Below are 239632 nucleotides of genomic sequence, written 5' to 3'. Positions count from 1 at the left end.
GCCCATATGAGTTAAAACAAAACAAACCTGAACATGAGGCAGAGTATTAGAAGACTTCTTGTTTCAGATCAAATTTGAATCACATTCTTACTAAAAATATACAATCAAGCTAAAATGTTTTTGTAAGAATTCACCCTTAATTTAGCTGCAAAAAAACCAAACCAAAACAAAACCCAACAAGTTAACACAAGACGTTAATTTAATATTACAAAGTCTGCCATGTTACATAGTGTTAGAATGCTAAATTCAACCCTCCACAACAGTGCTTTCTGTTTGCCTCATCCTCTGTCAGGCTTGGTAAGTCATCTGGTATCTCTGACTTCAGTCCAGACATGCTTTCCTCATAGAAAGTGAGACACGCAACACCTAAGAATAACATTGAAAAAATGTGTATTAGCAACTGTACATATACACTGATGTACTCACATGCTGCGTATGAACATTACACTTACAGGGAGCCTTTCCCACAGCCCAGAGGTCCAAAGAACAACTCTGTTGGGAGGCAAACCTTTCTACATACTCCACTTAGACTGAGGCAAGACCACGGGAAGGATGCAGCCTCATTTTGAGCAACTGTAATTTAGGAAAAAAAAAGAAAGAAAGAAATTTACTGTAGTTTTAGGTAAAATCCTTTTGCTTTAAGCTTGAAAAACTTCAAACCCTCTTGGTCATAGACTGGGCAGAAAAAAAATCTGCAGAGGTACTTACCATTTAGCAGTAAGACAACCAAAAGTGCCAAAACAACCACACGATAACAAAACATTCTCGCGTCTCTCAGTTTTGCTCCAGAAATCAGGGTTTGGTGTGGATCTGTCTGTTTCAGTCAGAACGGAGCAGAGGACACAATGCGAAGCAGCACACTGGTCACTGGGTTTTATATTATGGAGCTACAAGCACTGTTAGGAGTTCATGCTTTCCTCAATCACATTTAAGAAAATTGCATTACTGTGCCCACCTCGTGACCAAAAGTCATGAGACAAGAATCTGACTTATAAATGTAATTGAAAGCATGCACAAGCCTTCACTGCATTCTGGCATTAGCACACAGGCTGTCTCTTTCTGTGTTAAATGACTGAGAATGCATTCCCCCATAACACATGTATTTCTGTATCTCATCTCAACATTTATTGAAGAGAGCAGCTTGTAAACAGCAGTGATTTTTTCCTTGCAAAGCATGAATGTTTTCCAGCATATTTGTTTAGGTTTTATTATTTTTGCACACAACTTCAGTGGAAGTCGGGTGACATGAACATTTGTCAAACCAGTTTTCAAGAGAATGTTTAATCAAATGTAAATTGAATCATAGAAAGTGCAGTTGTCGCCATTAGATCACATTGCGGTCTCTTATGCTGTGTGGTTGTGAATATATCAGTGCTATGTAAAGCTTAAGGGATCATGGACTCTGGTCAGGTTAGGTGACAAGCCTAAAAAAATGAGAAGAACTGTGTGGGCGGTATTCTTTAGTGAAGCAGAAGCTTTTGAATTACCGACAAAGATTTAATTTTCCATTTCTCTTGGTTAGAGAGATGAGTTTGGCAGTTTGATCATCCAAAGTGGTCTTACAGAAATCAGTGCCTTGCTATGCTGGGCATTTTCTGACTGCCTATTGTCTAATGTGAGCGCCTTAAACACCAGGTTCTGACAACAGACTTTGAGATAAGCAATATCCCTGATCTAGAACCAAATAGGTTCACGTGTTTCCATTTTTTTTTTTTTTTTTTTTTTTTTTTTTTTTGTGCTGCAGCATTCAATAGCAATTGATTTCTTTGCCTCATATGCCAGATTACTAAGATGAAGTTTAGATTTTAGTCAAATTCATTCACAGGCTCCTTCCACCCTGAATTATCTGCACCCTCTATATTTAGCCTCAAAAGAGCTGTAGTAACCCAAAGATCTCCGCTTTAGCCAGCAGTTAAAGAGGGTGCACTTTGTTGACACAAAACTGAAAACAGTCTTACCTTGGGAAAAAGTGTCTTTTGAGAAGCCCAAAGCCCACAGACATACACAGTGGCTGATTGCTATTTAATCACCAGTATTTATCTTTAAATGTCACTAGAAAAGCTGAAAGGGCATAAACCTGCATAGAAAGGAGTTCACAGTTTAATTAAAGTTAATATTTTGAAATGTTTGAGCTTTCCCACAATGCTTAGAGTGGAACTGACTTTTTTTAAAATATAAAATGAATAGCTAAAAATATAAAAGTTCTGCTGTCAGTGTCTTAAAAGTTATTGTTGTATTGCATTGTCTCAAAAGTTATGACCCTTTGGACACAGTTTCATCAACGTTGCATCATTTTTTTCCAAAGGGATGTCATTACTGTTTTTCTCTCAGCCCTCGTCTCTATCCTCCAGGTGCTGTCCAAAGAGGTCTCACCTGTGGCAAAACAGTGCTATCTAATTGCTTTCTAGAGGAATAGAAATACAAAGTGGACTAATGACCTATGATGTGTTTACCTGTTAATGTGTAACTCTTCAGATTTAACTTTTTTTTAGTGGCATCATTGGCAGTCAGATGATACCTTGTGTACCCTCCAAAACACACAAAAATATTTTAAAAAATGTAACTCAAATTTAAAGACAAATATTTCTGTTTCAATGTTTAGCTTATGGAAACCGAGTTAATAAATCAGGTTTTGAATGAAAACATAGTAAAACTACAGTTTTTTAGATGTTTTAAACACAAACTGCTGATATTTAAGATTCTGCAAAGGAAGAATTTCATTGCTCTGCGTAACCGTTTGTGTTTTGCTGTGTACATGACAATAAACCTCTTGAATCTTGAATTATGTTTAACAAATGTATTCCAAATCGTCATTTTCAGAAACTCTTCAGCAACACAGAGTCAGGCATGAATGTATGGAATTCCTTTTAAACGCTTCGTGTCGCCTCAACAAGTTATGATATGAGGGTCAGTTGCCTAGTCAGGCTGGTTATTTTTATGGAAGCCTTGCCTAAAAGCTCAGTGGAAAAATGAACTCAACATGAGTCCTCTTTTAGCTTCTATAGACTTGATTTTTAAAGGCAATCAGCAAAAGATTTCAGATTTGACTTCTCTTTCCCAGAACGGACAGCCTCCTTACTTAAGGTTTGGCTGTTGCAAGACCAGCTTTGACACTGAGGCCTGTTTTGCTTTTAGTTTTTGTCTGGTTCTTGGGCACTGGGGACCTTTAGTAAACCTTAGAGCACTGAATGCTGGAATTAAAGGCAATGCAAAATTGAAGATGATGAGTGGCTCTGAGCTTTATATGCAAGAGCCAAACTTTTTATTACTCTGTATGTAAGGGGGAAATTTGAACTGGATCCTGGCACGACCCGGCGCTGGTGGAAAAATAGTAGTGGGGTGATATGTGTTTGAACTAGTAAGTAGTCTAGCAGCAGCATTCTCCCAATTCTACCCAAGGGCTGACTTGGTAAGCAAAGAGAAATGTGAACTGCGATATTATAAGAAGACCTCAAGGCATGCATGAAGATTTCTCATATTCTTTTGAAACTACACTTACTTTCCTTGTGATTCTTTGATAGAAAGTGGTGAAGCTGCTTAATGCGTGCACCAGAGGACATGCACTGATCAAAAATAGAACGAATCATAGTGCTGCATGGTCACGGGGGCACCAGTCCAAAACTCCATCTACTAAGTGTTGACTTGTTGGAGATCTTTCTCTCTCTCTCTGTCCAGTCTCTTATAGCATTAAAGCTATCTAGGAGACTAGAAAACTTACAGACCTTATCAGCAAACACACAAACACACTCTTACTGAATTTGATTAACAGAAAAGCTTCAGTTTCCTGCTCTTAGCTGACAGGAGTGACACCTGGTGTGGTCTTCTGCTGCTGTAGCCCAGACATGTGGTGCATTCAGAGATGCTTTTCTGCATAGCTTGCTTGTAAAGAGTGTTTATTTGAATTACTGTTGGCTTCCTATCAGCTCAAGGCAGTCTTCCCATTCTTCTCTGACCTTTGACGTCAACAAGACATTTTCACCCAGCCCTTCTTTTTTCTGTCAACCCTGGAGATGGTTGTGTGGCAAAAGTAGCTCAGCAGCTTCTGAAATCCTCAGAACAGCTTGTTTACCATCAACCACGTCACATTCAAAGTTACATAAATCACCTTTCTTCCCCATTCTGATGCTTGGTTTGAACTTTAGCAGTCTTGTCCTTGTCTACATGCATGAGCATAAGTGAGTGTATAATATCAGGCTATAGCAATGATACACACACATACACACAAACACATGCGCGTTAGGTTGACTACTGCTTATAAGTCAAATTTGGGAAATAAACAATACTTTTAACTGTCAAACTGCTTCATTTAATCAGGGCGACAAATGTTTCATGGTGAATGATTGAACAACGCAAGTAAGAATTAAGACTTCAGCAAGCAAGAAAATGCGGCATAAATGTAAAATACAGCAGAATGGAAATAAATGTCAAGCACTAAAAGCTTTTAAATGAAATGTGGAGTCTCCACTAGAGCTGTTGTTAATGTATAGATTAGTCATTTAATATCTATATCTATTTGCAAGACCTTTATGGTATTTATATTATGTGCATAGGAGGAAAGGACAATTGAAAGGGGTTTGGGAAGCAGACGGGGGGGTTTTTTCACCATGGTAACAGGAGAGATCAGCACACCACTAACCCACCCTGAGCTGCGATAAAAGGCTGCCCACTTAAGCAGCACACTCTGCAGTAAGGAGAGGAGGAGAAACAGGTACAGTAGCCTCAAAATAGCTTCTAAATGCTCTGTATGTTCCTGCTCACTGAACCTGTAACTGTACAGATATTACCTGCTACTCAAACGCTTCACATGCTTTATAACGATGAACTTCAGTGGCAAATCTAGGTTAAACTCAGCACCATAAAATCAATAAATCAATAAATCAGTCGCATGGCTGAACACTTTAGAAATGCCCAATTATGCTGATATCTTTTACTGTGTCCAGTGTGTATTTTATGTGTCATTAATATGTCATGTATTTATTTTGAAGTTCATGTTTTTTTTCCTTTCAGAACTGAACTGAATCATGGACAACGCAACTGCAGCAACATTCAAAATGACTGCGTACGCTGTCATGGAAAACTACAAACATGGGCTGTTTAGTGTATTTTTCCTGCTCTACCTCATAACTCTTGTTTTGAATGTACTGCTCATTTCTGTTATACACCAAAACAAACAGCTGCATCAGCCTATGAATGTGTTCACCTGCATGCTGTCCCTTAATGAAATCTACGGCAGCAGCGCTTTGTTACCTGCAATCATGGCTGTGCTCGTATCAAAAACGCACGACGTGACCGTGAAGTGGTGCATGGCTCAGGTCTATTTCCTGCACACATATGCAAGTGGGGAGTTCTGCATTTTAGCTCTTATGGGATATGACAGATATATTGCAATATGTTCCCCACTCCATTACTACAGCATCATGTCTTATTCAAAAACATGCAAGCTCATTGCATTTACAGGTCTATACCCATTTATTGTCTTTACATCTTTTTACTCTCTTACCTTACAGCTTCGCTTCTGTGGAAAAGTCATGCCAAAATTGTACTGTGTGAACATGGAACTGGTCAAAAATTCATGCACAAATGCACAGTACATAAGCACTGTAGGACTTGCAATTATTGTTCTTTTTATAGTCCCCCAAGTAGTGATGATAGTTTTCTCTTACACACACATTTTAAGAGTATGTAGGACATTACCAAAAGAATCTCAAGCCAATGCTTTTAGAACGTGTGTCCCACACTTGTTGTCTTTGTTGAACTACACTATTGCTTCCCTTTTTGAAATAATCCAGACCAGATTTAACATGAGTCATGTGGCTGTCGAAGCACGGATCTTCCTGTCTTTATACTTTGTCATCATTCCACCCATTGCCAACCCAGTGCTATATGGACTCGGCACTCAGACAGTGAGAGGTTGCATAATGAAACTGTTTATTAAAAACAAAGTCATGACAACAGTACTAGCAAAGACACTGACTGTGGGTTAGGATCTGATATGCATTGCTTTGGCAATAATTGTTAGAGATTAAAAAACTATAATGAGAATGTTTCTCTTTTATCTCTCATCTGGCCAAATGGATATTTATCCATCTGTGACCTTTAGTCAGATGAAAGCTGATTTATAAATCTTTTCATATTTGCTTGACTTCACATTTCATAATTCAAGATGTAACAGAAAGTCTTCTTCTGGCAGTGTGACTGCTTTCACTTATGGTTAAAAATGTGTTAGGGGGGTTAATAATGTAAATGGTAAATGTAGGTGTGCATTTTTCCGTTAAATAAACTGTGAAATCATAATGTAATTTTTATACTTTTAACTAAGATGGAAAGTTTAAAAACTTCACCTTCAAAACTTGAAGTAAAATCAAATCAAATCAAAGGTAGTTTCTTGTTTGCCTATCTCCATGGGTCTTTTTAAATTTGCTGTTAATTCACTTTTAATTTGCTGCAGCATATTTGATGCACTCTTTTTCACAAATCTTTTTTCTGTGTGCCTTTTTTCTCCAAATGAAACATTATTTACACCATGAAGTGAAAAAAACAAAAGAATTGACAAGGCGAAGCAAATTGTGGGGGATAGTCTGCTCTATTAGCCTGGTTATTGATAGTCATGTACATTCATTAAATCAGGTTGATAACACCTATGTCACGTTAAGAGGATATTACCAAGTACTTAAAGGCTTAGAGTGGATTCAAGGAGATTAAAGACCTGATTCTACTACGGGGAAGAAGTACTATGAAAATGCTTGAAGAAAAAACTCCATATCAAATGTCCGCATTAACAAAAAAAGCATTAAAAAAACAAATTTTTGCCACTAATTTTAGTTTCTGTAACTTCATCAAGTTAGACGCGAGTGGGTAGAAGTTAAAACTGAAGACTGACTGCAAATGTCTGGGATGACTCTGTGGTGAATCGCTGACAAAATGGTTAAGCATGGAACACAAAGCTCACTAAAGGCCAACGTGACAACAAAAGCATTCGTAAATGAACTTTCTCAGGCCCAAATATGATTAACAAAGCTTTCTGACTCAGCTGAGAATAGATGCCGCATAAACAGAGAGTACTAAATGAGAAAATATGTGAGTCATTTTGGCCGGTGTGTAACGTCTGGCTGAGTCTGCACGTATGAATAGAGTTTTGTTTTCGCTGTTTGTGTGTTTCTCATTTTGTAAATGGAAATTTTTTGCATGGAATTGTTTGCAATCACGTAGCCCTTCTCTGGATGAATCCTGAGCCTCATCGCAGCTGTCGCAGCCATTATGCAGTGTAATTCCTGTGTTATTGGGCTGGAATTGCAGTATTTTTCCTCATACACTTTTAGTAGTATCAATCTATTTTATCCAAAATCTGATGATCACAAATGACTAACTTTCTAACCGCTTAGAAAATACAAAATGGATACATGCAATTAAGGCAAAGAGGAAGTTATGTTGTAATACTTTGGCTAATATCCCAAAATATATGAAGCCTAAGACCCTGTGAGTGAATCTGTGTGTGTAGACCTTTTTTTGTGACTCGGTTTAGACCTAACCTAATAAAAGAAGCATTGGACTTAGAAATTTAGTTCAGCTCATCTTGTCAAAGTTTAGAACAAATAGCTCAATTGTTCACATCACAAATGGTTGCATTGTTTTAACACGTGTCAGCACTATGATTTAAATTCTCAATTCAGACTGTTTTCATCATATCTGTCTTTAACACTGTCTTTAACACAGCAAACAAACAAATAAACAAATAAGAACTCCCGTGAATGGATAATGATGCTTATTAGCAGCCAGTATTTACTATTTATGTGGATACGATTATGACCTACTTTATAATGAGAGTGAGATGAGACCAAAGCTGACCTGTGTGAAGTACCTGGAGAATAAATGATCCCGCTGTGCAAACACAGTTATTACCTCTGATGTTCTAAAGGGGGATACACTGGGGAAAAAGGCATCTAAATGGGAATTACAAGTTTGATTTTATGACACTGAATGAGTACTGAGACGTTTGTGCTGAAATCTGGTGAAGTAAATATTGTCTGCATGCAAGCATGGTTGTATTGCATGTGTAATGTAATGTATAAAATGCAGATTCTAGACACAGAGGATTATTAATTAGGAAAACACACAATGAGGGTTTCTTGGTGGGAACCAAACATTTTGATATGGAACATGATATAAGAAGAATGCATTTAATCATGTGTGTTTTGACACACTAACAAGGACATTACTAAGTATAATCGTGGGGTAATATTTGTGGGACCGCTCCTTAATTTCCAGTAGGTAGCAGCAAAATTTGTACTTGCAACATTACTATAATTCATGCAAATTAAATACAATATACATCACAGCAACAACAAAAAAGTCATTACTATTAACACCTGTGAGACAGCGTTCTGGGGAGAAGTGCGAAACCTGGCAACTCCATTTGGGGTATTCTCTTCCACTCTCTGTTAGCTTCAACTACAATTCAATCACAAGTCCCATTTGAATATCTCCATATGGCCATAGTGCAATACCCTGGCTACACAAACACAGTGGGATGGAGTACCTGGCATCTGCAGAAGGACATGGCAGAAAATTAAAGGCTGTCTTTTTTCTGTGCCTTGTGGAGGTTGACTGATTTTTTGTCAACAAAGCTATGTGTAATGACACTGGATTTTCCTACCAACTGTCATGCAGAGATTCACAATGGGCACACGTACAGTACCGAGCAGTGCTGCTTCTACAAAGGCTTTTTTTCCTCTGGGGCTGCTGTTTTATTCTTGAGGCTGAGAAGATAAATGCGTGCTCTCTCTGTGTTAATGTAACTGGGGCAAATGACGTGCAGCTGTCCCGTGAACCCGCAGGTTCACTTTAGACCAGTAGTAGCATACCTAAATAAACAGTTGCACTGCAAACAGAGCACTAGTCTCACGTGTTCCATTAATTATATATTATGAGAAAACCTGAAGTTTCATGTAAATTGAGTGGCCTCATCATTACTGAGAGGAGTAGAAAAAGAAAGAAAAACACTCAGCAGAGGTTCTTATGTATGTACTTTATTTTTAAAAAAAAATTATGCAGCTACAATATGGCACAGGTGTGATATGTGAGTCACATGGCTGGGTACAATGTTTTAGTCTTACAAAGCATGCTTGCACATTAAACACTTAATAAATACGGTTATTCTGCTTTTTACGGTGCACAATCAAAAAGAAAATGATTCGATTTTTCTGGGGCCGTTTGTATAAGAATTAAAAATACACTGTGCTGCTTGTGTGCATGAGTGTGTGTGGGTGTGTAAGGGACTGCGGGTGAGCCGAGGGGTGGAGAAAATGTCTTACAAACAATCAGGTAGACAGCATGCATACAAAAATAGACGACTATTCTGATCGTTCATCTGTAATTTACAATACGAGTTCATTATTGCCAAGCCTTTTATTTTTGTGCCTCTGGTTTGAGGGATAGCTTGCGTTCTGTGTCTTCTCTGACCTCTCTTGGAAAAGTACGATGTACATTCACTATCACTGAGGCACAGCACTTGATTTACAATTTGTATAAGTAACCCAAAACACTGTGTAGTCACTTTTGCTGTAATGTAATATCATAATATCTGTATATATATATATATATATTTAACATCCTGTACACTCGTAGAACAAACATACCCATGAATCAAACACACATGCATAACCAAATGTTGTGCACAATGAGCAGCTGCACACAACTCCAGCATAATGTTCAAACAACTCAACAGAAGCAAAGGGACGTGGCCATGCACGTGAGCAATGATTTAAAAACCTCTCTGACAAATTTCTGACGTGGAATCAAAGTGCTTATTTGCCATAAACCCTGGGAGCCTATAACTTATTTCATCAAGCCAGACACCTTTTTTTGCCTTTTGTTAAAGCCCTCATCCTAAAAAGAAAGCGATGAGGAAAATAGGGATAGCGAGTCTTTGTGCTCCTGCAAGGGGACTGCAGTTGAAGGTGGTGTAAAGGAGAGGAGATGGAGAACCAAGAAGGTAAACAATGGTTTTTGGTGCCTTTCATTTCTGTCACTGGGACGCCAGCAGTGTGAAGTGCAGACAGAGGTGTTACAGCTTAGTTGTCACCGCCACACCGATCCTCAATAGGCTACCCTAAAAAACCCAACGACCGATTTGTGTCTTGAAGGGGGACGTTCTGCAAGAAGATAAAAGCACGAATCAGAAATCAGCAAATGCAACTCGTTTATAAAACAATAATTCATGCTCAAATGTGTTGTTATACATTGAGTGAACTGTGGAGGATCCGCAAGCGGTGAAGTTTGTCATTCAGCAGGGGGTCGTTAACTCGGCGGACAAACGAGCGCTTGTACTCCAGGCGGTTGGCTGGTCTGTGATCAGACAGGTTTGTCTGCTCCAGGGCACGGTACAAATCCACCAGAGAGTCCGTCTGCATCCTGCAGTCACGTCCATGACCTGGCAAGACACAAAATGCACCAAAAAATGTACATTAATAAACTGAAGTTGAAACTGAGATTTGTTACCTTTTCACACCCTCTAACAACGCTCCCATGTTTGGCAGCATGAAACCACAGACAGCCAAAGGTAACAAAGGACTGGTGAAACGACTATTTTTAAGGAACAACATCGTTTTTCTGGAAACAGGTTCCGTGCACCAAAACTAAACTATATTCAAGCAGCATTTTACTCTAGTAGCTTTCTGGGGTGTGGGTCATTGTTTACTACCGTTAATCTATTAATCATTTCCTCAGTAGTGCCTTGTTCTTTTAAAACTTGAAGCAAATAATGAGTCAGGGAGACTTTTAAAATCAAAATGATTCAGTATGCTTTCATTCAAGACATCAAAAACTGTAAAATGTCACTTTTTAATGCCTGGAGTGATTAAAAAAATGTTTTGCTAATTGGATTAATCAGTTCTAGTTTTCATTTTTTACTGATTAGCCTATTGACTAATTATGTAGCCTATGGACGTCTCCCGAGATGAGTGAACATTTCTTTTGTTTTTAAGACATCATTCAGCGCTACATGCATTATGTGTGCTTTTTTTCTTCAGACAGCAATAAAGGAAGAAAAAGGACCTTAAACCTAGGAAACTGGAATCTCATGCATTATTCTAATAAGCTACCCAAACCCCATTTGTCTCCTGTTTTCATGCACTGCCCCCTGTTGCCAACACTCATGCACTGCACTAAAGCTCTGATTATGTGAGTTGTCGCACACTGTTTTGTGTTTTGGAATCAGGGTGGTACATTCTGAGGCTTTTGGGCTGTGCTTTGAAATGTATCACGCTTTGTTTGCCGCCTGTTTTGTGTCTGCTTTCTCATCCTTATTGGAAGTGGTGGAGAGACCGAACGCACGGAGCAATAGATAAACGAGGACAAGAAGAGAGGGGCCTTGGGCGAGCTTCTTTATCCCATTCTGAATTCAACATTAACTTGGGCTGAAAGGATTCCTCCTCGCCTCGCCATCCAAACACCGCCGAGAGGCACGACGACATCTCGATCAGGCAAGAGGGAGAAAAGAGAGAGAGAAAGCGAAAGAATGAGTGAGAGAGTGTGCTAGAGAGAAAAAGAGAGTGGGCTGCCAAGATAAATCAGTATCAAATAAGACTAAATTTCGTTTCACTTAGACAACTTCCCCGGAGGACTTCAAGGGATGGCGAATGGGCTGGCTTTAAATCCAATCCAATAAAGCAATAATAGCGAGTATTCAACCTCTGACATTTGCTGGCTCTGACTGCCTGTTAGCAGCTTTAATAAAATAAATGATGACAAATAAGCGCATTTGCACAGCCGTGTGCTGATGAAAAGACTGATCTGCATATAACACTGAGCAGGAGAGGCTCTCACAGCAGGACCATTCAGAATGAGTTCAGTGATGCTGTTAAGGGTGCGACGTCTTCATCTCTACCTCAACATTTTTGTACCCCCACAAAACTGTCAGATTAGCTCTAGGAGCTCTTCATCGCAGCCACCTGTCAGGCTCCAAATGTGTTAATCTGAACTGATTTTCAGTTCAGTGGTATTTAACGCTTTTGATTAAATGTAAGTGGATATTGTTGTTGACCTCTCTTGAATACAGCAGACACGGTGGTTAACGCATCGTTTGTTGTAAGAGGTGGTGCCTGACTGTCTAAATCAAAGCAATATGCCTCAAATTTGTGAGAAGAATGTCAACTTGTGCCAGTAATGAAAAAGATCTTGCCAAGCATATGTGAATACTTCAATCCATCCATACATTTCATTCATTTTAACCAATTCAGGGTGGAGTTCAGTGGGGTCACAGCCTATCCCAGCTGTCATAGGATGAGAAGTGACGTAGACCCTGAACAGGTCCACTAGTCTGGGCTAACGCACAAATTCATACTCTTAGCCAAGTTTTTTCACAGTCATGAATTACCCAAACAACTGGACAGAGAGTCCAAAGCATGCACAGTGAGAACATGCAAACTAAATGTAGGAGGGCCCCGGCCGGCCAGTGGACTCAAACCCACGACTTTCTTGCTGTGAGGCAGCAGTGCAAACCACTGCAGTTCCACTGCCCTGCCTTTTGAACCATATTACCTGCAGCAGTGAGGCAGGCAATAGTCTGAAGGCAGCTGGCGTTGCACTTTTCAGTTTCACTACCAGTCAGTTTCTAGTATTAACAAATAAATCAGCATCTTCCATGCAGACTATGGGCAACTGCGGCAATCTACCAATAAGCAAAGCAATCACAAGGACTTTTTTTGGTGCAGTGCCAACTAGAAGCAACCACCTGCCAATCATATCATTCCCTAGCAACCACAGGTTGAGGCCTAAGCTTTATTTGGTATATAGCCCAAAAATCCATCATTAAACAGTTTTTAAGAAAATAATTATTTTATTAGTTTTTCTGTTAGGTATAGAGTGCAGCAGGACTTTACAGTTTGCACACCTCATTCCCTCATTCATGGTCACTTTGGAATAGGATGTTGGTTTGATGCTGAAAGTAAGGTCTTGGATGAATACGGGGTTTAGACATTTGGTTCTGTAACATGAAATACATAAATAAAAAGCCCACTTAGAGAAGCTTTTTACTTGTCCTAGAAAAGTTTCCAAAACAGTGATTAAATAAGACTTGTTGGGGACATTGTGATTACAATTGTGATTACATTAGCCATGCCAGCATGTTGCTATTGGTTTATAGCCTAACATCAGTGTTATTAAATCATAAGGGGCTTTGGTGAATTCAAATCCTGTAAAAATGTTATAAAATAAATACAAAAGAGAAGACTGCAACTGTTTGGCTTCTCATGACAGGCAGCATATTGTAGTAAAACTGAAAATTCATATAAGGAATCTGACCTGCATCCCTGGACCGGTCCAGCGGATAGTGCTGCGGTTCCCCCTGGTCAGAAGCAGCAGTGGCAGCCAGGATAGCATGGAGGCCACTGTCCCTTGGAAGTGTGAAGCTGCGAGGTTTCCCTCCTGCCTCTGAATCAATACTGGCCCTAAGGGGCAAGGGCAGGGCTCTGTACTGTTCCTGCAGCAGACTGCGCTGTGCAGGCAGAGTGGCCTGCCTGCGGTACTCCATCGCCAACTGGTCCCTGTCCTCAGATAACAAGGATTCCTCCATGGGAAACGTCTGGAGGTAGTGCATCCGTGTGTTGCTTTCCATCTGGTCGTGCCACGAGTTTCGATGGCTGCTCGTCTTTGGCCCAGGGGAGATGCCATTGTTGCTGCTGCCTTCCTGAGGCTCCGGGCGGAACTCCTCATGAGAAGCGCGAGACTGAAAGGTGTCGGAGGAGGAGAGATGTCCGCGTTTCGGTTCCAGGTAAGGACTCACCTAATTACAAACAGACAGAAGAAAAATAAGGAACGTGTGCCGCAGAGGAAAATTCAGTAAATCAACCATAAATTTCTGAACTACAGGCTGACAGACTCACTGAGGATGCTCTAGGATAGGTGTCATAAGGTGGTGGTGGACTGTCCTGTTTGGACATTGAGGGCATTTCCATGTCCTCATGATCACTCTCACTCCAGTAATCTGTCATATACAAAGTACTGTTGAGTTAATACTTCTAGGCACAAGCAAAATCAACTGTTTCTACATGCAGCAGAAAGGGGTAACTTTTCTCATACACATACAGTTTGCAATCTGAACACCTGCATGAGGTCGGAAAAATCAAACTCTGACTAACAGCTCTGACAGGGTTACTGTGGCAGGAGTGTGGATGGGTAGGTGTGATGTACAAGTCCAGGTCCACTGTGGAGTGTGAAAAAGGATGAATCTAAGATGTGAGAACTTCCTTATAGGTCTTCTGGAGGTGTTATGGTTCTAATTTAGAAACTCTTCTGTAAAGCAAAAGACCCTGTTTTCATGAAGCTAGTGATAAACCTGCTCTCACCCACCCACCCATGCAAGGTTCCTACGTAGGCTCCTCTAAATAGCGCAAGGGTTAGTTACATTGTTTCCGGTCCATCTGTAAGAAGCTGAAGAAGTTATTCAGACCCTTAAAATTACTATTTATACTCAGCACGAAGACGCGATTCTTGAATCTGATGTAAAGCGGAAGTACAACGCCTCTGCCGCTGATCTAAATCTGTTTATTGAATCCCCTGCATCTGGTCTTGTTTTCCCAGGCCATAGCATAAAATTTACTCTAAGCCAAGTTATAATTTTCAAATCCCCATTTATTTCCTTGTAATTCTTCTAAACTTTGACAGTCAAATAAATAATTAATGAGCTCATCTCCCAGTGGAAAGATTCAGACAAAGAAGTCTTTACTTTAAAGCAAGTTAACCGAACTAAAGAAGCAAGAATTTAAATGGAGTACTCTCTACAGTCACTTTTCTTAAAGAAACGTTAATGTTGGAACAAGCAGTTTTGTCCATTTTTTAGTGCAAAAGTTGTTGCACCTCCAGTTCTAAACAGTAAAGACAGCAGCTTAATTACTGCTGCGAGCCTCTGACAGCAAATCAAAACCTCTGCCAAATGAAGACTAGGCAAAATAATTATTCACGCATTTGTTTCAACTTTTATATACGTAATTCCTCAATCGAAAAGCAACAGCGTGGTGTCCCACTGCTTAGAAATCATCAGTTTTATATAACTGTTGACCTGTAACAGCTGAAGAAATTCTTGCAGCACCGTGAACACAGACTGTGACTAATCTCACCTTGGTCTTGGCGCATTTTCTCCTGCTGCTCAGAGTAGCCTGCCACTGCCATACTGAGACGACTAAGCCACCTGTGGGGGAGAACAACAGCACTGACGCACAGCAGTTCAGCATCCAATGAAACATCTCATGCCAGTGTGTGTGTGTGTGCGTGCGTGTATGTGTTCAACTGTCTGACTAATAAACTTACAAAACTACTTTGTTTCAAACAGAGAGGGCAGTCTATTAGTAGGGGGATTCAGTTTGCAGACAGTATGGGTCTAAATGTTAGGGGAGTGTGCAATACGGCTATAAAAGCCTCATTAACTCACCGGGACATGTCGTCTACATTTTCCGCAGCAAAGTAGAAGGTCTTTATCTTCGGATGGCAAGCCTTGAAAGCACTAAAAGGGACATATTTAATCACATGTAAGCAGAAGGACATCAACGTATGGCTCACATTTCTATGTGAATGCTGTCGACTGGAAAAATAAACCGACACATGGCCGTGCATATAGTGATTCATGCTGACACAAAAACAGCAAGACTGCGCGTCATGAGATAAAGCGCTTTGATTATTTTGGGTTGTTGGAGTCAGCCTCATGAAGTACGATTCCATTTATATACAGTCACAGTCTTCAACCCAAAAGCTGAAGGGCATCATTAAGATAAATAATTAAGATAGAGACATAATTATTAAACACAACCCCAAACCCTCTAATATTCCTGTTGTTTAACTCTGAACAGCAACCCATCAAGCCATACATCCTTCTGTTTATCTAATTCGCGGTTAGAGAATATCCCAGCTATCACTGGGTGACAGGCAGGGGGCACCCTGCAGAGGTCGCCTGTCACAGTGCAACTACAGAGAGACAGACAACCGCCTATTCATGCTCAGGTTTACCCCTATGGCCAATTTGGAATTGCCAATTAATCTCACATGTCTAGACTGTGGGAGGAAGTCAGTATACCCAGTGAGAACCCATGCAGGCGCCAGGAGAACATGTAGACTCCACACAGAAAAGCCCCAGCTATCTAGCAGACTCAAACTCGACCATGAGGCAACCGTCTTACCTACTGTACCACCATGCCAAAACCCATCTAATCCTTCAGTCCTAATGATTTTAACTCTTTAAGCTAAGTAAACCGCAGCACAAGGTCATTTCGACTGTTGCAAACGGTCCGTGAGCCAAATACAGCCAAATTTGATCTTAAGTGAGCCAAACCACCGAAACATTAAACTACACATGAATTAGTAAACTTAACTAGACATTAATTCCCTGATACATGAATATCCAATTTAATTCAAATGTATATATTTGTCGCCAGTTCACAACAACAGTCATCCCAAGGTCTTTTATATTAAAATATAATATAAAGTAATACAAGAAAAACACGTGCCATTTCAATTTCAAGAAATATTGCCATAGTAAATGAAAGAAATCTCTCTGTTTGGGCTTAAATTAGAAGAAATAAATATGTAAATTTACTTCTTTTTTTTTGGTAGCACACTGACTAGACAGTCCTCTCATTCAAAAACATTAAAAACAAACATAAAGGACATATTATTTTTGTTGACTGACTGAAAATGTTTTATTTATTTATTAATTAATTAAGTTAGCTTGTTTTGTTAGTGTGGGCCAATTGTAAAAATGTTGGTATAACATAAATAGTCATGGGCAAGGTATTTATCAGTAGGAAAAGCTGTAAAACTCTAAAATTTACGCCCTGCTTAACAGTTTCCAAAGCTGATCAGTGGGCTGTATTGGAGTCGTTTGACACCCCCGGTCTAGACCAGCAAAATTTTGGAGAATTTTCTTTTCTTTCAAGTTAAAATTAGAAAGAATAGCTCTTAAAATAACCAAAAGTTAAATTTATTTTTCTCATTATACAGAAAAATCTAAATACATTTCTTCCCTAAAACATACCTACAAGCTATAGATCCATTAAGGCCACTGTAGTAAAGGAAGGTAGTTATGCAATGATACCCATCATAGAAACACAATTTGTATGAGGCAGCCATGCTCCAATTAAGATAGAAATCATATTATTTTCTAATCCTGCACACAGTTTGCAGTGTTTTGTATCTGCCTGTCTTTATCTTAAAACTTGAAGTCTTGCCCGACTCATCAACTACGTCACAGCCTTCCCCTCTTACACGATCACTTAATGCATATGCATATACTCATCACGCTTCCAGCCCTCCATCTGTAACCAGAAAGCACTCCAGGCCCAAAAAGCCCCACAAGAATTTCTTAGAATTATTTCAAGTGTGACTCATAAAATGTGAGTCACACCCTTCTTCAGTGACATTTTCAGTCAGCAAACTTTTTAAAGATCTTTGTTACTGTAATATTTCATGTTGTAGTAATATACCAAAAACTATTAGTACAGCTGCTGCTTCTGCAATTTCTCTCTTTTCTTCATAATTTCAGATTTAAATTAATATCTGAAACAAAATAACATCTGCTGTGCTGTCAGAATATTGGCTGTTTGTGAGTCAGGCACTCGATCCCACCACTCTGAATGGTCAGTCCATTAAATTTTCAGTATAGATCTGTATGAAAAGCTTAAACAAATTACATATTTTGTTCATTCTCGGATGAAAAGATAAAATCTGGCACAAAACAGACATTAAGAATGAGCCCTTTTCTTGCCAGGAACCAGTTTGCACAAGATAACCGCTTAATTGATGTTTATAGGGCTGTGTGCAAATACGTGACATGCATAAATGCAAAAGCAATGCGCATTTATATTTGGTGTTCAGGTAAAAACAGGCACTCACAACTTCCTTCTGCATTCAGTGGCACGATCTATCTTAAACTCTGGTAGGCTGACAAAGCCCTCCGCCTTCTCATCCTGAGATAAGCAAACAGAGAGTCAATTCAAAGTTCAGCTTGAAGAATGAAGTCTAAAATGTATCAATTACTCTTTTATGGGAACGATCATATTCACCTCCTCATTCATGTACCAATACAGACACGTGTCTTTCAGGATGAACCAGTACTTCTTCCACTTCTGCGAAAAATAGGTTTTAGCGTCTTTCTTTTTCCACAGCCAGCCCTGACAGTCGCCCTGACCCAAGTCCCTGCAGGAAATCCGCCGTTTGCTGATTGAAGTGAGAGGACTTCCAGCTGCAGGCACCAGCAGGGGAGCAGAACAGAGGAGGGGGCTCAGAAAACTCTACTTATGAAGCACCTGCTTATATAAGGATTTGAGTACAAGTGAGCACGCATGTAAAATTCAATCCCAGAAAAATGATCCTACCTTTACCCTTTTTCTTTGATCTTGAAAGCAATGAGGATCGTTCAAACACCTGCGAAATTAAAACAAAACACATGACGGCATGAAATAAATCCCAGTGTGGATTCTGACAAAGAATGATTTCACTTTTTGTGGACAGGACAGACTAACGTGATACAAGGATGCAGAGTCAGAGCTAGACGTGGACCGGGAGACTTCCATCTGAAGGGCAGGGACGAGTGTGTAATGGGTCGGGCTGGCTCCTCGCTCGGTCTTCCTCCTGTTCTGACTCAGGCTGCGACCCAGGAGAAAGTCTTCGCGTGAGGTCTTGTCTTCGCTCTCAAAATGCATCAGAGAATTCTCTGCAGGGACACAACAAAGGCAGACTATTGTACACATCACAACAACCCAAAACGGCTTTTTTTCCCCTTAAATCCTAACAACACGCTCTTACTCACGTCAATAAACACCGAACCGTCTGCTGCCTATCGGCAAGACTTTGGTTCAAGACTTTCCACTAAAATATGTGAAAAGTGTTAAAACATCTACCGAGGAAGCCGTTGTCAGGCAGGAAGCCCTCAAAACTTCCAAATACTGCCTCTTGTAGATAAATATAGCTCCATCACTTTTTCTGAAAAGCCCAAAGGAGCAACATATCAGCAGCATCCTCAGAGGAAACAAACACATCACTCAAGTCGTTGTTTGAGGCTGAAATAAAGCAATTCAGTCTCCTCCCACTCCATTTACCACCTAGCTCAACAGTCACCAGCAAAATGGGAAAATCTTAGGAAAATATATTTATACAGTTGCCAAAGCAACAGCGTACTTTTTATATCCAAACTCGGAGGCACGGCGAAGCTGAGAGGGAAAAAAAAACAGAGAGAGGGATGAAGAGGGGGGAGAGCTGTGATAGATAATGAACATATGGAGGAGATACAGGCAGGAGCTGATATCCAGCATGTTATCAGTTTTGACAGGCCAGCTCATCCTTCTACTTTTTGGCTGGGAGATCTGAGAGGGTGAGGATATTATGAGATCTCCTCCCACTCACCTCAGCTCCCTCTGTCCCTTTCTTCCTCCCTTTCTTTTTCTCTCTTTCCCACTGCCTCCCACTCACCTCTCCTGCTCTCTCTCTTCAGCTTGGCCAGGTCTTCGTTGTCTCCTACCCAGTTGTATTCCACTGGCATTGATATGGGCCTTAGCCTCCCTAGAGCAAGGAGGCACAGGGAACGGCAATATTACACAGCCTGCCCCCCCACACAGACACACACGCACATACACACACACACAAATCAAAAACACCTAGAAACATTAAGACGTCACATCTGCACGGCTTTAAATTCTTGGCTCCCACGATTACAGCGGTGAATCCTCGGATGAGGCAGAGGTCTTACCGTAGGTGGGCGTGCTCCCCCTGCGGACTGATGCACCCTCTTGGTTCTGGTCGTACTCGTAACAGTACAGTATAGTATCCTCCTCCACCAGAGGAAATCGCCTTCGACACTCCTGATCCAAGTAGGAGTTTGGTGACTCAGATCCCTCGGCGACATGGACATCTGATTGAGGATCATCATCCGGCAGACTTCCCTTGTCATCTCTTCGGTAACAGAAAGCAGGAAGTCATTTTATTGTCAGGGTTTGGAATAAGATCAGAGAGAAGACGTTGTTCTGCTCCGAGCCCATCTGTCCCCATTAGAGATATATATTTTTGTATATACTTAGATTTCTTTGGGCTAAATAATTTCCACTGCCAATGTACTTTAGTTTTCATCAAACATTACTCAAACAGGAGTATATTCAGCTGCAGATTCCTACACATTTTGTGCTCTAGTTTTTCTGGTATTAGGTAGTGTTTACGCAATTACACGTGTATTAAGTCAAACAAAGCATAGCGCAGGGAAAATAATCAGGGAAATAGCAGCAGGGAAAAATAAGGAGCGCATCTCCCCATGCAACACCTTTTTTTTCTCGACAGCAGCGGTCAATTTATTATCAGTTTTGAGGGTTTTAATGGTACAAGTCCAGGTATTTTAATGGTATTTATTCATGATTTAAAATTCATAACACATATTGTTGTAGTTATATTCCCTTTCTTTAAACCAGTAACAAATACAGTGATTGCTAACATGAGATTTCTAACATGCATCCACTGAAGACTTAATAATAGAAATTTCATATATTTAGCTCGATAAAGCTCACCAGCCTGATTTGGCATTTGGGGATCTCTAAAGTAAGTAAGATTCATCCTCTTGGGATAATACACTCAGTAAAACATTACACAGCAACAAATATCTCTGGGTAAACAATACTAATCGTGTAGCGTTATTAGTTATTATCTTTAGTCACGTGTTGGAGCTGACCCTGGGAAATCAAAGCTTTCAAGCATCAGTCAAAAATTCCCGATTTATCTTTGACTCTCAGAGGAGAGCGTTTCTTTTTCCACAGAACACGATGCACCGTGTTTGTTGTTTGCATATGAGAGAAGCTGAAATTTGAGGAGGAACTAATTATTACTCATGTCACCAGCCGAGCCTTTCAATATGTGACATGGCTCCGTTCTTGTGGGAACTTTGTGACAAGAGTGTGGGAGAAGCACCTGCAGCCACTGTGAGGTGCAACAAGCTGTCTGCATGTTCAGAAGTTTCACTGTAAAGCTTATCCAAATGTTGTGCATCATATTTGCTACCAAACAAAAAGGAAAACAAAGATTCTCACTGTCTCATTTTCTCTCTTACTCCCACTCATTCCTGCAGAGTTTATCCAAACAGCAGAGGGTACAGCTAATGAGCTAGGCTAGATATTGTAGTAGAAAACTCAGACTGATATCATTTAATAGCAATGAATACAGCAAACTAACCTATTTGGAATGACTAATCAGGTGAATTTCATTGCATGGGATCATTTACTCTTTTTATGTAGTTACAAGTTGTCAAAAAAGTGGCAAAGTGGCAAAAAATGGGTGAAATTAGGCTGAAAATTTCTGACAAATCAACTGATGGGTAAAATTTAAATCGCCAAACAATTTTCTTGGGGAAACCTAACATTTTGTCAGCCAACACATGGCTTTGACTTAATGCATTAAGACATGTAGACATAGTCAAGATAGTGCACTGAAGTTCCAACCAAGCATCGGAAATTATTTATGTGACTTTAAACGTGGCAGGCTGTTTGGTGCCACACAGAATGATCTGAGAATTTCAGAAACTGCTGATCTGCTGGGATTTGGTACGGAAAAAAGAAAATATCAAGGAGCACCACTTCTCTGTGTGAAAATGCCATATTGATGTCAGAGGCCAGAGGAGAATGACCAGTGGGCATCGAGCCAATAGCAACTTTTTTTTTTTAAAAACAAAGTATGCGAAAGAGGTCAATCAAACCCTGAAGTAGACAGGCAACAGCAGAAGACAAAACATGGCGCCACTGCCAATCAGCTAAGAACAGGAAACTGAAGCTACGATTCACACAGCCTCGCCAAAATTGGATAAGACTTGGAAAAACATTGGATGCTCTGATGAGTCTCAGTTTCTGCTGCAACACTCAGTTAGTAGGGTCAGACCTCACATGAAAGCATGGAACCATGCTATATTAATAGTTCAGGCTACTGCTGGTGGTGTAATGGTGTGGGACATATTTTCTTAGCACACTTAGTGCCAACTGAGCCTCATTTAAACACCATAGACTACCTGAGTATTGTTGCTCACCATGATTCTGATGGATGCTTTAAGCAGGATACCACCCAATCACAATCCCACCCATCACAAAGCTCAAATCATCTCAAACTGGTTTGCTGAACATGACAACGACTTGACTGTACTAAATGGATTCCACAGTTAACAGATCTCAGGCCAATAGAGCATGTTTGGGTTGTGGTGAAACGGGAAGATTCAAATTATGGACGTGCAGCTGATTTGCAGTTTGCAACAACTGTGTGATATTATCCAGTTAATATGGACCAAAATCTCTGAGGAACATTTCCAGCACCTTGTTGAATCCATGCTATGAAGAATTAACGCAGTTCTGAAGGCGCAAACGGGTCCAATCTGGCACCAGCAAGGTGTAATTAATAAGTGAGTGTTTGTTTTACATTTAACATTTAGCAAAATATAAACTGTGCATTACTTTTTGTTCTTTTTTTTGCATATTTTTCATCATTTTTCACCTCTATCTTTCACATCTTTTAAAACAGACTCCCCTCCTCTCACTGCCATTGTTGATACAACGGTACACTTTCACTCAATAAGATAACATGACTGTGTCGTACATAATGTGCAAATAAAAACACTGCCCTGTAGTTACACCAAGAGTGAAAACTCTGGTAGGAAACCTTTTTCAAAGCAAGCAAAGTTTTCTGTGTTTTACACCTGTGTTCACCTGGGGGTGTAGGGCTCTGCTGGAGGAGGGGGAATGTAGAGGTCCTGCAGGGCGCAGCTACTCCTCCTGGATGGAGTGCTTAAAGTGCTGGTCGGCGTAGCGACACTGCTGCTGGGGCTCTGAGGGAAGATTGGCTGTGTGTAAGTGAGTGTATGTGTATGTGTGAGCATGTGTGAAAGACAGAGAAAAAGGCAGACAGAGAGAAAGAGCGAGAGAAACAGTTACAGGGACCGACACAATGAAAATTTGGAGCTCACAGCAGTTCAGTCAGTCAGTTCGGGAGCGTTCGCTCTGTTCAGACTGTGCAGCTGAGCATCTCAACCATGAAATGAGCTGTGTACTGTACGTTTCTGATGCTCTAGTTCTAACTGGTGCACAGAGGAAGAGAGGCTGGCGTGCGGTCTAGTCATCCCTCTTAGTCAGGTCAAGGAGGATCTGGCCGTAGCCTACTTTGTTTGTTAAGTACAGTAGACAGTTTTCTAAAGAAAACATGTCTTTGTGTTTAAGCACCACAATGTAAAATAAATTTGCTGAATGTATTGTCAGAATAAGAATATGCAACATCATCAGCTTAACTTGAATAGTCGGAGAAATGTAGTCCAATCACAAGAAATCATCGACTTCCAAAAAAAAAAGCTTTTTTAACAATAGAATACTAATAAGACATTACTCAAACTATGCTGCATAAACTCACAGCTGACCAATAGCTGAGATGTAACACTGAGTGGTCTGTGTGCTCCATCATAAGACCATTATATGAGTCACCGCGCAATGTTCTTTTCAGTAACTTAGCAGAATACCTTGACATTTTTAATTTTAGTCACAGCTCAGATCAGAAAACACCACAGTCTCTGGTTGGCTTTTTTTTTTTGCCCCTGAAAAATGCCAGCGACATAGCAGATTCGATTTAGGTGGAGAAGAAGAATGTGAGGACGTGAAGGGGGAGGAGGCTGAGCAGCACTGCGCTTCAGGGCCTCAGGGGGAGAAAACATTTTCTCTGGAATGGGACTCAAAGAAAGGCTGGACTACTTTAATACACGTCCCTCTCATTTCCACCCATTCTGGCGCAGGCACACGGTCCTAATATTGTAATTGGTTTGGCTGAAGTAGGACAACAGATGCCACTTAGGGCTGAAATGTCAAAATCTGAATGGATGATGCTGGACTCTTCCATCAGTTAGTCAAAAGAAGAGTGTTTGAGATTTGTAAGGTGCATTACAAACATGTAATAACTGGTAAAAATGGTGTTAAAGTCAAAACTCATGATCACAAACTGGGTGGAGTCAGGTGGATTAATTTGGACGCTACTGCTAATTTGGAAGCAGATTCATGCTACACATTTTATATTCTGCCCATTTTAGGGTGATCGCGGTTTTTGGTGTTTAGCTTTATACGTTTATTTTCACCACAGGCACAGAGATGAACACGAGCGAACAACATCAACAGCCACACAGAGACATGAATGAAAGATATATCTGTGGCGCATGAAGGCAGTCATCATACCTGCAGAGCTAATGGTTTCCATCTCATGTTTTTCAGCAGAGCAGGGGTTGACGTGAGCGTGCTCTGGGGGCGTTTCTTCAGCGTCAGGGTGACACCTGCAGGATCTCCACGCAACAAGTTCACCAGATTTTTCAGCTGCCAGCCCACCTAGTGCACAAGAATAGCTCGATAAGGGTTTCCTCAACCCACACGGGCATTTTAATGCCTGAGACTGCAGAAATAACGAGAAATATTGCCTAGACTAAATAAACAGGGAGTGTTTTGTTTCTGTTGTTTTTTTGCCATATGAATGAATCAGTAAAGTTTGTTTTGAATATTTGAGAATGTGACTGTCATCATGTAATCAGTTTTTTACTATTACACAGAAATTTTCGCATAACTAGCTGATGGACTGTTAAGCTATTACATTTTTAAAAATTCACCTTCATCTACCAGATACTCATGCTGCAGTATCTGTCTCTGTAGACTCACATATGTAGCGATCATTATAGAATTTAATAGGTGGGCTCTAAAGTTTGTTATCTGAACAATATTGAAATATGGTTGTAATGTATCCTTAAGTTCCACAGTTATGCTCCTGAATAATAACTAGAAGAGTTTTTACAGAAAAACTTGACTAAATTTGACATTTGTCCATTACTTTATTACTTTATCATTCAATACTGTTAGACATTTATGTGAAAATTGTAACAATTTTTGAGTTTTTGGTACAAGCAGAAAATCAATGATACTAGCAGCTCACCCGGGTCAAGATTCATGACAATTAACAGGTTAAAATGCCTGTAAAAAGGACAAAGGTGACATTAATCTTGAGAAGAGTGTGGGTGAAGACCCATTAGGTGATCATTGTGTGTAAGTTTGTTTAAATTCTGACCAATACTTTAGGAGGAGGCGTGAGTCTTATGAGCTGTGGTTGGACAAATGGATGGGCTATCAGTGGACACCTTACCATGGCATAAGCTCATTGGTTCTTGAGCCAGATGAGCTTAAAAAGCAAGTTTTTAAAAAACATGCTATAAATGAACAGCTGGACCAAACCTGAACAAATTTCTTCAAAACATTCCTGAGACAGTCTGATCATGAAAAGGGGAAGGATGCGGGCTTAAAACATAATGCCTTCAGTGATGCTATCACCAGAGAGGAGGCATAAGAAGCTGCTATTTCAGTTTAACAATGCCACATTTAGTCTTCTTATTAACTGTCTGTATTTCAGGTAGTTTCCATTCACGATTTGAAGTCATTTTCTTTATGCCTAATCTTTTTTTTTTTTCTTTTTTTTTGAAGTTCAGTTCACCAGAAAATATGAGCTGTTTTATTCGAGGTGCTGTTACTTTGTTATTTTGGTAATGCACATGGATCCTGATGGTTGACAACTGTAGCACAGCCTGCAGCCCTCTGAGGTTCATGTTGATGATGATGTTTAATGCAAAGCTGGATGCCTCAGGGCATCTTGCACGCCTCCTGCCATGTTGTGGTACAGCCTGATGTTGTGTGTTGTGAACAGCTGCATGCCATGTAAATACTCTTTAACCCAGTTTTAATGATATTTGGCACGAATAGCATCCCGCCCAGAGAAACACTCTCTGCTGCTGAACCAAATATGCCAGGTCCAGTTTGGGGAGGAAAATAAAAAATTCTCCCGCTCGGTCGACCGCAGTGAATTTTCAGTATGTCTTGTGTATTTCAAGCACCCTGAAGAACCAGACGTTTTTCAGTCTCTGACCTGGCAATCACTTTGTTCCTTGCCAAGTAATTTTTCACCCTTACAGCCACTACACAGAAATTCTTCACAGAAAGTGCATTAAAGACATAGACTGCATGAACAGGCAGACAGACACTTTGCTTTTATTCTTTATTCTATGGTAGAGAAAAAAAATTTTCTTCTGTGCGAAGAAAAAAGTGTTTATTTAAAGCAGTGAATCCCTGATTTTCAGCTTTTTAAGCTGTTTACTTGGTAAAGAAATGTTGTACTTTAAAGTGTTTCTTATACAACATCAAGTCATTGGTTTCTTCCTTTTGTTACATCTCACTTTGGAAATTCAGATAAAACTCATAAGCGTTAAAATGTACCATTGTGTATGTGATATTTTATGCATTTGAAGCTTTTTTCTTTTAATGGCCATTCCTGCACCAGACTTTATCACTGTTGTCAAGAGTTATTTACTTCTGTGTGCACAACACCACCAAAATAACCTACAAATTAGCAAACCCTTAGGTCTTTCTACATGTTTTCAAGTTAATCACAAGGCAGAGCATTTTTTCCTTCATTCGTTTCCTTTGATGTAACTCGTTTGCTTTAGCTGCCATTTCTACATCCACTTCCTATGAAAAAAGATGCTCAGATCCAGTGAACTCTGGTCTGTGTCTTTTTGCTGGAGTACTCCCTGCTGCCTTAATTATAAATCCCTCAACTATTTATAACATGCCTGTGTTTTTTCACTTGGTGGTGTTTTTGTCCTTGAGTATTAAGATATTTAACAACTTTTCTTTATGACTTGTTATCTCATTTTCCTGTAAGAAGAGATGGTGGCAGTAATCTGGGCCATCACAGACAAATCTAGTTCAATGCAGTTTCTCTAAACCCTCAAAGGAACGTTTGTGAACAATCAGCCGTAATTAAGTTGCTCTACACTCTGTGCCATAATAAATTAAATGCATTAACAATCTTTAAGCTGGTTTAAGCAATGTTTATGAGTAACAGTGGAGTTTTAGCTCAGCATGTAACTCTACTGCAGTAATGTATTGCCTACTTAGGCTGCTGCAGGAGTCCATCCTCTGTTTGAGAACACCTATTATCAGTCCTACCCCACATATTAATATCGTGCAACCAATATATCATAATCATGTTGTTTAGAAAGAGCTGAGAATGTCTTGCAAATCAGTCTGCAAAAGCACTCATATCATTTATACTATAAATCAAGGGCCTATCTCATTTAGCTGTTTCTGTGTTGGGCTTATGTAATGCTAATATTTACATTACTATGACAGGCTAAAATAGCTTCCGTAGAAGTTTTGTTTGAATACATTGCATTTTCCTTTGGTGCCCCATGAGGAGCATGACTCTGACTGACGCATGCTTCGGTAAAATGAAAATCAACTCTGCATTTCCACTTTTTTCTCCAAAACATGGCTGCATTCAGTGGGTGACTTGACTGACTGAAATGAATCTGACTTGAGCTGTGTAATTATCATAAATCTCGCTGTTGCACACACAAGTAGCAATTATTTTTAAACAAAGGCTGCTATATTTAAATTCCGCTCTACGGAAAAGTGAAAGTTGAAAGTTTTTTCCCTTTCATTTCTGCTCATCACGCTGTGTACGCTGCAGAAACAGACATTTTGTGCAGTTATGCCTCTCACTGACAGAAACAATGGCAATTACTTTGGCTGATAAGTGCTCATGCTGAATCTGGGGACAGCTGAGAACAATTTGAGGTCAAAAAACCATGTATTGAAATAAGAAGAATGAACAGCAACATCCCCACTTTGAGCCTGGATAATACACTTTATTATTTCCATTTCCCATCTGCTTTTCAGTTCTTTTCTGCTATCTATTAAAAAAAAAGAAGGCTAAAATTTGGTAGTTGCATTCAGGTGCATCGCAACTCGCAAGAATGGTCTAATTATCAAGAAAAACAATGTGTGTGTGCCACTGGTTTCTAGGAATGAAAACAGAACTCGCGCTAACAAAAGGTACCTTTTTGAAGCAGGTACCTCTTGATCTGCTTTTAACAGAAAATCCAACTGACCCCATGATGGCCCTCAAAAACTACTACAAGAGACACTACAGCCAGTATCCTAGACAATAACAGTTGAGCTGCAGTGGCTCATAAAAGCACTGAACCGCAGGAGTGTATAAAACAACAGCATGCATTCATAATTTCTTTATGTACAAAAAATGTCAAAATTAAACAAACATTTGCATAAATAATCTGCAAATGCAATGCAAATAACATGCAAATTCAAATAACACCAATTTTCTTATAAAAACAATATAATAATAAGGCAGAGAAAGAAAAAAACATGACCGTACCACTGTCTGATGATTGACCTGAATGACTTCATCTCCAGCATGGATTTTCTTGCAGCGGTCAGCCAGTGACTGATGGAAAAACAGAGAGACCGAGTCATTAAAAGCAGCTCTGATTCAAGTAAAGTATAAATAGTGAATGAACAGTGAGGCGAAACTCTGCAAAGGTGAGCAGAAAGACATTTGCACTTACTCCCTCTGTGGTGCCGGTGATCACATGCAAACCATCATATGTTGATTTGATGTACATGCCCTATGGGAATATAGCAGATATGTAAATGGCTACCTTTTAAAGCACAGCATTAGGAGTCGGCATCATCTGCACCTCAGCTCAGCCCTGCAGTCATTTGCAGTACAGACTACTCCATATTTGCAAATCTCCATTTGTTTTAATCTGCTTGCGGTGCAAAACTGGTAGAAAATCTGGGTTTTTTACTCAGTGAAAGCCTGAGAAGGAAAGTGCTTTTATACACATCTCAATTTGTCTCAGTAATCTTAAACAACTAGAGGAAAGTCATAAAATATCACATGGGTGCACTTTCTTTAAATGCACAGAACACTCTGCAAACTTATGTCATGTAACGAGTCCCTCGCAAGCAGATTCAATCAAAAATAAATGATTGTTTATCTGCAAATACTTGTAGTCTGGTGCTGCAAATAGAAAAAAAAACCTTCAAGGCTTTCACTAAAAGGGGTCAAAAGTACAAGACAAACAAACACACAACTATTTACACACAGATATGCAAGAAAATACATGCATATCTGTGTGACACACACCGAGTCACACGCAGAAACGTAGAAGCAGCATGCCAGTCTTCAAGATGAGTGGAAGAGGTTTATTTTTAGGCTACTTGACCCACTGTTGTGTTCAGGTTTCACTGAACGGATGAAAGAACTTCCATGCCCAATGCTAGCGTTTGTGTGTGGGGGGTGGGGCTTTCACTGTGGCCCCAAGCAAGGAGCTTGTGCCCGAGTGTAGGTCAGTGCAACGATGGAGTCCAACAAAGGGGAGTGTTTATATACAGTGCAAGAAAAAAAGTATTCTCTGCTTCTAAACAGTTATATACAATTCCTAAAAGTAAGTGCTAACAGTTGCTGTATTCTATTTGCTTGCATTTCACTCATCTGAATATGGCCAATATGTTGTTTTTATGTCACATTTTACCCACTGACTCACATGCCCACCAGCTCAGCAAAACCTAGTTTGGGGTCAGCTAATGTGAGTTCCATTATCGTGCTGAAAAGCAGCACGCAAGGTTTACAATCCACAATCCATATTTCAGATGTTCTGTTTGCTTTGAAATGCAATTTTGGTAATTCCCAGAAGACTTGACATGACAGTATCATCCCCAAGTTGAAATTCTAGAGATAGATATAACAAAAAAGAAGTAATCAAAAGAAAAACTGTCTGCATACTTCTTGATGCCTCTACAGGTATGTACAGATAACCAAATATATATATAGCTGTAGTCTGGCTTGACCAAGCCTTTAAAGAAAATAGCCTGTGTATTCACATCATGCTTCAAAAAGTAAGTGTGTGCTGTTCCATTAGAAAACTGTATTTATAAAAACTTTAACTGGAAAATCAGGCAAAGTTAGTACTGGGCTTGAGCAGAAATATGTTTGCAGTGAGTAAGAGAAACGCTGCGAGAGAATTTGCACATGCCATATTTGTAAAAAACAAAATACTCTGTCATGCTGTTTAATCGTCATTAGTACGATTTACATTAGTAAGTTTTGTACTTTACTTTTTTGGCTTTTCCCTGTGTTCATCAAACCTGAAAAACAATTTAACATCTTGATATTTTAAGTATATTTCAAGTTTGTGAAAAGTATATTGAAATATTTGTTATGTGTATTTGTTATGTACGCCTTGTTACGTATAGTGAAGTACAAGGTATGTATGCCTGGGATTACTGTGTGATAAATGACTGACTCCTAAAAAATACCTACAAATTTAATTATTAGTAATTAGCTATGTGGCTATATAGTCTACATAAAATATGTAATTTATTTGTCAAAAACTAAACTATTTTTTTCAAACTAAGAACAAAATAAGAATTTATTACATGCTAATTATTACTTTATAATAAAGCAGCATGCATGTTTCTGCTGTGTTCCTGAAGCTACACCAAAAAAATCCTTTAAAAAAGTTCTTTCAAATCTAGACTAAAGCCAGTAAATAGTGCATCTGTTCATGGTTTTTCATAAGTGTAGAAAAAGTGAGATAAAAAAGTCTGAGCTGGATAATTAAAACTGAACCCCTTTCCCCCAAACTGGTGTGATTCTGAGAGTCTGAGGGAGGGTCACTCTTACCAAGCCTTCAGTGGATTTTATGTTGGCGAGCTGCACAACCTCCAAATGTGCAGACTGGGACACCATGGGATCCGAGGAGAGAGAGATAATTTGGTCGCACACTTCAGACAGTGTTTTACACTGCGGAGGACACGTTAGGGATAAACACAATCTTCAGGGCTGCACATATTAGTTTAATTAGTTCTTTGATAGAACAAAGTTTCAAACTCACCACATTCAGGATCTTGTTTTCTGTTTCATACACAGAGCAGTCCTGAGGAATATTCAGAAAGCACTGTTACCTCAAGAGAATTTGTCAAAATGAAGTTATTATTGGCATTTCTGCTGTAGGTGGATATAAGCAAAAACCGAGCAGCTTGGCACCTATAACCCCCAACACTCCCACACAGGCAGGCACAAACACAAAACAAATGAATCACCAATGCGGAGGCACATCTTTCCCTCTCTCTTTCTCTCTGCCAGTCTTCCTCTCTCTCAGCCTTCAATTATTTTCCCTTTTGCCCTCTTTCACTCTCACTTTTAATGTTTTCCCACTTTAATTTTTCTCTTAACTCTATATAAACATTATATTCCACAGAGACCAACCTAAAACCTGTACAGTTCTCTTAGCTTTAACTGATCTTTAGGAGCTCTACATGACTGACAGACCCAGATACAATAAAATGAAACTGCAGTTTATGATAAGCGTCTATCATTTCTATCACTTTAGAATATATTTTTAGGTGACTCTTTGAGGTGGCTCTAATTAGGATGCCGCTTTACATGAAAGCATATCTGACAGATGAGAAACAAGTTGTGAAGTAGTCACGTCCAATTTCAGCTTCTCATTATCACTGACAGCTGCAAATTCTAAAAGTAATAAACAGCAGGATGTACCGAAAGGGGAAAAAAGTGTGCAAACGTATGTCTGCTTTAGGGTTTAGAAAGATTTGAAATTTATGCAGAGAATGAAGTAAAATGTTTGAGATTTCATCTTAAAAATCATAAGCACATATACTGAAGAACAAGGTATTTTTCCAATTCTGCTGTTATACTTTAATATCGATCAGCTTCCTTTTTTCTGACAGAGGCGTGATGATCACAAGTTTGCTCTGTACAGTATAAAGCAATACATTACAACAGGATACGATACAATAAATCATTTCATATTTCTTACCTGTTGTACAATTGTAGTGAGCTCAAGACATAGCTGGATTACATTGTTTCTGGTCACAGAGTAATCTGCCACTGCTGCAAATGGAGATCTGAAAAAGAAAGAGCACCTGGAATGAACCATTAGATCATTCTTCCTTTGAGATTCAGTCACTGGTAAATTGTACATATTTTTTTTTACCAGTATTTCTCCCTTTACATTTTAGGATTCTTCACATTTCTGTCTATGTTAGTCTGTTTTAGGGTTTTTTTTAGAATGTGACGTCTGTAACGCTTTTAACACATTTAACAATATTCACATTTCTCCTAAGGCCAAGAGCAGCTGACGTAGAGCAGAGATTATCAGTTGCTGTTCTGCTTTTTCCAAATAACCTCACAACTGCGTCCTATCCACTGTCAACAAATGCAGCTTCGACTCCCACATTTCTATTTGTATAATTTGGTCAACAATTAAGCATTTTCAAACATGAAATGAAACACGGATTAGTGAATTTTAATTGGGATGAATGCTGTAAATCATGTCAGCTATAATGGGGGAAAGGCACAGCAAATCACTTTGTTATTTTTGCTGAACGTTGTCAGCTTTGAACTTCCAAATTCATCAAACACAAACAGACACAAACACACAGACTGGCACAATCCCACAGGGAAGCAAGGATAAAGAGACGTATAAATAGACTTTCTCGGTGTCTTTTTGGCCACCCTGTCAAAATCTCCTTATATAAGTCTTTTACTCATCTTTTCTTGTCAAATGATTGGTCATGGACATTACACAGAAAAACAAAACCAGTCTGTATCTGTTAAAAAACAAATCCCAAAATCAGACTACAAGTACCAATGCATGTAAACAGGACTGTCTCATTCCTTTTTGACGTCAGTGTTATATATTTGATTTGGTGTGTTATTTTCAACCAACGTAATAAAAAATGTTAAATTAATTAAAATTATTATTATATCTTTTTGCCTGCAAAAGCAATTAGCACTGTTGTAAGTTTGCATCTAAGAGGAATCTAAGGAAAAGTATGCAAGAATATACCAAAATATGCCCAGTATGCATATAAATATGTGTCCATGTGAACCTGTATTCGTGTGTGTGTGTGTACTTGTAAATGGGACCAGTTGGGAACCTGTATCTGAATCTACACAGCTCTGTGGGGCCCTTTTTCACAGTGTGCGTCCACATGTTTACACATGACTTACCAAATGTTTAAATTCATCTTTTTGCAAATCTCACCTGTCAAGCCACGCCAAAAGGCTTTTGGCAGCAGCAATGAGGTCCACCACTGAAGTTAGAAAGTCGTTGGGCAGCTTGCGGGTGGCTCGGCCGTCATAATGGCCACTGCGCCGCCTGCCTGTGATGAAGTTCTGCAGGTTCTTGGCAGATGCGTTAAGCTTATGAGAAAGTGTCTTGAGATTCTCAGTCTCCAGCCCATAATTCTAGAAGGGAGAGGAAAGTAAATTCATGGTGTTTGACCAGTTTGTCAGTGTTTGTTTTCACTGTGACACATTCCAAGAATATCTCCAGCCTGGAGATAGAAACCAATTGTTCTCTGATGGCACTTTATGAATAGGAATACTACAGCCGACCAGCCCACCACGCTCCACAACAGAAAGGCTCCACATATGATGAAAATGTGTGAAACCAGCTGTCACTTTGCACGCCTGAGCATCGTTGAGCGCTCATTACACTTTGCGGCTAACTGCACGTGCAGGCCTATGGGCATCTATCATGTCATGGGTTTCTTGGGAGGGGAGAGCGCAGCAGGAGGGCCACTAATCATATTTAATACAGCAGTGCCTGAGAGACTTAAAACTAAATCCCAGTTACGTAAGAAGCTTTAGGGCTGAAGCAGGGCCCCCTGAGCAGCGATGCAGGATGAGTGGACTTTAGATTCAGATTGCATCTGTGACCTTAGTCTGGTAATCTCCACCCAGTTTTTCTATGGATCTCAAGAGTTAACACAGACCCATGTCCAACTTTATTGCATCTTGTCTCTGTTATTTCTGCTTCTCATTTATCATCTTTTACTTTTATATTCCTGCAGTCTAACTTTCTTTGGTTCAAAAACAGAAAATTGGAATTAAATACTGGAATTATATGTGCAAGTGAATATAAAAAAACTCAAAATTATTAGGAAAGAAAATTATTTAGCTGGATGCTAAAGGTGAATGACACACCTTACAAAAAGACTACATTTTAATTGCCTTTAGTGGTAAACTGGAAAGCATGGCCAGAGTAAGTATTCTCAATTAGATGCAAAGCATTTATATGATTCACCCTTAGACACCTGAGCCACTTTGCATCCAATCCAACACCAAATATTCCTTGGTGTAGCTCCTGTTATACAAAATGAGAATTTTCTAAACCCCAAAATAATCGCTTCAAACTGCTTAACAGTATTTGTTAGAGATGGACCGATCCGATATTACGTATCGGTATCGGTCCGATACTGACCTAAATTACTGGATCGGATATCGGCGAGAAATAAAAAATGTAATCCGATCCATTAAATATCAAAAAAACACCTCACAAAACTTGCGACAAGGCGTAACTCGGCTCATAACCGTAGCATGTCGGAGCAGTATGCCTCATGTGATAGAGCGGCTGTGTGTATTTGTAGCCGCTACCAAACCAGCATTTCATCTCCGAGGAAGTTATCCCAGAGAGAAGTAAAGCAAGTGTGTAAGTTCATCTCTGAATGTTTGTAAAGCGTTCCCATGTTAAGCTTAACAACCGATATATGGAGCGACTGACTCTCTCTCTCCCTCACCTTCCTGCAGCTACTTCAATCGTGAAACTGCTTAATGATCAGCTGATCGGCTTTTCTGTTGCGAGTCCGTCTCTCTTCTTTGTTTTTGGTCCACTTTGCACCAGAAAGAGGAAACCAGCGGCGGAACAACAGCAGCACGTTTAACCTTGATAAGCTGTTGTTAGAATTTATTTAATATTACTTTCTACACCAGGATCCTTTTCTACGTAGCTGACGGCTGGTAACTGTGCAGGGGGATCTAGCAAAGTGTAGCCAGGGGGCCGATAGGGCATTAACAGGAAAAGGGGCACAAAGACATACTTTTCTTTCTTATTCTCATTTAAAATGTCTAGCTTTTAATAAATAATTATCTGAATCTTACACCCAAAGTTTTAATCTGATGTAAAATGTATAGAAGTCCATTACTGTATATAGTAACTGTTAAGTCTAATATACCCTAGTAAGCTATAGTACTTTTTTCTTTGAGAAGGTACCATCTGTGAATTCTGCAATTCTGTTGAAGAAAGATGTTGAATCTATTTAATTATTCTTGAAAAATAATTTATTTCTGTGCATTTTTTTTTTTCACCCTGCATCAAATTAAAGTTGATTACATCGATTAAGCATCATGACGTGGAGGGTGGGGGTGGTTCCCTTTTTTTTTTGGGGGAGTTTGCAACCCTATTAGTTAGGTTGCTTAATATTTCTGCTAAGTACTCTTTAAAATACCAGAATAGGGAGGATTAAGTTTATTAGATTGATCAGTGTTGCTGAACTATGAAATATTTTGGGTGCAGTGTATTTTTACATACAGGTATAACAGAATAGCTTTAGTGTTATTGTTTATTTAAACTTGAGTATGAACTTATACAAAATGCAGCAAGATATTAAAAAACAGTTTTATTGATTAAAAACACACTATATCGGATTCATATCGGTATCGGCAGATATCCAAATTTATGATATCGGTATCGGTATCGGACATAAAAAAGTGGTATCGTGCCATCTCTAGTATTTGTCCCTTATTTCAAACAATCAAACAGTTATTTTATAAATAATCTACGAGTAAGTAAGAGAGTAAAACACAATAATAAATTACTTCATCAATCAAATCATGTTTTCCAGAGTAAATAAATTGTAACATTTTTACAGCAAATTTTAAGCACCAATATGGACACTTTTAGTAAGTAGGGTCTAAAAATATGTTCACATTGACTGACAAAAGAGAACATTTGGGAACAGCTATCCTGTGAAAAACTCCATTTAAGAAAAAAATGTTCCTTAAATGAAGCAAAGCCTCCAAGCTAGTTCAGAAAGACAGCTCAAGCTGCTCTGCGTCACTCTCCTTGCGTCATATACCAAACATACCTTCCTAATCTGGTGGTCTGTTTAAGCTACATAACTTCCCATCTCTCCGTCTGACATGCTAGTGCTGCTGCCGGATCGCCTTCTGTTTTTCCCCCTTTACGCTCCAGGGATATATTTGCTCATGAGTCCCCAGTTTTATATGTAACATATTTGCACACAGAGACCAGAATCTGCTTCCAGTTCATTTTTTAGTCTGCAGCATGCTTCTGATGATTGTAGTATATATTAGTTCATTTTAATTCCGTTCATTTGGCCCCTACAAGACTGACCACAGGTCTAAATGTTACATTCTCGTGTTAGAAACAAGTCGACGTCTCTACTCTGTATGCAGTAACATCCAGAATGAATGTTATAAGGAGAATAAATATTATGCTCCAGCTACTCCAGCTGCACATTAGCCAAATCAGCAGAACAGCAATCTATCATGCTGACACTCACAAAACTTGTGTTTTGGGGAACTAAGAGCAGAAATCCCTTCGAGATGAAGCAGTAATCCATGTCAACACTAACGACAGTTGTAAGATTTGCCTGTGGAAGATCTTTTGGCCAGATTAGTAACTCTGGTAGATTTGCTGTGATGTTTAAAAATTGGGGCCTAAAGCAATCCTATCTACATCCACTTATTCCTGGAATGACTGATTTCGTTAACTGACAGACTTTGGAGTGATAACAATGTAGAAATTGCATCATTACCAAATATATCAACTGCTTACTGAAAAATATCTTTATTCTGTAACTTGTTATCTTCACTGACTTGTTAAATGATTTCACAGAGCTGCAGAGGTGCCAAATGTTCGACAGAAACTTCATCCGACAGCACTGACTTTCCAAAGTGACAGTAGAAAGTAGTGGGAAGATGGTGTGGGAAGCTTGGACTCACCAGAGCACAGAGTAAGTCCACAGCCTCCAGTATCAGCTCCTGGTGGCCAATTCTGGACACTCCCAAATCTTCCAGCTCCTGGTGGGTGATACGCAGCAGCTGCTCCCCCCCTACTTTCTCCTTCTCAAAGGTCTTGATGTACTGCTGCAGGCAGTCATCCAGCCCTTGGGGGAACACAAAGGACAACAAGAAAACTTTCAGCACAGCTCAAAAGCATGAATTTTTATTTGCAGGCTGCATCAGATTTTCAGATTTCTTGTGAAACCACTGTTTGCATTATGCATTCTAACAGGACTTGATATCACTTGCTTTGCCAGAATATGTGCTGTAAATCTGTAAAGTGTGAGCACAGGTTGTATTTTGTTGTGTGCGAGTGTGAAGCAGTCTGTGTCAAGACAAGAAATCTGACACACTCCCCCTCGTCAACAGTTCTGAGCTGCATTTTCAGCTTCAAACCAGAAAGCGCTTTCAGCTAGAAGGAGGCTATGTAGGTGTGCTCGAGTTGTTTTACATATTCAGCTACTGCAGCAGGTGTGAAATCTTTTGGAGAAACAGTTGATGAAGTGCAGCAGACGAAAACAAACTAAGTGATTCTGCATCTTCTGTCTGCGTCAACCAGTTTTACACCCTGAAATGTATGACTAGAAACTGTTTTCTAAAAAGTATATACACAGGGTAAATCAAAAACGTACAAAAAAACAAAACAAAGTCTGTTACCAAAGCATCACAGGAAAATCCTTCAAAAAATACCTCAAGCCGTGATGAGGGGGCCGAGCAGTTCAGTAGGTGATAAGGGGGCCGAACAGTCCCCATGGCAACTTCTTTTGATCATGTTAAAAGCATGGCTGTGAGCTCTGATTGGAAAAATGTGTTTTTGCTTATTGCACATCCCCAGTGGTGATTTTTCTTCACGAACAACCAAAGGAAGGACTGCAAAGTCCATGCACCTGTTCTGAAGAAAATACATGCTGCCACTGCCTTACGATCTTACGTTAGGTTGACAAGTCTCATAATTATTTTTAAGGCTAATAATTCAAGAGATATCTGCTTATTGGAGTCCCAAATAATGGTAAAAGCCACAAATTTGCAAACATGCCCTGGAGTCCACGTACCATGCTTGGTTTTGGTTTTGATTGATCAAAGCATTGAGGAGGTAGGACCTCACTTCCAGTTTATCGGTTTAGCTAAAAACTTATGCTAGTACTTTTGAAAAGTTAAACTAAAACACTAGGCTTGATCTGAAGATCATCTTTGCCAGTTTTTGCACAGACTGTTTTAAGTCTGTCACATTTTTTGTGATAATCTAATATGGCAGCGTGTCCCCAGAGTGCGATTTGAACTTGAAAGGTTGATCTGAGGACTTGATCATATGGTTGAATGGTTAGGAGAGGAGTGAATAAAAGCAACTCTAACTTTAACCCACTGGTCCTCGAGGTGTTAGCATTAAACATTGAAAAGAATCAGGAGACTGCTGCAGTTATTGATGGCGTGTCTCTGTAATACATGAAAGTATTTACTTCAGAAGCTGCACTCAGTCCCGATGATGTAAATTATGTTGCAAATCGAGCATGCAGAATCATGTTGCATAAACTAAACCACAATTTGATTTATTTTCTATATGAAATTTGATTTGATAATTGATGTTTCTGCCTCAGGCTTCCTAGAAACTCATTTACTCATTTATGTTTTATTCACTTTCAGATCAAGCAAACACATTAATAAGCTGAAAACTAATTCGAGTGAGCTACAAGGGAGCAGCTTTTGTACTGCTTTTCCTATACATTTAATCTTCTCAGGCCCTATTTCTCCCTTTTCACTCTCTTTCTCTCTAACACACACAAGGTTAGTTCTTTCCTCGTCTTGTCTTTTTATTGCAGTGGACCAATCATAACACATGTGTCTCAGTGCTAAGCTTCAACCCCATCAAGCATTCAGATCAGGTTTAGCTGGCAGCTAAACGATCGAGAGGAAACATAGGGAGTTTCATGGTTTTGCATAACATTTAAAGGCTTAACTAATGAGCCTCTTTACCAAGTTAATTGAGACTCATCATGTCAATGAAGTATTCCCCATGTTGCCATAGAAACCACAAAGCAGGTTTTTTGGCAGGGGTTCTCGCTGACCGTGGGGTAACATAAAGAAATAAGAAAAGGGAGAGCATGATAGTTTGCAAAAAGTGACTACATGCTAGCATGAGATATTGAGCTGATGAAGTTATCAGCTACTTTAATTGTTGCCGACTCCCAGAGCGTTTCACATTTCTAAATGACATTATAAAGCATCTTGTGGATAGGTGCTGTATAAATGATTTTTACTATAAATAAAAGGGGAACATGGCACAAAATGGCACTAATATTCTCTATTCTCTATTTTTCCTTTGAAATCTGCCATTTTTTGTTTCATATTTTGCTGAAAGCCTTATGCAAAAGAACAATGCGCAATAGAAATCCCTTTTTGGTAGAATGGAAAGACATCTCAGCCACATCAATTTTCCTGTCTCTTGCATGTCAGAGTCAGATTATCAGGCACGCCGAGGAGAAATTAAAAGCACAGCGCTGACACATTATGATCTCCATTCTAGATAATCCACTGGCATTGTAAGGAGAGAGAGCTCTTTAGGGCGGTTAAGCATTGTTATTATGGATCTGTGTTGATCTGACTTGTCATTGATCACTGTCGTCGTCTGTGTTAGACAAGAAGACAGTGAGAGTTTGCACTGAAAGATAAAAACTGATATGCCTCGCAAGACAACAAATATGTTCATGTGCAGATAATCCTATGACTGGGTTAGGTTTATACTTCAAAAGCACCCAGACAGTACAAAGTGCAACACTGCAATGAAATGCACATATTTTATGTGTTTGCACTGATACCCTTCACCTAGTAAGAACCAATTTCCAGTCAAGCTGGAATTCTTTTCGCTTTTGTGATGAGGATCTATTCTTTAAAGCAGCTTGGGAATAAAGCGTCTAGCTCACACAAAACACTAACAGGGGGTGGAGAGTGGGACTGTGGGAAGGTCACGGGGTGCCCCTATTTGGCCTCCTGTGACATCACGGAGCGGGTATGGTAATAATGGAACCTGTGAATGCTAACGACAAAACGCTGCCAGTCCTCCGGGTTCGATAATGGATGTGAGACAAGAATGAAACCCCCTCCACCCCATCGTTTCCTCTGTTTCAGTGTCTCTCCGTGCCACTCGCTCCCTCACTTTAAATTACCATTACTGGGCTGTAGGCACAAGAACTGTCTCTGCTCCACTTGTCAGATGTGGGACACTGAAGAGTCCTCTCTCGTTTCCAATCTCCACTCCTTGCTCTTTACATACCTCACTTGTGCCACCAGCGTATTTACAGATCATCTTGGATCTCGTTTAAAACTATTGCGGACATTGAATTTCAGCCCATCTCAGCGTCTAATCATCCCTGTGTGTCTCTATAAATAAAACTGCACATGGATCTTGTTTCCTTTCTGAGCAAGCATCCACTCCTAAACAGCCTTTTTATAAGGCCACATCAGATTGAGGTACAATCTGTAATACACAACTCATACTAAGAACCGTCTGATCCTTGCAATCATGACATATCTGAGCCAGCAGAAAAGGCCTACAGGCTTAGAATAATAATGTTCGCTTGTGTGTATGTGCATATGTGTGTGTGTGTGTGTGTGTGTTGAGGCGGTAAAGACGCAGGCCTATGGATGTGTATGTTTCATCTGAAACAGGCCATTGCCTGACACGTGAGCACGTGGCTTTGAAAAACAATGCACATCGCAGAAGCGCTTGTGTGAGTTAAAAGACAAATACACAGGCAGATCACATCCTCCCACTGAGTTTAAGGTCTCCTCTTACATTTCTATCACATTTCCCCTCAAAGTACCAACTTTGTAATGCAAACAGACAAAAAAGCAGCATGGCTAATGAGGAATCTGTGCCCTGAAAGTATTCCTGACAGTCTGTGGAAGTAAATCCTCCACAGCTGTTTGGGACATTTATAGATCTTTGGAGCCTGAATAAGCGGACAAATTTCCTCAAAGGAGCCGCTCATCCGACAGCTGTACTGAGCCTTGCGGATGATGAATTAATTGCAACAACAACTGTATGTCTATCTAACCCCTTTCCAGCCCTCAATTCAGTCTAAATGTCACTGTCTCGCGCTCTCTCAAGAAGAAAATCTTAAAAGTGCTTCATCACCAAACTGAACCTCATTATTCTGCTGGAGGATCCCCGAAAAATGAAAAAAAAAAAAAAAAGAATGTTTTGATTCGCATTTAAGTGGTTTTTGTGGGGATTTTATGTTTGTTTTTTTGAGTGAGTAATCTTTATGATAGGCCTCAGGATTTAGGTACCCTTGGGAGGTTTTGAAACTACTTGAAGCTCATCTAAGTCAGCTGTGACTTCTTAATGACTTGAGCATCTGTGGATAAACATATCACAGATGGCTGTACAAGCTCTGATAGTGTACTGCTCTCCCAGCTCTGTTTTTATTCTGTGCACATGCAAAGCTTGGTCAATAACTCGAACCTCTTTTGCTTTCCTCCTCCACACAGATTCTGCACCCAGATCCAGCGAGAGGGGAAATCATTTGTGTGTAATTACTAGATCTCCGCTACAACCATCTGCGAGGCAGCCTTGTGTTAACAATGACCACTGCAGGACACAATAGATGGGTTTGCCGTTTAGAGCTGTTTGAATCTGATAAGCTCTGGAGAACATCTTTTTAAAAAGGAGTGGGGGGGCAAGACGTCTGCAAGCTAGAAGTGCTTGAAAAAAAAAGATCGATTAACTGATTTAAGGCTGTGATTAAAAGCTTCCCGAAGCTGCAAGGCGACGAGGCGAAACCCCGAGGCTCAGCAGGTGTTTTGTTCTCTGTTGGCATCTCCAGTCAGTCTGTGTTGAAATGCATTTCAGCGCAACACCACACATGCGATTCACTGCAGCGCAGCAGTTTAATGGTCATCGCGTCTGATGCCTTACCTTTCATCCAGTCAACCACCTGACTAGAGCTCCACTTGCTCACGGGCTCCATAACCAGTGCCATGGTAGAAGTTTGTCTTCGCGCTTGACAAAAGAAAAAAAAATCCCCCACACACACTCCCTACAAACCAAACTCCCCACCCAAAACGTTAAAAAAAACAAATAGAAAGAAAATTAGAAAATATATTAAAATAGGCTTGATTCAGTGACCATCTAAAGTCTTCTGTGATTGGTTTGAGTATTTACAAACAAATCGAGGTAGGTCCAAAAGGTCCAAAATGTCGCTGTGAGAAGCCCGAGTGCAGCTCGGCGGACTTGTGCACATTCCTGTGCTCTTCACTTGCTTGAAAGAGCTCTTTTACTTGTGATTCATGTCAGGCTCGGATGCTGGTGGGTCGCTGCTGCCCGACCCCTCTTCCAAAATACATCCCAGTACCATCCAGAGCGGAGAACAACGCGCAGACTGTTACTTCACACTGGCGTCTGGGAAGGATGGGTTCGCTCTGAGCATCCTCCCTCATACACAGACATGGAGTCATAGCTTTCACCGCGCGGAGTGTACCCTCTGTATGTGGTGTGATTAATGCCACAAGAAGCCAGGAGGAGTGCGAGCGGGGTGGGGTGGGGGCTGTTAATGGGAATGAATGGATCCAGATTATAAGGGATTTTAATAAGAAGTGCTGGATCCACGTAAAGCTTTTGGAGTGGCAGAATTTATATGCCATGTTTTTAGCACCCATCAACCACAGCCCACAGGAAAGCAGTGGAAATAAGAATTTAAATTAAAAAAATTAAAACTGATTTGTATATTCTCTTGTATTATTTAATTAGAAAAACCCTACAAAATCTTATATAAAATTTTTGACTCTAGTCAAGGTTTTGATAAACATCTAGAAAGATAAAGGTACATAATAGAGGTCAGCGCTTAATTCCAAAATGGTTCTGGATCATTTGGAAATTGAATTGTACTTTTTATTTCTTTTGGTTAAATATCAATAAAATAATTATTTTGCCGTTTATCTTCAGGGGGCTACAGTTCAAGAAGACACCCAGAACCAGTTAGGCTAGAAACTAAACCCCGCTGATTTATCAGTTGGCTAATATTACTGACCAGTGTTAGATATTTGTCAATTATCTATTGATATTGATATTTATAACAGCTGATAAATTAAAATTTGAAAAGTAAAGAGAGGATGGAAGAAGCATTCCATGAGTGTTGAGATTGCATAGTTTGTCCACCAGAGGGTGTGATGCATCGCCTGTTGGCGATATTTCTATGTAACACAACAGAATCAGGCAGTGTGTAAACAAGTAAATTAATAACTACAGACAACAAATATTACAAAAATCAGCTCTGTCTTCACCACAACAGATCTGCATTGAGGAGGTCCAACTGTCAGTCTGCTTTTCCACTTTCTCATCACTCCTGAACAAAATCTTGAGGCTCCTCCACTTGGGGCAACAATTCATTCCCAGCTTAGGATGCTGTTTCCACTCTTTCCCAGCTGAGAATCAAAGCCTCTGACTTGGAGGTTTCTAAATCTCATCCCAGCCACTTCACACTCAGCTGCAAACCAATCCAGTAGGAGCTGAAGGTCTTCGCTCCATGAAGCCAGTAGCGTGTCATCTGTAAACAGTAAATATGCGATCCCGAGGCATCTGCGTTAGACATCGGGCAGCTTTGGCCAATGACAACTAGAAATCAGCCTTAGTATATGTATAATTTTTTATAAAAATATTTTATAAATACTTTAGTTTGTATTATTTTTATTATCAATAAAATGCTAGGTCTAAAAAATACATTAGAAAATCTAGGAAAGTACTCACAGAAAGAGCCCAATGAGACACTGTCAAATGCTACTGAACTGAGGAGTCAATGCCACATGTGACCCTATTCGCTATTATGCAATAAGAACCTGAAACCAGGGCCGTGCAGAGACGTTTAAAGGGGCGGGTGCTCAAAGTTAAAAAGGGGCACATTGAACCAGGCTGAATAACAACAACACACATTCATCAAGAATCTAATATGGGATCGCATCATACTACATCACTGTTGTGATGTGGCAACAAGGCAAAGCAAACGTAGCTTATGTTTTACCTGATGGGTACAATGTTGCTGTTGAGGGGTTGCTGCTGCTCCTGCTGCTGATAGTGCTGGAGGGCAGGGCTGTGCTGATCTGAGACTGTAGACATTAAAATGTTCATAGGAGAGATGGTAGCTGATTAAACAAGTGTCATGAGATAATAACAAAATGCGCTTGGAACCACAAGGCAACAAAAAACTGTGAGAAATAAACTAGGCTCTGCCTGTGAATCACGCTGCTTCTCTTCTTCTTTCCATCCCCTCATCTCATCTATCACTCTCCACTTGCTGTCTATCTGAGAACAAGGCACAACTTGCTATAGCAATAAACTATTATTTAATTATCCACACCTAACAACTGCTGCATTTACTCTATAATAAAATGATGACAGAAAAATGTTATAGAAGCAAAACATTCCAGTTGTGCTTATTATGATTTTTATACAGGAATACCACTCCAACAACTGGTACATGTGTTAATGTTACCTGTGCTCTTTGTAATCCAGCTGCTGAGGGATCCACTGCCTTTAGTATCCTCACACAGCTCCTACTGTTTCCTCCTCATGTCCTTACCAGCCATGTCTGGACAATGTTATATCATGAGTAATAATTTAAAAAAAATCCATATACATAAAACACACACATGCATGCACACACAGTGACATTTTAGACCTTCTTCAGAATACTGTATATACTGTGGGCACAAGTTTCCATCATGGTGCTGATCCAGAATCCTTCCCTTATTATTTATTACTAGAGCTACAATAATAAAGCAATGAGGGGAAAAAAGTAATAAATATGAAATAATGTATTTATGATGATTCCATTTGTTCACTATCCACTCTGTGCAGGCAGAAATCTTATTACATTTTTTAACTGTAGAGATGCAATGATTTTACTGCTATAAAATCAGCATTTTAAAATATATATCTACTATAATCTGTGTCTTAATGTATGTTCTTTAAAATACAGTGTATGTTTTTTAAATATTATAATTATAATAATCAATAATTATGTGGACATGCATATTAGATCGTTTTTAGTGAAATATAAGCCCCACAGAAAGGCAGGAAAAGCCCTGTAACTTGCTTTAAAACTAAATATGTTCCCTAAAACGGTGACAGAGCTACAGACCCACGACAGCCTTACCCAGTTAGCCAGCAGCTATGACCAGCACTACTTGTGCAGTTAATAAAAGGACAGGTAATGTTTGTCGTGCTGTTGCACACACAGCACGCTCGTTTGTTTCAGTTCGTCAGTTGCAACAAGACAACTTACCAACGTGTACGTAATAAGCTAATACTCCTGTGTGCTATACACTACAGTGTACGCTGTACACCTACTTACTGGTTGTGTCGCATCAGTCTGTCTCTGAGTTAATTTGTGTTTCTCCTACAGCTCCGGACCGCTAAAAATGCGCGTGCTCTTTTATGAGCTCGTTCCGGCTCGTAACCAGCGCGCGTTCTGCCGTCAAGGGCGATCATTGGTTAATAGTGATCATGTGACTGATGCAAGCCAGATTCTTTTATTTAGCAAAACTGTGATTAATAGTTAAATATTATTGTTGAGGGGCACAGACAGGACTCCGCACGCACGCACACATTAAAAAAATATTTTTTTTTTAAAAAAGTTGCCTCAAGAAAAGGGCACTTTGGGCACCCATCAGGAAAGGGGCGGGTGCTCAAGCCCCTCCAGCCCCCCCCTCTGCACGTGCCTGCCTGAAACCATCAAAAGTTTTGCATTTTTTGCTTGAAAAATGTTTTCAGTTGCAGATGTGGTTGTCTGTGTTACTGTGTTTGTGTCCATGTTTCCATAACAGTTTGCCAACCACACCACTGTGGTCACGTTTTAAAAAAATGTGTTCACTAAATTAGTTACACATATAATGTTTAGGAATTGCTGCACTTAAAGGGACCTTTGTTGTTAACATCCTATGCTTTCCCCCACAGAGCATAAGCTTTTGCAGCACTGATAACAGGCATGCTGCTTGGGAAAAGAGAACAGCCTGCTTTTTGTCTTCTGAACACTGCCGCAATCTGACCACAACACGTCATTACACATGCCACTAACTCCATTACGCAGAGTGGGTATTCTGGGAACCACTTCTCCTCTTTTCCTTCCAGGCCCTGGGGCACCAATCACCCCTCATACAGGCCACTGTTTCCTCCTGCTGTCTTTGTCGCTGCTCACGCCTCCATCACACAAAGCGCAGTGTAGTGGAAACAACGGTCACCACCGAGACAAGGATGCTGACATGTGCCTGTGTTGTTGTTTTTTTCATGGGTAAACAGCTTCGGGGGGGAGCTTAATGCCTGGAAATGGTAATTCTGCATTTTAACTAAGTGCAGTAACATATAAATACATATTTTTTAAAAATTAAAATATGAATTAACTGATGAGCCCATATTTCATTCGGTTGCTGTTCTTCTTAGTTTCTATTGCGTTAATTTACATTCAGTAAAGATTATTTTATATAAATAATGAAAAAGGCCACAAGAAATTTACACTAATTAAAAAAATACTCCTCTTAAGGTTAATGAACAACATAATGTTGCTTTTTTAAATCCACAGTTGAGTGATTTAGATGTCAGGGAAGGGAAGCAGATTAAGCTGGGATCCAAGATCATTGCAAATAATAGTGGTACTCCCAGAAGAACTCAGTGCTATCAGGAAACAGTCCTTATCATTACAACATGGGGTATTGCAATAAAGCATTTGCATTGCACTCATGATATAATGTATGAATTACATCTTTGCAAATTTTGCTTTTTTGAGGTATTTGTCATGTTAGCTTTTTCTTTATCACGAATTAGTTGACATCTTTTTAAAAGGAATCATGAACTAGCAAGGACCTTAAATCGGTGTGGGTGGTGGTGGTGTGGGTGGGGGTGTAACCTGTTAGGTTGCCTGTGTATTTTAATAATAATAATTAAAAAAAAAACATTTGGCAGCAGTGCCTCCATAAAGTAATGCAATAGGAAGCAACACATTACGCTGCCATGCCAATATCTTGCCCCATCGCTCAGCATACAGACAGGAAGCGTGAAACTTAATCATTTCACTGGCTACAGCTCCTTTAAGCAATGATGGGTTTTTTTTTTCACCTTTATGAGTCATATTGTGCAGCAGGGACACAGCCGAGAGAAATGTGTGCATTACTGTGTATCGAGCACGAGCCTCCACAGGTTTGACATTCAGTACCAGACTTATATAACAGCAGGGTCATCATATAGTTCAAGATGACACTGATTTGCAAGAAGTGCAGTGATGGAGGAAGTATTCATTAAATTCATTTGCACACCACTCTGTGCAAATTTCAATACCATATTTATCTAAAAGTAGAAGAATAGATCAACAATTTTGTAACAGTGGTATCCAAAGTAAAAGTGTCTATAGCATTTTAAAATGTTAAATATCGTTATTGTTAAGGAATTCATCTCAATCCGAATACTTTATTAATCCCTAAGGAAATTATATCACCTACTCCAATAGATCAGATTCTGTGACATTGCTTTATATATTAGTAGTAGTGCTGTCCTGTGAGAACCACATGTAGTTTTTCATGAACTCAGAGAAACAGGAAATTAAAAGTTTGGCCAGGAAAGGTGTTCAAAATGAAAGCAACGAAAGCTGTGAGACATGAATACTTGATTAAGACGTACAATATTTTCCTCTGAGGTAAAGTAATAAAATGGAAAATATCTGCTCAAGTGAAGTACTTTAGTACTGTGTACTAAAACACAGTATAACAGATATAGTAATCATATTTAGTCAGTGAACTAATTAATAAATGTGCCATGAAGTACCATAAAATTAAACAATAAAACCCTAGCCTAGTAGTAGTAGTAGTAGTAGATATATAAACAGCTCTTATATAGAAAGTTAGCTGGAGTGGAACTCTACAGACATTTCACATCTGCATGCATGGGATGTACCGGGTTACTGTTACTGGTTTCAGGTTTGTCACTTGTATCAAGTGATGTAATTTGAGTCTGACTGAGTCTAAAGTCCGCAAGTTTGAAAATTAAAACAAAAGTAGTCATATGGAGCTAAAAGCTTTGCACGTCTTTGCAGTCCAGTCATCATATCAGCTCGGAGTTTGCTGTTTAAAATTACCTTAGCTGCTGGCATAAAAGCCAGATATCCACCCAGAATAGTTAGCAGTTGGCTTTTAAAATAAAGACTGTGGGGGGAAAGACTGTGCTGCAGCAACTTTCTATTTGTCATTTGAATAACTGTGCGTGGAGAGTCCAGCAGTGAAAGGACTGCAGTTGTAAATTGCTGGGTGGAGAGCACATCTCTTTGGTAAGTTTTTCAGTCCTTTGGTCACTTATAATATTCTAAGTAACTCTAACAGCCAGGATCAGAACACCTAAACAGCTAAATGAAGTGATTTAAGCCAGTGTTTTTCCACCAGCCCTGTACATTTTCAGCTTTTCCTGTGTAATATTTTCTGTGGTGAAAGCAAAGGTGAAGAGTCAATTTTACAGGCAGCTTAGGTGGAATTTAATATACTACCACATTTATTTAGACATTGCTAAGATTTTACATACAAAATTGATTGTCAATTGTGTGTGTATATATATATATATATATATATGACGTCATCTTTGACATCCTTCTCGATCAATTCGCAGCTTCTAAGTACTGAGTCTATATTATGCCAACATGATATATAACATAATAATATGAAAAAATTCATTCAGATTTGTAATTATTTTTACTTTTGGAGTTTTACTTATATGTATCTGATTATTTTTGCAGCTTTTGGATGCATTTGATTTTTTAATACCTCTGTGTACTGTACTGCACCTCCACTACTCGTCTTTTTTCTCTTGATTTTCACATTTTATCCTGTAGGTGGTAGTGTAGGCCTAGTGAGGTGTGGTATATCCATAAGAAGAAGAAGAAACTTAAGAAGAAGAAGAAGAAGAAACTTCCAGTCACGGATAAGGGTAAGCTATTCGCTGTTCATTGCATGCTTTTAATGTAGCAATAATGTATTTATTTTATAAACAGTGAAATTACATGAGATGATTGAGTGTCGTGAAAGCATTTGTCGTCGTTTGGTTTAAAAGGCGTGTTCCTCATTCCCTGTTGGAGCCTTCTTATTGCGCTTCATCGAGTTAGCTTATGTAAATCCTTAAGTTCAACATCAACACGGCTAACATTAAATCAATCAGAAAGACATTATGAAAAGCCGCGGACATAATTTTATCATGGTATGTAGAGGCTGCTGTAGGTCAGACAGGTGACACGAGCTCCCATTTATAACATGACGAAAAGGAAAACGCAATGCGGAAGAGTTCCCAAAAATGTCTGCTTTATAAATGTAGACCTCAAACAGTTAGAGTAAGAAAGGCCAACAAATTCCTGTTAGCAAGCACATGGCTACAGTAGCGAAACAAGCTTCGCTTAAGCAGGAAGAAACCTGCGGCATGACCAGGCTCGGCGTGGGCGGTGTTCAGCTTGACAGATAGTAGGAATACATGTATAACAATAAACCAGAGTTACCTGCAGGAGTGCACAAAAGAGAGAGGGAGGGGACAAAGAGCAAAGACACAGCATATTAATAGACACTGGTACCAAAACTGCTTATTCTACAGGAGAGGGGCCTGATAGCTCCAGGCTCCACCTCCCAGTCTACTTTTCAAAACTCAAGGAAGTGCAAGTAAGGCAAAGTGCTAATGTGATATGAGACTTACAAATGTTAGCAAATTGTAATGCTGTGGGAAACGTGATCGCTTTGATACTAATAGCACCCTTTCTGCAGCTTGAATTGCAATAATCTAAAAAGTAACAAGTGCACCGTTATTTGTTTCTACTTTCCTATTTAGGACTTATTCCCATGAAAAATAAGTAACATGAGGGTGGGTGGCATCTAGTGAGAGACGTTTACACTTAGAAGCCAAAATTACAAAATAATGTGGGAGCTGTCCACCCATTTTCTTCCTATTATTCGGGGTTCACAGTGTGCCTGGAATCAGTGTATCTGATATCCCTGTGTTGGTGTTCTTTCTACATCACCATAATAACGTAGGTCCAGGATCAACATTGCAATTGACCAGCCATGTCGTTGTTGTCATAACTTTGCAATGTGAGGGAGAAGGAAAAAAATACTTTTGTTTGTATAAACTATATTGTGAAACAAATGGCATTTCAAGTTTTCTTAAGTAATTCATGCAGTGTAACAGATATATTATAGAGGCATATTTGCTTTTTGCCAAATTTAGGTTACTCATGTTGGTTTGCTACTGATAATTTTTAATAGCATTAGCTAACTTCTTGCCTAATGCTAAATGAATGCTCAGACGATGTGATTGGTCAGTTGCAATTCTGATCCTGGACCACAAGTGTTATGACGGTTCGAGAACAACAACAACACAACAATATCAGATCGTGTCCAGGAGCCTATCCCAGCAATCATGGGCAAGAAACGGGGTGCACTCTAGACAGGTCATCAGTCATCCTAACATGCATGTCTTTAGACTGTGGGAGGGAGCAGTAGCAGGTGTAGGGAGAACATGCACACTCCAAGGCACCAGCTGGCTAACCAACGACCTTCTTGCTGTGCTAACCCCTGCACCGCTATTCAAACCAATGTAGGAGCCAGTGTCAGAATATTTAAAAACACAGTCTTTTATGCTTATTAGTTACTTTCTCAAGACCTCTAAAGGAAAGTTGTATAATTTTCTTTTGGCAAGGCAATGTCAAAAGACTACTAAAGACATCTTTAATAGCAGAAACATGTTCAATAAGCAAGAGTAGAAAGCTTAATATCCGTCTCCGTTATTTCCCCAGGATTGTTCTTCTTCTTCTTATCAGTGCTGCTTACTGACCCTCTCCATGACATCATGAGCGACGTAGACGAAACGATGGCCACGCAATCAGAAGGCTCTTCCATTGGGGAAGCAGCTTCTGGAAGACAGGGAAGTGGGGTTGAGGAGGAGGTAGAAGATGAAGATGAGGACCTCTACTACATTCCTCCGAGAAGGCCTTCGCTTGACCTGGGACCCAGTCCAATGGACACAACCCACTGGTATGGAAAAATGTTTGACTTGCAACCCCTTCCTCTGCTTCTCTCACTCTAACACGGTGATTTTGTAGTGAAAAGTAATTTTAAGTAAGTAAGAAAAATTCCCCATTTTTCTGGATGATTTATGCTGACCTATGCTGTGACTGTCTGTAATTTCTTGGGTTACAATACATAAAAATAAGCATCACTCAGTTTGCAGTGGGATTTCAGAACTTGATGTCTTCAGCTTCAACCTGTCTATTTTTGGGTTGTGTACATGTACAACGTTACATGTTATACATATACATACATATTTTATATTTCATGCATCCATCTTTGACATCTTCAACTTAAATATGCGTAGAAAAGAAAACAAACTGTGTCCGGTCTTTGAACTTTTGGTTTAGTAACAGTGCATAAATACTCAGTTACATTCAGAAATGATTAAAAACCTAGTTACATGAAACTGTTAATCAATTAGTTATCAGCACAGGCTAAAGACAGGAAAATTGCACGCATCATTAATAGTGAGGATTTCACTGGGTTATTACCGGTCACACTACTAAGTGGTCGTGACTCTGCTGACAGGGGATTTCCCCCTCATACTTCAAGTCTGCTGAACTAGAATTTCGGGGCAAAATAGAGCACAGTTTATTTGTACTTTATGCATCAGCCTGTCTGCTCAATAAACTACAGTTTTCTGACATATATTGAAAGATATTTGCAGACAGTGAAGTTAAACTGGAAATATTGGAAACTCCAGTTGTTCTTGATTGTGTCATTGCTTGGCTGTTTTTGTGCGCAGGTGGGATTTTCGGTCTGCAACTTTGGCTGTCTTTTTGCTACATCACATATGCTGAGTCTTAGTAGAGTCACTCCAGTGAAGGAAAGCCCTTCCATCACGCATCATAATTGCTCAATATCCTCAGTTTGAATAGCTTAGACTTTTCTAGATAAGTGAATTTTGGGGAATTTTGAGGCTATTTTGCATAATGTCTGGAAATTTACTTGCCGTGTGGTCACTAAGTAACTAAAAAAACTGTCATTCTACCATTCCTTCTTTTTCAGGTTTTACGTGGACCAGGCCTTGTCTCCAGCTCAGAGCTACAGCACAATGACAAGCGAAGACTCAGCCAATTTGGAAGAAGACGACACCTCTTCCACAAGGTGCAAACAAGTCATGTCAGTTTTAATCAGAAAGCAATTTTTTCAAGGGGAAAAAAAACAAAAAAACTAAGTTGAACCAAAGTACTTTCCATTTAAAAAAGATGGATTAATAGTCCAAGCAGCCTATCCAAAAAATGCACATGCTTTTCATATAAGAATATTCAGAGGGGACGAAATCTGTCTCTGTTAAATTAATTCCTGGAAAGAGAGTGAAACACTTCATTTAAACACAGCTTTGTCTCCCTGTTTTTAGTGTCCGCCGACAGAGAGCAGATTCATACTCTAGCTGTTACTCCGTTGACAGTGACGACTGTGAAAAGAAGATTCGCAAGTAAGAAACACATCCATGGGTCAGAACTTGCACATGTTACTGCGTGTGGCTTTTTCCAGTATTGTCACTAAAATATTTTGCCGCATTTTCACTGTGACGTCACTAGGGTCAGGAGCAAAGAGGATGTCCCTGAATCTTCTGACACAAACAAGTTAATCGAAAACACAAGTGAGAATAGGCATCCATCTCTAACAATTTCATTCACTTTCAAGGTCAGTCACTGTTCTTTTTTTGCTTTTGTCCATTTTTTGTTAAAGATGAAAACAAGCACTATGTAGACATAATTATATTTCACTCCTTTTTTGGGTTTAGGCTATCTCAAAAACCCTTGGAAAGCTGTCAGAGTTTGACCTTAGGGCATTCAAAAGGATACTTTGGAAGTATTACCCGCAGTCGTTCAACACTCCTCCACAAAACACGGACCTAGTGGACCTGGTCGACCGCTTACTCGAGTGTTACAGCCTTGAAAATTCTTTCCAGATCACCAAAACCCATCTGGCCGAGATGGGGAAAAACAAGCTGGTCGAATATGTCGATACTTTGTGCCTCAGAAGTAAGTGCCCTTGAGTTTGCCTTAATGTCTTGTTTTGGCTGCTAATTTAACCTTAACAAAAGCAATGATGACACATCTTCACAAACTTCTTCATGTATGCACATTTTCTTTTCTTTTTTTTTTCAGATGAAGTACGCTACGAATTAGCCGAGTCTCTGAAGCAGAAATATGGTGAAGTATGTGAGGATTTTGGTGGTGAGAAGAGGCCCTTTGACGATGTCCATACTACTCTCAAAATTGTTTCCACGTGTGATAATGGCCCCAATATCGAACACGAGGTCATGAAAATAGGAAAGCTGGACAGCAACCAGGAAGCACCCAAGGAGATTTCCACTGCAGATATTTTAACTCCTAACTATCTGGAGACCTCAAGCTCAAGGTTTATATTGCTCACTGGAGTGGCAGGATCAGGGAAGTCTATGGCAGTCAGAAGGTTAGTCCTCGATTGGATCGAAGAACGAGCACACAAGCACGTGACTTTCTTGTTTCCTTTGCCATTCAGAGAACTCAAACAGTTTGAGGGCGAAAAACTTTCCTTGGCAGACATAGTTAAAAAACTCTACCCGGCAACAGAAAAACTGAGAGATGAGGATTACAGGTGCGACGAATGCCAAATGATGTTTGTCTTTGACGGACTGGATGAGTACCACTGGAAGATTGACTTTGAAAACACAGAGCTTCTGAGTGACCCCACAGATACCAGCAATCTGAAGGTCATCGTGGTCAACCTCATGAGGGCGAGGCTTCTTTACCGCGGCCTGTTCTTGGTTACTACTCGGCCATATGTACGCGCCTGCGTCCCATGGGATGCGCACTACGATGAGATAGAAGTACTTGGTTTCCGTGACACTCAACGGGACGAGTACTTTCAGAAGAGGTTTAAGGACTCAAACCAAGCAGCTCGAGTTATTGAATATATCAATTCTACCAAAACCCTCCGTGTCATGTGCCACCTGCCCTTGTTCTGCTCTATAGTGGCCAATGAGTGCCAGCGCATATTTAAAGAAAAGGGCACGCACGCAGAGCTGCCAAACGGCATCACCTACATGTACACAAAGCTGCTGTTTGCACTCCTGCGTCAGCATCGCAAATGGAGAGCTCCAGAAAACAGCGTAGATAAAGAGAGAGACTTTCTTATGAAACTTGGAAAGGTGGCCTTATCGATGCTGGAACAAGGCCAGTACAAGCTAGCACAGACTGAGTGGAAAGAACATGACATCAACGATCAGGAGGCAGTGCCCTACACAGGCCTGTGCACGCAGTATGTCACAAAGCCATACGTGCTGTTCCACGAGAATGTCTTGAGCTTTATCCACCCCACCATGCAGGAGTACCTGGCTGCTCTTTATGCACTGCTCACCTTTGCAAATCTCGGGAAGAACGTTTTCGAGGAGAAACTGAAAAACAAGGTTAAGGGGATGTTCAGGGGGCCCACACCCTCGGAGATGTACAAGAACGCTGTGGACAGGTGTCTGCAGTGCGAGGACGGCAGATTGGACATTTTCCTGCGTTTCCTGTTCGGAATGACACTTAAAACCAACCAGGAACTTCTGCAGCCCTTCTTCACCTCTCCCTTAAAGTGGCCAACTGCCACTGAAGATGCTGCTGCTCTCATCAGGAAGAGAATGAAAGACAGTCAGAATCCTGAGAGGAATAGAAACTTGCAGTGCTGCCTGAAGGAGCTGGGGTCGCGATCACTGGGCTCAGTATCCAGTTTAACTGACTGTTAAACACTGATGACTGCGTAGAATTATTCAAGTCCAAGTCTTCATTGAATTCAAAAAGCTGGCTGCACAGTGAGCTACAGTCTCTCTACATTATGACAACATGATCAGTGTTCAGCCAATGTAAACACTATTGAGTTTAAGGGAGCTAAACTAAGGGCGCAAGTGCTTATTTTTAGAATTTTAAAATCGTCAGACATAACAAGGATGTGTAAAGCGAAGATTTTAAAGAAGAAGAATGATGTGATGTTTGTTTTACAAAAGGTGTGAGATTAAGGTGCCTTATATTGGAAGTTTGGTTTTTTTACACAGTGCATCTAGGATTTTTGATCATGTGTAAAGTCTTTTGTCAAGTGTGGGGTTGTGTTGCTGCTGTTGCTGTGCCTGAAATGTGTTAGTCTAAAAAAATAATTTAACTTCTAAAATCTGCTTAAAAAAATAACATAGGGAGCATTATTATAATAAAAGTGTCTGACTAATGCTTTTACTCTGTGTTCATTGTAACTGCTTGTTGGCTGCTTGTATTATTTAGTTATTCATGCAGTATTCATGCAGTAATTACACATTTTTTGTTGTTTTTAGACAAACATGAACATATAACCATAATGTCAACTATGATCAAGGAGGAAAAAAAGAAAAAAGTGTTCTGAAAGAGGCAAAAAGCAGACAAGAATGGGAGATGAAGAGCCAAAAAGCTAAATATACACTGCTTGGCCAAAAAAAAGTCGCCACCAAAAAATAAAGGTCGCAGACTCTAATATTTCGTTGGACCGCCTTTAGCTTTGATCACAGCACGCATTCACTGTGGCATTGTTTCGATAAGCTTCTACAGTGTCACAAGATTTATTTCCATCCAGTGTTGCATTAATTTTTCACCTTGCGTTATGATGTTAGAGTCTGACCCTTCTCCAGCACATCCCAAAGATTCTCAATGGGGTTAAGGTCTTGACTCTGTGGTGGCCAATCCGTGTGTGAAAATGATGTGTCATCCTCCCAGAACCACTCTTTCACCATTTGAGCCCATTGAATCCCGGCATTGTCATCTTGGAATATGCCCGTGCCATCAGGGAAGGAAAACCCCATTGATGGAATAACCTGGTCATTCAGTATAGTCAGGTAGTCAGCTGACCTCATTCTTGGAGCACATACTGTTGCTGAACCTAGACCTGATTAACTGGAGCAACCCCAGATCATAGCACTGCCTCCACACGCTTGTACAGTAGGCACTAGGCATGATGGGTGCATCACTTCATCTGCTTCTCTTCTTACCCTGATGCGCCCATCACTCACAGCAGGCTAAATCTGGACTCAGACCACAAGACCTTCTTCCATTGCTCCAGACTCCAATCTTTATGCTCCCTAGCAAATTGAAGCCTTTTTTCCCGGTTTGCCTTACTGATTAGTGGTTTTCTTACGGCTACACAGCTGTTCAGTCTCAATCTCTTGAGTTCCCTTTGCATTGTGTGTGTGTAAATGCTCTTATTTTCACTATTAGACATAGCCCTGAGTTCTACTGTAGTTTTTCTTTGATTGGATTTCACCAAACGTCTAAGTGATCGCCAATCACGATCATTCAGGGGGGTTTTCTGGCCACATTTTGTCCTCAAAGAGGATGGGTCCCCAATATACTTCCACTTTTTAATAACACGTTGGACAGTTCTTAACCCAGTTTTAGCAGTTTCTGCAATCTCCTTACATGTTTGCCAATGATTTGACCCTTCTCAAACACACTAACACCTTTTCCACAACCACAACAAGTGTCTTTCGACATGGCAATGCAGTAATTACATTTAAGGAGTTCTTTTATAGCTTGAACTACATAACTAAAAAGAATATGGACTCCTGTAGCTTTAATCACTACAGCACATCACATCACAGACATTTGAAGTTTTCCTTTGACTCAAAATATCTGCATCGTTTCTCATGAATCTGCTTCAGGTATCAATATAAAGCCCCGGTGATATTTGATAACTAGTTTTAACTCAAAAACAAAAACAATCTTAAGTAAAACTCATTTTATTGTTTTTTTTCTTCAAATCAAATTAAATGAGCTGCTATTTATCAATAGAAATTATATCTGCTTTCAAGCATGAATCTAAAAAAGATTAAACACAACTTAGACATTGGCATGTTGACTGCGTCTACCAATCTAAATCTGGTCCCCAACAAAACAAGGTTGAGGAACCGAGCTCCTTTGCTGACCTCTGCTGTACAGACTGTGGAAATGCTTACTCCGATATTATTAGGAATAGTGAGCAGTTGGCTTATTTCAAACATCTAAGTGTGAATAACAGTAACTCTCAAGGAAAACATGGTTATTGGTTTAAAAGTATATAAATGTAATTTTCACTTTTTCTTCGCTAGTATAAGAACCCTACACAGGCATAGAAAACAGTTTGCTGATACGTCTGTGAAGGTACTCAGTCATCCAGGTCATCGTAGTCTATGGAGCTTGAAAAGAAAAGCGTCTGGACTTCTTTAACTTGCTTGAAGACGTTTCACCTCTCATCCGAGAAGCTTCTTCAGTTCTAGGGTCAAATGGTGGAGAGTCCCCGATTTAAACCTTGTGGGAGTATACCCCCAAGAGGGACAAAAGGACCCCCTAATGATCCTCTACCTAATCACATGAGCCAAGGTGTGAAAATGGGTGTAGGTCACAATCAGCCAAGGTTTCGGGTGAGCTCATTGTGAAACCTAGCCCCACCCTATCATGTGATTTCCTGAGGTCAGATGGCCCAGGGATCTCAAAACTGGATTATAGATGGCAGACAGTTGGTGTCGTAAGCCACCGCCTCTTTTCAGAGATGGTCGCTGACAGTGGACATAAATGGCCCCTTTCACTCCTCTTTCAAACCATCTGTCTTCTCTGTCTCAAATGTGAACACTGGCATCCTCGAAAGAGTGACCTTTGTCCTTTAGATGCAGATGGACTGCTGGGTCTTGTCCCGGGGAGGTGGCTCTTCTATGTTGTGTCATGCGCTTGTGAAGTGGCTGTTTGGTCTCTCCAATGTAGAGGTCTGGGCATTCCATGCTACATTGTAGCAAGGAATGCTACAGTGTAGCGAGACAAAACTCCTAAACACAAACTTAACAACGTAGTGTATGCTGTACAGTGTAGGGAGGAATGCCCAGACCTCTACATTGGAGAGACCAAACAGCCACTTCACAAGCGCATGGCACAACATAGAAGAGCCACCTCCCCGGGACAAGACCCAGCAGTCCATCTGCATCTTAAGGATAAAGGTCACTCTTTCGAGGATGCCAATGTTCACATTTTAAACAGAGAAGACAGATGGTTTGAAAGAGGAGTGAAAGGGGCCATTTATGTCCACTGTGAGCAACCATCTTTGAACAGAGGCGGTGGCTTACGACACCAACTGCCTGCCATCTATAATCCAGTTTTGAGATCCCTTCCCAGACGCTTTAACGCACACTCACATCCTGGGCCATCTGACCTCAGGACATCACATGATAGGGTGGGGCTAGGTTTCACAATGAGCTCACCCGAAACCTTGGCTGATTGTGACCTACACCCATTTTCACACCTTGGCTCATGTGATTAGGTAGAGGATCATTAGGGGGTCCTTTTGTCCCTCTTGGGGGGATACTCCCACAAGGTTTAAATCGGGGACTCTCCACCATTTGACCCTAGAACTGAAGAAGCTTCTCGGATGAGAGGTGAAACGTCTTCAATCAAGTTAAAGAAGTCCAGATGCTTTTCTTTCCAAACTCCTTAGACTAGTTTGCTGACACAATATTCAGCACACGTTCTGAAGTGTGGCACAGTCGTCTAAATGACAGTAATGTGGGTAAGTGTAACAGAGTTACAATTGGACCACAACAGTGCTACATCAGATGGCGCCTCTGTATGTTTGTCAGATTCATATAAAGCAGAGCGTTCTGATGACCCACAGCAGCTACTTGCTTTACCTTTGAGCATAACTGGAGTTCAGGTTTTGAACCATCCAGCTCTTCAGCAGGGTTCATCCACAAGTTGCCAAACAAAAGTTTTACATGAAAATGCTGACATGCAATGTTGACTCCTGACAGACATGACTTATATCACAGTACAGAGGACAGAAAATCAAGATCTTTTACACAGTTGTCATTTAGTATCTTCAGTCAATTAGTATCTTCAGTCATTTAGTATCTTCAGTCTTCACTTGTTGCTATTAATTTAATGTGTTTTTGGGCCATTCCCACAGCATTTGTCACAACACATGTGAAGGTGGATTTGAGGTCCTCGGATGTGATGTTCTTCAACAGCAAACTCCTCTGAAGGATTGCACCCTCCTCTAGAGTAGATCTAATGAAAACACAGCCATTACAGCCCAGCTACAGACTACTGTTTTAACTGTTTTAATTTAATGTTCACTTCCACTGTAATTGTAACAAAGATACTCACTCATTAGATTCTGTTATCCTGTCGCTGCTGGGGGCGTTTTCGGGGAAGGTGTCATTGACAAGCCAGTAGATAAGAGTCACATCATCCTCACAGTTTGCAAACGCATCACAGTGAAGCACCAGTGGTGCACCTAGGAGGCAGAACACATCCATACATCTAAGAAAGGTTTCACAACAACACAGCCTGTCCCATCAAAAGAGACTTGATGCGTTACCTGGATGAGTTTTTATTTGGACAAAGCCTGGTCCAATCATCTCTGGAGATTCATCTTCAGAAACTGCAAAACATTCTAAAGTTAAAAATCTTACTACACAAAAATAAACCTTTTATCTATCCCATAACTATTCTGTACCTGGAAATCCATCTATGAGCAGCAGACAGAGAGATCCCAGAACTGTTAGAGACACAAAATGTTCACCACTGAATATAATGCAAAGAAAAACAAACTGTTTGGTATCATAATAAGTCCTTACCTTTCACAGCAGATGAGAGCTTCATATTGATTCCTCCTGTGTGAGTCTTTTGCTGCTGACCAGTGCTTCAGATTACTGTGCATATATATATATATGCGGGCACACACACACGCACACGCACACTTAACTTCCTTTTTCACCCACACAGTGTTTGCACAAATGAGATGTGCTGACTAATTCTTTGTGACATAATGGAGGGTTGTGAATAATACCTCGCAGACGTATGGACGAAACACACATGATCGAAGTGACATTTATTAATCAATCTGGATCAAAACAAAATGATCACATTTGGTCTGGTTACACACAGTCCTTTTACCATTTAAGCTGGTGGTGAGGTGCACAAATGGGCCCTAAAACAACTGCTTTATGCATTTAGTCTGACGGGTACCCACAAAAAGATTATCAACCATTCTCTTCCAGAAATTTCAGGATGGAAGATAATGCACATACCACGTGAAAATAAGACCATCCCCATCTGCATGCTCACTGTTAAAGGATCACTCTGGGATGTTTTTCATCTACATCTTAAAATTAACTTGAATACTTTTGATGGATTTTAGTCCAGTTACATTATAAGTTTGAATAGTTTATTTCTCTCCACACACAACTTTGACTGAAATTTGCTTCACTTATCATCATCATCCTTTCTGCTTAGTCTAAAAAAATAATTTAACTTCTAAAATCTACTTAAAAAATAACATAAGGGAGCATTATTATAATAAAAGTGTATGACTAATGATTTTACTCTGAGTTCATTCTAACTGCTTGTTGACCTCTTGTATTATTTAGTTATTCATGCAGTCATTACACTTTTTTGTGATCACATTTTTTTGTTGTTTTTAGACAAACATGAACATATAACCATAATGTCAACTATGATCAAGGAGGAAAAAAAGAAAAAAGTGTTCTGAAAGAGGCAAAAAGCAGACAAGAATGGGAGATGAACAGCCAAAAAGCAAAATATACACTGCCTGGCCAAATAAAAAGTCACCACCAAAAAAAAAAGGTCGCAGACTCTAATATTTCGTTGGACCGCCTTTAGCTTTGATTACAGCACGCATTCACTGTGGCATTGTTTCGATAAGCTTCTACAGTGTCACAAGATTTATTTTCATCCAGTGTTGCATTAATTTTTCACCTTGCGTTAATGATGTTAGAGTCTGACCCTTCTCCAGCACATCCCAAAGATTCTCAATGGGGTTAAGGTCTTGACTCTGTGGTGGCCAATCCGTGTGTGAAAATGATGTGTCATCCTCCCAGAACCACTCTTTCACCATTTGAGCCCATTGAATCCCGGCATTGTCATCTTGGAATATGCCCGTGCCATCAGGGAAGGAAAACCCCATTGATGGAATAACCTGGTCATTCAGTATAGTCAGGTAGTCAGCTGACCTCATTCTTGGAGCACATACTGTTGCTGAACCTAGACCTGATTAACTGGAGCAACCCCAGATCATAGCACTGCCTCCACACGCTTGTACAGTAGGCACTAGGCATGATGGGTGCATCACTTCATCTGCTTCTCTTCTTACCCTGATGCGCCCATCAGACCACAAGACCTTCTTCCATTGCTCCAGACTCCAATCTTTATGCTCCCTAGCAAATTGAAGCCTTTTTTCCCGGTTTGCCTTACTGATTAGTGGTTTTCTTACGGCTACACAGCTGTTCAGTCTCAATCTCTTGAGTTCCCTTTGTATTGTGCGTGTGTAAATGCTCTCACTTTCACTAGCCCTGAGTTCTACTGTAGTTTTTCTTTGATTTGATTCCACCAAACGTTTAAGTGATCGCTAATCACGATCATTCAGGGGTTTTTCTGGCCACATTTCTTCCTTGAACACGATGGGTCCCCAATATACTTCCACTTATTAATAATGCGTTGGACAGTTCTTAACCCAGTTTTAGCAGTTTCTGCAATCTCCTTAGATGTTTACCAATGATTTGACCCTTCTCAAACACACTAACATCTTTTCCACAACCATCACGTGTCTTTCAACATGGTTGTTTATGAAATGAGAAGCAACTCATTGCACCAGTTTGCCAGCTGAAAGATAATCGCCCATGCAGTAACTGTCCAATAGGAGGCTTGTACCTGTTTGCTTAGGTAAATCCAGGTGGCAACTTTTTTGGGGGGGCCAGGCAGTGTGATACAATAAACAATAAAATTCTCCACAACATGGGCCTGAAGTTTAACTGCGTCTTCATTGCTCCATGGGTTCTGGCTATGGACAGTTCAACATAAACAACATCCATTGCACTTGAGTGAGCAGTTGAGGTTCCCACCTTGCGTCAATTAACTATTTAGCAGCAACATAAAAACACATTTCTGAGCAATGCAGTAATTACATTTAAGGAGTTCTTTTATAGCTTAAACTACATAACTAAAAAGAATATGGACTCCTGTAGCTTTAATCACTACAGCACATCACAGACATTTGAAGTTTTCCTTTGACTCAAAATATCTGCATCATTTCTCATGAATCTGCTTCAGGTATCAATATAAAGCCCCGGTGATATTTGATAACTAGCAGTTTTAACTCAAGAAAAACAATCTTAAGTAAAACTCATTTTATTGTTTTTTTTTTTTCTTCAAATCAAATTAAATGAGCTGCTATTTATCAATAGAAATTATATCTGCTTTCAAGCATGAATCTAAAAAAGATTAAACACAACTTAGACATTGGCATGTTGACTGCGTCTACCAAACTAAATCTGCTCCCCAACAAAACAAGGTTGAGGAACCGAACTGCTTTGCTGACCTCTGCTGTACAGATGGTGGAAATGCTTACTCCGATATTATTAGGAATAGTGAGCAGTTGGCTTATTTCAAACATCTAAGTGTGAATAACAGTAACTCTCAAGGGAAACATGGTTATTGGTTTAAAAGTATATACATTTAATTTTCACTATTTTTTTTTTCAGCAAGTACAGGAACCGTACACAGGCATAGAAAACAGTTTGCTGACACAATATTCAGCACACGTTCTGAAGTGTGGCACAGTCGCCTAAATGACAGTAATGTGGGTAAGTGTAACAGAGTTACAATTGGACCACAACAGTGCTACATCAGATGGCGCCTCTGTATGTTTGTCAGATTCATATAAAGCAGAGCGTTCTGATGACCCGCAGCAGCTACTTGCTTTACCTTTAAGCGTAACTGGAGTTCAGGTTTTGAACCATCCAGCTCTTCAGCAGGGTTCATCCACAAGTTGCCAAACAAAAGTTTTACATGAAAATGCTGACATGCAATGTTGACTCTTGACAGACATGACTTATATCACAATACAGAGGACAGAAAATCAAGATCTTTTACACAGTTGTCATTTAGTATCTTCAGTCATTCACTTGTTGCTATTAATTTAATGTGTTTTTGGGCCATTCCCACAGCATTTGTCACAACACATGTGAAGGTGGATTTGAGGTCCTCGGATGTGATGTTCTTCAACAGCAAACTCCTCTGAAGGATTGCACCCTCCTCTAGAGTAGATCTAATGAAAACACAGCCATTACAGCCCAGCTACAGACTACTGTTTTAACTGTTTTAATTTAATGTTCACTTCCACTGTAATTGTAACAAAGATACTCACTCATTAGATTCTGTTATCCTGTCACTGCTGGGGGCATCTTCGGGGAAGGTGTCATTGACAAGCCAGTAGATAAGAGTCGCATCGTCCTCACAGTTTGCAAACGCATCACAGTGAAGCACCAGTGGTGCACCTAGGAGGCAGAACACATCCATACATCTAAGAAAGGTTTCACAACAACACAGCCTGTCCCATCAAAAGAGACTTGATGCGTTACCTGGATGAGTTTTTATTTGGACAAAGCCTGGTCCAATTATCTCTGGAGATTCATCTTCAGAAACTGCAAAACATTCTAAAGTTAAAAATCTTACTACACAAAAATAAACCTTTTATCTATCCCATAACTATTCTGTACCTGGAAATCCATCTATGAGCAGCAGACAGAGAGATCCCAGAACTGTTAGAGACACAAAATGTTCACCACTGAATATAATGCAAAGAAAAACAAACTGTTTGGTATCATAATAAGTCCTTACCTTTCACAGCAGACGAGAGCTTCATATTGATTCCTCCTGTGTGAGTCTTTTGCTGCTGACCAGTGCTTCAGATTACTGTGCATATATATATATATGCGGGCACACACACACGCACACACACACTCAACTTCCTTTTTCACCCACACAGTGTTTGCACAAATGAGATGTGCTGACTAATTCTTTGTGACAAAATGGAGGGTTGTGAATAATACCTCGCAGACGTATGGACAAAACACACATGATCGAAGTGACATTTATTAATCGATCTGGATCAAAACAAAATGATCACATTTGGTCTGGTTACACACAGTCCTTTTACCATTTAAGCTGGTGGTGAGGTGCACAAATGGGCCCTAAAACAACTGCTTTATGCATTTAGTCTGACGGGTACCCACAAAAAGATTATCAACCATTCTCTTCCAAAAATTTCAGGATGGAAGATAATGCACATACCACGTGAAAATAAGACCATCCCCATCTGCATGCTCACTGTTAAAGGATCACTCTGGGATGTTTTTCATCTACATCTTAAAATTAACTTGAATACTTTTGATGGATTTTAGTCCAGTTACATTATAACTTTGAATTATTTATTTCTCTCCACACACAATTTTGACTGAAATTTGCCTACTCATCATCATCATCATCTCTGCTACACCAAGACAATGCAGGGGAATTTAATTTAGCACTCACATATGCTGAGACACTGGATAAAGGTCAAACCAAAATGACTCTGTTGCCACTTGGCTAAAGATGGGTGATTCCCTGAAAAGAGGACATCATGAATTACAGTAACACTAGAATTTCCATTGTAAATGTAGGAGGTACCGTTTTTACCAATATGAGTAGCACTTTCTGACATATGATTACAACTTAAGGGCATATGACAGGCCCTTTTGAAACTGGTGCCACTTCTGGTCAAAATACGTGACCGATGTGAAGCAGGAATTGTAACTAAAGCAGTTGTGAAACTAATGTCTGTGGATATAGCGTTCATATATTTAGGAGCCCAGAGGAAATACTTATTACTCATGTTTAATAACCATCAGACACGAGGATGACACATTCCAGCATGATCCTTTAACCTTTTGACACTTAAGACATAAATTAGTAAAAAACCCCTCTAATGATTTCAAAAACCGCTTTACTAGGCCATGAGATACACAGACCAATCAAATCCTGGGAAAATGAGACACACATCCAATTTTAGGTTACTAAGAAAATTCAAATAAACTGCAAATACAGATATGTGCCTATAAATATGTACAAAAAGTATAGACACTTTTTTTTTTTTTAAAAATTGGTGTTTTAGTTCAATGTTAGGCCCTCAGTCTTTTTGAGCCAGTGCATAATCTTCTCCACATGGTATGTGTGTCCGTTTCTGCCGGTTTCTGCCGGCTACTCCAGACCCAGGACGTAGTTGATACCTTGCACAAATCCAATAATAACAGGCTGCCAGGCCACCAAGTACCGAAGCCAGTCTAAAAGTTGTCCATACATGACGTGCGGTCTTTCCCAGCTAGAATAGAAATGGTTAAGGAAATAACCCTTGACAACAATCAGAAATGATAAATAAATGGAGAACAATAAAGAGGTCAACATGTAACCCCAGTGATGACGCATCACAAGGAAGCAGAAACCTTCATCAGCTCCTGAGAAATCATTAATTATTATATATAACATGTATTTGTCAGTTATATAAAGTGTTTTTCCAACCCACAAAAAGGAACAGGAACCTCGTATACAATTTATGCTTTGGCTTTGTTTGTTCAAAATAGCCTGTACTTAGCAGTATGGAACACCCCCCCCACCCCCCCACTCCCACTATGCTGTGACTTGGCATAATTAGGTTTCAGTGCTTTGTTAGATCTCATCTGTCATACTTGCTTTTGGACTTGAAAGTACATTCAAAACCTTCACAGGGTCTGTTTTTGTCAGCATTTCTATGCAGAAAGTTATTATTTCATTAGAATCTTTGAAATTACAACTAATTCAGGAATCATTCAATATTTAGTTTAAAAAAAATGTAACTAATGCAGACAGAATCCCAGAATAAAAAGGATACGGGTTACTGAACATCCTCTTCAGATCCACCTTCTCTTTGCAGTACGGACACATCTGCTTCTTCCCGACGATACACCATCCTCTTATGCAGAATTCATGGAACCTGGATTTGGAGTTAAGGCTCAAATACTGAATACTCGGACATCTTTGAACATTCATCCAACATTGATGCTCTAATACCAGTCAAAAGGACAACATTCATCTGATATTAAATTATTTATACAAAACAATAGTACAATTTAAGGACAAATGATAATTTCAACTACAGATAGCACTGCACTGTAGGGCGAGACACTTGTACTGCACTGTTAATTAATAATTACATTTCAGTTTGCAAATATGTGTTGTTTTTTGTTTTGTTTTGTTTTAAATCTAAACCTGGTGTTGCTTTTATGTGTAATAAAAGAATAATTTTCAGGTGTGGATAATGCAATTTTGGTCACATCTTTTTATAAGGAAATAATTCCAATATTAAAGATAGGTAAATTTTAAACAGCATTTTAAATAGAAAGTTGATTTCCTATAAAGAATACATCAAATAACCTGTCAAACTTGATCCAAAACCCAAACAAACAAAACAAAACACAAATCGTGAAATGGCACTGTGTATCATTTACGACACACAACAGATCCTCGGGGAAGTAACAGAGACATCAACAGTCTGGCATAAAGGTCAGGTAAACCCTGGCAATTCCTCTTTGAGCTGTTAATTGAGTACACAGTGTAGTTCCATGCCAACCCATGACATGCCTTTTATACCAACAGAATTCTCCATCACGCACCTTAACTTCTCTTTCACCAGTAACCATTAAAAGCACGAAGATGTGTCAGTAAATGTCACAGGAAGGATACACATGGTTGCAAGATAATCGATATGTGTTCTCAATGATCCCTTCCTCACTGACATCGACAAGGATGGGCTGACCGCACACAGCACAGATGTTGTCCGAGAGGTGTTTGGTTGGCATGCCGGATGCACTGTAATACTGCGGGAGGGAAAAGGCTACATTCAATTTTAGGTTACAGCCAGGAGAAAATATACACCGTTTTAAATTTGTGTATTTACCCCAATGGTTGAAGCCATGAAGTCTGCACACATCTCTGCAAAGTCCCTTCCCAGGACCCCGTAGTACAGTCCATAGAAGAGAAGTGAAACACCAAAGTCCATGGCATCCTCTGGCTTTATCCTGGACAAAGAACACAGTACTGAAATCATCTGACTGATAATGTTGTTATTCAACCTGAAGTTCAGTTTGCTCCATAAGACAGACAAATGCTTTACATTTTTGGTGAAAGACTAGACTATAAAATTTCAATTTTCTGTTTTTCCCCTCTGTTTAAAAAATAAGTAATAAATAAATCACTATATTTCACCAAGCTGTTAGAAATCTATCCTCTTATGATGATCCCAGAACATCAAACCATAATCAGTGATATCAGCTTCTGTAAGTCTGATCTGAATTTGGAAAATTATGCATCTGTAGCATTTTTACTTTTCGTGTGTAAAAACTGCTGTCTTGTTCTACTTGTTGTGAAACAGAACAGACAAAATATGACGTTTTGTAACTGAAAATTACATTTTATGAAAGCACTGTACTATAAAGTACAGAATTACAACTGTCAACTACTATAAAGTTGACAGTTGTAATTCACCTTTTTATACATGGAGTGTAGGGAATAATTATTTGATCCCCAGTTGAAGTTGCTCACAAAGAAATGAACAGTCACTAATTCTTATGGTAGTATTTTTATTTTAATGGAGAGGACAGAGTATAAACCAAAAACAAAAATGCACTACCTTAAACTGGCCTCAGCCACTGAGTCTGTCACTGAGTGAAATGAGTATTTGATCCTCATGCAAAACATGACTTAGTATCTGAAGGTGAAACCTCCAGATACTAAGTCAGTGTCTGTAATTGATTGACTGGTTGATTGACTGTAATCTGTGTGGAACATGGCCACAGTGTCAATCTGTGGGAGGCAGAATTCTGCCTGGGTGGTACAGGACTAAATACTTATTGCACTCAAGGACAAATCAATGTACAACTTTTGTAATGTGTGTTTTCATGATTTTTGGTGATCACTCTGTCTCAATTACAAAAAAAATGAACAAACTGACAAACTCAGGAAGGGCTCAAATAATTATTTCCCACACTGTACACGTGAGGCCTGTTAAAGAAGGCAGGTTTAATGAACTCAGAAAGTTGAAAGAGTTCTTCGATGGTAAAATCATCATCAAAGTAGTCAGTCAAGTAAACAGATACTTTTCACTAAAGCTTCTTCTTGTAATACTCTCAGCTCTCAGTTATGTTGGAAAATTCTGTGTGTAACATCAAGTACTTTACTTTATAAATTAGCAAAACCCAAATCACATAGATGGACAAATACAAAGGAGGAAAGAAATCGTAATATGGAAAACAGCGCCATCTAATGGCAGCCAATTGCTAGAGGATGCATCCACCCAATCACAGAACCTCATACATTTAAACATGAAAAAGAACGTTTCACTGAAAAAAATATTTCTATAGTCTCCCATTTGAAGGGTTTTAATTGCAGTAGATTGACATTCACTGATATTTTTAAAAAACTGAACTAATGTGCAATACATACCTGAATATTAGGTTAATACCAAAAAGTGTAAACATGACGACAGTGTAGCCAACTATTCCCGTGGCATAGCTGATTTTATACAGAAGGAGGAACCACTTGTACACCAACCTACACAAACAAAATAGTTGAATCAGAATATATCAGGATATTTTCCTGACAATTCTGTTCCCACAGAGAGAGAGGAATGGGTATATTTACAGGAACGTGTGAGTGTAAACAATGGCTTTACCTCGGTGTGGTGCAGGCCAGAGGCTTACGGGTAGCACGGAAGGAAATGTACGCTGTGATTACAGAGAAGATAAACCACGTGGTCAGGAACCTCCACCAGTGAAGTTTGGTAGTAAAGTACAGAGGAACTACCCACATCTGGAACAAAGTCACCAACTACAAGACAGCAAAGTGTGTGCGTTAGAACATTCATGCAGTCCTGACTACCATCAGACTGTGCAAACACAAAAACACAAACATATAACAAATGACTTCAAATTTTTGATGATGTGGAAGAAAATAAGAAATTACAGGATCTCTCTTTGAGAAAACAGGTTTAGCTGGAATTATCTATGAAAACTAAGAAACCATAAAAACCACAGCATTTACTGTGCACTTTCACTTCCCCATTCACACACACGGACACACACATTCCCAACCGAACAAAACTAAAACTGTTTTAATTCAAACTGAATGATTGCCAAATTATTAGTGTTTCTTTTGTGCCTTACATTGTATGACTTTGGATGCCTCTGTTTCCACTGCACGAGGACTAGCTGGGCGACAACCAGGGTAACAATGAGGATCAGCACCATCTCTGCGTGCATGGCCTCATGGCCTTTGTGTTTGGCATGCATTCTTGCATGCTCCATCCTGTGGAAAAACACAAACTTAATTCAGCAACTGGCAAGCCTGATTAGACTGTGATGCCTTAAACAAAGCATAAACAAAACTTGCGAATTAATGCGTAAAAGCTGTTCCAAGATCAACTCTACATCTTCAAGTACAAACATTTTGTTATACAGATTAGTCATCCTCTTGATATGGGTCAGCAGATGGATGAGTATAATGTCCAATATCTTTTTTATCTTTTTTTTTTTTAAAGTGCAGAAGACATCCAAAAAAAGAGGGCTGAGTAATTTAGAAATGGTGTCCTGATAGTTTGTTCAAAAGATAAATTACACCTCTGACTGCACTGTGTACAACAGTCTTAGTACTGTCTGTAGCAGTGTATGCATCACAGCTAAGCAGACAGTCATGCTGAGTCAAGCGGCGTTATTACATTAAGCTGCTAACTAATTTGTTAAAGACATTACTGGTAAGTTATTAAGCTATCATTCTATAATTTTCTTTTTTCAACACAACTATAAGACATTGTATGAATAAACATATTTGCAATCAATATCCGATTTTTCAATCCCTAAAAATAATAAAATAAAAATAATAATAATCAATAATGGCCAAAGAATCCAGAATCATATTAGGAAAATCAAAGGAGTTTGCAAAGAAAAGCGTCTGGACTTCTTTAAGTTGCTTGAAGACGTTTCACCTCTCATCCGAGAAGCTTCTTCAGTTCTAAGGTCAAATGGCCGAGAGTCCCAGATTTAAACCCAGTGGGAGTATCCCCCAATGAGGGACAAAGGACCCCTGGTGATCCTCTAATCACATGCGCCAAGGTGTGAAAGCGGGTGTGGGTCCTAATCAGCCAGGGTTTCGGGTGAGCCCATTGTGAAACCTGGCCCCACCTTGTCATGTGAATTCCTGAGGTCAGATGGCCCAGGATGTGAGTGGGCGTTAAGGCGTCTGGGAGGGAACTCAAAACTGGATTATAGATGGCAGACAGTTGGTGTCGTAAACCACCGCCTCTGTTCAAAGATGGTCGCTCACAGTGGACATAGATGGCCTCTTTCACCCTCTTTCAAACCATCTGTCCTCTCTGTCCAATATGTGAACATTGGCATCCTCAAAAGAGTGACCTTTATCCTTAAGATGCAGATGGACTGCTGAGTCTTGTCCTGTGGAGGTGGCTCTTCTATGTTGTGCCATGCGCTTGTGAAGTGGCTGTTTGGTCTCTCCAATGTAGAGGTCTGGGCATTCCTCGCTGCACTGTACAGCATACACCACGTTGTTCAGTCTGTGTTTTGGAGTTTTGTCTTTCGGGTGAACCAGTTTGTGTCTGAGTGTGTTGCTGGGTCTGAAGTACACTGGGATGTCGTGCTTGGAGAAAACTCTCCTGAGTTTCTCTGATACACCGCTACATAGGGGATGACAATGTTGTTGCGTCTGTCTTTCTTATCCTCCCTCGCTGGTGTCTGATCTTCTTTTCTGTGCCTCTTTGCTGACTTTATGAACGTCCAGTTAGGATAACCGCATGTTTTCAGTGCTTCCTTTACATGTGTGTGTTCCTTCTTTTTCCCTTCAGGCTTGGAGGGAACATGTTCTGCCCGGTGGTGTAGGGTCCTAATTACTCCAAGTTTGTGTTCCAGAGGGTGATGGGAGTCAAAGAGGAGGTACTGGTCTGTGTGTGTGGGCTTCCGTAAACTTCAATGTTGAGGTTGCCATTCTCTTCAATGTGCACAGCGCAGTCCAGGAAAGGCAAGCAGTTGTCCTTTGTGTCTTCCCTGGTGAACTTGATGTTTTTATCCACAGCATTAATGTGCGCAGTGAAGGATTCCACTTCTTGTGTCTTGATTTTGACCCAGGTGTCGTCTACATATCTGTACCAGTGGCTGGGTACTCCTCCTTTGAAAGAGCCAAGAGCCTTTCTTTCCACTTCCTCCATGTAAAGGTTGGCTACAATAGGTGACACAGGGGAGCCCATGGCACAGCCATGTTTTTGTCTGTAGAAGCCTTCGTTGTATTTGAAGTATGTAGTGGTAAGGCAGAGGTCTAACAGTGTGCAAATCTGATCGGGTGTAAAGTTGGTCCTGTCTTCCAAGGAGGTGTCTTCTTGTAGTCGTTTTCTGACAGTCTCCACTGCTTCCGTGGTGGGTATGCAAGTGAAGAGAGAGACTACATCAAAGGACACCATGGTTTCATCTGGATCCAGGGTAAGTTTCTGGACCTTGTCGGTGAAGTCGGTGGAGTTCCAAGCACGACATCCCAGTGTACTTCAGACCCAGCAACACACTCAGACACAAACTGGTTCACCCGAAAGACAAAACTCCAAAACACACACTGAACAACGTGGTGTATGCTGTACAGTGCAGCGAGGAATGCCCAGACCTCTACATTGGAGAGACCAAACAGCCACTTCACAAGCGCATGGCACAACATAGAAGAGCCACCTCCACAGGACAAGACTCAGCAGTCCATCTGCATCTTAAGGATAAAGGTCACTCTTTTGAGGATGCCAATGTTCACATATTGGACAGAGAGGACAGATGGTTTGAAAGAGGAGTGAAAGAGGCCATCTATGTCCACTGTGAGCGACCATCTTTGAACAGAGGCGGTGGTTTACGACACCAACTGTCTGCCATCTATAATCCAGTTTTGAGTTCCCTCCCCAGACGCCTTAACGCCCACTCACATCCTGGGCCATCTGACCTCAGGAATTCACATGACAAGGTGGGGCCAGGTTTCACAATGGGCTCACCCGAAACCCTGGCTGATTAGGACCCACACCCGCTTTCACACCTTGGCGCATGTGATTAGAGGATCACCAGGGGGTCCTTTGTCCCTCATTGGGGGGGATACTCCCACTGGGTTTAAATCTGGGACTCTCGGCCATTTGACCTTAGAACTGAAGAAGCTTCTCGGATGAGAGGTGAAACGTCTTCAAGCAACTTAAAGAAGTCCAGACGCTTTTCTTTGCAAACTCCTTTGACTACGATGACCTGGATGACTGAGAACCTTCACAGACATATTAGGAAAATGTATACATAAATGGCAAAGACACTAACCTCCACTTCTCTTCTGGTGAAAGCTTGGACAAATCATACTAAAGAAAGAGAGAGAAAAATAAGTAACAAATTATCAAACTAAAAGCTTGTATGAAATTACACTCTTCTTTTTTTTTTTTTTTTAAATTGCGACATATGATAGTGTGCACACTGATCACAGAATCATTTTAAAACTCCTATAAAACAAGTTAATCCCACCAAACTGCAGCATTTGCTTCACCTTTTGCACAGTTGGCTTCAAACCCCCAGATCTTACGCTGCATACCAAATACAGAGCAGCTAAAAAAACAGTAATGGGATTGAAATATTTAAGTTTGGTTGAGCAGCAAGATATAAGGCAATTTCATCCTGAAATATCTATATTTAAACAACAAGAACACTCAGCATGCTTAACCAGTAGTCCCTCCCATGTTGTTGAGCTTGTTAAGCTACTATCCCTGTATTCAAAACAAAGAACTGTTGATGACTCCTCTATTTGTCATCTGCTAAATAAGGTATATGAATAACAGACACAAGTACACATTTAAGGGCTCACATCCATTTATTACGATGCTCCTTATAAAAAAATTTTTTTATCCCTTTTTACCTTTTATACCTTGTTACCATGAAAACAACACATTTTAGGTATACCTGCCAATCATTAGCTTCATTGCATTTTATTCACTTAACAGATTAGCTCATCTACGTGTTGTTTTTCACTGCACATACTAAGATGTAATACAAAAATAGGTCAGTGTGCCACATTAAAGTTCCTACTGAAGGGTTTCTATTCAAACCAGATAGAGTGAACTCATCAGTGACGGATGTAAAGACCTCTTTGGGATTTTTCCAGGTTGTGATGCCACTTTTGCATCACAATAAGTGTTCTGCCTCCTATCACCTGCTCTTCACATCTCAGACTTTGAGAGCTTTTATCACGGACTTGGTTCACACCGTGACCTTATTTAGTTTAGCATCTAGCTCGACTAAGGTTGACCAGAATGTTGAAATCCCACAGGAAGTGATGTAGTCTTTTCTTCTGTCTGACTTGTCGCGGCTAATGCATTTGGTGACCTTTGACCCCAACAGCCACATCAGCCTTATTTGTAGGGTTAATAATTCAGACGATCACATATTTCACAGCTCAGATCAAAAATTCGCGAGTGCACAAATCTCTTATGAAATTCAGTATTTTAAAAAAATAAGTAAACTTTGCTGCTATGGTGCTACTTTAGTCACATTAAAGTAACTAACAAAAATTAGCTAGGCAGTTGGAAAAGTGTCCTTTTACGCTTGCACTGTCGCTTTGACCATTGAACAGAACAGTGCATTTTATACACACACACCTCTGCTCAGTAAAATATGGCTAAGTTAACAAGCAGCTAGCTACTTACGGGAGACTAAGCCCAGGAGTAGCAGTTGGGTTAGCAGCTAGCAATACACCACATCATAAATCCGTTTTATCTGTCACAATACCTCAGTACGGTCCGTTATTCTCACCTGGTTCGGTTCATCGTGATGCTCCAGTCCATGGTCGTGCTCTACACCATCAACCTCCACCTCAAACACCCCGGCCATCTTCGGAGTGCTGCTTTATCGTTCCGGGTACATTAGCATTAGCGAAAAACCGGGCACATCCGGTCTTGGATGTTTTTCTTCCTTCAAAATAAAGGTCGGGACATGTTCTGAATTTTTAGCTTAGCCTTTTGTTGTTCCCTCTTGAAGTCATAGTTAATGTTTGAAAGTCTCAGGTCGTCACCGTAACATTTTTTCCCCACATTTAGACGGTGTTTTGGACGGCGCACTGTATTTTGTCGCTATGATTCTGTAGCAATTTGCTATGAAGATTAGATAAAATAAGCAAAGATGAAATAAGATAACAAAAGATAATCACAAAAGTTTTTACACCTGAATTCAATCCCACCACCATGCCAGGGGTCTTTCTGTGTGGAGTTTGCATGTTCTCCCCATGTTTACGTGGGTTCTTTCCGGGTACTCTGCCTTTCTCCCACAGTCCAAAGTCATGCAGTTGATGGGGATAGGTTAACTGGTAATCCTAAATTTCCCATAGGTGTGAATGCGGGCTTGAATGTTAGTGCGAATGGTTGTCTGTGTCTGTCCAGGGTGTACCCTGCCTCTCACCCTGAGACAGCTGGGATAGGCTCCAGCTCCTTGCATGGATGCATATATACAAATACTCCTCTGTCACACAATCCTCTGCACGTACTTCAACATCCCTCCACTGCACATGTGCAAACCACCTCAACCTTGCCTCTCCAAAAAGTTTAACCTGAGCTGTCCCTCTGACAAACTCATTTAAAATCTTGTCAATACTCATCCTACCTAATAAAAATCCTCTGCATTTTCAACTCAGCTTGATAAATACAGTAAAAGCAGCAAAGCAAGTATAAGATGTAATTTGCCTCATTAGGAGAGTGTAAAATGCAGCTGAAAGTGCAACAAAGTCATTCAGTGTATCAGCGTTTATTATTGTGACACAGCAGACTGAAAGAAGCTGTTAACATGAGAGAGATCATCAATCGATTTCCAAGATCTATGCTTGTGACACATATAAATATGAAATTCGGTGTTACAACTTGTTTTTGGTTTTGAGGACATTTACAAACATGTCACCAAACTGCATGGACGACCCAGTCCTGTTGCAGAAACACATAATTGCATGTTCTAAGCAGGGGCGGATCTAGAAGGGTGGCATGGGGTGGCAAGTGCCACTCTAAAATGATCCCTTGCCACCCCAAGTGCCACCCCAGTTTTGCATATGACAGTGTTGTTTATTAAAATAAGATAGCATTAACAGTTTGAGCGCAGTTACAGTCAACAGTGAATATAAATGCTAAAACTGAATATATTGCATAGTGTTCCCCCCTCCATCATTAACAAATGGTTCAGCCCATAGCAGGACGGCTTTTTCCTTGTTTTCAGTAGCAAGCGATGTTTATGATTGTGCCAGAGCACATTTTGAACAACACCATGGGAATTTCGGATTTTACACAGGTGGTTGGATGTTACACTCTGGAAATGGAAGGAAGGTGAGTGTTATTAACCCTCTGTGGTCCACAGACACGCTGCACCTCCAAACCACATGACTATTTTAAGCTGACTTAGCAACACTTAGCTGCAGCCACTGAGTCTCTGTTTCAGCCCACTTTGAAAGTTCGGACTTCAAAGTTTTTAATTTTTAATTACAGGCCAGTAAATCCAGAGTTATGATAATATATATAAGCCATGCTTTTTTCTAAATACTGTCGTCACGTTTTTGTGTGTGTGTGTGTGTGTGTGTGTGTGTGTGTGTGTGTGTGTGTGTGTGTGTTTTTAGCGTTTTCTATGGACAGCGCGAAAACAGTAAAGAAAGAAAAAAGCCACCTCTTTCCTATCGGTGGAAAAAAGTACCATGTCGACCAATTAAAAAAAAAAAGTCAACATGTGGGATTTGGATGTTTAGGAAGAGGGAAAAGTTTTGTGATTGATGGTAATGGCAGAGAGACAGAGCGAGCGAGTGAGAGAGAGAGAGAGAGAGTGAGTGAGTTTTTAGATGTGGGAGATTTGTGACGTTTAGTGTGCAGTGTATACTTAGTGTGTTGTGTTGTCTTGTTTGTTATTTTTGTTATTTATTTATTTAAAAGGGACAGTGCAGTTTAACATAGTTCAGGTGCAAGACATGAGACTGATGTACCGCACATAGGTTTATAGCTACTGCTAATTTTCAATAATTGTCCCTTGTTGGGCTTACAATCTAAATAAATACATATTACAATAAAACATACATTTTCATAAAACCAAATTACATCATAAATACAATTACAATTAATAGACAATAATGTAAAATAAAATTAAAATCATCAGATAAAATGACTACAACTTTGGTTTCCCTTTAATCACACTTTAACCTTCAATGTAAAGGATCTAATGTCTGTAATCAGTTTGATATCGGTTGGAAGTGTTTTCCACAGGTGGCAAGCCTTTATAGAAAAAGCTGACTGACCGAATGTAGATCTGCGGTATAATATCTTACAGTTACCGTTCACCTTACTCCTAGTAACACGATTACTGTCTTGTCTCTGAATGTATCTATTGAGACACTCTGGGGCCATCCTATTTATACATTTAAAAACTAATTTAAGATAACACCAATGATTAAAACTCTTAAAACTAAATAAGTTATATTTCTGTAAAATGTGACAATGATGCCACCAAACCGATTTTTTATCCATTATTTTTAAGGTTTGATTATATAAAGATACCACAGGCTGAATTGTAGATGGTGCTGCTTGAGTCCAAACTGTCATACAGTATGAAAAATGCGAAAATATCATAGAATGCATAAATAACTGAGCTGCTGAAGTGGGTATATAGTGCCGAATTAACTTAAAACAATTCAAATTAGCCTTGACCGTCTTAGAAATCTTCTTTACGTGCTTGTCAAATTTAAGATTGTGAATCTAAGATTATTCCTAAAAACTTAAAATCTTTGACCTCCTTTATTTCTTCGTTCCCTAGGTTGATTTTAAAATCATCAGATGAATTTCGTTTCCTAATCGAAAAACACATAGAAACAGTTTTTTTTTTAAAATTCAGAACAAGATGATTTTGTTCCAGCCATTTTTGGACACCATTTAGATGTATCGTTAAGGTGTCTGCAGCTTCACCAGGTGACTTAGCTGGTACGTGTATCACTGCATCATCTGCATAAAGTTGACAGTTGGCTTTTGGGCAGCTGGTAGGCAAATCGTTTATAAACAAACTAAATAGCAATGGGCCAAGAACAGATCCTTGGGGAATACCGATTCTGTTTTCCAACATGGATGACTTTTCTTTATCAACCCTCACACACTGTTCTCTTTTGTAGAGATAGGACTCAAACCAGTCAACTGCTTGCTTTGAAAAGTCAAATTTTATCAACTTAGAAAGAACTATGTCATGGTTGACAGTGTCAAAAGCCTTTTTTAGGTCAAGGAACACTGCACCCACAACACTACCATTATCCAGATTACACTTAATATTTTCAACAAAATAGCAATTTGCCATTTCTGTGGAAAATTTTGGTCTAAAACCAAACTGCATTGGATGAAGCAGTAGATTAGTCTCTAAATAATCAATTAACTGTGCTGCCACAACCTTCTCAAGCACCTTCGAAAGAACAGGGAGTATGGAAATTGGACGATAATTACATATCAAATCACACTCGCCTCCTTTAAAGACTGGAGTAACTACAGCCCTTTTCCAGTCAGTTGGGAATGTCCTATTTCTTATTGATAAATTTATAAGATGTGTTGTGTAGTTGTTCTGTTGTCTAGTCGTTTTGTTTTGTGTGTCAGTGAGGGTACTAATGAATGTCATAAAGGCACATTTGCAATGTAAACACTGTCACTAAGTAGAAATCCAGCGGAGTGATACACCTCCTGTTGTCAGGCCTGCAGGTTTATCCCTGTGCTGTTCTCCTCTGTCTTTTGGTGGACAAACTTTTTTTTTTTACTGGCACACATCATTTGTGGGGCATCTTATTGCAACACCTGATTGTTCTGTCATTATAGTTTTAGTAATATTTTTAAATGGTTGTACAAAATGAAAAAAAAACGGCAGGTGTATTGGCTGCATTTTTAGATAAATAGTTGTATATGTTTACAAAATGTACAATTTATATTTGCATTTCAAGTTATAAAAATTTACTCAACATCAATGTTCCCTCTAAGCTGCGCGCGTGCGCAATTGCGCACTGCTGGCACGGTCTCTGCGCACAGAAAATCTGCGTTGCGCGCACAAAAAAAAAATCTAACCTGAATTGAAATTAAAATTAAAACTTTAACAATTCTGTTTTGCAGTGTTAGTAAATGACTGCCTGCTCCCGTATGGGATTAGAACGATGCCACCTTATCCCATAGTCCCGCCAATAATGCGATTCACATTCGTATATACGCAGCCAATCAACGTCGTTGACAGGCTATGACAGCGTCCTTATGGTATGCCGACACCGGTGTTTTAGCTAGCAAAGCGGCGTGGCTGATGTGGAGTGAAGCCACGTTAATGACAACGTGTACAACCATTGGAGATGTGAGCAGGACAGACGGAACAATTAACGGAAAAAGTGTGGACTTTATACCAGTTTTTAAATTGTGTTGATAGGCCACGTAAAACCAGAGTTATGATAAAAATATCTGCAATGTTTGGTTTTCTTCCTGAATACTATCGTTGTTTATATTTACTGCGGGAAGAAACGGTAAAAACAGCGTTTTATAAGGCAAACGCTCGAAAGCACTCTCCCTGTGAGAAAAGCCAAAACCAAAAAAAACCCACCCTTTCCTATTGGTCGAAAAATGTACCATGTCAACCAATCAAAAAATGATATGGCAACAGTTGTTTAGGAAGGGGGGAAGTTTTAGGAATGTTTTGAGATGTGAGAGATTTGCGACGTTTAGCGCAAATCTTGTGTAGTTGGTGTGTAGTGTAGTCAATAGTTTTGTTGTGTGTGTCAGAACAATGAGGCGACTGCTGAATGTTACAGGTGTTACAGGAGTGATACATCTCCTGTTGTCAGGCCTGCAGGTATCAGGCTGTTGTTCTCCTTTATTTCATAGTGGACAGAAATTGTTTTTTGGAGTGGCGCAAATAATTTGTTCTGTAAATAGTTTGAAATGTTTGTTTAGAAAACGCATTGGCTGCATTTTTAGGTAAATAGCTGCAAAAAACTTTGTTTGCAAAACTCAGTAACTTTTTTGAAGAGCTATATAATTAATTGCCCACCATTGGTCATTATATACTGTATTTTGCAGACAGAGAGTTACAGGACTCTCTCCCAGACCACAGACTCATACTCATAATACAAATAAGAGCTTTATAAAAAAAAAAAAAAAAGAAAAAACAAAAGAAAGTTGCATTTTCAAAACTGGAGTTCAAGTTATTTTTATTTTTTTATTTTTACAATAGTGTTAACATACTACACAGGTCATGAACAAGATTTTTTTTTTTAAATTTTCATTGTAAGTGGGCTAAAGCAGTTAATTAAAAGTAGTCTAACATAAATGTGAATGCTGTAATTTGATTATTTTAGTAAACCATGTAACTTGGATGGATTTGATGCTGGCATGACCACAGTGCACACGTCTGCTGTTGCTCACAGTGGTCCAAGGGACCGCTCAGGGAGTTTGTGTGTTCGCTCAGACACATGAAAAATTAGAGGGAACATTGCTCAACATGTCTGTGTTTTTTTTGTTTGTTTTTTTGTTTTGTTTTACAGTAAAAAATACTACTAGGATTTTAAGTTCTTTGTGTGATTTCAGATCAGTAATACTAATGCAGTATGTCAGTGAAAAAACAACTAAATTCAGTTGAGCTGAAAAGAATGATACCAAACAAGGCAAGGGGAAAAAAATAAAATGAAACAATTTGAGGATGAAATACAAACGTAAACTCAAAATTAGTCAAAAATGGTCGGTTGTATTTCAGACCTCAGTGGGTTAATCCAACAAATCATGAAAAATTAGGTTTACATTTTTGTTCATGACAGTGCAGATTTCGGACATTTTGTGTAATTTAAGCACGTAACAATGTGATTGTTTTCTAACAAAAAACTGTGAAACTTCATTTGTGTTTGCAAATGAACCACCCCATGTTGTGTAGCTTTCTGGATTTTAAACTTATTGGGCTACATATTTATTTATCCTACAGGCTATACAGTACATAAAATCAAAACTCACATGTTTTATGTAACTAAAGTGTGTAATTATGTGGGCAACAGACAATAATGAAGTTATAGACTATATTTATATGAAAAACTTGTATACTTACTGCATTTGAATCATTTTAACCATATGTAGCAACCTGCAAATGTGTTTGGGGGGGGGGGGCTTTGATTTTGCCACCCCATTTGATTTCTTTGCCACCCTCATGCCACCCTAAGAAAGTTTCTCTAGATCCGCCCCTGGTTCTAAGACTCTGTTGTTTCAAAGTATCCCGCCAGATTTTTGGTCCGGGAAGAGGCCACCGGAAAATGTAAAAGGACACGATGAATGTGATTGGTTACGAGGGAGAGGATGGTGGTTGTATACAATACAAGGGGGGGGGTAGGAGAAATGAGGACCACTGGAAGGAGCAGGAGAGAGGAGGTGGTCATATCGAGATTGAGATTTGGTCATACTGGGTTGAATGCTACTCTATTCTTGATTGGGAAACATAATACGGGGGAATGTGCCTTCTGTGGAGAAAAGGAAACTATAGAGCATGTGATATTGCACTGTCAGAAATATCAGGTGGAGAGGAGACAATTGAACCAAAATCTCATTGCTATGAAAATGAAACTGGATCTGGTTGACCTATTGCAAAAGGATTCTGGAAGTAAAAGTTACCAGGCGTTATTTCAGTTTTTTTTTAAAGCGGGAAGAGTGTTTGAAAGGATTTGAGGGGGTTTTTTGGTGGGGGGGGGCATCATTCCAGTCCACACTAGTGATGGGATTTCCGGCTCTTTTTAGAGAACCGGCTTTCGGTTCGGCTCACTAAAAAGAGCCGGCTCTTTCGGCTCCGAACCGGCTCTTCAGGTTGTTTTGTTGCTTTAATTAATTTATTATTAACAATAATATAAAATTATGCACAAAAGGAATTACTAATGTAAAAAAAAAAGTGGTTTTATTTATATATAAATATATGCGGTGGCCCCTAGAGACAAAACACGTACAAACTCCGTAGCACATTTCTAGCATGAACTGAACTTCCAAAATAGAGCTACCTAGATCACTTAAATTACACAATTGAAAGCATATGTGTATTGTTTGTGTATTTATACACAAGCACTCATATATATTCAAATAATTGAAGGTAATGAAGATAATTGCAGGTAAATGAATAAAAATGTTCATTTACCTGCTACTACCACACACCAAATCGGTCATTGGTACTTGCTGGCTTGTGCAGCCACTAGGTATCAAAAGCTCAACACTGGGCCTAGCATCCTGGAGCACTTCTGTTGTCTTTTGTACTTGTTTTGGAGTTTTTACGTGCTTCTGAGTTTTTACGTGTTTTAAAGTTTGTAGGTGCTTCGGAGTTTGTACGTGCTATGGAGTTTTTACGTGTTTTGGAGTTCGTACGTGCTTCAGGGTTTGTACGTGCTTTGGATTTTGTACGTGCTTTGTCTCTAGGGTTCACCGTAAATATACATTTATTTATTCACTCAACATAAAATGTAATAAATAAATGATATAATACAAAAATCAACTATTCACATTTCAATTTTTTGCTATTTAAATTTTCAGCTTTTTCCTTTTACAAATTTAAAGTGAAACAACACAAAACACAGCAAACCACAACACAATTAAATATAAATTAAAATATGAAAACAAAAAGAAGATGCAAATTCTCTGTCATATGGGCCTGCATGAACTGGCAGACAGTTGGTGTCGTAAACCACCGCCTCTGTACGACACCAACTGTCTGCCATCTATAATCCAGTTTTGAGTTCCCTCCCCAGGCGCCTTAACGCCCACTCACATCCTGGGCCATCTGACCTCAGGAATTCACATGACAAGGTGGGGCCAGGTTTCACAATGAGCTCACCCGAAACCGTGGCTGATTAGGTCCCACACCCGCTTTCACACCTTGGCGCATGTGATTAGAGGATCACCAGGGGGTCCTTTGTCCCTCCTTGGGGGGATACCCCCACTGGGTTTAAATCTGGGACTCTCGGCCATTTGACCTTAGAACTGAAGAAGCTTCTCGGATGAGAGGTGAAACGTTTTCAAGCAACTTAAAGAAGTCCAGACGCTTTTCTTTGCAAACTCCTTCGACTACGATGACCTGGATGACTGAGAACCTTCACAGACACTTACAAAATACAAAACACGTACAAAATACAAAACACATGCAAACTCCAAAACACATGCAAAATCCAAAACACGTACAAAATCCAAAACACTACAAACTCCAAATCACAACGGAAGTGCTCCACGACACTAGGGGCAGTGTTGAGCTCGATTTGCAAAATAAACGGCAAGTTTGGGCTGTATGGGACCATTGACAGTCAATGTATGGGACGGTCTAGTCTCCGTCGCGCTGCCTAGGTTGCCTAGCAACCATTATACTAACCGCTGGAAACGTGTCATACAACTTAGTTTGACAGAAATGAAGGAGAACATATTTTGTTCATTTGTTTGTTTGTTTCTACAAGAGCTTTGTGTGATTTGATAAGTATCTGAGGCTGAGACCACAGGACTGTAAAACATGGTCATTTTAAGATTAGCTAGTAAATAACAATTAGCCAATGTTTTTCATGAGACTAAAGTCATATCCCTTTGGTAATGTAAATATAATATGGCCAATATTATAGTTATTATATTAATCATTATTAGCTATTACAGCAGTGAACATGAACTCTGTGTCAAATACTGAGCTGCAGTACAGATTCTAGTTGCAGTTATTTATATGTCTTATCACCTTTTCTTTCCAAGCTCCTTGGTCTATCACCTTAAATCTTCACTCAAAGACAAATATCTGTGACAGTGCACATATAGGTGTATCATACATAAGAGACAAATGTTGTTCCTTCAGTATGTTGGCATTACTAAATTTGGCTCATTGCTTACATATATTTGTATAAATGTACAAGCTGTGATAACTGTTTCTGATAAAATGAAGAGTAGACTGATATATTGAATATTCCTTTATTGGGTGATAAAATCAGACCATGTCATAACTGCTTTAAGTCACACAGAATAGATATCAGAGCCTTAAACAGGCTGACTTCTGCTAAATGGGTCAAACTGGGCAGAAAGTATACAAAAACATAACATCCTTATAGAATATGATGTAACACTATAGATCAACTTAGCTCAGAATATATAAAGCATATAAACAGTTACAGCAATATGATGCAACAAACACAGCAGTACTACTAATCCAAAATACTCAAAGCTTCGTAGAACTGAAACAAACATTTATTTTTAGCTCCATTCTGCTGCTGATACATACTTCAGGTTTCTGAACATTAAACTTGTTGCTGCCTTTCATAGTGTGTAACTTGAAGGCCCTGAGTACTTTCTCCCACACTGAAAACAGTGGAATGATCAAATTATTTGAACATTACCTAATAAGACTGATTCAGGACAGACAATTAGTTATGTTAAACTTTTCTAGCAGTCCTTCACAAACAGGGAACAGTCTGTCTATTCTCTCCATCTGTCAGCTGCTGCTGGCTCTTCCTCCTCCTCTTCCTCACACACTGCTGAGTTTGTCCTGGTGGATCATCAGGGGTGCAAAGCCTCACAGATGATGTGCAGCAGTGGGTCCCTCAGTCTGTCCTCACTCTGGACACTTGCAGTTGTCACACATGGAAATCAAATGTGCGATAAGCTGCAGGATTCAAACACAAGTGTAACTTATAAATACATGTTCATACTTTTATTCCACAATCAGAGAGAAAGAAACAGAGAGAGAGTGCAGGACAGACAGACAGGTGACAGTCTCAGGTGTATAAACTGCTACAAAACAGCACAAGAGAAGGAGGATTTAGTGTTTGTGTTATTACGAGTGCTAAACAAGAAGAGTTCCCAGATGGTCCAGTGGACACATGTGTGACTCCTGTGATTAAAGCATCTTTCTTTCAGCTTAACGAGTGAACCGTCAGCTCGTTCAAACACACGTTAAAGTCCGTTTGGCTCGACACCACCGAACAGAGGCAGCAATATAACATAGCTAACATTAACAGTGCAGTGAATCCTGCTTGTGCCGTGATATTCAGGACTGCAAACCGAGCACCATCACTGACTTTCAGCTTGTTGTGTTTGTAGATATATGACTGACTTTAATTACGCATAAAATCATCACATTCTGTGTAAGATTAAAGTCAGCTATTGAACGGCGTATATTTTAAAGTAAAGGCTTTAAAACCAAGTTAGTACAAACACCGCTAATGTCACATAACTTTCCCGACATGTGGCCAACAGTAATGTTTTAATGTTGTTCATTATTAAACATTTGCACATAAATAAGTGACATAATACTCAGTACTTACTTTTGAAAGTTTACTCTTCGGCCGCTTCGCTTCCACGTTTTTTTTCGGCAAAATTATCCACACCACCGCCGCGCTATGAAGTCTGGGATATGTTGGGCCATGAAGGCTACATTGACCCATCGTTAAAATTCAGGGAAATGAAGGACGCATTTGAGGGCAGCATTTCGAGCAGCCTTTGAATTGGGACAGCCTTTGGCCTTAAAATGCGGCCTTTATGGCTGCAGACCCCTTGACTGTATGTCTAAAATGAGATAAATAAAGTGAGGGGAAAAAAGGCTGCAGACCCTGAATTGGGATACAGCCCAAATCCGGTCATTGGTACTTCCTGGCTTGTGTAGTTACTAGGTAACAAAAGCTCAACACTGCCCCTAGCGTCCTGGAGCACTTCCGTTGTGCTTTGGAGTTTGCATGTGTTTTGTATTTTGCATGTGTTTTGGAGTTTGCATGTGTTTTGTATTTTGCATGTGTTTTGTATTTTGCATGTGTTTTGGATTTTGTACGTGTTTTGTATTTTGCATGTGTTTTGGAGTTTGCATGTGTTTTGGAGTTTGTACGTGTTTTGTATTTTGCATGTGTTTTGTATTTTGCATGTGTTTTGGATTTTGCATGTGTTTTGGAGTTTGCATGTGTTTTGGAGTTTGTACGTGTTTTGTATTTTGCATGTGTTTTGTATTTTGCATGTGTTTTGGATTGTGTACGTGTTTTGTATTTTGCATGTGTTTTGGAGTTTGTGCGTGCTATTTTGAATTTGTAAGTGTTTTGGAGTTTGTACATGCTTTGTCTCTAGGGGCCACCATCACTAGTCCACACTCCATACTAGTGGTGGCGGTAATGCACCATTTTGCTGTTTGCCAACCGCCAATAAACCCTATACAGAAGAAGAATTAGAGCTCCGGACTTTTGGCGCTCACAGTTTGAGATTCTGCTGTGGTGCTTGATTGTTCTCGCAGGGTTTTGAACCTAGTTGTTAGCTACTTCGCGCCACATTTGCTTTAGCTCGTTTCCAGCATCCAGCTGAGAAGATACCACCAGCAGCTGCTTTCCGAGGAGAACCGCCGCTTCATTTGTCACCATGCATGTTATCAAACGAGGTACTGTAGCTAACTTTAATACTTCCTCTGTCAAAGAGGTTGATGCAAACCCGGTCATCGGCTTTGGTACAGTCGGGGGGTGGGAAGCCTTGAAATGTATTTAAGTTGCAGTAAATGTTAATAGCACAATAAAATATGGAATATTTTCTCTCTCTCTCTGTGTATATGTGTGTTAAACACATGTTAAAGGTGCTTTTTGTTTCTTTGTGTGGTGTTTCCGTCGAGACACCAAACAAAGACTCGAGTTATGAAAGGGCAGGAAAAAGCGGACAGATAACCGGTTGCCCCCCCCCCGGCTTCTTATGTTGTTTTGGTCTTCTTTATTTTTAATCATATACATTAATTGTAACATTTGTATTCAAAATAGAAGCAGGACAGCTGAAATTTTAAATGCGTAACTATTGTTCAGTAGACTTTTCCGCTGTTTTACACCATGTCCACAGGCTTCCCTCTGTGACTGATGTGTGTGTGTGTGTGTGTGTGTGTGTGTGTGTGTGTGTGTGTGTGTGGGGAGCGCGCTTTTGGCGTCTTTTTATCATCTGTTTGTTTGGCGCGCAGCAGCAGCGAGGTGTCGCCTTTTGTTGACACTAAATGATTAGGCAGGTGATCACTAGGAGCCTCCTCTGAGCTAATGAGTAAACTGGGGGAATAAATTGAGCCGGAGAGTCGATTAGACGGTGATATGCGGTGTGTTTAAGACTAAGTTATATTAGCTAGCTAGGATACTTTACTTCAGATAAACGACCAACGGAGTTTAGAGAGTACTGAATTAAATTTGTGTTTGTGTGTTTGTTTGTTTTTTGTTTTTTTGTTTTTCAGATGGACGCCGGGAGGCAGTTTCCTTTGATAAAATCACTTCTCGAGTCCAGAAGCTTTGCTATGGACTCAATTCTGACTTTGTGGATCCTGTAAGTTGTTAACACCCCCCCCCCCCCGCTCCCCCCAAAAAAGAGAGAGAAACAAAGAAAGGTCAGGTGATGAATTAATGTAAAAAACTAATATTTTGTGTTTCTGCAGGCCCAGATTACCATGAAGGTGATCCAGGGTTTGTACAGTGGAGTCACCACAGTGGAGCTTGACACTCTGGCAGCAGAGACTGCTGCCACTCTCACAACCAAACACCCAGACTATGCAATCCTGGCTGCACGCATCGCTGTATCTAACCTGCACAAAGAGACCAAGAAAGTATTCAGTGGTGAGTGCTGATTTACCAGAAGAAATAAAATACTCAACAGCAGGGACGTCAAACTCATTTTGCATCATGGGCCACATACAGAAAGTTTTATGTCATTTAATTATCTTTAAAAAAAATTTACTTTGGTGTAGTATGAATAGCAATAGTCTTTATTGTTAAGAAACGCTGCAAAACTTCTGAAATTACAGTTAAAAGTTCAAAATCTATGCAATACCATCCAGTGGGCCAGATTAAAGTCTTCTCTGGGCTGATTCTGGCCCCTGGGCCTTATGTTTGACACCCCTGCTCTGCACCCACTTCCTGAATTTCTGTGCATTTTATGAAATGTATCTATAGGTATGACTTTGCATTGAAATCATAGCACCTGTAGTCTACCATAACACCCCCTGCTGCACATCTTTGGTAACTAATAATACTGCACACAGGAAGTTGCTTAGCTTTTTAGGAACACTTAAATAATCAGCACTAACTGACATTCCTCTTTGTTTGTGTAGACGTTATGGAAGACCTCTACAACTATATCAACCCTTTAAATAAACGTCACTCTCCTATGATCTCCAAGGAGACGCTGGACGTTGTCCTTGAAAACAAGGCTGTAAGTTGGGTTTGATTTTCTCCTTTGTTTGTCTCCTCACAGTTAAAGTTTGGTGAAGCTTTTTAACACCTAACCCAATTTTTTGCAGCGCCTCAACTCGTCAATCATTTATGACAGAGATTTCTCTTACAACTTCTTCGGGTTTAAGGTAATTTCTCATTTTACCCTACATTTAACATCCTGTGCATTAGACAAACATATTACCACAACACTTCACTCATAATGATATTTTTGCAATGTTTAACATGTTGCAGAATATTTTACCAACATATACTGTGGTTTATCACTGTTTTTCAGCTGCAAATTATGTCCTCAAACTTTGTCAGTATCTGTTTTCTCCAATAAAACAAATATACTGGGGGGGCCAATGGTGTCACTAAAACCTGCCGTACATGTTGCCATAAGACGGCATCAGTCTGGTACTAAATGGGCTCAAGGTGACAATAATAAGCAATCTGTTACTGATAATACAGCAATTACTTATAAATTGTCAAAAATCTATTGCTGTTTACATAGACAAAAATTACATTTACGCTCAGAAACCTGTTCCAAATTTTTTTTTTTCCCAGAATACAACCACCTGGCAGCCAGTTGACTCGAGTCCCCTTGAATTGTGTTCACTGACAAAGATTCATTCAGACTGATGGCAACATGTCGGCAATCTAGCTGTATTTACAAATCAGACAGGGATTATTTCCAAGCCTTCCACAATCTCTGAGAGTGATTGAAGGAAAGTTGCCTCCTATCAAGCAACCTCTGCAAAAAGCAGTCCTTAGTGTTCAACACCCTCAGAAGCTCTGGGCAACCATTTAGTCACCACAAGTTGCAAAGATGACAGAATTTGGAAAAACTATTTTCATTATCTAATAAAAAATATCGAAATTATTGGGATACTGTGATGTGCCCCCCTTTTTTTTTTTTTTTTTTTTTTATCTCTGACCCCTATTGTGCGTACACTATGCTTATGAATCTAATTTGTGCTTTTTGCTCTGACAGACTCTTGAGAGATCGTATTTGTTGAAGATTAATGGCAAAGGTGAGAGTTAAATTCCCTATAACTTATTGATAAGCATGTTTATAGGTGCAGGCCATCAGATACTAACTATTTAACGTCTTTCTCTGTAGTTGCTGAGCGACCCCAGCACATGCTAATGAGAGTGTCAGTCGGAATTCATAAAGGTGACATTGATGCAGCCATTGAGACCTACAACTTGCTGTCAGAGAAGTGGTTCACTCACGCTTCTCCTACACTGTTCAACGCTGGCACCAACAAGCCCCAGATGTCCAGGTAGAGAATTTATAATTGAGGCTGCTGATACGCTCTGATACTCTGGGGATATTTTTCCTCTAATATACTTTGTTTGGATTTCTGCAGTTGTTTCTTGCTAGCCATGATGGATGACAGCATCGATGGTATTTATGACACGTTGAAGCAGTGCGCTCTCATCTCGAAATCAGCTGGAGGTATTGGATTGGCAGTTAGCTGTATCAGGGCTACCGGCAGCTACATTGCTGGGGTGAGTAAAATTTTGACGAGTTGCTTTCATTTAAGCCATGTGTTTTGTTTTTTACTTAAAGTGCTGCATGTTTGTTTTGTTTCTTAAAGACTAATGGCACTTCCAACGGGCTGGTTCCTATGCTTCGTGTGTACAACAACACAGCACGTTATGTTGACCAGGGTGGCAACAAGGTAAAGATGAGATTTTTCCATAAGTTATGGAAGATGTGTAACAACAGTGTAAATAAAATGGTGCTAATCGCATGGCTCTGTTTTTGTTTACTTTAGAGGCCTGGGGCGTTTGCTGTGTACCTCGAGCCGTGGCATTTTGATGTGTTCGAGTTTTTGGAGTTGAAGAAGAACACGGGTAAAGAAGAGCAGAGGGCGCGGGACCTGTTCTTCGCCTTGTGGATCCCAGACCTTTTTATGAAGCGAGTAGAAACCAATCAGGTGATTACTGGGGGAAACCCCATGCTGGCCAGAGTTAGGGCTTTTTCCCCCTAAATGCTGAATAGGAACAAATGTTATCCTTGTGCTGTGATTGTAGGACTGGTCTCTGATGTGTCCCAGTGAATGTCCTGGATTAGACGAATGCTGGGGGGAGGAGTTTGAGGAGCTCTACACTCGGTAAGATCAGCACGACAAACTCGGTTCTCAACAAACAGCTCTTTTTTTTTTTCTTTTTTTTTTCCCCAGTGTTAACCTGTCCTGTTGATGGTCTTGGTTTTCAGATATGAGAAGGAAGGCAGGGCTAAGCGTGTGGTGAAGGCTCAGCAGCTGTGGTACGCCATCATTGAGTCGCAGACAGAAACTGGTACACCATATATGCTTTACAAGGACGCCTGCAACAGGAAGACTAATCAGCAAAATCTGGGCACCATCAAATCCAGCAATCTGTGCACAGAGATCGTAGAGTACACAAGCAAAGATGAGGTGAGGGGTAGAAGATGTACTGGTCACAACAAATTTAGCTTTTTGGGACAACTGTGTATTATTCTGTCAGAACTTGTTTTCAGTTTGGTTTGTTCTCCTAACTCAGGTTGCAGTGTGTAACCTGGCTTCCGTCGCCCTCAACATGTACGTTACACCAGAAAAGACCTATGACTTCAAGAAACTTGCATCTGTTACCAAAGTCATTGTCAAGAACCTGAACAAGATTATCGATATAAACTACTACCCAGTGCCTGAGGTATGACTTCCTTTCTGGTGTTGCAGCCATGCAGCTGGGTTTCATAAGCTCTCTGTAAACAGATAACTTCTCCATCCCTCTTTACAGGCTGAAAGGTCTAACAAGCGTCACAGGCCAATTGGAATTGGTGTGCAGGGTCTGGCTGATGCCTTTATCCTCATGCGCTATCCGTTTGAAAGCCCAGAGGCCCAGTTGCTCAACATTCAGATCTTTGAGACCATCTACTACGCTGCCCTGGAGGCCAGTTGTGAGTTGGCAGCAGAGCTCGGCCCTTATGAAACCTACCCCGGCTCTCCTGTCAGCAAAGGAGTGAGTAGATATCACAGTGTCTCAAAACCACCCTGGGATACATTTTAGCAGTTTGTGATCAAAACCTAACAAAGACATTTGTTTGGTTTTTCAGATCCTTCAGTATGAAATGTGGAATAAGACCCCAACAGATTTATGGGACTGGAAGGTGCTAAAGGAGAAGATTGCCAAGTAAGTTTTCCTGAATGCCTCCCTATGTGGTTTTCCATTTACAGCTCATGTTAACCGTGAGTTGAGGCCGTAGTTCTTACTCTTGTTCATCTTCAGGCATGGTGTGAGGAATAGCCTGCTTTTGGCCCCAATGCCCACAGCTTCCACTGCCCAGATCCTGGGCAATAATGAGTCCATCGAGGCATACACCAGCAACATCTACACCCGCAGGGTGCTTTCAGGAGAGTTTCAGGTGAGTGTTGAAGCATCTGCCACACTGTGTGTTAAGACATGTGCACAGCAAAGGCAAGGCTGCTATGTGTGTTTTCAACCTGTCCTATAGATTGTGAATCCTCACCTGCTGAAAGACCTCACAGAAAGAGGACTGTGGAACGAGGACATGAAGAATCAGCTCATAGCTCATAATGGATCCATCCAGGTAAAAGGCTTATTCAGTTGTTCCATTTCACTGCTCCAATTGTTCCTATAATTAAGCCTAACTTCACTTGTGTAGAACAAATAAAACGTGAATTTTCCCTCTTCTTTTCAGAACATTGATGATATCCCAGATGATCTGAAGCAGCTGTATAAAACTGTGTGGGAAATCTCCCAGAAGACTGTCCTCAAGATGGCAGCAGATCGTGGCGCATACATTGACCAGAGCCAGTCGCTTAACATTCACATTGCTGAGCCAAACTATGGAAAACTTAGTAGCATGCATTTCTATGGCTGGAAGTTGGTAAGTTAGGACCAACTGATTCATGGTTGAGGTGGAAATTAAGAAATATCCAAACGGTGCCTGAAACCTTCCAATTTTCCCCCTCCCCCCACAGGGCCTGAAAACTGGCATGTACTACCTGCGGACAAAGCCTGCTGCCAACCCCATTCAATTCACCCTGAACAAAGAGAAATTGAAGGAGGCACAATCGGCTAAGAGCGTGGAGGAGGAGACCAGAGAGCGCAACACCGCAGCCATGGTCTGTTCCTTAGCAAACAAAGACGAATGCCTGATGTGTGGCTCTTAAATGAAGTTTGCTACGCTCAGCCAATTGCATTCCTAAATCACCTCAGCTTCGCCACTTAAACCTGTGTTTCTGAAACACTTGGTGCTTTTTATCTGTATATGATGTAACATGTGGTTTACAAATGCCGATGTCTTCAGATTACAAGTATTTACAGTTTTTATATTTTAATATTTTCTGGATTTTAAAACAAATATTTTTTTGTTTTTTGTTTTGTTTTTACATCATGAAGCAGTGCATGCATGTTTTGTATAGAATTAATAGGTTATAATGAATTTATATTTCTTTTAGCTTCAGGTGGGTCACATTAATGAATTCAGGTTCACCTGCACTTTAGATGAATGGAAAATAAAACATTATCCAATGGTCTGAGCTTCAGCAGAATTATTTTCAAAGATACTGCATACAAGTTTTGGATTTTGCTACAAGACATCAAAACCTGTTGCACAGCAGCGCTGGGCTTCGGTTGGGCTGATGAGAACACAAAAACCAAGTTTAAGGAGACATTGTGATAGAAAAGGTCATAAGCCAATGTGATTTTTCCAGTGCAAGAGTTTGCATATGTGCCATGGGACCGATGCTGCTGCAGGTGGTGAATTAATGAGCCAGTGTGTTCCTGCATGAGACCTCATGGGAGTAATATGCATAAAGCAAGCTGAGACCTGTATTGTCACAATGTAGCAACGGGTATAGGTCAGCTGCCTGATGGAAATAAAAGGAGGCAACACTGTTTAAGACAGACTTTTATTTCAATGACTGTAAATTGAAAACTTTAACAGCAGTCTATCTTTCTGATAAATAACATAACTAACAATCTAAATGAAATGAAATCGTCTTGGGAGATGAAAGCTTCTGGGTTTTGAGAAACACATTTCACAAGTTTGTGCACAGGTATCCAGAGAGCTACAGTTGCTACACACACATCTGCACTTAAACATCCTTAAAGCTCATTTATTAAAAACTTTCAACTATACTTTGTTTGATCTGCACAAAAACTGCAACACATTTAAGGAGGGGTTTTCTAAAGGTATGAAGAAGCTCTAAAGCATTGCTGGCAAGCCTCTGCAGTTTTCATCCTTGGGCTTAGAAATTGCCAAACATTTTGTCATGTAGTCTATCTAAAGATGAATGGATAAAAGCAAATGTTTTTAGGTAGTGGAAAATATCTTGCATGCAAACTGACAGTTTCTCTGCTTATGCTTTGTTTACTTTTTAAGACATGGGGAAAAAGTGGACATCTCAAAACTGCTCAACTGCAGACTCAGTGCAAAACATCTTATCAGATATTGCATAAAGTGACCAAAGAGGCAGCAAGGTCACCTCAAAGGTTAAGGTCTCACTGGTGTGCCATCAATCGATTCTTCCCCTTCTTGGGAACCAAAGCCCGTGTCCTGGGAGCTGCTGCTTCCTGTAGGTGAAGGAATCATTTTCTTCATTTCAGGTTTTTCATTGCTCTTCTCATTGTGAGGCTTCTCTGCTACATTATGCTCAGGCTTTCTTCCCTTCATCCAGCTCGGTTGTGCTGCTTTTTTTTCTTGCAGCTCAATGTGATTGAACTTGCTGATTATTTGTTTGGTTTCACTCACTTCGATGCTCTCGGCATGTGCAGAGGTCATGTGTTCATCCGTCACTCTTCCCTCTTTGTTCATCCCTCCTTCACTTAGGGTTTCTGCCTCTTCGTTCGTGGCCTCATCACTCACCGTTTCTTCTGTGTTAAAACCGTTTCCTCCTTTTTTCTCCTCTTTCACTTTATTTACACTAATTTCACTTTTGGCTGCTTCCTCCTTCTCGTCTGACTTAATTTCCTTCTTTTCCTCTTGTTCAGCCTGAGCTCGGCCTTCCTCCATTTTCACCACAACAGAGTCAGGAAACTGTCCCTCGTCTCTACATTCATCCACCTCATTCTGTTGAATGTCTGATTCCATCTGTGCTTCAAACTTTTCTTTATCCAGCTTTTCCTCATTGCTGTGCACAGTCACCTTAAGAGCTGTGTATTTGTCATCTTGTCTGGTGTTAAAACCTCTGAAATTGTTCTTGGCACCAATGATGTATTTCCCCAGTACAGAGGAGCCATTCTTGGTCAGTGCATCGCTTGTATCCTGTCCATCATCCATTGCATACTGCTGGGCGACTTTCAGATCGTTGTGCATCCTGGCGACCACTTTACTTAGCTCAGTCATTCGATTTCCAATATCTGAGGGAAGAAAACACTTTAGTCACACCACAAGCTTTTTAATGATTCATAATTTACTTAAAACTGAAACCAGTGCTTAAAAAAGAAGACGAAAAGAAAACCTGCTAAAATCATAGAGCTGATATATAGAATATAATCCATTTTCTGGGAACCCAAGCCTTAATCTCTTTGTCAGTAGTAAAACAAGATTAGTTAGGAAGTCAAATTACACACTATATGGACTGAAACATTAGATCAACAAAAGGTGCCTGACCATGAAATGAAGCTCTCACACACAGTTTTTGTGCTGATGCTAATGTAAGAGAAGGTTTGGAGCTCTGGTGTTACTGAGTCAGCAGATCATTGGAGACTTTTTTGCACTTAGAGGCACAGAGACCTCTTTAGAATGATCCATTCTTTCCTCTTTTGTTTGTAAAGACAGACTGCATGCCAAGATGCTTGATTTTATACATCTGTGATCATGGAACTGAAAACACCTGAACTTAAGATTAAGAGGTGTGGCCCAATACTTTTTCCATATAGGATATATCCTCTCTACAAAAACAAATCAAGTGCTTACTGAAAGAGTCATTACCTTTCCTCTTGGTCTCCTCAAACTCCCTGCGAGCTGACTCAATGTAGCGCTGCACCAGTGCCCTGATCACCTGCTGACGGTACGATAACTGGCCATCTTCAGACCCCTTATCATTGGACTTTTTAAAGAATACAGATAGCATAAAACATGTTAAATGCCAGATAGAGTATAATTAACATATATTAAGTAAAATGTAAAAGATAATATATTCTTTTGATAAAATCAAATTCATACACACTTACTATAGAGGCTATGGGGGGATATTTTTGCTCAGACGAACAAGTGCAGCAGCAGCAGCAGATTCGTCTAAAGATGCCCCTTGAATGGAATTTTAAAAAATATATATTTAAAAAAAAATTAAAAAAATCAGAATAAAAGGCTGTTTTTCTAGCTTAAAATCTGTATTTTTGCAGCTCACCTCAGGATGTAAAAAATGGCTTTGGGGGAGGGGATGATGTTGAAAGGCACAGGCATCGTGAGGCCCTCTCTGAAGTAGCTGAGGTACAGCTTTGACCTGGCAAATTTCCACTCAACGTCAGCATCATCCTGAATTAAAATAAATGCACATCGGTCTGTGCACATCCCAGAGGGGGGGGGAGCGCTTTTGTAGACGTTACACAGGAGGATGGTAATTCTTTACCTCAATTTTTTGAAAGGAGTTTGTTATCATGGCAATAAGCATGTTGAGAAGGACAATGACAATGACAAGAGTGAAGATACCATACAGGATCCTTCCTACAAATTCTGCAAACACAAACTCTGGCATGTCCACATAGTCCTGGTTTACAACGCCAAACATGGTCCAGAATAGGAAGCGGAAGGTCTCATTAAACCTGTGAAAGTGAAGAAAGCACAGGCATGATGTGAGGGTTGTTTTATTATTTAAAAAAACAAAACAAGACAAGTTATAATCAAGCTATAATATCAGGGGGTTGAACAATAAAGCCAGTGCCAATTGCCCAAAACTGCCAAGATGTGCAGAACAAAAGGGTGAATGTTTTTATAACTTATCTGTTTTAAGAGTTAAGTTGTGCATTTTTATGGGGCATGAGTATTTTGAATGACAGGTGACTCCCCCGGTGAGCTGTCTGCTAGAAATCCACTCAGCTTAATTAGGGACACTGATATACTGAACAGTGGATACAGAAAGTGTTAAAATGCTGTTTTTTCATGATGCAATTAATACAATTTTTTCCCACCTTTAATGGTATATATATCACCTGTACAATTCAATTGGAAAACAAATCTGTTAGGGAAAATATACATTACAAAAGTCCAGTAGGCTTATTGCATAAGTGTGTACACCAATAATCTAGGACTTTGAAGCATCTTTTGAGTCTTCTTGGGTACACAGCTGTCATCAATTAGAGACTCTGGTTAATCCCAAATAAAGTTCAGCTGTCCTAAGAGGATTTCTCTGAGATTTACTCAGTTGCCTGCTTCAGCCAAAGCCACGGGTTGCAAAGGGCAAAGCCTCAAAAGAATCTCATTGTTGAAAGGTATCTGTTGCAAGAAGGGTACAAAAAATGTTTTCACAGTATTTGAAATTTCATTGAACACAGAGAAGACAGCCATCAAAAAGTAGAGGGAAAAAATAGGACAATAATTACACTGCAAAGAACTGGACTTTGTTGCAAAATGAACGAAAAGACAAGAAGTAAACTGGTCAGAGAAGTTGCCCAGAGACCTACAGCAACACTAAAGGAGCTGAAGCTCCAGTACTGGCAAGTCCTTGTTGTATACTACATGTGACAACAATATCCTGTGTTCTCCTTATGTCTGGACTATGGTGTAGGGTTGCAAAATGGAAGCCTTTTCTGATAAAGACAAAAAAAAAAAAAGGTTTGGTATGTTTGGTACCAAAAAAAGTACTATGCATCACCAAAAGAACATCATACCCACAGTGAAGCAAGGTGGTGGCAGTATCATTTTTAGGTTGCTTTTCTTTAGCTGAAACCAGGGCTTTAGTCAAGGTGGAGGTAATTACAGTTCCATACACCTGTCACTTTTGGCCCAAAACCTTTTGGAGTCTACCAGACAGCTGAAGATGAAGAGGAATTTTACCTTTTTAACATGACAATGACTCTAAGCATGCAAATCAAAAAGATAATGGCTTCACCAGTAGAAAATTACCCTGAAGATGGTTGTGCACAAGAAATGCCCTCAGAAGCTGAAAAAAGTGGACAACCAAGTCAAGATGTAGCATGTTGGTAGACTCCCTTCACTAAAAGATGTGATTCAATTGAACTGTACAGGTTATAGGTCACATGAAAGCTGGGAAACACTTTTAAATGATTTATTTGGATCGTTTTTTTAATGACAAAAATTACAGTTCGTCTTGTAATCGGAAGGTTGCCGGTGAATGTGTGTGTGAATGGGTGGATGACTGAATGTAGTGTAAAGCGCTTTGGGGTCCTTAGGGACTAAGTAAAGCGCTATACAAATACCGGCCATTTACCATTTATTTCAACAGGGATGTGTACACTTTATACATTCGCTGTATGTGGCTTGATAAGTATGAGTTCCTTTGAGATTGACGGGAAGTCTGTGCTCAGGTTTTAGTTGGAGAAATTATTGTATTTCATTTATGCGCAACTTAGCACTTTCTCAGAAGATAGCACCTGATAACTTAAGCTTCAAAAATAGAGTAAAAACCCAAACCCTTATAGATATATATATATATATATATATATATATATATATATATATATATATATATATATCCCATAACATTAACAAGCGTTGAGAGCTTAGATATTAACTATAAGGGCTAGTTTTAATTATCACATTTCTGTAGATCATTTAAATTAGAAATACTTTTTACTGCCTTCAGAAAAGATGATTTAAAAGTCTCTCAAACTCTCTCTACTCTTACCTGCCAAGATTTGGAGAAATGACATAAGGAACATAGATGTTGTTGATACCACAAAGGAAGGCGGTGCCAATGATCATCAGTATGAACATAAATCTAAAAAAAACAACAACAAAAAACAGAAAATAACATTCGCATACTTCTGGTTCTGTATATTCAGATGTAAAAATATAAGGAATCAGATATAAATGACCTCATCATATCATCAATCATCTTTCCGATGGAGATCTGTAGTGTTCCCAGAGATTCGTGGGCTGGCAGGATATATGCCAGTCGTGTGAAGCTTAACATGCTGGTCACTGCAAAGAGCACCTCGGCAATCAGCTGAGGATCTTCCTGGTGCCAGTTGTCACGTGCTGCAAGACAATTTCACATAGTCAAAACAAAACAAACAAACAAACAAAACAAACAATTGAGCATTAAGATTTGTGACATTCATTTTGGATGAATGCACTGATTTTTTTTCCCTTACAAGTCTGGGTGAAGTAGACACACTCCTCTGTGCCATCATGATCATGGCAGAGGAAGAAACCTTTGAGCAAGATAAGCACACGTAACGCAAAAGATGCCAGGTACATGCTGAGCACCATCACGTCCAAGCAGTTCCACCAGTCTAGGAAGTAACTCCGAAGCCCCTCGATCCACACTTCCTTACACTCATACCAGAAGAATCCTTTAAGAAACAGAACAATCTGAACCCAGTTCACACCTAATGGCTGTTGTCTATTTTTAAAAGTTAAAACTAGAGAAAGTACACCTACCGACCACCCACACCATGTGGAAGGAGCTGTGCAGAAGGTTCTGCTGCCGGGAAGCAAACGTGTCCCGATATAGCTCCATGGTTATCGATTCCCCAAGTAATGTAATGAGAAACCACAGGTAGGATGCAGAGTGAAGAAGAAACTTGATCACAGGAATTCTTACTAGCTTTCCCAGCTGGGGAACAAACAACACAGTCAAAGGAGAATTGAAATAATACCTCACATGACATCTTTATGTATATCCAATATCAACCTCCTACTACAGAGTGTGTGACCTTTGACTTCGGTGCAATCCAGTAGACAAGGCAAAGAAGGGGCATGGTAAGAAAGATTCCCACAGAGACAAACAGCTTCCAGGCCGTTCTGCTACCTCTCCAGCCTTCCAGTTTCCCACACCAGATAGAGGACAGAACCTGCTGGCAGATTGGGTGCGCCACAAACTGCCACAAACAGAGAGAAACAGAGACAGAGAAGTCAGGAATTGATTGTTTCTTATCTTACTTGTCTTTGGTTGGCATCAGTTTCTAATTCTCGCTACCTGCTTCTGGTTGTAGTTGACTGCAAGCCGCAGGCGAGACAAGCTGGGGATTCCTTCCTCAAAGGCTTGCTCATCCAAGGAATCCTGAGTTTCATTTCCACAGCTGTTCAGAATAGTGGATACCTCACTCTGGTTGCGACACATGCCCAGCAACTCCACTGCAAACTCCTGACAGATCTGCTCCAGGCTCAGGTACTGAGGCTGTAGGAGAAATTAACCACAGGTGAGTCATGAAGCAACTGAGACACCAACAGTGAATAGTGAGCAGGAATACCTATGAATCTCCTCAGACCTTGAACTCTGGCTCTTTCTGCGACAGCTTACGGAGTTCTTTGCTAAGACTGAAGGCACTGAGCATGGCATCATCAGAGGTGATGGACAGGTAGGCACGGCTGGCAATGCCACGATAAGTATTGATGCGAGACAGGGAGAACTTCAGCAGGTCATACTGCCGGCCGTTAGAACACTCCAAACAGGCACAGGAGATCTTATGTGGCCACGGGATGACGTGGCCTTTCTGGGTGAGCATGGTAACAATGTCGTACAGGTCTTTCTGGCAGGCTAAAGTCAGAGGGGTCACACCAGGGGCAAACTGAGAGTTGTCAACAGAACGATCAAATATGGCCTGAGAGAAGGATCGTACGTCCATCTTGTTCCCCTTCTCCTGATCCAAGCGGTCCAGGAGACGCTTCACTACTATTGGCTGGTTGGTGTCCACGGCGACTAGCAGAGCCTCATGAATCTGCCGGAAGTCAAACTTGACTCCTTGCAGGAGGGCGTCCATGGCATCCTCGTTGCCCAAGCGGATGGAGAGGTTGAGGGCCTCCCTCCACTGGCGATCCTCAGACTCATCCAGCTGGCGGGTGATGCCGTCACCTGTCTTCAACAGTCCGCACAGCAGCGCTGTTTTCCCCTCCTGAATGGCACTGATGAGCTCTGGAGAGAACCGCATCTTCTTGCTCATAATCTCTCGCCATTGCTCTGGCTGCAGGACAGATTGGGAAAGTCAGCAGCAGTCTCAGTTTCACACACTGGAAGTCTTTGATTTTAAACCATTTTATGCTGTTTGATTATGTTTAGACAACAAAATTACTTGGTTAGATTTGAGAAAAAAAATCATGGTTTGGTTAAAATAGACTTTAAAAGCTTTAACCACAAAGCTTACGAAGTGAACAAAGGTCTGAGGGTAAGCTTTTCTCGTGTTCTGTCAAGATTTTCTGGCACTGAGGCCAAATACCCGATTCAACTGATCCTTTGATAAAATGGCAAGATATACTAGGAATTTAAAAAACATGCAAATAGGGAAAGATTTGACTTAGAAATGCATGACATATATGAACACAAACATTAGTAAAACATAGAATTCCATTTTTTTTTTTAAAGCTGGTTCGAGCTTATATGAAGCACAGCAGGGTTAGATTTGCTTTTGTTTTTTGTTTTTTTAACCTGCAACTACTTTTTCATATCGAATAACAAATTCAAAGCCATCAGCCAATAAAAATCTCCTTACCGTTAGGTTTTCCATTCCCAATGACAAAACAACACGATTTTGAGTGGTGGCTCTTAATCGAAAACAGAAGCAGATTTACTGAAACTTCAGGGATGAAGATAGTGGCAGATTGCACAATAATTCCAAAAGAGGAGAACTGAGAACTCCGTAGTCCTCTGATCATGTGCTATCGGCTGACTACTGAAAATCAACATACACAATCTCAATAACAAATTTCAAAGGCCCTCGGGGCTAGGCCAATTAAAACGTAACCGGTTCAAAGTACTTTATGCTTGGCTGGGCCCAAACCAAACTGTGACTGCATTCAAACAGAAATTAATTCCGGTCTCTCAATTGGAAACAGCAGCATGGCACAATTAAAGCAGCTGTTACTGAACACGCAGCAGCTGTCACCATTTCTCCCAGAGGAGCTGTGAGGAGCAGTGGGAAAAACAAGGAGCTGCAAGTTAAACATTTACAAATTGTTTTCACGGGCCTGATTTAATTCTTTTCCTGGAAGTCAAATTTTGTCCATTCATTAAAAATGCACATTATAATTACTGTCTTGAAACACGTAAAGTTTCCCTTGATTTTACACTGATCATGTTTATAGGGATTTTGGCAGCATTCTCTGTATATTGCTGCTAAACTCATAGCACCAACTACACTGTGTGCTCTCATGGCTTTGGTCCAAATTTGTTATTTCGTTTACTTTAAATAAATGGCCTGTATTTGTATAGCGCTTTACTTAGTCTGTAAGGACCCCAAAGCACTTTACACTACATTCAGTCATTCACACACTGGTGATGGCAAGCTACATTGTAGCCACAGCTGCCCTGGGGTGCACTGACAGAGGTGAGGCTGCCAGACACTGGCACCACCAGGCCCTCTGACCACCACCAGTAGGCAACGGGTGAAGTGTCTTGGCCAAGGACACAACGACCAAGACTGTCAGAGCTGGGGCTCGAACCAGCAACCTTCCGATTATAAGACGAACTGCCAACTCTTGAGCCAAGATCGCCCCTAGAAACAAACAGAAATACATCCCTTTACTACAAAAATGTCTACCAAGCAGCTGATGGTACTACACTCGTAAAAGAAAGTATGTGCTATGTTTAAATGATGGTCAAACAAGTTTTAATGTGTAGTCATACATGATGTAAAATGATTGTTAGAATTAATAATCCTGTTAGCAGCACAGAGAAAACACTTTTATATCATTGGCTACAAGATGATTTCTTTGTCACGTAGAAAAGACTGAGACATACTGTTGAGAATGAACTTCTTTTTCTTATTTTAGGATATCTCAAGGATTAAATGTGTAGTTAAACTTCTGTACAGTGCTAGAAAGTTGGAGTTTGACTAGTCTGGCACACTGATTAACTGATTAACAGTGAAGCCGGACTGACTTCAGCTTCTTGCAAACATAATTCTGAACAGCAGAGGGAGCAAAACTACCTCTGTAGACTTTAAGAGGAGCTCATAACTGAGACTGCTGTTCTTCTGGTTGAACAGGAATAAACACAAGGTCGATTTTTTGGTCAAAGATTTAGTATTTATTGGTTCATAATTACAGCAGAATTTGGTAAAGAAAAGGGACTGTTCTGGTTTGGTCTAAATGCCCTAAACTCTAATCTATTTGAGCTTTCATGTTAGCACTGAGGAGGTCTAAGACACGACTTTCAAGATCAAGCTGAACAAGAAGTAACAAATATTCTGCAGTTCATTAAAAACATCTACCCATTTCCAAAATGGTACTAAAATCTTATTTTCCCCACAGCCAAAGCAAACCAAACCAAAACTGCCCAATAACATGTCCTCCATGAGTAGTTTGAAGGTACCGTCACAGGGACGTGAGAATCTATTATGAGAACACACAATGGTGCTCTTTACTCCATCAGGTGGTCACTGCACACCGCCTTTGGCTACTCTACGCTGAATGAAAACACATGGCTGATCTCTGTGGTGACCTGTATGTACTACACTTCAGTACAATAAATCACATTTCACTCTAAAATTAGTTATAGTGTCTTCATTTTCCCTCCTTTTCTAAGAATTCTCCTATCCCCATTTGCAAAAATGACAACAGCCAATCTAATGTGTATAAATTATATAGAAAACATAGTTCTTTAACTCATAACAAATAACCCCTTTATTTGCATTTATTAACCATCCCAAAAAGAAAGCAAAACTACACATTAAACCGAAGGGAAATCATCTGAAACTACAGTGAGAAGAAAAACTTGCACCTGAATTACAGGGATTTTTATCCTTAGATTACTCATAAAGCATAGTATGATCTTCAGCCATGTCAAAATTATAGACAAAAGATATTTCAGTAAACATACAAAAACAACTGTACTTCTCATGCTTTCGCTGACCACACAGAATAGACACCACCGACTTATGCAAAAACTACTCTGTGAGGTGTCACTATTGAGGTGACTGAAAGTGTCTGCTCTTCTCAAGAAAGAGAGACTTTGGGACAATGTTCTAAATTAGTGTTCTAAATGTTCAATGTTCTAAATCTTTTGGCAAAATGCACACAACTACATCTGGAGGAAAGAAATGCAAGGAAGATATTTTGTTTAAAAAAAATCTCCACTGTGAAGCATGGAGGAGGGATCATCACGGCTTGGAGCTGCCTTTTTGCAGTGAGGCTGGGTTGGAAGAATTTAGGTAACAATTCAAACTTATACCAAGAAATTTTACTAAAGAAGTCAAGACAGCAGCTGACCTCAACTAGGAGTGTCTGACTCATGCAACAAAAGAATACAAAGCAATGACAACATCACAGAATCACCGATGAATTTAAACTGGTTTGCTGGGGAGAGTTGTTCAAGTTTTCTCACAGTTGTCTCATAAGCAGCAAGAAACATCTGGTAAAGGTTGTTGGTGTTAAACGAGTTACTGATGTTAGGCATTCCTTTCCAGTCGGTGTGTTCAATGAAAACATGAAAATGACTGTTTTTGTTTAGTTTGACTGTGTTCGTATGAAAATTGTGGCTCAGATAAAGTAGTGGTGCAGAAATCTTGTCAGCTATACAGGATGTCAGACATTTTTATGCAACTCGACAGGTTTTTAAAACAAATTCAATTTTCCTACTCATTTTATGACACCAACTTAAGAAGACATTATATGCGCTGCCAACTGAAATTATTACTTTAACAGTAAAAACACTACATTAAAAGACATTCGGATGTCTCTTTGAGGCTGATATTTACTCCTCTTTACAGAGTAACCATGATTTAACACTTGAATGTGACATTATGCTTGAGGCGGAGAAAACCAGCAGTGTGTGTCAGAAACTATCCAGACTACTTAAAACATGAGTGAAGAGGAACTAATAGTACTGAAATACTTAAAACCAAACATACTTAATCTCCAACAAGTTGAATTCTAATGAAAGTCACTGACACAACCCTAATTCATTAAAAACACTAAGATAAAGCATCAACAAAAAAGGTGAACATCCTCTATATTCACAAAATTCTCCTCAAAGTTAAATAAAAAATAAAATAGCACTTTTAAATGTACAAAAAACAGGTGTGTTTCACTTCAGGTGTGAACAGAAAGTAACGTTCACATTGTGACAAACAGTGCAGGTCAGCTGAATAGATTTCAGAGTTCTTCCATCCTCGACTCAGCATCCTCCTTCATCTTTTGCTCCTGCATGCGACTGCGAGTGGAGCCTACATGAAAACAAAAGTCATGAAAATCAGTCTAAATAGCTAAATTGCAGACTATGACATGGATGGAGCCAGCATGATGTCACACAAAGGGTTTCTAGATCAAGAATCAACAGTCCACGTATATGGTCCAGTCTATATTATATATTTTTATATATACACGTGGGACCATTGAGTCTATAAGGATTTACTCGTTTTCGAAGACAGCCTCAAGTAGGCATTGGAGGAACTGTAGTTTTTGACACTTTTAGCCTGATGGGGTTTTCTTAGCCCCTGAAGTCTTTTATTGATACAAATACTTACTCATCTCTGCAAGCTTCTGAATCAGTGTAGAATCTCCTCCAGATTTGCTGTAAATTAGATAAAATAAAGAAAGCTTTAATGAAATCGTTCTTCATACTGCAGAATCATACAGTGAAAACACAAATTTTACATATTAATTGTAGAAGCTGATCTCAAAATGAATGGCGAATGTATGTTGTTGTTTTTAAGTAGTGCAGTGGCACTTTGGGGACACTGGAATGTGCCGTCGTGCATATCTGTAAATAAGTGTTCATCAAGTGACGCTAATAGTGCTTGTAATTGATTACTTTGTCTTAAACAATGAATATGCAGCTTCTAAAGAAAAAGACTAAGAAATATATGTATTAGTCTTTTGTTTGGCTTTTTATGAACAGCCGTTTTTGCCATCTGACTATTTGCAGGGATATAAAGGAAGAACACAATAAATTTAACTATATGTCTGTGTTTTAACGCGTGAGTGAAGTGAACAAGTCTTGCAGGCCTGGCAAAAACCACTTGCACAGCAGGTTTGTGCCAGTAACACAACATGATGAGCAATTATTCCTTCTCCCATGAAGAAGCTGCAGTACTGCGAGAACTCACTCAAGGGAGGAAGAACAAGCAATGCAACACAGAAAGGCCGCATCCAGCAAAGGGAATTTAACACAGGACATTTTCACTATGAGGCAACAGTGTTAACCACTGCTCCCATATCATGCTCCCAAAATTTAGAAGTCTGAAGGGGAAACTCCAACAAATGCAACAAAAATACTGAGCCTACACCTTTCAGTTGTAAAACTGACGCTGTGCCTCTGGAGCAAAACCTGACACTCGTTCTTTAAAGTCAAAAGAGGGTTTTGCACTGGTGCAGACAATGTAGGCCCTTAATGTAGGTCAAAGAGTGTGTTCCTGTGGGACGATGATGGACAATGTGTGACAATAATGGGCCCATTATACTTGCTGCACTGGTCAAACAGTGACGTCACCACAGCTTTGTACCATTTACGAGTACTCGCTGCAGTGTTTTACGTAATAATAGGTGTCGCCACTGAGACAAAACCTCCACATCAGCACTGGTATGGGAGAAGTCATTAAAATAGTGACTAGAGTAAATAATTAATTAAAAATGAATTACACAATCATGTTAAACAAGCAGTGGCACCTGTACAAGGTTACAAAAAGTGAGAGGTGAATACCAAATTGTGGCTTGCTCCAGCAGATATGTCACTTTTGTGATGTAGTGCTGTTGGTATAATGAGCCCACAGAGAGGTAGTCTGAAAAACTAAAGTCTACACACAGAGTACTGTTTAAAGATTTGACATCTATCATGTGAAGGACAATTATGGTCTACTGTAACTGAATGCAATTTTATAAACTTTTCACACATATAAAGAAGCTAAAGTTTGTTTTTTCTGATTTTTGTACATGTGTGCATACCCTTTTTTTCACAGTAACTGTAAACTGTTATTTCAGCTGCTGTTCTGTCAGCTAATCATCTTTGGCTTTTAAGAGAGACGAAGCCACTGGTTGGCTATTTTTGACTCTTGTGATTTTTGTGAGAGGGATGCTTTGACTTATGAAAACTACAGCCAGTTAAAATAGTAAATCATGTCTCATATGAGACGGGATAATGGTGCAAAAATGCTGTGCTGCCCCACATGAAGTCGGCCACCTGGTCCCCCTAATCAGGTTGGTAATATAATCTGGCACACAAGCACCATTCGTGACCAACCTGCCGTCAGCTTCATCTTGCCCATCCACATCAAATCGTAACCTCTTCAGAGGCTTTGGCGTGGAGCCGTGATCCAGAGTCCTCTTTAGGGATCGATCACTGCTGTTGACCATCTGGTTGATCTTCTGGAAGCGATTTGATGGCTGCAGATGAAGACAAAACCGAAGTAAGAGTGAGTGAGGAAACAAATAACTGGCACTGCAGCTGCTGAGAGACCAAAACAGCCCTTTGTTACACTACAAAGCAAAATGTTTTGATGCATGCTTGATAACCCAAGTAAGAAAATACCAGAAAGTTGATTTTGTACATCTGGACGAAGCAACCAGATGAACAGAATCAACTTTCTAGGACTACAGTGCAAACTAAAGCTGAACATACCCCAAATGATTCGCCGATTGACACCAGCATTCTGTGAGGGCAAAAAAAGCCAATAAGTAATGTACAAAACAAACAGGCCTTCATTTGAAACCATTCTATAATATCATACTACTTTAGGAGTAGCGCTGAATGACAGTTTCTTACTTGGAGCGAGGGGTCATGATACCAGGAGACATGCGCGTGCTTTTCAGAGGAGAGATGTAAACATTGTTGCTACCGGGCACACGCAGAGGCGAATTAGGGAACTTGTAGGGGCTGCAGGGTATTTGTGGGATTGGCGAGAGTGTCGGAGGCTAGAAAAGAAAACAGCAGCAGAAACAATGAGAGAACTAGTAGAAATACTTTTTTTTTATGTGAATGACTACTGGAGATGTAGCTCACCCTGGTAGAAGCATACTGCAGGATGTTTGTTTTCAGCTTCTGCATAAACACTTGGTTGTAGAAGACAATGATGGAGTCGTAGTGGCCTTCAGTGATCAATACGTGCTTGAAGGTCTGCAACATTCAAAGGGTTTTGTTACAGTTCGACATGAAACTCGATTACATCAGCAAAGCTTCAGCCGACTGAATGAATTTTTATGGAAACTGTAACAGGCTGCTTTACCTCTTGGCTGGTGTTGGCCATGTTTTTGTATGCTGTAACAATGGTCTTGAAGCGCAGATCAACGCTCTTCACTTTACATATGGCATACATGGCAGACATCATCAACTACAGGAACAATACAACGTATTTAGGAGAGAAAAATAAATAAGAAAAGTAGAGGAGGGCAATAACAGGAGACGAGGGACAGAAACAAATAGTGAGAGCAACTTATTTCCAACTTACCTGATCGAGGTGACGGTCTCTCATCAGCTCGTACTCATGCTGCAGGGTGTGCTGGAACAGAGTCCATATTATGGGCTCAAACTCAGGGTGGGAGGACAGTAGGTAGGAGCAGAGCATCTTCAGCCTTGTATAGGCCAAGCGGTACACTACAGAGAGACGAAACCAGAGAAATAGAGCATCTAGTGTGATAGAATAATGAATTGAACCTCTTATCTTAATAATAATGTTACAATAATAATATAAGATTAAAAATATTGTTTAATGAAAATGTGGGGACACTGGATGGTGTGTGCAATACTTTAAAGAAAATATCAATGTTATTTTATACAATTGCATTAATATTTTCTCCTATTAACTTGTTATTTGCCCATTATTTACTCCATCTGTCACAACATTACTACTTTAAAAGATTACTTTATTACTAGGCAGCACTACCACCATTTATCCAGAGTTCTCAGTTATTTTTGACTAGTGCAAACTCTACCAGTGACTTACATTTTTTATAGAAGAGGCTGAGAGAGTTGGACTTCAGGGGTCGTGGAGGTTGGCTGGTTGCCTGTGAGGCAGGCTGAGAGGAAGTCTGAGAGCTGGACTCAGGAGGTAATACACGCAGGCCTGGGTGCATGGGGGACAAATATCTGTGCGGGTAGAGCACAGGAACCAGTTTCATATGTCAATAAACATGAAACATTCCACTAACCACGAACCTTAAATGGACGGGTAAAACAAAAGAAAGCTCTTCCTCAAAGCTCCCCCCCAAAAAAAAATCAAAGAAAAAGAAAGAGAAAGAAAGAGAGGGGGCTGTGGAATTTAACAAAATATTACTGATGCTTATCTGCTCATCTATGACGTATTCATCAAGGCTGTGCTGTTTTGATTAGTCACAGTTGTTCCACAACTGTTTGGGGTTCTTTCAAAATCAAAAGACAAACTGATCGAAAGCCGTGGGATGACTCACAGGTCGGCTGCGGTGTGGTTGTGCTGCAGCGGTTGACTGAAATTAGCTGGGGTCTCCACCTGCTCTGCTCCTCCACTTTCATGTTCCTGTTTCAGAAGCTCAAACAGTGGGGAGCCCTGCAGAGATACAAACATTTACTTTATATTTAACCATTTCCATTTATATCCTGCCAATCACAACTTTCATTTTCCTTTCATTCAAGCAAGAATTTTAAAAAGGTGCAAAAAGAAATTATTTCATTTGGCAATCACATAATAATGTAATATAATAATCCTGTTAGGTTGGAGATCATGTCTTGATCAGGCAATTAGTTCCTTTTTGTTTTTTTCCTGGTATATTAAGTAGAAGACATGTGCAGAAATGATGTTAGAGGTATTTTACATGTGAAATTTCCCTTGCAAAACAGCCAACTGACAAGTCAAATCTATACATGTATTATAAATCTGTTCCTCATTTTATGTTGACCCAAGCACACACCCTACTGTATCCTGTCTGACTCTGAATGTATTTCACTGACTCGTTAAGCTCGTTAAACAAATAATAACTTCAAATTAAAAATACATTTTCTCTAAATACCAAAAAAAGTTAAATCTATGTTAACATGCACAATTCTAAATCAAGATGAAAAGACAATGAAAGTGAAGGTTGCATGTGAATCTCAGCACACAACCTTCACACCAATGAAAAAGCAAACTGATATGAGCTCATACAGGGAAGTGAGGAGTGGTTTACAACTCAGCAGCTCCCACAGTAACTGCAAGTATGGACTTGTAAGTATGGCTTATGGTACATTCATGCATCATGCTTGCCACACCCTGCTTACGCCACCAACATTTCAAAAGTACATTTGGATAAGAGCATTCACTGACATCTATCAGTGGTTATCTATCCTCACAGTTGATTATCAGGTCGTAACAAAGTCATTGTAACACTACATAATACATCCAACTACAGATGAGTCATGCTCTTATTTTTTTTTTTTTTTATTTAAAATACTCCAAATGACACTAGTAAGAGCACTGAAAGACAAAAATATGCACTATGCTATTAAACAAATAAGAAAATCTCCTGATGAATGCGTTGATGTTTCAGGAAGATGATGAAAAGAACCCTATGGCTGCAAGGACAATCTCACACACGCAACAAAAAACTTACTAAAACTTATCTTACTGAAATGTGAAAATTACAGAACACATCGTATTGTTCCATTACTCAAATGCTTTTTATTTGCAAAAGCAAATGAAAGATATTTGAATGGGAGGACTTTGGCCCCAGCGGTGGCTCCTCCCAGTGTTTCGACAGCCTGCTCTGAGGCTCTGCCATCCAGGCTGCTGTGAGGTTTCTGATTTACAATCTAGCAGGAGCAGAGTGACGATCAGCATGTGCCTTTGGGACTTCAACAACACAGAGAAGAACGAGACAAGTGGAGACCCACTAAAGTGTTCACAGAGCTAAAGGAAAAAAAGCACGACTCTTCTCTTTTAATACATTTCTCTTGTGAGGACGACTGAAAACATGAAAGCTCCACTTAAATGACCATCGCTGCACATACAGGACAGCTGCCACAGCAGGACACGTAGATGGAAAGGACTTTGGATGGTATATCAAGGAGCTGCTGTATACCTACCTTTTTTCATGACATAACGAACACTAACTGTGAGTAAAGACAACCTTTTCACTGTGTAAGTGTACACTCTGGTTTAAAGATGGATAACAGTACGGACTGCAACAAGAGTGACGACTTCAAGTATATACTCTACGCCTCGGTTTTCTCCATGGTGTTTGTAGTCGGACTTGCCTTCAACGCGGTGGCTGTGTACATTTTTGGCTGTACGCTGAAGATACGGAACGAGACCACGACATATATGATGAACCTCGTGGTTTCGGACTCTCTCTTTGTCCTCAGCCTACCTTTTCGGATTGTGTACTTCATCAGACGTGACTGGCTCTTTGGAAGTGCGCTCTGTAAAATCTCCGTGGCCCTATTCTACACCAACATGTACGGCAGCATCCTCTTCCTCACCTGCATCAGTGTCGATCGTTTTCTGGCAATTGTGTATCCATTTCGGTCCCAAACAATTCGTACGAGGAAAAATGCCAAGCTGGCTTGCCTTACAGTTTGGGTGATCATTCTCTCTGGAGGTATAACCACTGGGGTCTTTTTGGACACCACTTCACCGAACAATACTAACTCGGACTCGGTAAACTCAACGCCACAATTTTGCTTTGAAAACTACTCAAAAAAACAATGGAAGGCTGAGCTTTCGTGGGTAGTGATGTTTATTGAGACTGCGGGCTTCCTTATCCCACTGATGTTAAATGTGTTCTGCTCCGTCATGGTGCTAAGGACACTGAGGAACCCCAAAACCATCAGCCGCGGAGGAAACCTCAACAAAGCAAAAATCCTGAGGATGGTCTTTGTGCATTTGCTCATCTTCTGCTTCTGTTTCATTCCCTACAATGTGAATCTCATCTTCTACACCTTGGTCCGCTCCAAAATCCTAAAGGGATGCTTTGCAGAACATGTTGTAAGAACCATCTACCCCATCGCTCTGTGCATAGCGGTGACCAACTGCTGCTTTGATCCAGTTGTCTACTACTTCACTTCAGAGGCCATTCAAAGCTCCATTAAACGAAAGTCTTCAGCATGGAAAAATGGTGCCAGGCTATTCGAAAGACTACAGATGGACAGCTCGCAAAGCAGCCCAAGTTTAACGCCCAAGAGTTTGACGCTGAAGAGTCTGAGACCCAAAATATTTGACAATGAGTCCACGGTGTAAAGACAGCTTGGTAATGTGAGCTACAAATTTGACTTAAGCGAGTATGGCTGACAAAACTTGATTCAAATCAGAGGACATGGGTGAAAACAGAGTGCCTTGGGAAAACAACATAAACAAAATGGTTACTAGGGAGTCCAGCTCACCTATTGGACACAGCAGAGACTTTAGACCGGAAGATAATGATTCAGTCAACAACAGGCACTAACACAAAGCATTTTAAAATAGGTGTGTAGGCTTTTGCACAAAAAAGAACTTCTTTCACAGAGAAGACTCTCCTTTAAGAAAAACCCTAATTTGACAGTGCTGAACCAGTATTACAACTCGTTACATCTACTGCCCTGTACGGTTTTCAAGTATTTGTTTTATGTGTATTGAGGTTTTTAAGAAGTTTTTAGAGAATCATGTTCTATAAAAGCTTTGATTCCCATTCGGAAAGTGAATTAAATATTTTTTTTAACATTTTGACGTGTTGTGTATGGAATTCAATACTTGTTTGATCAAGCAGTAGGTTGTGAAATACTTGGTACTATCTTGGAAGAATTTTTTTTCCATTTCACAGTTCCCAGCTAAATAAGTCATCTAGACTGGTTAGTCATATGTGTACTAACAATCCAGATGCAAATTTCTGGTTGGCGCCTGAGTGCACAATACATTTATAAAGTAATTGTTTCATTACATGTGTTGGTAATAAATTAAAAGTGTTCCAACAAAACTGATGGTCTTTAGAAAAACAAAAGTGGGTCAAAATGTCATCATTTCTGCATATACAACAACACTGGAACCGTAAAAAACTCAACCCACACACAATATAGATTTTCCAAGTTCCTAAAATTTGTTGGAAATCCTGAAAAACTAATTTAGACCGGATCCAGGCTCACACTGTGTGAAAACATAAGTCTCATAGCAACAATGTGTATATTTCTGTGTATATTTCTGAAAGCTGTGTGATGCAAGACTGAACGCTGCTGCATACCTGTCGACAGCCTCAGGGTCTGTACTGACACGGTTAGACTCATCACCTCACCAGCAATGATGTGAAAGGGCTGTAAAAGTAAAGCAGGCAAGAAACAACTTGCCTCTTGAGGGAAAAAGGGTAATAAAAACAGCCTAGAGGGGGTTTTTGTAGAGTAGTATTTGGTCAGATCATTGTATGCTGATCGACTTCCCAAAAAGATAAACCAATTTTATACAAACCATAAGAAAAGTTCTGCACATTACAGCACAAGAACATATTACAAATACAAATAATAAAACTTTGTATGCACTCACAGGGATTTTTAATTTTTATGTGTTCAAGGACTGACACGCAAGTTGCACTGCTGCTTACAGCCCCTTGTTTCAGTGAGTTATTGCTTTTACTTTATGAGCTACAGTTTATGATTAACTCTAATCACTCACGTATGTTCCTAACAAGGTGTTGTACAGACTGATCCTACCAGAACGCCTGCAAAAAAAACGAAAGTTAAACTGACAAATTTCAGGTCAATGAAAAAATTTTTAAGTTGACATTCTGACAACCTGTAGGCTAAACTAGAGATTAGAACTCTTGTAACCCTCTAAAAAAGGTAATTAAAAGTAATCAGTCAGCTATAAATTAGAGGGTATGTGAGCAGAAAAGGGTGGGAGCAGAAGAACATGACAGAGGGCTAGAGAGAGAGAGAGAGAGACCCTGACCTGTCAGTGTCTAGGTGTGAACTGCTTCAGTCAGCGGCAGATTCCCAACTGCAGCATCCTGACAAGCTAGCCACGGCTAAACACCAGCTGACCTGGAAAAATACCTTTAATCACACTGACAATGCTCCCATCCTGCTACTGGTGAGTGATTAAATTCTACCTTTAAATCTTCTCTTTGGTTGTTTGGCAACTGTAAAATTAAGTACTTTTTTTTCTAAATTAAGCATATTAATAGCTCAAACTTTTGCAGAAAAATTTTTAATATTCGCACAGATTTAAAGATGGGGTCCTCTATTTTAAATCTGACAGGTTACATAGAAATAAAAACATCTGTCTTAATAATAATGCTAAGAGAAAGAGAATTTGTCACCTATTTTAATTTTGAAAAGTTATTTCCAAATTAGAATTAAAGTTAATTTTTAGATATTAGAAAGATTTTTTTTTTTTTTTTAAATTCTTCTATTGATGGTCATTTTTTTGACTGAATAGGTTCTTTAATGACCTACATTATAGATGAGCTGGCAAGAAAAAAAAGATAAACTTTAATCACGATCACACACAATAAACAATTGTAAAAAGCTATAATCAGACTCTGCCTTTACAACCGGAAAAATGCTTACCTGATTGCCTATGCAGTGCAAACTTAGTTCAATTATAAAATCTCAATTAAAAAAAAAAAGACCGATTTTATGGGCTCTGGTAAATGTGTATTTAATCTGTAAATGTAATGAAATACATCAGTTATGTGCTTTTTCGGTTGGCTTTATGCATGTAATGACACCAAATGTTTGCTTTGTTTCTTTACAAGCAGGAAGCTGCAGGTAAAAATTTATTGGCAAAATTCATTTGTTTTCTATATAACATAGAGCAGAATATATATGGAAGTGAATTCATGTCATCAGCAAATTTGCATTTCAATTTAAAAAAATGATGTTTTGTTTGATTAAGTTTTAACTTACTACACGTTTAACTGCTCCAGCAGATGTTCCATCACATATGCTCTCTTCAACCGATCTAACCCTCCTCCAGATATAAGACCATAACAATTTGACGTGCTGGAAGTGGTCAAATCATTTTGAGACATGGAGCAGTGGAATATGACTGATTTGACAGCCAACCCAGTCTCACTTTTGTCTAACTGTACTGTGGATATAAGCTACCGCTTCACCTTCTACAAAGTGTCCTACAGCGTCATCTTCCTGCTGGGGGTGGCCACCAACAGTCTGGTTCTGCGCAGACTGTGTCTGTCTCCCTGTACCATGAACAGCACGGCCATTTACATGGCCAGTCTATCGACGACTGACTTGTTTTTTGTCATCTCTCTACCTCTGAGAATCTACTACTACCACCAAAAGGCTCAAGCCTTGTCCTCCAAGACAGAGGACACCTCCAGTTGGACTCTTGGGCCAGCTTACTGCCAGATCACATTCACTCTGAAATACATCAGCCTGTATGGGGGCATCTTCTTCCTGGTGTGCATTGCTGTGGACCGTTACTTTGCTGTAGTGCACCCCCTGGCATCGACACTGCGCAGGTTGCGTGCCGCACGGGTGGTGAGCGGAGGGATCTGGTGCCTGGTTCTGGGGCTCAGTGTGAGTCTGCCTGCGCTGCGGTTAGCGGCTTCTCACCAGAACAAGGCCTGTCTGCTGGATCCGTCCTCACGACGCCATCGCACCCTTATCCTGCTATTCCTGGGCATAGCCCTGGGGTCATTTCTGCTGCCCACTCTTCTACTCCTCTACAGCTACTGCCGGGTGCTGAGTGTCCTTAGCAAGCTGAGACACCGCTGCCGCAGAAACCGCCACAGCCATCTGCACACTCTAAGGGTTATTTACTCAGTGCTGGGTGTGTTTCTCCTGTGCTTTCTCCCCTATCACATCAACCTGCTGGGATATACGCTCACACACGTGAAGCTGTTGCCACATTGTGGCCTGGCCAAAGCAACCAAGGCTATGCATCCTGTGGTCCTTTCCTTAGCCAGTTTCAACTGCTGCCTCAACCCACTCATCTACTATTTCTCCAGTAGCCCGGTGCACAGGGAGGTGCACGGTAGTGGAGGCAGTGGTAGCCGGTGACACAAGTACTGTAAGACCTCTTTATTAACAAAAGCATTAGATTGCTCTACTGTACTTTTGTCAATTTGCAAGAAGTATCCTGTTACCTATACTTTTATTTTCTTCCATTATAGTGAAACCGTAAACACCTTTGTGTATGTTAAAAATGTAATCTGTTGGTATTTTTAGTTTTTGTGTGTGTGTGCCCCACATGTGGAGCAGTCAGAGGATCAGTGCCATGTAAAGAAGCACTGTGAAATTATTAATTAATATTTTTGGCAAAGCAGCTTCATATGTTTGTGAAATGCTGACATGGAATGAGATCAGTAGTGAATGCAGGATTTATGTAGAATCTCCTTTTATTATTCTTATTGTTATAATTATTATTATTTAAGTGACTCTTAAACAGTGACAACAATCTGCTTCTTTTGGGCCAATAAATCATAAATGATTAATATCCAAAGAGTCTCTATGTCATGTATACATCAATCTCTGTGAAATGCTGTGATATTATTGGCATCCTAGTCTAATAGCAATGAAAGATCAAACTGACCGTCCTCCATGCCAGTCTCTCCATGATGAGGTTCTCGCAGGTCTCCAGATGTTTGACGATCTCTTTGCTTAGCGTGGGGTCGGCCTTGATAAAGCTCTCGATAACTTTGTAGAAATCAAAGGCGGTCAGGTTGAACACATTTAGTATCCAGGGGAAACACACGTCTGTTTCGGCTGAGTCGGCTCCTCCATGGCTGTACCCTCCATTTTTGAAACTGCTCTCTAATCATGTGGAGCAAAGAACAACATTATAATTGGTCACACATAAAAGATGTGTAAAACTTTAATTACTGATAACAGATGACAAAAAATACATAATACTTCATAAAGAGCTGTATTATTATTCATTTATAAGAAAGTTATAGGACATGCCTCCATATGTTGCCATGACTACCTCCAAAGCACAAGCCAAAAGCGATGTGTGGAATGTGGAGTCATTCAGGAGTTTACTGGAAAGGAAATCAAATGACTCAGCTCCATGGAAGAAAGCATCAGTGTATGTCAAAACAATAGAAATCATGCATGCAATTCCAATGCACCAACATGGATTAGAGTCATAATTCCCACTATTCTGATAAGAGTGGAGAAAAAAAAAAAAACATACCTGAAATTTTGCACAGACAGGCGCTTCTCTTCCTACGGGGGGAAAAAAACCCACCCAAAAATAAGAGTTCAATGTTAAGATTTACCAAAAATATTTTCTTCCTAGAGTGGGATTTATTTTTTCATTGATAGAAGTTTAAATAGGAGGAAAGAAAGAAAAAAGAAAACTCTTGGATAATATTGTGACTGATGTCTATAACATCTTATCAGATAGATTTGAAATTAAAGGTTAACATCCAAAACAAAACAGTAAAATTCTCTTAACCCAACAGTTTGAAAAAAAAGAAAAAAAAAAAAAAACCTGTACCGATTTCAGCATTTCCTCCATAACTCTGTAATACAGTCTGACACCGAGGGTGAATCTCTGAAAAAGAAAAGCAACTCAATTCAGATAAAAACAAAAGAATATGAGGGCACAACATGTTGCCATTGCTCCTCCTTTTCCTCTTCATACCTGCCTGCCGTACACTACGCAGTGTGGGCCGACCGCCTGACCGAATCTTTGACTGAACACCTGTCCAAGCGTCTCCAAGCGCTTCTGCACATCCTGCGTCGGATCCACTGTGCAATGCTGATGAAGGGAGAGCAAGAGAGGGAGAGCGAAAGGTAAGTTTGGAAATCTGTAGTTTTATGGTTTAATTAGAGGCAAAACTTCTAAAGACACACTTTGAAATATGTAACCAAATTAGCAGATGGCTGGTCCCCACTGGAAGTGAGATCACCCCTCAGCAGCTGAATGGAGGTCATGGCAGCTCTGATAGGAGATAGAAAAGAAAAAAAAAAATCAGAAAAGGACTGATATGGTCCTTTTTAATCAAGTAAGCATATAATCTACATCTTACAGGTGTCATTTAAATTGCTGGCAACTTAAAAGGAAATAAACAATCATTACAGAAATGCACAATACATGTACATATTGAGAGCTGAGTAGCTAAACGGTGTTAAAAAAAAAAATCAATACTGCAGAAGCAAACATGAGACCTCTGTCCTTTCCCTCTAGACAAAGAATGATAGCAGTTCCTCACTGACTGTATCTAAGTGCCCACCTGATGGGTGTCTGAGGAGGGACGAGTAATCCATCTTCATCTGACAGATTCTTCTTTGGTGTTCTCTCCACTTGTGATCTGAATGCAGGAGAAGATTATTGGATATCTTCTTTAAGTTATTTTAAGAACTCAAAATCTAAACACTGTACGCTGAAGAAAAAAGGGATTACATCTCGACTTTAGGTGCAAGAACAGTCTCGTCTCCATTGAAAAACATTCGTCCGTCAATGTCTCTGCTCTTGAGGTAGTGTTCTTCATATTGTTGGTCGATATCATTCACCTGGGTTGAAAGTCACAGCAGAAAGTAACGCGTGGTGAGGCAGAAGCCAACAGACACAGCTCTCAATCAAAACTAATATTTAAAAGGTTTCAGATTCAGATTACAGCTGATTGGAAGAAGGCAAAGCTTTGCTTATTCTACACCTGGACCAGACAACAGGCAAAGCAATAACCAGTGCCAAAAACTCATCGAAATCGTTGTTTTTTCCAAGTAACCCAGGCCTTTTGATGACAGCTTATCATGGTGACATTTGTACATTATTTATTTAAGACACTTAAGCAAAAATGCACACCATCTGCCCGTCACCGTGTCCACTATAGTCGTTTAGAGGAGTGTACCACTGTCAGCAAACAGTAGCATCCTGTCTCTTGTTTTTATATCTGCCTCTGCATTATAGTGACACACTACAAAGGACCTCCTGCTTGAGTGCACATTTACCCAACACTATATATGTGAAAACAAACACATATTGGCAGCAAATAGCGCAACCAATACGTGCCAGACGCTCAAACGCTCTACAGCGGCAGAAGCGGGCCGGAAGAGATAATGAATGGAAACTCCAAGTGCAGTTAGTGAGAATAAAACCAAACAGTGGAGCAGGTGTTCTGACAATGACGTCCTACCTGAGGAAAATCTGGGCTTCTTGAAAGATCCATCGACTCTAAGAAAGCCATGAAACTGGTTTGGTATACATTCTTCACCTGCAAATAAATTCACATAAATACATTTTGAGTTGTGTTTGCCCAGTAACACTGTGAGATTTTTCTTTTTAAGCGTTCACACCTCTTCTGCACTGCATTCATTCTCTTTGCATAAGGTTTCGAGAAGCTGTATGTCAACCTCTGGCTCCACAACTCGGGATTTAGTTTTGCTCTGGTTGCGACGAGATGTTCGTGTTGGAGGGCTCTGAATTTTGCTGATGGCTGATTCTGAGAATAAATAAATAAATAAAACCTCAAGGAGCTTTAAACCAAACTTTCATGACAAAAAAGGGTAATTATTTGACTTTACATTTACTTATTGTACAATCTGAAGCCTTAAAATCTTAAAAAACAAAGAAAGTTTAAATGAAATGCTACTAAAGCTTACTGTAAAGAGGCTGCAGAAGGTCTGGAGGGCAGCGCTTGATGATTAACTCCAGAGTACAAAGAAGCAGCTGAAATGATATGACCAGGTCATCCTCCATCTGTAAGGCCCTTCCTGCACACAGCACAGATGCAACACATGAGACGCATCGTCACAACAATTCCGATGCCTTCTTAAAACAAAAAAACTTAGACCATGATTTTCCAATTCATCTGATATCCGCAGCTGAACACGAAGGAGGAAGGAAGGGTGAAAAGAAGATGACAGAGAGGCATGAAAACAATTCCATAACGTGTGTTAACAGCTTGATTCTACTTGTTCTTGTTGTTGTTAATGTATTCATAAGCTTAACCAACCTTTGGCCAAAAGAAACATCGTCCAGCAAGTCCGCACGGTTTCCCTCTCCCTTGAAAATGATACACCAAACAATTAATCACGCAGCAGCATCAATCTTTCATAACAAGTGCAAAACCGCTAACACACAAGACTATAAAGATCATAACATAATCAATGTCACCAACACATTTCCCACATTTAGAAGTTTGTAACTTACTTCCCATCAGACGTCAGATTGAAAATTTTCTTGCAAGTTCTGAAACAGAACAAATTTACATTTTATTTTTTTCCATTTACACTTAAACTACCAACATTTTTACATTAATCCAATGCAATTATTTGTATGATCACTTACTTCTCAAACCTCTGGTAAAGAGCCAGCATCACATCATACTTCTTGTCCAGCCGTGACAGTGCTGAGTTCACCTTGGTGCTTATCGTATCCAAGTTCACATCCAACTTCCTCACCAGATCTATAAACTGTTTGACGCTACAAAAGAAAAGATGGAATTAGCATCGAAGTAACTTCCATCTTTTCGTCCGTCAATCTGTTTCACAAACTATCCAACTGAGAGATGAACAATGGACCTGGAGCCTATACCTGGACTCATTTTCCATCCATCAAAGGGTGAACACACAAAGATCTATCTACAGCTGGAGTAAGTAGCAGGAGGATACATGTTTAATGTTCTTACACAGCCTGTAGTTCTTCTACTTTATTTCAAATAGCAATCCCAAATAAAGTTCTGCTTTTGCTGAGTAAAAAACATCTGCTACCCTGAAAAAAAAAGTTTCCTATTTCCAAAGAATGAAAATCCCAGCAGCTAATACTCAAGCAAGGCTCAAGTCATCAGCTACCCAACAAAATTTCACATTCACCAATATCCCATGCCAACAGTGGGACTGTGAGGTTATGTTTTGTCAAGAAAACATAGCAAGCGCTTACTTCAGACAGACTGCTTTCAGAACCTGGGTCAAGGTGAAACAGGTGGCATCCATGTCTGTCACAGTCACAAACAGACAAGCACCCCAAAGCTTCTTCTGACTGTCCTGAAACCAAATGACAAAGAACAATGTTAGAAGATGCTCGTGTCACATCTTTTCACCTTTTGTTAGGAATGGAAGAGCAACTGTTTTTAAGGGGATTATAAAGCTATTCCACTTTATTTCTTACAGTACTTTTTAAATGATTATTTTTTGGACTGTTCCTGGCTACTGATTAAAAGGCAAAAATACTTAGCCTCCTAATATCCCATTTCACCAATAAGACACAGTGGATATTGTGTGTAAGCTTTGATTTAAAATTGGACTCAGTACTGCAAAAAGAAAGCTTACATAAAGGGTTTTTAAAGGGTTTATGGCCAAAACAGTACAAATTGTACTTTCTTTCACTCCCCATGCATTTACATGCCTATCACTAACTTTGTGTTGTCTTCTTCCCACAGCTTGTGATTTGCCATGTTTGTGGACTTCTTTTCTTGTCTTCTTTTTGGATCTCTTTCAACAATGTTGTAGAACACAGGTGTCGAACTCCAGGCCTCAAGGGCCAGTGTCCTGCAGGTTTTAGATATCACCCTGGGTCAACACACCTGAATCAAATGATAAGTTCATTACCAGGCCTCTGGAGAACTTCAAGACATGTCAAGGAGGTAATTTAGCCATTTAAATCAGCTGTGTTGGATCAAGGACACATCTAAAACCTGCAGGACAACGGCCCTCGAGGCCTGGAGTTCGACACCTGTGTTGTAGAAGCTCTGATTTGCAGGAGAGATTGGATACACCCTGGTTTCTCTATACTTGAGAAGGGTCATATGGACTAAACTGTTATTAATGAATAAAAATAATGCTGAACTGTGCGGGGTTATGCTATAGTTAAACACCCTTGACAGGCCATAGGGCTAACGCATAAAGACAATCAGTTTAGAATCACCAAACTGACTGTGTCTCTGTTCTGACCCCAGTGAGAACCCAACCAGAAACAGGAGGACATACAGCCTGGATTTGTTTTGCTGTGAGGTGACAGTGATAACCACTGCACCACCATTCCATCCTGCAATATGTATTGCTTTGGGTCAAACACTGTTCTAATTTGTTGCTGTATAAGATAAGGAATTTAAATGATCGATTTCCACTCATGCTTTTTCCAGGACAGGCGACAGGACTGCAGTATTATAAATGTAGAGTGGAACTACTTAACTACAGTATGTGCAAATACGTACAGCAGCTTCATCCACGGACTCCTGAACGGTTTTCCACAGTGTCCAGGCTCGATCACATACAGGGTCAGTTACATGAAGGCTCTTGCACAGAGTCACAAACTCAGCATCCTTGTCTCCGTGCCTAAAAGATGGAGACCAGAGGTTAGCAACCACGGAAAACACGAATACGGTTTCAGGAAATCAAAACAACTGCACTCAAGACAACGGTCTTGTCTTATGAGGTACTCTGACTGCCAGTCAGAGTCTGAGCAGGGTACAGGGTATAGTAGGGTATAGCTCTCAAACACAGCGTTTGAGAGCTATACCCAGACTACATTTCAAATTTCATTCATTACTGAATAGTTACACTCTTTGACCAGTTGTATGGGGCTAAACATACTTTTAAACTCGCTGTTATTAGGTCGGTGGACACAGCTAACAGATCAGCCTGACGTTTAGTCGCACAAGCTAGCGAGCAAGACAAACGTAGCTGGGGGAAAGACCAAAATATCTGTCTACAATGTCAACATTTTTTTATTTTTTTATTTTACAAAGCCACAAACTGAAGCTACTGCGACTTGACGGCGAGGTGATCATTACTTCTCTTACTTCTTAAGAGATAACTCTGGACTTTCCTTCTTGTCTGGAGAGGCATTTTCAGCAGTGGGTTTCATCTCTTTGCTCTGTGTCGTCCCAGAATTACGTTTTTTAGGTGGCATCTTGGTATCCGGTTACGTAACGGCCAATAATTAATAGATAAAACTCAAATATGTTTTAAAGCCGACTGATATTGTTTACTAAGTGTAAATCCCACTTCAAGAGTTCCGTGACAACAAAACCTCAGTGACTTCCTGCAACTGTAGATCTGTGGATGCTCGTTTTGTATCAACGTACTGCGCGGTGAAGCGCCGTTGGCGACGCTGCAGCGGTGTTACAAGTACTCGGCGGTTAGTGCTCAAAAACCTGTCCACAAGACTTTGTTCATTTGTGTTTTTGCGATCGTCAGTCTCCGTTTAAACTCGGTGTTGTCAGAACTTCTGTCAAAGAACCGATTTATAACTACTCACGCACAGACAAGAGGTCTGTCATTGCAAACAGACAGATGTAGCGTTACGCCGGGATCACGTGACAAAAACCGCAAACGAACTAACCCAACCCGAGGACTCGAAAACGCGGGAAAAAAGTCTACGTAACATCCTGTTCGACCTCCCACGCGCCTGGAACAGAAATAGTAGTAATATAGCCCCTTTACATACACCTGCAACCCACAACATTTAAACCTTCTGCTTAATATCGGAAGCGTTTATTCACTCATTGTCGTGTTCCTCAATTAGTTTATGTGGCACTTACAGGCTGCACTATTTCGGGAGGGGAGGCTGTGCCTCTGCAATAATATATGTTAAAGTAATATCATGTAAAAACAAAAAAAACGATGTCAAGGCTTCCCGGTAGAGGACATTAAATGCAGTTAGATGACCATTATTATCCCGTTCACCTGGTTTTTATCTTGCGGGTGATAAGTGTAAATTATAGCACACCTGTACATGTTTATTTGGCAGCTCTGTTAGTGTGTAAAACTTCACCTCTAAGTGTGCAATCGTTGCCCTCTCGTGGCAAAAATTCACAAATAACTTGTGCTGCAAGCTTTTAAGAAACCTTTCCAGTGAGTACATATTACCTAGTTAGAGGACCCTCAATCACCTCTATTGTCTATTAGTAGCATCCTACTTTCATGTGGAAATACATTTCACCAGCCATGTTATGAGGTTCACTTTGCCACTAAAGGGTTGGATCCCCTTTTGCCTTTAGAACTGCCTTAAGTCTTTGTGATAGAGGTGGGCTGATCGATCCAAATATTGGTAGCATTGATACCACTGCTGGTATTGGTACTGGATTGATACTAGCGCAGTAGGATTGATACTTTCTTTGTTAAGTTCAGTATGTAACCCACTGACTTGTGTAAAAAATATATATATATAAGTTATTTTTTGGAAATGAAAAAATATGCGTCAAACATACACTGTGAAAAATGACTGAACCTTTTTGTGTGGACAGTCACATCTACTTTATTTATAGCCTGTCTTTATAGGTTAAAAGTATTGGTATTGCTATCTATTGCAATACTGGCCCTGTGTTTACTCGTTATTGGATTGATACCAGATTTTGCAGTACTGCACACTACTACTACTACTTTGTGACACAGATTCAGCAAGGTGCTGGAAACATTTCTCAGAGATTTTTAACCATATTTATATGACAACATCCCACAAATGCAGCATATTTTTCTGTTACAGAGCCACGATGCAAATCTTCCACCCACAACATCCCACATCAAAGGTGCCCTATTGGATTGAGAGCTGGTGACTGTGGAGGCCATTTGACTACAGTGAACGTGCAGTCATGTTCAAGAAACTAATTTGAAATTATCTTAGTTTTGTGATATGACACATCATCCTGTTGGAAGAACCTATCCTAAGGTAGTCATTAAGGGTTGGTCATGATCAGCAGCAATACACTGTGGTACAACTTGAATGCTGCTTAATTGGTACTAAGGGGCTCAAAGTGTGCCAAGAAAATTTCCCTTACACCATTACATCACCACTACATGCTGAACCATTAAAACAAGACAGGATGGATCCATCCTTTCGTTCTCTGTAAACCCTAGAGATGTTTGTGTCTAAAAATCCCAGTAGATCAGTAGTTTCTGGAGAACAGAGACCAGTCTGCCTGGCAACAACAACTACACTCAGTTCTCTTAAATCATCTTTACTTCCCATTCTGATGTGTGGTTTAAACTTATCAGATCATCTTGACCATGATTATATGCCTGAACACATCAAGCGGCTGCCACATACCGGTAACTAATAAGTAGTTGAACACCTGTACCTAACAAAGCAGCCAATGAATGTGTGTTGTTAAGAGGCAGACTACCACATCACTGGCCTCTGTGATCACACTAATGCTTCTCATTAGGTTAAGTTAAACTGTTATGGGCTATATATATACTCATCTCATAGCTTCAAGTAGTTTTTAATTGGACACTATAAGAAATATACAATAAGCAAAAGGAACCGTTTCTCATTTAATATAATAATAGTAATGGATTGCATTTATATAGCACTTTTCTAGACACTCAAAGTGCTTTACAATTTCAATATGAGAATATGTATTCAATATAGACACCATTGTACATGAGATCAACAAAGTGAACAGAAACGAAAAATGTTCTTAAATGTTTATGTAAAGGTTTATGAAACGATTCTGCAAGAAAAGAATTTTAAAAAAAAAAAACAAAACAAAACAACCTCTTTTGATGGTATTTATTTTGTAATTCTGAAATCCAGAAAGGGATTACAAATGCAAAATTTATGAACTGGGGAAATTGCACAATACATTTTTAAGCAATAGCTTGCAAAAAAAAAAAAAAAAAGCCAGATGTAGCAAATATGATACAAATTAAAACTAAAACCTGCAAATTTATATTTATTTATGTTTTCAACTTCAGAAATAAGCAGCTTAAATAAGCAATTGAACATTTAAAAGAATTTTCTTGGCAATTATTTCATGGTTCAGGCTTTAAATGCTTAATCTGAGAAGACTGATTCTGTGAGCCCTCTTAAACAGATGCACACTACAGGGTCTTCATGTAATTTCTACCCTGTATGTTCTGATGTTACTGTCATCAACTTTAGAACACACAGAAAGTTGTGGCAAATGGGGGCAAATTTAAAACCCCAACAATAAGCTTGTCCAGACTACATTTAACTCCAATGAAACAAAAAACACAACTAAAAATTAAAGTGACAGTAAACGACTGTCAAATTCAAGTTTCAGTGAAATTAAGAGAAAAAACAAGCATCAACTTTAACAATGCCATTTGATTTTTTTTTTCCCAAAAGATAACCAACTTTGATATATGTGAAATCTATCTACAGCACTATTTTAGTATTTAGTTGTTACTCGGTTGTATTTAGATGTGCAAAGACAAGTTTTCACTAGACATGATGCAAACACTACATTTTCTGCGGAACTATGGGAACTGGTTATTTGAAATGCAAATGGTCAGAGTCAGGAGTCTTCTTGCATTGAAATACAGACAGTACCATGAGAAATAGTTCATTTGGCAACATATTGTATAAATAATGTATTTATTCTACCAATCATTTTCGCAATCATTCATTTAAAAAATGGAATTTAAAATATTCTTGCTTCAGTGCAGCTGTGTTTCAACGCCATTTAGTCTGAAAGCATGATGATTTGTGGTCACTTCTCTGGTTCCATTAGTGGCATGAAGGGTAACAGTCACAAAGTTCTTTTCCTCCTTGTACAGTAGCTGCTGGCTACTGTCAGTAGACGTTCATTGCACTGTGCTACTATAATAATAAATAAGTTCAGCATATACATTGCAAAATCATCTTCATTGACATATTTTCATGAAATCCCACATATAAGATGATAATCCAAGCTTCCTCTAAAACCTCAGTAACCTTATATCCTAAGCAATGAAAAAGAATTTGAAAAATCTATTTATATGTACACAGTAGTATAAATATAGCAGGTAATCCATACTGCCCTGACACAGGACACAGTGTGAGTGACCATAGCCTCCAGAGCTGAACCTCAGCCAACAACAAAATAGTAAATTCCTCTGTCTGTTTAGAGCGAAGTCTGCTCATCATGGTGTATTCACAAATGCTCTGTTCCCTTATGCCTGGCTTCCCACGTCCCACGTCATCGCAGTAAAATCCATGTCGGTGAGCGTGACCGTGTACGGGGGATCCACTTGCTCAGGCTCTATGTGCTCCTCTGCTCTCACTGTGCTGTTCAGGTTATTTTGCCTCCAGGAATTTAGTGGTCGGATTGATTTCTGGAAACGCTGTCAAAACAAAGAGAGAGAGAATGCCAAAGATAATCACACACCCACTTGAGACTGCTACTGTGACAGTAGTGTACGTTAATGAGTGGTGATACTGACTTCTTTCAGTGTTCCAGTTTCTTTGCTGATGGCGACAATAGCCCAGATGAGGATCTGTAAACAGCAGGTGGCCCCCATGCACACACCTAAGGCTTTACCCCACAGTGGATACACATAGTCGCCGTAGCGGAGTGACGTTCTGTACATCTCAATGAAGATGTAGGTCAGGATGAACTATGGCAACAGGAAAAGCACGGAGTGAGCAGAGGATCATTTCATCTCAACACAAAAAGAAGCAGAGAGGGGGGCCGGCACAGAAAAACTGCAGATCGTATTCCGGTTTCTCCTCTTCAATTATTTACCTGCCCCAAAGATGTCAACACACTGGGCAACTCACGCTTTCAAATGAGTGACGTCATTTTAGTTCCTTTGTTAGTTTCTCAGTCAAACCCTTCAGTCATTTAATAGGATACCATGAACTCTCTTTTGCTCTTTTACTAAAGGTTCACTGGTACACTTGAATGTAGATGCTAATAGATTTACCCACTGGATACAAAGTTCTTGCTTAAGAAGAAGCAGCATAAATAACAAAGGGGGAAGTGTTTTTTACTTATTCATTCCATAATAGCTGTGCCAGATAAACAATAATGGAAACATAATAAGATAATTTAGATTTAAAAAAAAAAAAAAAAAAAAGGTAAAACATTTAAGATAAGGCATTTTTATAGCTTCTGGATTTGAAGTCAGCCACCTTAAAAAACATGTAATTAAAAAGAATATCAAAACTTGTCTATTAGGTCGTGCATAACAAGGGTTATTTTCTGTGGCTACAATTTACAGACTTTCTCTAAATGCCTCATGAAAGACACATTCACTTTATGCACAGAGATTCCCACTTAAAGACAGAGAGGAGTCACAAACCACACCTCATGGGCTCAAAAGCTAATGTACTCCAAGTGTTGGTCCCTAGACTGGGTAAATGGAAAGGTGGGGTCAGGAAGGGCATGTGCCATAAAATCTGTGCCAAATCAAACATATGGATCCTGCGGTGAACGGGAGACAGAAAGCTGTACTACAGCTGTGAAAGCTAACAGAAAACAACAACAACCTCAACACTGCATTTACTCAAACATCTCGCAATAGTCCTGCAAAGTCTGTCTAAAGTCTGCTAAATCTTTTGGGTAAAGGGATGCAAAGAAAAAGCAAAAAACAGCCAGGCACACTGAGACCTGCATGCAAAGATTCTTTGATTTATTAGAGAGACATTTTCACAAGCATTTGTTAGAGGTTACAAGTGCTGTTGTTGTCTACTAACAACCAATATCAATATCAGCTCAACTGTCAACTCACCAGTAGAAGAAACGGAGTGCCGAAAACCCAGCATGCTTTGAAGTAAATCAGCACTTTGCCACACCAGGGAGGGCAGTGGCGGATCATATCCAAAATGTCTTGACAAAACTGGTTGACGCCTTGAAGAAAAATTAAAAATGCATTCAAATATAAGGAAAGATCATTAAAAAAAAAAAAAAAAAAAATGCTCATCATTGGACCAAGAAACCAGAATGTAAAAAAAATATGTTCAATGTTCTATTCGAAAAATAAAATGGAGGAAAACAAACAAACAAACTTGCCATACAGCAAGTCGGTCACTGAAATTATCAAAAGAGGAGTGGCATGGTTAAAGGAGTTTATTGTGAATATGAGGAGTGTGAGATGAGATACCATAGAAGAAGGAGATGCCAATGCACATGAAGAGGGTGATGATGATGAGGCCGAAACTAGTGCTGAAGGAGTCAATGAGAGTGAACCAGTAAATTCCTCCCTATGTGGACAGACAGCATGGGAAATATGACTCTTTCTGATCATATGAAACATGCAGACACGTCAGACTCCTCATTAAAAACAAACAAACAAACAAAAAAACTCACATCAGTGATTAACAGGAGGCCCATCAGGTAGAAGGAAAAACACAAAGCACCCAAGAATAAGGACTTTTGCAGTGGGTTTCCACGGAGGTGAGGAAACTCATCCAGCACGGCAGTAGTGATGCCCTCCATGTTTCCAAACTGTCAAGAAGGTGTAAAACGTTAATAGGTAGTTTCCATATGTTAGACCTATATTTATGCTGCTATCTTTCTTTGTATAGAATGCAGCCTTACCAGGGTATCAACTCCTAGCATAAAGAGCATGAGGAAGAACATAATTGACCAGAACACCGAGCCTGGCAGCAGTGCAAGGGCTTCTGGGTAAGCAACAAAGGCTAACCCAGGACCTGAAGGTAAACAGAAAAAATTGCATTTCAGAAAGCGTGATACAAGTAATTACTTGTTGATATCTGTGTTATAGAAGCCAAATAGGTAAAGTAACTACCAGTATCTGCCACTTGTGCCACAGGAACGCCCTTCCTGTGCGCCATGTGACCCAGGATTGAGAATATAGCAAATCCAGCAAAGAAGCTGGTGCAACAGTTTCCTGTGGTGATAACTATAGTGTCCCTGAAAACAAACAAACAAACACAAAAATCAAACCATGATTACCAGAGCCATGAAAAAAAACGAGTAAACAAATGACAAACAATAGAACAGAGCCCAAACTCACCGGATGACATTGTTGTCAAACTTATTGTAAGAGGCCATTGAGAGCAGCCCCCCGACGCCAATACCTAATGAGTAGAAGATCTGTGAGGCTGCGTCATTCCACACCTGCAAGATGTCCCACACAAATATCTGCAGTTAATTTTAAAGCAGGATCAATACACTGTGTTCACTAACTACCACTGTCCCATCAAATGTACCTGTGCGTTAGCCAAGCGGCTCCAGTCTGGTGTGAGATAGAAGGTGACGCCGTCGAGAGAGCCCTCCAGTGTGGCCCCTCTGATGATCAAAACAATGAGCACAAAGTATGGGAAGGTCGCCGTCACATAAACCACCTGAAAGCAAAGACAGTAAAGACACACTTGAAGCCAGCAAGATATAAGAGCAGAGGCCGCGCATGAGTTTGTGTATCGGTGCTGGCAATAAGAACGTTGTGTTGCATCACCTTGCCAGAACTGCGGATGCCCTTGAGCATGCACAGGAAGATGATGATCCACGCTGCCAGCAGACACAGGGCCAGGGGCCACCGCACAGGGCCTGGATTGTGAAGGCCCTCACTGTATACTACACCCAGGACTTGATTACTACAAGATAAAATAGAACAAATATGACTACACATATCACGCATCTGTTTTTTCCCACTTATCCAATTCAGAGTTGTGGGGGTGGAGCCTATCCCAGCTATCAGAAAGAGCCAGGATACACCCTGGAGTGACTGTTAGTCTGTCACAGGACTAACAGAGAGAGACAGACGTTTGCACTTATGGGTAATTTAGAATCACTAATTAGGCTAACTGCAGGAGGAAGGTGAGGGGAACATGCAGACTCTACACAGAAAAGCTCCAGGCTGGACTTAAACATTTTTGCTGTGAGGCAACTATGCAAACAAGCACCTATTACACATTAACTACATAAACAAGGCACAGCTGTTGGTCTGGATTTCTATGATGACATTGTCCTGGATGCTAAAACATTCCATATGTCCTATAAGGAAGTAAGAGAAGTGAAATAGACTCTTTTTTTCCTACTACAAGGCCTGTAATATTCAGATTCCTTTTATTTTTTCAATTCACTTAAATAAAATTGAATTACTTGAATTTGACTAAAGGCGTAATACGATGGCACAGTGGTTAGCACGGTTGCTTCACAGCAAGACGGACCTGGGACTGAATTCACCATCTGGCCAGGGCCTTTCTGTGTGGAGTTGCATGGTCTCTCCATGTTGGCGTGAGCTCTCTCAAGCTACTCCAGCTTTCTGCCACAGTCTAAAGACATGCAGTTAGTGCGGTTAGGTTAATTGGGGATTAAATTGCCCACAGGTGAATATGAATGGTTGTCTGTCCGTCTGTGTTGACCCTGTGACAGACTGGCAACCTGTCCAGGCTGCACCTCATCTCTCACTCTTTGACAGCTCAGATAAGCTCTGGCCCCCTGCATGCAGAAAAGTGTAATACAATACTGACTGCATTACCAGCTATAAGGCTATACACCTTAAAATGAAAGAAAGCTTTTGTGATATTATACATTTTGACTAAAAGGATAAAACATGAACACAGTGCTTTTTGTAATGATGATGTACAAAGCCTCTGGGATTCGCTCACTGTGTCCCACAGACTGCTGTGGTTATCTGTGCAGAGAGCTGCTCTGTACTGAAACTCTTATGTATTATGTATTAACACTGTGTTGCTGTGAAGTACTTGGTCCTACAGCTAAAAACAGTTTACTGGGATCAAGTGCCGAGTCATTGTGAGCAAGTACTTCAGCAAGGTTTATAATTACCTAAATAATTGTATGAGAAATTTAAAATGGGTAGACTTGCATGAGAACAGTTCTTGTCACTTTGTTTTGATGCAATTTGATTAGTTAAAGCTCCTGCTGCCATTTCAGATTTGCTCAAAGCCTCTTATATGTTTTTTTCTCACACTATTGTTAAGACACGATTACCTAATCCCCATCAAATGTGTCACCTAGGTGTGGCTTAGAGACATACCAGTGCCTTTGCATTACTGTCATATTGATGCAGCCATGGTATAAAAGTTTTAAAAAAAGACTTTGCAAAGTAAACCCTTGCTCTGCATTACTTTTTTCTTTTAGTAAAACATGTCATAATGTACAACTTTAAAAACAACACTGATTTATTCATTTATGTAAAAGGACCATCCACTTACTTCCAGAAAATTTCTGTCGGGGTGAGGACTTTACCAGTGGCGTTATTGGCAGTGTTGTTACCGCTACAGATAGCTGCATTGGCGAGGGCCTCACAGGACCAGGGCAGGGGGCTCTGGAATGAGCTGCCCAGGTAGTAAAATGTCCACGCTATGATAACGTTATAGTAGAGACACACCAGTGTGGACACACACAGCATCCCAATCCCAATCCCTGTGTAGAAAACACAAAAGCAAATGTTCTACTGTATAAGGAACACTGTATGTAAGACATTTGTTTCAGAAAGTAGTGCTTAAACTGGCAAAAAGAAATAATACTGACATTTAACAATCACTGCAGAGTTTATCACCCTTGATCGCAATATTGCTGACAGCCAGTGTTATTCTTGCTAGCATAAAAACGTTTACTTCCTTTTTCCTTTTATGAGGAACTCCATCCCACCTTTCTCTTAAATAAGCCTGCTGGTATGACCACTCCCTAGCACAAGTTGTACGTAAGACATTTCCTACAGGGTTCAAATTAGTTCCTGAGAAGCCAGGAATTTTAAGGTAAGCCATAAGTAGTGAGGCAGCAAATTGTTTTGAGTCACCCAGCAGCTATTTGCATGAACTATAATGTCTGGTCTGACTGGTGACGCTGGCATTTTGACGTCAAACAGAGTCTGCCCACACAAATCCTTCAAATTCAAACAGAAATGCTGCGTGACTGTGGTCAAATATTTTGTTCTAACTAACTGGAATAAAGTACCCCCCATATGAAATCACCATGCAGACACCATGCTAAAGTTTCCAAAGTCTTTCCACCGATTTGCTTGTGCTTTCTGTAGGAGGTCATTACCTTTGAGCAGAGGGCAGCATTTCCACACAGTGATCGGGCCAGCTGCTCCATACTGGCCTAAACTCAGCTCCATGAGGAAGAGCGGAACGCCCGTAACAAAGAGCATGATGAAATAGGGGATGAGAAAGACACCTGTGAAGATTAGAAACAGGCCGCTTTAATGAAGGCGGGGAGACGAATGAATAAAAACGACTCGGTTTGTGGATGCAGGCAGCCTGTAGTGGCAGGCTAACTTATAAAAATGTAATATAGACATATTCTATCTGACTTTACTGTCAGACAAGCTGCAACATGTATGCTTTTCAAAAAGAGATGTGTATTACTTAAGGCTGGGATCAAAAAGTAAAACCCATTTCTGGCGTGTAATCGAGGAAAAACACTGTCCCTACTTAGAGGATTAGTGAATGCTTTGTGATGTAGTTCCCACTCTCAGTCTTTCCAGAAGCTGTCATAGCGTGCTCTGGAAAGAGTGTGCCAAATAAATCAGCACGATGAGAAGCACACACACCCAAGGGCAAGGCAAAGAGTGCCTCATGCACAAATGAGTGTTACAAACAGTTATTAACAGATACACACACCACATGCATTTGACTATGACCACTCACCTCCCCCATTGCGGTAACAAAGGTAGGGGAACCTCCACACGTTCCCTAGTCCCACACAGTATCCAATGCAGGAGAGCAGGAACTCATACTTTCCACCCCACTGCTCCCTCTGGACAATCGGTGCTGGAGTAGGCAGTTGGCATTCAGACTGTGGCTGTGGTGTAGGTGTACTTGGCGGGTTGAACCCATTTTGTGTGACTGTATGTCCATTCATATGTACTTTATTCTAAAAAAAACAAAAACAAAACAAACACAAAAAAAAAAAAACAACAACTAAACATCAAATTACATTGTTAGGATGTTGAAATGAGAGGGGAAATACATGGTAACTCTGATGTAAATACATATCAGGAACTGACTGCGACTGTTCTGTTTGCTTTTGTCTCACAAGGTTTATTTGCAGTTTGTGGATTACACAGTTGAGTATAAAAACCAAGAACAGGCACACATACTTAGCGTGTGGTTTAACTTTTCTATCTCCTTAAAACTGGCCACTAATCTATTGCTTCCTCTTCCTCTTCCTTCCTGCGCAACATCTACCTCTAAACAAAGGAGGAACTGCTTTGTGATGTCCGCGCACACAGGGAGGAAGTCTGATGAAGATAACAACAGGGCTTCTGCTTTAAGCATTGTTACTGCATTGTTAGATAGTTCACGTTTCCTCCCCATTTTTAAACACATTGAACGCCAATGTATTATTGCATAAAAACAAACAAACAAACTACATGAACATGAGGATGATTTGCTTCTGTAAAGGAAGTTGCTGAGTTGAGTTCTCACGCTGTTATCTGGATATTACCATTGTCATTTATCATCATTATGTGGACGTATCTATAGCTACTGAGGATGTACAAGGCCTGTTAAAGGTTTAGCTAGTATTATGGTATGTTTTTTGTTCTTTTTACATAAGGGGAGTATGCCTTAATAAGTGTTAAACTTCCATCTACTCTTTTTTGTACTTAAAAACATTTATTGACACCATCAAGCAGTTTTATGTATTTTTTTTTTAATTTTGTACTTGTTTTTTGTTTTGTTTTTTTGAATTAAACTACATTTCAGCTTTTGAGCCAATAATGGCTTTTACACACTTCATCAAACAGATATGACGTGGAAAATCTGACGCACATTGTAAAATCTATTGGTCAAAAAACAAAACAAAACTTCTTTAAGGCTACAGTTACGCTTTTGATTACTATTCTTCCACGATTAACTAATCATTAAAATCTAGATATAAGTTGTCTCATTGAGATTTAAAGAGTGGGGGCTTAGAATAACAAGGAGCAGCAGTCATTTTCAATTATAACCTGAAATACCCTCACAGTCACAGTGAAGAAGTTGCATCTTCCTAGACACTTAATATACCACAGCCACACCTCAGAGGAAAACGAATCGTTTTATTTCCCGTTTCTACACATTTGCTGCACTATTAAACCAGTCTTTCTAGCTGAGTACTCATTGTGCATGTGTGATGTACACAGCGGGGAAAAGTTAAGGTAAACACAACTGCTGAACAACTGAACCGAGGCAAGGGCTTTATCTGCTGCAGACGAAGAGGAAAAACGTGAGAGCAATGCAGGCGGACAGGTTGGACCGCCTCATCTGAACACGGCATCTTTAACAATAACCGGCAGACAACTGAAAGCGCCCGTAGGTGACATTGAACTGCTCGTAACGGGCTTTTGGGGTCACATCAGGAGGCTGGCGTGTGTCTTACACCTGCACAGAGTCGTGTATGATGCGGTGAAAGCCAGAATAACAAAGTTGCATTGCTCCTACCTGCTCTGCGGTTGCGCCGCTGGCTCCAGCCAGGTTCCCGGAGGCGGCTTTGCCGGTTGTGTCCTGCATTTTCCCCCACTCTCCCTGCCGACAGAGGTGGCCCTTCGCTGTCCGGTTTGTCACTCGTCACTCCGCATTTCACAGGGGAAAGCGGTCGTTTTAGGACTCCATGATGTGGTGGCTGAAGTTGAAAAAGAAGCGCTGTAGCTCAGACACAACAACAGAGTGACGAGCAGGAAACAAACCGGTGGGCGGTGAGGTGACGAGGAGTCAGGAGGCTGGGCGCAGGTGCAGCTTTATCCAGGAGGAAGACACCTCCTACTCCTCCTTCTCCCGTACCTTTGGGCGGGAACTGGAAGAGTATCGATAGCTATGCTATTGTTTCGGTGCTTTGTTTTACATGTCCTTTACATTAATTTGAGTTTTCTGCAGTGTACGCCCTGAGCCTGCATGTCTGACAGATACCATCAAAGGCTGACCTCACCTCTCTGTGCACCTGCAGCCCACCAACAGAGAAAAACCCTACTTTGAAGTCACGAATCAACATAAGGCTCTCCTAAATAGTATTAGCTGCACACAAACATGATTCTGGTGCTTAAATACATCGGTTAAAACATTTATTTTTCTTTAGCGTGGCACAAAAAAAGTTTATTTTGTCCAATTTTTAGAAATATCTCTTTCTTGCTAAGAGTAACAGCATACAAAAGCCTCCCACTACACACAGTTAAGTGAGAGATGCTAACACAAGGTTACTTTACATCTGCTAAGTTTTTATTTATCTGTATGTAATTTTCTGCAATAAGAGTTTTTTTTTTTTAACAAGCTACCAGGTTCTTTTGCTCAGTTAATCCAACAACCAGGGCACATATTAATACCCCTAACTCTTATTTAAATTACTGATTAGAAACCATATGTGTGTTTTGTTTATAATCTAATAGATTTTCAGAGTTGTCATGTCTGTGTGATAATGAGCTGCCATCAGGAGTAAGGCTATTTTTATTACCAGCACAGACTAATGAACCCAAAGAACCAGACCAACACCAGGAGTTGGTTTCAAGAGGTTGATATGATACTTAGTGTGGGGTATGGGGGGTCTATGTGACTATGGTTTAGGACACTTATCAACAAAAATGCTTTGTAAAATTGCAGTGATGGAAATACTCTTAGCTCTACTGCACAAGTTAGCAAAAAATGAATGAAAATGGGCTCCTATCAAAAAAATGATATGGTCTATATATAACAGTATAACAGTAGTCTCCCTATCCACACTGCCCAACTAAAGCCCTGAAAAAGATGAAACATCAAAGATCATCCATTCCAATAACATAAAAAGCAGGCTTTCTCTATATACAGTATAATTATGTATATAACTGCTGTAATTTGATGAATCATTGTTTCTTGCAGATTTTCAGTATTTCATAGTCATATATAAACCGTTTTAGAAACTACAAGGACAATAGATTTAGCCTGATAATTACTGTGCTTCTCAGATATGAACATTTTCACCCTCAAAAACACAGCTGTACGTCTCTTTTTGGACTGTTCAATGGGGTGGTTCACTGAAATTAGTGAAAAAAAGACAATGTCACTACATGTATGGTGTATGTATATACCCTATGTCCTCCTTAAAGGATGTGCCAAACTGAATGAAACTTTGCAGACACAACAACTTATAATGTTCATTTCATCATGTTATGTTCTTCATTTGCATCTGTTTTACATCTCACGTTCAAAGTACATCGTCAACGTGTAACTTAATAGTCTCCAAAATGCTGACTTAATACTGCCTGAAGAACATAAGAAAGCAACACAGGCCTGGTAGTATGTTTAAAATTCTTTGGTTCTTTTCCACTCACACCCATTTTACTTTGTTGTACAGATATACACCTAAATTATTTAGCTACTTAAAAATTAAAGTAGTATAAATACAAAATCCAGTGTATTTAATTAAAATTATCATCAAGGTAAATAATGACATCTGGACTATTTCTTTAGATACAACTGTGATAAACTGCAATTTAAAGTAGGGTCAAGGCGACTTAATCCAGTTAGCCTTGACCCTGCTTAATCCCACATCTTGTCTTTGGTTGGATTTTGATTGGATCTTGCCTCTAACCCAACCAGAGCACAAAAAAGTTCACATTAAATGTAGCAGATTTGCCGAAGTGAACCTGCCAGTCCTTGCCAGCTATCAGTGACATCATAGGTTGGCAGGAGTAAACTTCTTTACTGGCTTGCTGCCCAAACCGAGTGTAAAACTGTAAAAGTCGAATCAACAAGTTGCAATCACAGGGGCGTAACATGCTGGAACTATTTCTCAACAAACAAGCTTATGTGCCCCACCTGTACTGTTCACATAGCCTACTCATGTCACACCTAATCACACCGAACAATGATAAGAGAATTTGACCCCCCACCCACCCACCCTTTTGTATGTGATTTACTGTCTACTGAAGATACTAAAAAAAATACATTTGGATGGCCTCAATATGATTTTCCACTTTAATCAGGTTTATAAATATTTGTGTATTGCAGTTTTCTTTTCTTTTCTTATTTAAATACTAGCATCGTTAGTTAAATTTATTATAGGGCAGATGTTGTGGAGCTACTAAATTTGCATTATTGCTCCTTCACAGAAAAAAAGTTAGACTTTGGTTTATGTTCCTTAGCTTCCTGCAAACATACTGCATGAAAAAATGTGCACATGTAAGTGAGAGTTATTGATCTTCACATGGTTTCATATGGTTGTAAGGGAAGCCAAAAACCTTACTATTAATCTGTCTGCACAAAAGAGAGCATCTGACCACCCTTTTCAGCACAACTTCCTCTACTGTGACTCAGATACATTTGATCAGCTGTTAACTGCAAACATTCAGCAGTGGCAACAGCGCAGTATATGATCTACAGCTGTAACGACCACACAGAGGGGACATCTTTCAGGTACCAGTTAATACCCTGTCATGGCCTGTGAAATAATATTGCGCTCATCTGAGAAATCACAGAAATAGTTACAGCATCTTTTTACCCGCACATGTAAGTCTTGATGGTGTGATCCTGAGTGCCAACTCGTGGATTCTAATCCACATAAGCTCGTGATGCTTTCCTAAATCCATCCAATCTGTTGCGTGTCTATACTTAACAGCTCCACTCAATAAATCTGGGTCAGCAGAAGGTAAAGTCAAGCTACAGTTGCTGTATGTGGAGAGCAAATTAACTGCTATTTTTTTTTAAAAAAGAGTTGTGTTTAAACCAACATTTAACCTGGTGTTGTGAGAGCCCGGCTTGGAAGCTACCCTCATTATGAAGGAGTAAGATTTAAGTGGACGAGAGCTCAAAGACGCGAGGAGATTTGAAGATTTCACCCAGAAAATGGAACTCCAGGACCAAACGATGAGCGATTGGAGCCAATACTATTTACCACCTGCTAGTCTGAACCACCACTTTCTCTTTAGTGATTTGAAAAGCAGCTGTATGTGGCCACAGGGTAAATCAGATGCATACTGCAACATCTGGGCCAATACTGAACCAACAAGAGTGAAGAGCTGTAGCAGTGGGTCTTTTGCTATGGATGCTAGAATAAGACTGGACAGTTTGAAATCTGGGTGCAATCCACCCTTGCCTTACTGTGCCACCAGCAGGATGTTGCACAATTATAGCTGTGAAAAACACTCTTGGGACAGTGAAGAGTTGCAGGAAGAAGAGACTGCTTTGGACCTGGTGGAAATCCTTGACATAGCGGATGAAGAGCAGGATGAGGAGAGCTGGTGGGTGTCATCAGGTGTGATATTCTCTGACAGTGCAGCTTGTGATGTAGAAGTATTTCATTTTATCTAGCCTGTTTCTAGTCTGAGTTATGACAGAGACATGAACCTGAATTTGCGCACTTCTAAAGAGACGTTAAAGACTTTGAGGTGGCTCTTTTTCAGGACAGTTCAATCTGAGCACTCTTCAGTATTAAAAGCTCTTCTGAACAGATCTCCTCTTTACATAGTCGTAACGTCTTTTTCCTCACAGGCTGTACGAGTCTCCAAGGAAGCATTCGTTTGTAGAGAAAAAGGAATCTGCTTTTAAATGGTGTCGACATGTCCTTGATAATCCCAGCCCTGAGATGGAAGCTGCATGCCGTGTACTGATAAAAATGCTGGATCAAGGCAAGCGAGCGCCACATACTCACCCACTCATTATCTTACAAATATCCTTGATATAAAAGAGGATTCCTTTAATGGCATTCAGCTTTTTCTCTCCCACTTTTTGTATTGTCAGGATCAAGACATGAGCTCCACAAACGTCCTGCAGTTCCCTATCATGCTGCCAGTGTCCCTGTGGGCTCCTCTGTGAATAAAACCTCTGCCAGCGCAGCAGCCAATACACCTGCCAGTTCAGGTAATATCTTTTTTAAAAAGTCATATTCTGAACTTCAACCATGAAACCTGAGTCATTATCTTACATTCTTTTCTACACACACAGATGACCTTTACACTCCAGCGCAGCTACACACGATGTAGTTTTTTTATAAGCTTTGGATAAAGTTAGCTTTAATTTATGTCAGTTGTGTTAGTTCGTTAACTAACTATCTGTTTCATGTGCAGCCTAGTGTTGTGTTAGTGTCAGGTCATGCACAAAAAAGCGCAAACACAACCTAGTAACCCATCAACTAGTCTGCTGACTTACCTTCTTGGGACAACTGTGGATTTTTTTTTCTGTCCTGGTCATCAGTGAAGGTAGATTTTAAAACAAAAATAAAGCCATTAAACAAAAGAGCTTGTCATCAAATGATAAATGTGCAGTTAGTTGCAGATTGTTCAAAAGATTGCATTTTGTTGAAATGTGATCCCTCGTTTGGTCTCCACGGGGACTGTTGACTTGCCTGTAGCCTTACCTACTCAACTGTGATTGGTCAGTAGGGCTCGGACTACGAATGGACTACAAACAGAAAGTGGGAAGCTTCCAGTTGAAAAAATATTGTCCCCTTCCCTGCTGCGGATTCTGGATATTCACATGCAGATGTGTGTTTATGTGTAATCTGGCGGATTAAGACACAAAGACATAAATCAAATAGACAGCCTGCATATATAATTTGTGGTTTGTTTGTATTGTATATTGGGTCTATGCTTTGGTATTGCTCTGTAAAACTTTATGGTCATTTTCTATCTATTCCTCATCTCATTTTGGTTGTTTGGGTATCTTTTGGGGGTGTGGTTATTATAATTGAGATAAGACACAACTTCCTCAAGTGTGACTCGGGTATTTTTGTCGAGCTGCAAACATTCAGCAGTATATGCAATATATGACGTACAGTAATTACAGCCACATTGTTACTTCCTGATTTTCTGAGGATTTTGTGCACACAGAAAAGTAGAAACAACAACAACAACAAAAAAGGTATTCCTCCTAAATACAGAGAGACTGAACTGCATGTCTTGAGTTTCTGAATTTATTAATCACAGGTCACAGTGAGCCAAGCATCTCCCTCGATGTTGTAACAAAGAGCTACAGGCTACAAGATGTCCACATTATGGCTCAACTGCAGGAAGCCAGTGAGTATAGAAAAAAAAATATTTGTAGTGATATAGCATGCTACTTAAAGGTTTGATTGAGAGTCGATAACTTGTCCATATTTTTCAGGTTTGAGGCAGGACTTTGTCTCCATGCCTTCCACTGCTTCACAGAGGAGAAACCCTGAGCCTCCAGTGAAGCTTCCACCCTCTTTTAACACCACAGATGAAAACACTGCTTACTCAACTCTAGGAAATAAATCCGAAACTTCGTCTTCCATATCAGCAGTTAAGGAGTGCTGCCAGAGTCCCAGACCATCCATACTTCATCAACAAGTCACCCAATTCAAGCTGCTTAAACGCGCCCAGAACCAAGGTACACAAAGTCAGCCATGTTTATACTGTCAGTGTAAGTGATTGCTTTTCTTGTGCTATGAAAGGATTACAGTGAGATTTACTCACTGTAGACGACTGATAGGATCTTCTTTCTTTGTATTTCTTTGTGACATGGTCTCAACAGTTTTTGAAGCTGAGAGCTTTCTGTTCATCAGACAGCTTTTCATAGGTTGACAGTGAGGTACAAATAAGATATAAAATAAATAACAAGGAGTAAAAGACAAGGCAGCACTCCTATTTTTGTTTTTCTCTTATGGTACATGTCGTGCATTTTCCATATTTCATTTGAGAAACTTTTTTTGTAAAATAGCTCCAAAACATCAGCAGATGCCAGAGGTTATACTACCTCAGTGTGAGCTCAGTGTGTTTTTTGCAGCAGCAGGATCACCAGGCAGGACGAGGTCGCCCCTGCGTACCAGCCTCCGCTCCCTCCAGGCTGTTAGGAACAGCCGAAGTTTAGACATCGATGACTGCCAACCTGCTGACCAAACAGCTTACCTTCCATCAGGTTTAGATCAGTTATTTGTTTTTGTTTCTTAACCAGAAAACGTGCAAAATATGAAACTCTGCATCTTTATGACTACATGTGAGCCATTTTCTTATTTTTTAATTCATTCATTCCCAGATCTGTCATCTGCCAGGGGAGAGGGCTTAAGTTGCTGGTTGCCATCATTTTCCCCAGCTTCACTGAACTCTGGCAGCTTGTTGCAGTCGATGAAAAGCTCATCAGTCCGGACAGCGGCCGTGAAGAAGATGAACAGGTCTCACTCTCTCAGCCCCTGCCGGATCCCTCAGTCTGCTAAAGGATGCTTGTCTGTCCACAGACGCGTTTTTACCTCACCTGAGAGGTTAACCACTGTAGCTTGGGGCAGAAATTTGCCTGTTCAGAGATAAAAGATTTACCCGATGCAATGTAATTATTTACTTCTGTGGTTGATAAGCCTCTGCAATCTCATGAATACATTTAGATTGTGAAGGAATTTGAGCCTATATTAGAATCCTTTGTGGTATGCTGCTCAGGGCAAAAATATGCTGTTTCAGTTACATGTGCAAGGATCTGGTTCATCTTTCTCAGTAAGAGATTCTTGGTAAGAAGCAGGCCGTCACAACCACAGTGCTCTAAATCATGTGGATTATTGTAGAAATTAAGTGTTAAAGTCACAGGAATGTAGAAAAGTAAGGCGCACTGAATGCTGATAAATTCACCCATATGAGACATCTTAGAAATACTGAAAGTAGAGCCAGTAGGATGTATTATCAGTGGCTTTGCAAGCATGCTACAGCTCATGTGCACAAACTACCTTCCATACGTAGATTACAAATATGAATATGGACATCAGTGTGGTCGATGAGCTGAATGAGCAGCTCTCTGCAGAGCTGTTGCAACAGGAAGTGTGCTGTTTGTCATCGTCAAGTACGAAACACTAAATGTATCCTTTACGTAGTAGTTGGAGTTGTTAAACAGTCTGATATCACAACAAAGCGAAAGACACTGCATTTCCAGGAAACAGAGATGTGGGTTGGTGCAGCTTCTTCCTAGAAGCTTTTCATTGTTGTTCTCTACTTCAGAGGCCACCTTTGTTTGCTAATGTTTTTGTATCGCTGAGCATGATTTATTTTAACCCAATCAACATATTTCTCCTAGATTTTTCAGAGTAACCTGAATCCTTACCCAAACACCAGCCTGTGCACTTTGCATGTACTTATCTTTGAGTTATTACTTATTTGTAGGGGAAGGTGTATTTCTCCATTTTATGTTCCTACATGTCACCTCAGGCCCAGTGGTCTTTACATTGACCTTTTTTTTTTTTTTATTAATAATGTCTCATTTTCAATTAAAATAGGAGACAAAAGCCACTGTGCAGCTGCTCATCATGGTAATATAGTAAATGACAGTGGGTTATAGTGACTGAGATAATGCACAGTGAAACCTGACATTCAGTGTGTGCAGGAGTACCCTCTGCTGTTCACTGTGTTTGACCTTGTTCATGAATTCATTTAACAGCAGCTCCAGTGTGTCAATAAATTGCAGGCACTAAAAGAACACTGCATAGTTGAGAAAAATGAAATGCACACATTAGTGTAATTATTTGATCAGCTTGCACTTGTTTTATTTATAACTGTTTTTTGTTGGTGTGTCAAAATATCTATAAAAATTTTCCAACTGTAACCACAGTCATTAAAGTCCTGTCATATTCCACCTCAACGATTGCTTTCCATCACTTTTATGTTTGATGATAAATGACTAGAGGGATTGGACAAATATTAACACGAGTTAAATATTAACATATCAAAAGGGAAGTTGAACTGCATGGATCTGAATCCCTCTCTATCACTTCTTACTGGAATTATGTTCATTCAATAAGGAAAACTGAGAAAGAAGAGCTGCAGCTTATTTTGTATTAGGAAAAAAAAAAAGAGAAAATTGTTTGTCTTCAGTTTTTTTTTCCTTTATTGTGAATTTGGGATATTGTGGAAGCTCGTACCCACCACCTGAAAGAAACCCTAAACACTTTTTGCTTGGTAAAATTTTTTGGTTGACCTCAAAATGCAGGATTATTATCGCATATTAACCCAAAACTCTGATTAAGTCAACTCTCTAAATTTTGACTGACAGGTGGCAAAAAATGGTTTGTTTTTTTTGAGTGATGGAAACAAGCTTCCATAACATTTAACTGAAGGAAAACGGGATAAAACAAAGAAACATCCATATATAAAAAGACAAACTGAAATTTACAAGGTGCAGTTTTTTTTTTTTTACAAGCGGCATAACACCTTCATTTACAAAATAACACTGTACATATTTACCTAAGATTTCCTCATTTGTCCATTTCCTCATTTTTAAAACAGTTTCAGTTTTCGTGATTCTGCAGCAAAAAAAGCAGAAGAAGAAATCAAAAGAAGCTAATTGTCAGAGTCCATGTCGCTGTCGCCCCCAATAGATCTGAACTCTTCGCTCTCTTCATCTTCGCTGAGCTGGACCTGAGAGAGCACAGCCGGGCCTCTCCTCCGTGCCTCGTCTTCTTCGTCTTCTTCCTCCTCCTCGCTGATGCCGTATTCCTCTCCATTTCCCAAACTAGATGGCTGCATCTGACTCTGACTCTCCGTCTCCTCATAGCTGCCGTAACTGAGATGAAAACCAAGGAAAAACATTTAAAAAAAATATCAGGACATGGAATGATTCAGTGGTACAGATATGCATACGATAAAGCAATTTAAATACTTCATGACGACAATGAAAATTAAGCTTTAAATGTCATTTTTCCCATCATTAAAATCCTCATTTCCAGATGCACTTTAGTGTTGAGGAGACTGCCATCAATTACATTCTTATGCTTTCATTGTGGTCAGCTGGTCTGCTGTACCTGACATTGCTGTCTTCCATGTGTGGCCCATCAGGCCCATCCCCTTCGTATGACATCATACTTTCGTCCTGCTCCATGCCCATGCGGGCCGTCTCCTGAGTTCTCCGTGGAGGTGCAGGTCGCACATCAACCTCTCTATCCGAGTCGCTGCCGCTCTCCGATAGTTGTATGGCTGGAAGGTGAGACGCATTTCATCAGGACATTTTACAAGAGAAAGGACATTCTGTGTCCACCAGATTTTGCTATTTATAGATTCTGAATGTTGGAGAATAATTGTGAACCTACAGGAGAACGGGTTGTCACCCTCCTCTTCGCTGGCATCATCCTCTACGTCTGACATGAGTAGATCCTGATAGAGCACACTGGCTTGAGCTGGGCGATTAGATCTTCCGTCGCCCTCCTCTTCCTCCTCCTCTTCCTCCTCGTCATCCTGGTCATGCACCCGCCTGCGAGGAGGTAGCAACAACTCCTCGTCATCGTCCTCGTACTCCTGATCTCCTTCTGCATCCTCTGCCTTCAGACACAGATCACAAAAAAACGAGGTAAATAAGAACCGAGGCAGTTTACATCTGTGTGTATGTGCTCAGTATCAGTAAATCTGTATTTCTTACAGGAGCAGGAGTCTTGGGTTTGCCATCGTCATCCTCATCAAAGCCTTCGATATCCACATCAGACTCTTCTTCCCCTGGTCTTCTGCTGTGCCGTCCCTGAGAGGTAGAATGAAAAGGGTCAGGAAACAAACTTGCCTAAAAGATGGCCCTGTCACTGTTTACTGCGGTGTTTACTGTTGACATTTTCTCATGTGATCTCTGGACAATGTCTGCAGAATCAGGTCAAAGTGCAGTATGAATTTGCCCCTTTGCCTGAATCAGACATCAATCACACATCAGTGTTCAGGTCTGCAGTACTTGAGTAAAAACAGCTACACAGACAGGTAACAAATCAAGGGTGAAAAAAAACTGTCACCTGTGTGGAAAGTGGTACAACAGAAATGCCTACTGAAGCGGGATGCTTTGAGGATAGATACAAGAGGGGTGGGCATGTGGCTGCAAGACTTATTTCTGTCTCTCCGTACCTGCCCCCCTCTCTTCTCTGGAGCACCCACTAGAGGTCCCTCAGAGAAAAGGCTGCTGGGCTCTCTGGGCAGACTCCCCGAAGCCCCGCTGTCAAACAAATCAGCAGGCTGGCCAACACCGCACAGAGACACGGACAAAGAGACACGGCAAAGAGGGCAGGAACGAAGGAGAAGAACAGGTTGGGAAAAAGAAGACACTACGGTAAAGAAACTAGATTGTACAAATGAAACGTGAAAGTCTGGAAAGGAGAGTTAGTGCAAAGAACAAGTGAAGGAGAAGCAATACAAGGAGTGGCAAGGAAGCTACTGCACACAGAAAAGTTTAGAGTATTTGGTTTGGCCTAAAGGAACTAGGCCCTGGATGCTGTCTTACCTGAGGTGTGTATGGCCCAGGTGTCATTGGCTCCAGACTCTCTAGGTCTGCTGCATCTAGAGCTGCCTCTTTAGCAGTAGAGATGTCTTTCTCCAATTGAGTCAAGTGCTCATCATACTGCAAACACAATAAATGGTGACTATTTCTAAAGCGGTTGTTTTTTTTTCTTGTTTATATGTGTTAAAAATACAAGTGTTAAAAATACAGAATTGTGTTGCTTGTATTGTAAGTATTCCAAATATTTCACAGTCTGATTTTACACACCTGGGTTTCACATCTCCACTCTGTGTCAATACAACATTTTTAAAACTACAAGTCAAACTGCCTTTGATTTGCTCCTAACTTTGCTTTGAAACTACTCAATCAAACAGCCTTATTTAACTTCAAAAGGGCAAAGTAAGGGTGTTTTCACACCTGCAGTGTGTAGTTAGTTTAAATTGAACTCTGGTTTGTTTTCCACTTTGGTGCAGTTTGACTGTGCAGATGTGAACACAGTAATTGCACTCGGGTGTGGACCAAAACAACCAAACCCCAAATTAAAAAAAACAAAAAACAAAAACTGAGTTCCAAATGAACTCCAGAGCAGCTTGTTTGGCAACCTCAACTACAAGGTGCACGTTGCAAGAGTTGAGCTAAAAAAACCACTTCCTGTAGCCATGTATGCTTTGTATTCTGGGATACGGCTACTATAGATGTGCGAAAGTCTGTATGGGCTAGCAACTAGCTGCGAAATGACACAACACCTGGATAAACGTGCTCCCGGCCCAGACACATTTGGCCATAAAGCAGACTGAAAAAATTGTCATGTGGTTTGTAGTGACACATTTTAGTTTGCTTGGAGTCTGAATTTTTCTCAGTGTGAACAGCTACAAATTGACAAACTCATCAACTGATTCAGTCCAGTATAAACAAACTACAGGTGTGAAAACACCCTAAGAATCTTCTACACACCTCTGCCAAAGTCTGCTTGCACACATTAACAATCTCGAGAGCTGTCTTGGTGTAAGGACTGTCTGAACCTGTCAAAGACACACAAGATAGTCAAGTTAGTCAAACCTCTTTTAAGAGAGATTAAATGCTGAGGTAACATTATCCATAAAAGCATTTACCATTATACTTGATGCTGTTGGTGTGGATGAGACTGACATCTGAAAGGAACGTCTCTCGGTTCTGATATTTATGTTTGGAGATGTTCTGTCGAAATTAAACACAGACACACAAACAGGGTGCTTCTTCATGCTGCTGCCAAAATTAAATGATTCTAGGTGCTGTAAGTCTGACATCCTGTGAGCCTCTCACCTTGCGGATACTCTCCAGATCCATGGGGTTCACAATAACTTTATAATAATCCGGCACAAACTTTTTGTTGACGGGATGGTGAAATGGCCACGACTACAAAGAGGAGAGGAGTGGAAGAACAAGCCTTAGATTATTATCCGATTCTATACTGATCACTGTTCTCAAACCGACTGAAGGAGGTGACTTACTTCAGGAACCACCATCATTTTCTGGGTTACAATGTTGTCCAAGATGAAGGAGAAGGCCACCTGATCATCATCATCTAGCAGAGGGTTGATGGCTTTCTCCAGCCTCACCAGCCTGTCCTCCTTCTGCAAACACACACAGATTTGACAGTTGATGAGGAAACTAATAAAAAAAAAAAAGGGGGGATAAGACCAAATCATGGCAATGATGTTTACATCCACTCACCTCTTTCAGTTTAGCATCACACAGATCCAACATGGACTGTGCAACTTGTGTTATTGGATGTTTTGCCCCTGGTGAGACAAAAACAGAAAGCCATCTCAACAAACTGATGAAGGTTTGAAATCTCACTGAAACCACGCTGAGTCTGTGAAGCGTGTTCCTGTAACTCTACCGTTGTAGGTGGCACTGTTTTTGACAATAAGCTCCACTGCTTCACGGAACTCCTCCCTCGACGGGTACATCCGCTTGCGCACATTCTCCCTTAGTGTCTGCAGGTCCATGGGCCGCGTGATGATCTTATAGTAGTCCTTCACAACTTTGGCATTGACTGGCGTGTGGAACGGGTATGTCTACAATGAAGAGGTAGATGTAATAAAGGTGAAGCTGGATAGGAACAAAGAACAGAATTTTAAGGTAAAGTGAACGTGTTGTAGACGCCTCTTACATTGGGGTGATCCCGCATGTCGTTGATGATGCTTTCTAGCACAGAGGACAAGGTCACCATGGGATCTGTGCGCCTGCGGTGGATGGCCTTGTGTGGTTTCTGAAAGAAAAAAAAAAAAGACTTAAATCATCTATTAAAGTGACCCTCACCTTACAATCCAGTGAAATTCAGATCATTTTATAATTTTATTTACTTATAGTGCCCTTAAACTCATTTTACATTGTGAGCCAATACAGACTACTTTGATCTTAAGTGGGCTGGACCAGTGAAACTTTACACACTATAAATGTGTATTATTACAGAAAAGTTTTTGTAGTTCATTACCCAGACTGTCCTGTAATTATAAAATAAAAGACTTTGTTAATTCAAAGATAATGTATTGTTTTTCTGTGAACCCACTGTAAAAAATAAAATAAAATAAATAAATTATATAGCAGATGGTGAAAAAACAGGAATTTTCTATCATTTAATTGTTTATCTATTACTTTGGTCTAGTATGAATGGCAATTGAGGGGGCATCCTTATCAAAAGAAAGGCTCTAAAACTTATTAAATAATAGATAAAAGCTCAAAATCTATGCATCCTTCACATTTACCAGCGTCGTCCAGTTGGCTGGATTGAAGTCTTTGCCGGGCTAATTCTGGCCCCGAGCCTTATGTTTGACACCCCTGTCCTACAAAGAAGACCTGCTGAGTCCTTGTAACAGCAGCCAGCCTCTCTGATCATCTGTTCCAGTGTTCCACACTCTTATTTTAAATCCAGTAGAAACCACTCTTTTCAACCTGTAGCTCCTAAACTTTACAACAGCATTCCCCAAGACCCTTTCACACAGGAAATAGCATGCACACAGAAAGTGGCATACACTGTGTTAACCGCTAGGTCGAGCAAATGGCCCCAAATTTCTGTTGCTCTGGCCGGTGCACACTTCTTGAATTTCTATGCTCCCCAGGTGGCGCACAAAATTGTTATTGAGTGGCACAAACCATAGAAAAGAATGAGTTTGCAGGGCACGCTGCTGTAAGCCTTTTGGGTCATCTAATTAGTGGTAGCTGAAAACTCAGATCCATAGGTTAGCTTCTCCCTAATCTTTCATACATTATTTTGGGCTCGTGTTCACATATAATGTGTTTATGGATGTGTGTAATGTAGGAATAAACATATAAGACCTATGTGGTGTGTTTGTGACATGTCCACTTATCTTTAATGTGGTTTTATCCGAGATATGAAATACAGTGTGCTTTAAAAACTTTACAAATAAAGTTTTTATCATCATCATAATGTTGCATGGCAACAATCTGTATAAGGATGCTTACATTGAGATAGTCACAATGGACTGCACTGCCTACACGTCTCTTCTTCTTTGGTGGTAGCTGTTGTTTTGGGAACTTGAGCACCAAAGATTTTCTGCGCACTTCATCAGCGCTGTAACAAATTAGACACAGATCCATTTATTGTAAATGTAGCAAATGAGTAAAACATAGTTTGCAAAACATGGGAAATTTAAATCTAATTTTTTTTATACCTTTCAATGAGCTGTTTGCCCAGCACAATCTTGGTGCCCTCCACCTTAATCAGTTCCTCATTGTCATTGTGGATGACTGTCTTTTCCAGCTCCTCCTCCTGCTCCTCTGTCATGGCGACTGGGTTGGAGGGTGGGGCATTGGTTTGATAGTAAAGTGGGCAGAACTTGTTTGTTCTCATGTGTCCAATGGCGCCACATGCACCGCACTTTAGCTAGGGAAAAGAGGAAAACATTAAGGAACACGAGGATAATCTAGCAGGGCTATATTATAAGAAGAAGAACTGCTCAAGGCAAACTGGCTGTAGGTTTTGAATTTTGTGCACTACCATGAAGCTTGTGAGGAAAAAGTGAAAGAAAGGCATATAGTACTGAATCGGCAAGCTTACTTTTACCTTGAGGTCTGGTCTCTCTTTGACCTTCTTGGTCTTCTTCTCTGGAGGCCCCTTGATCTTATCCTTCTCTTGGTTTCTCTTCAGCCTCCTCAGCTGCTCCTGAATACGCCGGCGCTCCTTCCGCATCTCTTCTCTGTGCTGCTCATCAAAGAGGGCAAACTTTCGTCTGTAAAAAGATTTAAAAAAGAAAAACAAGGACCTTTAACATTCACAGGTTTACAAAAAGAGGTCTGAGTTAAGTGACAGTCCATTTTTTTCCTTCTTAGTAATTTAATCCATACCCATGAATTAGATTAATCCTCTGGTTACACCATACAACACCAACAAGAAAAGGTTTCTGCATATTTAACAGATGTATCAAAAAATATTAAAACTAATTCGAATTTTAAACAAAGTCGAGGAAAAGTCGTGAGTCATAATCACTGGTATCACTGGTTTCTGTGCGTTAACCACAGCTCTATAAACATAGACTTTGCTGGGTCAAAATTACTTTATTTTAACTGTTACATAATAGCACCAATAAATACAGAACCAGTCCGATGGGATACTTCCAAGAACCAAATAATTATTTTTTAATTAAACTGACTTTAATTACAGTCACACTCACATGAATTCATCATCCTTGGTGGTTCTAATCCTGGTGTAGGCGTCGATGACTGCAGCTTTACGCACAGTTTCACAGCGGACATACTCTTTGCCGTCTTCATCTCTGAAGGTGCGATAGATCTTGAGTCGGCGTCCCGTGGCCGAGGAGTTCAGGCTGGTGACGGAGGATGTGTCATCATCTTTGTGGGAGCTGGTGGACAAGGAACTGGCTGTAGAGTGAAGAGAAGTAAAGTTCACAGTTATATACTCAATTTTTTGTCCTTAACATTAAGACTGTGTTTAATATCACAAAAGGACACTTACATATACCTTTACGCCGCTCCTTGCGCCCCTTGTCACGATCGCTCTCTTCACCCATCAGCATCCTCTGCAGCTCCTTCCTCTCCTGCTCTTCCCTCTCACGGGAAAGTTGGGTGCTGGTCTTCTTGTTCTGCAGCATGTTCTCAATGTTCCTACCCATCTCGTCAAAGTCACTATCCTCTGCTGAACTGCTGTCTGTGTCTGTTGAGAGCACCTCTGTAGACTCCAACACTCTGAGATGGGGGTGCAACAAGATACAGAAGTTAAAGTGTGCAGGATCCTCGATAAAACACTCATAATGCTGAACTGGAAACTCACTTGTTCTGCAAGTCAAAGATCCTTTGGCACTCTTCCTTGTAACGCTCCTGGTGTTCAGCAACAGAAAAACGAGAGCCTCTGGCAAACTTACTCATGGGTCCCTCGCCTGAGCGTGCCTGCTCTGTGGACATGGTCCTGACCACGTCAATAACTTCCCAACGTGACAGTTTCTTGATCTGACACACAGACAAAAACACTTTAGAACCTTTAAAAATCACCTTAAAACTAAAGCCTTTTCTGCGTTTCTATTGGTTGTTCAGATCAAACCTAATCAGGGGAAAGCTTGACAATGTCTCGCATCTGCTTAAAGTGCTTGAACATCACCCTGGTCTCACCTCCTCCTCTGGCACACCAAACTTGCGCAGCAGCTGCTTGGCATTCTTCAGTGAGAGCCTCCTCAGATCAGCATCCGTCCCTGTGACTGTCTTCTTCACTGGTTGTGGCTCTTTGTCATCCTGCAAAATCACCAGAAACAAACTTGTCAGCATTACATGTCATTTTAGTAACGCTGAGGCGGCAGAATTTGACTTAAGACACTCAGACCTTCTGTTGAGTGGGCTTGTTGGGCACTTTCACATAGGAGAAACCTTCTCCACAGCCTGTGGGATCAGCCACACCTGTAACCTCTAACAGGCACTTTCCCTTCATGGCAGAAATGAAGGCTCTGGTTGTGTTCCAAGGAGCTGTCCGCACCTGGAGGGTGACACAGAATCAGAATGGTGTCATCTCAAGTCTGTATTAGTTAACTTTATTGTGAGGAAGAGTTTCGGTTGATACCTCATCATCAATCTTCATTTGAAAGTCCTCTTCATTCTCTTCCTCTGGAGCAAAGAAGGATTTCTCACCATATCCGGCATCCTTAAGGGTGAAAAAACTTGATGAAACAGACACTAAATAAATACAAATGAAGATACATGTAGGTAATAGCTGTTACCTTCAGCCTTTGCTCTGCTACCAGCATGCTGTAATAAGCGCAACACTGCTCCGGAGAAACCATGGCCCTGATCTCTTCTTCTGTTGGCAGTCTGAAATCAGGCTTCAGCACCCACCAGTTTGAGTCCATTCCTGCCATGAGGACGAGCACACAAATCATTTATACCCATCTGCGTAATCATAGAGTGCAGTGTGGTAAGCAAAAATAATTAAAATCATTGCTTTATTCCCATTATTGTCACACTGTAGAAAATATGCTGCGGTTATACCACACAGTCACACCCTGTCTCCTTATTCCGTCCTTACACTACATCATACTTCTGGGGTAAAATCCATAGTAGGCATAAAAAGCTCCTTCAATGCTCAGAATCTTGGCTGTCATTTCAGGGCGCGCACACACACACACACACACACACACACAGCTGACCCCATGCAACTTCAAAGTGTACAGAATCTTTTTATGCCCCAAATATTTCCATGACTCAACACAAGTTAGTCTAATCCATGATGATCATCACTAAACAATCGACACGGTCAAACGTGTGAAGTCTACCTGTACGTTTGAAGTCAGCACACAGTTTAAGTCGCTTCCTGATGCTGCTTTCTGAGTGTGAGGGGAAAGCTTTTTTTATATCCTCCATGCGGATTCTCCGCGGCCGGTCCTTACTCTTCCAGAACAAGCGATAAATGAACACCTGCAGAACACAGAAGTGATAGGTCAGCTATGTGCAGACAACAGCCGAGCTCTAAATAAAAAAGAAATATATAAATAAAAATACCTGCAGGAAGTCTCTGATGTGAGTATTGGCTCGTTTGGAGTTTGGCCCTGGAACTTCAAACAATGGGCACTCCTGACCAACTACAAAAATGTCCACAATCTCTCTAATGTAGTAGCCGTGTCGTGTTCGTATAACCAAGAAATCAGTCTCGGGCATCTTGTGAAGGTAGATTGGAGCACGGAAGAGGTTGTTCTCAAAAGCCTGAGGAAAAGGCAAACCATCATACAGTTTGCCATGATAACAGAACAGAGAGATTTTATATATATGCACAGATCTGGTTATTTCCCTGATACGGTGCTGACCTGGAGAAGCTGTCCGGGATGCAGAGAACCCAGGAAAGGGGATGTGTGACAGTACACAGTCTCTCCATATTTACAATCGGGTGCTCCAGGATCTTTTCCAGGTTTCTGAAAAGCACAGTAACAGCGTCATAATAATGAGTGAGAAATGACAATTTGATGATCTGGTGGATTTCATCATGTTTTAAAAATCACATGTCAAATTTCTCAGCAGAGCAGAACATAAGTGCAAAGTTAGTACAATAGAAATCCAATGTCAAGCTCACTCTTTTGTAGTAGTTCTTGATTTTGGTTGCCATGCCAACTTGCATGATGAGAGGAGGGTATTCTTCACTGTATTCAGCCAGAATCAGATCTCCGTCTTTGCCTGTCAAGTCCTGCGGGGTCCGCATGAAGAACATGTCTCCTCCTCCTGATGCCTGGCGCTCTTGTTCTCGCATCTATAAAAGATTATATATTCAGTACACGTCAACATTAAAATGACAACATTTAAACACTACATATTTATCTCTACACTCACAGTGTAATAGTGCTTGAGGACATACCTTGGCCTTCTTCTTTATGTGTTTGAGCAGAGGCTGAGCAGGGTGTGGACCCGGCTGAGCCACAGCTCCAAATGAGTACTTCTTCAGAGCTGGACGATGGAACTGGCGAAGCTTCATGGGTCCCATGTGAGTGGGGAAGAAGGGCTGCCGCAGCTCCAGGGCTGGGATGGAGTGCTGTCAACAAGACAAAAGTTTTCATATTACACAACGCAATTAGCTTTTAAGCTTTATATTCACTGTTATAAACTACCATTTACCTGAATGATGTTGCCACCGAAGGTTCCCCTCAGGCCTTGCTGTTTGGGGTAGTAGAACTCATCATTGGACAGATTCCAGGGGTCTTTGACCTCAGGTTGGGACATGTTCTGTGTTGAGAGAAAGCATACATAGCACTCAAAGTGCTGCTATTCTATAATTCTATTTTTTGAAGTTTAGAAATGTTCCTGAGCATTTCCCTCTTACAGTCGTGCATTTTTTATGTAGCCCTTTTTATTCCCTCTTAGATATTTTTACGTTTTTCTTCAAACAAACCACATCTCCAGTACAAATCAGCAGCAAATAATCAAGATTGCCTTTGCCGTACCTGCTGTGGCTCATCTTTTATCACGCCCGTTTTCCCCAGCAGGATGCGGCTCTTCTTGATTGCAGTTTCCTTCTTATTCTCTTTTGATGGCGAGTGGGAGGTCGTCTCCTCCTTTTCATCAGGAATTTCTTCAAGTGACAGCAGCATAACACAGATTTTTTTAAAAAGAGACTAAAACAAGTGAAAACATAACAGAAGAAGTGGCAGATAAAGATTTTTGACTATACCTAGAATTATGTTCTCATCATTGGGATCCAGTGTAAGAACAGGCGGCTCAAGCATGTGATCCATCTCCTGGTCATCCCAGATAATGTTGTCTTCCCAGCGTCCATATACCAACTCTTCATTATCAATAGGAAAAATGGAGAACCAAAGACAGTCTTCGTCCTGGGAGGCTGTAATGGGACAAAAACACATGAATACAAAACAAACAGTGAGAAATTATCTTGAAACAGGAAGGACTGAAATGCGACCAAAAGCGTGAACTGACCTTGATTATCGTGGCTGTTTTTGTCCCGCTTTGAACCAGAAATCGAAGCAGCTTTGGGCATGGGTGGAGGTGTAGGTGGGACCAGTTGAGAATTACTTCTTGTCAGACCTTTAAAATTAAACAGATGTTAGGGCTTCTTTTAAACACACTCAATATTACATCAGACTCCCCCACCATCAATTATCAATGTTCGTACAACAATACCCCACCACGGTACTGTATTCTGCTAGCATAAAAAAAAATTTAAAAAAAAGACCCACAAAGATTTACTTCTGAATTTTTCCAGCTATCTTACCCTGCTGTGCGTTGTAAGCATTGGCATTACGGGTCATGCTAGAGGGTAGCCATCCTGCAAGACTGGCTCGCTGAGTCTTGGTACCCTTGTGTTTCACGTCCTCCCCGTTCCAAATTATATCATCCTCCCATTGCAGCTGAGTGACCATGAGGAAGAGTTCATTCTCCAAAGCTTTTCTGTCTTTATCTTCATCATCATCATCACCATCGACAATGTCATTGTCCTCCTGCATCTGGACCTATGGATATATTTCACAACTTTAGCAGGATAATCAGTATCATTTACCTCCTTTTGCTAGAGATGTGTGTATCTGCATACCTCTTGAGAAGTCTCTGTAATTTCATTAGGTGTATCCTGCTTCTGAGGCTCACTGGATTGTAATTCCTTAAGCTTGAACCCGTAGTTAAAATTGCTTCCATCCTCAGAGACGCCTAGCATGTCGTACCAGAGCTGGGCTGGACCATATCGCCATTCTGCTACTTTAGGCCGAGACTCTGTCTCCTTGTCCCCATCACCAGAAGTTTGTGAAAACTTTGATTCTACTGGAGCCATCATGGTTATCTGGACAAAGCAGAATGAATGTAAAATGCTGATTAAACTGACATACTGAGAGAAAACTGCTAAGAGCCTTTTATTACACAAGCATGCAGCAAAGACTTACCTCATCATCAGAAAGGCACTGCTCTGGAGGTGGAGGAAGAGCATACTCATAAACCCATCCAGATTTCTTCTCCTGGCTTTGTTCTGATGGTTCTCCTTCTGGAGGAGGTGTCCCAGGCTGATGGTCTCTATGTTTTCGCTTCTTTTTCCTGCGGGCGCTCCTCCAAACCGATGGCACATTCTTTCCAGGACCAAACAGGCGCAAGAACCGGAGCACCTGGCAGCACATTCAAGAAAATGGATTTAATGCACTCCTTCAATTTAAAATGTTGATAAAAATGAACCTTGAGTATGTGTAAATAAAGATGCTGTACCTTTCCAGGCCTAAACTCTGGGAAGAGCTCTGTGACACCTGGCAATGCTTTGGCAGCATCTTTCTGCATGATGCCAGCCAGAGGGAGTGTGAGAATGTCTGCAGAACCACCGGCCCCTGAACCCTGACAAGGACGATCGGTTTCTGACTCAGAGTCTGAGGAGCTGCTGAAGTCAATCTTATCTGCTGTAGAGGATGGTGCGATGATGGAAGGCAGGATGATGCCATCCCCATCTTCCCCAACTGCTGCAGGTGACAGTAATAAATCAATGGAGCAGTAGAGGTCATCAAAGTTTGTGATGAAAATTATTTGATCAAAACAAGCATGTATTGCGATTTAATTTAATACATTATGAGAGAAAGACTATTCCAAACCCAATTAATCTTTTAGGAAGTAATCACAAGCAACTATGTACTTACCATTTGTGCTCTGAGTGGAGGGTTCCTCTTTCTTAGATGTAGGAAGAGTTGGTGGTGGTGGAGGGGGCATGAGCTTAGAGTCAATATCCTCACAATCAGCATCATAGTCATCCTCATCATCTAGGAATAAAGAGTTCGAGAGTATTTTTTATTAACATAGTCATGAGGAAAAACTAAGTACATCCTTACTGTTTCCATAGGAATTAAAAGGGTAACTGGCTGATGCGTTCAGTTTTGTGTTAACACAACGCCATGATCTACCCAGGAGGGGATGCCCCAGAAAATTCACCGCAAGGTCAGACCATGCAAGACCAATGTGGAGATATAATATAATGTGCAATTCCATGTTTGGCAAATCCAAACACAACATATTAACACAAACACCTCAGCTTGCAGTCATTAAGTCAACCATGATCTCCTCGGTACAACAAAATATTCCAGAGTCAAATGTGAGGGCATCTGTCTGACAGATAAAGGCCGGCCCAATAATGGCTCATGCAACAGCACAATGATCCTAACAACAGCAGCAAATCTAAAACAGAATTGTTGCAAAAGAAAAGAATCAGGGTGTTGTGAAGTCCAGACCTCAATCTAATTGAAATTCTGCAGCATGTCTGCACACCTCAATGAACTGAAGCAACGTCCTAAAGAAGACCAAGCCAAAATTCCTCAACAATAATGTGAGAGACTGAAAGTCATACAGAAAAATTATTATTTCAAGTTGCTGCTGCTAAAGGTGATTCTACAAGCTACTGAAACATGAGGCGTACTTAGTTATAAAGACTTTATGCAGTCCTGTGAAAAGAATAATAATAAATGTTATTTGATGTAAAAAAAAGTTAACATAAGTTAACAAACCTTTACCTGTGCAAGTGTTAGAAAAATCTAATATCCAGGTCGTTTTCTTAAAGACTGTATCCAACTAAATGATCTTAAAATGTCATAAAATCTTCAACTGACATAAAATGTTCAAAAGACTTGTTTTGACTGATCATCTACTGACAAGGTAAAAACAATACCCGCCTCACTGTCTCCACAGTTAATCATAGTAAGAGCTGTAACATTGCTGATCACCTGTTTTCCTGCTGGGCTGCAGAGACCCCATGGCCTGACGGTACTTCTTTGTCTCATCCTCAGCAACTTCACTGATGTCAGAATAATCAACTGCATCCTCAGTGCTCTTCACCCAACCTGGAGAAGGTCAATTATTTTAAAATTTGGTATAGGTTCCAATATGTGAGTATTAATAACATGAAATCTAAACTTAGAAAAGTAACTTGTGCAGTTCCGCAAGGATCTGTTTTGGGACCTAAATTATTTTTTACTTTATATAAATGATATTTGTACAGCCAGTGATACTTTAAAATATGTGATGTTTGCTGATGATACAAACTTATTTTGCTCTGGAAAGGACATAAAGGAATTTCTGAAAACAGTGGAAACAGAACTCATGAAGTTAAATAGATGGTTTGTATTTAATAAACTATCATTGAATGAAAGTAAAACAAAATTTCTGTTATTTGGAGGCAGTAAAAGTAATTTTAAAGTAAAATTGAATTTAAATAATGTTGAAATTGAAAGAGTATATGAGACAAAATTTAGGAGTAATTATTGATGATAAACTTTGTTGGAAGCCCCACATAGAACATTTGAAACGGAAATTATCCAAGTCTATTTCTATTCTTTATAAAACAAGAGATTCTTTGAATAAGAACTGCCTTTATTTATTGTATACTTTCCTTTGTTTGCCTTATATCAGCGGTCCCCAACCCCCGGGCCTCGGACCGGTACCGGTCCGTGAGTCGTTTGGTACCGGGCCGCGAGAGTTGAGGCTCAGGTGTGAAATGTATGGTTTTCAGGGTTTTTATCGGTTTTCAGCGTTATTTTGTTATCGTTTTTATCGTTAACTCGGTTTTCCTGGGTCTTTTCACGTGTGTTATGAATAAATTTTCTTTTTTTCGGTACCGGCACTAGTTTTATTTTGTTGTATTTATCCGCGACACCTTATTGCCGGTCCGTGAAAATACTGTCGGGCATAAACCGGTCCGTGGCGCAAAAAAGGTTGGGGACCGCTGCCTTATATGACCTATTGTGCGGAAATATGGGGGAACACATACAAAACATATTTGGATTCAATTTTTAAATTGCAAAAAAGAGCTATCAGAATAATAAATAAAGTTGGATATAGGGAGTCCACCAACCAGTTTTTTTGTAGGATCATCTATGTTAAAATTCATGGACATTATATATTCTAAAACTTTAGAAATGATATATCGAGTGATGAAAAAGAATGTTCCAATTTGTATTTTAAGTATGTTTAAAGTAAGAGATGGAAAATATGATTTGAGGGGGTCTTATGTGTTTGAAATACCTAAAGTGAGAACCAATGTTAAGTATAGATGTGTGTCAGTTTTGGGAGTGAAATTATGGAATGGACTTAATGATGAACTGAAGATGTGTTTTTCTTTGTCATTTTTCAGGAAGAATTTAAAAATTTGTATCATACAAGGTTATAGAAATTTGGTTTGATGAATAAGTTTGTGTTGATTTAATTTCTTGATTTATCATTGATTTCTTTTCAAACTGTTATATAACTTATTTATCAATGCTATTTATTTTCTTGGTTAAGGATTTGATTATTCCTATGGGGTAAAAGATAGGATAATTATAAGCCACAAGGCTTCAGCCTATTCCTTTTTCAGTTACTGTATGATTGAGTACTTTTATGTAAAATGATAATCTGTGTTGTTGTTGTTGACCGAAATAAATTTCACTTCACATATATGTGACCTCACCTTCCGCATCCACGTTGGCAGGGTCTCTGTTTTCTTCCTTATCATCATCCTCATTGGCAGTGATCTCTGTAATAAGTGAGCCCAGACCCAGAGTACCCAAACCAGCTAGATGCTTTTTGGACTCCTGATATGAGGAAATAAGACACAAACAAAACATTTCAATGAACAGTAAAAGCAGACAGCTGTTGAAGAAAATTTAAGTTTGCGAGCTTAAGTACGCTACTAAATGTTTCTGCAGACAAACGTATCAGAAACACCCACGTTATCCAAAACACTGTCATCTTCTAGCTGCCCATCTTCGTTGATGTTTCCAAAGAGGAAGCCAGTTATAGAGAAAGGGCGATCTTGATCATCGTCACTGTCCGAGTCCGACATCCTACAAGGACAACATTTAGAGTTTAAGCATTTGGACCTCCTAATTTAATTTCCTCGGTCTTCATTACTGGTTTCTGTAATTCTTTGCATTTTACTACTAAGACGTACTATATTTACTTCAGTGTCTCTACTATTGCTTATTAGTAGCATAAAATAGCCATCGTAAGATCAGAGAGTAACTTCACTCAATCTGTTTTTTTGTCATTTATTTTAAAAAAAAAATGAGAAATGAGCTGTGACCTGAACCCTAACTTTACGTTAGCTGCGCTATAATAAAAAACAAAGTTAATCTCAATATTAGTTAGCTAGCCTGAACTTAAGACTGTAAAGCATGCATAAAATAAACTTCCAGTCAACTGTCACTTACCTTTCGATGAGTTCTTTTTAGATTTTGTACGCTTTTGTTTTAGCCAGCTCGATTTATCTTCTGAATGCTAATAGATGAGGCTAAGTAAGTTAGCTAATATTAGCTAGACAAAACAACTTGTAATACGGTGACTAAAATCCGTGCACTTAAGCATATTTTACCCTGGCCCTAGACTAACTTCACGAAGTCAAACAATAAACACTCTAACTCATTAAACGCAGTATATACATAGTCGGGTAAGGGTTGTTTTTATTTGTATTACTGTCACGCACTGCAGCGATCTGCAGACTGGACTAGCCAAACTAGCGGAAAGTCCCAGTGACCCGGATGAAAAATGTGACGCATTCAGGTACTCTTTGAAACGTTGGAATTAGTGGAGTTCGCTACAAAAGGTACAATATTTTTCACTAGTAATTCGCAAACGCCTGTCATTGTCTTTACGCTTAGTATTAGGTTATAATAAATTTAATAATATTGAATTTTTGCCCATACTCATTCCATAGCAATAAAACGAATCTGTTTCGACTATACTTTATACTCTATTCACTACAGTTTTATGGTTTATGGTTGTGTTGTATAGCCCATTTTAATTAACTTGCCAAATGGAACCCCACCCCCTACACCAACTCAAAATTTGCTCAATTTATCGCAAATAACTTTAATTATATGCCCTTACAGTACACACATCTTAAAATACTTTCTGTGACATGGCGCCCCTAAAGCTGTTGGGGAATCAGTGTTTACTGAAAACCTTTCAAGATGAATTCAAAACTTACTATAGCCAACTGGTCCTACGGTTTTTACTTTTTTTTGTTCTAAAAATTAGAACAACTTGTGTGCACCAAATAGTATTTATTTGTTCTCTATATCAGATGTCAAGTATTTGATACTACCTCTTTACGGTTTAAAATAAGAAGAATCTATCAACAGAATGCGAACAGTTGCTATAACTTTACGTCCAAACTATGAATTATTTTGAGGATTTGTCAACCAAAGTTGAACCAGTGTCAGTCTGTACTTTAATTTAATACCCAGCGCTACCTCTAGGTGATGTTGTGATGCATTAAAAAAAAAAAAAAAGAAATATGAAAAGCAAAAACAACACTCATCAAACCGAGTCCATTGGTAAAAGGTTACCTGCTGGTGGTGACAGGGAGTGTATAATCACATCTGGAAGCTACTAAAAACATTACAATCCGTACATATTTTTGCTTTGACACAGATGGGATTCCTCACTCAGTGGACTCAAGCATTCTTCTTTCAGCTGTTCCATCTGCCTCCATCTCACTCTCTCTCTTACCATCAGGTCTAAATTCAGTATCCTTTACCCAGTATATTCACTCTCCCTCTTCTCCACATGTTCATGCATTAATAAGAGGCCCGCTGAGTAATAAGCAAAATAAAAAGTCAAAGAGAACACCATAACAGTTTAGCCAGTTTTAATAGTTTTAAAACACTTGGTTTGGAAAAAAGTACAAAAGTGATCCTGGACACCACAGTATGAAACCAGCCCAGTAATGTAGGGTGATAGGTGCGTTTGTTTAAAAAGCATCTTCTACAGACATGTTAATTTCAACTGGCCTTACCATACACATACTGTACTCACTAAAACAGATACAAGCAATAGTTTAAATACATTGGCTGACCCCGGTGATACATTTACAAGTGATTCTTAAAAAACTAATTAAAAGAGGGGCAGGGGAAGAAAAAGTCTGACCACAAAGCCATCCGGTATCTGGCAGTAAAATCATGCAGTATTACAATCGTTCCACTAAAGAGAAACAGCAAAGCACTACAGCTGTCACACAGTGAGAAACTGGGCAGCCAAGAGACGGCCTTTCTGAGTGCTCATTGGTTGGTTTTATTTTTATGAATCGTTAACCGAGAGATTTCTCTACTGTCGAGCAGCAGCTCAGTGGTCGCCTTTCCCACGTTTGCATACATTGTAAAGTTGCACATGGTCTCCGTTAAGGAGCATCTGTCTTCCACAATCGCGTCCATTTAGAAAAATATAACTAATTACTATTGAAGAAAACCCCAAAATGTGGGATGTTCTCTTAGTATGTTGTGAGGAAATAAAAAAAAAAGCTAAGAAATACAGTTGAATAAATAAAATGCATGACATCCATAAAAATTAAGTGGCTGCGTTGACAACGTTCTCCACATACTGTATGCACACCATGGTTTTTGTTTTGGCCCGGCAGTGTTGGATTTAATTTTAAAAAAGAAAAAGAAAAGAGGACTCCATCCTCCACCACATCCAAAGTCATATCCTATGATCCAGTGGAAAAGCCGCCAGAAAATATCTAAAATACGTCGATTTATGTATTTAGAGAAAGAAGGATTCTTTGATTTAACATTTCACTTCCATGTACAACATGGTCTCTGGCTTTTTACCAATTTAGAAGTAGTTGATGTCGATGGCAATGAGGAAACACAGGAGAGAGACTTTCACAGTGTTACAAAAAATGAAGCCGCTCTGTGTTGTCACCCTGGTCGGCCTATTGTTAGGGTAACAGTAGTGAACTTCCTGTCCGGTCAAACTTTTTTCCCTTAGAGAGGGCAGCCACTTGTTTCATCAACTCCCTGTTCTTAGCCTGTGGAAACAAAATACATAATGAGTTATAAATGTTGGCATACAGACGCTTAAAAAAAATATATATATATATATAAATAAATAAATAAACAATCCAATTAGTAACATGCACACATTTACACTGTTACACTTAGAAAATAACTATAAAGACAATTTAAGACCGACACGTTTGATGATCATGTCGGAAATGGATCAGCTGACACAGTGAACCACCCCTTTATTATCATGATATTAATCCATTATAACCTTTACATCATTGCAGAACATAATTCCCATGAATTGTTTCTCTGGTGTATCAAATGGCTACATTACCACACCTACTGGAAACTGCTGGGCAATTAAAACCGACACAGGTGAATACTAATACTAATGAGGAGTTGAGAACAAAGAAGAGGGAGAAATAAATCCGACATGTACACATCTTCTCACTAAATATTCTAGGAACAAAATTTAACACAAACAACTAAGAATCTGAAGCCCTCAGTGTCACACATGTATTCCTACCTGCTGTTGCTCCATAGCTTCTTTGTGTGATTTCTCCATTTGATTCATCTTCACTCTCATATTTGACTCCTGGTACTGAAAATCTGCTTTGAGCTCTGTGAGCTACGAGAGAATTTGGTCATTAAAAATCAACCCCTCAAACAAAGCAAAGCAAAAGCAGAGGTCAGCTGAGGCAGATTAACCTACCTTTCGGTCCTTCTCAAGGATGGTCTGATCCCTCTGCTGCAGAAGTCTCTTCAGTGACATCACTTCCTCCTTCAGCTGGCTGATGAGAATGAAGTTGTCCGTTCCCCCTGAATCCATAGACTGGGTAATGGAACTACTGGAAGGAGAAGGAAATGAGCATGAAGCCAACAATGGGAACGGCATAAAAGAAAATATATGTAACCAAAATATAGCACTTAATGCGCTACATCTGTCGTACCTGTCCCCGTTGGATGGCTTCATCTCCAGTTTTGGTTTCTTCTTTGGAGTCTCCTTTTGGATCGAAGACGATTTATGGCTGCAGAGCAGAGGAAAAACGAAGTGTTCACTCTGGGAATAAAAACTCAATAAGAGCCTTAAATAAGAAGGCAGCTTTACCTCTGCTTCCACAGTCCCTGCTCCTGCTCAGGACTCAGGCTCCCACTCAGCCTGCAGCATATGACAGACACATAAAACATTTATGTTTTTTAAACTTGAAGGGCTGACTGAGCAGCCTGGGGACAAAGCATGCAAGAAAAGAGGCGATACAACAGAGGACATACTTGTGGTGAGAACTGCTGTGTCTGTGTTGGTGATGGTGATGATGATGGTGCGATCTGGAGTGGTGGTCTTTCTCATTCAGGGATGAAGAGTTGGAGGAACCAAACCCCTTCCTCTGCTCCTTAGTCTTCTGCAGGACACGGCGGTAGGAAAGCGTGCAGAGCCAGCACAGAAGTTTTCCATCCACCTGAAACACGAGGTGATATTAGCTCATAAAACTTACTACTAAACTGTATAGTAGACTGCATGCAATTCAGGCTCTTACCTTTCTCCTCCCCTCCTCCTTACGGTCAAAGGCGCATTGCTGTTTGCATTGTTCACAGGTCTGTGGAGGTCCATATTTCTTCTCTGAGTTAGTACAACGCTGGCACTTTGTCCCGATAAAAGCTGCAATAATGTTACAGTACTGGCAAGGTTTGGGCTGCAAAGACAAACAAACCAAAAATAAATAAATAAACAATAATAATAAAAAAGAAAATGCAAAAAGTGAAGTAGGACCCAGCAGACCTAGCAACAGCTAGTATTACAAAAAACAGGAGAAATTTGCTACTCACCGTTCCAAACTGTTTGACGTTCTGGGCACATTTCTTGCAGATTGTATTTGTTTTACTGCAAAGAATAAAGACGGGTTTCAAGCCAAATCAAGCTGCAATGAAATTCATTGAATTGCCGTGAATGAAAGCTGAACAAACATCACTGGGAGGTGAAACATCTCACCTTTCCTGCTGAAACTCAGATCTGCAGTATGTGCACTTCACTATTGGGTGAGCGATGCGACACTCCTGCAGTACAAAAACAAAGAAATATCAGTTTGTGGCACACGACTGTCTGCTGGTGAATGGTGACAAACAAACAGCACTACTGTGGTCTATTACAGTGGAAACTGCATTGCAGGTGGTGCATATTGTACGCTGGCTACAACATCTGTGAAAACACCAATGTAAATTTTCTCTATACAAACCCAGGATAATGTCACAGTAGGGTTTTCCATTGAGGGAAACAAAGGCATTATTAACAGAAAAATCATGGTTTAACAGCCTTTTTGTGACAAAAAAAAATAATCTTGAATTTATCAGTTAATCTAGTAGAAGTGGGCAGATCGATATGAACGGTGACTGTTTCGACACCAAAGCCGGTATTGGTATGAGATTGATACAAGTGTTCCTTTAAGTTCAGTATGTAGCTCTCCAAATTGTGCTAAAAATAAATTACTTTTTGGAAATGAAAAAATATACCTCAAACATGCACTGTGAAAAATGTCTGAGCCTTTTTGTGTTGATTGTCACATCTATGTTACACATAGTCTATAGCACATTTAAACAACAGAAGTTGACCCAAAATGCTTTAGAGACAGGCACATTTACATCCCAGCTCTATAAAAGACCAAGTTTCAAAATCCATGAACAGCTGAAAGTTATGTTTTATTGTGTTAACTAATTATTGTGGACAGTAAAAACAGTGATTTAGTTTTCCTTAAAATTTGTTCAGAATTAGCAAAGTGAAGACTACTCGTCTCATAAATCTCGACACACTGCTCTTTCCTGCATAGGCTACCTTTACCGGTTAAAGTAACGGTACTGGTATCGGCCATGCTGGCTCTATATTTGGTTGGTATCGCACGGCACTAATGCAAAGAAAAGCCATGGCATATGGAAGAAAACATCTGAAGGAAATATCAGACAGGTTTGCTTCAAGGTTTTCTCCATTTAAATATTCTTTTCCTTTGCCAATAAACGAACTCTGCTCCTCAGCTATAAACGAGAAAGACTACAAACATGTAATCGACATTTTTTTTTAATTTACCGGGAACAAATATTCAACAGGTACACATGCGGTATGGTTGTGTTGTTGCGCTTTAATAAAGAGCACGATGTACAGGAGTGATCTAAACATGGTTACGTTAATACGGTTGCCTTCCAACTTGTTACATAATGTACCCTGTCTAACCTGCTACTTGTTGTAGCACCGTGACACCCCGGAGGCAAAAAAAAAAACAAAACAAAAAAAACACCCCCACACTTCTTCACTCTTTCGTGTCGTGATTGTTTGTTGATTCTTGTTTGGAAGCAGACTGTCTGTCTCTCTCTCACTCACACATACACTCCCAAACCTTGCACAGCTGCTGGCCCTGCGACAGCTCCTCGAAGGGGTACCGCTGGTTACACTTCGTACAGGCGTACAATGCTGTAGTTGCCATTCTCGCCCAACTAAAGCCAACGAGCTAGAAGCGGATAGCGGAGTCCAGCGGTAAAGCGATTAACAGCGCGGTTTCCTTTCCTTTCCAACCGCTCGCTAACTGACAACCAGGAGCACACACCGTGTTGGCATCCAGCGTTAGCTAACGTTAGCTAGCTTGGCTATGTAGCGTAGAGCAACACAGAAATAGCCTAGCTGGAGGAAGCAGGCGAAGAACAATAAACTCCAAATATCTGCGATCTTGCACTGCTCATACGTTCTCCAGCCAAGCTAACTTGTCAGCAGTCGTTAGTTATGCTGACACATAAGCAATCCATTAACAGCAATCTGGCGATTTGTATTAAGTTTCCGCTGTTCTCGCCAAGAAAGGTGTTTTTCCTTGTGTTTTCCTTCTCTCTTTTTGTATCAACGCCGTCGTCGTCATGTAACCGGAAGCGGCCGACGGCTCCCGAAGAAGAAAGGAAACCTATCGCGACACAACAGCCGCACGCGGGATTTAGGTTTGAAATCTGCAGAGCCAATCACGTGCCAAGATTCAGTTAACACGTTTTCTACTTCTCATACGTTACACCCAGAGTGCAATGGAAATATAATTTTTAAATAAAGAATGGTATTTTTCAAAGAGTGATTCAATAATAATGTTGTCTTATTCGATCTAATAGCCAATGTGTATTTTTAGCTATCAGGAACCTAAACAGTATATAATACCTTCTAAAGAGTTTTCCAGTCTTTCTATCCCAGAGAGATGTCTCTATGCTGTTTAAAAGAACTATTTCAGCTTTTTTGTATATATGCAAGTTGAACTACTGGAACTCAGTAGTTTGTATGGCCCAAAAAAGGTTGCAATCATGCCCGACAATGGATGGGGTCTTGGGGGATCTCACAGATCTGGATCAGGGCATCTCTGAGCTCCTGGACAGTGTGAGGTGCAACCTGACAGCATCTGATGGACTAAAACTTAAAATACCAGAAGTGTGCTATTTGATTTATGTGGATTGGTTTAGATGTGGACTGGATTTAGGTCAGGTGAGCATGAGGACCAGTCTATCATATTTATTCCGTCATTCTCCAGGAACTGGCTGCATACTTTTGCCACATGAGGCTGGGCATTGTTGTGCACCAATTAGAACCGAGGACCCATTGCAGCAGTGTAGGGCCTGAACCTACATCCCGGTACCTAATGGTAGTCCTAATGGTAGTCAGGATGCTGTTGCCTAGCCTGTAGAGGCCTGTGTATCTCTTCATAAATTATCCTCACAAGACCATCACTGATCCACCACCAAACTGGTCATACTAATTGATATGACAGGCAGCATAACATTCATAACGTCCATGCTGGAAGAGTTGCAAAATATAAAACTAGTGAAAAAAAAAAAAGGTCCTCCACTTATAAAACCATTCCTGTTTGCAAACATAAATGGAAATACAGTATATCCAGTAGCTAGCTTGACTGATAGGGTTTCATTACGTATTATTCTTTTCAGCTATGCTTTTACTGCATTGGCAGTGTATTTGGGATCATTGTCATGTTGAGAAATTAAGCTGTTGCCAAACAGATGCTTTCCAGTCACTGGATGTGATTCAGTCACAAACCAAAACTAAATCAATTTTAAAACACTAATCTTAAACTATATATCCTCAGTAAACAACGGAAAAAACACAAAGATGTGAGAACTGTGTTCCCGTTTCAGTGTTTATTTCTCATTACTGTTTTGTGAGTGGATCTCTTCCATGTTTTGTCCTCTCATAAATTCAATTACCCACTGTGCAGTTAGCAAAATCAGTGTCGTGGGTACTAATTTTTACCTTCTGTATGTTCAATTTGTTACAGTGCTTAATCAACAGAAGTTGATTAAAAAAAACAAAAAACAACAGACTGTATATAAAGACATTCATAATTTTTTATTTTTGTATGGAAAGTGTAGAGTTTATACACCATGGTCTTTGCTGGTTTGATCCACCTGATGCAACCATAATGGGACCTGCGTCTCTTCCCAAATATGAACCAGGGATCGGTTGTTAAACAAACATTTAAACTACCACACTATGGACTCACCTGCGTAACAATTGAGTAATACACGTGAAACCATCCCTATAAAGTTTTAAAAAAGTGTTGCTCCAGGATTGCTCTCATCTTCTTACATTCGCAAGGTCTTCTATGAGTGAAGTGAGGTTCTTGATATTGTGTACTGGAACAACTAACCAATAAATAAATAAATAAATGAATAAATAAATAGAGATAGAAGAAATAATAGAGAAAACACCTTCAGTTGTAGTCTTTCTTGGTCAAATTGGTCAACGCAAACAGAATTAGGAGACTTCTGGTTCACAAATAGCTGTTTGTATTGTAATTAATTACAAGCCTCAAGCTACAAGCTTCTTGTATAGTATACACATGCATACATATGCACAATGCTTTTTTTTTTTTAAACAAAAAAGGACAAAAGTTCACTACACAGCATCAGCACTTTTATTAAACGTTTTAACACATTGGCAGTTGAGAGTACAGTTGGATGTTCCTGATGCCTGCAGTATATCAACTTCCAAATTCAAGTGTTGATCTAATGAAGTGCATACAGGACTGCAGCCTCTTTGCAACCACATGGAATGGTGTCACTTAGACAGCGGTGCATTTTAAAAGGATAGCAACGATCAAGATCAGTGGCAGCACTGATTTACATACAAATATAGCTTCATGAATTAAATGTAAAAGTCACATGAAGAATCTGTTACTGGGTGACGGATGTCTTAAAGCTAATATATAAAGATAAAACAGAGAGAATAAATGAATGTTTTCAGATTGTAATTTGGTATTAGGTTACCCCACAGTCACACTGTAAATTCCAGACTTTTATCCTTCTTAATTTACAGTAAAAGGCACTCTTTGTCCTATTTTTATGGAAAGATCATGAACAGAAATAGGGCTAGTGTTATTAGAGTTGGCTAATATCTGAAACATAAAACCGCAAAACCCAAGAAATGGACTGGAGGATGCTGCTGTTGCTAGCAACATGCTAATGTGACAAACCATACTGAATCCTTGAGTTGAAGCTTTATTGCAATTATTTGAATACGCAGCAAAAAGGCTACAGGTTGAAACCATCTTTACTGTTGCACATTGTTCTTTTGTCATTTTCCCAGTCATTCAGGACAAGGCACGGGTACTTATTCAAATTCGCAAAACTACATAAAAAGCCCATTATTTGTGTAGTTACACATTCTTCTGCCTAAAAGATTGGCTGATAATAGCTTTAAAAAGCATCTGCGAGAATTGTTCCCATAGGACTCCTGGGACAAATGAGCTATTGCATAATCTTTGCAGCTTATTAATATTGCATGGAGAGGCAGCTAATCAATTCACGACACAAGACAGAAGGTGTCTGCGAGTTATAAATACACATCTGGAACGAAAGATAATAAATAACGTTAAGTAGTTAGAAAAAGGAAACTTACAAAACATAAACCACTTGGTGAGAGAAATGTCACGCATGACAAAAAACGTTTGGTCTCAACAATCTAAAAAGATTTGTGAAGCTAACCCTAACTGCTTTTTAATGCACTCTGTAACTACTTTAAATATTAGAAGAAGCTAACATCACAGCCCTTAAGCTACATTTCATTTTAATATTTATCAACTCAACAATTTGTTTTAGTCCGTGTTTCCTTGTGCTAAAAATCACTTCTGCAGCACTGTACAGCCTCACAGTTCCTTCAGTTATAGTGCTTTCAAATCAATAGTAAGGAATGAGGCAAGTGTTCCTATAAAGTATATAAGGCATAAACATTTAGTGTACTTAAAACAAAACACTGATTGTAGGTAGGTCGATATGCTAAACAGTCCTCGCTATTCTGGTTACGTATCCTCTCAACCTCAGAGGAGGAATACATATGGCTGTAGGCAGGTGGTCTGAGACAGACATTTCTGTTGCAAGCAGGCTCTACATGACCTGTGAGAGATGCAAATACAGTAACAAATACTGCTTATTCTGACTTTTGGTGGTAGTGTATCAAAGCGGCTGATTACTGCTGTATGACACCTTCTCACGGGTACGGTTCGGCTTCTGTGACGGTCATGAGGGTTGAGTAGCGTCAAACAAAGGTCTGCACCGGAGTGATGGAGCGTGTGGGCGAGCCTGGCCGCTCAGAAGCGGAGGAAGCTGAGCGATTGGCCACCTCCCGCTGTAATTCATCTACCCTTTTCTGCAGCTCGGCACGCTTCGCTAATAGCTCCTTGTAGCGCTGATGAATTGGTTCCTGGTAAAAGGGAGGGAGGAAAAAAAAACAAAAGAAAGTTCATTGACTAAAATTAAATGGATGAGTGCTGACCTCTCCCCTATTCGCTCAACTTTTTCTTCTGCATGTGTTCCCAATTCCAGGTGGACAGGGCAGGGACTCTTCATCTGGGAATACCTAGACTGTGAATTTCCTCACGATGAAGCTGTAGTTGACACTTCATTCTTTTTCTTGCTCATCTACCTACCTGCTACCATGCCACACATCACCTTAGTTTCCTCCCAGATTGCAACATTTTTTTAGTTATGCAACACATCCCAGCTTCAGATCCTGGACGAGTCACCAGTTTGTCACAACCTGGTTCATAAGCCGATGACGAAGTGTGAACACTGAACACTGCAGTATTCTCCTGAACAGCAGGTGTCGCCACTCTGACAATACTGCCACATCAGCACATGGATATTAGAGAAGTCAAAACCAGAAGCAAAGAAATTGGATGTTTTTTTTAATCCAAACTTACTTGGATATTTTCACAGTCTTATCTTTTCGAACTGCTGCAACATCTCCCTCTGTGAATCTGAGCTTCAGTAGATATTTCTCAGTAAAACAGCACAACGCACCATGTTATAGAAACTGAGAGGTGCATGACTGGCAGAAATGGCCAGCGACAGTTGATGTGATGTCAGCTTTAGTTTCAGTGGTGTTTGTGAGCCACCGCAATGGTGGTTATCCATCGGCCTTTGTGCAAACTTGCATAATTTAAATGCAAAACTAATGAGCTGTGAAAACCACTAAGATCAGTCGTGTAGGGTGGGGATGAGTCTGAAAGTAAGTTTGGGTGTTGTCAGTACAAAAACAACATAATGAAACTAAAGAAAAACTAAGTTGATGCGTGGTGGCCGGTAGGTAGGTGAATGAGAAGCAGAATGAAGTGGCAGCCACACCTTCATAGTCTGGAAAGCGCCCAGGTGTTCCCAGTTGGCAAGCAGAGGAATATGTTGCGAGTATAGGGCAGCGATCATCACACAAGTGAAGTCCAAACAACAGCAAGTCTTCCTGACGTACCTGAGGTCTCATGCGTGGGTTCCAGCGAATGTAGTAGCCAACCCAAAGCTCCAGGTGGTGTAAGCTGACTGCTGGGAACAGTACATGGTTAGAGTAGTTCACATACAAAGGATTGGTGAAGTCCTCCAGCTGGCTGTTAATATATGACCACAATGAGACTGTCCTCTTGGGAATCTCCTGTAGCAAAAAAGGAATGTGGTTACATACACAAACCATATGAGGGAAAAACACTTTAATTCATTCTTGTGCCATTTCTGATTCGTATTATGCTAGTTATTAAGCTACATTATCCCAAATAAAACGATAATGAGAGGGGAAAAAAATCATAAAATACTGAGAAACCAAATGAGCTTACTTCTTTTAACCTCTGCTGTTCACTGTTGCACAAGAATGTCCCAAACAGGCAGCTGTACAGGTGATCCAGGATGGTCACCAGGAAGTATTCATTAAACTCAAAGGCAGCAGGAAACTTGAATTTAAAAAAACAAAACAAAAAACAGCTTGATTACAATCCTTGAAACAACCTTTTCCTGAACATTTCAGAACCTTAACTCAATACATGTTGCTTACCTGACGAGTTAACTGCCAGACACAATCAATAAACTGAATGAAAACAGGTGAGCGATCTGCATCCGTGTGGTTCTTATCGCCATGACCAATGCGCTGCCAGAAACAGGAGCATAAGGAATCAGTGATGAAACTAGACTTCCAGCTGGACAGAGGGGAAAAATAATCTGTTTACCAGTTGGAAGCGATGACCAAAGCTCAGCCACTCTTTCTCGAGCAGCACTTCAAAGCCGCGAATGGTGCGGTAGTAACCATCCAACATGAGCACAGACAAGGAGGTGAGCTGAGCCGTGCGGTCCCAGCCGTCGCTGCAGTGCACCACAACCGACGTTTTCCCTGACTCCACTTTGTCTGCGATCCTCAGAGCTCCAGCCAGGATCAGCTACAAACATAGCACCAGAAACACACAAACCATGATCAGTGTAATATTTTTAAAATTTCCTTTCCCAGCCGATGGGTCATTATGCTCACCTTGATGTGCTCAAGCCAATGAGTGGACTCCAGATTGGAGAGCCAGTGGGAGTCCTCGATATTGGGGTAGACAACTTCCTTCAGCTTGCGGAGCGACTCCCTCATCACGTGGATATTGTGAATTTCCAAGAAAACCAGCTCAGCGTTTTGATAGGCATCCTCACTTTCATATCCACCCCCTTTCATCTGTGGAAAAGTGGAAGATGCAGTGGTAACTAAGATCCACGGGGCACAGATCCACTTAAATTATTGCCCACGAGACAGTCCTGAATCCTTATGAGTAGAAGCTACATTAAGCAGCAAGGTCACCACAGCAGGTAGAGTTTTTAATGTCGGATGCCTTTCCTGACGCAGTCCTAAAGGGGATTTGTATCTCCAGCTGGAAACAAACCAGCGTTAACCACTACACCACAGTCGGCAAGCCACAATAGAAACTAGTGAACTGAGATAAATAGCTAACTTCTTCTAGACAAAGAGCTCAGATTTTACTTTACTGCTCAAATATAGTACTGATTGCATGTTTTATTTACTTTAATCTGCAAAGACAACACATAGTTAATACACTGTACCAGCTATAAGTTAAAAACTCAAAACTGTGCTTGATGATGCACAGCGAATAATAAAAGATAAGAATCAAAATCTGGCTACGGCTACATACGGGCCTCTTCATTTTGGACTGTCTTGTTTATTTTTAGAATCTACTGGGAGATCTTTCATCCACGCTTTGAAACAAGCCTTGAATCAAACTTTGTTTCAGCTCTCTTTCCCCTTCCAATAATGCACATGAGATCACTGTTAAGGATAACTACTCTCTTTGACATCATGAACATCCACAAGTAGAAAAAGACTGTCTGAAATGGACTATTGAGAAAAGTCTGAAGCCTGACCTTTTGGCTCACAGGGATTACTATTATTGTTATTGTTATTATTTGAAGCTTTGGCCATGTTTAACATATGTATCAATCACTGTAACACAATGTAAAGTGGGTCCCATTAAATAAATATAATTTAGAAAATGGACCTTGTTGGCAGCAGCGTTGACGCTCGGTCTGGCATCAAAAATGAAGAGTTTATGTGACTGAGCATTAGCATCCATGATCGCCTGCAGGTATTTCTCATCCTCTTTGCTGCGCTTCCCGTTCACACCAACCATCGGCTGACTGCAGCGTGTCACTGTTGCCTGGCTCTCTGGATGGATCCATGACAACACCTTTAAATAATGTGTAGCAGAATATCAGCACAGACTGTCCTGCAAGCCGGGCGCACACACAGACAATTATAGTACTGCTGAAAAAAACGGTCACTCACCGGTATCCTTCCCTTTGCTCGGAAGGCAGCGACTCTTTTCAGCTCCTCGTCTGGTATGTTAACAGGCACTGCCAGTGTTGATGGGTACGTGTCGCACAGCTCATAGTGATCGTTTACTTTAGTTATCCTCCAGCTTTCATTGGGTATACCCTTGACAAAAAAAAAAAAAATAAGGACATAAGCAACCGGTTTTATGAGCGTACTTTAACATTTAACAAAGCATTCTGCATAACTTAAGTACCTGTCTTTTATACTCTGAGAGAGCATCATACACCTTCCATCCATTTTCAGGAAACACTTGCCCATATTCAAAGGCAAAGATTTGCTGTGGAGAGTGGGGGAGACATATTTCAGGTGGTTGTACACGAAAAAAGGTTTGTGGACTTTGTGAAAGACCTGTGAAAAACTAAGTACACTTCACGATTCAGTATCTTATACAACCATCTTTAAGAGCAACAATTTGAAGTAATCATTTTCTGTATGACATTATCAGTGTCTTGCATGATGTTGGGGAATTTTACCCCACTGTTCTTGAACACATTGCTTCAGGTCACTGAGGTTTGCAGGTATTTGTTTAGGCACAGCATTTCAAATGGGTTGAGGTCTGGACCGGCCATTATGTTTTACATTTGCAGCTGTGCTTGGGATCATTATCTTATTACATGACCCAATTAGGGCCAAGCTTTAACTGTTGAACAGATGGCTTCACATTTGACTCTAAAATACTTTAGTTCTCTGGCTCTCCTCCACAGCGTGTCTTTGTCCTGTCTTCCTCCCCTAACCCCTAACTGGTCACGGGTGATGGGTGCCCCTCCCTGAGCTTGTTTCTGCTGGAGGTTTCTTCCTGTTAAATGGGAGTTTTTCCTTCCAAATGTTGCCAAAGTGCTTGCTCATAAGGGGTCGTCTGATTGTTGGGGTTTTCTCTGTATTATTGGATGGTCTTTACCTCATAATATAAAGTGGCATGAGGCAACCGTTGCTGTGATTTGGTTCTATATAAATCTAACTGAACTGAAATTGAACTTGGTTTTTCAGAGGACTACAAATATGTGTTTCCCGGTACTGTATGTGCAGGGCTAAAAAAAGTCAGCAACAGCATTGCTGGGCAGTACTTACCAGCCCATTGGAAACAGGAAAAGCGAATTTCATCAGCACTTCAAAAATGGACTTCCTGAGCGTGTCCTCCATTTGTTTGTGTGCAAATCGTAGATTACGCATATCCTGTAGAAATGCAGAGCAACAAATCAGGGAAAAACTCAAGGGCTAGCAGCTGTATACAAGAATCATTTCATCACAGTCAAGCGTTATTACCAAGAAAGGTAACGTAGAAGTAGATCTTTGTAAAACTTCACTGTTTCTTAATGGGCTATCTCTGGCAGAGATTACACAGCTCTGTCTCTGCTTCTCAGTTGAATAACTGTAAACTACTTGGCTATTTTGCAACTTAGTGATTCTGTAAATCAAAAACAAAAGAAGAAATTCTTTAAAACTTTCACAAGCTTACTCACTTTGCACACCAGCCCATAGGACACATCACGATTCGAAGCGTTTCCAATCCTTTCCACGCGACTCACCACCCCAAGAGGCAAGTCCAACATAAATGTTGACTCCTGGAAATCAGCCAGACATTTACAACAACAAAAAAATCTTCAAAATACAAATTAAAAATAATCAATAACATACCCTGTCCATAGATTTAAAGAATAGCCTGTAGTTGGTGACAGTCACAGTTCCCCTCAGAGCTCCAGTAAAAGGACAGAAGTAGGTGACATCTTGGGCTATGAATAAAAACAAGAGGATAAGGTGATTAGTTTGCTGCATTTTTGCTGTTTTGATGGGTTGTAATTGCAGCTGAATGGAAACCTACCCATGTCTTGCACGGTTTCATTCGGAAGCAACTGCGGTTCTTCTTTGTCTGAATCTCTGATGGCCTGCTGGAAACATATCATCCACTTTAGTACTGAGTGGTCTCTTGACTGGAAATGTTACTCAAACATACAGGATAGGATGGGTAAAATTAAATGTGTAAAATCATCTACCTTGGCAGATATTTTGGGCTTGACCTGCAAAAAGAAGAGTAGAGCCACGCTTCAGTTTTTAAATTACAAAAATATATATTTTAATAGAAAAATAATAGCGGTGGAACACATGCAGGTCACTAACCCTGAGCTCCGGGGAAAACTCTGCAGAGGTGGACACAGAATCCGAGGACATAGCAGATGGTGGCTTGGCCTGGGCAGAGCGGTCAGAGCGAGAGGTGGAAGTGCTGGTGGAAAGTGACATGACACAAGTGAGAACCATTTATTAGGTGCAGTCTTTTCTTTGTTGGGGGAGTTTTTTACGTATTTATACGTATACGTATATGTAATGACAGAACACTCAATGACTAAAAAAAACAGAGACATCTGTTGAGATTGGCCCTTTGTTTTCAGACTGAGAAAAAAATTGTTAAATGTATATTTTTCATTTTCCAGATCCACTCTGATGGATCTGGGCATGCACATTGCCCTGAAGGAGTCGTATAACTGAGGTTAAGTTTAAAATTATACGAGATACTAACACTAAAAATGCAAAAATGTAACATTTTAAAACAGATTACAATTCCGGCAGCATGCTCATCACCTGGTGACGTCAGGGCGAGGGGTTAATTTCTTGTGTCGGACTACTGATTTTACCACGTGCACACGTACCTGACCTTGCAATACTACTCACATGGAATGAGCTACTAATCCCTTTCTCATTTCTCTAAATAGTTTTTCTATATTCATTTGTATGTGCAAAAAATATTACCTTGGAACAGCTGCATTTTTAAGTACCTCTGAACATATCTTAAACTTAACCTGAATTATCAGACTCCTACTTTATATGCATGTCTATAAAGTAATTGTCAGAAATGAACAATATGCATATACTTGATTAAACTAAATTATGTTCTCAGTTATAATTAGAATATCATCTGGAAACTCCAGAATTTTGATCTATCTGTATTAAACTATCTACTGGTGTTTCTGTGATAGAGCTTGTCATGTTTACTCAGTCCAACATGAAAGTTGAATAACGTTTGCATTTTCTTTTTTCAACTAAGAATTTTATGTCAAAAAGCTATTCTACATGTTTCTATTTTGCAGTACTATAAAATACAACTATATCGCAAAAGAAACTGAAACTAGCTGTTTTTGTAATGAGATTTTTATTTAGATATTTATTTACTGTATTTTAATTAACCCATATTGAGGGGGATTTTTTTGTGTTTTGTTTTGTTTTGTTTTGTTTTAATTGCAGATCCCGATTCAATTTTATGGTAAGAGGAGCCAGTGAAAACTTCAGGCTTTCATTTATGTCGACGGAACTTCTTTTTTAATCCATCTTCAAAAATATCTGATATACGAAACTAAAACGTCACAGCAATTATTAGATATATCCAGACCACAACATTTTGAGGCAAATCAGACGTGGCTGTGCAGAAAATGTTCTAAAAATATTTGATGATTTGAAAAAGTGTTTTTAACTTGTCTGCCCCACACGAGCGCAAATTGAGCTCTATGTTGTCCATGGACTGAAATAAGTTTGACACTGTTTGGGCAAACAGTCTACTACATCGAGGCTCTGTTAGCTTCCGTTTGACATTTCTATCACATCACAGCTTGAGTGATTACTGGAGCGGATCGATAAAATTGCGTTGTCCTAATTTACAGTTCAAGCTGCGTTGGTCTCGTAGCGCTCACGAGGACACCGTCACTGGTGGATAACATTAGTCACAGCTGAAAGCTTACAAGAAGTGTACTGAAGTTAGACACGCTTAACTTCAGCTATAAAGCCTTAATAACTAACCCCTGCCGATAGTGTCAAAACTTTTGGCTAGCTTAGCGGTGTCTGACGGTGGGTTTAGCTACCTGGACAATGAATCTACACTCGGCTGTCGGGAAGAGGAGCGCTTCGAGCCCAAGCTGTCGACACTCCCGCTCTTCTCCATGTTCTCCTTCTTCAAGCGTTTGGATAACCGGTATTGCGAGTCAAGACTTTACCGCTAAAGAGCCACTGAACGGTTTTAAATCCCTCCTCCGAGTGAAGCAAATCCCCACAAACAAAAGGAAGCTGCCATCTTTTCCCAGAAGCCTCCCAATCCCCGTCACAGGCAGGATCGTTGGAGGGCGCGCCCTCTGCTGTCTCTCTGTGGAACTGCAACTGATCGCGTGCAACGCTTTTCTCTCGTGCCAAACCTCTGGCTACGCAGAGTGGATGATAGGATAATGCTTCTTATTTTAATGAAAACGTACACATTGTCTAATTATCCACCCAGCGTCCATGTGGGTAACGTCATTGCTTTGGCTCCATAATAATGAATGCTAGAATAATGAAATGGCTAAACTGCAGTAAAATTAACGTGATCTTCGTGTTTACATTCGTGTTAATGAAAGACTTAATGCAAAAACAATAGAAATAGTCACATTCGTGTGACTATAATGCTTCTTTCTATTGAATGAGATGAAGCTGATAATTACAAATGCAAAAAGGATTTTAGACAATTAGTCTACTGTATGCAGGTAGGTTTAGTAAGAAGGGAGAAGCTGCATCTGCATGTAAATACACCAAATGTGCTCAAATTGTTCAACCATTCTGCACAATTACAGACAATTCATTAAATGAGTAATAAACTGGGAAAATAGTCTTGATGAAGTGGAACATGTAGTTCAGATAAGATTTAAGACATGAAACTTGCACCTTTATTTTACTGGAAAGTTTTGTGTGTATATGATAACAGCATCCTGGTGATTGATGTGCCGTTGATTTTTCAAGTCAGTTTATTTTTAAGGGTTCATAAAGCAGTTTAATATGAAGACAATTTATTGAAAAAAAAATTAATTTGACAAGAAATGCGACAGACTGACAGGGTGTATTGTGCCTTTCACCCAATGACAGCTGGGATGTGCCTGATTTAGACTTCTGCAGGAAATCCAAGTTGTTCTTTCTACTGCAACCAGAAACCCGTCTTAACTCTTCGCTCTAACCTTCCATGTCATTCAGTTGTTGCAGTCTGCTTCGACCTGACGTGTAGCTATATTTCTCAAGTGGTGCAGATCAGGTTGCAGTGTAGGGTTAAGAAGGCTTTCCGGTTACGTTACAATTTCCCACAGAAGTCTAAATCAGGCTCCAGCGCCCCTGTGCCCTTGAATAAGATAAGCAGAAAAAAGTCGATGGCAGATGGCTGCATAAAGAAATAAAGGCTTGACTGCAGATCTCTACACTGTTTAAAATGAAATGTTTGTGTGTGTGGAGCGGCTAAACAGAAGGAAGACATTTCCATCTGATGATCTGACTGGATCCTAATCTAACTGTGCATTTGTGGAGATGCTGGTTTATATAATCTCTGCCAGTTTATTGAAAAAAACCCAAAAGAAAATAAATGCTTGGTCACATTTAAAAACTGCACTTAACTTTTGACAAATTTCACTCAAAGATGTCACGTTGACACATTTATATACAGCATGACTGTACAGATGGATACGTGGTTAATAGCATGGATAGATGGATGACTGTACAAGTATTAATGAAGTTGTATACAGAGTTTATTTGAAAAACCATGTACCCTCTGCAACAGAGGGTAGAGGAAGGAGACCAAACACATTAGATAATAAAAACAAAAACAATACAAATAACACAGAGGAAGTTCTCTACTTTACATATTTCTCCATAAATTTTTTGTGAAATTCAGAGCGCAGTGTGTCATTGACAAAGCGTTTCTCCTTCCGTGCCTCGTCCACTCCTTTGGCGCAATTCTTGAACACTACGTCATCATCCCACCTTGAATAATATTAGGAAATGAAATCAAGATTAGATTTAAGAGGTCTTTTTCTCAAATACAAAGCTCAACCTGTGGTTATACTGTGGGTGACTGTGTATAAGTGAGACATACCTTCTCTTGACTCTGAATGTATTCTGTGTCTGGTTCTGTTGCTGCTGTCCAGCCAAATTAATCAGTGGATTGCCGCTCAAGATATTTTCCATTCGAATTCTCTCCTCCTCTGCCTTTTGCTCTCGCTCCTAAGATGGAAAAAAGAAAATTTTACTTAATACAAAGAAATAATATTTCTTCTGACCAAATGTAACATCTTATTTTAGTTAGTGCAAACAGAACAGCCTAAAACACAGTTACTTTGCGTTCTTGCTCTTCAGCACGCTCTTTTTTAATCTTCTCCAATTCAGCCAAAAGAGCTGCAGTGTCATCATCATCACTATCTTGATCAGAGTCCTCGTCCTCATCATCCTAATAAAATAAAAAATCATTGTTAAGGGAGATTAATCAGTACTAATGACCACTCAAGTTAAGTGCCCAAAATGTCTTGCATTGTAGACACTCACATCAGTGAGAGGATCATCAGCATCAAGGTTAGCAGCTGGGATCTGATCCAGTCTTGGCCTCTTTGAAGATGACGAAGAAGATGATGATGATGTGGTGTGCTCTGGAAAAAATAAGACCAACATAATGCCATATGTGAGAAAATAAATATACACTAAAATATATTTTACATAAACAGGAAGTCTAATTTCTGCAGAAAGACCAACCTCTTGGTCCCCTCTCTCTGGTCTTTTCACGTGCTGCTACACGCTCCCTCTCCTCCAGCTCTCTACGAAAGTCACGGGCACGGACCTCCTCAGGGGCATCCTGGGTAGGTTGCCTGCAGAAGGGAAAACATTAGCAGATCAATAAATTATAATTTTCGTCCAGAACGCTTTCTGGAACACTTTCACCAATCTCACAGTGAGCAGACAGATAATGCAGTACGAACTGATCCGAAAGCATCTTTCCTTCTAGCTAACCAGCCAGCAGATCAGGCAATGATAAAACTCCATTCACATTTGATCTTCTGACCTGTACTTGATCTTTGTGTGACCTGGAAGATCTCGACTGGAGTATTGCTTGGAGAGAGCACTCAAATCACCTTCTCCTTTACCCCTCCCTCCTCTTGCCGGCTCAAATGTTGGTCTTGCAGCTGTAGTCATCTTTGATGGCTCTGCAATGGGACAAAGAAGACATTAAACCTATCAAACAGGTGGAAAAGCTGCAAGCAGAAAAAGCAGAGCAGACACGGTGTCCATAATCAAATTGTAGTGCCCTACAACACAACACGCTTTTACTCCACTTATGTGCGTTATAGAAAGTCAGAAGGCTCATCTTTTTGGTTTTTAGACAAGGTGGTACAACAATACCCTTTCCCAAATATCAATTACCTACTCATTAAACCTCAGTGGTGATCAAACCGCTTATAGTTCACGTGTATATCCATATTAGCAACGTAAATAACAGTTGAGAGGCATTTAGATGACAAGTTACGTAATTTTCCTAATAAATATCATTTGTTCACCTGCTAAAACTCCAGGTCAACCAATTAAACCTATAATTAACAATTTTCTGATTAAATTGAGACTGTGGCATTTTAAATACTTCTTTGTAAGATAAATATCAGCTGCTAAAAGGCAGTAAATGAAAAGAACAAATTACCCTGCTAGCTGCTAAAGCTAAAACGCTGCTACGCTAGCTTCCTATAACAACGCCGATGAGGTTGGTAACGACACTAATTCGAGCCTTCGGTAAGACGGATAATGTTTCAGAGAAGTGATATTGCAGCCAAAAATAAAGGAAATTTAAAAAATTCATTAAGCAGTATTTAAAAATTAGGTTTAAAGAAACAACACTTACAAAGCCACTACCACACGACGAAAGGAACACCGATACAACAATCAACGTCACTTCCGGAAAAAAAGATGCGTTCAGAAACACTCAGAGAAAATAGCGTGCGAAAAATCAGAGATTTTAAACTTCTTACATCTCAACATAGCGTTGACACCACTAGGGTCTACGCGTATAACTTAACAAATATGCTACAGCCTCTCTAAATTTTATTTTGGAAACCACCACTTCCGAAAGACTGATAGACTAAATAGACTGCAGGGGCATCAGCGGAGGAGTGACCTGTCTTCTGAGTAGTGCGTTGTGTTACAGTGAAGGAGTTAAGTGAGGATGCTGTTAAGTGCAACGCTCAAACAGATGCGTAGAAGATGCATTCAAAGCAAAACCTCCCTGTAATGGTCACACAAACAACTCTAACACAGTACAGGGTGGGCCATTTATATGGATACACCGTAATAAAATGGGAATGGTTGGTGATATTAAAGTCCTGTTTGTGGCACATTAGTATATGTGAGGGGGCAAACTCCTCAAGATGGGTGGTGACCATGGTGGCCATTTAGAAGTCGGCCATCTTGGATACAACTTTTGTTTTTTCAGTAGGAAGAGGGCCATGTGACACATCAAACTTATTGGTAATGTCACAAGAAAAACAATGGTGTGCTTGGTTTCAACATAACTTTATTCTTTCATGAGTTATTTACAAGTTTCTCTTTGTGCACAGCCACTGACATGTCGAAGAGGTTAACACGTGAGGAGCGGATCGAAATTGTGTTGAAATCTGGTGAACGTAGTAACCGGGTCATTGCAGCAGATTTCAATGCAAGACACCCTACGAGACCACCCATCTCCCATGCTACAGTTAGCAAACTGCTTGCTAAGTTTTGTGAAACTGGTTCAGTGTTGGATTTGCCAAACTGTGGACGCAAGAAAACTGTCACTAATGAAGAAACATCAGTGGCTGTCCTAGCTTCATTCAGCAAGAGCCCACAGCGTAGCACTCGCCGCATGTCACTGGAGAGTGGCATTAGTCGAACATCCCTTTGGCGGATGTTAGCTACTCACAAATGGCACCCTTACAAACTCCAGCTACTGCAGCATCTCAACGAGGATGACCCAGATCGGTGCACAGAATTTGCAGAATGGGCAAAACAAAAATTGGAACAGGACCCTCAGTTCACGCAGAAGATTTTGTTCAGTGATGAGGCAAACTTTTATGTGAATGGTGAAGTTAACAAACCAAACCACCGCTATTGGTCTGACACTAACCCACATTGGATGGATCCCTCCAAGACTGTTGGACCAACAAAAGTGATGGTTTGATGTGGTATATGGGGTACAACGATAGTGGGTCCATTCTTCATCAATGGAAACCTCAAGGCCACTGGATATTTGAAATTGCTACATGATGATGTGTTTCCCTCTTTATGCACTGAAGCTGGCACGTTCCCTGAGTTTTTCCAGAAAGATGGTGCACCACCACATTATGGGTGCCAGGTCTGAGCATTCCTAGATGAACAGTTTCCTGGAAAGTGGATTGGTCGTCGTGGGCCAGTTGAATGGCCCCCAAGGTCTCCTGATCTGACCCCCTTAAACTTTTATCTTTGGGGTCATCTGAAGGCAATTGTCTATGGTGTGAAGATATGAGATGTGCAGCACCTGAAACTACGGATACCGGATGCCTGTGCTGGCATTTCTCCTGCAGTGTTGCTATCAGTGTGTGAAGAGTGGGAGAAGAGGGTTGCATTGACAATCCAACACAATGGGCAGCACATTGAACACATTTTATAAGTGGTCAGAAACTTGTAAATAACTCATGAAAGAATAAAGTTATGTTGAAACCAAGCACACCATTGTTTTTCTTGTGACATTACCGATAAGTTTGATGTGTCACATGGCCCTCTTCCTATTGAAAAAACAAAAGTTGTATCCAAGATGGCCGACTTCTAAATGGTCACCATGGTCACCACCCATCTTGAGGAGTTTGCCCCCTCACATATACTAATGTGCCACAAACAGGACTTTAATATCACCAACCATTCCCATTTTATTACGGTGTATCCATATAAATGGCCCACCCTGTACATTCAGTAGTTTTGTAGTAGTGTTGCTACACTCACCAAAATTCCTACTGCTATTCTTATTATTATTAGTAACATAAGTTAGTTGTGTTGAGAAAGACACACACTTTTAATGTTGGCCCCTTTATGTTTGTGACATGCATTTTAATGACACAAAAAAAACATACACTCCTTCATTACTAATTGTACACATCATTCACCACTTCGATGGTTTCTCTTTTATCTCGATACTGTTCTGTGAGAGAACCAGGAAAAGAAGTGGTTCTACTGGATTCCACTTACCATTCAAATATTTTGTGTCTAAGCAGCAATACTTTTATTTGTATTTGTATTTTATCTTTATTTTGAACATGTTTAAATAGACAAACAAGCAAAGCAAAACTAAAGGAAAACAAAACAATAATAATTATAAATAACTTACATGTTCAAAAAGGAGTAGGAAGAAGCATAAAATTATTTAATCCCACCACCTTTCCACTATTTAGTAACTAATAGTCAACACTTTTTCTTCCTGTTCATGCCCTACCCATCATAAATTCTTCCTTACAATTTGTTACATGTATTTGCTTTTATTACCTGAGTAACACGTCAAAAGATATACAAATTTACAGATATATATACTTATACTTGTGCACCCACACATACACATCCCTATTGTGAAACTTTACAAACTGAAGTATAGAAACTGGGAGAAAACTGGAAAAATAAAAAAGAATGACACAGTTATAAAAAAAAAGTTAAACATTTTCATGGCATCTTTACAGGTTTTGAGTTAGCCTCAGTGAAAGAAAGTGAATACCCTTACGTTTAAAAACCTGAAAAGTAAATGGACCAGTTCTTATATACTGGTTTTCTACTCTACCTGAGCACTCAAAGGACTTTATACAAAATGTTTATTCACACATAAAGTGCTTCCTGTCTAACACTCACACTCCAATGAACACACTGGAAACAACTCAGGGTTCAGTATCTTGCCCAAGGATGCTTTCGGCATGCAAACTGGAACAGCCAGCAATTCAACCACCAACCTGCTGTATACCCTATGAGCCACAGCCATTACAAGAATTAAAAAACACATTAATCGCTTTTGCACACAGTCCCCTGTACACCCACAGACCAAAATGTGAATATTTCAGTTTATTAAAATGTAAAGTAAACATCAGATAATGAGGTTAAGCTTTTCTCTGTGCTCTTTTATTTTCACTGGAGAGAATGGGCATTTCGGTTCAAGGATTTTCAATGTAAATATTATTAAAAAGGTCTGATGAGACAGTAGATTAAATTCGAACAACTCTGAGATCTGGTCCCGCTTGATTCCTAGAAGCCTACCAACTGGAACAGTATGCTTGTGAAAGAAAGTCTTTGTTGTGGGTGAAACAATACTACAAGCTTTTTATATTTAAAAAAAAAAAAAACTTTTGTGGTTAATGATATGCAGGTTTTCAGTTGTCTACTTTTTTTTCTGTGGCACAAAGGCTATTGTTCAGGGATGGGCAATTAATTTTCCCATGGGGCCACATGAGAAACTGGGACTGTTGTGGAGGGTCGCACCAATAAGTGTATAAAGAGATTACATTAATATTGAGCAGAATTGAGTTCAGTTTAATCCCCTGCTATAGCCATTAGTAGGAAAGAAAACAGGATCAAGCACTAACCTGCAGGGTTCATTTAAATACCTTTAAGCTGTCAGGCAGGTTATAAAAGCCTACTTTTAATTTGCTTCTCAGCAAAGACTGAAAATCTCACTAGAAAACATCTCTGGAATGTGACTTCTCACACTCACAGAAAAATCGAAACCACAAAACAGTGCTGTCCCTCTTATCACCCAGCCTATCCGCTTGCTCAATGAGCCTGCGTAGCATCATCCAGGTGCGGCACTTCAAAACTAACAGGGGAGAGGGGTGGGGGCGGGATCTGAAACTGCAGGGGGTGGGGGCTCCGGTGAAGGTATTTCTGCTATCTCATTCGCGCGTCACAGAGACCCGGAGGAGGACCGACACTGATCTGCTCTGACACAAACAGGTGAGAACACAATACGGCACAAAAATGGACTTCACACCCCTGTTCACGGCCTGTGTGAGAAGGGGCTCATTACCAAATCTGAATTGCTTTCCTTTTCTATGAATAATGAATTTGACCTGCTTAATTGGGGCTGGCACATCTCCAGAAAGATTCATCACAAGAGATTAAAGCACTAAGCACAGGTCAAAATGTTAACAGGCGCTTGAAGAGAATACAAAACAGATGCGCAATATGACAAGACGCAGAGAGACTGGGGAGAGGGTAGTGCACGAGGGACATTTGTTAATAGTGTTTACAAGCAGATTAGGTTTTTCCACAAGTTTTATTGTGGAATGCCTTCTGGTATGCTCAAATGGTTTTATTCAGATAATAATAACTGTCCATGTGTGTTAATAACAAAGAGTAAATGCTTCAATATCACTTTATCATGGTGGATTAGTTTTTATGTACATGAATACAGCTTTGCAGGTTGCGAAGGGGGGTGAAGTGGGAATGTGTGTAGAGTATGACAGATAAAACATAGTGGTTGTGCATTAGAAAAACTGCTAGAAAAGCATTTTAAGTTTTTCATCAAATATTTCCTCAGGTTGAAAATCTGAGAAAACATCAGCAGCATGTCACAAGGTGAGTATTTGATAAGATTAAACATGGAAGAAAAAAATATTTCTTGGTATGCAGTACTGATAAAAGTGTGTGTGTGTGTGTTGTAGATATTAACAGAACCCAGGTGCTTCAAAACATCAGGGTGCGGTCTACATTAAAAAAGGACGGCAGCTGGATCCACAGATCAAATGATGCCAAGAAAGAACAAGACACAGCAGGGTACTCACAGTGATTATGATGCAACTTCAAAAATTGAGTTTTAAAATTTTGTTTTTTTTATTGAAAGTGATAATTGAAGCTGTCCTGCCTCAGTGTTGTGCTGCTGCACAGTCACAGCAACCTCCTCTTTGTTGCAGAACGAACCCAGATGTGGAAACTAAACCTATTACAGCTAGGAGTTCACAAGTCCGGATGGCAGCCAGGAGATTTGAGTGAGTGCTGCAAAATTATTTTAAAGGAGAAAAAACACTTTTGGATGTAGAAGTTGCTCAGGCACACTAGATTTTACTGACAAATCCACAGACATGGTAAAACAAACAAACAAACCCTCTTTCAATTCTAAGGTTTTAGGCATCAGCACATATGAAAAATATTACTCTAGTCCTTACCAGGGCTTGGTAAATATAACTTCAGATAAACTATAAAGTGTCACATATTACAATATGTTTAAAAAAACAAAAACAAAGCAAAAATGCAGAAGCAGTGTGTGAAGAACTAAGTACAGCCTTACCACCAAATTTGCCCTAAGGTCTGAGTATGCAATGCTTAGAGAACCCAAATCAGACTCTATAGGCCTCATTTAGCATGCAAAATGTTAATATTGATGACAGTGCAACCAGCAAAAGACTGAACAACCAAAGTGGAGATGTCTGACCATAGTGCATGTTTCATGTTTGGGAAAAAACAAACAAACTGCACAAACATCTCATAGCAACTCTTAGGCATGGTGGTGTAGGGGTGATGATTTGGACTGGTTTTGCAGCCACAGGAAGTGGGCACCTTGATGTCATTGACTTGATCATGATGAATTCCTCTGTATACCAAAGTATTCTAGAGTCAGATGTGAGGCCATCTGTCTGACAGCTTGGCCAAAACAGGTTCTTTCAGCAAAACGATGAATCTAATCACATCAGCAACTGTATAACAGAATGGCTGAAAAAGAAAAGAACCAGGCTGCTGCCAATACCAGACTTCAATCGACTGAAATGCTATTGTGGGACCTTTACAGAGATGTGCTTAGATTAATGGCTGCGAACCGCAGTGAACTGAAGCAACATGTTAAAGACAAGTGGACCAAAATTCCTCCGCAATGATGTGGCTGATTGATAAAGTCATACAGGAAGCTATTCAAGTTATTGTTGCTAAAGGTGGTTCTACCAGCTACTCAGTCACTGGTTGTTCTTTTCACACACACCTTCTGCATTTGGCTTAGTTTGTTTTTTTAAACCGTGTAATACCGCACATTGTTGTTCATCAGAGGTTGTATTTCAAAAACTTTAAGAGCATGGTTTACTTTCAATATGCCCTCATATGTAAACCTCAGAACTGACAGAGGCCATACATTTTTACCATGACTGTATATCTATTTTTTTTTAAAAGAGAAATAATATAAAACTTAAATATTGGACCCATGTGTATAAAATGTGTGTGGCACCGCACAGTGTGGTGGCAGTTCTGCAAGTCAAACTTAAATTGTCCTTCGACTGTGCTGTGTCATTGAATCATAACTAAAAATATTCCAGGCTTCAGGCACAAATCACCATCTGTGATATTAACATACAGTACAAAAACATTAACTTAGCCCTGGGCATCTGTACTGCATCCATAAAGCTCTAAAGTACACTGCAGTGTGACCTACACTTAAGCTGGTTGATCAAACATTAATCCCTGTAGGACACACATGCATATTTTTCCTTGAATACTGTAGCAAAAGCTTTCTAGGGAACACCTTAACATATGAGTCCCCACTGTTAATTATATGGTATGTGACAAATATTTTACCAGCTTTGTTAAAAAAAAAAGTGGTTAATGTTAACATTAATACTCCTGTGCATTAAAATAATGATTTTGATATAGGCATCCAATAATTATAGTCATATACAGAGTTGTTCTATACAGGTAATAGAACAGAAAGGGGTTCTTCTGCTTGGTTGCACAATATTTCTACTAAATAAAGGATACGTCAGCCTTAGCTGCCTGACTATTGTTGGCAAATGTATCTATTGCACTGACATTACATCACTCAGCCTGAACATGTACATAACACAGACACACACACAGGCACGGCTACAGCAAAATGTTGTAAATTATTAAGCTTATGGACAAATTTTTGCTTCAAACATATTTGAAAAATATCTTTATTCTAGAGGTCTGATTTTTTTCCCTGAGATCTCGTAGGGTTCATTCTTCCAGGTGAACAGAAAGGAGCAAATTATTTAAAAAGGTCTTGGGTTTACTTTTATATCAGTTTCTGTGTTCACAATTATTCAGGATACTTACGTTCACGGGCCACTTTATTATGTACACCTTGCTGGTACTGGTTTGGACCCCTTTTTCCTCCAGAACTGCCTTAAGTATTCACACCATAGATTCAACAACATGCTGGAAACCTTCCTGAGATTCTGATCTACATTGACATGATAGCACAGTGCTGCCATGTGATTGGCTGACTCGAGATATGCATTAATGAGAAGCTAAACAGGTGTACCTAACAAAGAGGCCAGTTGATGTAAGTAAAGGAACAATAGAGTCACATGTACAATTTTAAACTATTTAGGGAAAAAAAGACAACAGCTGTTTCTCAGATGGAACCAAAAATTGACATATTTTCTTTGACCTCAAAAGAAAACCATGACAACAGCAGTAGGTGTATCATATTCTACAGCTGCATCATCTGTTGATGACACATCCTTCAATAAATGATTCCAACTTCCACTCAAAATCAGTCTGGTAGTTAAGAGGCTCGATTGTGCTTCAGAGACATCTTGAACAGCATAAAGTGTAGTTATCAGACGTCTACAATAAGATAACATATGAAAATGTGCCCAAGCTTTAAATTCACTCTTTTATCTGTTTCAGTGTGTTTGAGATAATCGAGTGAATTTTTCACATTACTTACATACATAAAACAAATGACAGAGTGAAGCACCGGTGTTATATATGTGGACCTCACAGCCTCCCCTCCCTCACTTACTGTCAGAGACCACTAAACTGAAATCATGCCCCTTACCAATGATGGTTAGCTTCGCTAGCTGACTGGCCAGCAATACCAAAAAAAAAAAAAAAAAAAGAAAAAGAAAAAGAAAAAAAAAAGATGGCACTGAATATCTACAAATGTTCTTTCGCTCACAATCCCCTAGGCTGAAGCAACTTGTGAGTGCTTTTCAAGTGTTTTTCCTTCATGGGTCACTTAATTTAAATGGCTTGCCATCCAATAATTCACAAGAAGATGGAAGCATTTATGAAGAGAAATTACAGATTTTTGCTAAGCAGAAATATTTCCTATATTTTTCTTTTATTATCCTTTTGAAATCATGTTCACCTTGGGACTCCCAACCCATTGAAAAACCACAGTTGTGCAGCATTCAAACATTATTACCCGATAACTAAATCTGAGCTCAGTGTTGAGTAGTAATTAATAACAATGCAAGCCTTCCTCAAACAGGGCTCTCTGCAGGGAGGCAGCAGGAGGTGGTTCACTATATTAAAACAGGACTGTAATTAAGTCAGTATTTTGAAAGACAGAACGAGCCTGTGCTCATTTCTGCTTTGCTCAATTATGCAGTCAATCACACTTTCATTTTCATAGCGATGAATTAGGAAGACGGCCCAGCATCTGTGAGGTCTCCTACAGTGTGCACTCCCGGCACTGGTGTTGACAAGGAGGGAGCAGCTATCTGGCCAATGTGGGCTGATATCATGTGTCTGTCACAGATGGTGAAGGGGTTCAGTGGGTAGATCCCAGATTTCCTAAAGCCTTCCTTCACAATTCTCACACCTTCCTCCTCCTTTGCTACCTGATATGTTCCTTTGAAAACTCCTGAGAACTCCTTTTTGCTAACTGCAAAGTGGGTGTCAGTAGTGTAGCCGTCGCCTAGGAATGAAGCAAAGTGCTGCTTGAGGACCACAAAGAGACCGTCATTGAGTGGCTGGAGGATGTGGGAGCAATGAGGTGGGAGGCACAGAAGAATGACATCCTCCTTACGAGCTGTTTCCACCACCTCCAGGTTCACGGGTGACTTGTGGCCATCGAAAATCAGCAGCAGTGGACGCTCCTTTGGTGCGTGCACGAGAAAATGTTTGAGGAACCATTTCTTAAAGAGGTCTGAATTGATACATCCTGAGTCTGACCACCCGTATAGGGCATTTGGCGGTCCTTGTGTCTTGTAGCATACTCCCCCTGGATAGGCCTTTGAGTAGATTATAAATGGGGGGATGTCCTCTCCAACCGCATTAAAGCAAGCCAGGACGGAGACATGGTCCCTGGAGCCTGGCGCTGGCTTGTGGCCTAGACTGACAGATTTGGGGAGAGTCACCCTCTTCCTACTCAGCTGAAAGTCTGTGTCATTGCAGTTGAAAATTTGGTGAGGCTTGTCTCTGAGCTCATGAGCATCTACAACAGTCCTCAGGAGGTGAAAAAACTGATCTACTGCTTCCTTTCTCACTGACACGGTCCTCCCACGGACAACATTGTCTGCTGGCTGAATAGTGATGTTTTTCTCTTGTCGTTTTCTAAAATTGAGCCACCATGTCTGGCCCAGTTTGGAAAATGCCACCCTCCGGTGCTGCCGCTTATAAATTGACGATGCGAAGGACACCAGCTGCTGCTTTGTAAGTGGGAATCCATGCCTGGACATGTATAAGGAGAACTCGACCAACAACTCCTCATCGGCAGATGTTATAAGCTGAGCCGGGCCGCTACGGCTCCCAGGGGTCACCCGTCCACTGACTCTGTCCCCCAGTGAAGATTTAGGGACTCCAAACTGCTTGGCGGCTTGTCTTACTGTGCACCTGCCTGACTTGACCTCTATCAGTGCACGCTCCATGGCGTCTTCTGTCCACCTCTTCTTTTTCTTCCTCCCGATTTTGTCAAGGTGATTTCTCGATGGCATTTTTTCCCCCTAAGGCAACACAAGAAAATACTGAGATGAACCATACAAGTAAAAATCCGAAAGCCACAAAGTGGCCTGGCTAAGCACCAAAAAGAATCACAAATCACATTGACATTGGTACAAGCTTAATAATAAAACACATTTTCACTTTACCAGAAATAATTGCTTTGTACTTTGTGTAGTTGGAGTTTATTGCAGTGCTTCAGCACTCATGACAACCAGATATAAAAGGTTCGAGCTTGTTAGTCACCTATATAGCTGACTATATTAAACAGGTAATGCTTTTTAGATCTCTAAGCTCACTTCAATAAGAAGTAAAGATCTTGCTGTTTTTGTTGTTGTTTTGTTTTTTGCTTAAATTGGGCCCAAAGCAATGTTTAGAGCCTGCACTAATGTATTGAAATAACAAGGAACAGAATGCCATTTAAGATTTTTTTTTTTTTTTAACCGGGCCTAAAATAATATTTATGCTCTATTTTGTTTTGAAAAACACGGTATCAGTGTTAAGTAACCTGATAACCTGGTGGAAAGCATCGGGAAGTAACATTTTTGGAGGCACCTCAATTACCTCTAAAAATGATACAGCAGGCCACATGAATTTTCTATTAACTACCATTATTTCTTTTATTAAAAGTAAAAGTCGTAAAATACGAAGCGACTTACTCGTCTCGGACGGTGCTGGTATTATTTTTGATGTAAAACAGCAGAAATATCCTTCTGTGTCCGTTGTGCGCCCTTAACCCAACGTTCCTACTTGTAAACTGCAGTTTCTTAAGAACTGTGGTGCTATTTTGAGACGATACTACACTTGAAAACAGCCCACCTGGGTAGTGTTGATTCCACAGTGGTCACTGATATGTCTGCTAGTCACGGAGAATTAAAATAATGCTGCTACATTTTACTATTGCCGTTAACTTCTCCGCTTAGCAATATGCTACTACTTGACGAAGCCGGGGAGAAGCGGAACAAAACCGGAAGTATTTCCACGACGCCTTCAAAATAGAGGTATCAACAAAGTAAGAGCCCAAGCTCATGGAGACGCTGATCACTGACCAAACCAATAAACTGCACTACAGTGCTCCCTTCCTGATTTATTTATTTTCTTTCTGTTGTACATATTTGTCATACTTACATGTTTCAGATCAACAAATACATTTTAATATTAGACAAGGATAACCTGAGAAATTGCAAAAGCAGTTTTTAAATGATCCTTTCCTTTATTAAGGGGAAAAATATGTGCAACACTACCAGGTCTTATGTGAAAAGAGTTACCCTCTGAACCACATAATTGGTTGTGCCACCCCTGACAACAGGAACTGAAGCGTTTGTGATACTGGAGTCGTTTTAATTCAGCCACACTAAAGGCCTGTCCAGTCTTTTAGAGGTCATGCCAAAACATCTCAATTGGATTTAAGTCCCACTTTGTCTAGGCCACTTTAAAACCTTTCCAAAAGCCATTCAGAGCTGGACTTCCTTACATCATTATTCCATTAATTCATGGCAAGACATTCAGGTTCTGAAGCAGCAAAACCGCCTCAGACTATCACACTACCACCACTGTTGATGTCTTGATGACTTGGTGTTCTTTTTATGAATACATTAGAATTGTATTAATATTCACATATGTATGTATGTATGTATGTATGTATGTATGTATGTATATCTATCTGTTGTGACTGCAAAGACAAGTAAAACCAGAGACACAGCTATGAAGAGGCCTCATGAATCTTAGCTTCCCCAAAATGTTCTTACCAAAACTAACCCAGCAAACACTGTTATGTTGTCCTTATTTGGATGTTCCAAAATTAAAAGCTGTGCTGATGTCCTAGCCATCTGCTGTACCTTTGACCCTTTCGGCCTTTTACACATCTGTTCCCTGGGTCTGATAGTTCAACATAAACATTTTCTATCAAGTCAGATGTTTTTTCCAATAATGAGATAACAGAAATAATAGAAATGCACAAAAAAAAAGGTAATAGACAAATGTGTGTATATTTGCTGTTTCAGATTACAGCACTTGACACAAGTCATAAACCTTCTGAATTAATAGTTCAGTTCACCCACTCATGAATGACAAACACCACGTTTTGCTGTTACTTGTTAAGCTGCAGAGAGACCATTACCTCACAGTTTGTTGTGTATACAGCATATTCTTCAAAATCAAGAATAACATTGATATCTGCATCAAGATGCTTTGCTCCTGCGGGAAAAGTTAGATTTTAGTTTGTGTGTCTCTCATTTATTACCAGCCTCAGCCACCACTTCACTGCAATGTGTCTGGTGATATTTACACCATTAATAAACATTGTGTTGACATTTAAGGCCTTATTTGTTAGCTTTGTTTCATCAATCACTGACTTCACATGCGCAGGATGCTCATCCTTCAATGCAGGTCACACTCTTCATACAACATTTTTTTAATGTAAGTTATGGATGAATGTTGTTTATATAAGAGATTCTGAAACTCCCAGAATGCTGCTGACGCTGTATTCATTAAGAAAGTACTTTATATGATAGCTAATGATGTACATTTATATTATTGCTCACTAGAGACATCAGTAACCACTCTAATGTGGAGCATTTGGCTTAGACTTTATTTCTGAGCTAACATAGTTAGAAGGTGATGAAAACTCTTATTGGTTTTGAAGAAGCAATTAAGAAAATATGAGGCTATAAAGGGTTTTTCTCTTCTTATTTTTACCTTGTAGAGCAATAGATCCTCCACCAAGTTCTCCTTTACAAAAGGCAGAGGTCATTTCATCTGAAGGGTATGTTGGTGCTGAATATAAATTAAACTGTGCAACGACTGAGTAAATATTTACTGCTTCACTGCAAATCCACATATTTCAAGCTTAATCTCAGTTAAATCTGAACATTTAAAACAAATACTCAGTGCTTTGTTTGTCTGTTTTAGGAATTCGGTTAATCAGGCAAGTGCTGAAAATATTCCTGCTCCCAATGACACTCGGCCTGAAGGCTCAACAGTGAAGACAAAGTTAGTATACGAGACTGTAACCGGAAGTGTTAAATTTAAAGATGCTGAGTGTTTGTTATTTTGCTTACAAATCTCTTTTTTTGTTGCAAAGTTAGGAAGAAGTAACACTCTCTTTTACAGGCCTCAACCCCCCACAAAAGCACCTATTCAAAATTTTAATGCACAGCCAGAAAAGACATTTACTGAAGCAACTGCAGAAAATACGGAACAACATGCTGATGCACCAGCTGACACCTGTCACAATGAGGATAAGGCCTCCGCAGATGCTGATGTGAAAAATCCCCCTGCAGAAATCTCTGCTGCGGAAGGCACAGTGAGAGAGAGTAGCAAGAGTAAGAGCACCGCTGGAGTCCCTGGAGAATCTGTAATCAAAAGAGAACCGCCGAATACAACTAATTTAGAGCATGCAGGAGTAAACATGTATGGACCACCTGCTTTGGCAACATCAGGGAAAGAAACTTCTCTCCAAGGCGGTGTGGAAACACCCGCTGTAAGTGATGCAACACCAGAAGAAGAAACTGCTCTACAAAACAGCACCATATCAGTCACCGACACTCTGCCTGCACCATCTAGTCAATCCGATGCTGACACTGCCAAGAGTGTGGAGTTTAAAGTCGAGTCTGCACCACCCTCTGAGCCGGTTTTTAAGAGTGGAACTGAAGAGGCGGTTGAGCGCGAAGATGATGGCACTGTTGTTGAACAAAGTTTTGATCCAACACCTAAGACAGCAGGAGACTGTGACAAAGAGTTGAACACTGAAGATGCCCTTGACCAAGTAGCTGCTTCAGATGCAGAAGGTGTTTTGGATAACACAGAGCACGCAGCTATTAGACTGACTGATGCTTTAGATGTGGAGATGGCCAAGGCTGAAGCTGTTCCTAAACCTGCGGAAGATCCAAGACAACCCCACTCTGAAGCAACTGCAGAAAACACGGAACAACATGCTGATGCACCAGCTGACACCTGTCACAATGAGGATAAGGCCTCCGCAGAGGCTGATGTGAAAAATCCCCCTGCAGAAATCTCTGCTGCGGAAGGCACAGTGAGAGAGAGTAGCAAGAGTAAGAGCACCGCTGGAGTCCCTGGAGAATCTGTAATCAAAAGAGAACCGCCGAATACAACTAATTTAGAGCATGCAGGAGTAAACATGTATGGACCACCTGCTTTGGCAACATCAGGGAAAGAAACTTCTCTCCAAGGCGGTGTGGAAACACCCGCTGTAAGTGATGCAACACCAGAAGAAGAAACTGCTCTACAAAACAGCACCATATCAGTCACCGACACTCTGCCTGCACCATCTAGTCAATCCGATGCTGACACTGCCAAGAGTGTGGAGTTTAAAGTCGAGTCTGCACCACCCTCTGAGCCGGTTTTTAAGAGCGGACCTGAAGAGGCGGTTGAGTGCGAAGATGATGGCACTGTTGTTGAACAAAGTTTTGATGCAACACCTAAGACAGCAGCAGACTGTGACAAAGAGTTGAACACTGAAGATGCCCTTGACCAAGTAGCTGCTTCAGATGCAGAAGGTGTTTTGGATAACACAGAGCACGCAGCTATTAGACTGACTGATGCTTTAGATGTGGAGATGGCCAAGGCTGAAGCTGTTCCTAAACCTGTGGAAGATCCAAGACAACCCCACTCTGAAGCAACTGCAGAAAACACGGAACAACATGCTGATGCACCAGCTGACACCTGTCACAATGAGGATAAGGCCTCCGCAGATGCTGATGTGAAAAATCCCCCTGCAGAAATCTCTGCTGCGGAAGGCACAGTGAGAGAGAGTAGCAAGAGTAAGAGCACCGCTGGAGTCCCTGGAGAATCTGTAATCAAAAGAGAACCGCCGAATACAACTAATTTAGAGCATGCAGGAGTAAACATGTGTGGACTACCTGCTTTGGCAACATCAGGAAAAGAAGCTTCTCTCCAAGGCGGTGTGGAAACACCCGCTGTAAGTGATGCAACACCAGAAGAAGAAACTGCTCTACAAAACAGCACCATATCAGTTACCGACACTCTGCCTGCACCATCTAGTCAATCCGATGCTGACACTGCCAAGAGTGTGGAGTTTAAAGTCGAGTCTGCACCACCCTCTGAGCCGGTTTTTAAGAGCGGACCTGAAGAGGCGGTTGAGCGCGAAGATGATGGCACTGTTGTTGAACAAAGTTTTGATGCAACACCTAAGACAGCAGCAGACTGTGACAAAGAGTTGAACATTGAAGATGCCCTTGACCAAGTAGCTGCTTCAGATGCAGAAGGTGTTTTGGATAACACAGAGCACGCAGCTATTAGACTGACTGATGCTTTAGATGTGGAGACGGCCAAGGCTGAAGCTGTTCCTAAACCTGTGGAAGATCCAAGACAACCCCACTCTGAGGAGTTCAAACCGAACCAAAAGTGTGATGATAGTCATACGTGAGTGTTTTTATTTAAAAAATAAAGGAACAGTAGAGTATTCAGTGTTGTTCGCATATTTTTATTTGAGCACTAAAATCATTCTCATTGTTTTTGACTATTTTTGTAGTTCTGATGTGTCTCAAAAGCCTGCAGAGGACGTAAAGTCAACAAAAACTCTGAATAAGCCCGTGTAAGTTTCTCACTCTTACTATACATAGTTATACAACACTCAAAAAATATCTATCCCTAAAATGTTGACATTAAGTAATTTGATTGCATGGAAATTTTCCAAGTGGTTTAGTTACATACATTAAATGTAAAACGGTAATTTAATGGACTCTGGTCAAATGAAATTTGCATGATTGTTATACATTCAGCATGTCTTCCTTAATTGATGAAGTATTTGAATAAATTCACTTTTGATTTCATATATTTCAGTTACATTTTACTCAGAATTGTTGCTTTGTGTTTATGAGAGCCAAGAATGTTTTTTTGAGTGTACATAAGTGTAAAAAGTAATAAGGTTCATAATGTTTGCTTTGTTTTTTAACCAACCATCTGCTTCAGTCATGGCCAATCTCCTTGTTACTTCTGCAACCAAGTCATTAATGGAAATGTCAAGATCATATTCAGCGAGCCTTCAATGAACTGCCACCCAGAGTGTTTAAAGGTTTGTTATGTCTTCTTTTGTAAAAATGCTGTATATCTGTGCTTTTATGATATCCTTACACTACCTCTATTGTACATAAAATTAACACTGAGTATGCTTTTGCAGTGCGGGGTTTGTGCTAGGGCCCTTGGAAATATGCTGAACCACATGTTCTTGAAGGACCAAGTGATCCAGTGTGGATGGTGTTTTTCAGAAGCGGTTAAGAAATGATGCCTATTTGGGATAAATATGTTTCCGGAAAATACTCCAAGTATACCTTGATGAATGTGCTGTCCATTATTTCCCATAACTTCCCTATCCTCTTCTTCTTTCTTTCTTTTTTTTGTAACAACTGTATCCAGTAAAAGGGCAGTATATTGTTATGATTAATGATTCTGCAATGAAAAGGATAAATGAAAAATACAGCAAAAATGCAACTGTATATGGCTAAAATAAAATTCCACACATCAGGTTTCAATGTTTTAATGAGCCTTAATTTCAAATAAGCACACACAAGTCTAAGTAGCAGGGCTACACGCTAAATACCTGGAGACAAGTTAGTGAAGCGTCAACCCCTCTGCAACTTAAAACAGCTTATATTAAGCATTGGGCTGAACACCTCCGTGAGAACAGACATTTTTATCCCACCTACCATGGTAGCATTTAAACAAAAGAGAAAAAAAGAGACTGTATAAGTATGACTAAAAAGCACATTTATTGTAAGTGAAAGCTCAATGGGAAAATTTGGTTCGTTCAGCCTCACTTGTTTTAGTTCATGCAGTTGTGAAGGTTGATAATAGAGAAGCCACAAAATCATGCTGAGAGCCAATTTGGGTGTCAGTAACCACTGAATACTGTGCATGCAGTTATGACTTGCGAGGCAAGCTGTCATTGCTCTTAATTATTCATGAAACATCATAAATCACAATGAGCACCAACAAAGCCTCACACAAAGGATAAAGTGAGAGATACAACCAGCAATGGGAAAATGAACAACAAAGCTAAGAGAATCATCTTGAAAGGCGGATCTGATGCACAGGCTAGAGCTCATTGCTGGAGGTAAATTATCTTCATCTCTCTGTCTGTTGTTCATACATAATAGTGATGAGAAACGTTTTCTGTTATTGAAAAGGTTTAAAGAATAGCAGGCAATCCAGGTTTGGAGGTTGCCGTTTCCCAGAGGATGAATGTAGGCTGACTGTCCATGTCGTAGTCGGACAATGGGGTTAACAGAGAAAACTGAGGCGCTGCACTTAGCGAATGCCTTTTCTGCCCAGGAACCGCAGAACTGCATAGTTGTAGGTGGTGGCAACCAGATACAGGAACTAGAGTGAGTGGAAGCATTAATGAAATGAAAAAAAATAATCAGCTTCTACACATATACTAGTACAGTAAGCATTTTTGCAAGCAGACAACGAATACTCATTTGTGATCACTGTGATCACTATAACGCTATGATTCTTCCAAGATAGAAAGCAAACTTTAATAGTCATCTCTGACTGTATGTAGTCACGAACATTTTTGGTTTAGAGTAATCCACACGTTGAAAATTAATTTATTTCTGCTCAATACAAACAAGGTGACTGGAATTTTTGTGTGTGAAGATCATAGCATTGAAAACTGACATTGACAATGTGTTGCTGTTCCTCCAAATAATTCACATACTTTGCTGTGTACAATGTTAAACAGAAGCAGTTCCACTCACAACACATATGTATTCAAAGTGATACTTTAAACAGTAAAAGGAGCACTGTTTCTGGAAACTCATTTTGAAGTGCCTAGATTGAGAAAAATCGTTTATCTGATGTACCCGTGATGGTGTTTTTCCTGCTTCATCATAACATTATATAATATGATAAATATAGATAAGATGATATAACATATATATCATATTAATGTATGTCCAGGATCAACACTAAAACTGGCCAATCATGCTGTTGTGATGTCACAGCATTGCAATCTGGGGGGAAAAATAAGAAAAAGATGCCCTTGTTCAAATATGACCCTCTTGTGGAATAAATGGTAAGCATTTCAAGGGTTTTCTTTATTAATTAATGCAATAAATTATATATATTATCAAGATAGGCTTGCTGCCAGCCAGATTTAGGTTACTTGCATTGCTTTGGTAATGATAGTTTTTAAAGCAATAGCTAACTTCTTGACCTGTGCTAACTGAATTCTCAGACAATATTGTTGGTCACTGGCAATATTAATCCTTGACAAGCATTATTATGATGATGTAGGAACAACACCAACACCGCAGAGTGGTTTCATTTTAAAATTTAAATTTGATTCAGCTGTTTAAATGGAGTTAGCTTAAATTTCCTAGAAATAATGCAAAAAAATAGCTCACCAGTGCTAACAGAGTGATCCCGGCACCGGCAAACGCAGCTATGTACAAGTCATATGTGACATGGAACTGGAAGACATAATAAAAAAAGGTTAGCTTGATATACATGCAGGGTGTTTAATCAAACTCTTGTGTGTTACTGTGAGCTCTCTCATATGCACGTTGTCCTGCTAATAATTCAAAACAGATTTTATGTTGATTTTGACCAGTGATTTTAATGTGATGATGCCAAAATGCTATATCGAACTGTATAAAGACTCTACTCACTTCACTAGTTCTGCAGATTGCTGCTAAGGTTGTCCCACAAGACTTGCCTGGCATTGCATTCCAAGGAAGCAGACCTTAAATGGAGACATAACATAAGTGAGATACCTCATACTATGGCTGAATTATGATGAGATTTGATGATCCGTGTATGCTCTGGCTTGCCCAAAGCATGTCAGGGAAACTATAGTGAAGAAATGACCATAAAGGTGTAGTTCTCTTCATTATTTTCTAACTAATATAGCCATCAGTCTAGCAGCCACTACACGGTGATTAATTGCTTTCAAGGGCGCATTAACATTCCCATCAGGGGGACCATGTGGTCAGTAGTTACACGAGCAACGCACCATACTGCCTGGCGTCCATGCAGATCCAGCTATGCTGATTAATGCTGGCGGTTGTTTCAGACAGGATGTTGACGGTGTGGCAGGTCTGCTCCATATTGAACAAGAAGAAGACTGGGATAGCACTGAAGGCAAACACCGCCAGCCAGATGAAGGCCAAGATGTACGTCACTATGATGAACTGTTGTAGCAAAAAAGTGCAGCACACAAGGTCACAGAATCGCAACACAGATGCTAATAGATACTTTCAGCGTGATAAATGTGGTGTCATTAAATCTGTAATGAACCATAATTCATGTGGAAATTGCAGAAACAAAGAGCATTTATTAGACTCAAAACAAGCCAGAATTCAGCATCTCAACAATGTTGACACGTCACATTTCCCCTCCCTCTTCATTTCCTCACTCCCTCCTCCCCCACCCATGTGCTCACCGTCAGGCTGAGGCAGCGGCCGCACTGGGTACTCCTAAATTCGCCGAAGGTCTGCTTGACAGCACTTGTTGTGTAGAAGCCCTCAGCCAGCAGCAGGATACCATAGAGGAAGAAAAATGAAGCCAGACCATAGATCACGTACTGGAAGTATTTGATACTGGAACAGTCACAGAGAGAAGTCAGTCAATCAGTTAAAACAAAGCAATGCCAGAGACTTAAAAAAAAAAAATCCACAACTGAGAGAAGTTACTGAAAAATCACTCACAAAGAGGCCATGACCACATAGTCCTGAACGTTGCGGGTAAAGTAAGTCTCAACGAGGACTTCGGTTTGGGTCAACGCTTCGTGCCCGCAGCCACAAAATAATGCCATGCCAGCATAGCACAGCAAGGTGGCCACCAGGGATGGGTAGGGCACTGCCCCAATGCACCGGATACAGCAATCATAGCAACCTGAGGGGGCATAATATATCAGCACACAGGCGGCACACACCGCACATATAACCACACAGCACATCTATGCCACAGTGGGGGACTCTTTCACCCAGTAGGGGAGCTATGAAAAAGGCCTCGCTTTGTCTGCAAATCCATGAGCATACACCAAAACCCCACCATCAGGCAAGTAAGCAACAGAAAAAGACCAAGAAAAAAAAGGAAAGAAATTAGACAGCAGTGACAAACAAGAGTTCAAGCAGCGACTCCCAATAAAGCGTCCAAACAAAACCAGCCTTTATAGCAATCTCACGCACGTCTTCCAGAGTAAGCTGAGCTGTTGAAGCAGGTAGCAAACATCCAAAGTGTTAATAAATGCATTGCCAGAAATGGGATAGAGGAAAGCACCTAAGGCTTTGCAAAGCCAAGGCTGCCTGACCGGAAACATTTGCTGCTTCTGATGCTGTACTCCACAATAAGAAAGATTCCAGTGCCAACAAGTGTTGTACAGAGCTCTCTACAAGGTATTGCTACTGTAAAATAAGCCTCTCAGCGCTGACTTCATCCAGTATGTGAAAGCTCCTCTGCTTGTGCCAACACCTCACAGCTCTGCTCTTACTAAATCTGGTCCAGCCCTCTTTGTCCAGTGGTCACAGGCGTCACCAGGCGATTGAGGGATGGTGGTGAAACGCTGGCTTCAGGGGGCCCAAAGAAAGAGCATCTCTTTGTGGCAGCAGATACAATATCCATTGTATTTGCCATGATTGGGAAGGAACAAAGGACAGTGATGTCAAACAAAGACCATGGTGCCACAATACACACACATACTACAGTAACGTAATGGCAGAGGGGTCACCGGGACCATCTCTCCACCACTGCCAATGTCACTACTCAGGACCTCCTCCCTCCACAGCTGGCTGAGACTGGTACCATGGCACTGAGTGTCAATGCCGGTGGGGGCCGGGCTCAAGTGTTCAAAGAGTGGGTGGAGGCATTATGAAGGAGAGGGGCAATTTGAATATCTTCACAACAACAACAACAACAACAATAGCAAGCCCAACTCAAAATTAGTTAGGCCCAAACATCCCCAAATGTGTCTATTTCTGCATGAATCTTTTGCAAGATCTTTTGGTTTTAGTTGGAGGGAAGAGAAACTGTGAGTTAAACAAACTGTTGCTAAAATATAAATAGTAACAGCAGGAAGACTGTTAGTCCCAAAAATGATAGCGCCTACGGACGCCCACGCTTAAGCTGTGCCCGGCTGCAGCAGTATTGATAGAGTGATAAACGCCACAAAAGCCTCAGTTTGAATTTCAGTGCAAAGTGCATCAGTGCATTTGCAGCAGATGTCAGGTAATTACTGAAAACTCCAAAGCTGTTTTAAAAAAAACCCAACAAACGTGCAGAATTTCACTCAGAGGCTGTTTGCAAGTGAGAACATGTTTAGCAGAAGTTGTTTGCATCCACAATCCTCTTGGAAGTGTGACAAAATATGCCCGTGACACATGTGGGAGTATTTGACCTCTTTCACATGAGTGACCTGGCATGGCCTTGGCATGATGAGAGTTGCTGCCCAGCTCTGTCATGCCACTCTGATTCCACTCTAGTTTAATGCTGAAAGAGATTAGAGCAGGTGACAAGAAGGTAAATAATCCTGGCTTCGTGCACATGTTTTTCTTTTTGGTCTTCTGAAATCACCATCATATGTTAACCTGCATCGTGTGTTAGAATCAAGGGGCAAAAAGGGAATTAGTGGTAAATCAACAAAGGGGTCTAGAAATGCTTTTGATAAATTAAAACAGAGGATTAATTTGCAGCAATTCTTCCCTCAGACTTGATATCAAAGGACATGAAAGGCAGCATTAATACTGGTTATTGAAATAGACTTTAAAAAAAAAAAAAAATTCCATCAATAACAAATGATAAGAACCATTAGAAATTCTGTGCACTCACCCATGTCCGGAAAGAAGTGTCAGGTTATTGAAGTTTTGCTGGGTGGCTTTGTGACTGTGGTATGAGGATATGAGAAGTTATTCGCCGCCACCCCTATATGAATCTAACTCGCGCTTTTGTCTCATCAACAATAGATAGACCACATCTCCCCGAGTCACATCTTAAAGTCACAAAGACCCATTTCAGCTGCCAATCATTATTTAAGGAGCCACGGGGAACAGAGAGTGGGGAAATATTCTAACACGAACTTTCATCTTGGTATCTTCTTCCTTTTACAGCATTTTCACTTCTTTTCTTTCCCTGATTCTATCACAACATATGTGGGTAATTTAATAAACATGTCAGCTTTTACATGCGCACTTTACACTTTTAAGCATGTGTGTTGTACATTTGGGCCTCAGCTGGAGTGTTTTCTTAAGTTAATGTGCTCAGTAAAATAACGACTCAGCTATTCCGCGATCTACATTTTTTTCCTACATGTTTTTACCTCTTTACACTTTTGTGCTGATAAGTCATGTGTTTTTTGTTCACACCCCATGTCAGACATCAGCACCACAGGTTGTAACAGGTCTCGTGGTTTATAAGTACATTTGTGCAGAACACGTAAAGATAAGAAGCACGCACAGACAGAAGAGGAAAATAAATCTAAACCCCAGTGACTGACATTGACGAAGTTGACTAACAAGGGTGACATTGACGGTTGGGTCCAGCTGCTGTCCTCCTTCCCTCCCTCCCTCATGTTTGACCCAGTTGATGTCAAAGCTGGGTTCACTACAAAGGCGCCAGTGTGCAGCAGGAGAAAACACCATGCTTTTTTTTTTGCGAGAGAGTGAAAATCCTCACCCTCCTTTCATTTGCCATTTAAATCACACAGTGCACAAGTAGACGTAATCAAATATCATCATCAAAAGACACAAATTATCACACTATTATATCACATTTAATTACCAGGAATTAAAAAGGGAATGCTTTAATTATTTTGGAGAAACAGCACTTTATATTATTATACAGTTATCTAGTTGTATTAATTATTGGGATGGCTACAGATGCAGTGCAATTTTACCAACTCACCGGATCCTGTAAAAAGCTGGAGGGACTCCTGTGTTCCCGACCAAAAAATAAATAAAAAATCACTCCTCCTCAGACAGTTCCTTCAAAATATAATCGGCTTCTGGTTGCTGAAATTGTTTGCTTTAACTTTCCATTCTGTAGCCTTTCTCAAAGCAATTACAGATCAAGTGATTTGTTTAGAAAGGATTCATGACACTGGCTCTGATACACTTAAAGTGCAGGGAAGTGACGCCTTTGAAGTCTCTAAGAAGACGTATGAGAGAATGTGAAAGAGAGACAGACAAGAAGCATTAATTAACCTCTGTACTGCATATGAGTGTGTACAATGGCTGTCAGCTTTGCTTAATGTTGACAATCAAAGGATGGGGATTAGGTAGGGGGACTGGATTTAGACGCTTGCTGTCTTGGGTGGCATGAAAAGAGACTTTATTAATAAACTGCATTCCACAAAGCTGATGCAGATGGTGGCCGGTGATGTTATCATAGATCATATGATAAATTATTCGGTAGCAGTTAATAAGTCTGTGTAACAGCCTCTGGTTAATGCATGAACTGATATTTTAAACAAACATATTACTGCCCAAGCGTTCAACTAACTTGCAAATGTTATAAAGGTTATTTTGCATAATCACATAGGAAATTGTAGCTATATTATTATCGGTCCTACTCTGCAGGGTATGTTAAACTAATGCAATGTAGGCCTATGAGACAGTGTAAGTGATATGACACTTTTATAACTGCCGTATAATAGATACACTTGCCAGTATTTACACACTGAACATGGTAATATGCATGTTTATACAGGGGGAGTGGAGAAGTGCCCTGTAAAAGTATTTACATAATCTCTTATCACCGTTATCATAATGTGTGTCGTGTTATCTTATGAAAAAAGCAAACAAACAGCTCTCAAACAAACAAGCAAGCACTTGGAGGACAAAAACAAGTCAGGCTCAGTCGGGAGTGACTTCAGTGCCAAAGGCCTCCTGTGGCGAGGGCTTAAATTATTTATTTTCCCAGATGCTGAAGTAAGGATGGACTATGTTTCCCTCCATGTTTGTTTGATTATCTTTAGTGATCTCAGACTCTTTCAGCTGGGTATTTGGGATATGAAACCAGCCAGTGTGTTTTAACATGATTAAAAGATGAAGCCTAAAACAACTGCAGTAGTAGGAACACCTAAGGAAACATGAGGACTGTAAGGAATGTGTTGGTGGTTTTTCTAGATGTGTGTACCAAGCAAAGAAGATGAAAAGATGAGATCTGGCTAATTTTAGTATTCTCAACGCGCCACATGCTGGACAAAAGTGCCAATTCATCAGTACAGTGTCTTATGACTACTTGCTGCATTGCCATAGTGTCTGATAGCGAACGCTAGATACAATCATAATATGTATATAAATGATGGATATAGATCTGATCATTTATACAGTGTACAATGTGTTACACTCAAGATAACTTCTGTGCATTAGTGCAATAGCTCTTGGCTCTCTTTTGTGTTATTTGTGGCATTGCTGTTCATGCTCTGTAAAGATATGCTCTTATATAGATGTCAGGAGTTTATAAACTGTGTCCTGTGGCTATCATGTTGGACCTCTGGTGAGTTCACAACATCCCAGTGGACATAACGAGACCTCCAGGCTCACCATAGGTTGTTTTTGGGTCTGCTAAGCAATGAAGGTGCCATGAAGAGAGGAAGGCAGAAGCAGGGCTGCCAGGCGGCTCTATACACAAAGCCACATGGGTGTATTCAAACATCAGGGATGCATACAGCACGGTGACCCTTCCATGGTTGGGTCTGTCAGACCATCTTTGACTACTCCTTAACCTAGCACACAGACCTCAGGAAAAAACAAAGCCACACATAATGATCATTAAAACCTCCCCAGAGGGCTCTATCACTGAGCTACAGGACTGCTTTGCACACACTAAATGGGGAATTTTTGAAATATACACAAACTGTGCTGCATCTCCACCTGTGTTATTAAGCACATCAGCGTTTTTTTCTAAAAAGAAACTCTGGATAACAAAGGAAGTCCAGTCTCTCTTGAGGACTGAATGATCTAGCCGTCATGTCCGTTCGAAGACAAGACTGAAAAGTGGCATCAATCAGGCCAAACAGGACTGTAAGAGGAAAATTGAGGTCCACTTTACTGACAATAAACTCAGGCAGGCTTGGCAGGACACACATCACTAATCACAAGGACAGCAATCTCAAACTCAACAACATGAACACTTCACTGGTAGAGGAGCTAAGCTGCTTCTTTGCTGCCTTTGAGGTTAAAAGACCCAGTTTGGGCCCTCCATCTACACCTACTACCAGCACCCTCCCAATCATTGTACAGGAGTGTGATGTGAACCTCATGTTTAGATTGGTGAACCCAAGGAAGGCTGAGAAGGGCTTCTAGCTCTGACAAGGTACCCAACAAAGTGCTCAAGGCGTGTCCTGTCCAGACCTCAGCAGTCTTCACTACTACATCTTTAACCCTTGCACAGATCATTATCCCACCTTGCTTGAAGTCATCTGTCATCAATCCAGACTCAAGGAAAGCTTCTGACTCCCTCACTGACTACAGACAGACCTGTTGCTCTAACATCCACAATGTCACAGTGCTTTGAAGGGCTGGTATCAAATCACATCAAAGCCTGTCTTCCACTGACTCTTGACCCACATCACTATGCTTACAAAGTGAACAAATCCACAGAGGATGCCATTTCGAAAGCTCTCCACTCCGCCTTGAATCATCAAATGAATCAAAAAATGTGAGGATGCTCTATGTTGACTATAACTCAACATTAACACCATCATGCCATAGAGCCTGATCAAGAAGCTGGCTGAGTTTCGTCTTTCCTCTCCTACCAAAGACTGCACCTCAGTCCATCCCATTAATACCATTATTAAATTTACTAATGTCACCACACTAGTGGGACTCACATTAGCAGCAGATGACTCTCTCTACAGGGCTGAGGTCCATCAACTGGTCATGTGGTGTTCAGCAAACAATCTTGCAAAAGAAAACAAAATAAATCATAGACATCATGAAGAGCAGAGGCTCGCTCGGTCATCAGTGGAGACTCTATTGAGAGGGTCCATGATTTTAAATTTCTTGGGACCTTTATTTCCAACAATCTCACCAGGCCTCCCACACTGCAGGACATTTAAAAGGCTATCCAAAGAAAGTACAAAAGATCACTGGCTGTATCCTCCCCTCCAATGAAGAGACTGCAAGAGAGAGATACCTCTCAAGAGCCTTCAGGATCACTAAAGAAACCTTCCACCATGGTCACTTGCTGTTTGACCTGCTTAGACCCTACATGTCCATCAAAACAACATGAGTTTTTCTCCATGTGCAAACATTGTTCTAAATTAAACATTATTATTGTGAGGCACTTTAAAAAAATTGGACTCATTCATATTCATAAATATTTATTATCTTCTGCTGAAAGGGTTTGGTTCACTGTGTAAAAACTGTTTTTTGTGTGAATGTCTTTGTTGGCAGAAATATCACCTTAATTTCTTGTATTATATATTGCAATGACAATAAAAGGCAATCTGATTGTGATTCATAGATTGGACATAGATGGACTTAAACACCATGGCATGGTTTGTGTCTCCAATGTGGTGTATGGAGAGATCCTTCTTTCAGAGGACCTCTTCTTTCTAAGAATCTCTCCTTTCTCCTTTAATTAGTCATTAATTTGTGGCTCTTTTCCACAGTGTTTCTCTTGTCCTGTCTCCCCACATCCCCAACCGTTCACAGCAGATGGCTGCCCCTCCCTAAGGCTGGCTCTGCCAGAAATTTCTTCCTGTTAAGAGGGAGTTTTTCTTTCCCACCAACACTAAGTGTTTGCTCATAATTGGATTGTCTGATTTTTGTGATTTTCTCTTTAGTATTGTAACACCTTTACAATATAAAGCGCATTGAGGCAACAGTTTTTGTGATTTGGCGCTATATAAATAACACTGAATTAATTTGAACAAGTGAGTGAACCCAAAAACTCAGTAGGAGTTATTACATATGTCACAGCCAAAGGCTATTTTCTCATAGACCTCTATAGGGCTGGAAGCATTTTCACAGACACAAGTACTGGCCCCAGTGGCTATTAGAAAGATTGTAGTTTTAAGGAATATCTGTGCTGGTTTCACTTTTCAGACCCAGAAGCTAGGCCAATCCATTATATTATCTATTACAAAAGACAGCCAACATAGCATATATAAGTTACTGACCTAGTAATGCTTTAGAGAGAACAAATCAACATAGATCTAGTCTAATTTTAACCCCAAGCCTTATCTAAACCCAAATTAACCTCACATCTTTTAAAATTACTTCACTGGAAATAATCGAGATTCCACTGATTCAGCATCACATTCAAACTATTTAACAATACTGGACTTTAAAATCCAAATTATAACTGAACTGGAGACATCATTTTTTTGCAACTCATCAGAAAACACTTCAGTTGGAGAGTTAGGTGTGCTGAAATAGTGTCAGCTGATGCAGCATCCAGCTGCTAGCCTCAAGCAAAGAAGAGAAGCCAGTTACAGAGGTCTGTTGATCTCACTTCTTTATCCCCAGATTTTCAAATATCTTACATGAATTTTTTTTAGCGGCTTACCATGGTTTTAAAAAAACACTCCAGGAACAGTGTAACAGTGTAAATGCAGCACAGTTCCCCTGTAACTGCATCTCTAGGGCTAATCATGACCTAGATATTATACAGCTTAGGACTACCTTTCTTAACGTATACGATTTATAGGATGTCATTATACCTGCTTTTTCCCTATAAATTGTGTTCAAATCCCAGATTCGGACAAGACTCATCTTTAGTTCCAAAAATCTTTTAATAGCCATCTCATTTAGATTACCAGTAAACAATTTTATAGGTTCAAAGAACTCAAATCGCAAAGCTTGAGGTCCATCGTGTCCATTCAGTACAGAATGACCCCTGGGTTTAGCTTGACAAGGGGTCCAAACCACTTGGAGAGGGAGCAATATTCTGCAAGGTTCATAAAACTGCTTTTTAAATGTGAATAACTGAATTGGTATACATACAGTTACAATGTAATTACAGTCATCTCTCTGAAGACCTTACAGTAGGCTTTTCATAAACAAACGACAAATAAAATGTTGGTCTAAGTTTATTCTGTACAAACAAGCCAAGCCAAAAGAACCATGAGTTTGGTTAGAGTAGGAAAAACACATCTTAAGCAATTTTCTCTTAATAGTGAAGCAGAAGATCTATTGCTACGATGTACTAAGCAAAAATGGAAAAGCACATAAAACAATAATATAGCAAGGTTACTCAAATAGACTACAATAAATTACACAATACTACATATGCAAAACCCAATGGTTAATTTCAACCAGTGCCTAATTTACATTTTTGTACTGCAGCTGTCAGCCACACACTCGCACCACACTCTCACAAACCAAGCCACACTCACACACATACGCACACACACACACACACACACACACACACACACACACACACACACACACACACACACACACACACACACACACACACAGTGCTATAATTTGCACTACCAGATAGAAACATTTTGGGTAAATTGGACAGTTTTAACACATGTGACCAGTAAAACTTCAATCCATTGTTGGCATGACTCCACAGTAATTCCTCATGTAAGCGATGTGCTGTACAAGGCATTTTAAAGTAATTACAGTAAAAATACATTTTCATAATAAGCAATGTACCATGAGAAATATGTATAAAATAGCTTGATAATAGTAATAATAATACTGCTTTTATGCTTCTCCCAGATCTCATCTTTGTCCACCATGAGTTGTAATGTCACTTTGTTCCACGAGATCAAAATAGATATCACAGAGTAAGAAAAACTTCCCATACAAATCCAACTGTACAAACATTATACTAAGTTCTTGCTAGGTAAAGTTCCAAAAAAGCCAAAGTGGAAAATGAAATGCACTTTTTCTTTTTGACTGCCTTTGAAAATGATTATTATAAAATGACTCTGCAGTTAGACTTCCTATTATGAGAAAGCAAAGGCAGGATGTTGGCGGTTGTACACCTTTGGAAAAAGACAGAACATACATATTAAATCCTATTTTACCTACACATCCTAAATACAGCTTTACATTTCCATTTTTCATCTATGTCACATTTCTCATCTCTGTCTGGCTGCCAGGTTATACCCTTGTGGTAGAGTGGGTGCTGGGCAGGCCTGCAGAGCTGTAGCCAGCGGGAAAGGTGCTGTATGGACTCATGTTGGAAAGGCCCATTAGGGAGTTGGGGATCATGGTGATGTTGTTGGGGGTCATTAGAGGGATGTCGTCAGGGGAGCGGCGCTGACTGAGCGTATAGTCCAAACTGGGCGAGACATGGAGAGGATTGTGAAGGGCTTCGCACTGGTTCCTTTGCTGGGATGACAAGGTCTCGTCTACTGTTGTGGTGTGGCTTGCATTGTTGCCTTTGCTTTCACGCTGCGGACTGGGCTGCTGTGAAGTGTCCTGGCGGCTGCGCTTGTCCTTGCGGTAGTACAGAGCAGCAAAGGCCAGAACGTTGAGGAACAGCAGTGATGCCCCGACAGCAATAGTGACACTGAGCTCTGTGGAGTAATCTCTCGGGTTTGGCATGATCAGAGGACCCATCTCTCTCCCTCCTTCTCCGCTACTGTGGGCAGTGGATAAAGGGGGGCGTCCAGTGCCCCCAGACCTCTTGCCATTTGACTGGGTGGGATCCAGTGGTGTGACCTTGGTGGTGGTGGAGGAGTAATGGAACATGTCATGGAGGTTGTAGAGATGGGGCACCAGGTGTTTCCAGAAGGCTACTTTGGTTGCACGGTAATGGTCACGGATACGAGGCTTCAGGCCAATGTGCAAGTACAGCTGGTCATAGGGGTCATACTTGGACCAGGCTACCTCCTCAAAGCGGTTGGCCTTGGTGTGGATGAACTTGGTGTCCTGTGGCACTGGCTTGTTAGGATCCCTATGAAAACATCACAGGTAAATTTTAGCCTTGGAGGGAAATTCATTTCAATATATATTAACTTTTAGCACAATCCTCTTCAATCCTAAGTCGATGAATATTAGATTTTTTAAATATGTGATTTGGCTTATATTTGCCCTAACATTAATGGGCATCACTACTGCAAAATATCTACATCACTACTGTTTTAATAACAGGAGGGAAGTGCAAAGTATTTTGTTGTTACAGTTACTATTCTTAAACTTAAGTAGAATTTGCAGGAATTTCTACTTAGGTATTTTTTTGGCATCTTTTTACCTTTACTCCCTAAGTTTATCATAAAAAACTCTCCTTTCTACTCCTTACGTTTTTTAAACAGGCTCATTACTTAAATCTGGAATGATGGTTTTGGTTGTGATTGCTAGAGCTACAGAAAAGAAGTGAACATAAAGGAAGAAATGTTTTTTTAATTAGCAGGTAATTTTAAATTCAATATTTCTAAGAGTTCAACAAATATCAGCAAACAAAGTGTTTCTGTGCAGTTTGCCGCACAGCTACTAGCTAAAAGTATTGTTGTTGATTTTGTTCCTCAGAGAGAGCAAAGAAAGTGAGATAACTTCACTTAGAAATGGAGAAAGATGTAAGAAAAAGGACGGGCTTATTTTTAGGGTTATTATTGATTATTTTTAAGGGTAAGGTCTGTTCACTAAGATTTGAAATTGATGCTTATACGTAACATTCTAATTTCTTTTATACTAATATTTTGCTATTAAAAGGTTACATAAAATGTTGCAGTTTCATGAAGGGCATGCAGGTTTGCAGTAGTGTAGTGAAGTTTATAGTGTTGTACTATGTTGGACTGGTGCATGAGCAGCTGTGGTGTTCATGGTCAATGTAAAATTACATCAGTAGATTGAAGTTGATCGTGCTGTTTAGATTCACTCAATGAATTCTACCTTTATACTAGCTGTATTCTGTCTAGGCTTTGGAAATCAGTTTATGCAAAAAGCATTTGCCTATATCTTGTTGAATTCAGAGGAGCTACATAGGTCAGCTGATCAGAGCCTGTATACAAAAAAATGGAGCTCACAACAGAAATTATTCTATCTTAGTTCTAAGTGATTCTTTCCCCACACCGCACCACCACAATCTTAGGCTTCACACACATGCCAAATCTCACTAATTATACACATTTTCCTGTTTAGCCGTTGAGGCAAAGTCTGCAGTTGAAGGCAAATGCAAACAGAGCTGCTTTTATTTATTCCCTTTGTTTGTCCTCTGCTTCTGTTCTGCATAACAGATATTCAAGCTGAGTGCATTCATCAGAATTACAATTTAAGTTGAAATAGACTTTCTATTCCTATGTATTAATATTATTTTATTATGCTATTAATATAACATGAGAGTCAGTTAGTTTGGTAAAACTTTGAGTACATTTCACAGCCTGTACTTTTTCACTTTTACTTGATTAAAGAAGTTGAATTGGTACTCTTGGTGCTTTTACAAGCTTTTTCTTTTTCTTTTCTTTTCTTTTCTTTTTTTTTTTTAACAAAATCATCTTTTCTTGTACTTAAAAAAAATTCTGGTAAAATTGCCCCCTCTGGTGAAAATGACATTAACCTCATTGCTCAGGCCCACAAGTCAAGTCCACAAATGTTGCCCTTCCAAATATATAAGGAAAGATAGCTTTTACAATGAAATGCAATACAGAAAGAGGAGAGAAACCTTACCAATATAAAAGCAAAACAACAGGTCAACACAATGTAATATCACAAACTCTCCTCAAGAGCTCAGCATCCCCTCATTCCCCACACACTGAAACAGCAGCCTATAGTGACCAGTGCTGCATATCTGCCAACCACTAGGGCCATCACCCACAAAGATTCATTGCAGTTGTGCATTCAAAATGAAGGAAGACTCTGGCATGCAGCAGGGGAGCCCTCCACCACAACTCACTTAGATGTCTTTTATCTTCAAACACACTTAGTAAATCTTTGCCTTGGTATGATGAATTGAAAAACAAAGCTGTCAGAAAGAAAGGTGCAGAGCTCCACTCTGTTTCACATCCAACTGGAAGCCTTTCAGTTAGTGCAATCTGATCTTTGCTTGTTTTGGGTAAAATAAACTCACAATCGCTGAAAATTGAAGACAGATATTTAGATGAATATGGTGCATTTTTTTTGCCTCCTTGTAAAATCGATTAAAAAAAAAGCTAATCTGCCAGAAGGAAAGACAGATCCTGAGTGAAAAATAAGAGTTCGTCTCTAAACACTTATTTATTACCAGCGTTTATCTGTAATACAAGTCGACGTATTCCTGTGGTGACAAAGTGAGTCACTCCTATCAAAAAACACAACTCACTAAAGCTGGCCTTAAATTTATAGAGCACATCTAAACTGTGTCTTCAAACTTTCTCTTCAATGTAACCTTTTTGTTAAACACCAATGAACTGCTTTAAACATTTATGCGAATGAAGCCGTAAATTTTATTAGCCCTTACCTTTAGGACAGCTGCCCAAAGTGATGAAACTGTGTTATGTGCATTACACCAGGTTTTAGAGATAGCTAAACAAGACTTTGACTGTTTAAAAAAGAGACTAAATAGATGCACTCAGTTTTGTCAGCTGATATGACTGTGCTGGAGTGATGTCTGATTTCTTTTAGGATTTGGCATTATGTATGCAGGGGAAGCAATTAAGTTCACAGGTATGGGTGCAGAGTTAAACTGTTTTTAAAATATTTTTAATGAGGTCAAATCAGTTGCAGCAAAGGCAAGGAGACCTATTGCACAATACGTTGTCTAAATTAAAATCTTTTTAATGTCAGGAATTGATGCAAAGCAATAAAAACTAAAACACAATTTGGGGACAGTTATGTTATTTCACAACAATTTCTAAGCCAAGACAGGAATATGAAATTAGATAGTGAATGGCAATTTAATGCATTTCAACGAATGTGTAAATGAGTCACATTCTTATTACTTTACTTTTTGCTGAATCCACTGTTACTTACCCACTTTTCGCGAAGTTGGTCCAATAAGTCATAACCACAGCGCTGAGCATGATATCATTCCTGGAGAAATTACAGGGGAAGAGATCAGTTGGGCCCACCATGGGGATGCCAAATACATAAGGCACCTCATCTCCATGCGCTGAATCTGACCACACTGGCTTCATAAGGCTCTGGCAGTGGTGGTAGAAGGCGTAGAAGTAGGTGGGCGAGCCGTAGCGGGCGTGTAGGTCAGCCGTTACCACTGACGGCTCCACCCACTGGTGGTCAGTGAAGAGGGCCACCAGGGTCTTCCTCCTAGTCTCTGGGTTGTCCTTGTCAGCCCAGTCTGTGTACATGAATTTGATTGTCTCCCTCAGTGTGTCTTTTCCTTCTGGGTAGCCATACAGACTGTCCACAAAGTCGGACACAGCAAAGTCAAAGTCGCTGCCAGACACACCGTCTTCCAGGTCCATCACATTCTCCACAAAGCGCAGGCCCTCTCCCTGATTAACACCCAGCATTATATCATAGTTAAGGAACTCGCCCTGCTCCATCAGGATCTCTGGGTCATCTGGGATGACATCGCCATCAATGACAGGGCCAAAAGCCACACGGTAACGGGCAGCCTGGATGTCTTGCTCAACCAGCTCTTTAGCACTTTTCTTCTGCAGGCAGGACACCATGTCTACTGTGTCCAACACATTGCAGCCAACCCTCTCAGCAAGCATGCGAGTGTACTTGACTGGCTGGTAGTTGACAGCCCAGCTGGACAGCGCTGAACCACTCTGGATGATGGCTCTGTGGAACAGACCTTGGGAGACAAAATTCAGAACAAAAACACACAGGACAAAGGCACAGAGAACATAGGTTAACCAGCAAAATCATATTTATTAGCAGCATTCCTGACTGCCACGAGCAAATACATGATTCACGTTGCATTAATTGGTATTCATAACTAAATCTGAGGCTGGCTGCCTGTTGCTTCTTGTGGCAACAAGATGAAACAAGGCCACATGTGACGTACTTTGATTATTAATCAGGAAGATTAGAAATACAAAGAATGATAAGGCCGGCGAGTTGAGCAGATGAGACGCCGCTAAGTAAAGCAGCGGGTAGAAGAAATAAATTAGTAAAGAGGAATGTTGCTTCTTCTTCTGAGAATAAGAAAAACGCCAAAAAGAAAATCCATTCTTTTCTCGGCTGATTTCTAATTTGTCTCATGTGGCGTCTTCTCTATATGCAGATGACAGGGAATGCACATCAAACCAATTTCAACTCGGCTCAATTTTCAGTGAGGAGGTTCCAGTTTTCCTTACACTGGTTATGCACAGAGCTACTGTAATTGCAGCAACGTTATTGGCGTCCTCCTAACAAGCTGCTTAGCATACACGTAGCTTGCTGGTGCCAACTCTGTGGTGCAGGGGTGTGTGTGCAGAGAGCTGAATATGCAGTTACCCTGATCCTTCAGTGTTGATACAGTAAACACGCTGCTCTGTTGAATTGTTTATATGCAGTGCGTCACCTCTGTCTCTAGGGATTTTGTTTCTAGCACCTAAAAATGACAAGTGATATGTATCAACTCAGAAATACTCTGCTGGGGTTAAGGAAGAGCGTTCGCTGGAAAAGGAGTGCAGGGGCAGTGTCACTTTCTCCTTCCTTTGCTGTCATTTATTTCAATTTTTTAGAGCAGCAGCTAGCTAGTCTACTTCAAAGACAGCCGGAGGTCTTTGTGCATTTGCTGCAGCCGAGCTAGGACATCCAATACAAACCTCACAAAGGACGACTCCCGCAGCCTCCCTGTCCTCGCATTGATGAAAACACACAATTTCTGTCCTTCTCGTGATTTTGTCCAGCATCAATGGGAGAACCAGGGCAATAATACAGCAAAGATAAGATGTTCAATTCCCAGCAGGCCACCCATATTGAAATACACATCTTTGATTCTTGCAAGGAGCTTTGGATGACTGTAAATCAAACAGCATGTTTTATTGTTACCTAGTTTTCTTTTACCAAGTGTCAGAAGATTCCTGTAGGTAATGTATATTCTTCACAGAGGAATTTTAATTAAAATCAAAGTGCCTTACATTGTTCAAAATATATGAAATAATTTGGTTTAAAGTATGTTTTCAATCACAACACTAATGCAGCAGTTGTGTGTGTGTGTGTGCGTGTGTGTGTGTGTGAGTGAGAGAGGGAGAGAGAGAGAGAGAGAGAGGGGGAGAGAGAGAGAGAGAGAGCCGTGGAGGAGGGGTTTATCAGTTTTTAATGAGAATATCTTAAGAATTCGGACTGCTTCATTCTCATGCCAACCTTGTCTTTGGTAAACAATGTCTTCGCTCAAGGTTTTGCAATGACAGACGACAAACACACAACATCGTTGGTATTTTTAAATCATTTTCGGACACTGCAGGTAGGCACACAAGGGTAAACAAACGTGACGCCGAGAGACTGAAATATAAATGAGTTGGAATGGTAAAAACTGATGGTCACAGGTGAACTCGAAGACATGCTGAAAACTTTATAATGCCAGTAGGCTTCTTTAAGAGCTTCACGTTTTAAGAGGCAGAGCTTTTAGCCTGATTAGATTGAGTAGAGGGGAACAAAAGCAATCACTTACTTAACGAATACCCCCTTTACCCTACTCCCATATCATAACACTTCATCTCCCTGCCAGAGCATTTGGAGCTTCATTTGGAGAACAAAACTCTAAAACTGCCCCCCGCCAAAACCTCAGGTTCATTGATATACTGGTGCTGAATTTTTGCATTAGTTATAGCCCAAACAGCGGGGATTAACACCACATCAAAGTGAGAGACAACTTCAAAAACAGTGATTGCAGATTCCTACCCTCTGAGTGGTGGGATAGAGTCAGCAAACTGACGCAGGAAGCACCAATTCCAGATCCAAAAACCGTGATGCGACTGGGGTCTCCTCCAAAGTACCCGATATTTTTACTTATCCAGCGTAGGGCTTGAATCTGGTCCAGGAGTCCGTAGTTTCCTTTTGCTGCCTGGTCACCGGTACTGAGGAAGCCTGGTGTATACAGAGAGACAACAGAGCCAGTGGTGAAGAAGAGCTCGACCAAATATGTCACAGCTTTGATCTAAAGCTGTAGCCCAGCGGGGAGTCTGAATGAACTGACACCATTCCCCCTCAGGTGTAAATATGCCTTTGCTCTCTCCCACAGCGTTCCACTACCTTAGCCGACTCCTTGTAATAGTCTTCCAAGCAGCAGCGCCCCTTACCAAGCGATCGAGGCTCCGCTGCTCATGAAATTTCAATGCTCTCCTCATAAGAGTGACTTCATAACGTTTAATGTAATGTAAATAAACCTTTTATTTCCAGAAATAAATGTCATAAAACTACAGCGAGGTCACCGTTGCTCTTACACGTGCTCTTGTTACTGATCAGCTTGTCAAGTCTCATCCAAACACCTTACTGTTTTGAATGTTAAACACAGGGTGGAGGGTGTGGGGGAGCTCTCGACCTTGTAAATGCCTGCGAATGGCGCAACCCTCTGTAGCGTATTTAAATTGTTTTACTTCGAAGAAAGGCTGATAATCTTGTACAGATTAGATAAATCCATCTAAAAGAAGATAAATTGTGTTTTCAGAGTGGGTATAAAACAGATTGTGTGAAACAAGGACATGGCATGATAAGTGTTTGCATAGCTTTTCCTCTGAAGACAACATTTGTATGCAGATCAAGCTACACTATGCTACCCAGATCTCAGGAAGCTATATTTCCTTGTACAGCTTTCCACTATAGTTTTCTCTCATGTCTGTACTACATTTTAAAAGGTAATAACAGCAGCACAGTTGATGCTAATGACAGCGGTGACAGTTTATTCTCCCAAGTTCAAGCAGGACTAAATGTGTTGTTTGAAATCCCATTAGAATGTACCGCACCTAGTATTCCAATTCTGTAGTTGAGCGTGACGACGACAACATTTCCATAACTGGCCAAAACGCTGCCGTCCATCATGTTGCCGGTGCCCTCCATGTAGGAGCCTCCATGGATGTAGACCATCACGGGCCGCGCTTCGGAGTCCCTTATATCTGCAACATCGACGCACACACACACACACACACACACAGATGCTAGGCAAACACCTGCAGAGGTGGGGGTGGAACAGTAGTGAAATGTAGACTTAAAGGAGAACTGTTACTAAAACTTTATGCCCCAACCACTTGAGTATGAGGTATGGGAAAAGACTGCTTAGAAAATGTGCTCAGAAGCAAGCTAGGGTGGGAGGCCTGTGGTCTGGAAGCTGTAATGACAAATGGCAAATACGCTCTGACACGTGTGTATGAATAATAAATAATTAACCACGATTTCTATAGTGCATGTGAGGTGCTGGAGCAAGCATTATGTATAACATGCATGCGTAAGCAGTATTAAAAACCCACAAATTTTAGACTGTCTATGTTTAGACCTAATTTTATTGATATGAACTGGAAGGTGTCACACTACTCTGAGCTCTTTCTATTTACTAGTATGAGCTAAGAAGGAAACAGTCCTCTGTTTTCGCTACGAACAGAAAATCTATATTTCATGTTTTGGGGCCAATTTATTATATTGACGAATGACTGTCTTTACAAAGGACTATAAGACAGATAAGTAATAATACAATCTCTGGATCAATGTGCATGAAAATAGAGATATAGCACTTACTGAAAGGATTGCAACTGTGTTCAGTACAAGACCGAGATGCACTAACAGGAAACTTATGTAATCATAAACCGGATAACATTTTTCTTATTCCTCTTCAAATAAAAAGAAACCCCCGCAGTTCTTTAGGAAAGTCAAAACAAAGGAGTGTAAGATCTTCATGAAACTAAAAGAATCCATGCATCAAGACTTTGAGCTCTTAAAAATACCTTCAGATATATGTATCTCAGCCGCCCCTTTTTTCTTGTGTTGGCTCCCTGGGATTCACATAAGAAAAAAAAAAAAAAGAAGTACAGAATTCAAAATAGCATGGTTGACTGTGCCTCTTAAATAATATACTGTCGGTCCAGACTTTTCTCGGTACAAAAAGGTAGATGAAGTTAGTTATAATGTTAGTGTTGAGACTCTAACATTATGACACAAAATGATTACTGTTTATAATTCAGGTTTTAGCAAATTGGTATTACCTGTTAAATTTTTTGTAAGTACGCACACATGCACATACACATGCTGTTGCCTTTGAACGCTTCAGTAACTGTGACAGTGAAGGATGCACGTATCTTGGTTCATCCTGCTCTCTATATTTAGAAAAAGTGTCACGTTGATTCTTTGCAAAGGGAGTGAAATATAAGGTATATAGTGTTTTGGTGAATAGTGATAAAACTGTGAATAGTGCAATATTCAGAAACGGCCTGTGTAATGTGACGGGACGAGACAGACCACTGGAGGTAAGTGAAAAAGAGGTTTCACATCAGTGAAACAAGTAATAAAGTCAGAGCATGCCCCAGGTGCATTTTAAATAAACAATGAACAAGTCTGAAGAGAGAAAAATGTATAGAAGAAAAGGGCAATGTTACTCTGAAATAATGTGTTATTTAACCTGTTTGTGGCCAGATGAGTAGGCCTGTTGGAGGAACTCATTCGAGGGGCTGTGGGGCTGCACCATTTTGGACTGCTACCTCTCAAGCAGGCTGTTTATCTGTTGTTGCTATGCTACCAGAGAAAAGCCAGCCAAAGCGTGGCGTCTTACAAGTTGAACACGGCTCAACTTTCAATGCTCCCTCCCCCATTATGACAAATGCTCTGGAGGGAAGCAATACACTGTAAGAAACCAAAACCTAATTGAAGTAACCTGAATTAAAGAACTCTGTTTGTCAACATTTGATTTAGGGAACATGCAGCATTACCGTGGTGTTACACTGTGCTGCTAATTTGCAGATTCACTCAAAATGTTTCCTCGCTGGTTCATTTCACACTTCTATTAGTTAGAAGAATAGGAGGGGATTCAGCATGCAATAGACGGTTGACTCCTGTACCTCACTAATTAGCCCCCAGCAGACATGCTGTCGGAGCAAAGCAGTGATTCGGTAATTTTAAAGAAGTTTCAGAAAACATGGAAAGCTAGCACTTTTACTTTTACTAGCACTGCTGTAATTTCCACTGGTGCTGTAGGCTTGTTATTTTAAAAAATACCAAAAATCTAATTTAGTTAAAGGGGGGGACCAGTGCTTGAACAACACCTTGGCTCTGAAGTACTTCCCTCGATATCTGTTGCTGGGAGAACATGCACATGCCTCAGTCTGTCTATGTTTAGGTATGCAGAGGATCAATTAAGTGGCATCAGGGAAAACTCTTTAGTTGCCTACCAAATCATTACCCACTAATGTGACAGCAACATGTCAGACAATGATGACATTGCACTGGGCAGTAAATCAGCCCTTGCTGGCAGCAGTGGCATGGATATTGGTTACACGCATGCTTTATGATGATCACAGCACAACATCAGGGCCACGATAAACAGTGATCAATGGACGTGGAACACCATCGCTGTCCTTTTTACCACACCAACTCACCATCATCTGTTGGAGCGTAGATGTTTAGATACAGGCAGTCCTCGCTCTGATCCTGAATGTATGTGGCCACTGTGTCCAGGTTATAGGTGAACCATATTGGCATCATAATCTCTGGCACAGTGTTGTGGATGTTCTGAGGGCAGACGGGCATGAAGTGGGTAGCGTTCTTGATACCTGACCAGGAGGAGGGCTGATCAGGGGGCATGAAACGCTTCTCGCCCAGAGGTGGGGCAGCATACGGGACCCCGAGATACTGATCTACTGGCCTGAGGACCTCACTGGGCACTGGAACCCTGAGGCCGCGCAGTTTCCCATACTGGGTGGTCACAGTTGGGTAGAATTTCTGGCTCGTTGCCCTGGTCAGTGACCAGCAGGAACATAATATCCACCAAAGAAGAGCACAATGGGTGATGGTTACAGTCCCTTGCCGATGTAGCAGGTGTGGAGGCAACAGATGGTCTCTAAATGTAGCCAGCCACATGGTCTGGGCAAGATGGTGCCCTTGCACAACACAAATGCACACTTTAGTGTCTATTCAGTCCCTCTGCACTGACCCTGTCAACCAGACATCACTCACTGCGCCTTTAGATCTGACAGTTATAAAATCCGAATACACCTCAACCAGGTATCGAGCGCCCCCACTTCCAGCTTTCATTGCAGGGAACACAGATCTGAAAACGAGAGGATTTGACAAATTAGACCAGAAAAATGTGTGAAAAGAGTAAAAAAACAAAAAATATCCACATAAATGATATTTTTATTAAAAGCATTACCTTCCTCCAGTTTAGCGCTAAACGCACACACTGGCTTGATAATAACCTTTTTATGCTTGCTCATGCACAAATCACTGAATACTGATCTTTGTGTATCAGTGGAGGAGGCGATAGGGAAAATCTGAAAAACCCATCTGCTGTGATGTTGGAGTGACGCTGCGAAACCATCTCTAGCTAAAAGGTGTTAAGAACTCCATTTCTTATGTAAAAGCAACACAGAGCAGAAGAGACGAATCTTTGATAAGTACCAAAGCAAGATTAAAAAACGACGCGCTCACGGGGAATAAATATGACTTGACTGGAATGTTTCAGTGTTTAATTTATTTCAAAAACCCCAAATCATAAGTGCAGTCTTTTTCTTTTCTTTTTTTTTTTTTAGGCTTTCAGTGCATCTAAGCAGTACTGTCAGCTGTTGACATGATGCATAATGGAAGTGATGAACATTCGCAGAACAAACATGCCTGATGGGACCCAACCCTCTCCACAGGGTGGAGTATTTGGAAAAGCCTTTATGTCTGTAACTGCTCTGCACTTTTTGCTTCCACTACTTTCAGGTGTCATAAATGGTAAGTCAGTGAATGGAGAGTTCAAGGCAGGATGATTTATTTTAGCTTTTGGATTTTTACTGCCTTTTCTAGTTTTTAACCACTACAGTTTTCATTTCCTAGAAGAACTGCATAACTGCAAAGCACAAAAATGGAAGCTGCAAAGTGAATTCCTTGATTTTCGACCTGTTAGTCCTTCAAGTAACTGACCACATATTAACACATATTAGCATATCTCCTACCTCACCGCAAATGCAATCACCAAGTACCTAATAATAAGTAGTTACTGATTTATTGGTGTGTAAGCGTCACACACAGTCACCCCAACCACATGTGTGCACAGTGGTAAGATAAAATGTAACCTTATCCCATGGAGACCTATAGAGAACAAAACGCATAGTTTCTCATCCAATTAATGACGCTCTAATACAAAATTCATCCCATCTTAGTCCTTATGGTCTAGGACAGCAGTAGGCGTGATGTGCTTAACATCAGGTTCACACTGGCATGTCAATAGGCAAAGCAAAAGCAAGCTTGTTAACCTATTTAGATTATTGATGAGCACTTCACTGAGGTTTGTCAAAGCCTGCTGCTAAACAGCTCCATTTTTAACCCGATGAACCTAACTAATAAGAAAGGGAGCAGTTTCTTCCCACTATTATAAACACTAATTAACTATAGCCGTGGCGCACCGGTTTTCCTCGTTCTCTGCAACATTTTGTTTACACTGGCAGGGACACAAACACAAACAGAGGCAGCTCGTCCTTTTCTTTTGCAGGTGCTGTGCATCAACCAATATGAACATCATTACATTATTCCCATTTCCAAGCAATGAGACAATTCAGATACATTTTTACTCTCACACTAGCACCGAGGTTCATTTGAGAAATATTGTAGATCTGTGCCTGGGGCCAGCTTTGTCTGTATTAATTAACAGTTATGAATGTTCCACCAAAAGCCAAAAAGGACAAGACTTGTTCTATCCCCTATCTTTTATACGACAATGATGTACAGCTCCCACGACATTTAAATGGGAAAGATAAAGAACCAGATTTTTTTTTCCTTTTTTTTTTCTTCTGTATATCAGGGCACATCTCCTGGTTTGAAAGTGACACAGATAATAAATCATTTGGATCCATTCAGAGGTGAAAAAGCCTTCTCTCTCCTCACAAAACCTGCTGTGAAATCATTATCCATTATGAAATTAGCGGTAACATGCTGTACAGCGGGAATCACTAGTCAGACTTGGTTAGTTGTCTCTGGTTTAAGAAGCAGCAAAAAAAAAGGCACTGCTGGAGATCGAGGAGATAATATGTAGACTTAAAATGAGAGGCATTATCTTTCTCATCACACATTTGCAGTGTTGCTTTCAACCCATCGGTACGTTTTTCTCCATCTGACATCAAATCAGAGTCCTAATTTAAGTGTCGGAGCAAAGCTGAGGTGGTTTCTTTTGGGGCTGTACCTCATATAAAATACTTTTTTTGTTTCACTGACGTCACTGCAGACAGTCAAAGCGCCTGCATACTGCTTTCCCAACTTCTTCTGGTGTGCGATGGGACAGATGTGGATAAAAGCTTTATAGCTTACACCAAATGGGCCATGTAATAAAATTGAGCTATCACTCAGTCAAGTATGATACACCGCAAGTTATTTAGCAATTTAGACTGGCAACATGCCCAGAACCCAGTAACTAAGTTATATTTAAAAAAAGAAAAGAAAAAAAAGAAAAGAAACTGTTTTACAACCATAATGTTTTACTCTAACAGGCTTGTTTGCACTATGCACACACACATGTGGGTGCGCCACAGAGGTGGTTTAAGTGAATACCTAGCTTCCCTGAGGCCAAAATACTTCAATTCCCATTTGACTGACTTGATCCTAGTTACAGACCTATTAGAATGATTGCTGTAATCATGTTCCACTCCCACCATTACTATCTCTACACCTACATCATTGACAGGCACACAAATCAACTCCAATTCACCACTAATAAAAAAATCTCAACAACATCTTATCGACTGGATCTTGGTAGCCCGGGGCCCCCCCTGACATGAAAAGATTGGAGAAGGAGCCTGTGTCAGACAACAGTGGGCTACCGAGCTCCCAATGCCCTTGTAATTCGACTGGTGTGGATCAAACCCGTTTTAGTGGATTTCCCAAATCCCCCTAATTTTGCAAGGCAATAAAGAGGAGCAGGGATTGGTGTAGGGGGGGGAATATCCTCCGCGGAAGGTGTAGGTAGCACTCAAACATAATGATCACTGCTTTATAAATTAATGCAAGGATGCAGACCCAGAGAGAAAACCAAGCCACAGCCCACGTAGCATCGACAAACTGCTGTAGTGTGTGTGTGTGTGTTTGTGTGTATGTATGTGTGTGTGTGTGCGCGCGCGCCTCACGTTGTGACTGGGAAGCTTGTTTAATCTAGGTCTAGGACGGTGTAATATTGGATAAAATGGGGAAAATAAAACACCGAGCACCGAAAAGAGCCACTGTGGCAAATCGCTAAGCAATCGCTTTAAAGAACACAGTCAACCCAGATGTCAGTGATCAATCTGAACAAAGATTCATCTCATGGAGAGAAGGGGAAAAAAAGCATTAGAAAATATCAGAATCATTAGGTTAACTCACCTGCTTATTCACAAGCTAAGACGCGCTCCATCTCGAGATTTCCTCCATACTATGCCCGTCAGTTACATAAAACAATATGTTTCGTGCGTGTGTGTGAGTGTGAGTGTGAGTGGAATATTTCTCCGGTTTCGGTATCAAACGCGCAGATCTTCACTCTTATCTCCTGCTTCGCACAGTCTGTGTGCTTTGCGCATTCACGACGCCAAGGTCAGGAGCGCCAACGGTTTTAATGGAGCGCCCACCATAGAGATCTCTCTACGGCGCCCACTGCCAGCGCGTTACTAGGCAACCACCGGGATACGCCGGTGCATTAAATTCACCATCCAAAAAACCCGACTGAATCCCAATTTAGAAACCATTAACTAAGCACCTTAACCTCGGACTGCACTCATGGGCGCACACGTTTCGTGCAGAGGTAAAACCCATCTACGACTGACCAAATCAAAAAGTAAAGTGAGCAGGCCTGCACGGAGAGAGAGAGAGAGAGAGAGAGAGATCAGACACATTTGCATTGGCAAAAGCCTTTTTAGCAAATTGTGACAACAACGGCAAAATAGAAAATTTTGCAAACCACCCTCCAGTGTTATCCCATGCTTTGCAGCACATGTTAGACCTGATCACCCCTCGTAGCAGAGTCATTAAAAAAATCTTATTCGTACTAGATCTACACTTTTTAAACAATCAGACTGAATATGCAAAAAACAAACAAACCAAAAAAAAAAAAAAAGACCCACTATAGTTAAATGCTGTGAGCCAAAATGACCACAGGTGCTAGGAAACTAGTCTATGACAGGTAAGGTGGAAAAATATATCTTCCAAAAAACCCCAGATCATTCCAGTAATTGTTTTTTGTTTTTCTCTAGCTTGCTGACTTTCTGTTTAAGCGCCTGTATGTGGGGAATTGGGCTTATGCTTTTGTTGCATTCAGTGGTTAAACTAAATCTAAAAATATGAACATCACACTAGAATCTGTCCCAACGATACAGATGAGTTATGAGGCAAAGTCTGGGCAGTTGCTGACAGGGCAGACATATTCCCCCACATATCCTTTTTTTTTTTTTTTTAATAATGCCCAGTGGTCACAGCTATGATGCACAGCTGAGGGATCATTTCTAGACTTCTTGGAGAGAGATGCTGCCCAGTGTAGTGTGCTTCAAGCTGGGTTACAAATGAAAGCTTTTTAAAGAAATGAAAATATTTTGCATATATGTTGGTTCCCATGCAGGGAACAATACCTGTTTATTACAACGAGTTTCAAATTCATCTGACCACATGAGCAGAGTACTATTGGTTATCAAAGGACAAAAACATTGTAAATCTAACAGTCGCCATTTATTCAATTTTAGCGTTATTTGCCTAACTCAGTCAAAAAAAGCCAGAAATAAATCTACCAGGTCATTTCTTAGTGACCTCTCTAGCCTGAAGTCATCCTACAGCTGGCCTGATAGACCCACATCTTCTTTTTAATCAGTGTTGCCTGACCCTGTGGTTCCAGGTCTGGGTCACACACTCATCTGTGAGCTCCTGGTAAGATTTGTAAGGCTGCCAGATGGGTTAGGAATGGTCCTGCTTAAGTTGCTTTCAGAAAAGGCAGAGAAATGCTGACCTGACAGTATCTGTATGTACACAGCCGGCAATGCCCTTGTGGTAAGAAAAACAGGTCACTGTCACTGAAGCAGACAGACACATCCACCTGGGAGGGTAAAAGTATGAAATGCCCTGACTAATGAGGAACCAGTTTTTCACAAATGGAGATCTGAGCATTTTAACCAAAAATTTGGGTCGGTCAGTTTAAAATCTAAAATACTGGGAAAATTATAGACCAGTATGGGACTCATGTGACACTCTGATATAATAAAAACAAACATGGTTATCTGAATGATCCATATGAACAACGGCTGAATTCAAACTGAAGAGCGAGGGCTCTAATCAGAAAAGCAAGTCTGCAGAAGTTGGAGAGTTGGCTCAGTGCTGTGGTTGAAATGGGGTTCTCTGTAGGTTCTGCTTGTTCTACAGTTTACCTAACAGAACTGAAGAGTGAACAAAAAGCAGACCTCTTCACTATTGCTTCAAGAGCCCTGCTAGAGCCCAACAAGGAACATTTTAGTCTGGACCCAGATCAATTTGCTGCCTGCCTTTATCAAAATGTCCTTTATAGCTTTCATGTACTACGTGTTTGATGCTCTGCAGGTGGTCAATGCTCACCTTGATTATAGAAACAAAGCTTACATACTAATTCTCTCTCTCCTTTTTGCTTTTGGATAAAGGTGAGTATTGTCTTTCTTTTTTGATTCCCTTTGCCCTTCTCAATCCATCTTCCCCTCTGCGATGTTCCTCAGGACCTATGCTGCAGTGCCCGCCTTGTGGTAAGAAGATACAATATCGGCATGTCCAAACAATGCACATCACTCCTGCTGTACTCCCCTATTCACCCCTTCACCACATTAAGGATATTATACAAGATGAACACTATCATGTTGTACTGACATTCCCTGTCTTTCTCGGTGGTGTACCATATCATCTTGCATTTATTTGTGATCATTTATGGAAATGAATCAACCTAAAAGGTCTCTGTGTTGCTCAAAAATGCCATAAATAGATGATATAAAACTTTAATGAACCCCAGGGGGAAAGTGGGTCATAGCAGCAACAGAAAACAGGATATACTGTAGGAAACAGCAAACACAAATGTTTGCTGCAGACACCCGGGGAAAATAATACAACGGGATACGTGAAATATGCTGGTTATCATGACTGTTAGATAGATAATATTAGACAGGATTTTATCTGGAGGTGGCCACATGTGTACAGTTTGTGGATTTAAATCACAAATGTTGTGTGTGCAAAATGTGCATCACTGGAGGAAAGTAACTCATGAGTAATCTACAAAAATTTGCAAGTGCTTCATCTGAATTATATAAGGATACTAATGATTTTACAGTTGTGGGTAAAATATTTATAGACGCCCCTCAACCCCCTAAAATTCTGTTACGTAACCAAATGATCACCAATTGCTATTCAGACCTGCACTTATGAACCTGCTCAGAGTGCCCTTTTCTGCAAGGCCGGCTATATTATGCAGAAATGATGTGGCTGTCAGACACTCCTGGGTGTTCTTGAGGTGAGGGAGTCCCAGGCAAAGAAGGAATGTTGTAATTTTAGGTTATCACCTCATTAAGTGCATTTACATGAGACCCTTTACCACTAATTATCTAAATGGTATTCCTTTACATCTAGATAATGCCTGAATATAAATGGCTCACGTAACCACCTTCAAAAGAATGGAATGACCCAGAGTAATGATTTATTTAACTTATAAATATTTCTCCTATAATAAATATGATAATGTGTGTTTCTTATTGTTGAAACTTGTGGTTTCTGCACAAAGGGACAGGAAAGCTCATATATCATATTGTTTTCACAATTTTTACATTTACTATGTTTTTCTAACTAGTGTCTGTTTTCATCTAAATAAAATATTTTCGAATTTAAATTTGCCCAGAAGGACAGTTAATTTAGTCCTCAGTGCCCCCTCTTCTCAACATATGCTACCCATCACAGAATACCTTCTGTGCTCCACCCACAGATGGTGCTATCATTTCAGGATTACGCCCTGAATTTGGTCTATCAGGAGAGCTCTTCCAGTAGACGCTGCAAACGCTGCACTGAAACGCATACAAACAGGCAGCAATGCAGGGTTACGATTTAGGGGATATTTAAAGGCAGTTTACGTGAAATAAGAACTCCTGCGAGACTATGATTAGGGAAATGAAAACCCAAATACATTTTTACGCTCCTTCCAATTTCCCATGATGCACTGCGGCGTTTCAGTATGTAACAGTTATGCTTAAATAAACCATTTAATTTGTTGAATTTCATATGCATAGATATATGATACATCGAAACTTTAACATGTCGGTTATTTGAACGGAAAATAACGACTGACACGACCAAAAATTGCCCAAACCGAGAGCTCTGAATGTTGCTGTTGTACCCGTAACTAAGGCAACGGTGAAGAATGACGTGACTCGCGGGAGAACAAACGCTAAACGCACCACAGCAGCCGTGTACTGTTTCCTTCCTGTGTGGTGGCAATAGTTATTCAACATGGAGAGACAAACTTTAGGGAAGGAGAGGCTGATAGTGCCCACTGATTTCACCTCACCAGCACTTCCGAGTAAGTTGCTCCTAAATTCTTGTAAAGGTTGAGCTAAATAAACTGTTAATTAGCAAATGTTAGCTTACAGTGCAGCCCACTTGGCGCTTACATTAACTCATGTTTAACAAGTAAAAGTGATTTTATTCTTCAGGAAGCTGCCATGTTTATCTTTAGTGAACTTAGCGTAACAAAGGCTTGTTTGCGAACATGGGGAACCTTATATTGGATTAGAGTAGCTAATGCATGCAAACACATAGACACTGTTTTATTTTATGAAGGGGAGACTCCGGAGGACCTCATACCGCCATCGCATTTTTCATCAAGTGCCCATTCTGCTGGAACAAACAGATGTGTTCAAATGCCGGCGACACAGCCACCCATCTCCTGGATAAACCAAGGCATGATATCAGCACCATCATCAGGGGAACCAAGTCCTGCCAATCCATGGCTTGCCATCAATCAGGCCCAACAGGAAATCTTGGAGCTGAGGAAGGAAAATCAAAGGATCTTGATGCTACAAGGAGACAGCATAAGGACCCCTGATTATCGTTCAGATTGTAGAGCCAGGTATATCCACTACATGTTTTATATGGTCTGTCACTTGGGTGGCAATATGGACATATTAATGTGGTCTCTTTCCTTTTATGCAGATCAAAAGACAGAGGAGATAATTGGTCTCGATGGGAATCAGAGTGGCGACTGGAGGCAGAAAAGCACAAGGCTGAAGCAGAGAGGTTAAAGGGGCAGGTGGAGGCACTAAAGGAGATTGCAGAAAGATGCAGGGAAGAGGTCAGAGACAAAGACAACACCCTTAGCAGGTAAGAGATGTGCTTGTGTCATTATGTGACATCTCCGCACATTTAGTATGTAACCTCACATTATGGAGGTCAGCAAATAATGGTTTTGAACAAGCTTAACTTGGAATAACCTTTGCACAACAGACACAGCCATGAGATGGAAGCAATACATACGGATCTATCCAAGGCTAAGTCTGAACTCAGCCAAATCAGAGAGGAGCTCAGTTTCTGCAGCGCACAGAAGGAAAAAATAAGCTCACAGGTAATGATGTTTACTGACAAAACATTTCATTTCGACACTCTTGTAGACATACATCACCTGAGAGTTACTGGCATTTTCTAACTTATTTTGGCAGTTTGCAGTTAAATTTGTTTTTGTACAGTTTTGTGATCCCAATAAAACCTTTTAGTCACCTTTAATTTAACACGTTTCACAATAATAAGGTTAATAAAGTCTGCTTTTTCTGTTTGTAATATGTCTGTTTTTTCTCACAGCTTGAAAGACTGAAAGCAGAGTCTGATGAGGAAATTACAAGGCTGAGGAGAGATGCTGAAAGGAGCAAAGAAGAATCCCGGGAGCTTGCTTTGAAGGTTGAAATGGGCAGGTTGCAGGCTGAAGAGGAAGCCAAACAACAGACTCTCAGACTATTAGAGCAACTAGAGGAATTTCAGAACAACAAGGAGGTGGAGGTGTGTTTAACTGATCATAAACATTGTACTTGGGTGACCTCCTTTAGGATTAAGGGCCTTAATGCAACAACCACTAAGTATCTCTAAGCAGAACTCTGAGCAGTTCCTTTCACTCTGACTTTGCAAGTAATGCGAGAATGTGTAATTGAAGATGAATAAGTCATTATGTCCCTATTTGTCTGTGTCTTAAACTTTCCTAATTTTCAGCTGCAACAGTTGAATGCATCCCATCATGCAGAGTTGGATGCAGCACAAAAAACAAATGGTGAACTACAGGACCGACTTCAGTCAATGACCTCAGAACTGCTGCAGCTAAAGAACACTCTGATGGAAGTATCTACTGAGAGAAATGGACTAAAAGAACATTTAAGGTGCTTCATTCAATCTAAATCGGAACAGAACTAAAGCATTTAAAGCACTCTGTAGTCACTGTTTTGTGTGTGTGTGGTGGGGGGCATGTTGTTGTTTATTTTTCAGCCAAATGGGACAAGCTTTTGAGACACAGTCTGCTACATTGCAAAGCCTCAGAAATTACATCGGCCAGCTTGCACCAGAGAAAGGAGAGAGGGAACGATTAAATGAAGCTGTTGAGGTAGAGGCAATATAAACAGTATTGATCGTAATGAGCATACTGCAAAGTAACTGCATGGGACTTTCAAATGTTCTTTTCACTAGAGTAAAGGAAGAACAGTAAAATATGAATGAGTTAATGTACAAATTATATAATTAACTCTAATTGTGTGTAATTTAATCTTGTCCATTTTGCAGAGGCTGAACAAAGAGAAAGCTGCTCTTCAGACAACTGCAGAGCTTTTGACAGTCAGGCTTAACTCTGTGAATGAGATACTCGCCCTCCAAGAAGAGAAAATGGTGAAAAAGGTGAGTGGTTTTTTTCTTTCTTTCTAAATTTACATAGCAAAACATGATACAAAACTGTGTTTAAAACATCTGGTGATCAGCAGCAGTCCAATGTGAAACCAGCACATGCCTATGATTTTGTGTTTTCTCTAAGGATGTTTGCGGACCACGTCAGGTAAGAAATGTCAAACTGAATATACATCACAGACCACATTGAGTAAGCTGAACTAGTGAAACACACCTTTCTTTCTGTGTATATACATTTAACTACACATGTAATCTGAGATATCCTAATGAGAAGAAAGGGCCATTTTTGTACATAATAAAGAAATGCTGCTGTAGTAGATTAAAGAAATCTGTTAGCACAACTCTTTGGGTTTAAATTGAAAGAAATAAAAGTGTAAAATTACAGAGAATTACACTTTTGTATCGGTCTTAAGTTAACTCACTTGGGTGCTCACTTCACATGTGCGTATACTGAGTTGCGCTGCAGGAGACTGAGATATGATAACAGTTGGTAGAGATGGGTAATTATAGTAAACCGCTTAGTTTGTTTTTGGAGGCTACGTCCTCTGTGATGCTCTGTTATTACACAGTACTTTGGAAAGGTTTAGCCTAGTTTAGATGTTGAGATTCTTACGTGTCATGGAATATCATCTGGAAGGGGTTTGGTCAGTCCCAGATTATTTACCTTGCTGTATGTGACAGCAGCTTCAAACATGCAGTCAGATTCCTATATCATGATTGGCACGACCTCCTAAAAGAGATGGTATGGTATGGTATGGCCTGGCCTGGCCCTTACGGAGCCATTTCTCAACATCACCGAGTCAGTCTGGCATTATATGAAGAGACATGAGCAACTGAAAGAGCCTAGATCCACACAAGGTCTTCAGTACACAAATGCATTTAGAAAATTGGTGCTGTTTTGGATGCAAATTATTATTTTTTTCATTGGGCTCTTTGTAAAGTTGACTGATATAAAAACTGCTATATTGTCCACTGATAAACATTGTCAGTTTACCTTTAGTACCCAGATCCTTTGTGCAGTACTACATTGTGGGAAAGAGAGAAGAAAACTCCTCATTTCAAGATGTAGTGCTTTAGAAAACATCAAGGCTAATTTGAAAACAATTATGCATGCTCATGTGGTGCGTGCACTGAAGTGTATGTGTGTATTTGTGTCTCCCATATGTGTGTGTTTCCACAGACATCGATGGATCCACTTGTGGAGAAAGGATCCGAAGGCCTTCAAGTGCTTCAGCTGTGGAGAGAGAAAGTGTTCAAGTTGTGTGTCCAGCTTCGCTCAAAGGACATCGAGATAAGAGGAGAAAAGGAAAAACTGATTTCAAAAGTATGAAAACGGCTATTATTTTCCTATACCACACAGTACAGGTAATTCCAGCGTATTTAAAACTGTGTTCAATGTGGGACTGCAATGATGTGTGTTTTAGGTCAGATTTGCAGAGCAGCAGCTGCAGCAGGAGCAGCACAGAGCTAGCGTGCTCCAACACAGCCTACATGACAGGATCGCTGAGCTGGACCTCGAGAGGGTGGAAAAGGATGTTAGTACCAGGGCAACTGATGTGATTTACATGGCTGTCTGAAATTCTGATGATGCGTAATAAACTTCGGTCTGCCTAGGAAAGTGATAAATGCTCGTACATTTTTTACCACAGCAGATGATGCTGACTGCACCAGAACTTTGGTTCCCAGAGCCATTGAGGTTTAAAGGACAGCACCTGGGGAAAGACAATCTTAAAAACTAAGCACCGCATTAAAAACAGTAAAACAGATCTGTGAAAGATGCTCTGTTATATGTGGGAATGTTTTTCTTTCCAGGCACTGAAACAGGATTTGGCCAGTGTTCACAAGGAAAATGTTCAGTTGAAGTTACAGAGCCAGAAAGCAGAGGCTGAACTTAAAACCTTGACAGAGGCAGTGCAGAGGTAAAAAAATAAATAAATAGCAAAACTGAATTTGAGAGGATAAGGAAAGATGAGGAGACGTATTAGAAAAATAGAAATAGAATTCAAGACAGACATATATTGGCTGTGCCTTACAGATTCTGTCAGGCGTTTGAAAGCAAGGTGGCAGAAGTGGAGGCAGCTAAAGCAAGGCTCAACACTTTTACCCAGAGGCTGACATTTGCTAAAAGACGAGTGGAGACAGTCCAAGGTACAGATGTGTGTGTGTATATATATATGCTGATGGGTTAACAGCATAGCTAGAAGAACATAAAGAATTTATATCTGGTTTTGTTTTGCAGCTTTGGTCATGAGGAAGGCAGCCCTGCAGAAAGTTGAACAGGCCTGTAAACAGCCAGATAAGGATGCTGAAAGGTACAGTTTATTTATTTTTTTTATTTTTCAATGTGGGTGATTCTCTCTTTCACTTTCTTTCTGGATCATAGACATACACAAAATCATATCTGACTGAGGTCACGTGTCTTTTCACTAGGCTCTCCTCATTCTAGGCCAAGAGATAGCCTTTATAAGCGTCTTGTTCTTCCACTCATTTGCTCTTTTGGCTTTCGCATAAAAAGCTCATGTTCTACTATGGCAGCATGTTCTTGCGTTAGTAGACATAGTTGACACGAGACGCTGCTTTCATATGTGGTGAGATGCATGAACAATAAAGGAAATAAAATAAGTACATGGAGGGAAGGGTTCTGAGTTTTGATTGTATGCTGGTACAGAGTGGCATACTGCATAATGATTTTATGGGACATATATAACAGGAGTCGCTAATGTGGTTGAAATAAGTGTTGTGAATAGCAGGTGTTGCTGTCTTATGCTGTCAGTGTATCTATACAAGATGATTATAATTCATGCAAAAAGTAACTTTCAGGCTGTTTAGCTTACTTTGTTATGCATCATGCAGAGCCTTCTCTACTTCTGCTTGTCTGTTTGCTGTACCATTTTATCTTTGTTGCCCTGCAGCATCAGAAACCTCCAGATAGAGCACAGTTTGGTGTGCGAAGAGAGAGACAGACTCACTAGAGAGCTCAAAAGAACCCCAGAGCTTATCGAGAACGCTCTCGCTGATCTGAAAGAGCAATGTGAGACCCCATACGGATCACAACACCCATTATAGTACATCGTCTGTTTGTCTGGTACATATCCACATTTCTGTAATGCATGTGTCTCTGCGCACTTTTTACCCTTCACAGATGAGAGTAAAGTTAGGCTACAGCAGCAGGAGCTGGAGCAGAGCTGGGTGGAGCTGGAGCAGGCTGTAGCCGGTAGAGAGAAGGCTGAGCAGAACCTGCAGCAGATCCAGGCCCAGCTGCAGGACACTAAGGTCACCCTGGAGAGAGTCCGCTGTGAGCTGCTCAGCCAGCAAGAGCAGAGTGAGCAGGGTGAGGCAGTTCGCTGTGCACCTTTCAGAAGGCCCTTCAGCTGAAAGCAGCTGTTCTCTGTGCCTAAAAGCGAACAATGCTGTGAGAGCGGTTAACCAAAAACAATAACGTTACAGACTGACCACGCACACAAACACTGTGTTGTAGTTTTTTATGTAGACTATAAAAATGTGCAAACATATACACTGAAACCTAATGCATCCCTGGAGTCACATAGAAGTATTGAACTCAGACTCTCTGTATGTCAAACACTGTACTGAGGAGTGGTGCATTTGTTTCCCCTACCCTGCTTCAGCCCTGCAGGAAAGAGTGTCTGAGATTGAGGAGCGGTGTTCTGAGAAGCTGAGAGAAATGGAGGCTCAAGTCAGCACAGTCAGGAAAGAGCACACCAAAGCAGGTAGTAAGATTAACTGTATGCTGCCTCAGTACACTGCAGGTTTACATATGGGAATGAAGTCATATCCTTAATGCAGACTTTGCTCTAATATGATTGGAATTGTTTACACAGTATATAGCAGCATATCCCTGTGGCTTTTGAGGCGTCTGTATCGTCTGTTGCAGTTATGACTTTGCGGGAGTTTGAGAGAGAGGCAGCAAAGAAACTGGAAGAGATGAAGCAAAGCCGAAATCCGGAGAGTGAAAACACAAAGAGGAAAGTCCAGCACAATCAACTGAAGGAGACAGCGAAGGACAAAAACCAACACTTGGTAAGATTTTATTATAGCAAAACACAGTCGTGGAGATTTTTGCTTCTGTGTCATTCGACCTGCATTTGTTCCAGGTCACGGTTGCCGATAGAGGGCTGATGAAGGAGCACCAGAGAGCTCAGGCGACAGCTCGGCAAAACTCTGCTGCTCCATGGAAACCTCGACAAAACGCTTCAGAATGGAGCTGTTCTGTAGGTGCACAAGTCCAACTACCTGCAGATGGTAAGAAATGTCTTAGTTTTGCATGCTCCACACAGTTTTTTTTGAAGTCCCAGCATTTACACAGACGTGACAGAGCTGACCAATGACCTGTCTGCATCCTGTCAGAGAGACTTCTGTGTGTTTTGGAGGAGCTCCATACTCTCAGTGCTGCAGTGGTAAACAGCTCTGAGGACTCTGCGGAGGAGGAAGGACAGAGTGACAGTGTGGAACCATCCACTGGCAGTCTGCACAGCTGATACCTGAAGATGAGTCACTGCAGCCAGTAAACACACCTTTAAATTCTAACTGTTGGCAGTGTTGATAAGATACAGCTCCTGGAAATCATTTGCTTGAGACAAACCACTTAAAATCAGACATGTCACATTTGAACTAAGCAGATACTGTGTGTTACATGTAGAGTAATATAAATTTAAGGTTGTGTAATTCTTCGAGGATTCTGTGACCATCCAATGGTCCATTTTCTGAATAATCTAAATTTCTTGTCCTTGCAGTAAAATAATAAATAAATAATAAAATATATTTTTAAGTGAAATCTGTGGTGTTTGATTTTGCAAGTAAAATTAGATATACATGGAGACTTTTTGACACGAGTCAGAGTTAAGTTTATAAAGCAGCTGTTTATATAATTGGTGCATCAGCCATATTTTTTTCTAATATGGATAACTGGAAAGATCTATAAGATTTTCACATTACAAAAAGTCAATATTTTCAATTTGAAGCTCCTTTATGGAGGTCAATTTTAAAATGGCTCTCAGTCATAGGACTGATGATGATAAACATCATGATGAGCCAGATAATTGTGCTATTTGTCATGTTGTCACGAGTGCTAATAAATTTTGCAGCAATACAAAGTTTCAAGCCTCTAGGTAAAAATACCTCATGGAAAACTGCGGGAGAGCGAAAATACTAATAATGTCTTGGCTTTTCTACTCTATTTTCCAAGATCATTGAAGACGTACGTTCCTGGAGAGGTGATTCATCATGGCAAGCAGAGGATGCATGCGTCAAACTTAAAATTTTAAGAAACTTAATAGTGGATGATTTGAAGTTGAGTCTTGCATTTATATTGAGGGCTCGTAAAGCAATATATAAGACGTGAGAACATTTAAATTCTTTTATTTTAAGCCTTTGATACAAAAGTCTTTAATGTAATCAATAACCCACAAATAAACCATACCATTACAATTTAAACTTATCCACCACTACTGATTCTAATCTTGGTCATAAGTTACGATTGCGATGTGTACTTTAGCTAATATCACTTCATATCAGGAGCAGCGACATCCCACTATCAGGGTAATACTAATAATTCTGAGCCATGTTAAACACAGGTGTAAGTTCTAACGCTTATCTCATGTCCTCATTTCCACTACAACACCAGAAGAGGGCGATGTTGTCAAAGATGAGAGCAGCACATATGCTGCGGTCCGCCACTGTTTGGGGTTAATCTTAAAAAAAAATCTAATTTCACCATCCATAAGAAATATTTCCAGAATAATTTAATGCTGTTTCTCAACAAATTTCAAACAACATAAGGGATCTGGGTTAAAACATTTAGAATAAATATTGCAGTATTGTTGCTTTTTCCCTTAAGCCTGGAAAAAAATTATTTTACTATTAGCAGCCTGGCTGAATATGTAATTATAGACAGGGGGGCAACTAAACAACACAGTGGGTGGCTAATAAATTAGGAAAGCACTGGAATACAAACAATAAATGAAATAAATTGAATAATACCAATAATTTAACAAGAAGAATAAACAAAGAATTTTCATGTTTGCAGAAATATCAACTGACATGAAAACAGTTTTTTTATTCCCTAAAATCAGCTTCACTGATACTGGAAAGTGTTGCTGTGTGCTTGTGTATGAGAAATCCTGCATTTGCTTCTGAGGCTGATACTGTGCTGTCAGAGTGCACTGTGTCAAATCAGAGCATCTGCTGTCATTGGCCCTGCCTGTCATTAAGAGTCTGCGTCAAGACTCAGTCCACTAGCTGTTTTTCTCAAGTGGAGTGCTGTTTCCATTGCTTGTACAGTTTGGCGTTTTCAGTGGAATGGTAATGTTTTCTTATCAATAAATGATTTATGGCCTGTATTATTGCTAAGCACTGTATTAAATATTTATAACATAACGCAAAGAAAGTGAGGGCTACCTTGGGACTGGAAAAAGATGCCGATGTTTGCACATGTAGGGTCCAGACAACATGCTGAAGTCCTACTGCTGTTGATATTTAGGGCACAAATATAGGGCACTGTGTGTAGCTCATTGCCTTACTCTGTTGCTGTCAGCTATTCAGGTTTTCTTTCAGCTAACCATAGCCAAACTTTGCATGTCTTAAATGTTGTGAAAACCTGCAGTTGCAAAGCCTGTTACAATTTGCCAAGTGTCCCCAAAGTGGAGTCCTCTCGGGGACAGTCCTCATTCAAGTTTGCTACAGCCACTGACTGGAATAACCCACAAAATTTTTTTCCACAGCATATTCTCTCAAGGACATTGTAGCACTTCCTTAAATATACTGTTCAGAATATACCAGCATTTCTTGTTTAATACCTTCAAAGCATTAAAAACTACAAAAATATTCACGTCTTTATTCCTCCAGTGAAGAAAACAGTTTGCATTAAACGGTGACAAACAAGCATGCCGAACACGAGGCCCTGGTTAATCTGCTTGCCTGATCTTTGAAAAGTTCTTGCAGGCCAGAGAGCGGAGCAAACTGGAAGCAGTGTCTGAGGCTGACGTGATTTAGTAAGTCAGGGGTGTCGCCCACCAGAACTGCATGCCGCATGAGCCTGGCTGATGGTTGTGCACTGCTGCGGAAGGCCAGGCTGCAAGGTAGAACCGCAGACATGGAGGAGCAGTGATGCAGGCAATGTGGGGCACTGTTCGGTGGGGGTTGCAGTGGACCGAACTCTCCAATTTTGTCATTACTGCATCGCTTTATGTCACTTTCCTGCAGTGATTTAAATGAAGCAGAATGTTATTTTTTTGCATTAGTATCATTTTGCTGTAGGCTGAGCTACAGACCTCTGAGACTAAAATCTATGATAGAGTGAGAATTTTCTTGCAGTCGGGGTTCTGACTGAGAGCATTAACCATTTCATACAAGTCTGAGTAGAAAAGCTCTGCAAAATAATGACACATTATTCAATTATTATTAGCTTGTCAGACTTTATTTTCAGCTCTGCAGCTGAGTAATCTGTGATCTCTCATCGTTTCAGATCAAATTTAACTACTTGAAGCCGCACTTTTTTTCCGTAGTTGCTTTTTGTTAGAAATGGTAAACACGGCATCATCCGTGCATGATAAGTCACCACCTGTGCCAATCAGTCACCTTCTTTGGAGCTGTAATTGCAGTTCCCCTTTGGAGTGATCAGTGTAATTTGGTACACACGGTGAGGCGGCAAAGCTGTTTACTCAATGCAGGAATGAAGTGAACAAATGAAAGGGACACTTTTCACCTTTTGTTATTATTAAGTGATTAACAAAGTGCTCTCAGCCTGTGCCTGTTTTCCTTTAAAACCATTTGAAAGGTGTGTCGTAGCACTTCACTTGAGTGCCAACTAAGCTATTAAATAAGTATATGTCAGGAGTAACATCTACATGCTCCCAAAGATCGTCCCAGGCCTGATAAATAAAAAAACGGTATCAACTGAGCCGAGTCAAAACTCTAGAAATAATGGCTGCTTTGAAAGATCATAGATTTACTTGAATAGAGAAAATGAAGAAAGAGTTAATCCCTCAGTTTAAACAGAGGCTCTTCTTTTACTTGTGGAGCTAGTTTGTCCCCGGTTCATCAGTCATCATTATCGTAACATCTCCCCGACTTAACAACAGCTGCCTCTTGTTTCGCCTTTTGATTTTAGCCTTAGATATGCTTATCATATTCACAGAAAAAAACCTTAATGTGTTTCTGAAATGCATTTCAAAATCCATCACTTTCCCCCGTTTCTTTGAAAGTAGTGGTTACTGCCAACACTTCACAATGATAAAAATACAAAGAATGGCTCTCTGTTGAAAAAGATTGAATCAGTTTAGTCTGTGAACAGCGTCCACTGGCAAGACTTACATAAGCAGCAGAGAAGCAGCAGCACTTTCCACACGTATTCACATTTTCTTTTCTGAGATTTCTAATTTAATGTTTCACTTAACTGGTCAAATTTTCACGTGTGTGTGTGTGTGTGTGTGTGTGTGTGTGTGTGTGTGTGTGTGTGTGTGTGTGTGTGTGTGCGCGTACTAATGTTCACTCCGCAGCGTTAGAAATGATATAAACTACATAGAACATCAGTAGAAAAGACAGCCAAAGGGCAGAAAGTCAAATGTTAGCTCTGTCCTTTAAAACATTAACTACATCAGCATTAAGAATTAAGCATTAAACATTAAGAACAGCTGTTGTTGGGATCTCAATAGCAAAAAAAAAAAAAAAAAAGAGACAAGGGATGTGTAAGAAAACAGAACATCGATAATTAAAATTGCCAAGCTAATTTGTTTTGTTCTGTAAGCGCTTTGCCTGTGGGGTATTCAGTTAAAGATGTGGGAATGTTTAATCAAATTTCCATTAATATTCATCTGTGCGGCTGCACCTTAACTCCCTCTGGTTACCAGCATGTTGTTCAAATAAGGCCTCCTAATTACCAGATTTTAAGACTTTTATTTCATCCATTCCTTCATTTGTGAGCAATCTGTTCCATAAAATATCATTTTGATTAAGTTGTTGGTTTTTTCTTCCAGCGGCACTTTGTCCGAGATAACAGCCATGTGACAGTTTAATAACGTACTCTATAAAGCAATGGAGAAACGGACTAGTGAAATGCACTCCTTTTTGGGTCCATATTATTATAATTTTTCATTATGTCGAGACAAAAAGAAACACTGAAGCAATTCCACCATCTGCAAACAAGAAATAGCTTTAAGTTCTGGACTTTAAGAAATGTGTCTCATGATTGCAGAGCACTGTGATTCATTCCTCTGCATGAAAACGTTGCTGTGGGCGTCCTGTCTCTCAACAAATATGCAAATGCTTGAGCTGATAAGAAGAAAAAAAGGATGAGGGTATATAAGGTGGAATATAAACTCAAACTAACCTGAGAGGCGTCATTTTGAGATCATGTCTTTCCAAAACATCCTATATTACTTGGAAGTTTTCAGTCAAATCTGGGCAGCTGTTGTATTTTTACAGCGATCCTGGTTAAAGAGAACTTACACATTTTATGGTATGACAGGCGCAACTATGATTTTTGAATTTGTGATATAATATTTTAGGCCTAACCTGTGCAAACCTGTGTTAGACTGATTGTTGTGTCAACAGTTTGGAACAAATGAATCAATAAGCTGACAGACACCAAAGTGTTCTGATGATAAAAGATAGCCTTTTTTTTCTAAAGGCCAGTTTTCTGGCATTTTATTGAAAGAATTGAAAAAGACTCGTATAAATAGAGCAATAGATAAATTACTTGTTGCCCTAGTTACAACATTTGAATGGAAGAGCATGTCCAACACTGAACATCTGCACCTGACAGAGGGCTGGAGTGAATCCACAGCTTCCCTCTTCATCATTACAATATTGTACATGACATTCCAGCACTGCAGGTCTTTGCAGCCAAAACTTAAACTGGATCAAATAGATCCCTCAGCACACAGAGTGAGTCATTTGCAAAAATGAATAATTTACATTAGCAATTTTATTGAAAATGTATACAAAATGACTGCTCAATTTTGATTTACAAATTTCTAACACCATGAAATGAGACTGTAGCAAATGTATCCATGTGGTGCTCCTGACTATTCTGTGTCATCTGCTATACCTCTTAAATTGTCCTGTTTTTTCAGTCACATCAGGTCTTTAGCCAGGTTATGTAAAGATTTTCTCATTCCTGCTTATGCCTTTGTCACATCCCGTCAAGATTGTTATGATGCACTTTATGCTTGCATAACGCAGTCATCCTTAAATCATCTTCAGTTTGATTGAAATTCTGCAACTAGGCTCCCAGCAAAGTCTCCTTACTTTGGCATATATTGCATTTGTACTGTTTAAACCTCCTGACACTGTCTCCAAGAAAATGTATGATTAGTTTAAATCTTCTTGACGGTTTATATTTTTATACAGTTTCAGCATTTGAAATTGAACACTGCAGCCAAGTTAAATCCATGTGGGTTAAATACTTGTGCTACTTATATATGCATCATTTGCTTGATTTACCTTAGCACTATATGACTGAGCAGAAGTGCTCACATTCTGTAATTATCTATGCAGTAAATTTGCCAGGTGGCATATATGCACTTTAGTTTCTTCATTAGGTCCATAAACACTGTGATTAACACTGTGTGTGCAGCATTTAGTATTTTATGGATGATGTGTGAATACTTTTAAGGGTAGGGCCAAAATGTGTTCCATTCACTAATTCAGCTGTTTGCCGCAGGATTAAATGGATGGTGGTGGAATAAGTAATTGATGACAATACAAAAATTTTGTGTCCAGAATTTTTAAGCGGGCTCAAATCAATCCATAACCAGTGAATCCATGAGGTGTGTCCTTCTGTTTGCTGCCCCACCACTTTCTCAACTGCTATACTGGATAGATTACAGTGTAATGCAGTACTTACTTTTGTCTTACAAA

General features: G+C 40.2%; 19 protein-coding genes across 35 annotated transcripts; 6 read left to right on the top strand and 13 right to left on the bottom strand.

Moving 5' to 3' along the window:
* Positions 1-9020: 9020 nt before the first annotated feature.
* On the bottom strand, positions 9021-42180 carry LOC116330269 (connector enhancer of kinase suppressor of ras 2-like). Its single transcript, XM_039617989.1, has 22 exons — positions 41681-42180; positions 36706-36869; positions 32942-33144; positions 31712-31799; positions 30767-30808; positions 30556-30675; positions 28433-28492; positions 28243-28311; positions 24210-24356; positions 22707-22840; positions 19730-19932; positions 19453-19542; positions 18507-18697; positions 18360-18408; positions 18048-18226; positions 17878-17951; positions 15425-15496; positions 15114-15184; positions 13881-13981; positions 13300-13780; positions 10239-10429; positions 9021-10151 (listed from the first exon to the last, which is right to left on the bottom strand). The coding sequence occupies exons 1-22, from the start codon at positions 41742-41744 to the stop codon at positions 10104-10106; spliced, it is 2841 nt and encodes a 946-aa protein (XP_039473923.1). The 5' UTR covers positions 41745-42180; the 3' UTR covers positions 9021-10103.
* A 6484-nt stretch (positions 42181-48664) lies between these two features.
* Positions 48665-55040, top strand: nlrc3l1 (NLR family, CARD domain containing 3-like 1). Its single transcript, XM_031752554.2, has 7 exons — positions 48665-48718; positions 50565-50802; positions 51847-51945; positions 52199-52276; positions 52383-52488; positions 52589-52829; positions 52956-55040. Exons 2-7 carry the CDS (start codon positions 50618-50620, stop codon positions 54557-54559), a joined length of 2313 nt encoding a protein of 770 aa, XP_031608414.1. The 5' UTR covers positions 48665-48718; positions 50565-50617; the 3' UTR covers positions 54560-55040.
* Positions 55041-62306: 7266 nt separating this feature from the next.
* LOC120442321 (interleukin-1 receptor accessory protein-like) lies at positions 62307-63642 on the bottom strand. The gene is made up of 5 exons (XM_039618703.1): positions 63492-63642; positions 63371-63412; positions 63233-63295; positions 63019-63148; positions 62307-62919 (listed from the first exon to the last, which is right to left on the bottom strand). Exons 1-5 carry the CDS (start codon positions 63514-63516, stop codon positions 62769-62771), a joined length of 411 nt encoding a protein of 136 aa, XP_039474637.1. The 5' UTR covers positions 63517-63642; the 3' UTR covers positions 62307-62768.
* Positions 63643-63728: 86 nt separating this feature from the next.
* Positions 63729-73741, bottom strand: rnf121 (ring finger protein 121). Its single transcript, XM_031752534.2, has 9 exons — positions 73535-73741; positions 72056-72093; positions 68885-69026; positions 68395-68549; positions 68166-68273; positions 66622-66742; positions 66408-66541; positions 65557-65658; positions 63729-65010 (listed from the first exon to the last, which is right to left on the bottom strand). The coding sequence occupies exons 1-9, from the start codon at positions 73610-73612 to the stop codon at positions 64890-64892; spliced, it is 999 nt and encodes a 332-aa protein (XP_031608394.1). The 5' UTR covers positions 73613-73741; the 3' UTR covers positions 63729-64889.
* An 11035-nt stretch (positions 73742-84776) lies between these two features.
* Positions 84777-91468, top strand: LOC116330274 (ribonucleoside-diphosphate reductase large subunit). Of its 2 annotated transcripts, none has more exons than XM_031752536.2 (19): positions 84777-85138; positions 85958-86046; positions 86156-86333; positions 86828-86928; positions 87017-87076; positions 87925-87964; positions 88054-88216; positions 88304-88445; positions 88535-88618; positions 88715-88876; positions 88974-89053; positions 89158-89359; positions 89466-89615; positions 89703-89924; positions 90019-90095; positions 90192-90327; positions 90418-90513; positions 90625-90813; positions 90908-91468. In XM_031752536.2, exons 1-19 carry the CDS (start codon positions 85120-85122, stop codon positions 91097-91099), a joined length of 2382 nt encoding a protein of 793 aa, XP_031608396.1. In that variant the 5' UTR covers positions 84777-85119; the 3' UTR covers positions 91100-91468. The 2 variants fall into 2 exon arrangements, with proteins under 2 accessions (XP_031608396.1, XP_039474823.1); XM_039618889.1 differs by lacking the exon at positions 84777-85138 and adding an exon at positions 85630-85825.
* Positions 91469-91878: 410 nt separating this feature from the next.
* Positions 91879-99858, bottom strand: LOC116330215 (short transient receptor potential channel 2-like). The gene is made up of 13 exons (XM_039618057.1): positions 99546-99858; positions 98328-99020; positions 98036-98236; positions 97773-97937; positions 97498-97672; positions 97209-97409; positions 96930-97092; positions 96740-96832; positions 94505-94697; positions 94283-94410; positions 94107-94182; positions 93865-93982; positions 91879-93290 (listed from the first exon to the last, which is right to left on the bottom strand). Exons 1-13 carry the CDS (start codon positions 99558-99560, stop codon positions 92425-92427), a joined length of 3087 nt encoding a protein of 1028 aa, XP_039473991.1. The 5' UTR covers positions 99561-99858; the 3' UTR covers positions 91879-92424.
* Positions 99859-101649: 1791 nt separating this feature from the next.
* On the bottom strand, positions 101650-121167 carry rb1 (retinoblastoma 1). The gene is made up of 27 exons (XM_031752463.2): positions 120610-121167; positions 120022-120142; positions 118749-118852; positions 118158-118292; positions 118020-118058; positions 117823-117872; positions 117470-117580; positions 117164-117309; positions 117004-117081; positions 116271-116380; positions 116101-116178; positions 115721-115808; positions 115509-115625; positions 115362-115418; positions 115056-115087; positions 114824-114900; positions 114453-114673; positions 107392-107507; positions 106929-107071; positions 106434-106579; positions 106212-106316; positions 105989-106102; positions 105752-105900; positions 105608-105638; positions 105230-105372; positions 103518-103564; positions 101650-103217 (listed from the first exon to the last, which is right to left on the bottom strand). Exons 1-27 carry the CDS (start codon positions 120717-120719, stop codon positions 103147-103149), a joined length of 2739 nt encoding a protein of 912 aa, XP_031608323.1. The 5' UTR covers positions 120720-121167; the 3' UTR covers positions 101650-103146.
* On the top strand, positions 107517-114358 carry LOC116330224 (lysophosphatidic acid receptor 6-like). The gene is made up of 2 exons (XM_039618419.1): positions 107517-111986; positions 112828-114358. The coding sequence occupies exon 1, from the start codon at positions 109098-109100 to the stop codon at positions 110169-110171; it is 1074 nt and encodes a 357-aa protein (XP_039474353.1). The 5' UTR covers positions 107517-109097; the 3' UTR covers positions 110172-111986; positions 112828-114358.
* Positions 121168-123110: 1943 nt separating the features above from the next.
* On the bottom strand, positions 123111-133221 carry slc6a7 (solute carrier family 6 member 7). Its single transcript, XM_031752552.2, has 14 exons — positions 132894-133221; positions 131118-131343; positions 130513-130644; positions 129678-129888; positions 127955-128093; positions 127710-127844; positions 127514-127617; positions 127286-127410; positions 127075-127187; positions 126844-126981; positions 126638-126737; positions 126266-126384; positions 124976-125149; positions 123111-124876 (listed from the first exon to the last, which is right to left on the bottom strand). The coding sequence occupies exons 1-14, from the start codon at positions 132960-132962 to the stop codon at positions 124706-124708; spliced, it is 1956 nt and encodes a 651-aa protein (XP_031608412.2). The 5' UTR covers positions 132963-133221; the 3' UTR covers positions 123111-124705.
* A 3368-nt stretch (positions 133222-136589) lies between these two features.
* On the top strand, positions 136590-140738 carry LOC120442267 (SLAIN motif-containing protein-like). Of its 2 annotated transcripts, XM_039618389.1 has the most exons (6): positions 136590-136657; positions 136908-137276; positions 138341-138430; positions 138519-138764; positions 139161-139292; positions 139410-140738. In XM_039618389.1, the coding sequence occupies exons 3-6, from the start codon at positions 138409-138411 to the stop codon at positions 139676-139678; spliced, it is 669 nt and encodes a 222-aa protein (XP_039474323.1). In that variant the 5' UTR covers positions 136590-136657; positions 136908-137276; positions 138341-138408; the 3' UTR covers positions 139679-140738. The 2 variants fall into 2 exon arrangements, 1 of the variants encoding a protein (XP_039474323.1); XR_005614608.1 differs by lacking the exon at positions 136590-136657 and having other exon boundaries at positions 136671-137276; positions 139164-139292.
* A 474-nt stretch (positions 140739-141212) lies between these two features.
* taf1 (TAF1 RNA polymerase II, TATA box binding protein (TBP)-associated factor) lies at positions 141213-158062 on the bottom strand. Of its 7 annotated transcripts, none has more exons than XM_039618385.1 (41): positions 157742-158062; positions 157261-157375; positions 157000-157123; positions 155279-155395; positions 154205-154324; positions 153786-154030; positions 153473-153688; positions 153130-153372; positions 152812-153049; positions 152517-152624; positions 152254-152421; positions 152027-152154; positions 151701-151808; positions 151444-151617; positions 151165-151338; positions 150902-151006; positions 150600-150800; positions 150374-150515; positions 149822-149952; positions 149665-149745; positions 149431-149580; positions 149223-149342; positions 148888-149063; positions 148573-148802; positions 148271-148478; positions 147658-147829; positions 147272-147483; positions 147063-147171; positions 145750-145848; positions 145477-145654; positions 145308-145375; positions 145085-145207; positions 144897-144989; positions 144707-144791; positions 144549-144616; positions 143598-143714; positions 143225-143332; positions 142761-142856; positions 142435-142663; positions 142150-142321; positions 141213-141911 (listed from the first exon to the last, which is right to left on the bottom strand). In XM_039618385.1, exons 2-41 carry the CDS (start codon positions 157372-157374, stop codon positions 141689-141691), a joined length of 5973 nt encoding a protein of 1990 aa, XP_039474319.1. In that variant the 5' UTR covers position 157375; positions 157742-158062; the 3' UTR covers positions 141213-141688. The 7 variants fall into 7 exon arrangements, with proteins under 7 accessions (XP_039474319.1, XP_039474321.1, XP_039474322.1 ...); XM_039618387.1 differs by having other exon boundaries at positions 147664-147829; XM_039618388.1 differs by having other exon boundaries at positions 148579-148802.
* A 1101-nt stretch (positions 158063-159163) lies between these two features.
* fam76b (family with sequence similarity 76 member B) lies at positions 159164-164226 on the bottom strand. Of its 2 annotated transcripts, none has more exons than XM_039618728.1 (10): positions 163696-164226; positions 162303-162367; positions 162140-162194; positions 161851-162006; positions 161588-161772; positions 161424-161474; positions 161266-161343; positions 161028-161160; positions 160842-160943; positions 159164-160338 (listed from the first exon to the last, which is right to left on the bottom strand). In XM_039618728.1, exons 1-10 carry the CDS (start codon positions 163780-163782, stop codon positions 160249-160251), a joined length of 1002 nt encoding a protein of 333 aa, XP_039474662.1. In that variant the 5' UTR covers positions 163783-164226; the 3' UTR covers positions 159164-160248. The 2 variants fall into 2 exon arrangements, with proteins under 2 accessions (XP_039474662.1, XP_031608378.1); XM_031752518.2 differs by having other exon boundaries at positions 161028-161163; positions 163696-164224.
* A 2002-nt stretch (positions 164227-166228) lies between these two features.
* Positions 166229-175602, bottom strand: mtmr2 (myotubularin related protein 2). Of its 2 annotated transcripts, none has more exons than XM_031752501.2 (16): positions 175319-175602; positions 173589-173691; positions 173465-173488; positions 173293-173356; positions 173109-173203; positions 172934-173035; positions 172542-172646; positions 171667-171750; positions 171426-171575; positions 171139-171327; positions 170118-170303; positions 169822-170028; positions 169650-169742; positions 169435-169548; positions 169080-169256; positions 166229-168035 (listed from the first exon to the last, which is right to left on the bottom strand). In XM_031752501.2, exons 1-16 carry the CDS (start codon positions 175396-175398, stop codon positions 167871-167873), a joined length of 1938 nt encoding a protein of 645 aa, XP_031608361.1. In that variant the 5' UTR covers positions 175399-175602; the 3' UTR covers positions 166229-167870. The 2 variants fall into 2 exon arrangements, with proteins under 2 accessions (XP_031608361.1, XP_031608360.1); XM_031752500.2 differs by having other exon boundaries at positions 173293-173359; positions 175319-175601.
* Positions 175603-176255: 653 nt separating this feature from the next.
* On the bottom strand, positions 176256-179277 carry cwc15 (CWC15 spliceosome associated protein homolog). Its single transcript, XM_031752573.2, has 7 exons — positions 179125-179277; positions 178297-178438; positions 177990-178102; positions 177786-177886; positions 177580-177690; positions 177340-177467; positions 176256-177227 (listed from the first exon to the last, which is right to left on the bottom strand). The coding sequence occupies exons 2-7, from the start codon at positions 178425-178427 to the stop codon at positions 177098-177100; spliced, it is 714 nt and encodes a 237-aa protein (XP_031608433.1). The 5' UTR covers positions 178428-178438; positions 179125-179277; the 3' UTR covers positions 176256-177097.
* Positions 179278-183120: 3843 nt separating this feature from the next.
* si:dkey-125i10.3 lies at positions 183121-195441 on the top strand. Its single transcript, XM_031752480.2, has 10 exons — positions 183121-183215; positions 183802-183839; positions 183926-184037; positions 184175-184249; positions 191638-191697; positions 191844-191924; positions 192045-194336; positions 194446-194508; positions 194886-194988; positions 195094-195441. Exons 2-10 carry the CDS (start codon positions 183830-183832, stop codon positions 195196-195198), a joined length of 2901 nt encoding a protein of 966 aa, XP_031608340.2. The 5' UTR covers positions 183121-183215; positions 183802-183829; the 3' UTR covers positions 195199-195441.
* Positions 186162-189924, bottom strand: si:rp71-1d10.8 (tigger transposable element-derived protein 6). 2 transcript variants are annotated; one of them, XM_031752481.2, is made up of 2 exons: positions 189593-189924; positions 186162-188938 (listed from the first exon to the last, which is right to left on the bottom strand). In XM_031752481.2, the coding sequence occupies exon 2, from the start codon at positions 188927-188929 to the stop codon at positions 187634-187636; it is 1296 nt and encodes a 431-aa protein (XP_031608341.1). In that variant the 5' UTR covers positions 188930-188938; positions 189593-189924; the 3' UTR covers positions 186162-187633. The 2 variants fall into 2 exon arrangements, with proteins under 2 accessions (XP_031608341.1, XP_031608342.1); XM_031752482.2 differs by having other exon boundaries at positions 189753-189924.
* plp1b (proteolipid protein 1b) lies at positions 195435-200829 on the bottom strand. 2 transcript variants are annotated; one of them, XM_031752484.2, is made up of 7 exons: positions 200742-200829; positions 198623-198809; positions 198358-198514; positions 197929-198106; positions 197585-197658; positions 197321-197386; positions 195435-196292 (listed from the first exon to the last, which is right to left on the bottom strand). In XM_031752484.2, the coding sequence occupies exons 1-7, from the start codon at positions 200743-200745 to the stop codon at positions 196221-196223; spliced, it is 738 nt and encodes a 245-aa protein (XP_031608344.1). In that variant the 5' UTR covers positions 200746-200829; the 3' UTR covers positions 195435-196220. The 2 variants fall into 2 exon arrangements, with proteins under 2 accessions (XP_031608344.1, XP_031608343.1); XM_031752483.2 differs by lacking the exon at positions 200742-200829 and adding an exon at positions 199197-199534.
* A 5804-nt stretch (positions 200830-206633) lies between these two features.
* On the bottom strand, positions 206634-222539 carry nlgn3b (neuroligin 3b). 3 transcript variants are annotated; one of them, XM_031752509.2, is made up of 7 exons: positions 222227-222539; positions 218275-218945; positions 216631-216678; positions 215659-215808; positions 214598-214783; positions 211772-212561; positions 206634-208781 (listed from the first exon to the last, which is right to left on the bottom strand). In XM_031752509.2, exons 2-7 carry the CDS (start codon positions 218753-218755, stop codon positions 207983-207985), a joined length of 2454 nt encoding a protein of 817 aa, XP_031608369.1. In that variant the 5' UTR covers positions 218756-218945; positions 222227-222539; the 3' UTR covers positions 206634-207982. The 3 variants fall into 3 exon arrangements, with proteins under 3 accessions (XP_031608369.1, XP_039473871.1, XP_039473872.1); XM_039617937.1 differs by lacking the exon at positions 216631-216678; XM_039617938.1 differs by lacking the exons at positions 216631-216678; positions 218275-218945 and having other exon boundaries at positions 222227-222246.
* Positions 222540-226063: 3524 nt separating this feature from the next.
* cchcr1 (coiled-coil alpha-helical rod protein 1) lies at positions 226064-235113 on the top strand. 3 transcript variants are annotated; one of them, XM_031752530.2, is made up of 21 exons: positions 226065-226403; positions 226664-226952; positions 227036-227203; positions 227327-227444; positions 227678-227872; positions 228080-228243; positions 228350-228464; positions 228641-228751; positions 228885-228905; positions 229938-230081; positions 230182-230292; positions 230570-230676; positions 230793-230905; positions 230997-231069; positions 231670-231788; positions 231900-232088; positions 232384-232485; positions 232650-232795; positions 232870-233017; positions 233123-233279; positions 233961-235113. In XM_031752530.2, exons 1-20 carry the CDS (start codon positions 226334-226336, stop codon positions 233251-233253), a joined length of 2634 nt encoding a protein of 877 aa, XP_031608390.2. In that variant the 5' UTR covers positions 226065-226333; the 3' UTR covers positions 233254-233279; positions 233961-235113. The 3 variants fall into 3 exon arrangements, with proteins under 3 accessions (XP_039474796.1, XP_031608390.2, XP_031608391.2); XM_039618862.1 differs by lacking the exon at positions 233961-235113 and having other exon boundaries at positions 226064-226403; positions 226734-226952; positions 233123-233552; XM_031752531.2 differs by lacking the exons at positions 228885-228905; positions 233961-235113 and having other exon boundaries at positions 226066-226403; positions 233123-233551.
* The last annotated feature ends 4519 nt before the right edge of the window (positions 235114-239632 follow it).

Source organism: Oreochromis aureus, linkage group 10 (assembly GCF_013358895.1).
Source record: "Oreochromis aureus strain Israel breed Guangdong linkage group 10, ZZ_aureus, whole genome shotgun sequence".
Taxonomy (NCBI): Eukaryota; Metazoa; Chordata; class Actinopteri; order Cichliformes; family Cichlidae; genus Oreochromis; species Oreochromis aureus.
The sequence above is the reverse complement of the archived record's forward strand: the minus strand, read 5'-3'. Positions and strand labels throughout refer to the sequence as shown.

What these genes read in the sequence shown, in the direction of transcription:
- LOC116330269 (XM_039617989.1), bottom strand. Translation starts at nt 41,744, where the DNA reads ATGGCACTGGTTATGGAGCCCGTGAGCAAGTGGAGCTCTAGTCAGGTG. An exon ending in GGTGGTTGACTGGATGAAAG is followed by an intron (nt 36,870 to 41,680) that starts GTAAGGCATCAG and finishes TGTTCCCCCAAG; the next exon opens with GGCTGGATGACTGCCTGCAG. An exon ending in ATTGGTACATGAATGAGGAG is followed by an intron (nt 17,952 to 18,047) that starts GTGAATATGATC and finishes TGCTTATCTCAG; the next exon opens with GATGAGAAGGCGGAGGGCTT.
- nlrc3l1 (XM_031752554.2), top strand. Translation starts at nt 50,618, where the DNA reads ATGAGCGACGTAGACGAAACGATGGCCACGCAATCAGAAGGCTCTTCC. An exon ending in CCAATGGACACAACCCACTG is followed by an intron (nt 50,803 to 51,846) that starts GTATGGAAAAAT and finishes CTTCTTTTTCAG; the next exon opens with GTTTTACGTGGACCAGGCCT. An exon ending in CAATTTCATTCACTTTCAAG is followed by an intron (nt 52,489 to 52,588) that starts GTCAGTCACTGT and finishes TTTTGGGTTTAG; the next exon opens with GCTATCTCAAAAACCCTTGG.
- LOC120442321 (XM_039618703.1), bottom strand. Translation starts at nt 63,516, where the DNA reads ATGAAGCTCTCGTCTGCTGTGAAAG. An exon ending in GCTCATAGATGGATTTCCAG is followed by an intron (nt 63,296 to 63,370) that starts GTACAGAATAGT and finishes AATGTTTTGCAG; the next exon opens with TTTCTGAAGATGAATCTCCA. An exon ending in AGGATAACAGAATCTAATGA is followed by an intron (nt 62,920 to 63,018) that starts GTGAGTATCTTT and finishes TGTTTTCATTAG; the next exon opens with ATCTACTCTAGAGGAGGGTG.
- rnf121 (XM_031752534.2), bottom strand. Translation starts at nt 73,612, where the DNA reads ATGGCCGGGGTGTTTGAGGTGGAGGTTGATGGTGTAGAGCACGACCAT. An exon ending in CGATTATCTTGCAACCATGT is followed by an intron (nt 65,659 to 66,407) that starts GTATCCTTCCTG and finishes CTCCAAATCCAG; the next exon opens with GTTCCATGAATTCTGCATAA. An exon ending in AAGAGGATGTTCAGTAACCC is followed by an intron (nt 65,011 to 65,556) that starts GTATCCTTTTTA and finishes TTTCTATTCTAG; the next exon opens with CTGGGAAAGACCGCACGTCA.
- LOC116330274 (XM_031752536.2), top strand. An exon ending in TTGTCCTTGAAAACAAGGCT is followed by an intron (nt 86,929 to 87,016) that starts GTAAGTTGGGTT and finishes AATTTTTTGCAG; the next exon opens with CGCCTCAACTCGTCAATCAT. An exon ending in AGTACACAAGCAAAGATGAG is followed by an intron (nt 89,360 to 89,465) that starts GTGAGGGGTAGA and finishes CTCCTAACTCAG; the next exon opens with GTTGCAGTGTGTAACCTGGC.
- LOC116330215 (XM_039618057.1), bottom strand. An exon ending in AGAAAGAGCCAGAGTTCAAG is followed by an intron (nt 98,237 to 98,327) that starts GTCTGAGGAGAT and finishes TTTCTCCTACAG; the next exon opens with CCTCAGTACCTGAGCCTGGA. An exon ending in TCAACTACAACCAGAAGCAG is followed by an intron (nt 97,938 to 98,035) that starts GTAGCGAGAATT and finishes TGTTTGTGGCAG; the next exon opens with TTTGTGGCGCACCCAATCTG.
- LOC116330224 (XM_039618419.1), top strand. Translation starts at nt 109,098, where the DNA reads ATGGATAACAGTACGGACTGCAACAAGAGTGACGACTTCAAGTATATA.
- rb1 (XM_031752463.2), bottom strand. Translation starts at nt 120,719, where the DNA reads ATGCCACCTAAAAAACGTAATTCTGGGACGACACAGAGCAAAGAGATG. An exon ending in ATGAATGCAGTGCAGAAGAG is followed by an intron (nt 117,082 to 117,163) that starts GTGTGAACGCTT and finishes ATTTATTTGCAG; the next exon opens with GTGAAGAATGTATACCAAAC. An exon ending in ATTTGGTTACATATTTCAAA is followed by an intron (nt 115,626 to 115,720) that starts GTGTGTCTTTAG and finishes TCCCTTCATCAG; the next exon opens with CATTGCACAGTGGATCCGAC.
- slc6a7 (XM_031752552.2), bottom strand. Translation starts at nt 132,962, where the DNA reads ATGCAGGACACAACCGGCAAAGCCGCCTCCGGGAACCTGGCTGGAGCC. An exon ending in TGCTAGGAGTTGATACCCTG is followed by an intron (nt 126,982 to 127,074) that starts GTAAGGCTGCAT and finishes CCTTCTTGACAG; the next exon opens with TTTGGAAACATGGAGGGCAT. An exon ending in GCCTCCTGTTAATCACTGAT is followed by an intron (nt 126,738 to 126,843) that starts GTGAGTTTTTTT and finishes CTGTCCACATAG; the next exon opens with GGAGGAATTTACTGGTTCAC.
- LOC120442267 (XM_039618389.1), top strand. Translation starts at nt 138,409, where the DNA reads ATGGCTCAACTGCAGGAAGCCA. An exon ending in GGCTCAACTGCAGGAAGCCA is followed by an intron (nt 138,431 to 138,518) that starts GTGAGTATAGAA and finishes CATATTTTTCAG; the next exon opens with GTTTGAGGCAGGACTTTGTC. An exon ending in TAAACGCGCCCAGAACCAAG is followed by an intron (nt 138,765 to 139,160) that starts GTACACAAAGTC and finishes TGTTTTTTGCAG; the next exon opens with CAGCAGGATCACCAGGCAGG.
- taf1 (XM_039618385.1), bottom strand. Translation starts at nt 157,374, where the DNA reads ATGTCGGACTCGGACAGTGACGATGATCAAGATCGCCCTTTCTCTATA. An exon ending in CAGAGTTTAGGCCTGGAAAG is followed by an intron (nt 153,689 to 153,785) that starts GTACAGCATCTT and finishes ATGTGCTGCCAG; the next exon opens with GTGCTCCGGTTCTTGCGCCT. An exon ending in TGCTTACAACGCACAGCAGG is followed by an intron (nt 152,625 to 152,811) that starts GTAAGATAGCTG and finishes TTAATTTTAAAG; the next exon opens with GTCTGACAAGAAGTAATTCT.
- fam76b (XM_031752518.2), bottom strand. Translation starts at nt 163,782, where the DNA reads ATGGCAACTACAGCATTGTACGCCTGTACGAAGTGTAACCAGCGGTAC. An exon ending in TCCTTGAGAAGGACCGAAAG is followed by an intron (nt 160,944 to 161,027) that starts GTAGGTTAATCT and finishes ATTCTCTCGTAG; the next exon opens with CTCACAGAGCTCAAAGCAGA. An exon ending in AAGCTATGGAGCAACAGCAG is followed by an intron (nt 160,339 to 160,841) that starts GTAGGAATACAT and finishes TTGTTTCCACAG; the next exon opens with GCTAAGAACAGGGAGTTGAT.
- mtmr2 (XM_031752500.2), bottom strand. Translation starts at nt 175,398, where the DNA reads ATGGAGAAGAGCGGGAGTGTCGACAGCTTGGGCTCGAAGCGCTCCTCT. An exon ending in AGCCCAAAATATCTGCCAAG is followed by an intron (nt 173,360 to 173,464) that starts GTAGATGATTTT and finishes ATATGTTTCCAG; the next exon opens with CAGGCCATCAGAGATTCAGA. An exon ending in TCTTTAAATCTATGGACAGG is followed by an intron (nt 173,036 to 173,108) that starts GTATGTTATTGA and finishes GCTGATTTCCAG; the next exon opens with GAGTCAACATTTATGTTGGA.
- cwc15 (XM_031752573.2), bottom strand. Translation starts at nt 178,427, where the DNA reads ATGACTACAGCTGCAAGACCAACATTTGAGCCGGCAAGAGGAGGGAGG. An exon ending in CAGAGAGAGGGGACCAAGAG is followed by an intron (nt 177,887 to 177,989) that starts GTTGGTCTTTCT and finishes TATTTTTTCCAG; the next exon opens with AGCACACCACATCATCATCA. An exon ending in CTGAAGAGCAAGAACGCAAA is followed by an intron (nt 177,468 to 177,579) that starts GTAACTGTGTTT and finishes TTTCCATCTTAG; the next exon opens with GAGCGAGAGCAAAAGGCAGA.
- si:dkey-125i10.3 (XM_031752480.2), top strand. An exon ending in AAGTGTGATGATAGTCATAC is followed by an intron (nt 194,337 to 194,445) that starts GTGAGTGTTTTT and finishes CTATTTTTGTAG; the next exon opens with TTCTGATGTGTCTCAAAAGC. An exon ending in AAAACTCTGAATAAGCCCGT is followed by an intron (nt 194,509 to 194,885) that starts GTAAGTTTCTCA and finishes CATCTGCTTCAG; the next exon opens with TCATGGCCAATCTCCTTGTT.
- si:rp71-1d10.8 (XM_031752481.2), bottom strand. Translation starts at nt 188,929, where the DNA reads ATGCCATCGAGAAATCACCTTGACAAAATCGGGAGGAAGAAAAAGAAG.
- plp1b (XM_031752483.2), bottom strand. Translation starts at nt 199,236, where the DNA reads ATGTTTCCGGTCAGGCAGCCTTGGCTTTGCAAAGCCTTAG. An exon ending in TATGTGGTCATGGCCTCTTT is followed by an intron (nt 198,515 to 198,622) that starts GTGAGTGATTTT and finishes TGACTGTTCCAG; the next exon opens with TATCAAATACTTCCAGTACG. An exon ending in GCCGCTGCCTCAGCCTGACG is followed by an intron (nt 198,107 to 198,357) that starts GTGAGCACATGG and finishes TTGCTACAACAG; the next exon opens with TTCATCATAGTGACGTACAT.
- nlgn3b (XM_031752509.2), bottom strand. Translation starts at nt 218,755, where the DNA reads ATGTGGCTGGCTACATTTAGAGACCATCTGTTGCCTCCACACCTGCTA. An exon ending in CTACGCTCCAACAGATGATG is followed by an intron (nt 216,679 to 218,274) that starts GTGAGTTGGTGT and finishes TGTGAATCCCAG; the next exon opens with GGAGCCAACACAAGAAAAAA. An exon ending in CTACAGAATTGGAATACTAG is followed by an intron (nt 214,784 to 215,658) that starts GTGCGGTACATT and finishes TGTATACACCAG; the next exon opens with GCTTCCTCAGTACCGGTGAC.
- cchcr1 (XM_031752530.2), top strand. Translation starts at nt 226,334, where the DNA reads ATGGAGAGACAAACTTTAGGGAAGGAGAGGCTGATAGTGCCCACTGAT. An exon ending in ACGAGTGGAGACAGTCCAAG is followed by an intron (nt 230,906 to 230,996) that starts GTACAGATGTGT and finishes TTTGTTTTGCAG; the next exon opens with CTTTGGTCATGAGGAAGGCA. An exon ending in GCAAGAGCAGAGTGAGCAGG is followed by an intron (nt 232,089 to 232,383) that starts GTGAGGCAGTTC and finishes ACCCTGCTTCAG; the next exon opens with CCCTGCAGGAAAGAGTGTCT.